The sequence below is a fragment of the Notamacropus eugenii genome, chromosome 1 (assembly GCF_028372415.1).
Source record: "Notamacropus eugenii isolate mMacEug1 chromosome 1, mMacEug1.pri_v2, whole genome shotgun sequence".
NCBI classification, from domain to species: domain Eukaryota; kingdom Metazoa; phylum Chordata; class Mammalia; order Diprotodontia; family Macropodidae; genus Notamacropus; species Notamacropus eugenii.
The window spans coordinates 6,489,499-6,727,903 of record NC_092872.1 but is presented as its reverse complement, the minus strand read 5'-3'; the positions used below and the strand labels follow the sequence as shown (position 1 = coordinate 6,727,903).

Genomic DNA, 238,405 nt, shown 5'->3' with positions numbered 1-238,405 from the left:
CAGACTTTCCGGAGCACTCCCCCAAAGCCCAGCCAAATACCTGTAAAAAATGACTTAACAAATTCTGGAGCTGCAGAACCCACAGAATGACAGAGCAAAGCAAATCTCTAGCCCAAAACAGCCTGGAAGGTCATGGGGAAGTGTCTATTGTGCCACACTGGGGGTAGAGCACAGTCCAGTGTGGGCCATGCCACAGACAGGACCTGAGCAGGCCTTGGGGGCAACTAAAATCTCACACCTGTGGCAGTTTCCAGACTTCATAACCCCACAATGCCGAGGACAAATTGGAATGTCAGTGAAAGAAACCTGTGGGACATGTGTGAAAAAGTAGAATGGTCTGGCTCCAGCCCCAACATGGCAGAGGGGGAAGGAATGGAGGATCCTGGGGCAGCACAGCCTGTGTTTCTGTAGCTCTAGGCCCACAGAGTAGGGGAGGGATCAAGTGGCTGACAGTAAATCCCCCCACCCCCACTGGAAGCAGTGAACTACCTTGACAAAGAGCTCAAAAGTCAAGTAAATGGCTGGGGAAATAACCAAAAACCAGAAAAAGGATCAGACTATAGAATCTCACTTTGGTAACAAGGAAGATCAAAATATACAACCAGAAGGAGACAACAAAGCCAAGACTCCTACATTCAAAGCCTCCGAGAAAAACATGAATTGGTCTCATGCCATGGAAGAGCTCAAAAAGGATTTTGAAAATCAAGTAAGAGAAACAGAGCAAAAATTGGGATGAGAAATGAAAGTAATGCAAGAAAATCATGGAAAATGAGTCAACTGCTTGCTAAAGGAGACCCCAAAAATGCTGAAGAAAATAACACTTTAAAAAATAGACTAACCCAAATGGCAAAAGAAATCCAAGAAGCCAATGAGGAGAAGAATGCCTAAGAAGCAGAACTGGCCAGATGGAAAAGGAAGGAGGGCCAAAAGCTCACTGAAGAACATAACTCCTTAAAGATTAGAATGGAACAGATGGAAGCTGATGACTTTATGAAAAATTGAGAAATTATGAAAAAAATCAAAGGAATGAAAAAATTGCAGACAATGTGAAATATTTCATTGGAAAAACAACTGACCTGGAAAATAGATTTAGGAGAGACAGTTAAAAAATTATGATACTACCTGAAAGCCATGATCAAAAAAAGAGTCTAGACATCATCTTTCAAGAAATTATCAAGATAAACTTCCCTGATATTCTAGAAGCAGAGGGTAAAATAAATATTTAAAGAGTCCACCAATCACCTCCTGAAAGAGATCCATAAAGGAAAACTCCTAGGAATATTGTAGCCAAATTTCAGAGCTCTTAGGTCAAAGAGAAAATATTGCAAGCAGTCAGAAAGAAACAATTTGAGTATTGTGGAAATACAATCAGGATAACATAAGATCTAGCAGCTTCTACATTAAGGTATCACAGGGCTTGGAATATGATATTCAGAGGTCAAAGGAACTACAATTAAAACCAAGAATCACCTATCCAGCAAAACTGAATATAGTACTTCAGGGGAAAAATGGTTATTCAATGAAATAGAGGACTTCCAAGCATTCTTGATGAAAAGACCAGAGCTGAATAAAAAATTTGACTTTCAAACACAAGAATCAACAGAATCATGAAAAGGTAAACAGGAAAGAGAAATAATGATGGATTTACTAAAGTTGAACTGTTTACATCCCTACATGGAAAGATAATATTTGTAACTCTTGAGACTTTTCTCAGTATTAGGATAGTTGGAGGGATTATATACATATAGACAGAGGGCACAGGGTGAGTTGAATAGGAAGGGATGATATCTAAAAAAGTAAAATTAAGAGTGAGAGAGTCATATATTGTGAAGAGAAAGGATGAAACACAATGGGACAAATTATCTTTCACATAGAAGAGGCAAGGAAAAGTTTTTTCAATGGACGGGAAGAGTGGGGGAGGTGAGAGGGAAAAAGTGAAGTTTACTCTCATCACATTTGGCTTAAGGAGGGAATAACATGCACACTCAATTTGCTATGAAAATGTATCTTACACTACAGGAAAGTAAAGGAGAAGGGGACAAATGGGTTTTGGGGGGATGATAGAAGGGAGGGCAAATGGGAGGATGGGGTAATAAGAAGTAATCACTTTAGAGGAGGGACGAGGTCAAAAGAGAGAATAGAACAAATGGGGAAGGATAGGATGGAGGAAAATATAGTTAGTCTTTCTCAATATAACTTTTATGGAAGTCTTTTGCCTAACTATACATGTATAATCTATATTGAATTGCTTGCCTTCTCAGTGGGGATGGATGGGAAGGGAGGAAGGGAGAGAAGTTGGAACTCAAAGTTTTAAAAACTAATGTTAAAAATTGTTTTTACATGCATCTGGGATTACATGATCCAGGTAATGGCGTATAGAAATCTATCTTGCCCTACAAGAAAATAGAGAGGATGAGGATGAGGGAGGGGTGTGATAGAAGGGAGGGCAGATTTGGGGAAGGGGTAATCAGAAAGCATGGTGTCTTGGGGTGGGGGGAGGGAAGAGATGGGGAGAAAATTTGGAACTCAAAATCTGGTGGAAATGAATGTTGAAAACTAAAAAGAAATAAATTAAATAAAGGCATCCTTGAAGGAAAAAAAAGAATCCCAGGCCTGATGGAATGGGTTGACTTGAGAGATTCCCCTTCACTCTTAGGATTTCAAGAAGAGGTTAAATGTGAACATCGTAGGTAGAATTTCTATTTAAGTATAAAAGTTGGTTTAGAAAGGCATTCTGAACCAAACGTGTTTTGAAAATATATTTTGACTATTGTATTTCAATTCCTTTGTTAACTTCTTGTTTTATTTCGTACATTTAAAAGCGTTATCCTGTGAAAGGGCCCACAGATTTCATTAGTCTACAAAAGAGGTCTGAAACACACACAAAAAGTCAAGATGACCTCTGGTGTAGACCTCTGAAGCCCCTTCCAGATCTGGGATTCTATGGATGGCATGCAAGCACATGACTAGCTCCATTCCCTGCTTTATTGGATGACTTTAGGCATATTCCCTCTTTGCTTTGGACCTCAATTTTTCCTTCTGGGAATTGGGGAGGATTGAACTTTGGGCTAGCCTCCAGCTTGGATGGGCTCTGATTCCATGAATCTTCATGCTCATGTAAAAGACCTGGTACCCAATCTACCCTGGATTATTCTTGTCTGTCCCTCAGGAGACTATAAATTCCTTGAAGTTGGGACTGTTATTTTTTTTCCATTTTTATATCCCCAGACACTAGCATACCGGTTTTCTGTGCTGAAAGTAGGTGATTAAATTTTTTAAAAAATGAGTTGAATGCCACAGATACTTGTGGGAGGCAGCTCTGGTGTGGAAGGAAAAGCACTAGTTTTACATTGGGAAGAAATAGGTTCCAATTCTGACTTGTCACTTACTAGCTGTGTGGCATGGCAGTCATGTGACCACTAAACCCCTCAGCCTCTCATTACTTACTCCATCACCTACCTCATAGGACTATTGTGAGGTTCACATTAGATAGTGTGTGCTACAGTCCTTGAAAACCCATAGACCACCATGTAAATAACATGATGAGCAACCAGAGCTGAAAGAGCAATACCACCATCTACTGCTGGAAGTAGGCATTACATGCCAACCTTTTCCAATTGGACGGAGGGCTGACCTCATGGTGCAGGTAGAAACAGATTTTGTGGCACCAATTCTCAAAGAGAACAGACATATTTACCTCCATGATGCCGGAGAAATGCCTCCTTTGCCTTCTGGGGGCAGGCCAACTCTTCTTGGCTTTCCTTGAGTCATTCCCAGGATACTGATAAACTGCCACCAGTATATAGCGAGAGACTGTGCCATAGAAAGATATGGTGAAGAAATGTAGATGAACAGATTTAGAGCATGAAAAGACTGCCCACAGGTCTAACTTCTTCATTTTACAACTGAGGAAACTGAGGCAGAGCAAGTTTAGGTGACTTGCCCAGGGTCATACAGCTAGTGTCTGAGACAAAATAGAATCAAGGTTTTCCTCACTCCAAGCCCACTTTGACACCAATTGCCTATGATGCCTGTCTTCTAACATTTGAAGGGTTGTCATGTATTGTACTGAGTTGTCCCACATGCTTGGAATGGGCTCCCTCCTCATCTCCACCTCTTACAACTCCAACAAAGCTCAGCTCAGGATTTTCCCAGTTCTTCCAGTTGTTCTTGTTCCCTGCCCACAGAAATTATTTTATATTCATATATTTTGTATTTAAGGGCAGCTAGAGAGAGTAATGGCCTTGAAATCAGCAAAACTCTTTTTCATGAGTTCAAATCTAGCCTCATATACTAAGTAGTCATGTGACCCTGGGCAAGTCACTTAACCCTGTTTGCTTCAGTTTCCTCATCTGTAAAATGAGCTGGTGAAGGAAATGTCAAACCACTTGAGTATCTTTGCCAAGAGAACCCCAAATAGGGTCCTGAAGAGTTGAATATTATTTAAAAAATGACTGAATTTTGCATTTACTTCTCCTGCCCCAGGCCCCAGGTAAGATTTTGAAGGCAAGGATTCCTCCACTTTTGACTGTATCACATGTACCTAGCGCACAGTAGGCACTTGTAAATGCTTCTCAAGTTGAATAGAATGTTCAAGAAGCCTGGTTGAACTTGCTCTGCTGGAGGGCTAGAAGAAATGGAGAGGAGTTCAACAGAATCTGGGTTCTTCATATGAGGACATACTTCCCCAAAATGAAAACTGTCCAAAAGTACAATGGACTAAGACATAAAATAGTGAGTTCCCTATCACTGATTTTCTTCAAGAGAAGGATAAACTGTCAGGGCACTGTGGGGGATGGGGTGGGGTTTCCTAGATACCTCCTGAGGTCCCTTCCCACTTTTGAGACTGGCCATGATCCTCTTCTGACTGGCTGGCCTCCTATACTCAAGGGTTACTTATAGTAATAAAAGAAATGATCGTTTGTCTCTATCTCTGACCGAGGCAAAAGCGAAAAACTAAAAACAATCTCTACTCAACAAGCACACGAAAAGGAAGTTGGTTTTATCCTCAAACAGCTTATCATATTCTTTTATTTTAAAATTTCCTTATTTTTCCTGATGCCTCTTGTTTTTATATCACTTTTATTTCTAAATATATTCCTTCTCCTCCCCACGCAGCCAGCCATCCCTTATAACAAAGATAAAAAAAAGAATGAAAGAGCTTTGCCAAAATAAGCCATCAACTGTGCCTGATAATATAAGTAGTATTCCATGACCATAGTCCCTCACCCCTGTAATAAAAGGGCTTACATTCTCCTGGAGGATACAGCATGCCTACAGGTAAGAAAATACAAGATTATTTGAGGAAGAAGAGAGAGGACTAATATTTAATATGAGGAGGGGCTTCCATAGAAGGTGGCAAATGGACAGAACCTTGAACAAGATAAGGACTCGGAGAGGTAAGAGCATGCCAGGTGGAATGCAATCAGTTCAATCAATCGCCCTGCCCCACTCAAAGTAACTGACAAGATTCTACGCCTTCATACCTGTGTCAGGTGAGAATATACTTCAACTGAATTCATCACAGGTTAGAACCAGGCATACAAACAAGGCATGCACAAAGACCTGGAAGTCTCTGGTCAAGGCATTTGAATGAAATTTCTCTTACCCTTTGGGGGCAGCTAGGTGGTACAGTGGATAGAGCACCAGTGCAGGAGTCAGGAGGACCTGAGTTCAAATCTCACCTCAGACACTTGATACTCATTAGCTGTGTGACCTTGGGCAAGTCACTTAACCCCAATTGCCTCATCCTGGGTCATCTCCAATCATCCTGATGAATATCTGGTCACTGCATTCAGATGGCTGTGGAGAAGTGAGGCTGGTGACCTGCACAGGCCTCCCTCACTCAAAACAAAGTCAAGTGCAAGCCATGTCATTATTTATCTGATGGCACGATTTTCTTCAGCAACGAAGGACGAACACACACAAAGCCAGAAAGGTAGTTTAGAATGAAGTGTTTGAAGGTCTGGCAGCTTAATGGCAGAAGACTCCAAGTCATATTCCTGAAGTAACTGTTTCGGAGAAAGGAGAACATTTCAGCCTAAGCCCAAGTCTCCTCCCTCCTCTCTTGACCACAGGGAGCCTTGTGAATTTCAAAAGACCTGAGGATTTGGACTTTTTTGATGGAGCATCCTAGCAGTATTCCCAGGACAGCAATATATGACAGCATTAGAAACTGTGGACAGACTGGATGTGATGAGGAAAACTAGACTCAAGGATCTATAAGGAACCCAATAGAAAAGTTATATCATAAATAAGAAAAACATATGGAGATCTTTAGAAAAAGGATTTCCAGAAGCTCCAAGTTACCCTTTGCCATGTGCTCTCTACGCCTGAGTCCTCTTTCCCCTAGAATTCTGCACGTATTTGTGGGAGAGTGTGTTGCAGACTTTTGGGTGGAATGTTTTGTACCAGTTGTTCTTGTCATAACACTTTAGTAAATGCCCTTTCTAAAAGCTAAGTGAGTCTGGATCACTAATTGATATCAAATGATAATCATAATGGAGAGAATACCAGTGGGGGCTCATGAGCTATAGCATTAGAAAACCACCCCACAACTCCCCTGTACAATCCCTTAGGATTATCCCTAGAACTCCCAGGAGAGATATAACAGCTGAAAATGTAAGTTAGGTTGGAGACCCAATTGGAACAGAGGTTGGGAGAGTAGCCCCAGACTCTATATATGTTATAGAAGCTTGGGAAATTTCTAGTAGGAGATGTTACATCTAATTTGGGGAGTCGTTAATAGTCTAGCTTGGCTAGAACATATAATGTATGAAATATAGCCTAATATAACAAAGCTGGAAAGGTAGTTTGGAGACAGACTTCAAAGGGCTTTATTTTGACCTTAAAAAATGTATCGATACATTTGATTTTTGCCCAGCAGACACTTCCCAACACGCAAATAAATCCCTGTACAAAGTATACCCTGAGGTTGAGCCAATCCAAGTAGCAGGAAACTCTTCCCTCTCCATCCTCCCACCCCACCTTCCACCCCCAACTTTCCCAAATAGATCTAGCATCAGATTGAGTCCTAATCTGGAAATCCAAGAAAAATAAATCATTCTTTCCTGCCCAGGTGAGCACAGGGAGACAGAGAGGTCTGTGGACACTAGGGATAGGGTCTGGCCAGAAGCATATTATGAGGAACATTTAAGTGCATGGAGAGTCTGTGTACTGGGGAAAAACGAAACTCCAGACCCTTACAGTGGGACTATGACCTAGTTCAGAATGCTGGAACAGGTGCCAACTGACAGCTTGGTCAGCTGTCCATCCCCAGTTCCGGGTCATAGATCCAGAGTGGTGTAAGAGGAAGACCTGTCCCTGGGGGTGGCATTCCAAGATGAGGAGTGGTTTTGGGTCCTACGCTATGTACTAGTAAGGAATGAGCTCACATCTAATAGCAACTGTGAGGTTCAGCCCCCGGGAGCTGAAGAAAGTTTCAGGTTCAGCTTTTAGCCTAGTCTGAAATCTGTAAATACAAGAGCAAGAATTCTAAATCAAAGAAAAGACTACAGCTCTGTAACTCAGACCCAGCAGAGCTGTCCAGTAGTAGGCTGGTAGTAGAGAAGTCCACCATCAGTCTACTGAGACTCCAAATGTAGCAAGCCCACAGGTTTGTTGCTCAAACCCAAACTCAGGTCAGGAACTTGCAGAGCTCATTTGAGGGGGGCGGTGATCAGACTCTGCCCTGGATTAGACCACTCTGAGTCTGATCTATTTAGTCTAACAGTTCTCCAAGTGTGGTCTGAGGACCCTGGGGGTCTCTGACTGTCTTTCAGGGGGTCTGAGAAGCCAAATCTATTTTCATAATAACATTTAAGATGTTATTTGCTAGCCAGGTGGCATAGTAGATAGGGAGCTGGACCTGGACTCAGGAAGACCTGAGTTCAAATTCAGCTTCAGACATATACTAGCAAACCTCTGTTTGCCTCCGTTTCCTCATCTGTAAAGTGGGGATAACAGTACCTACCTCAAAAGGGTTGTTGTGAGGATCGAATGAGACCATGATTGTAAAATGCTTAGCATATACCTGGAGCATGGTAAACACTATTAGCTGTTATTATTATTAGTTAGCTGGGTGGCTCAGTGGATAGAGAACTGGGCCTGTTATTTATACTCAGCTTCCCGCCCGCCCCACTGGTATTCTGTCTGTGTGCCATCAGGAGATTTCAGAACCAGTCTGTCTTCTATTAAGCCAAGCATTAAGAGATTTGCAAAAATACGTTAAACATCATCACTCTTTGCTATTTTTTGTTTTGGAAAAAATGTAGTTATTTTTCATTAAAATGTTATTTTTTAACATACAATGAGTTTGTTGCTTTAAATTAATTAATAACTATTTTAAAATTTATTCATTTTATTTTTTAATGCCACAAATACAGTTAGATACAACACACACACAGAAGTTCTTTAGTTTCTTCAATAATTTTTAAGAGAATAAAATGGCTGTGAGACCAAAGCGTCTGTGGCCTGGTGATCTCAGGCCGTGCCTTTGCAGATGAGGAAACAGAGCCTGAGGGATTTCACAACTTGCTCAGTATCTGGAGATCTTGAAAGGGAAGGAATCGCTGCTCCAGGGCAGGGGTAGTCTTCTCATGACACCCGCTTATCTGATTTTTCAGAAAACTCCCTTCCCCTCATTGGCATTTGCTCCTTAATCTCTCTCTCCACGTCTCCTAGTGAGAGGGGTTTGGACAAGGAGCTAGAGGACCCAACTGAGAGCCCTAGGGGTCTGCTGCTTATCACCTGTGGGACCTTGGGCAAGACATTTAATCCCTGTTTTACCCCGACAAAATCAGAGAGAATGCCTAGATGACCCGAGTGATAACCTCTGTAAAGCAGTTCCTTGGAAACCTGGAAAGTCATGTAAGTGGGAGCTGTTTTCTCAAAGTGAGAGCTGGAAGGTGCTGAACCTGCCGAACTCACTGGGCTCTGGTCCTGGGAATCCAGTCTCTGGTTCAACAATCAAGTGACTTGGGGGGCTTTAAATTTAAATTTGTATCTTGTCCAAGAGACAAGAGGGGGCTGCTGATGGCTTGTGAGCAGGGGAATGACATGGTCAGCTGTGCCTAAGGAGGGTTGTTTTGGCAGCTGTGTGGAAAGATGGGCGCTCAGGGATACTGCAAACAGGGAGAGCCATGATAAGGTCATTATATCAGCGCAGGTGAGAGGTGATGAGGCCCTAAGAAGGGGCACGGTCATATAAGTGGAAAGATGATGGTGATGGATGGGAGAGATGGGGAGGAGAAGTCAACAGGAGTTAGCAGCTGATTAGATATGGGGGGGGGGGGTGAAGGAGAGATGGCAAAGACGACTTAGAGGTTATAAGTCTGGGGGAATGGGAGGATGTTGGTTCCCTCAGCAAAAATAGAGAAGTTTGGAGGAGAGGGAGGTTTAGCAGGGGAAGATAATGACTTCTATTTTGGACATAAGTTGGAGGTATCTACAGGACATCCCACAGACTGATTCCAGAGCTAATGTTTTTTTCTATTCTGTGGCAACCACAGGCTAAGAATGGTCATTCTTTGTTGTCTGTCTGTAAAACACTATACTTTCTTTAAAATTCAAAATTATTTTATTCTCAGACTTGCATTCTCTCCCTCCTACACCCCCACCTCCTCCCTGGAGAAAGCAAGAGATACAAAACCCCTGTTACAAACATGGACAGTCAAACACAACAAACTCCTGCGTTGGCCATGTCCGAAAAGATGCCTCACTCTCTCCTCGGAGGCCATCGTGTCTATATCGGAAACTGGCAGCAGGTCACGTCATGACTCCTCTGGAGCTGGGCTTGGTCCCTGGGCTCAGCACAGTCTGCAAGTCTTTCAGAGCTGTTTGTCTTAACAATAATTCCGTTATTGTATAAGCTGTTCTCCTGGCTCTGCTCACTTCATTCTGCATTAACTCAGAACAAATTTGCCCAGGTTTCTCTGAAGCCATTTCCTCCATTCTTCGTTCCTTTCTTCCTTCCTTTCTTCCCTCCCTCCCTGTCTCCCTCCCTCCCTCCTTCCTTCCTTCCTTCCTTCCTTTCATTTCTTCTTTCTTTCTTTTTACAAATTTATTTATTTATTTAGTTTTAGTTTTCGACATTCACTTCCATAAGTTTTAAATTTTCTCCCCCTCCCTGCCTTCCTTTTCTGCTGTCCCCAAGACGACATGCAATCTGATATGGGCTCTACATATACATTCCTATTCAACGTTTTCATTAGTCATGTTGTATAGAAGAATCAGAATTAATGGGAGAAACCATAATAAAGGAAAAAACCAGAACAAAACAAAAAAAGAGAGAAAAGAGAATGCTTCGCTCTTCATTCAGACTCCATATTTCTTCCTTTGGATGTGGATGGCATTTTCTCTCTCCATCGTTTCTTGCAGCACAAAAGTGTTACATCATATTGTGTAACCAGACTTGTTCAGCCATTCCCCAGCTGATGGATACCCCTCAGTTTCCAATTCTTTGCCATTGCAAAAAGAGTTGCTATATTTTTGTGCACACTGCTCCTTTTCCTCATTCTTTGATCTCTTTAGGGGTATAGACTAAGTAGCACCATCCCTGGGTAGAGGATATGCACAGTTTAACAACTTTGGGAGCACAATTCCAAATTGCTTTCCAGAATGACTGGACTAGTTTATAGATTCCACAAATAGGAGAATTGTAGCATTTATATTGTGGTTCAAGGTTTTCAAAGTACTTTACAAATAGTATCTCATTCGATTCTCACAACAACCCTGAGAGTTCAGTGCTATTATTATCCTCATTTTATGGGTGAGGAAACTGAGGCAAACAGAGGTTAAGTAACTTGTCCAGAATCACCAAGTTAGTAAGTATCTGAGGCTGTATTTGAACTCAGGTCTTCCTGGCTTGAGGTTCATGATTGTATGCATTGCGCAATCTGTATTTTTCAAAGTATTTTAAAAGCCATTATCAAGTTTGTCTTCATTTATCCAGAGGGTATTCAGAGATACTGGCCAAATCAAGTGCTGCTATTGTAGATTTGAGAAGTATAGTTGTTTTTGTAACTGTTATCTCAACAATCAGAAATCCATCTCCATCAACAATAATTATCACTACGGCTGTGTAACTCTGGGAGGTCATATCGTCTTCTTGTGCCCAGAGGAGCTTTCTAGTATGGTGAGTTACCCAATAGTAGTCAACCTGCTTTGATAGAGACTGAAAATGACTAAACAACAAAATATGTGTGCACACACATACACACACATACATGTACTTATGTAGCATAAATTTAAAATGAATAAATACAAACACATACAAGGTAGTTTGTAAGGAGAGGGGCCTGCATTTGAGGGAGATGAGGAAAGGCTTAAAGCAGAAGATGGTGGTTAAGCTACCTCTTAAAGGAAGAGATGCACAAGGAGGGAGTTCCAGCCAGTGCAAGGGTGTAGAGATAGGTAATGGAGGGCTGTGTATGTGTAACAGAGGTCAGTTTGTCTGGATCGCAGAGTGTGGGAGAGGGAGTAATCTCCCATAAGGGTAGAAAGATAGCTTGGGACCAGTTTACAAAAGGTTTTAAAAAGCTTATCAGAAGAGTTCCTATTTGATTCCAGAGCAGAGATTCTTGAACTTTTTCTTTGTGTAGTGGACCTCTTTGGCAGTTTGGTGAATCCTCTGAAACCCTTCTCAGAATTATGTTTTGAAATAAAATATATAGAATTACCAAAAAACTCATTATATTAAAAGTTATCAAAATATTACAAAGATAAATTCATGTACACTTAGTTCTCAAGGACTGCTTTCCTAGATATGGAGGGAAGCCACTAAAGTTGACTGAGTAGGAGTTAGATGGTCAGATCTTTGTGTAACTTATTCCTGCCCATGTAGGTTTAGGGCTTTTCCCAGGACAGCCCTCTGACTCTGAATGCTGGAGATCTCTGAGATGTCACTTCTGATTAGAGTAGAAACTTTGGAGAGAGAGATTTGGTGAGAGGAACAGTATGGACTGAGAATGATGCCACAGGATTTCTCAGGAGTTACAGGCATGGGGAAATTTGAGAATTCATCTCAATTCTTAGTCATAGAGCCCTCTGATTCTTGTGTGCTCTAAGCTAATCTTTATAACTTCCCTGGTTACTGTTTTATGCCTTTCTTTGATAAATGTGTTTGCTCAGTATCTGAGATTGTCTTTTGTGTACTAGGTATTTAGTAGCAGGGAAGCACAGATGGCCAAGGGTTAGCAACTGCTCTTCTCCCTATTTGGGGTGGGACTATTTTCTTCTTGGAGTGAACAGGAAATGTGACTTTTATCCCAAATCTCTCTTGTATTCTTGGACTGCAAATATCCAATGTGCAGTATTAGATATTCTAGAACAATACACCTCTTAAAGACACAAGAATGAAGGGATGAGAGTCCAGTCATAGCTCTCCTCTCACTTTCCACTAAGGCAGAATTCATTCTACCTAGAGTTGGGATGGGTCACATGTTAGATCATACATATCAAAATATATTCCTGCAACACAGATTGCATGGATGCATATTACATGGTGATCTATGTTAGACATGTTTAAGAAAAAAGCACTGGCAGCAATACATAGAATGAACTGGAGCGATGAGAAGCTTGAAGCAATAATATAGGGAAATGGTAATGAAGACCAGACAATTGGGGTAGGTGTGTGAATGAAGAGAAGTGATCAGAGGAGTCAGATGAGAGAGATCTTGCAAAGATGGTAAGAGTTAGTGATTGACTGGCTATAAAGGGTAAAGGAGAATCAAGGATAATACTGAAGTTATGAACCTTGGAAACTAAATCAAGGAAATTAGGGAAGTAGAAGGGGAAAGGGGCAAGAAAAGGAAGGGGGGAGTTGATAGAAGGGAGGGCAGATTGAAGGAGGCAGTAGTCAGAAGCAAAACACGGGTGAGGAGGGACAGGTTGAAAGGAGAGAGAAAAGTATAAATGAGCAAAAATAGGATGTAGGGAAATAACACAGTAATCATAACTGTGAATATGAATGGGATGAACTTTCCCATAAAACAGAAGCAGATGGCGGAATGGATTAAAAACTGGAATCTTATAATATGTTGTTTACAAGAAACACATTTGAAGCAGAGAGCAGCACACAGAGTAAAGGCAAAAGGCTGGAGCAGAATAAATTATGATTCAGCTGAAGTAAAAAAAAAAGCAAGGGTAGCAATCCTGATCTCAGAAAAAGCAAAAGCAAAAATAGATCTAATTAAAAGAGATGGCAGGAAACTACATTTTGTTAAAAGGTATCATAGACAATGAATTAATATCAATACTAAACATATATATATATATCTATATCAAGTGGTATAGCACCCACATTCTTAGTGGAGAAGTTAAGTGAATTACAAGAAGACATAGATAGCAAAACCATACTAGTGGGGGACCTCAACCTCTCCCTCTCAGAACTAGATAAATCTAACCAAAAAAAAAAAATCAAAATAAGAAAGAAGTCAAGAATGTGAATAGAATTTTAGAAAAGTTAGATATGATAGACTTCTGGAGAATATTGAATAGGGATAGAAAGGAACATGCCTTTTTTTCAGTGGTACATGGCACTTACATAAAAATTGACCTTGTATTAAGGCATAAAAACCTCACAATCAAATGTAGAAAAGCAAAAATATTAAATGCATCATTTTCAGATCATGATGCAATAAAAATTACATGTAATAGATAGATTAAAAATTAATAGGAAACTAAATAATCTAATAGTAAATAATGAGTGGATCAAACATCAAATCATAGAAGCAATAAATAATTTCATCAAAGAGAACAACAATAATGAGACAACATGCCAGAATTTATGGCATATAGCCAAAACAGTTCTTAGGGGAAATTTTATATCTCTAAATGCTTGCACGAATAAAATAGAGAAAGAATGGTCAATGAGTTGGGCATGCAACTAAAAGATTTAGAAAAAGAAAAATTAAAAATCTCAAATTACATACCAAATTAGAAATTCTGAAAATCAAAGGAGAGATTAATAAAATTGAAAGTAAGAAAACTTTTTTTTATGAAAAAAAAAGAACAATAAAATAGATAAACCTTTGGTCAATGTGATTAAAAAGAAGAGAACTCAGTTACTAGTAAAAAAAAAAAAATGAAAATGGTGAACTCACCACCAATGAAGAGGATATTAAAGCAATAGTTAGGAGCTATTTTGCCCAGACTGCATGCCAATAAATCTGACAATCTAAATGAAATGGATGAATATTTACAAAAATATAATTGACTAGATTAACAGAAGAAGAAATAAAATGCATAAATAACCCCATTTTAGAAAAAAGAAATTAAACAAGCCATCAAGGAGCTCCCTAAGAAAAAAATCTCAGGGCCAGAAGGATTTACAAGTGAATTCTACCAAACATTTAAAGAACAATTAATTATAATACTTTATAAACTATTTGGAAAAATAGCCAAAGGAGTCCTACCAAATTCCTTTTGTGATACAAATATGGGGCTGATACCTAAATCAGGTAGAGTCAAAACAGAGAATAAAATTATAGACCAATTTCCCTAATAAATATTGATACAAACATTTTAGATAAAATATTAGTAAAGATATTATAGCAATTTATCATGAGTATAATACACTATGACCAGGTGGGATTTATGCCAAGAATGCAGGGCTGGTTCAATATTAGGAAAACTATCAGTATAATTGACCACATCAATAAGAAAACCAACAGAAATCACATGATTATCTCAACAGACGCAGAAAAAGTTTTTGACAAAAAACAGCACCTGTTCCTATTAAAAAACACTGGAGAGCATAGGAATAAATGATGCTTTGCTTAAAATAAGTAATATCTATGTAAAGCCATCAGTAAGCATTATATGTAATGGAAATAAGCTAGAAGTTTTCCCAGTAAGATCAGGGGTGAAACTAGGATAACCATTGTCATTACTATTATTCAATAATGTACTAGAAATATTAGTTTTAGCAATAAGAGAAGAAGAAGAAATGGAAGGAATCAGAATAGGCAATGAAGAAAAAAAACAATCAGTCTTTGCAGATGATAAGATGATATACTTAGAGAATCCTAGAGGATCAACTGAAAAAACTACCTGAAGTAATTAACAACTTTAGCAAAGTTGCAGGATATAAAATAAGCCCACGTAAATCATTAGCATTTCCATATATTACCAATAAAGCCCAGCAGCAAGAGATTGAAAGAGAAATTCCATTTAAAATAGCTATAGACAATATAAAATATTTGGGAGTCTGATGTGCCAAGACCAACCCAGGAATTATATGAACACAATTACAAAATCCTTTTCATACAAATAAAGTTAGATCCAAATAATTGGAAAAATATCAATTGCTCTTGAGTAATTATAATAAAATAATATAATAAATGTTATATTATAAAGCTAATATAATAAAAATGACAATTCTACCTAAATTAATTTAGTTATTTAGTGCTATATCAATCAAGCTACCAAAAATTATTTTATAGAACTAGAGAAGAATAATAAGGAAGTTGATCTGGAAAAAGAAAAGGTCAAGAATATCAAGGAATTTAACGAAAAAAATGCAAAGGAAGGTGGTCTAGCCATATCAGATCTAAAACTATGTTATAAAGCAGCAATCATCAAAACTATTTGGTACTGGCTAAGAAATAGAGCGGTGGATCAGTGGAATAGGTTAGGTATATAAGACATAGTAGTAAATGGCTACAGTCATCTAATGTTTGATAAACCCAAAGACTCCAACTTCTGGGATAAGAACTCAGCAGTTGACAAAAACTGCTGGGAAAACTGGAAAATACTATAGCAGAAACTAGGCATAGACCAACATCTCATACTTATACTGAGATAAGGCTACATGATTTAGACATTAAGGATGATACAATTAGCAAATTAGAAATGCAAAGAATAGTTTATCTGTCAGATCTATGGAGAAGGGAACAATTTATGACCAAACAAGTGATAGAAAACATTATGAAATGCAAAAGGGATAATTTTGATTACATTAAATTAAAAAGGTTTTGCACTATCCTCATATTAAAAAATGCTCTAAATCACTATTGATTAGAGAAATGCAAATTAAAACAACTCTGAAGTACCACCTCAGATTGGCTGATATGACAGAAAAGGAAAATGATAAATGTTGGAGAAGATATGGGAAAATTGGGACACTAATACATTGTTGGTGGAGTTGTAAACTGATCCAACCATTCTGGAGAGCAATTTGGAACTATGCCCAAAGGGCTATGAAAATGCGCACACCCTTTGATTCAGCAATACCACTACTAGGACCTTATTCCAAAGAGATCATAAAAACAGGATAAGCACCCACATGTACAAAAACATGTATTGCAGTTTTTTTTGGTGGTCAAGAACTGGAAATTGAGGGGATGCCCATCCATTGGGGAATGGCTGAACAAGCTGTGGTATATGAATATAATGGAATACTATTGTGCTCTAAGCAATGATGAGCAGGCGGACTTCAGAAAAACCTGGAAAGACTTACATGAACTGATGCTGAGTGAAAGGAGCAGAACCAGGAGAACATTGTACACAGTAACGGCAACATTGTAACAGTAATAGCAACATTGTACAATGATCAGCTATGATAGACTTAGCTCTGATGGAAAATGCTATCCACATCCAGATTTTATCTTTTAACTAATGGGCTCTGAATGCAGATCGAAGCAGACTATTTTCACGTTTGTTTTTTTTCTTCCTCATGGTTTTTCCCTTTTGTTCCAAGTCTTCTTTCACATTAGTCACGTGACTCATGTGGAGATATGTTTAACACAATTGTTCATGTATAACCTATATCATATTGTTTGTTGTCTTGGGGGGGATGGGAGAAAAATTTGAAACTCAAAATCTTATAAAAATGAATATTGAAAACTATCTTTACGTGTAATTGGAAAAAATAAAATGCTGTTAAGTGGGGGAAAAAGGAATTAAGAATTTAAAAAATCATAGGGTAACTCCCTCACTCTTCCCGCTTCCTCCTCATCACCAACACAGCCCTCCCCTGCAAAAAAAACCCCACATTCCTTGTTTTTATCTGCTGTTGTTTCCACAATGGCCACACTCTCAGCACACCCCAAAACTACTTCCCTGTGATGAAGACAGATGGAACCTATCCACATTCCAAATAACCTTATAGACTGTTTAATCTAGTTAAGCAAACATTTATTAAATTGCTATTATATGTTAGACACTGGGGAGAGGAAGAAGAGGTAGTGTCTTACCCTCAAAGAGTTTATAATCTAATGGAAGGAAATGTTGCAGTCACAGTAAGTATGATTTGATGTAAAATGTGATAAGAGCTGAGGAGAAACCCAAAGTGCTCCAAGAAAATTTGAGGAGGAAGAGATCACTTCCAGCTGTAGGGATAAGTGATTCATGGAGGAGCTGGGTCATCCACAGAAATAGGGATGCCAAGAGGAGGGGCAGGTTTTGGGAAAAAGAGAATGAGTTCAGTTTTGGACATGTTGGGTCTAAGATTTCGCATGCTATGGAATTAATTTCCATTCTGACGCGTCTTCCTAGGAGCCTATTTTCTCCCACCCTTGGGCCCTATTCCAACACAATTGAGCCCCTTTCCCTCCTCCCCGATGACTGGACTCAGCTGGTCTCATTCTCCCCAGGCTCTAAGACCTCCACTCCCTTTGGGGGCTGGCCAGAAAAAAGAAGAGGGAAACAAAGCCCTTTTCCATTACCCTGTCTCTGCCCATCCGGCTTGGGCACAGCCTGGAGCAGCTGAGGCCTTGGAGCAGGCCCTGGGCAGCTGCTGGGAACAGGGGAGGTCAGGGGAAGCCAGGGAATGTTTGGGCCCCTGTGGGAGTCTTCCCTAGCTACTCTGGGGCCTGGGCAGTCCAGTCCTGGTTGAAGTCATCACTACTCCCACAAGGCCCCATTGTGAGGTTTCAGCTGGACAGATTTTGTCCCACTAAAGAAAGAATCCAAAGAGAATATAATTCCCACATTGGATAGGGTGGGAACTAAAGATGGCCCCCACCTGGCTCACCACCCCCTGAGGCTCTAACCTTGTCCCAGCCTACCTCTTTGCTGGAAAATAAAATTGTGTCCTTGCCCTATGCAGGCAGGAAACCACAGGATCAGACAAGTTTTCATAAAGCCTAGGAATTCAGCAGCAGCCAGACCCTGGACATCTGTTCTCCTTATGACCCCTGCCCTAACTCCCTGCCTTTCCTAGACTAATCAAGCCCAGGCAAGTAGCTGCTGTATCTATCACCACTGCTGAGGACAGAGCCTATCCTCTCCCCCATCTCCCAGCCTCAGGATAGCCTCATCTCCACCACCTATGTGCTACCTTTACTTGGCCTGAATTTTCTCTTTCCCTTTGATAATGTTTAATATAAAATTTTGGAATAATCTCTTTGTTCTCTCTGAAGTAAACTCAGAGAGTGCCTCTTCCTATGTCAGCAAAAGCCAGCCAAAGCTGACTCTGCACTCCTTGGGAGACCTTTAACCTATGACATATCTTGAATAATGGGACTTTCCTTTTTATCTTATTATCTATAGACACATACTATGTTATGGCATATTAATGGTAAAGAAAAAATAGGCATCCTGGGTTTCTATTGAACATTGTTTGCCCTTTCCTGCATCAGTTACCTGTTTGGGGCAGGAAGCCTGCCACTTACTAGTGGTGGGATTTCCTTACCACCTGGGACATATGTTTACCCAGCTTGGAATCTCAAGACTTGACTGACATTGCTTTGTTAATTGTCCTGTCTTACTGAATTTATGATTTGTTCAACTAGGAGAGTTCCTTTCTCACGGCAAAATGTATATAAGCCAGAAGATTTCTGCACTGGGTAGCCAGAACATTTCTGGCTCCATAATGCATTATGTTACCGTTGTCTTTAATAGGGAATTGATTGATTAATTAATTAAATCATAAAATGTATGCATTTAGCCATGTTGCCTTTTCTTAACAAAGTTTTCAGGTCAACACCTTCAAAGTTCCAAGTCCTAGACTTTTTTCAAGAACCAGCTGAAAGGAAACCTGTCTTGACTACTCCTGGTCATTGTGATCTCCCCCAATTCCAACTCCTGTAGAGTACATGATGGAGTAACTGGACCTCTTAGTAGCTGGTAATGTGTGATATTTGTTTCTCATGTTTTCTTTCGAACTGAACTCTTCTGAGTTCATTTCATTCATTCATTCCCTATTTAGTGCGTTTAGTGCTTTGTTTTGGCTGGTGGGAAATATAAAAAGCTTAGATAGGACACAGTCCCTGAACCAAGAAAACTAACAGTCTCTATCATGTAGGGGTGATAAAACATAAACACAGATAACAACAATACACAACATTACAGGAGAAGCACACAAGAAAGTAGCAAAGCGCAGCTCCACAGGAGCTGAGAGGGCTCTGGACTTGGAGCCAGGAGAGACCTGGGTCACCATTATACTGGTTGTAAGGTCATGGGCAAGTCACAACCCATCTTGAACCTCATTCTTCTCATCTATAAAATGGGGATATTCCAAGAGTACTTTTTTCTCCCATCAGATCATTGCCTTATATTATACTTTTCTGTATACTGGTAGTATTCCTTTCCCTGTAGAATAAACCTTTCCTGATAGATTCATTTTTATCTTTATCCCTATGAGAGTCTTGCTTGAGAAAACAAGTTGCGGCTTAATAAATGTGTGTTGGATTGTAAGGACTAAATGTTCTAGAAAATGCATTTAAAAATATATAAAGACTTCCTAGAGGAAGTGGAATTTAAATAATGTTCTAAAGAATGGATAAGAATTCTACAGAGTTCATGATGAGTTCATAAAAAGTTCATGATGAGGGCATTCCAGGCATAGGGGGCAGGAAATTCAAAGGCACACAGCTGCCCCAGGAGCATAGAATAGTCTATGGCTAGAGGGTAGTACTTGGAGCAGGAGGAAGACAAGACAAAACTGGGAAGACAGGGTAGTAGATGGTGGCCTTCAAGCTTAAGCTGTTAGCCATTAAAACTTAAATCTGCACTAAGAGTTTTATGATACCTTGTAAATACAAAATAAACAAAGTTTTGGGATGGTACTCAACAGGATGTGTGTGTGTGTGTGTGTGTGTGTGTGTGTGTGGTGTGTGTGTGTATGTGTGTATGTATCAAGAAACACATCCTTAAGGAAGCAGAAATTGAGTTGAACCTTAAAGGGAGGACATCAACATTCCTGTCTAAGGGGACAGCCTATGAAAAGGCATACAAGTGAGAGATACAACGTCATAAACGGGAAATATCAGCTAGGCCAATTTCTCTGGAACATATAAAACACAAAGGAAAGTAGTGTGTAATCGATTAGTGTCAATGTCACTTAGAAATAGATCCTTGCCAGCAGCACGTTGACTTAGAAAACCACAAAGGAACATTGTTTATGTTTTACTGTATTTTTATTTATTTTGTTACACATTTCCCAATTACATTTTAATATGGTTCAGCTGTACTTGGGCTTTTTGAAAGCCTGCTTACTACTGGCCAAGAGGTTGACACCATTGTGTAATCAATGTGTAAGGTAGATTGGAGTCAAACTGTGAAGTTAAGTGCCAAACAGAGATTAGCCCAGATGCAGTAGGGACCCAGTAAAGCTTCCTGAACAGGAGAGCAATATTTTATATACTTTACATAATATATACTTTTAGAAATCTCAGTTTGGCAGCTGCAGATTGTGAAGAGGGGAGACTGGAGGCAGGAGATGAATAAAGAGGCTATCGGGAATAGTCCAGATGAGAGGTGATCAATGGGTGGGAGCCATATGATTGGAGATGAAGAGACAGACTCAGAAGATACTGTGGAGACAGAATCAACAAGACCTGGCAATTGATTAGATGTGGAGGAGTAAGTGAAAATGAAGGAAGGCTAGGATAATAATCGCTAACATTTATATGATGCTAACTATGTGTCAGTTACTATGTTAAGGACTTTACAACTATTATCTCATTTGATCCTCAAAACAATCCTGAGATAGGTGCTATTATTATTTATTATTATTATTATTATTATCCACTTTACAGATGAGGAAACGTTGGCAAACAGAAGGGAAGTGACTTGACCAGGGTCCCTTGGCTAATACCTGCAGCATGATTTCAATTCAGGTCTTCTGGACTCCAGCCCAGCACTTTATCCACTGAGTCCTTCAGCTGGATAACTCAGAAGTGGTGAGCCTGGGTACCCAGAGAATGGTACAAATGGGGATAATAATTGGACTTCCCCCTTCACAGGGTTGTCATTAGAAAATGTGTTTTGCAAACCTTAGAGCATTAAAGAAATGTGAGTTGAGCTGTTATTGGTATCCTAGACAGAAATAAGGAAGTTAGGAGCAGAGGTAGCGTTAGTAGGGAAACCTAATGACTTATGTTTTGGATATGTTGAGTTTGATATGTTAATGAGACATCCCGGTAATGATGTCTAGGAAGTAGTAGTTGATTCAAGACTTTGAATTCAGGAGAGAGATGAGGAAGATATGTAAATGTGGGAGTTATCTACCTTGCTGGAGATGACAGCTGAGCCTGTAAGAGCTGATGAGATAGTGCTCATAACACTATAGAGAGAAGACATATGGGACCAGAACAGATCCCAGAGACACACTGGTATTTGCAAAGCAAGACAATGTTATGAAGAAACCTAAGAAGGAAGAGTCATATAGGGTAGAAGAGGATCAGGAGAGCAGCCTCACAGAACTCCAGGGAGAAGAGAATATCCACGAGGAAACTCTCAGGTCAATTTATCTGACCTTGACCTCTCTTGACCTCTAGTCTCACATCAGCTACTGCCTATTGGACATACCAAACTGGACATTCCACAGGCATTTTAACACACTCAAAACTGAATTCCTTATCTTTTCCCTTACATCTTCCCCTCTTCTGAACTTCTCGATTACTGTAGAAGGCACCACCATGCTCCTGGCCACCCAGGGTCCCATTACCAGCATCATCCTTGATTCCTTCCCCACCCCTTGTATCCAACCTGGTGCTGATTTTTGTGGTTTCTATTTTCACCACTTACACAGCCCCCACCCTGGAATAGGCTCCCTCAGAGATGATTGAAATAGCCTTCTAATTGGTCTTCCTAACTCAAGTCTTTCCTCACTCCAGGACATCTTCCACTTGGCTACCAAAGTAATCTTCCTAAAATGAAAGTTACCCCAATTTTCAATAAACTTTTGGGGCCCCATATTACCCCCCAAGATCACATATAAAAATCCTCTCTGTAGCTTTTAAAATCCTTTGCAACCTAGCCCCTTCCTACCTTTCCAGTCTTCTTATACTTGTCTCCCCTTCACACATTCAGTGTTCTAACAAGACTGTTCTTGCTGTTTCTCACACTTGCCACACCATCTCAAAGATTCAGGGGCTTTTCAGTGGCTCTCATTCTCTCCCTCCCCACATCTGCCTCCTGGCCACCTTAGCTTTCTATAAGACTCCGCTCAAATGCCACCTTTTTCAAGGGGACTTTCCTCATTCCCCCTTCCTTCCCCAACTGCTAGTGCTTCCCCTTTGAGATATACTGTCACTTATCTTGTGTGTACATAATTGTTTGCATGTTTTTTTCCCATTGGACTGTGTGATCCTTGAGGACAGAACGATGTTGGCGTTTTTTTGTGTTTTGTTTTTTTTTTACTTTATTTGTATTCCCAGCACTTAGCACTATGCCTAGTATATAAGTGCTTAATAAATGCTTGTTGATTGACTGGTCAACTTCATCAAATGCTTTAGTTCAAGAAAAATGACTAAGAAAAGGTTATTGGATTTTGTCCAATAACTGATTAAAAAATCAATCATCGGAAACCTTGGAATGAGCAGTTCCAATCAAATGATAGGATTGGAAGGAGTAGAGAAATGAATGGGAGGTGAGAAAGTAGAGGCAATGAGTGGAAACAATTTGTTTAAGGAGTTAGATTGTAAAAAGGAAGAGAGATCTAGAATAAAAACTTAAAAGGATGGTACAGTCAGGTAGAGATTTTCTGGGGGTTTTTAAAAGGTTGAGGGAGATTTACTAGAGAATGTAGAGAGAGAAGAGGACCAAGGAGAGATGCCTGAAGATGTCCACATATTGCAAAGTGTACTAGGGAGGAAGGAACTGCCAGGGAAGGAGCATTTGGAGAAGTGGAAGGAGAACCAAGGGTGACTCAAGTCAAAGGAGGAAAGAGCATCCATTTGGATGGAATGGTCAAGTCTGTGAAAAGCTAGCTACACTAAGTCAAGGAGGATAAGGACTGAGAGAGGGAGTTTTGAACATCATGAGGTTACTCGTGACATGGAAGAAAGCAGTTTCAGCAGGTAATGGGGGTGAAAGCCAAATTTCAAGGGGTTGAGAAGATAACGGGTGAAGTAGAAGTTTAAACAATGAATATAAATTTTTTAAAAAGTTCAGTAGAGAAGTGGAAGAGAGAAATGGGACAATAATTTAATGAGATTTAAATAATGGGTAGAAATGAAAGAGATTAATTTAATAGGGAATATCACCTTGATCCTGGTCATCAATAACATGAGAATAGGAACAAAGTCCAGGTCTCAGATTTGTAGTCCTTGTTCGGGAACTCTTCTTTATTCTAGCCATGTGGTTCCAACCGTGGCAAATTCAACCAATGCTTAGAGAGAGTTCTACGTGGGCCAGGCCTCTCTAACCTAGTGGTGACATTTCCATACTGTGAGCATCTGCACTTTTCACCAGGGAGGATGGATGTTCCTTCCACTGAGGCAGAATATAGCCCCCTCATGTCATAATAGACCACCTTGGAAAGCTGTCATGCCCAAATAATTCCTGCCCTAGTGGCCAGTTCTCTGGTAATGGAGGAGCCTCTGCAAATGTACTGAGCCCAGGCACGCAGTCCATATTGAAGGGCCTACTTTTCACACCATTCCTGCTGGGGAGGGCCTAGTAGCACTTGCGTTTCTTTGGTCTAATAGTTGAAAGCCCAGGGTTCTTTTTATGCCCTAATGAGGCACAAGTCAGAGAAAGACTTTTATATGACAACCATAATATACGATATTAAGTGCCTTATTAAATGCAGCAGAGAAAAAAACGGAGCTATTCCTCCAGGGGTAAAGGGCAGCATGATGTGGTGACAACACCACTGAACTCTAGTCAGAAGAACTTGGTTGAAATCCCTGTTCTGAGACTCCCTGGCTATGTTATTATAGTCAAGTCTCTTTCTCTGAGCCTCAGTTTCCTTCTTGTTGTGAAAGTCAGTCAGAAGTACTATTTGTCATGTGGGATGACTCTCTGGGAGGTCTGGGGGAAGGATGCATGAGTTACTATGGTGATGTAGGAAACAGAAAATACCATTTGGATGTGGTCTGTGATCTATAGTGGGATCTGTGAGTTGCTGGGATGAGAGGGTAAAGAACTCTGGCTATGTGATGAGTTACCCATCCTTGGGGCCCGGGGTGGGCTTGGTTGAACTCCTCTGGAAGGCTGGGTGGGATATGGCTTTACCACACAGATTCGTGACCTTGGGACACAAACTGCTAAGCTGCCGTAGCCCAGAGTGGAAGGCAGCTGCTGAATCAGATCAACAACCAACAGGTGTCAGGAACCAACTCCAGATCCTGAACCATTGCAAGGGAGTATGGGGGAGGATGAGGAAGAGCAAAGGGCTTTGGCAACACTGGTTGCCCTTCCAGGAAGACATTCAAGGGCAGTGGGAAAGGAGAGAGCAATGAATGGTCCTTTGTCCATCTCCAGGGGAGGAGGGGGTCACAGCACTTCAGTCCAGCAATGATCTCCCCTCCCCTTGACGCAGTTGTTAATGAACAGCTGGAGATACCACTGAAGAGCAGTGACCTTGGCAGCAGGTGAAGGAGAGGGCACTGGGCCAGACAGGGCCAGGCCAGTGGGAAACTGGGAAAGCCCTGGCAGGAAGCATTCCTGAGCACAGTCGGAAGAACACAAGTTGCACGAAGTTGGGTAAATCACTTCACTCCTCTTGAAAGTCTTGGTCTAGTGCAGAGATTCGTCACCTGGAGTCTGTGATAGATTTGGAGAGAAAATCTGTGACCTTGGATGGGAAAAATACATCTTTATCTAAATATAGTTGATTTCCTTTGTAATTTCATGTATTTTTACTTTATGAATTTAAAAACATTATTTTGAGAAGGAGTCCATAGGTTTCACCAGACTGCCTAAGGTTTCCCAACCCAAAGAGGTTAAGAACCCTGGTCTAGAACCAGTTTGCTGACTCCCAAACCTGTAATGGATATATGTATTACAAACACCCACACCTCTTATCGGTCGGGTATCTTAGCATGATGGAAAGAGCAGTAGATTTAGGGGCAGAAGACCTGGATGTGAATCTCAATCTATGCTCCCTTCTAAGTTTAACTCTTACGATCATACAATGTCTGTGAAAGCTACAAAGCAGAGTCCTTGAATGAGGGATCAATTGTTTTTGTTTGATCCTCTATGAAAGTTCTTCTATGACGCTGTATTATGAGTTCTCAAAGTGGATGCCAGTGGAGTGTAGATTCTGTAAAATTCTACCAAGCTTGAGAGGCTTTGAGGAGTTCACCAGGCAATGAATTATCTAATGAGATGAATTATTTAATGAGAAATATGTATCACAATGACAGCCCAAGAAACAATAAAAAAATATAGTGGCCTTTGGTCAATTGAAGACACACTTCACTTCTGCAGTGGTGGTATCAGAATGGTGGATTTTAAGAATCATTTTTTCTATAACTATTGAATTAGTATTTGGTACTTCATGTAAGAGATCTTTGCCTGGTGAGTTGCTACATTACAATATAGTCTCACTATAAATGAAATCAGAGGACACAAGAAAGTTTAGCTAGATGGAAAGATGGCTTACAGTTTTTCCTAAGAGAAGCAAACAAAGGATTTGGAAGAACTGGTTTCATGAAGTGCCCAAAGGTGATAAGAACCATTGTTTGGATGCAGGATTATCTTGCCTTGTAGCATTCACAATGAACATAGATAAAAAGACCACTATGAAGATTAATTTCATTTTGTGCACCAGCATCTGTTGTGGAGGATGAAGAAATTCTAACATTTCCTAGCTGGGTTAACAGATGTAAAGCAGCTGCCACAAAGGAGGGTCAAGAGAGTACAGAAATCCCTTTATCCAGGAATTATTTGTTAAGTGGAGAAACTGGAAGCCAAAGTCAACACAAGTTTATAGTGCGGGTTCATTTGTAAATCTAGAAGGGGTTGATGGAAGTAGTATCACATCATAAAATAATGTAGCAATGTGTCTGGTTTTATTCTCTGTATTTGCACTGGACTGGCACATAAGGCTTGCAGGGGATAAAATACTATTTCTCCCCTCAAAGTTTTAGGGTTGATGTTAAGGAGTAGGGTGCAGGAGGGTATTGTAGATTCTGATGCTAATCTCTCATGAGCCTTTCTCTGGTTTGTACTTCAATAATGATTAACCAGCTGCCATCAATTAGCTTTTACAAAAGGATATTTATTGAGAAAGAGAGCAAGAACAGAGGTTATAAACAGTTTTCCAAACTGGGGTTGAACTCTCTCCTCTGCATATATTCAGTCTTTGGGAAGGGTGGGCTCAAACTTAGAGCACAAAAGTAGCGAGGCACTTACGTAGGGCATAGAAGGGGCTGACAGATACCTTGTAACTCCTGTACCTAGGAGTCTTTTCCCTCTTCAAGTCCCCACCTAATTCACTTCAGAGAGTGAAGCAGACAGCATGTGTGTCTTTTCTTTACTCAGATGGGCAGTCCTTGCAGGGTGCAGTGTTTTAGCTAACAAGTTGGTCACTGGGGGCCTGAATCAAGCAGGTCACTTGGTTGCTAATATTGCTAGCTCTGGTTGCTGGGGAGACCTCACAGATATCCATCCTGAACTCACTGGTCACTTTTCTTATAGTGCCCACCAGTTGACGCTTTCCTTACAGAATACTCATTTTGCCTGAGATCAGGAAAGAATAAACACAAAAGAGACAAAAGAAGCTCGATGATTGGTTGTTGTCCTTCATTCTCAAAGAAGATCAAAATGATGTCACTATGTTAGAGTCAAGTTACAGTGGGTCCACCTGTGGCTGATAAGACCAATATGGGCTTGAAAAGCTCTACCACAGGTTGGGTACTTGGGGTGCATTGTCTAAATTTGCACATCTTTCATTTCTTTTGAGGTACTTCAATTCTGCTTCGCGAGGCAAAAATGGTAAAATGGTGTGGATATCTTTTGATTTGTGCATAAATTCAAGTGAGGCAGAGTTGCATGAAGTTGTCAACCTCACTCTCTCTTCCAGAGTTGTCACAGGCCAGTGGCAGGACAGAGTCAAGACGACTGATGATGGTTGGTGGTGTAGTGGATGACCTTGGTGTCTTTGATGTCTAATCAAACTCTAAGTACTCCACAGCACCTGCTTCAGCTGCCTTCATGGCCACTGGAAGAAATTATTCTCATTTATCCATTCCCCCAGGGGAAATCTTCACATGCTTGGAGTAGACACCCCCCTAACTCACTGATGGGTTTGAGACTCCTAGGTTATCCTCAACCTGGTGTAGCCCATCTGCCAGAATGGTTTGCTGGGGTGTGGCCACTGTGGATGCTACAGCTTCTTGGAGCCACAGGTGAGAGAGAGTTAGGTGGATCAAGTAGACACCAACGGTGGAAAGCAGCCCTCACACCAGGAGTACTAGTCTTCCCCAGACACACCCTGCACCCTACAGCGTCCTCCGGTCTACACTTCCATTGCAGAATACTAATTTGACTGAGACCTGGAAAGAATAAACACAAAAGAGACAAAAGAAACAGAAGCACCACGGACATGTGGCCACCATGGAGGAAACAGAGTAGACGATGTCAGCCCCCTACCTGGGGGCTTATAGGATTTCCTGTCTAGATCACTGTCAGAAGGGAAAGACACAGAAAGGCCAATGGAGGGCTATATTGATCTTTTTTGTGCAAAGTCAGCACCAGGAGGTGCTTAGCCTACCAACTTTATTTGCTCCTATTTTCCTAAGCTGTCCTGGGCTCATGCGGTAACACTACTGCCCCTAGGGTCTATATATTGGTCTAAGAGTATGATCTGGAATGTGCTGCAAAATTGCTAAAATATGGAAAAATCTGTCTGTGCCCTCAGATTCCACACTGTATCTGGGAAATCTCCCATTCTCAACCAATTAACTTCATTTATAAGACTAAGATGATTGGCTTATAAGTGGTCACTTGATTTATTAAAACAGTAAGCTAACTATGAGAGTGGTAGCATAGCAAAAAAAAAAAAAGAAAAAGACACTAAGAAATCTTTCCAATAGCAAAAGTATAAAGAACCTGCTTAAGTTGACCAGCTTATTCCCTATACCCTCTCTGATCAGACAGATGTTCCAGAGTTTGGAACTTTCTCCTGATGGTCTTGCCATCCCTGGTGGGGAGGGAGAGCAGCTGCTGGGCCCCGCTGGGCTCACTCTTTGCCTTTCCCACAGTTTTTGACCTTGTTCTGTGGTTCCCACACTGCTCTGAGTTCCTCTGTTACTACCACAATTCTCCAAGATTTGTTCCAGATCTTTCTTTGCTGTGTCTGGGTCATGCTTTAGAGGCAATTCTGTAGGTGGGGAGACCTGCAGATAAAAGTACCAAGTAGTTGCAGCCTGCCTTGTCTAACGGGGAGGGCTCACTTTCTCGGAAACCTTTCTATTCTCATTAGCATGGGAGAAAGGAAATGGAGGATCAAGTTTCTTTCTCTGGGTGAAGCTGGAAAAGAAAAGGCCACCCAACAAGAAATAGAAAATATTACAGAAGATAAAATGGATACTTTTGATTATATATAATTTTAAAAGTTTTTGCCCTAACAAAACCATTGCAGTGAAAAATTAGAAGGGGAATGAGTAACTGGGGGAAAAAACTTTGTGGCAAGTTTCTTTGATAAAGGCCTCATTTCCATGATATATAAGAAAGATATATGAAGATTTAAATGTAAAATAAGAGCCATCTTTAAATTGATAAAGGGTCAAAGGATAGGAATAGTTTTCAAAGGAAGAAATCCAAGTTATTAATATCCATATGAAAATTGCTCCAGATTACTAATAATTATAGCAGTGCAAATTCAAGCAACCTTTTCTACAACTCATACCCATCAGATTGGCAAAGATGACAAAAACAGGAAACAATAAAATATGGGAGTAGTTTTGGCTTTGTGAATGCAGACTTATTGATTAATTATTGATAAGTTGTTCTAACTCTTCTGAAAAGCAATTTGAAAACGTGCCCCCAACGTCACCAAACCATATTGACCCTTTGGCTCAGCAGGCACTGCTTGGATGCTCCAAGGAAATCGAAGAATGAAGAAAAGGATCCGTGTGTAATCTAATAGTTATAGAAGCCTTGTGGAGAGTCAATGAACTGGAAACTGAGGGAGGGCCCATCGGTTGGGGAACGAACGAACAAATCATGGTATGGTAATATAATAGAATGTTATTATGCTATAAAAATTAGGGAAAGGTCTGGTTTCAGAGAAACTTGGAGAGACTTGAATGAACTAAGGCAGAGAGAAATGAGAAGAATCGAGAGAACCATGATGCCATACACAGTATTGTAAAGACAAACGACTCGGAAAGACTCAAGAACTCTGATCGATACAGTAACCAACTACAGTTGAAGAGGACCAGTGATGGAGCATCCTACTTTCTAGACTCAAGATGCAGAATGAGACACACATGTTTGGACACAGACAATGCAGGAATTTGTTTTGCTTTCTTCTGTGTATTGGTCACAAGGCTTTTCTTTTTTTTTTCTTTTTTAGTTGTGGAGGAAGATGGAAGTAGGAGGAAGAAAAATAAATAATTATTAATTGAAAATAAAATGAAAATTAGCAAAATAAAGCAACCATCCAGGAAGTAGGACCAAACTCACTCACATGTAAAAAATCTCACCCTGCCTCCCAAATTTTCATGTGGCTTTGTCCTGGTCTTGAAGTCATGCTTGGGTGGTCGTTGAAAATCCTGCTACATTCATGAGGATGATTTACACACATGTTGAGGGTATCCTTGATAAAAATATGAAAAGGAAATGGTCTGGCTTTCAGAAAAGGATTTTCTACAACAGACCATATTTCACAGTTACCCAGTTAACTGTAAAGGGCATCGAAAACAAAGTCCTATTCTGTTTGTTATTTGTTGATTACCAAAAAAAGCATCTGACTCAGTAGAGGAAATGCCTTTAAAACCTCTTTTCCAACAAGGATTCTCTCATATGTCAAAACTCCTTCATAAATATAATCACAGAGCTAATTATCCAATAAACCCTTGATTATCAACATCAAGCAAAGCATAATAGCTAATTACATATAGTCCTTAAAGGTTTACAAAGAGCTCTTTATCTGTTCTCTTACTCAATCCTCATAATAACTCTATGAGGTAGGTGTCCCATTTTACAAATGAAGAAACTGAGGCTAAAAAATATTAAATGACTTTTCTAAGGTTACATAATCAGTAAGTATCCAAGGCAGGATTTGAATTCAGATCTTCCTGACTCCAGGCCTTATGCTCTATCCATTGGGTAACCTTGCTGTCCCATTAACTAGGGACATATGTATCTGCCACTGACAAAGAATTACTGCACAGAATCCAAATGGAAGATGCATTCTCTATGAATGAAAGATGTTCTTATTAGCAGATCACATTGTGCTGATTATCTCTAGCCCTAGAATATTAAGGGGGCTTCTCCATGACATCTACGGACACTCAAGAGAAAGACCTAACTAACATCCATACAAGAAAACCAAAAGGATGAAAAATGCCTATTGTTCAGATAATTGCATGTAGCTGAATAGGCACTGAGTCAGTATAGCAGCATTTTTCTAGGATAGGTACTGTTGATGAGTAATGAACTCAGCCCAGAATTGAATTTGCAAGATTTTAAGATAATTTCTCAAAGCTTTCAAAAATGTTTTCAATGAGTATTCAGCCTAGCCTAGCCACTTTTCCTAATCTCACTCTAAGTACCATTTTTACTGCCTTACATAGCACATTGGGTACTGAGATGTCAAGAGTTGGATATGGATAGATGATAATAATTTCAATAATCCCAAACTGACACAAAACCACACTTTCAATACCTGCCAATATCACACTTCAATTACATATTTATTAATCCTTACTGTTACCCCGTGATTGGTCCATCTTCTGTTTCAGTCATACATTTTCTCACAGCTATCCCTTCTATCACCTCCTAAGTATAAGTCATTATTGGAAAAACTCTATAGCTTCTTTGCCCCTGCCATGAATTTCTCCATTATCCCTTGGGTCATTCACAATTTTGATTCCTTGGAGACTGTGGTTTCCTAAGGTTATGGTGCTTCGTGATTCACAATCATTCGGCAAAGATGGGCCACTAGGAAAAAGCTTGGAATCATTAAAAGGATTATGCAGTTCCTTAAAGGCAATCCAGCCTGATCTCCTTTCCTTATTCATTTATGGACCAAATTCATTGCCCGTTCACTGTGCTGGCCTCAAATTCTTTCTTCCTTCCTTCCTTTCTTTCTTTCTTTCTTTCTTTCTTTCTTTCTTTCTTTCTTTCTTTCTTTCTTTCTTTCTTTCTTTCTTCCTTCCTTCCTTCCTTCCTTCCTTCCTTTCTTTCTTTCTTTCTTTCTTTCTTTCTTTCTATCTACCTATCTATCTATCTATCTCTGTTTCAATACATACATGCAGTATGAGCACACAGATTCCATTAATTTGCTTGATTGATGCAACCTTTCCACATTCAGAGACTATCTGAGGAAGCTGATGGGGTCTATGCCATGCACCAGACCCCATTACACATATAAACATATGTTTTGCATATATACACATACATATATGTCATCTGACCACATGTTATAGTCTGGACAACAGTAATTTTTCATCCACTTAGTTTTTCCTCTATGAATTCTAAGCAAATCTCTTAGATAACAATGGATTCCATTAATTTTAGGATATACTATAATATTCTGGGACTTGATGTAATCACCATATATCATAATGCAATCACCATAATATCATCCACTCAGAGATTTATCTGAAAAATTTTACTGTTAAAATGGTGCAGCAGAAAGAAGACATAGATTTAACATCAGAGAACTTGAATTCAAATCCTCACTGTGGTATTACCTGTGTGACTTTGGGCAGGCCCCTTCACCTCACTTGGGTCTTATATTTAAAATGAGGATTAGATAATCTGTAAGATACTTTCTAGATCTAAATCTATGATCCTATATGGAAACTGTCTTCCATTTGGACATTGTACAAAAAAGTACAGTATGCACAATGAGGAAAGTGATAATCACACTCTCTTCTGCCATTATCAAAACAACAATGTGGCAGTTTGATGCATAGTAGGGCTTCATGACTAGAACTTGTTTGAGCTTGTTTGGTGGTTGTTAAAGTTCAGAGAACACCTGGTGCTGGTCAAAGCAGCACAATATTTATGATCAAATGAGAGACAGAGAACATCATGAGATGCAAAATGGATAATTTTGATTACATTAAACTAAAAAGATTTTACACCAACAAAGCCAATGCAACCAAAATTAGAAAGGAAACAGAAAGCTGGGAAACAACTTGTATGGATAGTGTCTCTGATAAAGGCTTTATTTCTAAAATACATAGAGAACTGAGTTAAATTTGTAAGAATCCAAGTCATTCCCCAATTGATAAATCATCAAAGGATATGAACAGACAGTTTTCAGATGAAGAAATGAAAGCCATCTATAGCCATATGAAAAAAGGTTCTACATCACTATTAATTAGAGAAATGCAAATTAAAACTCTGAGGTATCACATCATATCTATCAGATTGGCTAACATGACAAAACAGAAAAATGATAAATGTTGGAGAAGGTGTGGGAAAGTTGGGGCACTAATGCATTGTTGGTGGAGTTGTGAACTGATCTAGACCATTCTGGAGAGCTATTTGGAACTATGCCCAAAGAGCTATAAAACTCTGCCTACCCTTTGATTCAGCAATACCACTACTAGGTCTGTATCCCAAAGAGATCATAAAAATGGGAATAGATCCTACATGTACTAAAATATTTATAGCAGCTCTTTTTGTGGTGGTCAAGAGTTGGAAATTGAGGGGATGCCCATCATTTTGGGAATGGCTGAACAAGCTGTAATATGTAAATGTAATAGAAAACTTTTGTTCCATAAGAAATGGTGAACAGGTGGATTTCAGAAAAACCTGGAAAGATGTACAGGAACTGATGCTGAGTGAAGTGAGCAGAACTAGGAGGTCACTGTATACAGCAATAGCAACATTGTGGGGGACCAACATAGCTCTCTCAACAGTGAAGTGATCTAAGATAATTCCAAAAAACTCATGATGGAAAATACTATCCACATTCAGAGAAAGAACTATAACGTCTGAACGAAGATTGAAACATACTATTTTGTCTTTTTTGCTGTTTTTTCTTTTTCATGGTTTTCCCCTTCTGTTCTGATTCTTCTTTCACAATCTGACTAATGTGGAAATGTGTTCAATATGATTGTACATGTATAGCCTATATAAAATTGCATGTCATTTTGGGGAGGTGAGAAGAAAGGGAGGGATTTTAGAACTCAAAATGTTATAAAAGTAATGCTGAAAACTAATAAATGAATAAGAACAAAAAAGCAACACAATAATTATGTGATTTTTCCAGAGGGTGAGCACAAAGGATTGTTGTTATGCCAAGCTCAAGGCACAGCTTGCTTGCTGGGCCTTAGCTCTGGAAAGCAGCGTATCTCCTAATATCTTGACATTTCCCTCTTTTGGCCAAAGGGAAGGGGTCTGAAAGAACTCCTACCCTTCTGGCCAGTAAAGAAGAGACAGCAAGGCATGATGCCATGAGAGGCCAGTTGGGCCAGGACAAGATGTTGAGTTGAATAGGCCTTGTCTAGCCATTGCTTGCTTGCAAGCAGAAAGGAGAGGAGAGCCAAGAATGTACAAAGAGAAAATGCCAACAACACACTTGCCTTGGTGGTTGGACACATAGGGAAGAGGAAAAAATAAAAACTAGAACAGTATACTCAGTCCTCCTCTGGAATCTTGGGACAACTGTCTCATCTGGATGTCAGCTGCTTCTGGGTCTGTACTGGACAAACCTTGAGGACCCCAGAGGGTTCTGTCTCCCCTTCAGATGATCCAGGAGTACACACCCACAAGTTTGGTAGCTGTGGGAGTAGTCAGAAGGGTCCGGTAGAGGCCCTTAGAAAATAATTGATTGACCATTTTCAGATAAGTTTTGAGATGTACAATTATGAGAAAACTCCTTGCATCAACCTTTGGATCTGAATTTCTAGTCAGTACCTCTAAATAGCATGTAGAGATGGTCTAGTTTCCTACCCACACAAAGCTAGGTCCAAACAATGCAATAAAATGTTTCATAAATTCATAATCATAATTACATTGTCACATAACGTTAATGTCACATTACAGATCAAAGTACTTAGAGAGCTCACAATGGACTAGTTTTGAGAAGGGAGATTTGCGTGTCACCAAGGTAACCAAAAAAACTTAAACATAACTAATATCAAGTGTCCTTGTATTCTAGCCACCTCTTCTCAATCTTCATTTAATCAGCACATTCTGAGTCGCAGATGTCTCATGTAGTTATCTGGTCCCTAGACAGCTTTTCTTAGACGATAGATTTTAACCTTAGGACAGCTCTGAAGAGGGTTCTGCTTCTCTGGTTCCAAATCTAGAGGTTCCTAGATAATTCTGACTTAATACCATTTAGTACAATCACTTAAATTTGGTTCTCCAATTTTGAAACTTTAGAGAATTTCAGTTGATGTACCATTTACTATTTCCATTCTTACCTAAATCCTGTATCAGATATAAGAATCTTTTAAAAAAAATTTTATGAAGATCCAACTGTAAAATGAGTTCTTTTGCCTTTTAAAAATGATCAGATACTTTAAAGTAGAAAAATAATTTCACTTTCTTTGCCATTATCGATACAATTTATGTGTTAAATTGAATTAATCCTTAGTTAATAAATCCTTAATCCAATTTTGAGATATTATTACTAAGACATACTCAAAACCTGAATTTCCATGACAGATAAATTTGAAAGCCAGTCATATACATATGTATATAGATCTTAGAGAAAACAGTCTAAGTCTGTTGCTTTCTCAAAATTTTTACTTGGAAACTTTTACATCTTTGTCTTATTACCTTAACCAATCATTTTCCCCTTAGGAGAATATCATCCCTATGTTGTAATTTGGCCATAAATAGAGGTTAAAATTGTCCGAATTTGGAGTCAAGATTTTCACAAATGCCGGTGACAGCACCTGAACTTGCCCAGTACAAGCAATCCACAAAGATGAAGACACAACTTAAATAACCAATCGTTATTGTTGTGGTGTTTGGCCTTCATTCTCGAAGAGGACCATGACATCGAGATGATGACATGACTTGTAGTTGACTTGGAGTGAGGTCATTCAACAGACATTAAGCACTGACGGTGTGCAAAATGTAATAGGTGCTGGAGGAGACACAGAGTTTAAGTAGTATGCCCTCCCCCTCCTCACAAAGAAACTTATAGCGTACAACATTACACGATAAATGTATCAGCGGCTCTCTAAGGTCTTCCTCTAGAGGTGAATGGTGAGAGTAAAGAAACAAGTCAGAAAACAAAGGTGTGTTGTGTGTGTGTAGAGGGGGGCAGGGGTGAGGCAGAGGATTTTCCAGGTTGTCTGTAGCAAAGATTTCTCTTCACAGTATGAAGATAATCCTTTCTCAGAGACAGTGTCAGTAGAGGGCAAGCTCCAACAGGTTCAACCACACCGAGAAGACCTCACTTATGGGCCCAGCAAGGAGCTGCCTATTATCTGAGAACAAGGCTAGCTGAGTCTAGAGGGTTCATCACTAGATTAGCTGCAGGAGATAACTTTTTTGGCCATAGCAAGTCCAGGAGAACGTTCACTAATGTATAAGTGTTATGACCTGTGTTGGTTACGAGAGCACCCACACCCACACTAACAAGATTTGAAGCTCCATGTATCAGAAAAGAGGAGTAAAGTGTTATGGGAAGCCTAAGCTCGGAAGGCTTCCAGGAGGAGGAAGGGAAGGAAGAGGAGGAAATATTTGAGGTGGGCTTTAAAGTCCATCGAGGCTGAATGAGATTATAGAAGCATGTGACCAGATATCCCCTGGAGACTTCCAAGGACTCCAAGCCCTTCTAGCCTTGGCTCTCCTTTTAGCTTTCTATGTTACCTTTGGGCCTTCCAGATCTGAGGTTCTATGGAAAGGATGAGGATTGATGGACTGAGGTCCTATGGCAAGGAAAAAAACTAAAGCAGAAGGGTAGAGAATTCCATTGCTTGGACCACTGGGGATGGCCAACTTCCGGTCATATGTTGGGATGGGGGAGGGCTTTTAGAATAACATGTTATATCTCTTGTGGTCCCTTGGTCAATTCCAGGCAAGGTAACAGCAGGAAGGGGGTAGAGCACTACATTTGATTAAAAAAAGAGACTTCCAGTGAGGAACTCACTTCAATATAGTCCTGTATGGAATAGTGGGGAAGGGTGAAAAGGAACGATCCTTCTTTACCCTGAAATAATGGCAGGAGGTTGGAGGGTGGGGTTGGGGGGGCAGTGGAGCTGCTACCTCTCTGTGTGTTTCCTTTCTTTTGCGAGATAACCTTGTGAACACAAAAGGTCAGCAAGTCTGTGATGGGTGGCAGCAGCTGGTATCTTTTTCTCTGGCACTCAGGCAGCAGGGAGAAGGGGGTACTTAAGCAGCTGTAGGGGTGGGCTGGCACCATAGGCAGCAGTTACTGGAAATGGTTTCAGTTGTAGCAGCAGCAGGCACAAGCTGGTGGTGGCAAAGAAAATGGAAAATGTGTGTGTGTGTGTGTGTGTGTGTGTGTGTGTGTGTGTGTGTGTGTGAGAGAGAGAGAGAGAGAGAGAGAGAGAATATTGAAAAGATCTGCTTGGTGTTTGATTGGACTGTGCTCAGTAGAGGTGATATATAAATTGGCTAATTGTCAGCCTTGCAAGAACTGCTCACATCCCATTGGACTTAAATATTAATCTTTCAGTGGATTGTACTAATTCTAATGTTAATCATTCTGTGACAGACACTATGATTCATATGCTTAGCAATCCTTTTCTGGGTGAGAACAAACTGACTGTCCCATACACAGTTTTATGTTTGTACTTTGGGTACCTTTTTTTTTTTTTTTACTGACTCCCCCCTTTGCTCAGTGGAATCCTTCAGATCATTTCACGGTTGCACTCCAACAAACTCTAAAGTTCTTTCTGCATCTGGGGCCCTAGAATTTTCCCTTAGAACCAAAAATAGAAATGTCTTAGAATTGCTGGGGTAAGGCTGAGGAACCTATCCATGAGAATCCATGAGACGGGAGGTGCCCACTTACCTTATTGAGAATTAAGGAAACTGAAGAGCAATGAACTGTGGGTAAACAGGCAAAAGACCAGGACTGACACAGGTTGCCAGTCCCAGTGACCTCAGCTGAGTGGGACGTGACTAGCCACTGTAGAAAATGATTGGTAGTAGGTAAAGATAGGGAAAGGACATTCTAAACAGAGGAAAAGGCCTGAGCAAAGACAAGGAGGTGGGATTCCACCCTCTTGTGCTGTATTGTAGCAAAAGAGAGTTGGCTAGTCAACTTGACCTTGACCTTGACCTCACAGATGCCAAATCTTGTTTTTCCCTCCACAACATCTCTCGTCCTCTCTCCCCCTGCCCCCACCACCTATCACAAATTACCTGGACTATTGCAATACCCTCCTAATTGGCCTGCCTGCCTCAAGTCTCTCCCTACTCTAATCCATCCTCTGAATAGCTGCCAAAGTGACTTGGCTAAAACATGTGTCTGTCCATATCACTTCCCTTATCAATACACTTTAGTATTCTGTTACCTTTAGGGTCAAATATAAACTTCTCAGTTGGACATCCTTTTACATCTTGAGTCCAACTTATCTTTCTAGCCTTATTACACATCATTCACCTTCATGCCCTCTAGGGTCCAGGCAATCTGGACTTTTTACTGTTTTATGTGGACCTCCATTTCCCATCTCCAAGCCTTTGCATTAGTTATGCTCTGTGCCAGAAATGTATTCTTACCTCTCTGCCTTTCAGAATCCCTAGTCTCCTTCAATACTTGGATTATTTTTCACCACTATGAAATGAGGCTTTTCCTGATCCTCCCAGCGGCTAGTGCCCTCCTTCCAAAAAAAATCACCTTGTATCTATTTTGTATGTGCTAATACATGTCCAATGTTATTTCCTCCAATAGGATATAAGCTTTAAGAGCATTAACTGTTTCACTTTTCCTATATCAAAGTGACATGACCAATTTATGCATCATTATCGGCAGCAGAGTGAGCATTTATTTATCTACGTAAGATTTGCAAAAAGCTTTACACATGTCATCTAATTTGATCCTTACAAAGGTCAATCAGTCAATGCACATTCACATCCCTGTAAGATCGGTACTACTATTAATAAGGAAGATTAGTCTGCCTGTAGTCTACAGGGGTAGCTAGGTGGTACGGTGGATAGAGTGTCAAGCCTGCAGTCAGGAAAACTCATCTGGCCCCAGACATTTACTAGCTGTGTGATCCTGGGCAAGCCACTTAACCCTGTTGGCCTCAGTTTGCTCATCTGTAAAATGAGCTGGAGAAGGAAATGGCAAACTACTCCAGAATCTTTGTCAAGAAACCCCCAAATGGGGTTATAAAGAGTCAGACGTCACCGGAATGACTGAACACCTACAGTCTGCAGAACAGATTAGAGCAGGGCACCAGTGGAGGCAGGAAGGATTGTTAGGAAAATATAAAAATATTATAGTCTAAGTGGTAAGGAGTGAGGACCTGAATCTGCGCAATGACAGTGAGGACAGAGTCTGAGATGAACACAAAGAGATGTTCTAAGGGACAATCAATGGACATTAAGGTGAAATGGTCATTTGATATGAAAGGTAAGAGAAAGGGGAGAAGCAGAGATGGCCCCAAAGAACCAAAGATAACCCAGGAAACCAGATGGGGAGGGATGGGAAAAGTGTACTCCGAAGGACAAGCTGCTTTAGGGGGAGAGATGACGAGCTCAATTTTGAATCTGGTCCAGGCAGCCAGGTAGAGTCATGGAAAGAGCTCTGCATCTGGAATCCAAGGAATATTCGCTCTGCTACTTACTAAATTAACTGTCGAATTTGGGACAAATCACTTCTTTCTGTGCCTCAGTGTTAAAATAAGCCTAACAGCGTTTGCACTCCCTGGAATGTAATGAAGAAAGCACTTTTGGTCCACCCTATATGAATGGACCTCATGATTCTTTCCTATGGGTAGTTAGGGATTCCAGTCTGCTTGCTCTCTAGGTGTATTGACAGAGATTGCCACCTCGGCCTCTCCTGGATTCCAGCTGTCTATTTTTAAGGCCAGAGGTCATGGAGAGCCTAGGCTTGTGTATTTTGTGGGGGAAAGGGAGGGGAGAACAGCAAATCTTTCCTTCCTTCCTCCCTCTTCCTGTTTAATTCAATCCATTTCTATGGTGGGAAATCTGTCGTTTTGGTTGCTGGTTATCAGGCAGGCAAAAAAGCAGGTAACAGACTGAATTTTGACTTTTTCATACTAATATTTAATAAAGTGAGGCTGAAATCCTCTCTGCTGCACTCTCTTGGGATCCTGTTTCAGCCAAGCCTGATCAGATTGGGAGCCAAAACCACTCCAAGGAGGGAGGGAGGAAGAGAGAGAAAGACAGAGAGACAGAAAGACACAGAGACGCAGAGAGAGACAGAGAGATTACTCTGGAAGAGTTTAATAATCCCTCAGCACTGAGAAACTTTGCCTTACCCCACAACCAACAAAATTCTCATTTCATATCATGCATACAGATGAGCATCCAACGTATGCCTATACGCATGTGTAGCTCCTGGAGTCGCTTGCCTGTCATAACGTTACCCCAAGTTCAAGAAACTCTGTTCATCTCCCTTCTCTCCAAGTCATAGCTCATTATCCCTGCCTTATGTGTTTACTTTCATTGGTCAGGCACAGTCAGCCATACTTTCATTCAAAGTAAAGGTATCATCAACCTCCTCCTCCTCCTCATCACTAGCATTTTAGATTTGCAAAGCACTTATTAAGTAGAGTAAGAAAAGTAACCATAGAAATCTCCCTCCCAATCTATAAGTTTGGGAATATTTTCCCATAAGTAGTATATATTGTATATACCTTAGTGGAGAAGAGTAGGATTGGCAGAGGGGCGCAAGAGGAGGAAACAGCTCTAGCCAAAGTACACGTGAAGGGCAACTGCCACCTTCCATACTCCAAGGCCCCTGGTGACTTCTGGTGACTTCTGGTGACATTGTCTTTCTGGTCCTTCTCAGCTCATTCTCTGCACATGGTTCTCAGCTGTGTCTACACTTAGGTGTTTTGTCGCATCTCTGCTGCTCCCCGGCTTTGCTTCTCTTCCTCTACTCTTGGCTTCACCTCCGAATCCCTAAGAAGAGGAATGGGCTTTTTCAATTCTCTTTTAGCTGAACTGCTAAATCCTGAGCTTTGGGTCTTTTATAAAGGCAGGGCTTCGCCAACTCTAAGCATCGATCAAGGAAGAAAGAAAACTTGAACTACTCTCTCTCCATAAGAAGATAAATCTCTAAGCTTTCTCTTGCCTCCAATGTTTTAAGTTCTTCTTGGATTGTATAATGGGCAGTCAGCTATTTAGAATCCACAGGTATTTTATCCATCCTTTAATTCACTTCCTTCTGCTAGTAGGATCAATGTGTCTGTCCTAAGCTTCTTTCTGACTTAGGAAAAGAAATCCCCTTTAGATGATTTCAGAAAAAACATGGGAAGACTTGTGTGAACTGACGCCAAGTAAAGAGAACAAAACCAGGAGAACAGAGTTACAACAATATTGTAAAGATAATTAACTTTGAAAAACTTAATAATTCTGATCAAAACAATGATTCCCGCAATTCCAAAGGACTCATGAGCACACATGCTATTCATCTCCAGAGAGAGCTCATGGCCTCAAGAGTGCTGTTTGAAGGATATTTTCTTCTCTTTCTTTCCTTCCTTTCTTTAATACGGCTAATGTCGAAATCTGTTTTGTAGGCTTATGCATTTTTGTAAGGGCTTTTATTTTTCTTGCCTTTTCAGTGGGTCAGGGAGGAGGAGGACAATTTGGAAATAAAAATAAAGTAGAATTTTAAAAATATAATAAAAACTTTTTAAAAGTGAAAATCCCCTTAACTCCAAATGACTACACTTGACCAACCTGCATCCCTCTCAAATCATTCCATGGGTTTTATTCCAATAAAACACAAAGTGCTCTCTGGTTCTGGGGCACCAGGGTTTTCCTCAAGTTCTTCAAATCCTTTGGGTACTGTCGTGCAAATGAACCTGAGACAGCTCCAAAGCTAAGCTTAGAAGGCAAGGTCCCAGTCTTTCCTGACCCACATTCCTGCCTTTATGATATACTGGACACCAGAGCAAGCCTCCTTTGGCCCATCCTATATATTCCTGAGGCTCCTGTCTTGAATGCTTGGCTGAATCCTAGATTTTAGGCTCTAGCTTGGAAGCGAGGCAGGAAGTGTGATGAAACCAGCTCTAGCCAGTTTGCTAGAGCTCATTGTTGAATTTTCAGTGTGAACATGTACACCAGAAATCTCTAGTTGTTACAAATTAAGGCTTGGTTTATTGTTTTGTTGTTTGCCTAAACCCCAGTTGTTAAACACTTCACCAGCATGTCCCTGGATCTAGGACATATTTACAATCTGTGATCTTGGGCACACTGATCCACCGCTTTGGGTGTCATTTTCTTCCTCTATAAAATAAGGGGGGTGTGGTGTAGAGTGTGCTAGACTAGATGGTTCTATGATCCAGTTCATTCTGCGCATGGTGCCTTTCTGAAAGCAAGTCATAGTTGTACTAGATTCTTCTGAGTATCTAGAAGAAGTTTCTATTATTACATGCTCAGTGGACAAAATTCAGACACAAGAGAAACACCCAGGGGAAACGGGTATAAATGGTGCATGTGGACCAAACCAGATGCACAGAAGGGTCCAGGCTGGGTTAATCCCAGAGGACTCCCTGAAAGAGGGGGCTCCCAAGCATCAGGACAATTGTGAAGGCTGCCAATTGGTGTGTAGAGCAGTAAGGCCCTGAGGAGTCTTTGTTCTCTGCCTTGGATTGTCAATTATCAGCCTAAAGCAGACTAGCCCAGGCTTTCTGAGCTGGTGTTTCTAAATTAGTCACTGGACCGTAAAGTTGATTGTATTGTTAGGAAAGGGAATAAAAGTTCTCCTTTCAAATTTTTCATGGTGCTTGGTACACAGAAGGTGCTTAATAAATACTTGTGGATTAACAAGTGAGCCAGATAACACATCTCTGTCAGAGCAGTTCAGCTCAGAGGAGTTTGATTACCTGACTGGTTTTCCTTATATGTCTCTTGGGGGGAGTCTTGTGTAATGCCTTACGCTCTAAACTGATGGACATCTTGAGAAATAGCATACACCACAGAGTCACATTTGCATCAAAGGGTCAGTGGGAGTTTGCACCATCTTCGGTTCCCTTTCCTATTCTCTCAGACTTATTGTTGCTGGAAGTCCAAGGACCCCATCTGTCAGAAGATGAGAGCCCTTGAGGCTAAAAAGGACTAGGTTTATCCAGTAACTGATAATGAAGAAGGGAAAGTTAGCCTCTACATGAAGGATTCATAGGAAAACATAGAGGCTAAAAGATTTGGGACTGGACAAGGGACCATACAAGAAAGGGATGTGCGAAATCACAGGATTTAGAACTAGAAAGCACAATCCTCTCATTTAAAGGGAAGAAAACAGAGGTTAAGGGATTTGCCCACAGTCACACAGGTAGGGATTATCCCAAGTGGGATTCCAATGTTGTTCTCCCAACTCAAAGTTTGGATTCTTTCCACTTATTCTGTGTAGAGTCTACAAGGCAGGGAGGCCCCTCCTCCATACAGGACTTTACTCCCCAGCCCCAGGCTGAGCCTCAATTACTGCTGGCTCTGCTCTGGTGACCTTCCTGTCATCTCTCCCATACCAGGAAAAGTAAACACCTGTGTATTGTGTCATGTCAGCCATCCTTCCCTGTGTCTAACTGTCACAGCTCCAGGCTTTGGACTCAGACTAGAGGGATAGGGCAGAAGGAGTTGGGGGAAGGGTTGAAAACTTTCTTTTCTTTTCCAGAACACACTGTGACCTGCCCCATGAATGGGCCCTTTGTGCTTCTCTGGGGACGGGCAACGTCACCAACCTCCTAGAGTTGGAAAATGAAGTCCAGGCCTTTGGGGCCCGGGGCTCTGCCCACATCTCAGGAAAGAAGATGCCTGTTCAGCCCAGTCTGGGCCAGGCCAGGGAGAGAGCAATATAATGTAGGGGAAAGAACTCTAGATCTGGAGTCAGAAGGCCTGGGTTCAAATTCTGACTTTGTTGTGTTACCTTGGGCAAGTTTCTGGGCCTCAGTTCTCTATCTGCAAAATATTGGGGTTGAAGATGATATCTAAGGTCTCTTCAAGCTCTAAGTACACACTTTATGTTTCTCTGGGAGAGAAAAGAACGTAGGCAGGGAGCTCTAAAATGGTGGTTTAAATCTTAGTTCTTCTACTAACTTCCTATAAGATTTTGGGCAAGGATTTTCCATCTTTAGGTCTCAGCTTTCCTATCTATAAAATGATGGAGCTAGATGAGATGATCTCTGAAGTTCCTTTCAGCTCTAAATTATATTACCTATAAGACCCCAGGGCTTTCTCTATCTGGAACCCTCTCTTCTTTCTCTCTACACCTGGACACCCCCCTACCTATAAAAGTAAGAGCTGAGATCTGAAATACCCAGAACTGTCCCTTCTGTAATAGCCAAAGCCTCTGGGAGCAGAAGAGGAAGGTTGGTGTGCTGCCAAGTTGAGGGCTTCCTGAGTTTCCCCTTCCTTGGCACTGAGCCCTCCCCACCCCCACTTCCATTCCTGGCACTTAACTTGCCACCCCCGGTTTGGGGGCCACTTAACTCAGTCTCAATGGAGCCATTGAAGATTCTGGAGAAACCTTTCCCCACATGTCACAGTCCTCCCGCTTGAAGCCCCAGGGCTAGCTTTGCAGCTCCCCTCAGGGTGGCAGAAGGGAAGCCTGGGGTGGGGTTGACTTTGGTCCTACTAGCAATAGTTTCTCCACAGTCCTGAACTGGACTTCCCCATGGACTTCAGAAAGCACCCTAAAGAGAACTCAGGGAAGTGGAATTGCTCTGGGATAGGGAAGGGGTCTCCAAAATCTTTGGGCCCCAGCAGAGAGGCTTGAGAGAGAATTTTAAAAGTCCGCTAGTATGAGGGAGACCGATCACACAGCTGTCTGGGCTGCTTCACCCTTGACCCATTTGGATTCTCCAGCTTGTCCTGGGTCTGCCCCAATATTCCCAAAGTGTTTAGAAAGACTCCCTAGCTCTGGCCTCATAAAGCCCCTAAGATCGTAGAATGTCAGAACTTCAAACTTGGGAGGGGAGGGAAGGGGAGAAGAGAGAGCCAGAAAGGGCAATATCCAGAAATCCTCTCGGGCAATGGGTCCTGTAGGGGCAAAGAAAGGGGATGACAATAATGCTCTAGGGGGAAGAACTCGGGATTTGGAATTAGATAGCCTAGTTTGAACCTGGACTTTTCCATTGACTATCAGTGTAATTTTGGGCAATTCCTTTTCCCTCTCTCAGTTTCAGTTTCTTCCTCTGTAAAACAGAGGGATCAGATTAGAATTTGGATGACCTCTAAGGAAGGGTCACTCAGTTCTCCGTACTATGATCCTACAGTCATAATTCAAATTTTTATAGCACTTTACATTACGGTCTTCAACAGGATTTTCTCATAATAGCCCCATTTTACAGATAAGGAAATTGAATCTCAGAGAAATAAAGTGACTGTCCAAAGTCATACATTGACAGTATCACTGTCAAAGCTGGGATGTAAACCAAGGTTCCCTGGCCCCAAGTCTGCTGCTCCTTTCCATTGTACATTTCCACTGTAAAATGAGGATAATCATAGCACTTCCCAGGGTCCCTGTGAGGATTAAATGAGATAACGTTTGTGAAGTGCTTAACACAGTGCCTGGCACATAGTGGGCATTTAATAAATGTCTCTTTCTTTCCTTCTTCCTTCTTTCTTTCCATCTTTCTCTTCCTCCCTCCCTCCCTCCTTCCTTCCTCCCTCCCTCCCTCCCTCCCTCGCTCCCTTCCTTCCTTCCTTCCTTCCTTCCTTCCTTCCTTCCTTCCTTCCTCCCTCCCTCCCTCCCTCCTTCCCTCCTTCCTTCCCTCCCTCCTTCCTTCCTTCCTTCCTTCCTTCCTTCCTTCCTCCCTCCTTCCTTCCTTCCCTCCTTCCTTCCTTCCTTCCTTCCTCCCTCGCTCCCTTCCTTCCTCCCTCCCTCCTTCCCTCCTTCCTTCCTTCCTTCCTTCCTCCCTCCCTCCCTCTCTCCCTTCCTCCCTCCCTCCCTCCTTCCTTCCTTCCTCCCTCCCTCCCTCTCTCCCTTCCTCCCTCCCTCCCTCCCTCCTTCCTTCCTCCCTCCTTCCTCCCTCCCTTCCTCCCTCCCTCCCTCCTTCCTTCCTTCCCTCCCTCCCTCCTCCTTCCTTCCCTCCCTCCCTCCCTCCTTCCTTCCCTCCCTCCCTCCCTCCCTCCCTCCTTCCTTCCTTCCCTCCCTCCCTCCCTCCCTCCTTCCTTCCCTCCCTCCCTCCTTCCTTCCTTCCCTCCCTCCCTCCCTCCCTCCTTCCTTCCCTCCCTCCCTCCCTCCCTCCTTCCCTCCCTCCCTCCCTCCTTCCTTCCCTCCCTCCCTCCCTCCCTCCCTCCTTCCTTCCCTCCCTCCCTCCCTCCTTCCTTCCCTCCCTCCCTCCCTCCCTCCCTCCTTCCTTCCCTCCCTCCCTCCCTCCCTCCTTCCTTCCTTCCCTCCCTCCCTCCCTCCCTCCCTCCTTCCTTCCTTCCCTCCCTCCCTCCTTCCTTCCTTCCTCCCTCCTTCCTCCCTCCCTTCCTCCCTCCCTCCCTCCCTCCTTCCTTCCTTCCTTCCCTCCCTCCCTCCCTCCCTCCTTCCTTCCCTCCCTCCGTCCCTCCTTCCTTCCCTCCCTCCCTCCCTCCTTCCTTCCTCCCACTACACCACCCTCACATCTTCACAGTTTTAAATCCACTTGCAGGAGCATAGGATTTACAGCTGAATAGTTTCTTGAATAAGAGCTAACAATAGCTAGGATATACATAGTGCTTTAAGATTTACAAAGCACCTGACACATGCTCTCATTTGATCCTCACAACAGCCTTGAGAAGAAGACGATATTACTGCCCCCACTTTGGAGATAAGGAAACGGACTTGCCCAGGATCTCTCAGTGAGGAAGCATCTGAGGACAGATTTAAGCCCAGTTCTTCCTGACTACAGGTCCAGTGCTCTAACCAGTACACCACCAAGTTGTCTCAGTAGGCTTTAAACCATCTTGTTCAGCTCCCTCATTTTACAGATGAAGAAACTGAGGCCCACAGAGGCTAATCAACTTACCTAAGGTTGCTCGGTTATAAAGTAGCAAGGTTGGGGTGTAAAGTTGGGCCCTCCAATTTCCAGCCTAGGATCCTTTGCATTCTACCATGTTGTCTCCCGGGTTGTAGTCCAGTCCATCAATCACTGGCTATGGTAACTTTGGACAAAGTCACTTCCCCTCCCTGATTCATAGTTTCATCTATAATATGAAAAAGCTGGATTATAGGTTGGCGTCCCCTGTAGAAGACAACCTCCTTGAGGAGAGGGATCGTTTCATGTTTGTCTGCGCGGTGTTCCAGACAACTCCCTGACTAGAAGGTGCTGAGCAGGTTCCCATCTGCAGCGGTGGAGGGAGTTGCTTCCTCTGGTGGTGATTATACCAATGAAATAAAGATCTGGACCAAACACCCAAAAATACCCATTGCCTAGCACAATGCCCTGCACACTTCAGGTGCTCAAGAAATGCTTGGGAACTGGTTGATTGACCAGAAGATCTCTAAGGTTTCTTCTAACTCCGTGGCAGCTGGAATGTGAAATGTGCCATAAAGAGATTGTTAGCCCAAAGAGAAGGGAGAGGAATTTCCTCTAATAAAAAGGCCAGTCTGGCTGACCCTCATTCCTTTGGGACTGAGCCCTACCCTACGAGTCCCTATGTCCAGTCTCCTGCACAGCCTGGAGCCTGCAGAAACCTCTGTGGGTGGGACAATTTCTTAGTCTCTTAGTCTGTTTCTTTCCTCTCTCCAGAAAGTCCAGACTGCCTCCTAAATCCTTCTCCCCTCCTCTCTGGCCCCAGTACCTTAAGGGCCTATAGGAGATTCTTAGGATGTGATTGAGATCTCCTCTACTCTGAGGGACTACAGGTCAGGGCAGGACCACCCCCCTCAACCCCATGACATCTTATCTCCCATCACCCTATTCCCTCCCCCCCCCAGGTCCACCCACTGCATTCCTCTGGGGGGCCCAGCCAACTCAGAGACCTCAGTATGAGTCTGGGCACAGGCCAAACCTCAGTCCCCACAGGCTTGCAAAGGGCTGGGAGCACAGCCATACCCTGGAGTCTGCTGAGCTGGCTGAGCCAAGGACTCAGTGAGGAAGACCCTTTTTCAGGGAGCAAAGGTCTCTTCTGGCAATCCACCCAACTTCCTTTCATTTCTCCCTGTGGAGGTCCACTTAGACGCCTCTGCCTGGCTTTCCAAGGCCTCCCACCATGATAGTTCTCCAACATTCCTCTTCACTCAGGAGTCAGAAACTATTCCCCTTAAACTCATCTATCTGTCCTGTATTCAGGTCTCACTTGGCTTTCCTTTTTTGATACCTTTGCCCAGCCAGGGCTTCTTAAACTTTTTCCACTCTTGACCCCTTCATCGCTTCTTGAACTGTGGGTCATGACCAGTTTAAGAATTGCTGGACAACTATTCCCCACTCTAGGCACCATCTCTCTCCATTCTTATCCCACTCCCATTGAGTGTAAGAATGTCTGCCCCTTAGTGGTTCTTTGAGGACATGTCTCCTATCTTGGCTCAGGAACTCTTCAAGGACAGATCTAGAGGAATATGCAAATATTGATGTAAAGGGCTCCTCTCAGAAAAATATTACAGGTGTGGTAGATCACACTGGTAATCCCTGCTCCTGGGGAAAGCCAAGGCAAGGCAACTTTACACCCGGCCTTGCTTACTTGAGTTAAGGAGTTCTGAGCAGAAGTAGGGCTAGAGCTCATGTTGTATCCACGTTAACTCCATCACCAAGTTGCCTAACGAGAGGTGAACCTGCCTTTGTCGAAAATACTGGAACAGTTTAAAGCTTCTGTGCCAAATAGTACTGGAATCCACTCTTGAGTAGCTTGGGCAAGACGGGAGACCTAGTCTCAAAACAAAAACAAACAAACAAAAAAACTCCATAAACTCCATGCCTTAGAATGTGGGGAATAGCCAGGAGACACCCCCACACAACCACTCGAATACATATTTGCCCTTTTCATCCTTAGGAAGTCCCTGTGGGCCTTTGGCCAGGAATGGCTCTGGGTGAGTCCTTTGTCCCTTTCCTAGACTTCCTGAGTTTTCTCCCACCCCTTGGTGGCTGGACTCTGCCTGTGGGCCTTTTATTTTAAAGGAAGAGAGCAACTTAAATTTAAGCCCTGGGTTTACTAGGTTAACCCTCTTGGGAAATGTCACTCCCTGTGAATGGATAATGAGCCAATTATTATCTTCAGTCCTAACCCTGGGGGTGGCTTTGGGCTTCTCAGATGTCTTTGCTGTTTGTGCCTTTTAGATTCTTGACTCTGGCACTAGCAGCAACACCTCTGGAAGCCAAGTTCCTAATCTGGGGGCCTCAAGGTTTCCCTTTTCCTCCCCTGGGGCCCATGACCTATCATGAAGGAAAGAGCTTTAGATTAGTAATCTGAGGATCTAAGGTTGAAGACTGATTCTACTTCTTACTGACTGTGTGATCATGAGCAAGTCAGTACCCCTCGACAAGCCTCAGTCTACCCAAAAGTAAAATAAGGGGTTTGAACTAGATGATCACAAAAATTCCTTCCAGCTCTAATCCCTACGAACTCCTACTCATGAAAACAATGGCACACAAAGGCAGCTCAAACTGAACATGTTCTAAAAGGAGATTTTTCACTTTTGTTTCCCAAAAGGTCTTCCTTCCAACTCCCCTATTTCTGCTAAGGGAACCACCATCCTCCCAGGTAGGTTGAAACTTCAAAGCCACGTTTGACTTCCTTTCCTTGGCCCCCAGGAATTGCCAAATTCTGTTGATTCTACCTCCATCCATTTCTCCCATCTATTCATACCAACACCACCTCATTCAGATCTGTATCATGGGGATAATATTGTAGCACTTCCTTCACAGGGTTATTGTAAGTAAATTGCTGTATAAGGGTGAGTCGTTATTCATCAGTGTTGTCATTATTGCCTCCCGCTAGACTAGCAGAACATCTTTCGGACTGGTTCCCTCACCTTCAGTATCTCTTCTCTCTAACCCATCTTTCACATAGTTGCCAAAATAATCTTCCCAACGCATGGACCAATAGCCTTCTAACTAGTCTCTTTGCCATCCATCCACTGGGCTGCCCGAGGTGATTCTTCTAAAGCACAGGTTTGATTAGGTCATTGCTCAGGCCACTCCCTCTTCCCTCCAGGCCCCATCCATGAACTTTAATGGAGCACCTGTGTTTTTTTGTGTGTGTTAATTATTAGGCCAAAATGAGCACGTGCAGCAGAGAATTGATCCTTACTTTGTTGCATCTCAGCTTCAGAGGCTGCATTGAGTGCACAGTCATCTGTGAACAGAAAATCATGCACCAACAAAAAAAGCACAGGTGCTCCTCCATCAGCCACCACCATACCATCCATACGTGGAACCATCAGTTACAACAAATGGAGAAGTTCTGAATGCTGTGGATAAGTTCACTTACCTTGGCAGTGTACTTTCCAGGGATGTACACACTGACGATGAGGTTGATTCATGCATTGCCAGAGCTACCTCAGTGTTTGGGAGGCTCCAAAGAAAGGTTTGGGAGACAAGAGGTATTAGACTGACTACCAAACTGAAGGTCTACAGAGCCATTGTGCTGACCTCATTGTTGTATACCTGTGAAATATGGACAGCCTACCAGCGCCATGCCAGGAAACTGAATTGCTTCCATTTGAACTGTCTATTCTGAGGATCACCTGGCAGGATAAGGTACCAGACACTGAAGTCCTTGCTCAAGCTGAACTGCCAAGTATTCAAATTATACTTCAGAGAACGCAACTCTGATGGGCTGGCTACATTGTTTGAATGTAAAATGAATGCTTGCCAAAAAGACTATTTCATGGAGAACTTGCATGGGGCAGGCGATCACATGGTGGCCAGAAGAAACGATACAAGGACACTTTCAAGGTCTCTCTCAAGAACTTTGGATTTGACTGTGTAACATGGGAGACACTGGCACAGGACTGCTCAGCATGGTGTGCCCGCATAAGAAAGGGTGCTGTGTTCTTTGAGCAAAGTAGAATTGAGACAACACAAAGTAAACACAGGATGCTCAGATTTGGGATATCCACCCCAAATATTCATATGGACCATCTGTGGCCAACCTGTGGTAGAGCATTCCAAGCTCGTATTGGTCTGATCAGCCACAGTCGGACACACTGAAATTTCACTTCACAATGGTGATGTCATTCTGGTCCTCTTCGAAGATGAAGGCCAACAACCAAACAACCAACCATGAACTCTAATGGTTCCCTAATACCTCAGAAACAAATTTAAATTCCTTTGCTTGGCACTTGAAGCTTTTTATTACCAGCCCCTTACTATTTTTCCAGTTTTCTTATCCGTTGTTCTCCCTCTTTGTTCCAACAACAAAGTTCTGAACTCTGACTGACTTGTAGTTCCTTCAACATAAAAGTACATCTCCCATCTCTGCTTTTGAACTATCTGTCTCTCACTGATGGAATGCACTACCTCCACACGTTTGCCTCTTCATTTCCTTGACTTCATGCAAAGCAGCTCAAATCCAACCTACTCTAGGCAGCCTTTCCTGGTCCAGCCCCAATAGTCCTCCCTTTCCCCCCAAAGCAGGCTAATGTTTTCCCTTCCATCTATTCTATCTTCTATCTACCTAGTTGTTCACTTGCTGTATCTCCCAATAGAATGAAACCTGCTTGCAATTTGAGGGATAGCAAAGAATTGGAAAGAAAGTAGATGCCTGTTGATTGGGGGAATGATTAAAGTTACTATGGTACATGAATGTGACAGAATTTTAATGTACATTAAGAAATGATACATGTGATGAATACAGAAGCATAGAAAGATCTGTATGAACTGATACAGATTAAAGTAAGCAAAGCCAAGAAAACACATGTAATGATTACAAGGTAAACAGAAAGAAAAAACCACAAAAATCTAAAGGTAATATGGCAAAATTATGAAGAACATGAAAGGCGCAAAAGGAGAAACATGATGTCGTCCCCACTCTACCCTAGGTAGACGTGTCCACAAAACATGTACTTTGCACATATTTTCTGGATTTTTCAAGGAAGAGCTCAGTTATACTAACTTTTTGTATTTTTTTTTGTCTTTAAAACATACTATTTGTCACATGTATAACCTGTATCGGATTGTTTGCCGTCTTGTGGAGGGGAATGGGGGGAGGAGAAGAAGAGAAGGAAAAATTTTTGGAACTCAAAATCTTATAAAAAATGAATGTTGATAACTCTCCTTACATGTAATTGGAAAAATAAAATACTATTGACATTTAAAAAATACTATTTATTATATGGAATGGCTCTTTGGGAGAAGGAGGGAAAGGAAAAGATGCTAGGAAAACTAAGTTGTTGAAAACCCCCCAAAAGACAATAATAAAAACATTTAATAAATAAAAGAATATAAGCTGCTTGAAGGGAGACTGCCTTTTTGCTTTTTTCCCCTCCAGTTCTTAGCACAATAGTCTCACACTTAGAGAGTGCTTAGTAAATACTTATTGACCTGGTTTAGAGTCAAAACCTTTAATGGCTTTCTATTGCTTCTAGGATTAAATAGAAATTCTTTAGCCTGGCATATAATTGGCTCCAGTTTACCATTCCAGATGGGTTTAATATTTTTTTCTTCATAATAAATATTATTCTCCTCCTCTCTCTTTATGGTCCAGTCAGACTGGTCTATCATACTTGCTATCTCACATATATGACATTCCATTTTCCATCTCTGTCATAGGCTATTCCCCATGCCTAGAATGTACACCTTCCTTTCTTTTCCCTCTTAGAATACCTCCCTTCTTTCAAAACTCAGTTTAAGATTTCTAAATGAGTTCTTTCCTATTTCCCCCTACCTACCAGTGCTTCTCTCTACCCCCTGAAGATTACTTTGTAGTTATGGTGGTATAGACATTACTTAGGACAACTGATAACTTTTATGTTGTTTTATTATGTGACAGCAACATCACATGTATGTATGTTGGACTAAGGTTGCCTCAGAAACATCTACTGTTGACCAAATGAAACCAGATTGAGTTAGTTTTCCACCCTTATTTCTGTCAAAGTTGAGTGCTAGATTTCATGCCATACATGTGTTTCATGGCTATCTTTTGTTGTGCTTTGAATTCTGGGGATTTTCAGAATGAATATCACTATTCCAAGAAGACATATACAAGTTGTAGAACTTAAAGGTCTCCTTTAATGACTTAGAGAGATCACAGCAGCTATGAGTGTGAGGATGTCAAGAATTTCAAGAATCATTCAAGCCTACAATGAAACAAAATCAGCAGCTCAGAAAACAGAAAGTAAATTCAATCGAAAATGAAAAATGATGCTAAAAACTGACAAACTGGCTGTGAAACAGACTAATGAATGCTCAGAAAATAAGCAAAGATCTTCCAAAGGTTCAAGCAGCTGGAAGGGTTATTATTAATTCCTCTACAAGGCATTTTAGGTTTCTTGAAGTTGAAAGGACAGCAAAAAGACCAAGTTTTGTTTGTTTGTTCTAAGAGCTACTAACCATTGCCATGAATATAAAAATGATAGGCAAGACAACACGCAGACTGGAACACTGAGGTTGGGAAAAAGTCATCTTTACCTTTCTCATTCAAGGCTCCATCAAAGCCATCATCAGAAGGAGTCCAGGGAAGTCTGTAAGATCTAGATATCTTCATAAGACTGTAAAGCATTCACCTAGAAAGATGTCTTGGGTTTGGTTTTTTTTCTTACTTCTGGTATGCCCAGAAATTTTATCCCTGTTGAGGAAAGAATAAATGCTTACAAATATTTGATATAATAAGAATTATTTCAGAATTACAGAAGTCCTCAAAGGGAGAGGGCATATTGCAACACAGCCTTGCCCCATGCCACATGTCATGAAAAGTTAAGAAATTTGTCGAAGAGATGGAAGTTAACATGCTTCAGTGGCCTGGGAACTTGCCTGATTCAAGCCACTTAAAACGCTGTAGGACTGTAATCTAGGCTAGACTTGGAAGAATGGACTCTTTGTCAAAGGTACACTTAATATTGATAAAGAATTAAAGAATGTTTCCAAATCTTTTGAACTCAATGCCAAATCATGTTTTAAAAAGTGATTGCAACAAAAGGAGGACCTATGGCATATTAAAAGGTTTTTTTAAAGATGTAAAAGTTGTAAGTCAGTCCACTAGCATTAAGTGCTTACTATGTGCCAACAGCAATGTTAAAAGCTAGGGACGCAAAGAGTAAAAGCCGACCTTGCTTTAACATATGTTCTAATAGGGGAACGTACTTTTTAAAAATTCCCTGTGTTCTATTCTATTTTCATTTATTTTGTTAAATATTTTCTAATTACATTTTAATCTAGTAACAAATTAGAGTCTGATACCTCTGCTCTACATCCTCTGATTCTAATACCAATTAATGTTTTAATTAATTTTTGTTTATAACATTATTTTTTAAAATTTGGAGTTCCAAATTCTTTTCCTCCTTCCAGCCCCTCTCCCATCCATTGAGAAGGCAAGCAATATAGCACTTATACATGTGAAGTCATGCAAAACATATTTCCCTATTAGCCATGTGAGGGCATACATTCTAACAGGGGAGATGGCATGTATATAGCTAGGTACATACAAGATGTAGACAGAGTAGATGGAAAGTAATCTCAAAGAGGAAGACACTGACACCTTGAGAGAGCAGAAAAAAACACTCCTGCAGAAGGTGGGACTTCTTTTTCTTTTTTAAAAAATTAATTAATTAATTTTTAGTTTCCAACATTCATTTCCACAAGATTTGGAGGTACAAATTTTCTCCCCATCTCTCCCTCCCCCCACCCTGAGATGGCGTACATTCTGATTATCTCTCCCTCCAGTCTGCCCTCCCTTCTATCATTCCCCCCCAATCCCATTTCCCCTTACTTTCTTGTAGGTCAAGACAGATTTCTATCCCCCACTGCCTGCATATCTCATTTCCCAGCTGCATGTATTGAGTTGAGTTTTAAAGGAAGTTGAAAAACAAAAGACAGTGGTAAGAGAACTGAATATTCCAGGCAGGGGCCAGAGCTAGGGCAAAGGTATGGAGTTGGGAAATACAGTGTTGTTTTGAGGAACTACAAGTAAGGCAGTATTACTGGTGCTTAGACTGGTGCTTAGAGTAGCATAATGTAGAAGAAGACTGGAAAGCTCAGAAGGGGCCAGGCTGGAAAGAGCCTTAAATGATACAGGGATTTATATTTGATCCTGGAAGTAACAGGGAAGCGCAGGAGTTTATTGGGGAGAGAATGACATCATGAGACCTATAATTTACTGTATATCAATATATTTGGTTAGTTTCTTTTTCTGTTTTATTTGTATACCACTGTATATATTCTGTAGTGTGTGTGTGTGTGTGTGTGTGTGTGTGTGTATGTGTGTTGTGTACATGTTTCTTCTGGTAATATCAACTCCTTAAAGGTAGGAACGTTTTCATTTTTAGTCTTCATACCCTTGGGTATCTGGCACACGGAAGGTATTCAATAAATTTGTGCTGATTTATTGATTCCCTTTCTTTAAGGCTCAGTTCAGGTGCTGCCAGCTCCTCCCTAGAGCTTGTCTCTGATGTCTCCAGTGGACAGTGATCTCCATTTCCAGATTGTAGAAATCTCACACCCCTGTTAGATTTCAGCGCCTGGAAAGGCAGGTTCATTTTCTTTGTAGCAGAGTGGGGTACAGGTGGGAAGGAAAGGAGTAAGCACTTATAAAGAGCCTACTATGTGCTATTACTACTGTTTACGTAGAGTCTACTTAGTGCCAGGCTCAGCTCTAAGTGATTTTATTTTATTTTTTTATTTTGTTTCACTGAGTGAAATATTATCACATCTGATCCTCACAACCACTGACTGTGAGGTAGGTCCTCTTATTATCCACATTTTACAGATGAGGAAACTGAGACAACCAGAAGTTAAATGATTTTTCTCAGTGTCACAGGGCTAGTAAGTGTCTGAGGCTGGATTTGAATTCAGGTCTTCCTGACTACAGGCCCAGTGTTTTATCTATTGGGCCATTGGTGGATGTCTCTTTGACTGTCTCATATAAAACCTTGTATAAAAAAGGTGCTTGATAGGTGTTTCTTGAATTGGAGACTAGAGACAGCCATGTGGTGTAGTGGATAGAATGTTGGAGCTGAAGTCAAGAAGTCCTGAGTTCCAATCTACTTCAGCATTTTACTAGCTGTGTGACCCCAGGCTAGTCACTCAGCAGTTTTTAACCTCAGGGATAATAACAGCATCTACCTCTTAGAGTTGTGACATGGGCTGAAATGAGATAATATTTGTAAGATGCTTTATAAAACGTAAAATGTTTGCGTGTATATTTGTAGCTGTATAAATGCCAGGTATTGTTAAAATTGATCATTGGGTTGTTAATCTCTCACAAGTACATCGCCCTTCATAATTTCCAAACTTTAAAAAATTCATCTTTTCATTGGATTAGATAAGGTTGTGAGTAAGTTGTAGAGGGATTTTCATTCCCATTTTAGAGATGGAGAAATGAGCCGAGAGAAGGTGACTTGCCTATGGTCACACAAGAAGTGAGTGGAAGAACCTGAAATAGACTGGGTCACCTGGTTGAAACAGATACCTCTGGGCACTGGAGTAATGACATAATTTTTATGGATGCCTTTTGCTGCTAAACCACATTCATTTCCCTACTTCTCTAGCAAGCTGTTCTTTCTGAGAAAGGTTGAAAAACAGGGTGAAAAGAGGCAATTTGGCAAAACCACCCAACAATATTTGACACCGTATCACATTACCCTACCTGGAAAATGTAACAAAGGCAGGTTGCTTTAAACTGACTATGAGATGTAATCTCTTCCTGGTGGATTTTTAATAATTATTAAAATATTTCAACCATTAGTCCTTCCCTCACAACCACTCTTCCCCTTCCCCCCACCATAAGGTAGGTAAGGTAAGCCACATCTCACAAATAAGGAGCTTAGTGTGATTAAAACATGCATGCACGATCATTTAGCTAGTTAATAAAACCCATGGTACGGAACTAATGGACTTGGATTTCCATGGACTGGGTTAAATCATGGACTCTTCTCCTAAATTCTTGTCTTTGGCTTAACTTGGAATTGAGTTCATTTTTCTCTCTGTAGTTTCTTAAACGTGATACTCTATCTCCCATCTTGCTTTTCCATTGGCTGTCCCCCACATCTGGAATGGTCCACTCCTTGTCTCTGCCTCTTAGATTCCTTGACTTCCTGCAAGACTCTGCTTAAATACATCCTACTCTAAGAGGCCTCCCTAATATGTTCAGACTCTTCTTCCCTTATGCCATTATGGGGAAAGCATTCAGGATTTCTAGAAATTTTAGGCCCCCACTTTTTTCTGGTGAGCCCTGTCTTAAGGCAGATCAATAAGCATTTATTAAGAACTTAATATCAGTCAATGCTTAAAGAAATTAATTCAGATTATTCACTGGAAGGATAAATACTGAAACTGAAGCTAAAATACTTTAGCCACATCATGAGAAGACAAGGCTCACTGGAAAAAAAAAAGATTGAAAGCAAAAGGAAAAGGCAGAGGGTGAGATAAATAGATAATATCATGGAAGCAACAAACATGAACTTGGACGGACTTTGAGAGACAGTAGAGGATAGAAGGGTCTGACTTGCTATGGTCCATGGAGTCATGAAGAGTTGGACATCACTGAATGACTGCACCACAAAAAATGTACCAAGTGTTGTACTAACTGCTTCATCCCTGCACTCACAGAACTTGTATTTTAACAGATAAAAACAGAGGAAGGATCCAAGAAGCTGTGTAAGATTCCATATAGTCATTATAAGTTATAGCACCAGCCTGGTCAGGACTTCAGCCCAAGATTGCTGAAAGAGTTGATAACCATTTTTCTCTGGACCAGCACAGTCCACACAATTCACATTACATGTGAAAACCAAACCACAGCTTTGCTCCTCCTCACTGTGGTTCTGTTCCTTGCTGATCCTTATATCTGGCTCTAGTTAGGTCCAGGTACTTCTGTGCTGCTGGCTACTGCTGCTCCAATACTGTCATGTAAATGACTTGCCCAGGGTCACACAGCTAGCAAGTATCTGATGCAGGATTTGAGCTCACATTTTCCAAGTCTAGTATTGTACTGTGCCACCTGACTGCCTTTAAGAATAGGACCAAGCAATGGAGTATAGAAATTCATCTTGCCCTACAAGAAAGTAAGAGGGAAGTGGATGAGGTGGGGAGATAAAAGGGAAGGCAGACTGGCAGAAGGGGCAATCCGAATGCATGCCATGCTGGGGTGGGGGAGAGGGGAGAGATGGGGAGAAAATTTGGAATTCAAAATCTTGTGTAAATGAATGTTTAAAACTAAAAATAAATAAATTAATTTAAAAAAGGAATAGGACCCAGGATATAGGCATTATCATTGGTCAATAGGGAAAAGGAGGGAAAGAGGCAATAGTCATGGAGATATGCTGGCACTTCCAGCCTACCTCTTTGCCTGCCTACAATCCAGCATAGAACTCAATCCTTGGGACATCATCCATTACCCTTTTCAAAGGGGAAACTGGGCACCTGACCCTGAGTTCAATTCTGTTTGTTCCAGACACTTTTCATACTTTCCAAGGTCACATTTGTCTGATATGAAATTAAGGCTGGAGCCAGAAACATCCAGGAACTTGGTCAGTTTCCATGTGTACAGTGGCCTGTCTATGAGGAAAAGAGAGGGGAGACAGAGAAGAGCTCTGCCTTCAGGGAGCCCGTGGTTTGAGGTGGAAGACAGTCTAGGGGAGAGGACGTGGTCTCTAGGAAGACAGAACCACACACATGGAAGAGGGTTAGGGGTATAAGGCGCTCCCAGGTGAGGCAATTCCCCTTGTCAATATAGGCTGGCACCTTTACTGCAATTTATAGTCCTGGAGAATTGCCTAAAGCACCCAGAGGTTAAGTGACTCTCCCTTTTCCTTTCCTACCAGTTCTCACAGCCAGTATAAATCAAAAGTGGGAAATGATCCACACCTTTCAGAGGCTCTAGAAGTGGGAATTGTACTAAGGTTACCTCTCTGTATTATGCTATGTACTAAGGAATAAAAATGTTTCAGCGGAGTGGCACGGTGGATACAGTACCAGGCCTGGAATTAGGAAGACCTGAGAAAATTTAGCTTCAAACATTTAGCTGTGTGACCCTGGGCAAGTCATTTCACCTCCATTTTCTTCAGTTTCTTCATCTATAAAATAGGGACAATTCAGAGCACCCTAACTCTTAGGGCTGTTGTGAGGATTGATCAGATAATATTTGTAAAGCATTTTGCACAGTGCCAGGGACATAGTAAACATTAGATAAATGTAAGCTGTTATTAACATTATTAGGAAAAACTGAGTCACTAAGACTGATTAAGTGATTGATATGGAGAGAGCCCTGGACTTCATTCATTCAGGGCCCAGGTTTCCTGTTACCCATGAGGCTTTTGGGTTCCCCCAGCTGGAAGCAATCTGGCTGTGTTCCCACAGTTCGGTGTCTACCTCTCTAATGGTTTTTATCACATGATGTACATCTTGCCATATACACTTAAAAACATATATGTATTTATACATATACACACATATACAATGCAATATTTACATATACTTATGTTGCCAATATGTGTGTATATGCACACATTAAGATATATGATAAACATATATGTGTGCATATGTATTGCAAATATGTGGACATATATTAAAACATTTGTATAAATACACATACATATACATACATGTATATACACATGCATGCATATATTGAGGATATTTCCTGTATATTTAAGCTATTAAAACTCAAGATGGCACGAAGATTTTCTGAATAACTGGTGTTATATGAATTCTTTATCTATATTATATATGTGACATATGGTATATACAGTATCTAGGCATGTCTACAGATTTACATATGCTATATATTATAAATACTACTATATGTGCTTATACGATATGCACATAACACACATGTGTATATCATATATACATATATGTGTACATACGCACATACACACATGCATTCATGAAAGTAGAAAGAATAATGAATTTGAGCCAGAAGATGTGAACTAAAGTTCTTGCTCCTGACACTTAATAGTTGAGAGACCTTGGACAAGTCATTTCCTCTCTGAGACACGGAATCTCCATCTGTAGACTGGAGATGATAGTGCTATCCCATGGTACTACTTCGAGGCAAAGTCTATACAGAGTCATAGAAAAGTGAGCCGTCATAACCATCGATTGTGATTTATAAGGATGACAAGGGTGGCCTGTTTCTTGGGTCCTTCAGTAAACCATCTTGGGGCTGAGTCCCTGATGGGGGGAGGCAGGTAGTCTGTTGGGCCAGAAGGATTAATCATTCTGGGAAGCTGGGGCAAAGGACTCTGGGTAAGGATAACTGAGTAGGTCACTTGGCCTGCTTTTGCTGGGGCCCTAATCATCCTGTTTGCAAGAAAGCTCAATGCTGCAGAGGGGATATATTTTGGGAACAGTCACTAAGATAGTCCTTGGGGGAGAACATCTTATCAGCAAGAAAGGCTGATAGTGGAAACAGCAAAGAGACAAATATGGGTTTGGTGTCCTGACCCCAAGTGGAATCTGCCCTGGGAGGGAGGCTGTGGGGTCTCCTTGTCAGAGGCTTTCACACGAAGGCTGGTTCACCAGGCAGTCTTTCATCTAGCATTTCTTAAGTACCCACTACGTGCCAGGTATGTTATGGGCAAGGGGAATTCTTGTTCATGGATGGAATAGATTGGATGCCTTCTGAGGCCCCTTTCCAGCTCTGAAATGTGATTCTGCGAGTTCCTTTTAAGCCCTGGTATGCCTGGGGGCCCTGCCCCAGGACACTTCCTGACCCCAGGCAGAGCCTGTCCTCTTTGTCCCGCCTGCATCCAGATCATCCCTCTGATCAGATCGCATCTTTGCACTATTGCTTCTTCCCTCAGCAGCTGTGGGACATTTGGGGGGCCCAGGGGCCTGAGCCTTTAGTAGGGTGTCTTCTGGGAGACCAGAAACAACATTTCTAACCTATTTGGATTGGTTTTAAGAGGAAAAAGGCTAGAAAAGCAGCATCAGGAGACCAAGGTTAGAGTCCCTCCTGCAGACTTAGAAGCTGTGTAACTGCAGCCAGGTCACGGTCTCTGGGCTTGGGGGAGGGAAGCCCCTCCTGCTGCACCCTCTCCCTCCCCACCTCCCCAGGATACAAGTAGAAGGGCATGTGGTCGGCTATTTGAGGCAGAGAGAACAGGAGTCTGGAAGCCAAAGGGAGTCCTTGCCTGGGTGGGGCCTTGGCTGGAGCTGGGAGTGAATCACCCCTCTGGCATGTGGCTATGCAAAAGGAAGGCAGATCTGGGCTCTGGGCGTCTACACTGATTAAGAGAATAGGCAGACAGACCAACATTTAAGTGGAGAATGAAAGGAGGGGGGAGAAGGAGGGAAGAGGAAGAAGGGATCTAAGTGGTACATAGACCTCCTAAAAAGCTCCTGGACATGTTTTGGCTTCTATTTGAACCCCAGGACCACAGACTATTAGAGTAGGATAAGAGAATTTAGTTAATACCTAAGAAGGGATTCTTTTCTACCATATCCCCCAAAAGTGGTCACATAGCTTCCACCTGAAGTCTTCTAGTGGCAGGAGTTCATTATCTTCAGGGACTTTTGCAACAACTCAACTTAATTCAAATCAGTTCATCATGGATTTTTAAAATGCCTGTTATTTGCCAGGTACCATACTAAGCTCTGGGGAGCCAAAGGGAAAAAGAAATAGTCCTTTGGTCTCCAAGAGCTTACATTCTATAGGAAGAAACAACTTGGTTGGGGCCAAGGCACTGATGATCAGGGATTGATTTTGTGCTTCTGAGAAGGGGAATCCTTTAGCCCTCAGGAAACACACACACACATAGTGCAGAGTCAGGAAGGCCTTATTTATATCTGACCTAAATCTGTCCTGCTGCAAAAGATTCTTTTTCTTTTCTTTTTTAGGTAGCAATCAGATCAGAATGAATCTAGGGACTCTAGGAGCCTTAAGGCAGAACTAACCTTCCTATTCCCTGATTCCAGTTACTCAACTCTCAGTCTCCAGGGGCCAGGGATATTTTCAGTACGGCGACTGAGGGCTCAGGAGCCATCGTCATCCCTATTTTGACAGCACCCTGTACTCAGCCTGCTGCTGCTAGCCACATTCACAAAAGGGCTTAGATAAGAGTGGGGAGACAGACAGGCTGAGGATGGAGGCTGTTCAGGAGTGAGTGGACCAAGGAATCCTTCAGGCATTTGGCCAAAGGGCTAAAGAGAAAGGAGAGAGCGGGAAGCAGGCCTGCTGGGGTGAAGGACCAGTGTCAGGAGGGAGGCAATGACTGTGAAGTGGGAGGAGCCCTGGGAGACAGAAGTCCTGGGTCTCTCACTGACCTGATGGTTTGAACAAGTTCTCTGAGTCTAAGATTCCAAGGCAGTAGTGCCTTAAGGAGGTTCTAATTTGCCTCCTTTAAAATGAATGTGTGGCTTATATGGTCTCTGAGGTCTCTTCAAATCTAGTAGTGGGACAGTGAAAAGAGATCTGTAAATGGAGGAATAGATTTGAGCCTCCACTTCTGCTCTTAGCTGTGGGACCCTGAGGGAATCCATTTGCTTTCCCAAGCCTATGTCCCCAACAGGAAAATTAGACTCGATGACCTCTGAGGTCTCTTCCAACTCTGAATTTGAGCAGCCACTTAGATTCTCTTTCCTCAGGGCCCTCTTTGCTTTGGTTTTGTGGTCTGAGGTCCCTTCCACTGGTGACATTCTGTGTTCTAAAAACCCTTTCAGCCCAGACCTTCTCCCAATCCAGGATTCTAAGGAAGTAGAGGCCTGAGAAGGTTGGCTCGTGACTGAAGTTTAATAAACAATCGCTCCCTTTGGCATTTTCTCCCGGATGAACTTATCAGCTACTTTGCTCCTGTGTCAGCCTGACAATTCACCTTCTGTTAAAGGCAGACAAAGGGACCGGAACTCAAGGCTGCTCTGCCTCATACTGCGCCAGGCCAGGGCCAATGCCCAGGATTACTTGGGGCTAATTCCAGGAGCAGTGTTTGGGCTGGAGAAGAGGCTCTCTCACCTTCATCCTTAATCCTCCCCCACCAAAGGTCAATCAATCAGCCTAAGTGATCCTGGATACCTTGTGGGGCTACCTCCTTGGAAGTTAGAGGGCCCTCCAAACTTAGCAACCCTGGTCCTGGTGCTGTTGCTGGAGAGGGGGATGACTCCTCAAGAAGGATGGCCACAGCCCCCCTCCCTTGCTCATCCTCCTTCCCTAGTCCAGGATGGAATTTTTTTCTTGTTGTAATGGCTCCTGATCTAGAGGGACTCAGGACCCTGAGAAGTTTGGGGGAGGCTGATAGGATGGGAGGGAAAGCTGAAGGCACTCAGGAAGCCTAAAGAAGATAAACTTGATGGGAGGTACATGCAGGATACCTGTATGAATGAGCAGGCATGTATTTAGGTCATTCAACTTTAGGGCAGCCATTCCTTTGGGGTGTCATTCTCTGACTTTAAACCCATGTAAGGAGTTATGAATCTGTGCCTGTGTTCCAGGGAGCCTGAAAGGAGGGACCCTTTCCAGGGAGTCTCTGGCTGATTGGAAGGCACTACATGGTGAGTCATTAGGAACAATGAGCCCATTCCACAGTACTAATTAGGGAGTTGACCTCTAGACTGCTTTCACAAGCTTTGGGCTGGGCTGGGATGTGTGCCTCCTGTAGAAATGCCCTTTTTGTCTCCCACCAAGCTCCAAATCCTCAAGCACCTCTCCCTAACTGTGTTCTAGAGAGGTGAAGAGACCTTCAAAGATAGGGACAGGTTACTGGTAAAATGCCCCCATCTCTCTCCCCCATTCCCCTTACAAAAAAAAAAGCTCAGAAACAGGTTCCCTCCAAGGCACATAATCTGCTCTGTTTCCTGGGGCAGGCATTGGTCTGACCCTGGCTCCTTCCAGACTGGGCTGGTCCTGGGAACTTTCTGAAGACTGGGAGCGAATTGATAGACTAGATAGAATAGATAGATGGTCAAAAGATCTAATTAGACAATTTTTAGAAGAAGAAATACAAGCTTTCAATAGTCATATGAAAAATGTTACTCCTTAGTACCAATTACTATGTTACTAATAATTAGTCATTTATATTATTTATTACTAATAATTAGAGATATGCAAATTAAGACACTCTGAGGTTCCACCTTATGCCCATCAGCCCATCAGACTGGCAAGGCTGACAAAAATGGAAAATGACAAATGCTGGAGAGGCTGTAGGAAAATAAGCACATTAATGCCCTGGTGGAACTGTGACACCATTTTGGAAAGCAATTTGGAACCATGACCAAAAAGCCATTAAACTGCGTATAAGTGATATCACTACTAGTTCTATAATCCAAGGAGATTAAGAAAAAGGAAAAGGACTCATATGTACAAAAATATTTATAGCAACTCTTTTTTATGGTAGCAAAGAAGTGGAACCGAGGGAGTCTCTATTAACTGGGGAAGGGTTGAACAATTTATAGTATATGAATGAGGAATCCTGTTGTAATGTATGAAATGATGAAGGGGACGGATTCAGAGAAACTTGAGAAGAGTTGTATGAATTAAAGCAGAATGACAGAAGCACAACCAAGAGAACAATTTCTATAATAACAGGAATATTGTAAAGACAAACAACTTTGGAAGAACTGGGAATTCTGATCAACACAATAACCAACTGTCATTTCTAAGGACTCATAAGAAACCTGTTATCCACCTTCAGAAAGATGAACTGGTGGACTCAGAGTACAGGTTGAAATATATTTTCTTCTATTTCTTTCTTTCATGGTTAATGTGGAAACTTGTTTTGCGTCTTTGACATGGGTTTTATTTTTCTTGGTTTTTCAATAGGTGGGAGGGGAAAGATGAGGGAGGAAGAGAATTTGGAACCAAAAGTAAAATTGAATTCAATGAAAAGACAGTTCAAATCCTACCTTTGGTGGGAAGTCTTTCCCAGTCTCCCCATCTGCTAGTACCTTCCCCTCTGAGATCACATTCCATCTCCTTTGTATATATCTTGCTCTAGCTCTTTATTTGCATGTTGTCTCTCATTAAAATATGAACTATGTAAGGGCAGAGGCTATTTTTGCTTTACCTTGTATCCTCAGCTCTTAGCATGGTGCCTGGCACATCGTGAGCACTAAATAAATGCTCATTGACTTCCTGATAACCTTTCAATGCTCAAGTAAATTAGTCACTAAGACTACGTAAATTGTAGAGAAGATGCCAACCTGTTTTGGTAGAAGGTGTTTTTTTCACCAGGGAATTCCCTTTATCAATTAAAATCACAGGGTCCAGTTCCTATCCCTATTCTTGAATTTTATGGAGAACAACAGACATGTGGTGGATGTGAACAGGCTACAACTTAGAACATATAACCAATGAAGAGTTTAGCAAAAGCAGAATAAAAGATGTTGCTGTTATTGATAATATCAAGGAAATGTATAGGAAAGAGATGGACTGATCACATGTCGAAGGAGAGAGATGACAGGTTCATAGCTCACTGTTATCCTCCCAATGTCACAGAAAGGGAAGACGGCCCCTTGCATGTTAGGTGGACAGTCTGTAGTGGCAGGACAAGGCCAGAGTTAGAGTTGACCTGACCATAATTCCAAAGAACTTAAGATGAAAAATGCTATCTACCTCCTGAGAGAGAGAGAGGGAAAGAGAGAGAGGGAGGGAGGGAGGGAGAGAGAGAACTGATGAATTCTGAATGCAGACTGAAGCATACTTTTTTTTCCATTTTCTTAAAAAAAAAACCCCCAAAGCAACAAGAATTTAATGAGACTTTTTTTTGGTGATGGGGAAATTCCTGTTGGGATACAGATCTGACTAGATGTGCTCTGAAGTTCTTTCCAGTTCAGATCCTGTGATTCTGTGAGTTAAATGGGGTGAATTACTACCCAGTAACAACTGAGTCAGTGGCTTCCATGACAAAGAGGGGCCATTTATAATGCAAAATGTGGCTATGGGGTCTCTGGGGAAAGTGCCCTTTTTTTCTTTTACTGTATTTATATTAGTCTGCCTCTAGCTAGGTCTCAGTGTGTATGGTTTGTGGTGATCAGTAGAGGGAGGGAGGAAAAAGGATGGTAGGAGGGGTGAAGAAGCTCTCTCCAGGCTACAGCCCTTGGGCCTCGTAGCAAGGGGTCTCTCCTGAGAGAGTTCATCATTAAGCAGATGGATTCCAGGCTGGCTGACAATGCAAAATGCAAAACCTCTCTCCATACAGCCCAGCTTAACCAAAGAATATGCAGAGATCTCTAGGCCGAAGAAATCTTCCTAGGATAGGAGCTAGCAGGAAACAAACTTAGGACCTTGATAAAAGGAGAGATGGTTCAGTGGATAGAAGTGCCAGACCTGGAATCAGGGAAATCAGGGAAGACTCATTTTCCTGAGTTCAGATATGACTTTAGGCTCTAGCTGTATGACCCTGAGCAACTCTCTTAAGCCCTGTGTGCCTCAGTTTCCTCATCTGTAAAATGAGCTGAAGAAAGAAGAAAGCACTCTAGTATCTTTGCCATGAAAACCCCAAAAAAGATCATGAAGAGTGGGACACAACTGAAAACAACTGAACTGAAAAGAGAAGAGAGAAGAGATAAAGGCAACTTGAGAGCCAGGAAAAGTACCTAGAGAATGTCTAACAAACACAGCCCCAGGCACAATCCTTGGCTTTCAGGTTGGTGACCGGCCTAAGCCTTCATAATTCTCAACCCTGGGAGCCACTCTTGGCTCTCCTTCATTCCCAAATCTAATCAGCTGCCAAGTCTTATCTAATCTATTTGTAAAATATCTTTCCCATCTGTCCCATTCAAGCAGACACTACAGGCACTGTCTAGGCTCCCTTTACCCCCTGCCTAGACTATTGCATCGGCCTCCTAATTGGTCTCCCTGCTTCCAGCCTCTTCTCTCTCTGCCTAGTTGCCAAATTAATATTCTCCAGATACAAGCTTGAGCACGTCATTCTTCTGCTTAAAAAATGTCTTCAGCGACTCCTTCTTGCCTCTAAGATAGAATCTAAACTCTGTGTTTGACTTTGAAAGTCTATGAGGATCTGGCTCTACTTTTCCAGACTTATTTCACATTATTCCCTTTCACACACTCTAATGTTTAGTCAAATTGGCCAAGTAATGATTTCATCTACATGAAAATTCAGTTCTCAGTCATGGGGCCTGGACTGTTCTCTGGGGCACTGGATGCACTCCTTCCTCCACAGGCCTCTGGGTCCTTAGCTTTCTTCGAGGCTCTACTCAGATGCTGCCTCCAATGTAAAGTTTATCTTGGCTCTTCTCCCTCCTCAAAGAATCTTGTACTGACTCACACATTTACAAGTGTTTCTCAAAAGAATGTAAGTTTCTCCAGGGCAAGGTCAACTTTTTACTTTTGTCTGCATCCCCAGTACCTCAAATAGTACGTTGTACTTAGGGGGCGGGGTCTGGAACTGTGATTTCATTGGTATAGAGAAAACCCTTGCCCTGTCAAGTAGGCCAGCAACTTCCCTGCACCTTAACGGTCTTAAAGAGATCCTAGAACACTGAGAGGTGGACATGTGCCTTGCTGAGATCCCATGGATGAATTGCTACCCAGTGACAACAGAGTCAGTAGCTCCCACTAACAAAGAGGGGCCATTTAAAATGCAAAATGTGACAATGGGGTCCCTTGAGTATATGCTCTTTTTTCCTTAAACTTCATTTACATTGATCTGCCTCTGGCAGGATCCTTTCCTGCGTGGAGTGTTTGTGGTGGTGAGTGGAGGGAAGGAGTAGGGCAGAAGGCCAGAAGAAGTAGAGGGGTTCTCTCTAGGTAGCAACAATTGGGGCTCATAGTGAGGAGGTCACTCCTACCAAGGCCAGGATGTGCTAGAAGTGGGATTTGGACCCATGTCCTCTTGATTCCAAGCCTGGCTCTCTATCCACTAGTCAACAAGTCAGCAAGCATTTATTAAGTGCTTACTATATGCTAGACAATACACTAACCTCTGGAAATGAAGAAGAAAGCAAAAAACAATTCCTTCTCTCACAGTTTAATGGGATGGATAACGTAAAAAACTGTGTACAAAAAAGGTTATCTATCTATCTATGTATATATACATATATGTATATATACATACTGTATTGGTAATGACACTAGCAGCTGCTGTGGAGGTGCCTGCTAACACAGGTTCTTGATCTGCTTTTCTAAAGGAAAGATAGATTCAAAGGGGTTAATAATCTTACTTTAAACAATGCAGAAAGATAAAGATATATAGGTATCCAAGTAAGAATCTGATAGACAGAGCTGCAGCTATCTAATCAAAGTAAATGATTTATATTATTAGACCAAGGAGCACAAACATCTGAGTTCTCAAAGCAAGGGGAATGGGGGGTCCTTAACAATGGCTACCCAGAGTCTGGTCTCGAAATCACAAAGACCATTCTTCCCATGAGGGAACCCCAAAGCAAAATGTCAACCTGCCAGAATATATAACAAAGACTCAGCCCCTGATTGACTCAGAGCCAGAAGGCACAAAACCTATGTGACTGAGCACAACTGTGAATTATCAGGGTTCAAAGGAGATTAATCCTTCAGATGTTTACAATTTAGCCTGAGCCTGGGAAAGTGAACTGCAAAAAGAAAGCGACAAAAATCCCATGTTTCTTGTGCTTACACACACACACACACACACACACACACACACACACACACACACACTAAATTGGAGATAATCAGAAAAGGAGCACTAGCATTACATGGGGTCAGAAAAGGCTTCTCACAGGAGGAAGAGCACAAGCTGAGACTTGAAAGAAGATAAGAAAACCCAGAGGTGAAGATGGAGATGAGAAGGGGGAGAGTTCCAGGCATGGTGGACAGTCAATGAAAATGCCCAGTGTGAGGAGATGGAATGTAGTCTTGAATTGTCAGGCCCAAACTCTCATGGACACTAAAACTGGGCAGGCTGTTTGGAATGGAGAGGAAGTATTTGTTGAAAAGGAAGAATGAAGCTGGGTGAAGAGTCAGGTAAAGTACTGGAAAGAATGAGAAGATCTGGGTTCAAGTTCTACTTCTTGCCACTTATGGCTTTGGGCAAGTCACTTTCTCTCTCTGAACCTTAGTTTCCCTATCTGCAAAATGAGAGGGTTCAATTTAATTAAAAAGGCATTTATTAAGCACCCACATTGCCAGACATTGTTCTAGACCCTGAAAATACAAAGACAAAAAGGAAATAGTTCTTTCCTTCAAGGATATTATATTGGGGGGAAGGAGGGAGTACAAGGTGAACAACATGTATACAGAAATTAAACACAAAATATAATTTCAAATATCTAGCATGAAGAACACTTTGTTCCAAAGAGAATGAGTTCCAGAGCACAAAATGGAAAGATAGGACAAAGTCAGATAGGGACATGGGAGGGATGGGGCTGCCATAGATAGGTATGAAGGAGCAGGGAATGGTAGCCTGGGAACCACTCAATTGACCAATAAGCATTTATTAAGCTCCTATTATGTGCTGGGGATACAAGTACAAATAATATAAACTATCTCTATTCTCAAGGAGTACTTATTTTAATGAGAAATAACTAACTAGATAGATATAGATATACACACACGCATATACATATATGTGTGGGTAGCTATCTATATATACATGTATATATACAAAATAAATATGCATAAAATAAAACAAATAAATACAAGAGAGTTTTTGCCTAGAAACCTGACTCAGAATCACTGGTTTCTGAGTGGGGCTATCGGGCAGTGAATGGTCCTATCTTCATGTTCTTCCCATAAGCAATGGGTTCTAATTAGCAGACCTTCAGCAAGGAGTAGAAACTGTGGGTATAGGAGGGCATTACTTGTAAGGTGGCTAGGAAGATGAGGATCTGTGATTCTTCCTGATGGTCAGTGCAGGGGTCTATGGAGTCCTTGGGCTAGTCTGGTTATAGAGGGGTGAGGCATGTTCGAGGCACTCATACTCCAACTCCAATCAGGCCAGATCTGGCCCAAGGTTCACTCCAATCTTGAGGTGATTATGGCCCCCCAGATAGGGGAGGGAGTGCGGGAGGAAGGGTAGCATCTACTGGGTCATTGGTCTTGGGTTGGTTCAATTTATAATCTCTAAAATCTCTTCCAACTCTAACTAATTATGATCAAATCAGATTAGATCACTCTATCCAGAGGACAGTTATCAGGGAGTTAGCTAATTTCTTCGGTGCACACACTTCCTCCCTGTCCTCTCCCATTTCATAGATGAGGAAACTGAGAGAAGAAAAATGTCTTGTTCAAGATCATACAACTAGTTCATAGTAGACCAGGTATAGTAGAAAAGCACCAGATGTGGAGCAAGACTTTGAATCTGTTTGCTCAATTTATTTCCTTAAGAACCTTGGGCAGTCATTTGATCCTAGTTACTCTAGGTTTCCTCATGTATAAAACGAAGGGATTGGACTGGACAGTCTCTAAATTCTCCTCCAACACTAGACCCTATGACTCAAACCCAGGCCTTCTGACTCAAGCCCAACACTCTTTTCAATATACCACAATGCTCTGAGCCTGAGAAAAGCCCCAGTGTTAGGGACCCCTCTTGAGGGTTTTTGAAAAACTTTGGGAGGTCAGGCAAATTGCGTCAGCCAGATTACGGAATGGGCAGATTGTGGCCACACTGATCAGCTGTAGTAGATGCTGGCCTTTGTTTTTTGGAAGGAAAAAAGTTAGATATCCCTTCAAATCCCTTTTGAATAAGGGCAGAACAAGATATAATAAGAAGCATATGAATGAACAGAAGAATCTGTTTTGCACAAATAACTTGTATTCACTCCCTCATTGGTTCTCCATTTAAATTCTAAAATTGTTTGATTCTGGGAAAGAAAAGGAACTGAAGAGGGAAACGGTGAGCAGAAGGAAGGGCTAGAAAATCTGCAAAATCGCCAAACATGATAGTTAGAAAAAGTCTCAGAAAACTTCCTAGTCCAGTGTGCAGAAAGAGCTAGGTCTAGAATGAAAGGAGGGAGCTCCGATCCTGGTCGGACCCTGGCTGATCTGGGGTGAGACGTTCAATCCTTTCAGATTCCTCAGCTGAAAAATGGGAATAATAATGAATATTTTTAGAACTCTTTGGAGCAAAGTGCCACCCTTAAAGGACTATGAAAAGTGGCCTTTTGTGTAGTAGGTTCTCAATAAATTTCAAGTGAATTCATATTCCTAGTCACCTCTTTCCACACACTTTCATAAGTATTCTCTCTGCCTGGTTCCACTATTTACTACTTAAGTGACTTTACTCCTCTGGGCCTTAGTTTTCTCATCTGTAAATGAAGGGATTGGACTAGATGACTTTGAAGGGCCTGTCCAGCTCTGAAGTGGTATGGTATGATTTGAGAGAAAGAGAGAGAGAGAGAGAGAAAGAGAGAGAGAGAGGATCATGGCTCATAGATTTAGATTTGGCATGGACCTTGAAAATTAAGTGCCCAAGATCACACAGATAGAAAAAATTCAAGATTTTGATCCCAGTTCTCTGATTCCAAATCCAATACTCATTCCACTATATTATGCTGCCTCTCATCTTTCTTTTTTTTTGTTCAGATTATGTCTTTATACACACAAATAAATATGCACTTATACATATATACTTACATACATGCATATATACATATACACATACATCCCCTCCTCTAAAGTCCTTCTCTGCTCACAGCATGGAGGATTAGGATTTCTGAAGGAATGACATTGGAGCACCAATTTAGGCAGGCCCTAGGACGCTGGAGATGTAGAATGGAAGCAGAGATCGTTTGTTTTCTTTTTATATTCCTAGCATAGTACCTTGAACACAGTAGGAACTTAATAAATGCTTGTTGGATTGAGCTGGAATAAGGGCTCTTAGATCATCCCTAAATTCTTTCGAGCTCTAACTCTATGCTCCTGAAGGCTGAGATTTAGAGTATGTATGTGTTATCCAAGGATTGGGCTGCCTGGTGTGGTAGATAGAGTCAGCCCCTCAAAGTCCAGAAAAACCAGGTTCAATGTTATTGTTGTTCAGCAAATCCCAAAACAACCTGTTAATGCATGGTGGGGTCCAAACTGGATAAATACAGGGAATATTTTGATGAACTCATAAATTGCTGAAGTATTGACTTATATGTAGGAATATATATGTATTTATATATGTATACAAACACAAATAAGGAGGGTGGATCAGACGATGGTTCTGTAAGAACAGCTTTGATATCTTATAATTCATGGGATTTTAGAGCTGGGAAGGGCCTTAAAGGTTGTCTGGTCCAATCCTCCTTTTTAAAGAGGAGGGAATACAGTCCCACGGAGTGAAAGTGATTTGCCCAAGGTCTCAAAGGAAGCCCATGGCAGGGCTAGGATTCAACTCTACCTTTAGCTCTTTCCCTCCCTCCTCATCCCCTCTCTCAACAGTTTTATTTATTGTATTAAATATTTCTCAATTACATGCAAAAAACATGTTAAACTTTCCTTCCCTCTTTTCCCTCCCCCCTCCTTGAGAAGCAAGCAATTTGATATAGATTATGTATGTGAAATCATACAAAACCTATTTCCATTTTAGCCATGTTGCAAAAAAACAAAACACAGGCCAAAACCAAAAACAACCAAAGCCCAAGAAAAACAATGGAATTTTTAAAAGTGTGCTTCAATACGCATTCAGACTTTATCAGTTCTTTTTCATAGTATTTTTCATAATAAATCCTTCAGAATTATCTTTAAACATTGTTTTGTTGAAAATTGTTGTTTCTCACAGCTGATCGTCATCACAACACAGCTGGTTCTGCTCACTTCACTTTGCATTAGCTTCTTATAAGTTTTCTCAGGTTTTTCTGAAACCAGCCGGCTTGTCATTTTTTTATAGTACAAAAGTATTCCATCGCAAACATATACCACAATGTGTTCAGCCATTCATTCCCCAATTGGTGGGTATTCCCTCAATTTCCAATTCTTTTTCACCACAAAAAGAACTATTACAAATATTTTTGGACATATAGGTTATTTTCTTTTTCTTTGATCTCTTTGGGATACTGATGTGGAATTTGTGTGTGTGTGTTTGTCCTTTGTTGCCAAAGAAGACCATTCCATCAGAGAAATGATGACGTGACTTGCACTTGACTTTGTTTTGAGTGAGGGAGGGCTGTGCACGTCACCAGCCTCACTTCTCCTCCAGAGTCATCTGAATCCAGTGACCAGATATTCATCAGGATGACTGGAGAATTTGTATTTCTGTGTCAAAGGTCATGCACATTTTATAGCACTGTGGGCATAGTTCCAAATTGCTCTCCAGAATAGCTGGATCAGTTCACAATTCCACCAATAGTGCATTAGTATCCCAATTTTTCCACATCTCCTCCAGTATTTGTGACTTTCCTCGTCTATCATATTAGCCAGTCTGATAGGAGTGAGGTAGTTCCTTAGGGTTGTTTTAATTTGCATTTTTCTAATCAATAGTGATTTAGAGCATTTTTCCTATGACTGTAGATAGCTTTGATTTCTCCTTCTAAAAGCTGCTTGTTCAAATCCTTTGACTATTTATCAATTAGGAAATGACTCATATTCTTAGTCATTTGACTCAGTTCTCTATATATTTGAGAAATGAATACCTTATCAGAGAAACTTGCTGTAAAGTTTCCCTCCAGTTTTCTGCTTTCCTTCTGATCTTGGCAGCCTTGGTTTTGTTTATTTAAAACCTTTTTAATTTAATGTAATCAAAATGATTCATTTCAAATTTCTTAATGCTTTCTATCTCTTGTTTGGTCATAAACTCTTTCCATATCCATAGATTTGACAGGCAAAATTTTCCATGCTCCCCTAATCTGTTTAGGATACCATTCTTTATGTCTAAATTATGTCCCCATTTTGATCTCATCTTGATACACAGTGTGAGATGTTGTGCTGTACCTAGTTTTTGCCTAACTGCTTTTCAATTTACCCCGCAGACTTTGTCAAATAGTTACTTATTGTTCCAAAAGTTTGTATCTTTGGGTTTATTAACCCCAAATGTGGAATGGTTTGCCATTTCTTTCTCCAGTTCATATGAGGAAACTGAGGCAATAACTAGGGTTATTTACTACTATAACCCTAGTATATAGGGTTATACCTATATATATATGTATATAGGGTTATACCTATATATATAATATAGGGTTATACCCATATATATGTGTGTGTGTGTACATATATATGTACATATATATATATATACACATACACATACATACCTAATCTATTCCACTGATCACCACTCCATGTCTTAGCCAGTACCAGAATATTCTGATGATTCATTGCTTTGTAATACAGTTTGAGATATGCTACTGCTAGGCCTCTCTTACTTTCACAGAACCAATCCATAATATTGATTAAGCTTTTACTACGTGCCAGGGGCTGTGCTAACTGCTGGGATACAAAAAGAGGCCAAAGACAGTCTCTGACTTCAAGGAACTCACAGTCTAATGAAATTATAGAACAGTTAAGCCTACGTAGAACAGGAAAGAGGGGTCAATACAAGCTGTTGGGGCCAAACCTCTTATGCAGCGTCTTCTGTTTTGCATTCAGAATGTGGTGCCGCTGGCATGACTGGGATTTCAGGCCAAGAACATGGCCAAGAGGGGGATTCAACTGTCTTTGGAAGGGAGTGAAATCTGATATTCCCTTCCAGGCTGGGGATGCTGAAGTCAGGGGGTGAACAGTCAGTGCTGCCATGTTTAACTTTTAACTTTTAAAATGAGTGCTGGAAAACTCAGCACTGTTAGTCGCAGATTAATAAGCTTCAGCAGCTGATAAACTTTAGGATCCTGCAAACACTATAGTCAGAGGAATGGAAATGAATACTTATTTCATCAGGGAAACTTTCAGAAACATATTTCAGTACTAAAAACACCGTAAGGACAAGTATAGCTCCAATTCCTTTCCTCTTCCCTTTTCTCCCTCACAGAATTCCAATAACCTTCACCCACAGGTACTGAAGAGTTTATGCTATGGCTCCAGCAGGGCAGTGCTATTCTGGGGTAGCTCTAGAGAGGCATCAAGTTCCCTTATTCCCAGACAGGCTAGGGAGGGAGGGAAAAAGGGAGAGGACTTGGGGGCCCCCAGAGACTATGCTTAGTGCCAGTCCTGCTGTCTTTGCCCTCCCCTGAGAGCTTAGCTTGCTCACCCATGTAAGGCTCTTTAGGACAGACTAGAAAAATAGCCAACAAGCTGGACTGAACTCTGTGCCTGGAGCAGGCGGAGAGAACAGGGCACAGTCCAGAAGCTTTCAGAGGGAATCTGTTTGGGCCAAGCAGGATGTGCCATAGAATCTCAGTCCCACAATCTTGGAACTAGAAGGGACCTCAAAGATCATCAAGTCTAATCCAGTCGAAAAAACTCCCCAAACATTCTCATCTTGACCTCCAGTTGTTTCAGTTTTTGTCAGACTCTTCGTGAATCCGTTTGGGGTTTTCTTGGCAGAGACACTGGAATGGTTTACCATTTCTTTCTCCAGTTTATATGAGGAAACTGAGGCAAACAGGGGTAAGTGACTTGGTCAGGGTAGTAAGAGTCTAAAGTAAGATTTGTGAGCCCCAATTTTCTGGACTTCAGGCCTAGGGCTCTATCTACTGTACCATTTAGCTGACCTATATCTACAAAAAACTTTAATGGTTAGGAAGTATTTCCTTACACTGAGTTCAATCTGTTTTCTACACCTTCCAGCCTTTGTTCCTCCTGGTGCCAAGCAGAATGAATCGAATCCTTTTCCCACGTGATTCCCCACCTGTTAACCAACTTGAAGACTGTGATATCTCCCTACTAAGTGTTCTGATTAAGTGAACCCCAATATAAGTATAGATCAGCATCTGTTTGTAGTCTACAGGCTTAAAGAGTTGTCTCAGTGTGGTGATTCTTGCCCCCTCATCCCAGCTGGGGCTGGCAGAGCTCAGTGACCTTTGTAGCCCTTTCCCACCTTTCCAGTCTTCCTATACTTTACATCCCTCCACCCACTCTACAATCCAGTTCCCAGGGGCTGCTGTCCCTTGTACCTGCCTGTGGGCCTGTGCAGGGGCTGTCCTCCCATGCCTGGAATGCTCTCCCTCCTCACTTCAAGCTCTTGTCCCAGGTCTGCCCCTCGCCTCTGAGATTACTTTCTATCTACACTGTATAAACCTAGAGATTCGCATGTCGGTTCCCTCTTTAGAAACTGAGGTCCTTGAAGGAGGATCCAAGTCCCCAGGCACCGTTCCTGGCACATCATTAGTGCTTCATAAATAAAGAAAATAATAAGAAATAATAAATTAAAAAGTGCTTAATAAATGGTTCTTGACTGACTGACCATAAAACTTGGTGGAGCAAATAGGTGATACCTAGGTAAGGCTTTAACAGAAGGGAGATATTTCAATAGGCAAGTACGTCTCTGTATGTACTCTGGGGGATCTCTTCAAGAGATTTTCTAATAGAATGCTTCATTGCCAGTATTCCTCTTAAATCCCAGAAGCCTAGTACATTCCTCTTAGTTCACTAAAATAAATGTTTCCGTTCCAGCAAATGTTTTGGCTATTTGGATGGAACAAAACGAAGTGGACATTTCCTGATTTCGCAGTCTTTGGAGCTTATTTTATTGGATGGTTGGGACCAGGGTGGGGATCTTCCCAGACCACTTCAATGTCACGTACAGAGAAATGTTCTTCTGAAGAGGTATAAAATTTATAAAAGACAGGGAAGGTCCTGCCCCTCTTCTTTTTTTTTTTCCTACATTTTTCCTCTCTGTAATCTCATCAGCTCCCATGCATTCAACTCTCATCTAGTAGTTGACTCTCGGATCTACATATTCAATTATAATCTCTCTTCTGAGCTCCATTTGGCTATCTCCAATGGCCGGCTGAAGACTCTTTACTTAGGTGTGCCATAGCCTAGTCAAACTAAACATCTTCAAAACAACTCATTATCGGTCTTCCTAAATTCACTTTTTCCCCTAATATCCCTAGATCTGCCAAATACATCATTATTTTTCCAGTTGTTGGACATCCTTGGTTCTTCACTCTCACTCAGGTCTCTTCCAACTCCAACCCTTAGTCACCAAGTTTGGTTGATTCCCTCTCCACAACCTCCCCGACATCCATCCTCTTCTCTCTGCTCATATACCACAACCACCTCGGTTCAGCTCACATCACCTGTAACTTGGACAACTGAACCAACCTCCTAATGGATTTCCTTGAATCCAGACTCTTTGCTTTCCAATCCCTCTTCTTCACAGCTGCCAAACCTGAAATCTTAAAGCACTAGTCTGACCCTGTTACTGTCCTGATTAAGACGTTTTAATAGCTCCCTATTGCCCCAAGGATAAACTGCACATTCTTCTGTTTGGCATTTAAAGCCCTTTACAATCTGGCTCCAGCCAATCTGTCCAGGCTGGTTACACATCACTCCCCCTCAAATTCTCTATGTTCCAGCTCAACTGGTCTGTTTGTTGTTCTTCATAAACTACATTCCATTTCCTGTGTCTTTGTCTTTGCATGGAATATTTCTCCCTCTTTACCTCCACCTCTTGGAATCCTTACGTACTGGAAAGATTCAGTTCCAGGACTACCTTCTATTAGGAAGGGGCCTTTCCTGATTTCTCAAGTTGTTATCTCTCCCCCCCTCCCCAATTAGTGGGTATTCATTTTGTATAAATCTCGTAATTACTTACCAATGTACATGTTGTACTGCCCCTCTCCCAACACCAGGAGAGCACAATCTCCTTGAGTACAGGAACTGCTTTGTTGTTTCATTTCCAGCACTTAGCAAAAGGCTGGATGAATAGTAGGCACTTAATGCTTTTTGAACTGAAGCTGGGCAGCTAGGTGGTGAAATGGATGGACTGCCAGGCCGGAAGTCAGTAAAACTTGAGTTCAAATTTGACCTCAGATACTGATTAGCTGTATGACTCAGGGCAAGTTACTTAACTCTGTTCCCCTCAGTTCCTCCTCTGAAGGAGAATGAGCTGAAGAACGAAATGGCAAACCACTGTAATACCTTTGCCAAGAAAACCCCAAATGGGATTATGAAGAGTTATACACACTGAATAATAACATTGAGTCCCTTTGCATTCTACCTCCATGAGATCTTTTCCAGTCTTCCTCTTTACGTTCATTACTATTATACTGATCCAGGGCCTCACTGCCACCCACCTGGACTACTGTTAATAACCCCTTTACAAGCTTTCCCTCCCCTATTCTCTCTCCTCTCCAGTCTCCCAGCGCAAGTTTTCTTAGCCACAGATCTATTCCAGTCACTTGCCTACTGAGTAAAGTTTAAATTTTTGAATGTTTGGCATTCTGGTTCCTCCATGATCTGGCACCACCCGACTTCTCTAGCTTTGTTCCTATGTACTCTATGCTCCAGCCAAACTGGCTGATTCTTTGTCTTCCTGAACATATCCACTTTCTCTTCGTTTGCTGACATCATTCCTTCTGCCTGAAATGTCTGTCTGTGGAATTCTTACCTTTCCCTTCTAAAGCAAGTCAAACGACAACTTTTCCATCTTCTTTCTCCCTAGGGCTATCCTACCCCATCCCACCTTTCCAGACTTATTATACATCCCATACTCCTTCCCAACCCACCATGCCCTCTGATTCAAACTGGCTTCTTGCTGCTCCAGAGGACATTCCATCTTCTTGCACTGTGTTCTCTGTGCCTTGGTTCTCTTTATACTTAGAATTTCTAGCCTCCGTTCCAGCTCAGTTCAGGACTGACCTCCTGCTTGAGGTTTTCCTGATTCTCCCAGCTGCCAACGCTTCCCCTCCCCCCATTTCCTTGTATTTTATGTTTCGTATCTATTTATATGGATAATTATTGACTCCTCCTACTTGTTTTCATCCCCATCTCCTAGCAAAGTACTTGGCACATAGTAGGTGTTTATAAATACTTGTCGATTGACTTTCTGTTGTTCGGTCCCACGGGAAATCCACAGCCTAACACAAACATAGCATGAGTACATCAGGGAAGTGTAGGACTGTGCTATGTGATATTGGAGGGTTAGGGTCACTGCAGACAGGTTTCGGGGGAGGCTTCCTGGAGGAGGGGGCATTTGATTTGGCAGTCTCCACAGCCAGGGTTATAAACCAGGACTCAGGTTGACCTGATTGGGTTTGAAGCAGGCTGGAGGGTACGGTGAGGACGTGCCCAGGCTAACGCCTGGGAGTACCCAGGGGGTCCCAGAGGGCACGTGCAGAGCGGGGCGTGTCGGAGGTGTAGCCAAATCTGAAACAGGGCGTGTCCTCGATCCATGTGCAGAAAGGGGCGTGTCTCGGGCGGGTAGGGCTTGGGAGGGGGAGGAGCTCAGATTGGCTGGGCGGGACCGCCCGGGGACAGAGTGGGCGTGCCCGGCCAATGAGCGAGGCGGAGCGGGGCGGTGGGCGGGGCTCGCAGGGAGGGTTCGGGCCGGCTGCGGGCTGAGAAATGCAGGCAGAAGCGTCGGGGTTCCGCGGAGGGATCGTGCGGGCGCCGCCGCGGGTGCCGTTCGGCCGCGGGGATTGGCTGCGGTGCTCGCGTGTCACCCGGGGTTGCTAGGCTCCGGGCCGCCCCGCCCCCGCCTTTCCCCGGTACGTGCTCGCGCGGAGGCTGCGGCGCGGCTCTCGCGCTTCTCGGGCTCGGGCTGCGCGCGCGGCGGCGGCGGCGGCGTAGCGCCGGGGCCCCGGGGAGCGAGTGTCGGCACCTGCCGCTGCCGGCGGCGCTCGGGGGTGAGTCACGCCCTCCGCCTTCGGCCGCCTGGCGGCTCCGGGCCCTGGGCCCGCCCGGCCGTGCCCCTCCCCCTCCCCCGGCCTTGGCTCCCCGCCTAACACCTGCTGCTGTGGAGCGGGCCGGGGCCGGGGTGCGAGCGAGGCCTGCGCCCGCCCGGGCCCGCCCGTGTCCTTGCTCTGCACCGGCGGGCGGGCGGGCCCGGGCCGGCGGCTGCGGGGGGAGGCGCTGCCTTCCCCTCGCGCTCCGCCTGCATTCCCTTCGGCCCGGGGGTCGGGGCCTGGGGGGCGGCAGCTGCCGCGGGTGTGGGCGTGCAGGGCAGAGGGGGCTGCCGCGGGGCCCGGGCCGGCCACAACAGGCGCCCTCTGCGGCCGCCGGGCTGGGGCTGGCACGGAGGCGGCGGCGGCGAAGCAGGCCGCGGGGCCGAGGTCGGCCCGGGTGCGGGTGCGGGGCCGGGGCCTTCCCCGCGCGGGAGCTGCCGGGGCCTGTGGGCGTGCTGGGTGCCGCCGGGCGGCCCCCCGGCCCTGTTCGGGGGCGGGTTGGCAGCTGGGTGAGGGAAGGGGAAGCGGGGAAACCTGCGTGTGGATTTGTGGCCGCGGAGGCTGCTTCCCCGGGGGAGGAGGGAGGCGGGAGGCCCCGGCCCGCGCCCAGGCTCCTTCCGGAGCCGGTACCTGGTCGTCCTTGCCCCGGAGTTCGGGTGATCCGGGAGGCTTCCCCGAGGACAGCCCAGCTTCCAACGGCAGGCCCGGCTGCCGCGGGGGAAGAGCGAGGCTGGGGTGCCGGGTCTGACAGGTAGGGCGCTCCGCCAGGTCCCTGCAGGTCCGGGGCGGACCCGAAGGTGAGGCCGGGCTCCGGGCTTAGGGACCCCTTCTGCCATTTTAGTTCCCGAACGTCTCCCGACGTGGAGAAGTTTTGGGCGGTTGTGATGGCTGCGTTGTGTGCCGATGCCTTAAACTCGAAAGGGTCTGGTTTAGTGACGTGTTCGGAGCTGGGTCCCCGAGGCCCCCTGCCTCGCTGCTCCGCGGAGGGCAGTGGGGGCGATTCCTGCGAAGGCCCTGGGCTGTCTGCCTGCCTTCTTTTCCTCTTTCCCTCCGTCTCTTCTTCTCTCTTTCTCACTCTCTCCATTCTTTCTGTTTATGAGACAAAAAGGTGCTTGTGGCCATTTTCCAGGTGTCTTGTGGGTGTCTGGAGTTTGGATCTTGTGTTAGGGTTTTCCTTGTACCCTAGGCTCCTTCAGAGTGGTGTGTTTTAGAAGGACAGATATTCTGACCTGTTCAGTGTATTCTTTGACTCTTGAAGAACTTGAATGAGACTAAGTTAATTTTTAGGAATGAGAAAGTGGACTTATGATGCAGTATACTCAAAGCAAACAGGGGACAGATTCCTGCCAGGAAATCAAAGGGGAGGGCTGTGTTGTATTAAGTGGAAGTTGGAGAATATTCCAGGCATGCACATGAAGGTGGGTAGGAGTAGAAACAATGTTTACACAATAAACATTTGATAGGAATTGTGAAACGCTGTTGGTAGTCTTTCTGTCAGTTACCTGCAGGTCTGCGCTACTCTGAAAACAGCAGCAGCTTGCTGACAGTAGAGTTGAAAGTTTGCAAAGCGTCCACCACCTTTCCTAAAATCAGGGACAGACACTATGCCTGAACTGAGGTAAGTGGCAGCATTTAAAATTATTGGCTTGGGAAAGATAGTGGGGGAAGGGTACTTGGACAGATCATCAGAAGTAGTTTCTTCCTATCTGGGATATTTCTGAATTACTCCAGACAGTGTGGAATACGTTCCCAAGAAAAAGAAATTCCAAAGTTTCCCTTGGCAACTCAGTTGCAGTGATAATGAAGGATCTTGTTTATATCCAACCTAAAATCTTCAGCCCACTGGATGCTGCCCTGCAGTCTTGGACAATTGTGGGCAGTCTTGGATAATTTGCTTGGTCATGGCTTTCAGGTAGTTTGATGATTTTTAAATTCTCAATCTTTTTTCCAAGTGGGTTGCTTCTGCTTTGAAATAACTCACATTTTATTCTGTTTTTCTTTTTCATAATCTCAGGGCATATTAATATGTTTATCCCTGTTAAGGCAAAGTTAAATATGCCTCTGTTTTTTCCTGTTTGATATTTGTTTGCTGAAATTTGGGTTCCAACTTTTGCTCTTAACTTTCAACCAATGATAGGGTATTCTATTAATGTTGGGTTTTCTGAAGGTAGTGCTAGGGAGACTTTTTTAGTGGTGGAAGGGGTGTAGAGAAGAAAGTGGGGAGATGTAAAGACATCCTACTCCTCTCTCCAGGCTCATGATTACCCACTAGTAGAATTCCTTGAGGCCTAGAACTGTTTTTGCATTTACAGTGCTTTGTAGTATTGAATAATTCCCTAGGGGCCAGATGTGTGGTGTGTGGTTGGAAGGTGGGTGGGAGAGGTAGAATTTGGGATAATTTTAAGTTTATAGGTAATAGGGCAGGATTTTACCCATGACATTTTAAAACTTTGTTTTACCCTTCTCTTCTCAGTAATAATCCCACCCCTTCAGTGATATCAACGCTTTGGGGAAATGTAATAGTATTATATTCATATTATATATATAAATAGTAGTTTTCATCCCCTAAAGGTAGGGGAACACTTCCTTTAATGAACTGCCTTCTGGCATGAGCCTGCATTCCTCCAGAATAAAAATCTACAGCTAAAGTTTGGGTGCCAACTATGTATTAGGTGCTGTAGGGTACAGAGTATCATATAACATTGCTTCTTCCCTCAAGTGGTTTGTTTTCTGGTTGGGGAGAGAGAATGGTAACATAAAATGCATAAATGGCACCTAAGTAAGGAAAGAGGTAGGACCTGAACTGGATCTTCATTGGGTAAAATGTAGAAAACTGCAGGGGAGGGAGGAGTGAATGGCATTCCAGGGGAGCATTGAACAAAGGTAAGGAGGTGGGATATGCATGGCATGTCTACGGAACCAGTTTGACTGGAGCAGAGGGTTCCTGTTAGGGAGTAGTAGTAGATAAGTTTGGAGATGTAGTTTGGAGTTTTGGAGAAAACTTTTAGACCCCTGTCGTTTTCTTTTCTTCAGTTTCCCTCATTTTGTTTAATTTCTAAACTCAGTGCTGTTCAGGTAACAACACTTTCACAATACAATATTTTTTAATTGTTCATTTTTAAAATGCGTAGAAGTCTGAAGTTAGTCTTAATAGCTAGAATTCAGTATGTGGTTTTCAGTTTTGGATACTCGTGGGGTCATATTGGCAGCGTCAGCCTTTATAATAAGATGCAGAGTCAATCAAACTTTTTAAGCTTCTGGGAGATTATAGTTGGATGAAATATGGAAACAAGCTCACAATATATTGAATTTGTGAAGCCAGATTTGCTTCCCCAGTTACTTATTGAATGAAATTTATGTGACTTAATTCCTACTAGATGCTTGAATGTTAAATACAAATTAATTTTCAAAAGATTACAATTTTGCCTGAGTATATTATTCCTGCCTGGAAAGAAAGAGTGTATGACTGCCTTTCTGAGCGAGTGGTAATAAAGACAAGTATTCAAGTTTTGTTTTGAAGTTGACCGTTCCGAACTAGTAATTAAAAAAAAAATTCTACTATGTTGAATATACTTTGAATTACTTTTGTATCTCTGAAGTTTTTCACCCTAATTTTTGGTCTTGGTTTTTATCTGCCAAGTCTTCAGTATAAAACATATCTCCTTTCTAGTGACCTTTGATAATTTAGTGGAATAGTTTGACTCCCTTGTGTGGGCAGGGGATTAAGTAGCATTCTTCAGAAAAGTTCTAGCCTGGCAATAGGCATTCACACTATCATCCTTTACCCTTCCCAGTGGATTTTAGTTCCTGTTTTAGCTAAGTGTTTTTGAAGTAGGATTGTATTGGAAAATGCAAGGAGTACCTCTCAGTAAACTTTTTTTTATTTCTCTGCTTTGTGTAGAGTACAAGTATACTCTGATTTAAGAAGTTCAGAATTATGAAAATTGATTTACACAAAATAAAATTGGGGGGACATATGTTTATTCACTTCACAAAAAGCATTAATTGTGAGATTTCTTTAAATATCAAACTTCTCCAGTATATCTACAATTTCAGAAGTTATTTGTAGTGCACAATTTTTCAGGGAAAGGTGACATCTATTAAAAGGCTGACACCTATTATAAAACAAGGCATAGCTATCATTTTTTTTAACAAGATTCCTTCCACAGGCATCCCACTTTTTCTCTCTTTTAAGGGGTGCTTAGATTCTTATTTTATGTTTAAATCCATCTCAGTGTCCGCTGCCATTCTACGCATATGAAACCACTGATTCATTTTTGTTGCTGCTCGTCATTGCACTATTGCATCCTAAATATAGGGTAGTGTGCCAGTTGGGAAACAGCCCAGTAGTAAGTGGAAGCATTTGGAATGCTGCATATTATTCAGAGAAATAATCAGCCAATGCTTAGCTTGTGTTGGTAATTGTACTTGGTACAATGTATTGGAATTTGCCCTTAGATTCCTGGAGGTGTCGGAATTTCTTCCTGCATACAGTATAAAAGACTGTAAGAAAGCAATAATCAGTTTCAAAATTGCGTTCTAACAATTGGTGTAAAAATGTTTATTAGAAGTCTCAGTAATAGTTCAAAGCTGGAGAAAGCTGTTCTTAAACATTTTATTTCTGCAAAGGGTCTGATTCTGACCGTACAGTATGCAGAATTGATTTTTCTACCCATGTAAGGATATTTATACTTCATAATCTACAGACATTTGCTTGCATTTTTGAAGTACTTCTCAACCTAGGAGAAAGCATGCCATTTACTGGCTTAGTTATTCATAAAATATATTGAATGTTGATAGATTTTTTTTTCAGAATATCTTATAAGAACTCAATCTACTCCTTGATTGAATATCCCACAGGGTATAATTTCTGAAAACAGTTAAGCAAAACATTTTAAGAGTTATTGCACCAGATAGTGCTTGCAACTCTACATTTAAATAGTTTTTACCTTGAAAGAATTAGAAGCAAGGAGCCCCGTTTTTACTAGTTATTCAATAAAATACTAAAAATGCTAACTGTAGCAGTATCAGATAAAAATTAAGGGACTATGCATTATCAGAAAGGAGGCAAAATTATCTTTCAACCTATGATATAATAGCATACTTGGAAAACCCTAGAGAATCAACAAAAATTAAAGTAATTGCTTTGGCAAAGTGGTAAGATGCATAACAAGTCCCAGATCATGAGCATTTCTATACATTACTAACACAAACCCAGAAGGGAAGGAGTGACTTTTTTTTTAAAGTAACTATCTTGAGTTAACTTACCAAGGTACACACAGGTCTTGTATAAATCAATTACATAGTAATCAGAAATAAAGGAAGACCTAAATGAGGTGAGACAGTCAGTGTTCATTGATAGGCCTTGCCAATACAATAGAAAATAACATTACTACTCACATTTACATTTTAATTATACATCAATCAAATTCCCTTATAGAATTAGAGGAAATAATGAAATTTGTGTGGAAGAACAAAATATCAAAACTATATGGGAAAATAAGTTAATAAAGTAGAAATGAAGATTTGATATGACCAGATTTCAATTTATATTGTGAAGCAGTATTTTTTCAGTACTATTTGCAATTAGATAAAAGAATGGAAAAGTAGACCAGTGGAACAGATTAGATGAAGCACCTGTTAAAAGAAGAAAAAGTAGGGCAGTCCCGTCTTTGATAAGCCTAAGGACCTGAAGTACTAGGGAAAGAAGTCTTTAAAAAAGAAATAATTTATTGTAACGTTAATAAACATAAGTACAACTAGTTGCACCTGCCTTGTAATTATTGACATTCAAATGTCAGTGTCAAATAATTCATTTGAATGAATTGATTTCAATATATAAGTGACGTTTTTTCTAATCCTGTATCCGTGTCCTTGATCTATTCTCATTTCTTATGTAATTAGTATGTATCTAGTTGTGATTATGACATTGTTTCATAAAGGTTGTTCAGTGTTGCTTTTTATTCTTCATGCCTGGTATTACCTGCATTGTTGTATTCCATTATATTAATATGCCACAATTTACCTAACCAGTTCATTTGAAAAAGCACTTAATAAGTACCAACTCCATGCTAGGTGCCATGATAGGTGCTACAGATACAAAGACAAACTGTGGGATTTTTTCTCCTTTCCTTTTATGTCCTCAGCGTTTGGCGTTGCCTGGCACTTAATAAATTGACTGAAGTAGCTGTAAGTAAATAAATATCTTACAGAGTAAATTTTGGGATTGGGAAGAGCACTGAAAACCATGTGTGTTGTGGGGTGGAGGATAGAGAGTAAGGAAGGGCTTCTTTCGGAAGGTGGCCCTTGAAGTGAGGCTTGAAGGGAAGTAGATAGGAGGAGAGAAGCGTTCCAGGCTCAGGGACAATTTGTACAAAGGTACAGTGGTGGGAGATGGATGGTCATTTTGAGAGAACAACAAATTTCCAGTTTGATTGAACCCTAGAGTACTCCAAAAGAGGTACTATGAGGTCAGTATAAAGGTAGGCCATTAAATGCAGGCAGAGTTAGCATTTTATCCTAGAGGCAATAAGGAGCCCATGAAGCAAGGGAGCAGGATATCTTCAGACCTTGTGCTTCAGAAATATCACTTTGAGTTGTATTGCCCTGCAGTTACTGAATATGAAGAATATAGAGAGATGAGTAAAGACATATATGAATTGATACAAAGCAAGAATAACTAGGAAATCACTGTACGCAGTACTTTAGCAATGTAAATGAAAAGAATAAAAAAGACAGATTGAAAGTAAATGCTGTGTAATTATAAAAATCAACTTTAACTGCAAAGAAGAGAAATGAGGAATGTACCTCCTTTCCCTTTTTTTTTTTTTTTTTTGGCAGATATGAGATGTGGAACATTACATATTCTATTGAATTTGATGGATTAGCTTTTTATTTTGAACTGCTTTTTATCCTTTCTATTTTTTTATAAAGGATAATTTTCTGGGAGGGTTGAAGGAAGGAAGAATATTCAGCAAGAGAAAGAGATGTAAAAAACAAAAGTTACAAATTAATAAAATTTAAAAATCACTTTGGCAGATATATGGAGGATAGATTGGAGAGGGGAAATACTAGAAGCAGGGAGGCTGGTGGTCCAGGTAGGAAGTGATGAGGACCAGAACTAGGTTAGTGAACATGTTTTCTGAGTGAAGGGAACAGATGTATGAAATGTGGAAGTGGACTCAAAAAGATTTAGGCAACTGATAGAATGTGGAGGGATGGGGCACAGAAAACGAGAGGAAGAGTTGAGAATGACATGTAGATTGTAAGCCTGCAAAGGATTGGGGTATCATTAGCAAAAATAGGGAAGTTAGGAAGATGTGTCTGTGTGTTTGTGTTCGTGTGTTTGTAAGGGAGTGAGAGAAGATCATGAGTTTCATTTTGGACATGTTGAGCTTGGTATGTGTATGGGAAACCTAAATGGAGACGTTCAGTAAGCAGTTGGTGATGTAGACCTTGGGCTCAGGAGAGATAGGAGATTAAATTTGTACATTTGGGGTGTCAGATATGCAAAGATCATTCTCCAGTTTAACATTAAATTTGTTTCTAGTTTTTTGCAGCACTGTATACAGCTAATACTGTGTGTATCCTTAATTTTTTTTTTTTACAAGTTTTTAGTTCCATCAGTAATGAAGAAGTGCCTGCTTTTCTTTTTTAATTAAAAAATATTTTCAATCAAATTAAAATTGTAAAGCATTTTTTTTTCACCCTCACCTCCTTGTTCCTCTCCCCTTTCAGGGAAAAATATCTCCCTAATAACAAATAATGTAAAACAAAATAAATCCCTATATTGACCATGTCCTAAAGATATGTCTTGTTCTCCATATTGTTCTGCATCAATTCTCCGTCAGTAATGAGTAGCGTTCTTTATTATCAGCACCAGTGCAATAGAATCAGGGGCAGCTAGGTGGTGTAGTGGATAGAGAACTGAGCCTGGAGTCAGGGAGACACTCATCTTCTTGAGTTCAAATCTGGCCTCAGACATGTACTAGCTGTGTGACCCTGGATGAGTCATTTAACCCTGTTTTCCTCAGTTTCTTCATCTGTAAAATGAACTGGAGAAGGAAATGGCAAACCATTTCAGTGTCTTTGCCAAGAAAACCCCAAATGAGGTCATGAAGAGTCAGATATGACTGAAAACTGAACAGCAACAACCCCTAGAGTCCTGGTTTATCACTCAAGTTGATCAACGTTATTAAACCTTTTAAAATTATTCTTTTTTATAGTGTTGGTGTTATATTACAGACTGCTTTCCTGGTTCTGCTCATTTTACTCCGTATCAGTTCATACAAGTCTTCCAAGGCTTTTCTGAAACCATCTCTTCCATCGTTTCTTACAGCGTAATTGTGTTCGATTACATTTGTGAGGATTTGTTTTTCTACAGCCCTTTAACAGTAGCCCTTGAATTTTACTGCTTTTTGTTATTTTTTATATTATATTATTATATATTAGTATGAAGTAACTCCAAGTTATTTTAAATTATATCCCTTTGAAGATACGTGAGATTGAACATATTTCAAGTGACTGTTAACAACTTGTATTTCTTCCTGTCTTTTGATGGCTTGTCTATTATGAACTTGAAATTAACTGTCAGTTTATAGAAGTACCATATATTAGATGTCAGGTTTTCAATTTGTCATATTTGCTGCATTTTTCCCAGTCTTATTTTCCTTTAAATTAGATTATTTTTGTTTAGAAATTTATTTTATGTAATCAAACACATCTCCTTCACATTTGAGATAAAAATACATGATTTTATTTTCTTCCATTTAAAATTGGGTGTTTTTATGTATTTCTGATGGAATTCACTGAGATCTGTGGTATGAGGTATGTAAATAAATCCTTTTCATGCAAAACTACCAGTTTTCCCAAGCATGATAGTTTAACAATGAGTCTTAGGAAAAGAACTCTTTTATTTTACAAGAACCTGTTGGAAAACTGGATAGCAGCTTGGCACAAAATAGGTTCGGACCCATATGCCATACCGCACATGACATTCCAAAAAGATAAGTGAATTAAATAGAAGTTATTGTACCATTAAAAAATTGAAGGCAAGTGGAAATTGGTTATTTCTTAAAACTCTAGATAAGGTATGAGTTTGTAACCAGCCATATATTGATATATAGAATATATATAATTGTAGCCCTCCCTCACTCAAAACAAAGTCAAGTTGCAAGTCATGTCATCATTTCTCTGATGGCATGGTCTTCTTCGGCAACAAAGGATGAACACACATATATAATTGTATATAAATATATAATAGACAAATATCTAGTTATATATAGGTATATAGATTAATTTCATTATGTAAAAAGAAATTTTTGCCCAAAAAAGACAGTATAAAATACAAATAATTCCATTGCTGTTTATATTTTTTTTGCCAAGAAAAATTATTCAGTAATATATCATGCTGTCATAATCATATATGAGTTGGACTAGACCTTATAGATTACCTAGTTCAACTCCTTCATTGATGGCAGAACTGGTATTTGATATAAGGTCATCCTCTGACTTGAAATCCAGAAATTTTTCCATGCCACTAGTTACCAGTAAATGAATTGTAGATTAAGAAGATGGATGATGTCCAAATATTGTGTAAGTGGAAGGTGTAAAAGTTAATTTGTAACCCACTGTGGTGTGCCTGCTACATAAAATCTTTGGAGTGCTAAGTAACCTTTGTGTTTGCATCTTTGATTAGTTATTGAGACTCACTCACCTGGTTTTTACTCTTTACTATATATTGCTTGACCACCCTCCCTTTAGAGGTAGATCATACGATATAGGTAGTCAACAAGAGTACTGGACTTAGGGGAAGATCTAGGTTTGAACCTTATCTCTGACGCTTCATAAACCTCCCTTGAACCTCAGGCACTTCTTCCGTACTATAAGTCAGAGGGAGTTTCTCACTTCTGTAGCTTAGTACTAGTTAGATCATCTAAGGAAAATGACAGCTCTCTACTGAACAGAGGAAATTTGGAGAAGAGTCGTTAAATTAGTCCAGCTCTTAGTTATGGCACAACTGAAGAATAGTCCTTCTGTTTATACAGCTTGTAGCAGTGGTGAGACAGTTTAATTGCCTGAGGAGAAATTTTCTGGGAGGTGACTAGGAGAAAGTTGCGAATTAAAGAGCTAAAAATAGCATCCACTAAACTTAGACACAGACTAGATTGTTGATCTCTCTAACTTTTCCCGTGCATTTGTACAGCAAAGTCTGTTACTTTTGTTACTTAAAAAACTATGCTAATATTTTGTTAGAAGGGTCACAAACAGGAGGGAATTTTAAAAATCTGAACTTAACCAACATCAAAAAACATACATTTTCCCATATACAAAGTAGAACAGAAAGATTATGTGAAACTAAAATTTCTATTATGTACAGCTTGCTTTATTTTTTAAAAAAAGTACATAATAAATTCAGCATATTACTTTCAAAGCTGTTCTGAGTGTGTTTCTCTGAAAGTCTGTTCTTTCTGTGTGCCTTTTAAAAAATGCTTCATTGACCCTCTCTTTTTGGACAGCATTATTACTAGTTTCTTTTCTGATAAAATGAAAAAAAAATACAATCTTTGTAACAAATAAGTCAGTACCTAGGCTTTTACTGTATGTTGGGCATTGTAAAGTGCTGGGGATGAGTACCAAGAATGTAATAATCCCTGTCCAAAAAGGGTTTGAATTCTAACGGGGGAGAAAAATACGTATGTAAATACGTATAGCAGTAACAACATGAATAAACGAAAGTATACTCAAAGTAGTTAAATACAAGGCAGTTTGGGAGAGAGCACTAGTAATTGGGGGTGATAAGGAAAGATGAAGCAGAAAGGTGGATGTTTGGTTTCTCTCTTGATGGAGGAGAGGGCTGTTTTATGAGACCAGGAGGTAATGAGGGAGTACTTCCAGGCATGTGGATGATGGTCAATGCAGAAGCATGGAGAAAAGAGAGGGAGTGTAGAGTGTAAGAACAGAGAGAAAGACAGCTTGAATCATAGTCACTGTTTGGGAAGAAGGGACTGGAAAGATAGGGTGGGACCAGATAGTATGGGTCATATTAGAAGGTAAAAAAAGTTGTTTTTTTTTTCTAGAGGCAGTAGGAAGCCACATAGACGCAGTTAAGTAGAGGAAGTCACATGGTTGATCACAGTGTATAGGATGGGCTAGACGAAGGAGAGCGATCTGAGGCATGGAGAGCAATGAGATAATTGTTTCCATGGGGGCTTCTGCCTAGATGGTAAGTATGTAAGTGGAGAGAAAAGCTATGATATGAGAAGTACTGTTTAGGTGAAAATGGCACAGCTTGGGAAGAGACAGAGTAGTAGTCAAACAAGTAAAAGGAGAACCAGGAGAGAGTTGTATTGAAAAGCCCTGAGAGGAGACAGTATCTAGGAATAAGGAAGCAGTCAACAGATTGTCATTGAGAGATCGCTGGTGTCAGATGCGTTGTACATGCCTGTGATACCTGCTAATAGTGTACATGCCTGTGATACCTGCTAATAGAGAGAAAATATAACATTTGAGCTTGGCGGTTACGAGCTATGATAGGGATAAAGTTGACCTGAGGACCATAGTAAGTTCAGCACTAGTATACTGAGTGCCTGGGAGTTGAACCACCAGGCTGCCTAAATAGGGGCTAACCAGCCCAGGTCTGAAACAGAGTCTGATCAGCAGTGGGATTGTTTCAGCCAGGGCAAATGAGGGAGACCTAGACCAAAAAAAAAAAAACAAAACAAAGTAACTGGTAACTTTGGACAGAGCAGTTTCAATTGAGAAGTCAGAAGTGCAATTGTTGGGTTGAGAAGTGAGAGGAGAGGAAATAGAGGTGGGAAGTTTTTCCAGGAGTTTGACAGAGGAAAGGAACACATGAGATATGGCTTCAGTGGATAGGGTCTTGTGGAGGCCTGGTCATGTCTGAAAGCAGGGAAGGAATTCATAGGTAGTAAGAGGTTGAAGATTAGAAAGAAAGGAAGAATGACTGAGAATGCAACTGCTAAAAGAGATGGAAGGGGATGGAAGTTTAGAAAAACTACTTAGACAGATTTTTTTAAAACCCCCTCCACCATTTTGGTTTTCCCATTGCTAGTTCCTGCCCTCCATTCTCTCCCAAATTGAAAGAAAAATAAAACCCTTATTTTTAGTGGAAGTGCCCACATAGAAGAGTTACCTTGTCAAAAAGAAGGACTACCTTTTTGTTAGAGATTGAAGAAAAGAGAATGGGAGATGAAGTCAAGGGGTTTTGCTGTCTATTGGCTAGATAGAGAAGATGAGAAGGGGGACCTTGTGTTGGGTAGTTTCAGTTTTCTCAAAGTAAAAGGGAAGCTGCTCAGGTAAAAGGGACAAGAAGAATGGAGGGAAGAGGCTTGGGATAGCTTCTGTGGGGATTGATATAGGCCAGGGGTGGGGAACCTTTTATTAAGGGAATTTGCTCTGTAAAGTTTGGATTCAAAGGGCTGCACTTGAGAATCTAGAGGGCCACATGTGGCCTCAACTCCTCAGATTCCCCACCTCCGAATAGGGCTATCAAATAGGGAGGAACAAAAATACTGCCTTATTACAGTGTGCGTGTTTGTCTATCTTTGCTGAAGAAGACCATGACATCAGAGAAATGATGACATGACTTGCACTTGACTTTGTTTTGAGTGAGTGAGGGCTGTGCATGTCACCAGCCTCACTTCTCCTCCAGAGCCATCTGAATCCAGTGACCAGATATTCATCAGGATGACTGGAGATGACCCAGGATGAGGCAGTTGGGGTTAAGTCACACAGCTAGTGAGTGTCAAGTGTCTGAGGTGACATTTGAACTCAGGTCCTCCTGACTCCTGCACTGGTGCTGCTTTGTTGTAGTGAGGGCCCAGTTGGTGTTAGATAACTTGAATTTTAGTTGTGAGACTTTGCTTAGCTGCATTCAGAGGCTTTTTAGGAGTGAAAGAGTACAGTAAGAATAATCTAGGGCAGAGGTTTGGCAAGAGAGCAGTGACAGAACAGGGGGCCAAGGAATTTAAGAGCAGAAGACAATATAGATTTGAAACAGCTAACTGTTGTTTGAGGAGTCGCAGAGTCAGTCAGATTAGGGGGAATGTCCTAAGAAACAGGAAACACAGAAAGACACATCTCCCTGAGGAAGGTTTAGGTGGCTTGAGGCATAAGGGGAAAGATGGAATAGAAGAATATGAGATTTTTGTTGTTGTTTTTAAAGAAATGGAGCGCTTGTAGGTCACGGTGAGGTCTAGTCATCCTTATGTGTGACTGGTGTGGAGTCAGTCAGCAGTCACAGGAGTTTTGGCTGAGAAAATGGGAGATTTGGAAGTTTGAAGGGAGCTCCTGTGTGGATATTCACATCGTTCCTTTCACCCCTTCTCCTCCCTCCCGCTGTATGAGGGGGATTTTACAGGGCCTGTTGGGGAATTTGGGGGAAGAGTGTATAAAGAGGAATTACAGTAGTACCCAATAGTATAGTATCAGTGCTACAAAACCAAGACACCTTCACACTTCCCAGGGAAATTAACTAAGCTAATAGGAATTCTAGTAGGTATTAAGCCCAATTTGAGTCAGTTTGGTAATACAGAAGCCAAAAGAGTTAATGTAATCTTAGGAGTATTTTAATAGAAATGTGAGGTACAGAACAAGAAAAGAGATGACCCTGCTGTAGAACACCGTTTTCAGGTCAGACTGCATCTAGAGTTCTGTAATATATTTTGGGGGCCACATATTAGAAGGGGCAGTAACAAGCTGAAGCACATCTAGGAAGATGACAGTGACCATGTTGTTATGGGACTTAAAAGACCTGAAGATGTTTAGCTTGGAAAAACAAAAGACTTTGAGGTGTCTAGGGGAAATGATGATTATGACATGGTGGAGTGGAGGGACTGTAGGTCTCCATGAGAGTAATTGAGAGGTTTAGAAGCGATGAGGCATAGAGGTGGAATGACAGGAGACTGTGGCCGGATAGAAGAATGTTTTTTTGTTTATTATTTATTCATCACTTATTTATTTCTTTTAAAGTTTTTTATTTAGGAAGTTGAACCCCTTGTGAGTAATGGTGAGATTTAATATGTGGTCATCTCTATGTGTGGCTGAAGTGGAATGAAGATGTACAGCTCGGGATGTTAGAGAGTTTGAGGGACTATCTTCATGGAAATTAGTCTCCAGTAACTAAATTCGGAGTTGAGAGGAAAATGGTGAGTCTGGTGCTGAACTCCTTAGGAAAGGAGAACGCCCTGAAGGTTTGTAAAACAAAGCCTTGGTAATCTGGGGCGGATAGAATGTTTTGTTGGAATGGACTCCAAAGGAGAAGAGGTTGCTGAGCGATGGAAGTAAAGGGAGTGTCTGGAAGTGACTGTGGGGAACCAGAATTATTTTGATTTCACTCTTCAGGTTCACTGGATCATGATGACTGGAGGAGAGTGTGAGGTTGGTGTCTGCACTGGTCTCACCCTCCTGATGTCATTGGCTCTCTTCCAGAATGGATGATGAGCAACAACTGTATGTAGGACAGCTTAGGGTGTGAGAGAAGGTGTAGTCAGTGTTGTTTATACATTGGATTTTTGTCTGAAAATGTTTTCTACTTTTTAATTTAAGTCTAAGAAGTGAAGGAAAAACGTAAGGTTGATCAGGTAAATATTTAACATAATGTTAACTATAGGTTACTAAAATGTGGTCTGAGAGAGAAGTAGCTTGGTCATGTGGTGAGGGTAAGGAATGACTGATGGAGGCAATGTTGTCATAAGGTCATAGATGTAGAGCTGGAAGTGAGCATTGAGCCCACTCCCATCAGTTAAGAAAACTACTTCAATAGCCAGATTTTTAAAAAACCCCCTCCACCATTTTGGTAATTCCTGTGCTCCATTCTCCCCCAAATTGAAAGAAAAATAAAACCCTTATATTAAGTATACATAGTCAAGCAAAACAAATTCCCACATAGCTGTGTTCAGATATGAATATTGTCCTGTACTTTGAGTTCATCAGTCATTGGTGTTCCGGAGTCTTGGCTGGTCCTTGCGTTAATTTTAACTCTTTAAGAGTTTGTCTTTACCTTGTTGTGTTGTTAGGGTTAGAACTGCATAAATCAGCATTTCAGACAACTCTCCCCAGGTTACTTTCTCTGAAATTCATTTGTCATTTCTTAAGGTTCAATAGTTTTTCATTACATTATATAACATAATGTGTTATTCTAGTTTTTTGCCACTACAAGAATGGGTGTCCTTCTAGTTTTTTGCCACTACAAGAAATATTTTTGTACATGTATGCCCTTTTCCTCTTTGTTGAAGTCTTTGGGGTTTATTGCTGGGTCATAGGACATGCACAATATAGTGACTTGGGTATAGTTTCAAATTGCTCTCCAGAATGGCTATACTAATTTACACCTCTACCAACAATGTTTTAAAGTGCCTGTTTTCCCATAGTCCCTCCAATATTTGTTATTTTCCTTTTTTCTGAGCCGAACAGTCCTGAGATATGAACGCTGATTTTGGCGTTTTAGGTGACAAAGATCCCACCATCATGGGCGGGGAGAATTACCAGAATATTGGTTTATATGGTGGTGTCTTTTTTAGTCTTCGTGGTTTGAGAAGTATTTCATAGAGTCTATAGCTAGAAGGGACCATATAGATAAAATCTGACCCTGTCATTTTGCAGATGAGGAAACTGAGGCCCAGATTCAGGAAGAGATTTTTCCAAGGTCACACAAATAAGTGAAAGAGGCAGTGTTTGAATCCACATCCTTTGACTCTAAACCCAGTCGGTCAGTTTACATTTATTAAGCTCTTACTATGTAGCAGGCAGTAGGTACACAAAAATAAAAATGAAGCAATCACTGCCCCTGAGCTTGTGTCCCAATAGGATGTATATATAAGTGTATATACAATACAAAATAAATACAGGGTGGTTTAAAAAAACGGAGGGAAACAGTAAAACAGCAGGGGAAAAGTCATCTGTATTTTTATTTTGGTCTCCCTTATCTGATTTGCATGGGCAGCAGCCAGGTCACATAACCAAGAAAAAGGCAACAGGAGGTTGACTTGAATCCTCTTTTACCTCTGCTTTGCCACGTGTTTACTGCACTTCCTTTGTGTAGGATATGTAGTGTAGTCAAGGTGGCCAGAATAGACTTACTTTGTACGCATGCCCTATTGCTGGTGAATTTTTCCTAAGAAGGCTTTTTTTGGAAATCATCAAACTTGGAAATGTTTTTTTATCACACATCTCTTAAAGCCCTTAAGGTACTTTGCCAGAAGGGGAAGCCGGTACATTTTGGTCCCCTTTGAGCTAGGAGATAGTAGAGATCATGTAGAGACTTTGTTGCAAGATTATTTAGCTGTACTAACTGTTTGATGCCATTGCCATTTTTGACTTAAAGTATTTGCTAGTGAAGATACCCCACTGAAGGGGAAATAGTTATGTGGTTTGAATGGACTCAAAAGTAGCTGCTTGCTGAACTAAATGTTTTTTTTGGAAAACACTTGACAGCATATCTATAGTTTAAATCTAGAAAGCGAGCCTCTAAGGAAAAGGAGGAGTTTACTTAATCACTAGTATTTTATGAGAATTCACTTTGGAAAAAGTTTTTGTGTTTTTAAAAGTGAAGTCTATGTATCTTTGCAAAGCAAAAATACAATAATTGAAGTTTGGGCTTAACTTCACTATGACTTTTTTACAGTTGTGTGGGGGAGGTGCTGATGAGGTATTTTAAGAGGATCCCTTAAAAACTTATTTGCCTTGCATGTAGTAGTTCAGTAAATATTTAATTTCTTTGACAGAGGTGCTCTTGAAGAGGCTGCCCTCGTGGATGGTGTATTCTCTCCACTGTAGCCTGGCAAAGGTGACCACAGGCTTCTTTTACTCTTCCCTAACTCTAGGCCAGTACTCTTTCTTATCTAGCTTTGGAATTAGGGGATTTAGATTAGATGAGTGAGAAGAGAAAACATGAGACAGAAATGAAGGAAGACTAACTTTTTGGCTTAAAAAATGTTGGAGAATGTCTGGTCTGTATAGCCATGTACTGATTGATTGTGATCCTTTGCACTACCATATTGATCTGAATGTAAGCAATACATTTTCCTCAGATCTGGCTTGTGTAAAATCGAGTTGCAACCTATTGCTGGTGTTATTTTTCAGCATATCTCTATATCTTTTTTCTTTAAAAGATTTTATTTTAAAGGTGCAACGCCACCAGGATCAATAAGGTATTTTATTCACTTGAATTTAAATGTTTAGCTCTTCATAGAGACTCCTTGGGTTGCTGCTAAATATAGCTTGTGCTTTGGTCTGTTTTCTGTCATTGATTAATGGTATTTCTTTGGGAAACCACTTTCAGCAGTCTTGTCTTGGGTAGTTCCATCTAGATGATAGCAGTAGACCCTGGGGACGGGAGGAATATCTGTGAGGGGTCATTTTTAGGGACATCCTCCGGGCTCGGAGGACCCTCTTGCCCAATAAAATGTATGGTCAGAATGTTGGGAAGCAATTACAACTTAAGTTTTTATGTTGTAATGATTTTCTAAGACCCAAAGCTAACATATGGACAAATCCTTTAATTAATTTGTTTGGGTGTTTATTAATTTAAAGGGGATTTGTTCTGTGAAGTTTGGATTCAGTCAGAGGGCAGCAGCCACATGTGGCCTCAAGGCTACAGGTTCCCCACCCTTGCTTATGGTGCTGTATATTCACTGTGCCGTGCAGCTGCCCCTAGGGCAGAGGAAAGAACATCAGTAATAATAGTTGGCATTCATATAGGTGTTTAAGGAGACTGAGGCTCATAGATATTAAGAGATTTGTCTATGGTCACTCAGGGAGTTAGTGACATTGCCAGTGGTAGAGCCTGGGCATGCTGGCTTGGAAGTTTACTCCTCAGATCATATACAAGACATGGTCTGACAGCCTTTCTTGTACAGTACACTGCCTCTCAGACAAAAATAGATGGGAACCTTGGAGATTCTTCAACTCTCCAACTCCTAGTTCTCTGGAGCAGAATGGAGATCCGATTCTGGTCAAACCAGTCCTCCAGGAAGCCCAAGTTGTGACGTTTTAACTTTTAACTTCAAGTCAATGATACAGTTGGGAGATGGCTGCTTGGATTGGGCCTGGACGTAAAAGAAATGAAAATTTTCATTGAAAGCAGTTCATGGCACAGTGTTAAGCAGGTGGCCTAATTTTGATAACATGTGGTTTTCCTTGACACCTGTCTTCCATTCTCTCTTCTTTGCAACTTAATTTTTTAATTCTTTTCATTCTTTTTGTCTGATTTCCCCCATTCTTTTTTTAATCCCTAAAGTTTCCTTCTGTTTCTCATTTTTCTCCATTCCATTCCTTTATAGTGTAGTAGGATTTAGAGTTAGAAAGGACATTATTTTTCCTTTCTTTGTTTTTCTAACTTCTGTCTTTTTATTAAGAACATTGTGGGAGAAATGGACAGAACATTAAAAACTTGGGTTTTTTAAATCATGATTCTACAATTAAATAGCTATTACCTTGAAAAAAGTCACTTTTCTTAGCTTTGGAAAGACTTGAGTTCAAATGTAACCTCAGGCAATCATTTAACCTCTTTCTCAGTTTTCTCGTCTGTGAAATGGGGATGATAATAACCTCCCAGGGTTGTTGTGAGGATAAAATCAGATATTATTTATAAAGTGCTTATCAGGATGCCTAGCATATAGTAGGTGCTATATAAATACTAGCTATAGTAGTCATAGTAATTTTTCATTTTCACCTTATGTAAAAGGAGAATTGTATTTAGATAACCTCTAAACTTCCCTTCAGCTGCAGAAGTCCATGATGGTGATTATTGTTTCTTCCCTCATTTTTCTCCAACAGCTTTGTGAGAAGCCTTTCCTGCTTTTCTCTCTGGGGCACTGATTGAGCTGTCCAGAAGCAGGAAGACGAAATAGATGGAACTTTTGCAGGACTTATACCTTCTCTGTCTGAAAAGTGTTAATAGCTTCCATTTGGCTTAGAGTGAGTGGACCAAGGGAACAGTAGAATGAGTAGGACTTTTGCTGAAAGGCTTTATGTTTTAGAGCCTTTGGATTGAAAGAAATTAAAAGCTTCCTTTTCAGAGACACCTTGTATTTTCAGATTGTCTCCTAAAGTTGTAGAATGTGAGCTTGGAGGGACCAGAGAGATCTCATTTAACCTCTTTCCATTTATAGAGGAACCAAATGGCTGAAGTCTAGTGTGTATGTATACTTGCCACTGGCGTTGGCTCTTAGCACCTCTCTAAGCCAGTTGGTGACACCTCAACGTTCCACTGTAGTTTATTACATTGGCATGTTGAGGAGGAAGATGTTATGGTGTGTTATCTCGTATATAGCACATGCTAGTGTTCAGTTCTCCAAGCCCTTCCTGTGGATGTATTTGCAAGTCTGCCTCACAGCAGATCATTATTCACAGACAGCATACCACTGTGAGATTGGCACTAGACTTTCATGATGCTCTGTGGTAAACTGGATCAGGTGCAAGAACTTGTTGCCCAAGTTTAAGACAGAATTGTTGCATGGATCAGTCTCTCACAGCTTCACTCTAAATGTAAACGAGCATCTTGAGTTCACTGTTGCGATGAGTTATGGCTCTGAAGCTGAATCAGTTCATATTTTTTACTTTCCTGTCATCATTGTCCAGATCTGTATGAATATCAGAGGTACAGTGTTACACAGTAGAGTCAGGAAGACCTAGGTTTAAGTCCTATCTTCCTTACCTCCTGTGTCTGCATGGTCCTGGCAAGCCAGTTGACCCTACTCTTCTCTTTAAGACAGTGTTGCAGAGCAGATGCTTGTTGGCATTAGTAGTTCTTATTGGGAGCTCTCTACACAGATAAAATCATAAATCTGGTTAAAAAAAGAAACAATATGGTTGAGCTCCGCAGCCCCACCCCCAGTTTTTACTTATTTGAGCCTAAATTTCTGCTGAACTTTAGGGAGGGGAATGTAAAAAATTCCCAAGTCAGGGAGATTTTTGACCTTTCTAGATAAATATGCTGGGGAGAGCACTGCTGGGTACTGCTCGGTAAACCCATGAAAGTATGTAAGCTTTTATGTTGTATCTAGAGGAAGGAAATGAGATTGCTCTTATCTCGTCTGTGTTTGAATTGTATACAGCATGTGTATGTTTTATATTCTACGTATATACATATGTGTGTGTATGTATACACACATATATCCACATATATTGTAGATAGAGTTTTAGATTAGGAACCCATAGTTATAGGATATGAGTTGAAGAGGTACTTGATCCTCTTACTGTAGTAGGACAAGCCTGTTCCTAAATCATCTTAGGAGTTAGGTAGGCTCTGCTATTGTCAAAAATTTCCAGGGAAGGATTTTCCATAGTATCTTTACAGCAATTAATATTTTATTAAGTCATTTGTTCATGTACTTAACTAAATCTCTCAGCAGTTTAAGTCTGTTTTTGTCAGGGAACATAGAAGAAACAACTGATCTTTGCTTTTTGTACTGGAAAAAGAAATTTGCTTACTGTTCCCTTCTCAAGCTAGATTTGTAGAATGTTATAGCTGGAAGGGATCTGAGTTTGACTGTCCTTAGTTTACAGAGGAGAAAACCAAGAACTTGTCCAGAAGATCTTTTAATAACCTTTCCTCATTGTCTTTTGTTTTTTTTGTTGCTTGACTTTCAGGAACTTAGCATTTTCACACCTATTCTAGAATGTTGGACCCCTTACCCGCCAAACTATAAAGTGCTGTGTGGTTGTAAGGCTCTAGTACTATTATTGAATCTTGTTGGATTTGTTAGAAAAGTCAGCATGGATCCATGGATAGCATTTTTGAGAGTGTCTTGCTCAATTATGCTTTCTTCCACTTTACAATAATAGTTGAAACTATTTGGAGAATGAGACTTTGTTAGTTCTACTACTAATTTAATGTCCACTCCCTTGTGTATATTGTAAGTAGCATATGTTGTCTACATTTCTGAGGAAATTTGAGGGTGAAGTGTAATACTTGTTTAGGATTGGAATCCATTAGTGAGACTCTGGAATCTTGCAAGTGTGTCCAGAGAGACTTTGATAAGTTTGGAATTAGGATGTGTTGATGGCCGTGTGTACTGTGAACATTCTCATCTCTTTCCTGTAGGTCTCCCCCCCCCAAAAAAAAACAAAACCCAAACCCCAGACCAAAAAAAATGCATGGCTGTTTGCTAGCTTTGCCAAGTGGCTGGGATGTCAAAAAGAGAAGACCTAGATAGAACCTCCCCTTTGTTTTCTGCCTCTATCCTGCCCTTAATATTAGGAGACTTTGACTTCAAACATCAAGTCCTGAATGCTGGGCACTAGAAGAGATACAAAGTTTATCTAAGACATGGTGCCTGCCTTCAGGGAGTTTACAGTCTAGTAGAAACATGTGTAATAGAAAAGTAGGTGTCTTAATATCAGATCCATCCATGCTTTCCTTGCCTTGTCCTGCCCGAGATTAGTAAAAGATACGATTGATTAGGTCCCCGGCTAGGATATGAGCTAAGGTTGGCTGTCATCACAGACTACCTGTGGGTAGCACATGGATGCCATTTGTGAACTGAGGTGAGAGAGTATGTATTATTTAGCACAGATTCATCCCCATTACCGAAAAGTAGCTCAAACCTCAAAAAAAAGGAATTCATCTCTACTATTATACCTATTTACCAGTATTATTGTAAGAAAAGGACTGAGCAGATCTTAGGGTGCTATGAAATATAATCTGCAGTTGTCGCTAGCACAAACCTCTAAGTACCTTAAATGTTTTCATGGGCTGCTATGGCCAAATTCCTTCTTCACCTGGCATCCAGTCTTCATTTACCTCGGGTTGTCCTCAAATCACAGACACGCTGTCATCTTCAAGGCTGTACTTAAAATATTTTGCATTTTGGTATAGGTCTTGCCAGAGCTTGCAGTCCACAAGCAGTCTTTGAGAATCCAGAATCTCTTCCACATCTAGGTGAACCTTAGAAAGAGCATGTTTTTGGAGGACAGGTGAAAGGCTTCCACAGAAGAGTATTTCTATGAAATTTGTTTGAGCATAGGTGCTAAAATATGAATAGTAACTTTAATTTAGGATATATCATTTTGTAAAGCAGTTTTTGTTGTTCATTTGTTTTGGTTATGTCCAGCTCTTTATGACCCGATTTGGGCTCTCCTTGGCAAACATCTGGGAGTAGTGGTTTGCCATTTTTTTCTCTAGCTCATTTTACAGATGAAGAAACTGAGGCAAACAGTGTTAAGTGATTTTCCCAGTGTCATAGAGCCAGTAAGTGTCTAAGATGGATTTGAATTCATGTCTTCCTGACTCCAGGCCCAGTGCTCTATCCAAATTAATACCTTGAAATCATTGCTTTCCACAGTGCAACTTCATGCATTGATGGTAAATTTGACAAGATTTTGGCTGTATAGGGAAGGTTATGGGAAAGGAAGTAGTAACTATTTTTACTTTAAGCAAATAATTTAGACTCCAGCATTCTTTGGGTTTCTGCTGTTACAACTGCTTTGTTGGATACAGTATGTGTCTAAAAAAATAAGGTTCTGTCAGTTTTGTTTTTAGTTATTTTTTGGGAAAAATTATTTAAATACATTATTTCCATTGTGACTTTGAGGGGAACACCTAAGGGTATCTTCTTAAGTACATGGAAGGTGGAAGACTATATGAGGAACCCTTAGTACCTTTTAACCCTGATTCATTTACTTGTCATCTCTCTCAATTTATTCTGGGCCTTTAGCTCAGTCCATCAACAAGCATTTATTAAGTACCTGCTACATTAAAAAAGAAGCAGTAACTCTTTGCCGCTGCTTCCTAAGAAACATGGGACTTTTCTGTCTCTCCTGCTGCTGAAACCTTACATATGTATTGCCTCCTCCTTAAAATGTCAGCTCTTTTAGAGCAAGGACCATCTTGCTTTTTTATTTGCATCTTGCACATTGTAAGTGCTTAATAAATTCCTTTTTCATTCATTCATTTGAGCCAGGAACTATGAGAGGTACTGGAGAGAACAGATATAAATGAGATGATGATCCCTTCCTTACCTAAAGAGTTTACATTCTGCTAAGAGTTTGCATAGTGTGGAGTGAATGGTTCCAGAAAAGAGTTCTGGTCTCGATAGTCTCAGCCACGTGATGGTAGATTGTCTCACACTTTCCGGTAGTAATGGAAATGTTGGTTTGATTATTGTTTTCTGAGCAAGAAGTGAACAGTATTGATTGAGGATGATGGTGTCAGGGCATGGCAAGGTACCTGGATACCTGTGCTGGTTAGGCCCTGTTGTGTCTGTTTCTGGTGGGAAAAGGCAGACAGCAGAGCTGATGATCCTTCTGTAATTGTTTCTGCAGTTGAAGATAAGAGAACCCCGGATTTGGATTCTGAGGACCCGGGTTTAAATACTGACTGACATTTGTGACCTTGGGTAAACTCTTTGGTCCTCAGGTTCTTCATTTGTAAAATGAGGGAATTAGACCGTATGACCTTAGTCTAGTTATAAATCTATCATTCCTTTCCCCTCTCATTACTTTTTAAGATTGAGAGCAGAAACTGTTGTCTTTTTGTACTTTATCCTTAGCGCTTAGCATGGTATTTTTCATTAAGAGTTGAACTTTGGATATGTTGAGTTTAAGATATCAGTAGGACATCCAGTTTGAGATGTCCAATAGGCAGTTGGAGGCACAACGCTGAAGGTCAGGAGAAGAAGTTAGGGCTGGATAAATAGATTCGAAAAGGATTGGTTAGACTAGATAATTTCTAAATCCATTCCAGTTCTAAATCCTGTAAGTATTCCAAATAAATGCCTGGGGTCTGTGAACTGGTTTTAAAAAAAATTGGGGGCCCAAAGTTCAATATATTGTTAGCTATTGTAATCCTATGCGTTTTGCTTAATGTATTTAAAAGCATTATTTGAGAAGAATTCCATAGACTTCACCAGGATGCCAAAGGGGTCCATGACACAAGCTCTAAGGTATCTAGCTAGGTAGGTTTTCTTAGGTCTTGTCATTTTTAAGTTGTAAGGTTGTTTTTTTTTTTTAAGTTAGATTTGCAGGATTCCAGTCAAATTTAGTCTTATCCCTTGCTTTGGTACACTCCATTCCTGAATAGGTACTGACATTCTCATATTTTAGCTGCATTGTCCAAATAATTTTTCGTATGTCTTTTTAACAGTAGTGTTATCTCCCAAGATGTAGTTGGGAAACAAACTTGTCTCTTTCTCTGGAAAAGAGGGGGTAACTAGTTGATCTTCTAAGACCCCTTAACAGCTTTAAGTCCTATGAACTGATGATTTCAGTTTTGTTTAGTTTGAGGTAACTAAAAAGCCATTTCAGTTGTCCTAGCCTGAGATGATGAGGACTGTGGGAAAGGAATAGATCAGATTTCTGTTCCATGTTTCTCTGGCCAAGAAGTTATCTGTATTTACTTCCTATCTCTAACCTGGCTTTGAGTTTATGTGGAATCCTCATGGACTCATTGGATTTAAAGCTGGGAGGGATATTAGCGATCACCTACTCCAGCCATCCTTTAATTGTACTGATGAGTAAACAAACCTAAATTAGCTGCTGTTAATCATTACTCCTTTTCCTTCCTAGGAAGATTCAGATGAAACAGACTTTGAATCAGACTTGGGTTTTATTTCTGGTTCTGATATTTGCTACCTTAGATAACTTTGGCCAGTTCACTTCACCCCTCTGTGCCTCAGTTTCCTCATCTGTAAAATGAAGGGATATGATCAACTGATCCCAAAGATCCCCTCCATCCCTAAATATTAAGTTCTTGGTTTAGAACCCTTGCTTTTCAACAACCTAAAAAGTAGAAGTCTACGTAAAGGGAAGGAGGCTTTAGCTCCAGGGCTGTTCTCTGTAACTAGGAGAACATTACTTTTGCTTCTCCATCCTTGGTAATAAGGCTCGTATGTAAAGGATAGTATTTCATTTACAGAGGAGTCAAGTGAAATAGTCAAGACTTACATTTTTGCGGACAATAGTGGAAAATAGTTGAGAAAATGTTTGACATGAATTCTCAGTGGATATTTCCAGTGTTAGACCTAGAGACTCATGGAAAAATAATGGTTGACACAGTAAAATAATTAGAGAAACAAACAGTAGGTATCCCGTCGTATTCATCCTGTGCATTTCATGTAAACACAGAGTCCTTGTTTGATTAGCCTGAGTTGTTTGTATTCTTGCTGGTGCTTTTATGGGAACTAATGTTATTTCATTGAGAGTTTCTCTAAAAAGCAGGGAATTGAAAACAGCTTTGATTTATGAAATCATTTTAAAAAATGAGTGACCCTGAAAAATGAGTACTTCATACTTACTAGAGAGCTTTCTTTAGTAGCTCAAGAAGCTTTCTAAAGGGATAAAGGTGCACTTTCCTTGTGTGCATTTGCTTTCACTCTTTGAATTGATCCCCTCTTTCCTTTGTCTTTTATTGATACTTTTTGCTTTTCTATCACATTAATTTCTAAATATGATACTTCCCTTTCCCCTTCCAGTGATACAAACCTTGTAATAATGATTTTAAAGAAATTCATCAAAATGAATACATTAGTCCTATGTAATTACTGTCAGAGTACTGTACAATAGAATTGATCCCTTTTTACAAGATTTTATATTTGTGGGTTTTTTTAAGGCCACTTTGCCTTGTGAATGGTTGCTTCTGTGGGCCCCATTCCCGTAGTGGGTCTTAATGAAGATACCTTTGAGATCTGGACCAGCCACCTCCTTGTATGGATGAGACAATTGAGAGAAGGGGAATGAGTTGCTCAAGGTACGCAAGTACTGAGTAGCAGAGCTAGAATTTGAATTCTGGTCTCTGACTCTTTCTATACCATGTTGATCCTCTGTCAGCACGTAAAATGCTTATAGAGGGTCAGTCTCTTCCTTTACCCCCAGCAATAGTGTACTTGCAGTTTTTAGACAAAGTTTCTCAAAGGGAAATGATCATGGCTGTTTAGTGAAAAGATGTACACAAATAAAACTGGGTGTCAGGGGACTGGAAAGCAAATGTTTTGTACTCATACAACTATAGAGGGAAACAGGAAGATATGTTAAGCCACTAATAAGTCTCCTGGTAGTCACTGAATTTGGTGTCTTTATAAAGGGCAGAACCTACAGGAAGCTTCTGCTAGAGGATGTGCACAAAGCTTGTGGGTTTGAGGTGATGGATGGAAACAGTTGTTTAAGATCATCATGTGGAGGACAATCATAGTGCAAAGAATTGGTTGGGTTACTTCCTGTTGGCTGGGAACTTCTGAAGTGTAGGTTGAGACTGACTGTCCTTTTGGTGTATTCAGACAGATCTATGACTTTTTTTAGATGGTTAGTAGGAAAAGATGTAGATGACTTTTTTCTTTAGGAGCTCTGTCAGGGACAGTTTTCTAGTTAGATTCTATTAACTTGTAGATAATGAACGGTGGGAACCTTTCTCTTGTCCTTTTTTACAACTTCTCCAAGAAGTTCGTATATAAATAGATAGGAATAGAATGTGGTTCTTTAAGGTGGGGAAGAAGGGCATGATTTAGCCAGTCACTCCTCTTTTTTGAAGACAGGCTTCAACTTTTAAGTTATAGGTGAATGATTTTAAGAGGGTCTTTTTTTCAGAATGTTGACTTGTATGTGTATATATTTTTTAATATGCACTGCCTCTCCCCCTCTCCTTTCCTTACCTTCTCTGAGGTAGATTGGATTTAAGAAACTTGGGCTGCTATTTTTATCAAGAAGTTGAAGTTTTACAATGGCAACCACAGTGAGGTGGAAAGAGTATTGGGCTTGGAGAGTGAGAGATCTGGCTCGCTCTCTCTTTCTCTCTGATTAGCATGTACACTTGTCCATGTCAGTCATTGGGCATTCATTAAGTACCTACTGCAATATGAAACAATTTCTGCCCTCAAGAAGCATATTAGGGGAGACATGTTTGTACAAAATAAATGAAAGCTATTTTTGGGGGGGAGGGGAAGCAGTAGTAATATAAGGGGAGATCATGATATCCCTGAGCTTACATTTCTTCATCTGTCAAGTGAGTGTGGTAATATTTGGGTAATCTACCTCACAAGATAGTTGGGGAAGAAAGTGCTTTGCAAACCTTAAGGTGCTTGCATATTTGTGAATTACTCTGTTATAGTATAGTGCTACTTCTGAGTCTTTCTTCAGCCTATCCACTGAAATAGTCTACCCTTAGATGCTTTTTTGTTCACAGATGAATTGAAGAGGACCATTGCTATTTCACTTTTTCAACCTCTTCCTTGTTCCACCTGTTCAACAAGCTCCTCCCACCATAGGCTCCATGTGACTCAGACTTCTATGTGACCTGGGCAGGTCACATGGGCCTACTAATGAGTGGGAAAGATCTTCCTGTTTAAATTACCATTACAGGGATAGACACTGTGCCAAACTTCAGGCTTTTTTGTTCTGTTGTTTTCATAGCTAGTTCTTGGGAGGGGTCTGTAAATTTTTGGTGCTTCCACGGTGGTGTGATCCTGAGAAGAGGTATGGTTATTGTTCCCCTGGTATGTTCTGGTCTTTACCAAAGAAGGGTCCCTGGTCCCCTGCAACTGCATGCATTAGTGCTCCTCTTTGTCTTAGTACTGTAACCAGGGCCCTTGTGGCCAACCATCAGCACTCCTCTCTGCCCTGGAACTGTGCCCAAGCACATCTGTGGGCTGAGCGATCTCAAGGCTGCTGTGGCTGCTGCCACCATCGTTGCAGCTGACTCCAGTACCCACCACTAGTGTTTTCTGTGTGTGTTCAGGACTGCTGCCCACCCTAGTGTCACTAACTTTTCCTGTCAGCCTCCTAAGTTGCCTTAGGCTCGGCTCTGCTGCTTCAAAATTTTATTTGAGGTGCTATTTTAAAATTGTTTGGAGGGGAATGTTGGGAGAATTCCGCTGGGTCTTGGTTTGTACTCCGCTTTCTTGGCTCCGTCCCCCACCCACACCTTTATTTATTTATTTATTTTTATTTAACTTTTAACATTTATTTTCACAAAATTTTGGGTTACAAATTTTCTCCCCTTTTATCCCCTCCCCCCCCCAACCCAAGCATTCTAATTGCCCCTGTGACCAATCTGCTCTCTCTTCTATCCTCCCTCTCTGCCCTTGTCTCCGTCTTCTCTTTTGTCCGTCTTCTCTTTTGTCCTGTAGGGCCAGACAGCTTTCTTGACCCCTTAACCTGTATTTCTTATTTCCCAGTGGTAAGAACATTACATTTGATCCTAACACTTTTGAGTTCCAACTTCTTTAGCTCCCTCCCTCTCCACCCCTTCCCCTTGGAAGACAAGCAATTCAATATAGGCCAAATCTGTGTAGTTTTGCAAATGATTTCCATACTAGTTGTGTTGTATAGGACTAACTATATTTCCCTCCATCCTACCCTGTCCCCCATTACTTCTATTCTCTTATGATCCTTTCCCTCCCCATGAGTGTCGACCTCGGATTGCATTCTCCTCCCCATGCCCTCCCCTCCATCCCCCCCCCCCCCCCGCTTGTGCCCCTGTCCCCCACTCTCCTGTATTATGAGATAGGTTTTCCTATCAAAATGAGCGTGCATTTTATTCTTTCCTTTCGTGGAATGTGATGAGAGTAGACCTCATGTTTTTCTCTTGCCTCCCCTCTTTATCCCTCCACTAATAAGTCTTTTGCTTGCCTCTTTTATGAGAGATAATTTGCCCCATTCAACTTCTCCCTTTCTCCTCCCAATATTTCTCTCTCACTGCTTGATTTCATTTTTTTTTTAAGATATGATCCCATCCTCTTCAATTCACTCTGTGCACTCTGTCTCTATGTATGTGTGCTTGTGTGCATGTGTGTGTATGTACTCCCACCCAGTACCCAGATACTGAAATGTTTCAAGAGTTACAAATATTGTCTTTCCATGTAGGAATGTAAACAGTTCAACTTTAATAAGTCCCTTATGACTTCTCTTTGATGTTCACCTTTTCATGGTTCTCTTCATTCTTGTGTTAGTCAAATTTTCTTTTCAGCTCTGGTCTTTTCATTAAGAAAATTTGAAAATCCTCTATTTCATTGAAAGACCATTTTTTCTCCTGAGGTATTATACTCAGTTTTGCTGGGTAGGTGATTCTTGGTTTTAGTCCTAGTTCCTTTGACTTCTGGAATATCCTATTCCATTCCCTTTGATCCCTTAATGTAGAGGGTGCTAGATCTTGTGTTATCCTGATTGTATTTCCACAATACTTGAATTGTTTCTTTCTAGCTGCTTGCAATATTTTCTCTTTCACCTGGGAATTCTGGAATTTGGCCACAATGTTCCTAGGAGTTTCTCTTTTTGGATCTCTTTCATGCGGTGTTCTGCAGATTCCTTGAATATTTATTTTGCCCTCTGGTTCTAGAATCTCAGGGCAGTTTTCCTTGATAATTTCATGGAAGATGATGTTTAGGCTCTTCTTTTGATCATGGTTTTCAGGTAGTCCCAGAATTTTTACATTGTCTCTCCTGATTCTATTTTCCAGGTCAGTTGTTTTTCCAATAAGATATTTCACATTATCTTCCATTTTTCGAATCTTCTCGCTATGTTCTGTGATATGTCTTTCTCATAAAGTCCTTAGCGTCCATCTGTGCCATTCCAGTTTTGAAAGATCTATTTTCTTCAGTGAGCTTTTGAATCTCCTTTTCCATTTGGCTAATTCTGCTTTTGAAAGCATTCTTCTCCTCATTGGCCTTTTGAACCTCTTTTGCCAATTGAGTTAGGCTAGTTTTCAAGGTGTTAATTTCTTCAACATTTTTTTGGTTCTCCTTTAGCAGGGAGCTGATCTGCCTTTCATGCTTCTCTTTCATCCCTCTCATTTCTCTTCCCAGTTTTTCCTCCACCTCTCTAACTTGATTTTCAAAATTCTTTTTGAGCTCTTCCATGGCCTGAGCCCATTGGGTGGGCTGGGGCACAGAATCCTTGATTTCTGTGTCTTTGCCTGATGGTAAGCATTGTTCTTCCTCATCAGAAAGGAAGGGAGGAAGTGTCTTTTTTCCGAGAAAGTACCCTTCAATAGTTTTATTTCTTTTCCCTTTTCTGGGCATTCTCCCCAGCCAGTGGCTTGACCTCTGAATATTCTCCTCACACCCACCTCGCCTCCTGGTCCTCCCAGCCAGCGTTTGGGGACTGAGATTCCCACACATTTATTAATCTTTTGTGATGTATAAGACGCTATGCTAGATATGGAAGGATACAAAGAGAAAAAGCAAAACATTCAGCATACTTTGGATAAGTTCTTGTAATCTTTGTTTCTCATTCTAACTTGATTTTTAATCTTCAGAGTCCAGGAATGCCTTGATTAAAGTTTTCATGTTGCTCATTAATGGTGTGGACACACTCTTTGATTATTAAAGACTGTTAGTGGAGCACAAGCTTTGGCAAGTCCTTCTAGGTGAAGAAAGCTTTAGTAAGGCCCCAGCAGGGGTTCCTCTCTCGAGTCCTAGTCTAGGTAAGTTCTGAGGAGCTTGTCACCTGAAGATTTTTCTTCTGTGGGGGGAGTGGGACTTTTTTTGGCCGTAGCAGCTCACGAAGTCAGTCTGCTGTGAAGACATAGAGGAGTGGTGGAGGGGAGTACCCACACCAATAAAACTCCACAACCTTGAAGAATTGAAGTATAAGAGGCAGTCCAAAAAGCAGGAATTGCTTCCAGATGAATTGCTACATACAAAGAAATCTACTTTCTATTTTGAGCTGTAAAGACATAGTAGAATGACGTGTGAAGTGCAGCAGGAGGAGGCAAACACCAAGATGTCTTAAATCTTTGTTGTTGTTTTTTGGGCAAAGTAGACAAATGTTGAGGAACTTTTAAAGGCTTTGCAAAAGCAGTACGGTATTTTGTAAATCTTTCTTAGTTCTAATTAAGCATAGAATTACTTTATTTTGTAGAAGCTAAACATATTTCTTTAAATCTCTACCAGTCCTTGATAAGTAACTTCTACTAGAGAAAATTGCTGCTGAAAAATTCCAGGAATGTGGACAGCAGGTGGGGACGGGCAGATGTGGTTAGCAATCATGAAAGGATGAATTTACTGTGTGCTTTATTTCTCTGAGTCCCTATTGTTTATAGGTAAGTTTACATAGACCCAGCCAAACCCCCTTTTTGGGGAGAAAATGGCCTCATGTGGAAGGCAGTACCATTTTCCCTTTTTCCCAGTCAAGTACTTCTCTTACTAGATGTAGATGTTCATATTTTCTTACGTGTAGTTGTAGAGACCTTTGTGGATTACCTCTTTTCTTCCTTGGCTCAGGCTGTAGCTGCAACCTTTTGAGACCTGCTGAAGAAGTGTTTGTGACTCTTCATTCTCGATAGGTCAAAGGAATGTGGGAAGGGCTAACTTTCCCAAGCTTCATCGTGGGAAGCAAGAAATCTGCTGGGAAGCAGATTACTGCAAAATCACTTAGTCTATAATAGTGTCTTGTCTTTTTATAAACAGGGTGTGTTGGTCTAGCAATTTCTACTCCCCACCCCAATCAATTTTAAAATATCATTTGGTGGTGTGCTTTTAAAAACAAATCTTGTGTTGAATGGTTCAAGAAAAACATTAATAAATATTGACTCCAGTAATTGTCCACTAGCAGGTGTTTTTCTTTTGGACTAGATGAGTTACTAGTTGGTAATGTAGTAAAACTTGGATTGCGGAGGGTTGTTGGTTGCTGATTCTGTTACTTTTTCTCAGATTCACCATTTTAATAGGGTTTTCCTACTGATCTGTCTGTTGAAATACTTCCTTTCTTCAGGACCCGTCTTTCCCTCTCTCAGTCCTTCCTTGTTCTTTTCAACTTTGTGCTCTCTTCTTTTTCCAATCTCTAATGCCTTTCTGTATTGACCTCCTCTTTGCCCTTGTCATTATCACTTGCACTATAGCTGGTTGCACATTTACCTTATTCCAGTTCACATCAACATTTGCAAAGCTTCTACTGTTTGCAAGGCATTTGTGCTATTGTTAGGCTTTGGGAATATAAAAAACCAAATGAAACTCTCCTATTAAGAAGCTTCCCTTCTGCTGGGAGAGGGTGTGTCTGTTTCTGTGTAGCTATGGCATGTATACAATCAAGTAAATACAGAATAATTTTAGTAGACCAAGAGTGCTAATAGCTTAGGATGAGGAAAGGAATCGGTGAAGGCCTTGTATAAAAGGAACCATGTGAGGAAGAATGCATCCCAGAAGCACTCTGGGAAAGCGTGTAGATGGGAGGTGAAACATCTTGTATGGGGAATAGTTAGCAGTCCAGTTTGATTGGAAGAGAGGATGAATGAAGGGGAATAATGAAACGAAACTGGAAAGGCCAGCTTGATTGTGGAGGGCTTTAAATACCTAGCAGCAGAGTGTATGTTTTCTGTTTAATTGTTGGAGGGGAGGGGAGGAGATTGAACATTTGTGAATGAGAGTTGACACGGTCACATCTCTATTTTAGGAATGTCAATCTGGCAGTGATGTGGAGGGTGGTTTGGGTGTGAGAAAAAGTGGAGATAGGAAACCAGTTAAAAAGATATATTTTTAGTAGTCTAGGTGAGAGATGGTAAAAGTTCCAAATTATGGTGAAAGTCGGTCAGTGAATAGAAGGCGACTGATAATAGCAAAATTTGGCAACTCTAGAGGAGGTTTTTAACCTGGGGTTACAAACTTGAAAAAAATTTTGAGAACTATATTTTAATGTAATTATTTTTTTTTGTAATTTTGCCTGCTGAAAATATTATTCTGAGAAAGGTTCCATAGACTTCACCTGTTTGTCAAAGAGGTCCATGAAACAAAAAGGGTTAAGAATCCCTGCTCTAACGTGTGAGCTCTTTGAAAGTACTGTGTATTTTATTTCCTATTCATATCTAGCAGAACATTGTAGGGGGCCAAATGTTAGTTTAATTGGATTTTAGAATTAGTTGCTCCTCGTGCAGAAGTGGTATGTAGTAAGTAAGGCCTAGACTTAAAATGAGGAAGTCTGGGTTCACATCTTGGCTGAATTTTAGTAACGATTCTGAGCAAGTCTCTTTATCTTTCTGTGTTGATTTCCTGCTGTAAAATGAGGATATATGTCCTCTGCCTACTTTAGAGGTTATTGCGAGGAAACCAGTTAGTAACCCTTAAAGCACTATGCAAAAAGTGAGTTGTGTAGTCAGCTAGAAATGTCTATGTTTTGGAGGTCATGGAGGCTGAAGATTAATAATGGAATTGGGCCCTCCCTTTTCCACCAGTATATGCTTAGGAGTGCCAGGGCTGCCTTGAGGAAGGTAGATCCTAGCAAGAGTTTTGGCTTCTTTCTACGTGGCTTCTGCTATCTAAATCTTTTATCCTGCCAGCCCTAGATCCATATTTCTGTGGAGTTTGAGAACTGACTGTATAGGCATGCCTTAGTGGCTTTATAATGATCCTTTAGCTTGGGAATGGACTCCAGAGAATGCTGGGTGAATGATAAAAGGCTTTTGGAAGATATCTTTGGCAACTGAAATGGAAGTGGCTTGGATTCAAAAATAAAAAAAAAAAGTACCTGTTTTATGTTATAGTGAAAATAGCAAAGGACCAAGAGACTTACATTTTAATTCTGGCCTTGTCATTAATTCATTATATGACCTTGGGCAAATCACTCCCACTCTCTGCCTCATCTTCTTTAAGTAGTAAAATGAAAAGGTTAGACCAAGTGATCCCTGAAGTCCTCTCCAGCTCTAAGGCTGGAGGAAAAATGAGGCTAAGCGGGTGTTTGTTTCAAAGTCTTTCTGTGGCTTCGTTCACAAGACACTCACATCTGTTTTTCCAATTCACTCACATCTTTGTTAGGATGTTCTTGGTTTTCAGATTTTGTTCACGTTGAAGGAAGGAATACCCATCAAAGCAATCACAACTTCACATATTAAAGATTTAATTATTTGAACTTGAGAAAAATATATTGTTGCATAACTAATATATGATCTCTGCGCAAATTATGACAATTCCTAAATAGAAAAGTGTGAAAATTGTTATTTGAACAATACTTGTTTAAATTTGTTACAGTGGAATATAATCCACTTAGACTAGAGGAGACACCAGACAGCATAGAAATAGTCGGCTGCTGTCAGTCAGTAAACATTTATTAAGCTTCTGTTCTACTCTAGTTACTGTGCTAAGTGCTGGAATGCAAAAAGAGCAAAAAACAGTTCCTGCCCTCGTTTGGAGGAGCTTAACAGAGGAGACGACAAGCAAACAAATACGTGCAAACTGTATACAGGATAAATAGGAAATAATTGAGAGACAGAAAGCCCTAGAATTAAGAAGGATTGAGAACAGCTTCTTGTAGAAGATGAGATTTTATTTAGGACTTAAAGGAAGCCAGGAGGCAAGGGGAGAACATTCCAGACACGGGGAGAACCAAAGAAAATACTTAAGAGTCAAGAGATAAAATATCTTGTTCATGTAATATCCAGGAGGCCAGTGTCACTGGATCAAAGAGTACAGTTTAGAGAGTAAGATGTAAGAAGACTGGAATGGTAGGACGGAGCTAGGTTATGAAGGGCTTTAAATGCAGAGAATTTTTATATTTGAACCTGGAGGCAATAGGGGAGCTACTGGAATTCACTGAGGGAATGATATGGTTTGGACCTGTGCACCTTAAGAAAATGACTTGAGTAGCTGAATAAAGGATGGATTAAAGTGGCAGCAGACCAACCAGCAGGCCAGATGGAAGGGGACAGGGGCCATACTGGAATGGTTGCCAGTGTCAGGGGAGACATGGGGGGCAGACTAGAGAGATGTTGCAGAGGTAAAATCATCAGGCCTCGGGGACAGATTGAGGAGAGACAAATATGGAGGAGTCAAAGATGATGGGATGACACCTGGCTTGTGAGCATAGGGGAGTGGGAGGATGGTGTTACCCTCAGCAGTAACGAGGAAGGTAGATGGGGAAAGGTTTTAGAGAGAAAGTTTGTGGGCCAGGGCTATTGCTATCAGCAACTCTGGGAGGGAAGGGATAGAGATAGCCACTGAGTTAGTCTATGGGAAGTAAAAGGGGCTTGGATGGGGAACAGGGCTTGAGACTTAGGCCTGAGGTCATAGGAAATGGGATTTAGAACTAGAACATTACACTTATGATCTTTGGTTAAAATAATTTGATGGGTAGGTTTGAGTTTAGTGGGCCTGAAGAAGAGGAGTGAATAGGAAATGTTTTACTGTAATTAACTTTGCCAATTCTCATTCTTAATTCAGTGAAACCAGATGGTTTTGAACTTTTATCATGATATGTGGCATCTGTTACATAATCTCTTGTGCTATAAGGGAAGAAATAGAAAATTAAGCTTCCTGTTGGTCTTAAGGTTTTTTAAACTTTCTGTTTTCCCCTAAGCTTTGTCCTTATTTTCTCATCTCTTATTAGCCCTTATTATTCCTGTTCAGTTCCCTGCTGGACAAAACTGCTTGGCACACAGCAAATGCTTAATAAATGTTTTATCTCTTTAACATATTATTTTTTTTGGCCCCAGTTTTGGCTTTTGTTTATTTGCCTTTTTCCTCCTTTGTTCTCTGACCACTCTCCTGCCCCCCCCCCCCCCCCCCCCCTTAACTTCTGTAACATGCCTTTTTGTATAGTTGGCTATAAAAAGGTACTGGATTGGGAGTCAGCAGATTTAACTGCAAATTTTGGGTCTGCCACTTAACTCTGTGACCTGTAGACAAGTTGTTTAACACCTTTGGGTTTGTTTCCTCCTTTCTCAAATGTGAAGATTGGACTGTATGCCTGATCCAGCTCTAAATTTACGATGCTATTAAATACTTCCTTTTTGCTTCAGGACAAGTGTACTGTTCTTGCTGTTAGGGATTCCCAAGGAGTCAGACTTTGTTTTTTGTCGTTGTATCTCTATCCCCTTTCACAGTTCTGCCAAGGAGTAGTTTAACGTGTGTTGAATTTTTGAATTCCACAAGGAATAGGGGCCTCTCTTGGCCACTTAATCATCTATTGCTTCTCCTACTTTGGTTTAGGTTTTCTTAAGGAAGAACAGGAATGGTGGGGTTCCCGGCCAGCAGACCTTTCCATTCACCCTATATATATATATATATGGCTCAGGAAATATTCTCATTGGATGTGCTAAGCAGGTTCCTTTTGGGCCATTGATTGCGATATTGACTAATTGGGGTCTCTTGAGGTTTGAACCATGATATACAGTAGCATAATTTTTTCCCTTTTGCTTTTCTGTTCTTGAAAGCTGGAAAACTTGTCTGGCTGTTAAACTTAAGGGACTGGCTTTTTAGGTCCAAAGGAAATTTGTTGAACCCTGGGTTTCTGTGCTTTTTGCTTTCATGCTTTTGTGTCGTGTAGCAGTGGTGCTGTAGAGTTTGCTTAGATACTGTTTATATAGTTTAGAAATGATATTGCGCTAATGCTCCAAGTTATGCATAGCACCTAGAATAACTAAGGTTTTGTTTGTAGTAGGTGCTTAACATATGCTGAGTGAATGATTGTTGAAATAATTGGAGAATTTCATCAGAGTTTAAGTTTGGTTGTCATCTGTATGTAGAGTGCCTTGATGCAGTAATTTATTTCAGTTTGGATTCCTGATATGTGAGTACACATCAAAAAATTGTGTGAAATGGAAGTAAATGTCCCTCATGGTGGTTAATTTCTGACTTGTACTTATTAAACACTGAGAGTGTATAAGAAAGAACAAATACAGAGAAAAGTTTGGTCCTTGCTTGTGGACATTTTAAATTCTTACCTCTGTGCTTTATGTATCCTCTAGTATTTAGTGATTCAACTTCTTGGGCCTTGGCATCATTTAAGTATAATTTTTAAAGCCTCCAAAAATGTATTTGCAAAGCCAGTGTAGTTTAACTGTGGCTGTGGTCAGATTTCAGGCAGAATGGCCAAAGATAATGTTTAAACAGGGCTCATTGAAGTGTTGAAGAGATTGTGCTTTTTCAGCAGGTCCCAAAACACAAGATGCTTAAAACTGACCTCCATTAAGATCCATGGTCTAGTGGACTGAGCACTAGACTGGAAACCAGGATACTTGGGTTGTAGGCAGGGCTTTTTAAAATTATAAACTTGAATAAGCATCAATGCAAAACAACATAGAAATAATTTGTTTCACCAAACATTAAGCACTTATAATGTGCACAGCATTAAAAAAAGATGCATACAAAGTAAGGAATAAAGTAAAAAAACAAAACCTCATACATTTTACTGTTCATTTAACAAAGTAGAACCAAATAAATTAACCAACAAATGTGTCACCTTGGCTTTGCAGCTTTTTTTAAAAAAAAATCTTTTATTTATATATTCTGATTTATAAGTCTTCATGTATTTCCTCTTCATATCTCACTTTTTATATCACTATATTATTCCATTCCATTAATATACTGTAATTCTGTCATTCTCTTATCACTGGGCATATGGGTTATTCCCTTTTTTTTTTTTTTTTGCTACTACAAATATAGTAACGTTTTGTGCAGATAAATCCTTCTTCGTTTTCGTGTTACCTTTAGAATAAAATCTTAGTGGTGGAATTGATGGGTCAAAAGGAACAATGAATTTTGTGACTTACTTTGTGTGGTGCCCTAAAAGTTACACCAGTCTACAATCTCAGCAACAATGTAATTGTTTCCTGTAATAGACCAAGCTTTTTCAGTTGTGTGCTCTGGGGCCTTGCTTTTCTGCTTCACAGCACGCTCGCTACTGGGATAATCACCAAGGTGGCTCCAAAATTTCTCTAGAAGGTCACTATAAAAATTCCAGGGCAATCTCTTTGTTTGTTTCCGCTTCTGAAAGTATGATAAAAGCTACTTTGGAATTGGTGATAGTGCAGACATTCATGATAAAAGTCATTCCTTTTCTTTTTTTTAACAAAACTCATCTTTAAATCACTGGCATCATTTGGGGCTCTTTTGTTTACTATATTATGTGATAGGATTTTTTTCTTACCCTTTTTCAACTTAGTATCCATTTTTATCTTTAAAAAAAAGCTAGCTTATTAATTTCCCTTGTTTTTCCATCACCTTTATTTCTGAACATAACCCTCCTAGTCTCCCCGCAACAAGCCAGCCCTTGTGTCAAAGATTAGAAAAGAAAGAAAAAGTAGCTTAGCGCAACTAACCAGCACCTTGGACTGACAGTGAGTCCTTCATCTCAGTAGGGAAGGGGGAGGGGCAAGTATGTTTTCAGCTCTCCTCTCTTACCCATGGGCATTATTGTAAAGTATCAGCTTTATTTTATTTATTCTCCTTCTTTCCATTTACGTTGTTGTTGCGTATGTTTTACTGGTTCTGATTGCTTCACTCTATCGTTTCATAGAAGTCTCCCATGAATCTTGGCATTTTTCACATTCATCTGCTTTGTTTCTGCTTCTTTGGTATGACAGGTGCTACTACTATGGCTATTTTGGCCTACGAAGGACTTTCTTGTGTGGCTTTGCTTTCTTTGGGGTGTTATCATACCTCTTTTCCTGACTGTCTTTTTGTTGTCTTTGCATTTCTCTTATAGTTCCAAGTCTCTGTATTTTGTATGACTGGATCTTAGTTTCTGTTACATACACACACGCACACAGTATTGTCAGTATTTTTCATTTTTTCTTTTTCTTTTTTTGGTAAACACCTCTGATTTGTACTCTTTGCTAACTTCACTGAGACCACCATACCCTACCCCTACTCTTCTGCTTCCCCTGAGGTTTTATCAGTCAGTCACTTGTGGAATATTGAGAGGCTAAATGAGGGCTTTTCCATAGGAGTTAAGAGAAAATAGTATTTTTTTTTTATTTGTATTATCTATCTGAAATTGTATTGGTGAAGAAAAGGAATTAGTTGTGAATTTTTCATTTCTTTAGAAAGTGGTGATTTGGAGAGATGTGTGAAACTGGCTTAGGTGATTTAACAGAACCTTTCTATAAAAGTATTTAGTCTCCTAATAGACAGAGAAAGTCATGGGTCTGTCTAAGTACACACACCTGTACAACATAGGGAGCCAAACTGGTCTGGGCAGGAATTTTCCAGAGGTAGAGTTGCTTTCCTCATGTGTATTTGAGATGCTATTTGCTGTTGGAGTCCGAGTGATTTTGCCTAGCACTGCTGCTGGTGTTCCAAGCACTCCTGATTTTGATGAAGGAATTGTTAGAGCCCAAATTTTGACCCAAAGAAGACAGAGATGCAGCTTCTTAGAATTTGGAAGCCAACATACCTATCAGCTGCCATTTCCCCATTTCATTAAGTATACATTTAAGAGGTTATTAATCTGCCTGTTCTTCATTTAGCATGAATAATATTAAACATTTTAAAATTAGCACATTGTAGTGCTATTTGACTATTAGGAAGAAGGCAAACTGAGTAAAACTGAAAAACCAGTAACAATCCTAGATAACAGATATCACTCTCCTTTTTGTTAGGGATGGGTAGGGGACCAGTAGGACAGAATGCATGTTGTCAGAGGGTTCACTGTATCTGGTGATTTCTCTATATATATCTGGTTATTTTGCTACATCTTCTTTTCAGCAAGGGAGGTGGAGGGTACGATTCTTCAGAGTAGATGAGATATTTCCAAAAGTGACTGTGATACAAAAATAAATATTTGGATAGTGAAGAAAGTGCTACCCATGTAAGTATGAGCTATTGGATAATCAAAAGTTTGTTATAACTTTGAAATTGCTTTAAAATTCTTTGTTGCTTTTTTACTTTTACAAAATAATTAAATTTTTTTTGTATGACTTTAAATAAAATCAAACTTCCCTCTTAAGAGTCAGTAGTGGATAGAGTTGGTCTCATAGCTAGGGTCTGTGTTCAAATCCCTTCTCTAACACATGTTGGTTATGTGAACCTGTACAAATAACCCTAGGGTACTAAGACTTAAATTCTCAAAGGAATTGTCAAACTGAATTGGTAGAGGGAGCTTCATTATCTGAGAGTTCCCCATACCAATGAAATCACAGCTCGAGTTCTCTTTTCCTCTAATATTAGCTAAATACCAGTATTACTTTTAAATATTAGACTAGAGATGATCTGGACTGTAGATCCTACATTGGTTCCATTTTACATATTCATAGATGTTTATAGACTAGAAATAGATCTTAGGGATCATTTAACACCCTTTACTATATTTCATTTAAAAGTAAAGAGTAGTAAGTTGTAATGATTTTTAATATTATATTATTCAGACTGTTCTTTCTTATTTTAAATTGTAAACCCAATTTTTTTTTTAGTAAGATGTCCTGTTTTCTGAAATATTGAATAAACAGATACCAAATTAGTTTCTAATTATATGACAACCAGGTTATTGATGAGATTTCTGTTAGATTTCCATTCCAATTCTGATCCCTACTTGAGATATTCTGCGTATCTGTATCGTGGCTGTTTAGTGGAAACATAAGAGATATCGTATCTATTTTTATTGAATAACATTTGCATTGAGTGTGACTGGAGTTGGGTACCAGAGTGAAATGTTGTCTATCTCTGTCTTACTGTGTTTGACAGTTAATGCCTAAGGAATTAAGTTTTGGATCTGACAAGTGGAGCAATAGGAATTGTGTAGGTATGGACCTTGTTGGCATTAGGACCATCTAGTACTTCATCAAACTGTGCTGGTCAGCACAGCCTTTCCTTCTTTCCTGCTCTCCTCACATTCATTCCTGCTCTCCCTTTTTCACCTTTGCTTTCCCCTTGTCTCTTGCTCTCCTTTTCAACCTCTTCATCATCTCCCCTTTCATATGGATCTCTTCATTCCTGCTCTTTGATTGAGGATCAAATGAGATAACATATGCATAACATTTTGCATACCTTTTAAGGACTTGCTATATGAATGTTAGCTAAATGCTAATTATTTCCTGTTCTCCCCTCTTTTCAGATCTATCCCTCTTTAACTTCTCTCCTCTACCATTCATGGTGTAGTTTGTATTTTCAAAATGGAATTGATGTTTTGTCAGCTATGACCTGATAATATTCTCTAAAGAAGTACCAAAAATAGTGGCATAGTGGAGACTTCCTTGTACTTGGAATCAGAAAATGTTTGGGTTCAAATATGGACTCTGTTGCTGTGTTTCTTTAGGCATAAGTTTCCCCTTGAACTATGGTTTCTTCATCTGTGAAATGGAAGTAATGCACTTTATGAGATTCTTGTGAGGAATGTCTTTGTGGGACTCTAGGCAACCTGTGGAAACGTAACACAGGCCCCTCAGGTGGGCAAATACAGACTTCCTGGCCTGGCAAATTGAAACTCTTCTCTCCTGTGCAGTTCGTGTGTGTGTTTTTGGTTTTTAATGAACATGAGCCATCTCCATCCCTGTTCTGATCCCGTCAGCTGTTAGAGCCCTCCCTCCCAAATGATTTTATTCTACTTTATACTGTATGATACTTCATGATGTACTTGTCTTCCCATTAGAAGGCTAACTCTTTAGTGAGTAGGGTTGTTTCATTCTTTGTTTTTGTTTCCCCAATGTGTGACTCATAATAGGTACTTAATGAATATTTATTTATTGATTGGACCATCTTAATAAGTGCCTAACTGGTCTTCTTGCCTGCAGCCTCTCCTCTTTCTATCTTACATATAGCTGCCAAAGTAAATTTCCGAGTGCACAAATCTGATCACATTCCTGACCTGTTCACAAGCTTCTTGTTCCCAGGTAGAATAAAATACAAAGTCTGTAGCCTGCTGTCCATAATCTGTCACAACTAGACTTTCTTGCCTTCTCTTTTACTTTATTCTCCTTTACATAATATCAAGTCAAATTGGACTATTCCTCTCTCTTTTGCTTATTATGTTTGTTCCCTTGGGCCTGGAACATGCTCCCTCTATGATGTCAGGCCTCATCGATATTTTTCCTTTCCTTTGAAGACCTAACTTTGATGCTTCCCCCACCCCTCCCCATGAAGACTTGCTTTGTCCTCTAATGGAAAGTGACTCTTCAGACTTCTTAACACTTGTTTGGGACTTCCCTTTGCCTTTGATCAGTCTACTTTGTATCATACTAGGGAAGCATTGGTAATTGGCTGATTGAAGAGCCGATGCGGTATACTGGAAAGAAAAGGACTAAAGAATCTGGAGTCCTAGGTTCAAATTCCAATTTATATGTCTGAGATAACCCTTCTTCAGTCAGACAACAGGCATTTATTAAATGCTTACTATATGTGCCAGATGCTGAACTAAGTGCTTGGGGATACAAGAAAAGGAAAAAAAAGCCACAACATGATCTCTTCCCTCAAGGAACTCACCTTCTTATGGGGAGACAACATGCAGATAACTGTGTACTCACAGGGCATTTATAGTATAAATCATAATTCGCACTCATGTAGCATTTTAAGGTGTATAAACTGATTTCTTTATAAGATTTGAGATAGGTAAAGTAGTTTCATTGTACCCGTAACACCAGTTGCCTTTTGGACTTCATGAACTAAGTGCCTTGTAGACATCTCAAGCTCAGTATGTCCAAAGCAGGACTTGTCTTTCTTCCCAGTTCTTCCTTCTTTCCATTTACTGTCAAGGGCACCCCCATCTTCCCCATATATCCAGTCTGTAGTCAGATCTTGTCATATCTACCTTCAAAACATCTTCCTTCCTTCGTTTTTTCCTTCCTTCCAAACAGGTCTTTGTTTCATCCCACCTAGACTATTACAGTAGCACACCGCACTCTCCCTCTTATCTTAGGGCTTTTTCATTGTTTGTCCCTATCCTTAGATTTCTTTCCCTTCTCATCTCTGTTTTTTAGCTTCCTTGAAGATTCAGATCAAATCGGGTTTTCTGCAGAAAGCTTTTCCAAGTCTCCCCCACTACTAGTGTCTTCCCTCTGAGATTATCTTGTGTTTCTTTGTGTGTGTTTATCTACGTATCTTACATATGCTTATTTATGTGTTGTGCCCTTGTATTAGAATTTGAGCTTCTTGGGGCAAGGGCAGCAGCTTTTGTATTTTGGTATTCTGCCATTCTTTGTGTGGCCAGCGCTTAGTTCAGTGCTTGGTACGTAGCACTTAATAAACGTTTTGTTCACCAACTTCCTGATATTGATAAAGAAACGGAGTCCTAGGGAGGATGAGCACTTTGTCTAGTAAACTGGAATCTTCGTAAGTCCAAGACACGTGGCATCAGACTTCCCTGAGAGCAGACGCTGTCTATTTTCATCTTTCTTCTAAGCCAGAAGTTCTTAATCTTTTTTGTGTCATAGAATCCTTTGGTAATCTGGTGAAACCTATATGCCCCCTTCTCAGAGTTTTTTAATATGCATAAAATAAAATACATATAAGTATAAAAGAAACTAATTATATTGAAACATAGTTGTCAAAATATTTAAAAAATTAACAGGCCCCAGGTTAACAGGCCCTCATCTAAGCATTTAGATAGTGAATAATTTAAATGTGTACTGACATGAAATAAGTTTGTTTTATTTTCCCTCATCATTGAAAAACTATCAAGTGCCAGAAGAGGTTTAGTTATTAATATGGTGATACTGTAGAAAGAACCCTGGATTAAGGTGAGATACTTATCCCAATTATGCCATTTACTAGTGGTATGACTTTGGAAAAAGCCACTTAACTTCCTCAAACCTCAGTTTCCTTATCTTCCAGTTAAGGAAGCTATCATACTGGAGGGTAACACTATCCTCCCAACCCCTCTGATTCATGTCCTAGGAGTCATCCTGGATTCCTTACTTCTTTCATATTCAAGCTGTTGCCAAGGCCTATTGATTTCACCTTTGCAACATCTCTCAAACATCTCTACCCAAGAAGAGGGGCCCAGGGTTCTAGTGACCACACACTCTGTGTCTTGCATTTCCTGCTGGGTATAATGTATCCCCAGAGGGAAAATGACAAGGGACCTGACCATCTATCCCAAAGCAACAGCTTCCATCTGTGCCATCACGAGGCAATTTCCACTCCTACCGTTAGTCTGATCGATCTCCCAGCTGGGATGTGGAGAACCTCGGATACAAAGAGAAGCAACCTACCCTTTGTCTTCAGGTTTTCCATCTCATGTAGTGCTTGTTCTTTGAGGAAACAGGAGGAATAAAGTTGGTGGGTATGGGACTTCTTTCTCCTGTTGTGCAGTTTTGGCCTTCATTTTCTGTTGTGCATTTTCCTACCTAATCTCCACCTTTTGGAGGGAAGAGGAGTGGGCCTCCCTTCTGACCCTCTGATTGTGTCCCTCTAGTCATCTTCTGCTCCACTTGCCTCCACCCTATCTTCTCCCTATACTCAGTGGTGTACATACCTGGTTATCTTTCATTTCATCCCCTATTACCAGTTTCTTATTCCCATCCCCCTCACCCTGTCAGTCCCAAAGTTTCAACCAGATACCACTCAGTTCTTCCAGTATGCCCTCTGGAATACCTGCTTTGCAGGCAACAAACATTCCTTCAACCTTTCCTCTCCCACTCCTTCCACTCCTTCACTCGTCTTATATTTCTTCTGCTTTTTGCAGCTAAACTCTTTGAAAAGACTGTCTACAATAGGTGGTGCCTCCACTTTCCTTTCACTCTCTTGTTAACTCCTTACAGTCTGGCTTCTGACCTTTTCATTTCACTGAAACTGCTCTCTCCAGAGTTTCCAGTGGCCTTTTCTCAATCCTCATTATTCTTCTCCATCTTCTTGATATTCTTGGTAGGTTTTGGGGGCATCATTCTCTCCTGGTTCTCCTATTTATCTGATTTGTTGTTCAGTTGTTTCAGTCATGTCAGACTTTTTGTTACCCCATTTGGGATTTTCTTGTCACTTTCTTTTCCAGCTCATTTTACAGATAAGGAAACCAAGGTACATAGGTTGAGTGACTTGGCCAGGGTCACACAGCTAGTAAATATTTGAGGCCAGATTTGAACTCAGGAAATGAGTCTTCCTGATTCCAAGCCCAGTGCTCTATCCCCTGCACTGGTTAGCTGCCCACTTATCTGATTAGTGCTTCTCAATCTCCTTTGCTGGATCCTCCTCCAGATTATGAGTGCCCCTCAGGATTCTGTCTGGGGTGGCCTTCTCTTCTCCTTCTATACTACTCCACTTGATGATCTCATCAGCTGCCATGGATTTAATTACCATCTGTATGCTGATGATTCTCATTTCTACCTTTCCTGCCCCAATTTCTCTGCTGGCCTCCAATCTTACATTGCCAGTTGTCTTTCAGACATCTCAAACTGGATGTCCAGTAGACATCTTAAACTGAACATTCCAAAACAAATCTCTTTTCTCCTACACATCCTTCCTCCCTATTTCCAACCACCTCCCCCCCCCCCGCTTCCCTTTTACTGGAGGTAACACCATCCTCATGTCCTAAGAGTTATCCTGGATTCCTCACTTCTTTTCATATTTAAGCTGTTGCCAAATCCTGTTGATTTCACCTTTGCAACATCTGTCAAATACACCCCTTTCTCTCCTCTGTCCCTGCTAGTGCTCTAGCATAGTCCCTCATCTCCTCACATCTTGACTATTGCAATAGCCTACTGGTGGTTCTGCCTGCCTCAGGTCTGTCCTGAATTCAATTCGTCCTCCATTCAGGATCCCAAACATGCCAAAATGATTTTCCTAAAGCTCAGGTCCAGCCATGTAATTCCCCTATTCAAAAAACTCCTTCCTTCATTCAGCCACTAAAAGTGACTTTCTTAAAGTGTAGGTCCGACCATATCACTCCTTTACATGTAAGCTCTAGTGGCTCCCTATCGTTATAGGTTCAAATATAAAACTTCTCTGTTTGGCATTCGAAACCCTTCATGACCTAGCCCCCTCCTAACCTTTCCAGTTTTCTTACTCTTCACCCCCTACGCTGTACTCTTTAATCATGTGGCACTGGCCAGTAACATGGTCTGCTGGCTGTTACACAAGCAAGACATTCTGTCTCTTGGCTCTGTGGCTATCCCAAACCAAGAGTGCTCTCCCTCCTTAGCTCTGCTGACTGACTTCCTTGGCTTCAAATAAAATCTGACCTTCTACAGTAAACCTTTCCCAACCCTATTTAATTCTAGTGCTTTTTGTCTCTTAATTTTTTTCCTGTTTATCCTGCATATAGTGTGTTTGTACGTATTTGTTTGCCTATTGTCTCCCCCACTGGATTGTGAGCTCCTTGAAGGTAGGGATTGCCTTTTGTTTCTCTTTGTATTCCTAGCACTTGACACAGTGCCCGGCAAATAATAGGTGCTTAGTAATTTTATATTGATTGATCCTTCCTTATCTGTCTCATAATATAGTTGTGAAGTGTTGCACAAATACTTGTAAGGTGGTGGTAATATAGTATAGGATCTGGTGCTAAGAACTTAGGGATAGGAACATCGAGAGGGCCTAGAAAACTTTAGGAAGTCACAAAGGGCTTTCCTCCATTTCTGCTTTATTCCTAAGGGATCTGACACCCTCCCTTTTCTTCCCCCACATACAGCCAGTTCTCTACTGAAGGTAAAAGTGGAACTGGCTGTAGGCAGTCAGAGAGAGTTCAGGGCTAGATTCCTCTACCTCCCCTCCCCCCCAATTTATTTAAAGCAACTGTAGTCAGTTAACAAATCTTGTCTGTTCTACTTCTATAGTATTTCTGCCTTCTCCCCATTTACCCTGATAACACCCTAGTTTGGCCCTTATGATCGATGGTAATAACTTTGACTTGATACTTTGTTTCAACAGTAAGCGCCCTCCCGGCTGCTGACCTTCCTTGAAACTTTTCCTGACTATTCTTGCTAGAACCTTCACAAGTCATCTGTACAATTCTGTGCTCTTTTGGAGGTTATAATGGACAGAGGGCCTGACTGATTATAAAACAAATACCTCCAGGCCATAGAGAGTGGAAGTTTTTGATATTTATTAAAAATATCCTAATGGACTTCAGTGCTGGCTAGAGCTAAGGCAGTCACCTGGGAGTTAACATTACATAGGAGTGGGAGCAAACAGGCAATATATAAGGCATTACAGTATTTTTTATAAATAATACTGTTAGCTACCAAAATGCAGTTTTCTCTAGTGAACAAAAATTCTTACTCTCTGGAGTCCATAGACTCCCATGAGTCAGAGTGTCATGAACTCTGATGGAGGGGAAAAAAAATCTTTATTTTCACTAACCTCTAAATGAAATTTGGCATTCCATTTCTTTCAGTTATTAATTAACAAAAAGAATTTTGAGATGTGGTACATGGATTTAACAAAAAGACTTAAGGACAAAAAAGGATAAGAACCCCTGCTTTAGAACATAGCTGGTTGGTACTTAGTGCTTAATAAGTACTTGTTTTGTTTTCAGATTGCTAGGAACAGAGGTTTGTTTTATTTTTATGTTTATAGACAATCATATTTCTCATAATTTTTTATGATTTTTAGAAAAATCAACTTGAGGAACATTTAAAGTAATGTGAGTTATATGATATTTGTGTCTGGTGACAATACTGTTAAGTGCTAGAGCAGGGATTTGAACCTGTGTTCAGGTCCTTCACTGTACCATGCCAGTATCTTTGATTCCTTAGGGCTCCCTTTTTGTATCTCAGTGTGGAGCGGTCCAGTCTGCAGTGTGCTTCTGCTTTCTGTTGTTCTTCTGGTGCTGTGGTCTTCATATCACAGAGCCCTTCTTTGTGCTGCTTGCAGTTAATTTCTTGCTGGCTTAATGCTTGTTGGCCTATACACGTCACAGCTTCCCCTGTATACTTACTTTCTGTGACTTTTGACAAGAGTTCGTAGGGGAAGGGAGAGGAGGAATGGTAAAAAAAAATGTTTATTCTTTGACTTTATTCCAGCCTTCTCAGAAGAACCTTTTGTTCCTGCTTTTTAATGTTTCCCTATACTTCCTTTAAAGTTTGCGCCTTATCTGAGGATCTTCTTGGCATTTCCTTTTATCTGGAGGCTTGCTGCATTACGTATTTTACTCAAAATTTCCTTTCTGTTCCGGAAACCTTTTTTGCCTTCCAATAACTGTAACTGTTCTTTTGAAATAGGACATTTTTAGATTACGTTGGAAAAATACTACGGCTGCACAGGGTCCTAAACTGTGGTGGAGCTATGGGAATGCATCTTTTTAAAGTTATTATTATTTTGTTTCTCTGTTTTTTGGAGGCAGCTGAGGTTAAGTATGTGTGCCCAAGGTCACACATCTAGTCTGAGGCCACATTTGAACTCAAGTCCTCCTGACTCCAGGGCCAGTACTCTGTCATCTGCCAAGAATATAACTTTTTGGTAGCTCTTTAGGTTCCCAAATGATGAGTGAGTCTCTTATTTTCACTTGGCACAGCAGTTAAGGTTTTTTTTCTTTTTCTTTTTTTTATTATTATTTTTTTTTAATGTTCTACAATCACTATCATAAAACTTAGATTTTTACCCCTCCCCACCACCCCCCTCCCTCCCCAAGACAGCATACAATTCTATATAGGATCTACATATACTTTCCTGTTGAATATGTTTTTACTGTAGTCATGCTGTGTAGACGAACTAAAATAAATGGAAGAAGTCATATAACAAATCAAAACATAATACACACACACAGACATGCACAAACATGATCTGCTACATTCTGTGAATGAATTCCATAGTTCTTTCTCTGAGTGTGGAAGGCATTTTGCCTCAGAAAACCATTGGGAATTTTTTTTTTTTAAGTTCTTGTGTTATTATGAAGTTCCAAGTCTATCAGAAAAAATTCTCACACACTGTGGTCGTTGCTGTGCACATAGTTCTCCTGGTTCTGCTCCTTTCGCTCAGCATCAGATCATATAAGTCCTTCCAGGCCTCCCTGAAATCTTGTTCATCATTTCTTATGGCGCAATAGTACTCCATTACATTCATATACCATAATTTATTCAGCCATTCCTCAATGGATGGGCATCCCCTTGACTTCCAGTTTTTGGCAACTACAAAGAGTGCTGCTGTAAATATTTTGTACATGTGGGACCCTTTCCCACTTTTATGATCTCTTGGGGATGTAGTCCTAGTAGTGATACTGCTGGGTCAAAGGGTATGCACATTTTTGTAGCCCTTTGGGCATAGTTCCAAACAGCTCTCCAGAATGGTTGGATGAGCTCACAGCTCCACCAACAATGTATTAGTGTTCTAACTCTCCCACATCCTCTCCAATATTTATCAAGCAGTTGAGTTTTAAAAGAGTACCAGCTACATCAGTAATGCATGGTATCAAAGAGTAAAATTTCTTGGGCAGGTAAGTGCTCCATTGGAATTGGGAACGTCATCGACTTTGAATTCACTGTCTTTTTGCATGTTGGAACTGGCCTAGTAAAAGCAGTGATCTGTATTTGGATTTTGGTTGCGGTAGACTTTGTCTGAAACATGAACTCTTATGGCCCTAAATTTCATTCCCTTCTCCTCTTCAAGTGTTCTACAGATAAATAGGTTATATTAAAAACATACACAAAACCCTGATGGAAAGATTTCCAGTGAATGGAGTCTGGGACAGTAGGAATGCTGGTGTCTATTGATACGTTACAGTTTGTGCTTACTATAGGAAGATTCTGCCCTTGCTTACAAGACAAGGCAGATGCAGGAGGACTCATTTTTGCCAGGTGTGCAGAAAGTTTATCTCTTCAGGGGACTGTGGAGTTAGCTAAATTCTGCCCCTCCCTTCTTTGCTTGCTAAATTCAGAGTACTTAGTCACTTGTATGAAATAGATACGGAGTTGGTGATTTTCCAGGCAGCAGGCTGAGCTGCTGTTGCTTGTAGGTCAGGGTGGTGTCCTGTGTTATTTCGTGAAGGAGAAGCCTTCACAATTATTGTGTTACTTTTTGGTGGGACAACTGCTCGATATTAGGTGAAGAATAGATATTATACTGATTGTGTTTGAGATTGAGAGATAGAGAGGTTCCTTTGAGACCATGTGATACTTATGTTACATCTTACCATCATATGATTTGAGGCTTAGACATGAAAAGGACCTTTGAAGTCATCTAGTCCAGGGTGTTAGACTGAAATAGAAATGAGGGCCGACTACTAAACTGTGTTTTATTATATTGTCATTTGTTTTGTTAACTGTTTTCCAGTTACATTTCAGTGACTAAGGCTGTGTATGCTGCCATGTATTTGATACCTCTGATCTAATCTAATCTTTTTATTTTATAGTTGAGAAAACAGGCCCAGAGAAATTGATTTTTCTAAGATCACAAGGTCAATAATATTGTGCAGTCATTTTTTTCTTTCTTATGTTTATTTATTTAGTTTTAGTTTTCAACATTCATGTCCACAAAATTTTGAGTTCCAAATTTTCTCTCATTCTCCCCTCCCCCACCCCAAAACACTATGATTACCCCTTCCTCCAATCTGCTGTCCCTTCTGTCACACACCCCCTTCCCTTGTCCCCATCTTCTCTCTTTTCTTGTAGGGCTAGATTTCTACACCCCATTTTTCCCAGTTACATGCAAAAACAATTCTCCACATTCGTTCCTAAAACTTTGAGTTCCAACTTCTCTCCCTTCCTCCCTCCCCACCCATCCCCACTGAGAAGGCAAGTAATTCAATATAGGCTGTCTATGTGTAGTTTTGCAAAAGACTTCCATAATAGTCATGTTGTGAAAGACTAACTATATTTCCCTCCATCCTATCCTGCCCCCTATTAATTAATTCTATTCTCTTTTGACCTCATCCCTCCTCTGAAGTGTTTACTTCTTATTACACTCTCCTCCCATTTGCCCTCCCTTCTATCATCCCCCCACCCCACTTCTCCCCTTCTCCCCTTCTTTTCTGTAGCGTAAGATAGATTTTCATACCAAATTGAGTGTGCATGTTATTCCCTCTTTAAACCAAATGTTATGAGAGTAAGCTTCAGTTTTCCCCTCACCTCCCCTTTTCCCCCCTCCATCTCGACAGTAGGAGGAACCAGTGCAGCAAGTAGGCTAACTGTTTGTACAAGAAAAAACAAGTTGATGAAGAATGACTTTTTGCCAATACATATTTGCATATATAATCTGAAAAATTGTTCTATTGATACCCATAAATTGGGCAGACACTTCAAATGGATTGTAAACTGGACCTAGGATTGAACAGGAGAAAGAGAGCAAGCTGAATTACTATGTTCCACATTAGAAAGTAAACTCTCTTAAACTATAGTTTATTTTTGCCTTTGTCTCCTCAATGCTACATATAATACCTGGCAGGTAGTAAGTGCTTACTAAAGGCCTGATTGAACCCACTAACATGTTAGTTACATCTGAGAATGCCTCATTCCATACCTGTAGTCCAGTATCTCAGCTGAGAGAAGGAGATTCTCTCTCACCATGTAAGTTATTTGGAGTCACAGAACCATGGAATTTTAGATTTTGAAGGGACTTAAGCAGCCATAGTTAGAAGATAATTGCCATGATAATAGACCTAAAATTTATATATATCCTCTCACTTCTCTTTGAAGTTCTTCATCAGGAGAGCATTCATCATCTCCTAAAAGCTCCCACCACTTTGGCATGACACCAATTATTAGGAAAGTTTTTCTGCCATGAAGCCTACATTTGTCTCTTAGTACCGATTGCCCTTTGTTCCTGATTCTGCCCTCTGGGGCACAAGAGTACAAGTCTACTCCTTCTTTTACATTGTGGCGTTTGTCCTTCATTCTTGAAGAGGACCATGACATCAAGATGATGACGTGACTTGCCCTTGGCTTTGATTTTGAGTGAGAGAGTTCAGTGCAAGATCACCTACCTCACTTTCTTCTCCTGAGCCAGCTGGGTCCAGTGACCTGATATTCATCAGGATGACTGGAGATGGCCCAGGATACAATGGGGGATCCTGGCCCTTTCAGGCCAAGGTCTTACCACAATTTTTTGAGTGAGATACTCCCATTCAATGAATAAGTTTCTATAAGTTGTTACTCAAGGGATGGCCCCTTTAATAAAAAAAAAAAAAATCTTACTGGGAGGAGAGGACCCTCAGGGTTCCTGGATAAAAGAGAAGCAATTACTATTTAGTAAGTACATGAATGTAATGGAACATCTGAAATGCACAAGACGGTTGAATACATACATACAGTTTGCTATAGAAATAGATCAAACTCAACGATGGAAAAAGCAAGGATGGGAAGGGGAGCAAATTTCCTGATCTTGAAGGGAAGAAAAGAGGGAAAAAAACAGAAGAACTAGTATCTTATTAGTACTTTAGACAGTCTTACATTGTCTTCTGTACTTGAAAATATCTATTTCCTCACCACCCCAGTCACTTTCCCTGTCCCCTTCTCCAATCTTCACTTTTATAGACCAACACTCATATGACATGGATCCAAGGTCCTTCACCATCTTGGTTACTCTCCCCTGGATGTGCCACCTTTTCAGTGTCCTTCCTAAACTGGTGCCTAGAATTTAACACGGTTCCCCAACTTGACAATGCAATCTGACTAAGGCAGAGTACAGTGATGCTATTGCCTTCCTTGGAAGTAGTGCTCTCAGTTCAGTCCAATATCTGTCTCATCTTCTTTGATTGCCACATTACGTTGACAGTTCATCAAGCTTACAGTAGATTAAAGTCCCAGGCCTTTTTTAGTCACATTGGTATCTAATCATATGTTCTATATTTTATAGTTTTTATATTTGTGAAGTTGAGTTTTGGGGCCCAAGTGTAAGTCTTACCATTTATCCTTACTGAATTTTATCTTATTAGATTCAGCTTAATGTTATATAGCCTTTCAAGACCTTTTTAGATCCTTGATGTCATCCTCTCTCTCTTTTCAACTTTGTGGCATCTGTAGATTTGATCAGCAAGCCATGAATGCCTTTGTCAAGTTATTCATAAAATTGTTAAACAGCATAGGCTCAAACATATGTGCAGTGGGTGTTGCTCCAAAAGAGTTCCTTCCAAGTTGTTATTGAGCTGCCATTGGCTACTATTTCAATCTGTCCATTCAAACAGATCTGAATCTATCTAATTATGCTGTCATATATATCTCATCTCTTCATCTTTTCCATAAGAATAGTATGTTAGTTCAATTATTCAATTATCAATTTTTGCTAAAATCTAAGTAAGCTATAGGTACATTATTCCTCTGATCCTGTCCAAAAAAGAAAATAAGGTTAGTCTAACACCTTGTTCTTAATGAAGTCATACTGACTCTTTGTAATCACTGTTTTCCTTTTCTACATGGTTGCTAACCATCTTTTTAATGATATGCTCTAACGCCTTCCCAGTAATCAAAGTCAAGCTCACTGGCCTATAGTTTGCAGACTCTATTGTTTTTTGTTTTTTTTAAAAAGTATAATATTTGCCTTTCTCTAAATCCTGTGATACACATCCCATTCTCCAAGATCTTTCACCTATCACTGAGTAGTTTAAGAATCACACCTGCTAGTTCTTTCATTGTCTGAGGATGTAGTTCATCTGGGCCAGGTAATCATCATGTATAGCTCTCTTTCCTTATCTTTTGAATCAACTGTTAGCCATTTTGGATTCCCAATGCAAAGTTCATTTATCTTGGCATGGAAAACAAGCCAAATATGGAATGAGCAGCCCTGCTTCTCTCTCTCATCAGTTGTCATTGCCTTATCCATTGGAAACAACAGTTCTAGCCCTTATTTGGTGAGTTTCCTTGCCCAAGTCTGTCTTTAAAAGCTCATTTCTTCTTTTCTTTAGTTTTCCTTGTAACCTCTGCTTATTCTGAGATTTAGCAGCTTGGACGTTATTTGTGCCATTTAAAAATCCTGTGACTTATTCTTGCCTCCGTCTGCTATCATACCATTTAAAATCTAATTTGATTGGCAGATTCCTTGGACATCTAAACTATTCTTTTTGTAACTCTCTTTTCCTTATCAGAATTGTTTCCTTTTGTGCCTTTAGAAATTCATTCTTCATTTCCCTAGTTGTCCTGGGCTGACTTCTGTAGAATTTTAATCCAACAGTTATTCTTCATTCTTATTCTGAACCCTTTGCAGTCTCCGTCCTTTGTAATACTGTGCCCAACTTTATCTTTCAAGATTCATCACTACAGATTTATAATGTTTTAAAATGTTTTTTACATTACTGTGGTCATTGTCAATGTCTTGTCGTTTACGTTACTATGATCATTGTGCAAATTGTTTTCTTGCTTTTCCTTATTTTTCTCTACATCAGGCCACTTAAATCTTTCCAAGATTCTTTGAATTCTTAACATTTGTCATCTTATATGCAAAATAATATTCTTTACATTTGTGTGTGTGTATGTGCGTATCACATTTTAGCTATTTTCCAGTGGGATTATATTTCTAGTTTTTAAAAACTTCTGCTCAGAGTATGGTTACAAATCACACTGCCATGGTTTTTATAATTCCAAATGATTTTTCAGAATGATTGGTCCAGTCCTAATTTCTTCAACATTGCATTCATTGATAAGTGCTTGTCTTTCTATATCCCCTCCAACTTTTATAATTTTTTCTTTTTTTTGGTATCTTTGCTCGTATGGTATGAGGGGAAACAGCCGTCCAAGTTTACGTTTTCTTAGTTACTTGAAGCAGTCTTTCATGTGGTATTGATAGTTTCATTTCTTCTTTTGAAAACTGCTCGTTCAAATCCTGTTACTACTCATCATTTGATGAGTGATCCTACTCAGTTTCCTGGACACACTGTGCTGGTTGGGGAAAAAAAGGAAAATGGCAAATGCTGGAAGCAACTGTGGGAAAACAGGTATATTAATGCTCTGTGGTAGCTGTGAACTAGTCCAGCTGTTTTGGAAAACAGTTTGGAAATGTGTTCAAAACACAGGCGGTGCATACTCAGTGATACTATCGCTAGATCTCTACCACAGAGAGATCAAAGAAAGACGGAAAGGACCCCTGTGTACAAAATAGCAGCCCTTTTTTTGTGGTGGCAGAGAATTAGAAATTGAAGGAGGTGCCCATCAATTGGGGAATGGCTGAACAAGTTATGGTGTAATAGATGTAATGGAATACTATTGTGCTGTAAGAAATAATGGTGGGAGCGGTTTCATAAAAACCTGGGAAGACTTGCATGAACTGATGCAAAATGAAGAGAGCAGGACCAGGAGAACGCTGTACACAGCAACATCTGCGTTATTTGATGACCTAGCTCTTCTCAGAAATCAGAGGATCTAAGACAACTCCAAAAGACTCCTGAGGGAAAATGCTGTAGAGGAAGAACTCTGGAGTCTGAATGCCGGTGGAAGCAGACTGTTTTCTCTCTTTCTTCCTTCTCTTGTTTCCTCCCTTTGGTTCTAACTCTTCTCTATAACATGACTAATGCAAACATTCAAAGAAACAAATAAAAGACAGAATCATTCAAAAAAGACTAGGAAACTGAACAACACAGTGACCAAATGCAGTTCTGGAGAACTTGTTCTTAATTCTGCTACAACGATCTTCATCTGGAAAAGTTACTCATTCATGGCTAGTTACCTGTTTACTACAGCGACTGTTGGATTTACACTACTGTCCCTTCCGTGGAGAGGATTTTAAAAGATTTTTCTGTTAATGATTGCTGTGGCCCAATTCCTACCGGCCCAGTGAACCTTCTGGGAAAACCAGCTAGAGGACTGTATTCTTTTTGTTGTCAAAATGGAAGTAAACTTCCTCTGCTTCATTGTTAATTTGGATTTTGGTATCTCCTCTTGTTGTAACCAACTGGATTCTCAAAGGATTTACCGGTGGAAGCCCAAGCTCAGGCATGTCTTACCAAATGGCAAAGTCTTAAAATAGGGGATTGCCATCATAGAACTAATTAAGCTAAATTCAGAGAGGCTTTGCATCAGGGGATACATTTTATGATTACAGAAACTCAAAGAATATTTTATGGCATAGCAGGATTACTATTTGCATTAGTTAAGAGTAGTACTCATACTGATGGAATCAAGGATATTTGTAAATTAATCAAAGTAAGATTGCAAATGCAAGCTCGATGAATGGAGTGATGAATGCTTATGTAGTCATGAGGTAATGGCAGCCTTCTTGCTTATGTGAGAAAAAAATCTACTCTGATGTTGATCAGAATTTCTTTTTTTCCTTTCAGTTTCTGAAGACCGGCTGGGATGGAACAGGTGTGCCAAAGCTGAGATAATAGAATCCACTTGACGCTGTTGGCCCGTGTCCTGCAATTTTTGGCTTTAATACCTTTGGAAACTGTAATGAGTATGACTGTTGGATTTGTACTACTGCCCCCTCTTTGGGGGAGGACCTTTTTTATTCTCCTAATGATTGCTTCAGCTCAGTCCCACTGGCCCAGTGAACCCTCTGAAGTAGTAAGGGACTGGGAAAACCAGTTAGAAGCATCAATGCATTCAGTGCTTTCTGATCTTCGAGAGACTATCCCAGCTGTTGTGGGCATTCCAGACGGCATAGCTGTGGTGGGTCGCTCATTTCGACTTGCCATTCCAACAGATTTAATCGCTTCCAATGGAGAAATAATTAAGGTAAGATTGAATTTATGTGGTAAAAATGAGCAAGATTTTCTGACACTCCTTTCGTTTTTAGTTTAATTTTTATGTCTTTGGTCTAGCAGCTTTTAATGCCCTTCTGATTACTATAAAGTTTTGAAGTTCTTCTAAGTCAGAGGTTCTCAAAGTATGGTCTGAGGACCACGGTTATCCTGAAGACCGTTATAGGGGTTCCACAACATCAAAACTATTTTCACAATAATAGTAAGATGTTATTTGTCTATTAAAATATTCCTTCCTTTTCCTACTACATATCTATTTAAAGCCAAATTTTCTTTACAGTCTTTATCCAAAATGACCCGTTCCAACAGATTGAATGCAGAAGCAGATATGAGAATTCATCTGTTTTCTATTATCTCAGGGATTAAAGAAATTTGTACAAATATGTAAAAAAATGCCACTCTTCTCACTAAATTATTTTTGTTTTGGAGAATATAGCTATTTTTGTAAAAACTTTATGTTAACATGTAGTGGGTTTATTATTATTCTTAAATGAATTAGTAAATATATAATTTTTTTCAGTCTTAATTTTTAATTATGGTAAGTATCCATAGATATAAGCCACATAAACAAAGGCTCTTTGGATTCCTCAGTTTTTAAGAATGTGAGGGAGTCCTGAGAACAAGAAGTTGGAGAACTGCTGTGCTTTAAGTTAATACAAAAAAAAAATTACATTTTAAAGAGAGGGAGTTCTTGTAAATGTCATGAGGAGTCACTGGCCCCTCCCTGTTTTTTATTTTTAGTTTACCAAAATCTAGAAAATCTGGTTTGTTACACCTGTTGTATTGAAGTTGCTTGTCTCCTGGAAAGAATTTTGCATGTTTTGGGCTTTGAATCCAGGGTTTGAAGAAAGTGATCACTTAAGGGTTTTCTCTTGTATTTTCTTCTTTTTCACTTCCATGATAAAGAACCAATACATTTGCTTATCATAGATTTAGAGCTGGAAGAGATCTTAGATGTCCTCTGTTCCACAGGTGTCAAACTTGTAGCCTTCTACACTCTTGAGTCCAGCTAAACTAGGTTAAAATGTAATTGGGAAATATTTAACAAAATAAAAATACATCAAAGCACAGATAATATGTGTTTTTCTAAGGCAGTATGTGACCTACAGGGAATCCTTATGCACAAATTAGTGGCTCCCATATGTATTGAGTCTGAAACCATTGATCTTCACCTCCTTCATTTGACCAGTTAGGAAACTGATCTAGAGAGGGAAAATGACTGGCCAAGATCTCCACAGAAGTGGCAGAGTCCAGATCAGAATGGCTGTAGAAAACTGGCACGTCCTGGTAAAATGATGGTTTAACATGAGAACAGAATTTAAAATTAACATTTAAACCAAAGCAGCAACTAAAAGTCCCTCTTTAAAGACAGACCAGAAAGGTTACTTGTAAAGTTAATCGGAAAAGTAGGCTGACAAGTCATAGCATACCAAAATTTAGAGAGGAGGACTTTCCAGGGGAACATTAGTTCCTCCTGAGTAGAATTTTTCAGGACCTTAGAATTTCCTCTGTGTAGCTACTCTTTATCTGAAGGGCGGTTTATGTACATCTAGAATTATACGTGCCCCATCAAGTTATTACCTTTTCCTAGCCTGAGTTTCAGGATGTGCTATAAATATACCAAGCATAATACTTCATTATAGTATTTGTCATTTCAGCTCTGAGTTTGGACTTCCTTAGTATTTCTGGAGCAGTATTTATAATACTTCAGGTCTTTTTTTGGAGGCAAGAGGAAGCCTAGGTTTGGAATTTGTTGTTTTGAAACAAGGGAACTTAGAGATTTGGGTAGTGGTGGTGGTGAGGCGGGGAAATGACTATAAACTGGTCCTTGAACATCTTTCTGTCCATTCCAGTTTTGGGAGAGCTCTTAGAGGTAAGAAATTAGTCACAGAAGCTGCTTGTGAACACTCAGACTTCTGATCTTGAATGTCCTGAACAAAAGAACTGTGGAACTAGAAAGGACCTGAGGTAGTCAAATAGTTAAATCGGGAAGAGGGCTTCTAAGCTGACTAACCTAGACACATATTTTAAAACCTCTGTTAGTAGTAAATCGCTCAAGGAACCTAATGACCCTCACTGCCAGAAGAGCTTTACTTGTGTTGAACCCCAGTATTTCTCTCACTGTAATTTAAATGCATTTCTTACTTTTCTATGAAGCTAGAATTCTAAAGTTTTCGTGACAAAGAGTTCTGTAGAAGAGGAAAGAAGTACCCATATATGCCTTTCCTTTATTTGAGTGTTACTTTGGAAGACTGAAACTTTTTCTATGCTAAGACTAGGTATATTAGGTTTAGTGACTCGAGATTTAAAAGCTTAGAAGGGAGTGGAGGAAGCAGGGATGGGATCAACAGATTTTTTTTTTTTCTGATAAATTTTTCTTTCTGAAAAAACTGATTTGGGGATTGTGAGATTTTGGTACATGATGAATAAAATGTTCAGAGTATTTAAAGTAGCTATTACTCCCCTAAAGTGATTTCTAAAAATTCCGGAATAGAAAGAATTTTCTTTAAAACTACCTTTTGCCTCAGATTGGTAACTTTTCCTTGAGAATACAGGAAAATCCTCAAGGATTTTTCCCCTCAAGATTAAAATATTGACTCATAGCCTTTTCCCTTTTTTCATTCATTTTATTTTTTTATAGTGGATGTTTGATACACAAACCATTACTGGTTAGATTGTAAATTGCCTCAATATAATATAATAACAAGATTTTAAATGTAGATATAGAAGGCAGCTTAAAAGATCTTCCAGTCTGACCCCTTCATCTTATATACAGGTATCTGAGGTCCAGACCAGGCTAAGGGATTTTCCTAAGACCTCATCAGTAGCAGAGCTAGGTTCCTCTGGCTCCCAAATCCAGTATTCTTTCCTGCCTGAGATGAGAATAGTAATGAACAACAAAAAGTTTTAATAGTTTAATATACTATTTCTAGAATTGTTTCCATACCTAGTTCAAATCATAGTCTTCTCAGATCCTGTGAATTCTAAAGAAGAGTGATTATGTAATCTGTATTTATTAGGTTTTGCTCCTGAGTTCAGGGTCCTTGCACCTGGGGAATCTTTCTGACATCCCTAGTGGAAATAAAGATCTGTAAGTAAGAAAGAACCATGTGTTGGAGATACAACAAAATGTAAATCCATTTATACAGAATACAGAAGCCTGCGATTGCTCATTTCAGTTAGCAATGAGAGGAAATTGGGGCCATTAGATAGAGTAAGATAAGAATGTAACGTGATGAAAAAATGCTTTACAGTTTGTGAATTCTGTTGGTCTGTCTGCCTGTGATACATTGTTACCAGGACGCTGCATTGCATGGTTTAATGGAAAGAACAGTGGACTCAAATTTAGGAGATCTGTATTCCCATCCCAGCTTTTCCATTAACTCAGTGTGTGATCTGGGGCAGGGCACTTTTTGGACTTCATTTTCCACATCTATAAATATGAAGTCATTAGACTAAATGTTCACTGTAAAAAATTTCTTCCAGTTCTGTGATTCTATAATGTTTTACACTGTCATTTGTGAAAAATCCTGAATACCATCAGAGGTATTCAGTAGGCCTGGGGGCTTTTGCTGACCACCAGCATTCTTTTCCTAGTGTATTCAGTTTATTTAGGTTCAACAAATAGCGATTGAGCACCTCTTATGTGCTGGGCACTGCGCAGGCTCTGGAAATATAAAGGTGAAACTAGTCGCTGCTCTCAAGTTTTTATTTAAATACTAGGGGATAAAAAGAAGCGGTTTAGGAAAAATTAAGGCAGGTAGGAGAGATGGAGGTTTAGGAGGTTTTAATCTATGAAAGGAATTTCATAGAGTGAGATCAAAAGGTTTCACCATACCCCCTTATGTGTAATTGAGGTAGAATGAAGGTATAAGTCATAGGAACTGAGAGTGCCAGTGTGTCTGAGGGGACATTAATGTAAATATTGGAGTTTCTTAAGTATCAAGACAGGGCTTATAGTGGGGAAATACGCATGAGCCAGATACTGAACTGCTTGAGAAAGGAGAAGAAGGGACTTGGAATTTTCTGGATGACTGCAGCCAAGATCTGACTCAAATGTTATCAACCCTGAGGTACTGATTCTAGGAAAGAGGAGTCTAAAAATGACAATAATGAGCAAAGAATATATCTACTGCTTATGGTCTTATTTGTTGGGGGAAGAACTCAAAAGCTGATCAGTGGAGTAGCCTGTATTGAGGAAGGTGTTCATGAATGCAACGTCTTCCAGGATATCAAGTTTCTGTGAGTGCCAGAGGGAAGGGGCACCAGGTGAAAAGATCCCAGAATAGTTAGTAAATATATATTAAATGCCCACTATGTGCCAAGTACTGGACCAGGCACCGGAGATACAAAGAAATTCAAAGAGTAGTCCCTGCTCACAGTGACTTACAGTCTAACGGGGAGATAACCTGCAAACAGCTATGTTAAAACAAGCTATATATGCTGGATATATTGTAATCAACAGAAGGAAAGCGCTAGAATTAATAGGGATTTAAAATCTTCCTATCGAAGTTGGGATTTTAACTAGAATTTGAAGGAAGCCGGGAGGTGGATATGTGTGGAAAGCCTTCCATACTGGGGACTGCTTGTGAAAATGCCTCAAGCCTGAAGATGCAAGGTCAGTGTCACATGCTTGGGTGGTAGTGGTGGTGGTATAGTAAGGTAAAAAAGATGAGAAAGTTGGGAGCCCCTATGAATAGCTGGGATTGCGAGATGATTTTATGTTTGATCCTGAAAGTGACAGGGAGCCATGAGCGTTCATTCAATAGAAGGTTGACATGACCATGCCTTTGTTGTAGGAAGTCGTTTGTGCACCTGAGCGGAGATTGCACTGGAGTGCGGAGAGACTTGAGGTAGGGAGACCAACCAGAAAACTTGTGGAAGTCCAGACATGAGGTGATGAGGGCAGTGCCAGAGGAGAGAAGGGGGTGCATAGTAGCAATGTTATGAAGGCAGGATTGACAGAACTAGTAACTGGTAGGATGTGAGTGAAGAAAGTGAAGTCAAGGACAACACCTGTGTTGTGAGTCTGGGTGACTGGGAGGATTGACAGTCATGGCACAGTTAGGAAAAAGGGAAAGGTGAGTTCACTTTTGGACATATTCAGTTTAAGATGTGTACAGGAGATTTCTTTTTGAGATGTCTAATAGGAGTTTGGAAATGGTCAGCAGAGAGGTTTTAGGGCTAGATAAGTAGGTTTGAGAGTCATCACTATAGAGATGATAATAGGATCCAGGGGAGCTGATGAGATCACAAAATGAAATAGCATAGAGGGTGAAGAGGGCCTTACAACAGAGCCCTGTGAAAGCACCTGCAATTAGGGCATGACTTGGATGAGGATTCAGCAATGGAGACTGAGGTAGGAGGAGAGAACCAGGAGAAAGTAATGTCAGCAAAACCTAGAGAAAAGAAAATTGAGAAGGATAGGGTGAGTGATACATGTAGAGTGTATGTAGAGTGCTCAGAAAGGAAGAGAAGTGAGAAAGGGCCTTTAGGTTTGGCAATCAAGAGAGCATTAGTAACTTCGGAGAGAACAGTTTCAGTTGAATGATGAGGTTAGGAATCAGATTGTAGAAGAGATTTAAGAGAGTCAGAGATAGAGGCTCTGTCCTAGATGGCCTTTTGGGCTGTTTAGCCACAAAGGGGAAAAGAGATAAGGGATGATAATTGGGCGTGGATATATTAAGTGAGAGGTTTTTTGAGGGTGGAGAGAGACATAGACTATAAGGAAACAGCCAGTAAACAGAGAAAGTGAAGATGAGTGAGGATGATAAAGAATGCAGAAGATGGGATGGAATGGGATCACTTTTGCATGTGTAGAGTAGTTTGCTTTGGAAAGGAGACCCTGCCTCATTACGGAGGTGAAGGCAGAGATCTTGGCAAAAGGTGTCTGGGAGATGTGAGAAAAGAAAGCACGTGATGAATGACTTCAGTTTCTTTTTACTAAAATATGAGGCCAGGTGCTCAGCTCAGAGGATGAGGAAAAGATGGAGCTATGGGAGGTTTGAGGACAGAGGACAAGGTTTGGAAAAGCCTTTGTGGTAAATAGGATAGTGAGTCAATTAGAAAGGTGTAAAAAGAATGCCTTGATGGAGTGAGGGCTCAATTGAGATCATGCAGTATAAATTTAGAGTGGATTCAGGTAGCGCAGTATCATGATTTCCTCCAGTTTCATTTTCCATGGGAACAAAGGCAGGGGGGGGGAGATCAAGTGTTGAAAACAAGGGGAAGTTTATAATAAAATGGTTCCTGAGGATGCTGTGGAAGGAGAATTCAGAGCAGGATGATTTCAGAGAGAAGTAGAAGGAGTATGTTCTTCTTGAAAGTCCAAGAGTTTGGATCATAGGGACTAAAAGAGGAGATGATGGAAGTTTATTGGCCGTAGGATGGGAAGTGATGGTGGAATACTGTTCAGTTGGGGCTTCTTACACTCAAGAGTTCCCTGAGGATCTTTCTTTGCCCTTTTATTACAGTGAGGTATAAATTATACCAAAATTAATGAATTAATGCAAGTGATTGAAAAATTTAATTAAAATCTCTCCATACTTTCTATTAGACTTTTTTCTTCAGCAAATATTAAAAAAAAATTATCATCTCTTTGTATTAACACCGAAGTGAGCCAGGAATCGGAGAAGCTAGTTAATGGATTTAGTACAGTTCTGACACCTTCCTTCTTCCTTAGACATCCATTGTTTGAGTTCCACTTGCTCAATTTGATATAATTATCAGAGACCCCATCTTGGGTTTTCAGTTCGTTAACTGTAAAGTACTGCCTGTTTGTAAAGCGCTATAGTTAGGGATTGATATTTAAGGGCAAATGAAGCAGTTCCTCTCTTCAAGGAGTTCACATTCATAATCACAGATGAGAAAATAAAAGATAATTTGAAGAAGGAGATAGCACCAACGGTTTGTTTGAAGGAGGGAGATGAGGAAACGCCTCATGTAGTGGACAGATGAACTGAGCCTTGAAATAAGGCAGCCTGAAGAGGCAGTGCATTGTAGGCATAGGAGAACTTGTGTATATGCGTGCAGAGAGAGAAATGTATTGGAAGTTTGAGATTTTTTTCTTTTAAAAGTGCATTTCAAACATTGGGGAAAACAAGGTTTTTAGCGTTTGATATTACTTTTGGGGGCCAGAAGTGGTGGAGAAGGGGAAGTATTGCTTCTTATCCTACTGCATAATATTAAGCATTGTCGGACATCTAGGTGTTTCTAAAAGGAGAACACAGGGTCAAAATAAGTTGCCTTTGAAGCACTGCCTCCGTGTTATTACACTTCAGATTTCATTTTGTTTGCTCAGTTGGTTGCCTCTAGACAAGTTAGTCAAGAATGACTGAAATGATATTTAGGTGGTGGGAATGGTCCTTAGCATCCTGGCTCCTTTTAGACCTGTTGTATGACTTAAGATAATTTGCTTCCACAGCTGCCCCAGAAACTTGGGTCATAGGTCACCTTGACTACCCCAGGGTTCATTCAGTAACCAGGTCATCAGTGGATGAATCTAAGTGGGTTAGTAGTATTTGGTGTCAACCTGCCCAAAGGAAAGCACTAGTCTCTAAAACAAGAGGCTTCTTTTGAAAAGTCCCGGTGCCTGATGGAAAGGCTTCTATTTAACAGGCGTATGCATATAGATAGTAAGGAGATTTCGCTGTGCAAATAGGGTTTGTGGAGATTTGGTCTCTAGAAAGCTGAACCCTTATGAGGTGCTAAGGTAAATTAGTAAAAGTGGGATTTTGTGTCTTTTTACTGGGAGGGTAATTGGGATCAGGCCGGGGAGAATGGGGAGTTTTTGACAGAAATGGGTCTATCAGAGGCTGCCTTCTTCGAGACTTCTGGGACCCAAACCGAGGACCTGGAAGGAGGTCCCGTTGGGCATTGTTTGCTTGTTTTTATAGAGCATTCTGTTTCTAAATTCACATTACAGTTTCAGGATGTGCAGACTGCTCGCTAATCCTGGGTTAGTTTAATGTGAATTTCTTAAATAAAGTTTTAATAAAATCGCTGGAGGTTAAGCTTGTTTTGAACTTTGAATGTTAGTTTCCTAGAAATGTGTGATAGAATGAAAGCCCCTCCCCCTCTCTGGGCCTTAATTTCTTTGTCAGTAAGAGAAGGTGAAGAGGTGGTGTTGGATCAGCTGATCTTTATACTTCCTTCTAGCTTAAAATCATAAGGTCTAGATTTGAAGTTGTGATCAAAAGTTCCCATCAGTTAAATTCAAGACACATTTACTGAAAGAGTACTTAACTCTTTGTGAGCCCTGCACTAGACACCAAGCTGGTATAAAATGAAACAGTCCTTACCTTTAAAAGTTTGTGTCCAGGAGGAGCTTAAATGGCCATGTGGCACCTCGAAGATAAACATGTCATTAAGCTGGGAATGATGGAGACAGACCACATGCTCTAGGAGTGTTTGAGAAAGAGCGTATTCTGGCTCGTTGGACCATAGAGACTGCACCGAGGAGGCAGCAGTGGCTAAGGGCTCTGCTCCACTTGGGACGCTTAGGAGCTCTTTGACCATCAACTAATAATTTATTCTCTCAGTTTTTAATATGGTGACAGCACAGGTGCCAGAGTCTGAGGACCTGTGCTTAAATCCCCTCTCTGATGCTTATTGTCCTAATTTGTAAAATAAAGGGGTGATATCCTCTGAAGTCTCTTCCACATCCTGGACCACAACCAATGCTCATCTATAAAATGAGGCTGATAGTAATGCTGATCTCACAAGGTCATTGTGCTCTCCACTGTGGGAGTAATCTGTAACAGAATTATTAAACGGATATTGGAAATTTATAAACTTTTGTTTAATTAATGCTTTTAATGTTTCAAGGTACTTTCATGTGTATTTCTCATTTTTAATAGTATTTTATTTTTTACAATAACTTGTAAAGACAGTTTTTAATACTCATTTTTAATATAATTTTGAGTTCCAAATTTTTTCCTTCCCTCTTTATCTTCCCCTCCAAAAAGGCAAGCAGTTTGATTTAGGTTATATATGTACAATCATGTCTTTTTTTTTTTTTTTTTTTTTACCCTGTGAGAAAAGTAGGGCAGGCCTTATCCCTGCTGTACACAAAATAAATGTCTCAACCTTAAATTTTACAGAGTCACACAGCTTTCCAAGTTGGTGGCAGAGCCAGGACTTGAAACCCAAAGGGAGCCCATATACTCTTAAGATTTTAATTTAATTAATATCTAGATACTTAGTCAAATTATGTTCTAATATGTTCCTACCGTATATATTTTTACATTTAATGATATGCTGCTTTGTACTTGTGATTAATGATTTTGTTCCCAAGCCATTTCATATGTTTGTGTTCCTTCTTTCAGATTATAATCTCGGGAGGTTAAAAAAGAGGGGAGAATGCTTCAACTTCTGTAAGAAGACCTATTGGTACTAGGTAGATAAAGGCTTGTAGGTCTTAAAGTTTATCTAGCCTAACCTTTTAAGAGGCGGAAACAGAGTTCCAGAGAGGTGGAGTTTACCTGTTCAAGGTCACGCTGAAGAAAGAAATCACAATTTCTTTCCGTTACACCACTGACACTTTGAACCCCTCATGTTTGTCTTTCTGAAAAGAGCTTTGCTTAAATGGTGGTAGACATTCCCAAAGGAGTGACTGTCACAGGGGAAAATAAATGGTTGCTTCTGGAGACTTGGGTAAAGACTGTCTCACCTGGAAAAGGTTGCTGAGAATATTGAGGGCCTGAATAATTGCATTTTCGGTTACCTATTCCTGAAGAAACCTTTAGCATTCTTTTAGCACCATAACTGCAGGTCTCTGTCTTGGGTAAAGATTGAGAGTATATGCTTTTCATTTCCCTCTTGTCGGAGGGTTTTGTCTGTTAACAGGAGGCATTTCCCATCATAAAAGCTGTTTGTCAGGGCTTTGCTTGCCCATGCAGTAAGCGCCGTTGGTGGGGCTGAGAGCAGCCTTCGGGCTGGGATCTTGGCCACTTGCACAGGCGCACAGATTGTTCTAGTGAGAACAATGAGAATCCTTTTCAGTCTTGCAGCGGGAGGAAATGAAAGGGGCATTTCTTGTGCTGCTCAGGGAGTTTTATAGTGCATTCCCTCTAAGTGAAATGAACTGTAGTTTCCTCCTGCCTTGAGTGGGTATCCCTTTGGATTCTGAATAGATCCCTTGTAAACATAAGCACATCTGGAAACAAGGGTTTGAAATGGAAGGCATCTCCTTGTGGGTGGTAGTTTGTCAGAATGGCATTTACTTGGGCTCAGTTGTTCCAGAACTTAAAGTTTGGCTTGTGAAAAATAAGTTTTATGCTGATTGTCCTGTATGTGCAGTTGTCTTCTGATTTTGGTATAAAAAGAGAAGTAGACTGTGGTTTGACACGTAATGGATATGACACTTTATGAATGTAACTTGATGGTGAGAATTCAGTTAAAATTAGGCAAGATTCTTAGTAGTGGAAGTGTGAGAATACTTGATTGTGTGGATGTTGACTCTGACCCGTTCTAGCAGTTCTGGTTGATTTTTTTTCTGTTTTTGTTTTTTTTTTTTAGCTTTCAGTTAGTATTTTATTTTTCTCTAGTTACACATAAAAACAATTTTTAGCATTCGTTTTTAAAACTTTGAGTTCCAAATTCTCTCCCTTCCTCGCTCCCCACCTCACTTCATTGAGAAGGCAAGTAGTTCAGTACAGGTTATACAGGTGTAGTCATAGTAGGTTTGTTTATATTGATAAATGTTCTAATTATGCAGAAGTCTAAGCTGCTTCATAATTAAGCTTCTACCTCCATAAAGAATTGTCGTTATTTTGGTCCTGTTTCTTGTTCATTTATAGAGAGGGATATAGTTTATCAGCAGATACAATCTTTTCCATGTTTATGCACCCAGGCAGCTCTGTCATCTCATTCTCCTCTGCCCCCTCCTTGTTTTCTGTGGATTTAGACATCCCAGACCCTTTAAGCCAAAGTTGTTTTTCTTTGTGACTCTTTTTAAATTTATTTTGTTTTCAACATTTACTTTGGTAAGATTTTGAGTCTGAAATTTTCTCCCTCTCTCTCCTCTCCTCCCTCCCTAAGATGACATGCATATCTGGTAGAAGCTCTGCCTATGCATTCACGTTAAACATATTTTCACATTAGTCATGTTGTACCAGTGCAGGGAGCCATGAGAATATTTGTGACTTTGATACAAGTTTGGTAATAGACCAGAACTTGGGAAATAGAATCCTGCCTCTACAAGACTGATGCTGGAACATACCTCTCTGCTCAGTACAAATGTGGTGAACTATATCTAGGCATTCAGTGAAGCAAAGGCTATTAGACCTGGTCAGCGTGTTGGTTTGGTTTTTGCTTAACTTACACTGTTTTATTAAAAAAGAGGATTCTTTGGATGGGAAAGATTGCAGAGTGATAGCAAAGTAAAAAAAAATAAAGCATGTTTTTAAAAAAACAAAGGCAGGTTGGACTAGAGAAGATTCTAGAGATTGCTGTGATTCATTAGCCACTGTGGCAGGCACTGAGAGAGTCCTCGGACAGTTCTTGGTCCCACATCACAATTTGTAGGGAAAGCCTTCTATATTGAGCTGCTGGGACTTTTTCTTCTGGACTGAAGAGTTCATTCCAGCTCTCAAGTGGCCCATTTTCCTTTTGTGGACAAGTCTATAGAGTAGGAAACTTAAACATTACCCAGGGTCACGTGTATTAAAGAATTTGGAATAAAGTTCTTCTGAAGTTTCAGGTCTATTGCTAGGCAATTAAAAGAAATTGGTTGAGCCGTTGGGAAAGTTGCCCCTTTTATAACTAGACATAATCACTAAAGGGAAGTGAATAAACAATCTGGAATAATTGAGCAGAATATAAGAGATGGAGCAGGTTCACATAGAGCCTTGATAACTCAGAGAAACAGGGCCTTAGGCAGGTAAAATGGTAAAGAAGAGATGGTAGATAGGTCAGACATTGACTAAGGCTTATTAATTGCCAGGCAAGACAGTTCTGGACCTTGGGAACTTAGATTATCATCCGAAGAAACTGCACATAAAGGAGGATAGAGTTGGGAAATGGGTGTTTTCAGCAATAATTAAAAAAGGAAACCTTTATGTAGGTAGGACCTTGAAATAGATTCTGTGGTAAATGCTTGGGAATTTCTCTGTAGGGATTTTAGGAAAGGAATCGTTTTCTATGTTCCATTCATTGACTGGTATTCTAGAGATAGTAAGAGCAAGAAACATGGAGGAGAAAGTGCACTTACTGATCAGGATTCAGAGGATGACCGTGGCTTAACAGCTCTGGAGCCTTGGCCAGTCGCTTAATTCCCTGGGCCTCAGTTTTGACCTCTGTAAAATTAAGCAGTTGGACTAGCTGGCCTCTGATCTGTGATAGTATGTCATGTGTGCCATGTAGCTGATATGGATGACAGGAAACACAGAAGTGCCTCAGAATTACTTGGACAGACAAAATATGTTGTTAGTAGTGTTTGCTTAAATTTCTCAGCCTTAACTTTCCGATTGTTGTGTATAAATGCTTACTAAATAAAACTTCTTGATTACGCCTTGCATTGTATAGTTTGCTAGCTTTAATGAGCTACAGAGACATACTGACCCATTTTTGGAATTCTTGCTTTGTATTTTGTCACTAAGCCTCTTAACCATCACCCAGATCCAAATAAATGAAAACCTGATTTTAAATTCTCAATGTAGTCATTGTTCATCATCACTCCCACCCATCCACCCACATGCAACCGCATTCTTACCTTGAAATCCTCTTTGGTAGGAGTGAGGAGAAAATAGAGCAAGGTGTTAGAGAAGAAGAGCCAAGGCAGATGGCAGATTTTGGCTGGGGGGGGTGTGTGTATGTGTGTGTGTGTGTGTGTGTGTTGGTAATTGCAACAAAGTGTTCCAGAGTTGGGAAAAAGGAATGAGATTGGATTAAAAGGGCGGTTATTGGAGTAACTTTGAAAAGGAAAATGTCACCTATTTCTATGAGAATGACAAAAGTTTTGACATCCAGAGCAGTGGCTGCCAAATTTCATTGATCATGCACCCATCAGTAAACATTTTTGAGCATGTACCCCCAATCTGTGTATGTGTATTTATAAATAATATACATGTTTTACTGCATCATGTACACTCTAGAGCAAAATATAAAAATAAAAAGATAAAAAAAAATTAATGGTAAAAAAACTCTTTTGCTCTGAATAAAATTATTAATATGTTTTAGTAAGATCAATACAATGGACATTCTTAATTATTTTTGAAATATCTTGGTATGATGTTTTGTGATACAGCAAAAATTCTGATTACTTTAAAACATTTTTTTTATCATTTTTATTTTTCAAGTAATAAGATGTTTATTTTCCCCCATCAATCTGGCCCTCCTACCAAAAACCTAAAGAACAAATCCCTCCATATCTACCTAGTCTAGGAACGCACATTTACACATTAGTCATGTCAGAAAAGTATATTTCTTTCTTTCTGCATTTTTTCTGTTTATCATTTATGCTTGTAGTTTATCATATTGATCAGTGTTAGAGTTCTGATTATTATATATCATAGTTTATCATATTGATCAGAATTCTGAAATCATTCACAAATGTTTGCCCCTACAGTGTTACTGTTCTGCTTACTCTGCTCTGCATCAGTTCCTAAATCTTTTAAGTTTCCTCTGAAATTGTCCATTTCATCGTTTCTTATGGTAACAGTAATATCCCATTATATGCATATGGCACATTTGGTTTAGCCATTCCCCAAAAGGACACCTCTTTTCCAAGTTTTTGACTACTATTGGAAAGAGCTACCATATAAATGTACATATGTATCCTTTTTTTCTGTGTGTGTGTATTCTATTTCTCTTTCTTTGTTTTCTTTGGAGGTTTAGGTCCAGGAATGAGTTGTATAGCTGGACCCTGAGGGTAAGCATACTTTGGTAACCTTCTGGGCGTGCTTTCCAGAATGGCTGGACTAGTTGACAGCTCTATCAACAGTGTACTAGTGTGCCTGTTTTCCCATGGCCCCTTCATTATGTCATTTTCCTCTTTAAGAAATCTGTCTTTCCTGATAGCAGTTAATTGTTCTTTCAAGTGAATCAGAATGTGTTGCATTTTCGTGTTTTTAGTTAGTAAGTTCAAAACCACCGAAAGCCCCTCATGTGGAAATTTTTTAGAAATATTTTTTAAATATTTAAAATTTAGAAAATTCAGTTTTCAAGTTTCTTGGTGTGTAGTTGTGACAAACTTTATAGGAGAGACATTTTCCGTAAAAAATGCTTCAGCTTGCTAATCATGGTGGCTTCTTTCTGTGCTTTACTTACAGGCCCGAAATGAGCAGTTCTAATTTACATGGTTATATTAGTAAAGATGGACTAACCATACAGTTGGGAAAGCATAACCAAAAGAGATAGACAGTCATATACATTATCTAATTCTCTAAAGATTTGAAAGTTTCAAGGCCTAGCAAACACTGAATTATGTAAATGGTCAACAGAATTGAGTTCTGTAGCTCTTGGTAGAATTTGGAGAAGTGCTAGACAGAAAACTCACAAAGAACTTTAATTCTAGTTCTTCTATTAATCTCCTTTGTGATTTCTGGGCAAGACACTTGACTTCCTTATAGTTTGTAAAAAGTCTATCCTGTGAAGAGGTGACACTCCTTTCCTTTTCCCTTCCCTCTTCTCCTTTTCTTCTCCTTTGTTTTCAGAAAAAAACTATTAGTATGTATTACTTTCTGTCATCTTTTAACTTGACCCTAGGCAGCGTGTATGAGACTGTCTCTTGGAGCTTTCCTGGCCTAATAACTTTGTGTTGGAAACTCTGTTGCCATTATTTTGCCTTTTATCTATGTGACATAATGGTGAAGCTTATGTGCATAAAGCCTCTTATTTTCAAGAAGAATTAAGCATGCAAAAATATTTTGGACCAGGGAACTGGTTTCTGAGTATAAGAAGGAGTGTAATATAATAACAATTAATAATAAGTAGTGCTAGTCTTTTAATGTGGAATATCTTGTGATAACAAAGTGAAAACTTTGTGATCAAGGGAGAGTTGACCCTATAGAGGACTGTGTATTCCAAAAGGAGCATTTTGAGAGACTACTAGTTCTCATCTGTGCATATGTGGAAATTAAATAATCCCATTGTAGTCGAGCTGCAATTAAGAAGGATCTTCTCATTCCCTAGTATTTATAATTCAGTCTCAGTCTCTCTGTCTCTCCCTTTCTCTCTCTCCCTCCCTCTCTCTGTCTGTCTGTCTCTCTCTCTCTCTCTCTCTCTCTCTCTCTCTCTCTCTCTCTCTCTCTCTCTCTGTCTCTCGTCTGTGTGTCTGTGTGACCCTGACCATGATTGGCTGGCCTTTGGTAGTAGCATTTTGGAAGTACAGTAAGAAAGATAACCAGATCAGTGTCTTTGCTTTACAGATGAGGATTCAGATGCAGAAAGGTACAGTGACTTGTTGGAGCCATAAAATTAGGACTTGAATAGTAGATTTTATTGCAAATCAAGCATTGCTCCCCCTAGGGTGGTGGGGGTAGGGAGAACCTTCATCTCAGATATGGGATTATTTATATTGTCTTTTTTAGAACTGCTCCCCAGTGTCTTCATCTGTTGGGCTACATGATTTCTAAGCAGCGGAATAAGTGCTAGATTTGGAGTTGAAGGATCAGAGTATGAATCTCAGATATGCCACTTCCTGCTTGTATGACTGGGCATTATCTTCTCTGTTCCTCAGTTTCCTCCTCTGTAAAAGGGGAGGGTTGAATTAAATTACTTTTAATGCCCCTTCTAGCTTTAAGCCTGATTCATATGGATTTTCTCCTGAATTAAATAATGAATCATTTGGAGTAGAGTGGGAAAGCAGTTAATTCACTTTAATGTTGGAATTGCTTAATGGTTTTAATGCATTTTAGGCTTCACCATCTGAAGTCCTTTTCCATCTGCCTGTGCAGTAAGAGAAAACAGCCCTCTTAGGGTCTTGAAGTGGTTTCATAGACTTAGGAAGTTTTGGGTAGAGGAAATGTCGTGTTGTACTTTGAAGGGTTGACAGGTAGTGTCTGTGATGTTGATCCATGAAATGCTCACTCCTGAGCGAACCGTTTGTGAATCTTTGTGACTCGCTTTTTCGTGTCCCCACAGTGGGTAGGTGTGGGGGAATGCTTTCTTCACTGAAGCGTATTGACTACCAGGAGCTATTGCTATTTAGAAAATGCAGTTGTTCCAAGATCTTCTCCAGAGTTGAAAAATGTAGAGATATTTGTCTTCTAACTTGTGGTTTGGCCTGGTTCCTTCTGTATGAAATTGGTTTTTAACTCATTTCCTATGGCCTCCCTCCTTAAGGTAAACCATTCATTCTACAAAGGGCTGCCCTAGGCTTGAGATTCCAGTTGTTGAGACAGCCTTAGGGCAGATGTTTTCTAAGTATCTTATTTTACAAACTAAAGAATCTTCACCTGAAACTGCCTTTGTTTTCTAGCCATCCACCCCCTCTAAGGGGGGTTGGAGGGGGAAAGTGGCCACAGATTGGTTAGATAGGGAATTTTATTTCCATTTTGCTAAGGAAGAAACTGAGTCAGAGACACTTAGCAAAGTCCCTGAGGAGCGAACTGAAGTCTTTTTCTCACGTCCTGTGGTAGTGGATATACTCTATTGTCTTAATATCCTAAACCACAAAATTAAATCTTAGCTAGGTACTCATGGAGAAAAGAGATTTGATTGGGAGAGACAGGACATTAGTCAAAGATGATGGTGGTGTTCTTTGGACAGAAAGGAGATAGCTATTGTTAGGTAAGAGAAAGGAAGTGTATATAAAAGGATAACTTGTCAGCCAGACCTCTGAATATCTTTTATTTATTGGAGAGGCCAGTGAAGGGATGGGTAACTGAATGCTAAGGCTCATGGATTAGATTGAAATGAATGGGCTAGACTTGTGCTAGCCATGGCCAGCCCAAACTCTCCTACCCATTACATCCTGTCTATACAGAGTTAGCTAGCTGGGCATCACTCGTCACTTTCATGGGTAGGGTCTTCCCATTTGTGCACCTGTTGAGTGATTCTCATGGACAAGACTGACTGGGTGCAGTATCCCTGCATTTCTAATTTGTTGAGAAAGATGCAGAACAATTGCTATTGGGATCCACTGCATCTTTGGGTCTTTGAGTGTATTCACTATGATGGATGGCCTGTTATTTTACAGGAGTGTGAAGAACATTAGTCCTGCATATAAGTTGCTCTTCAGAGGCTTTGAACCTTCCTTCACTTGTGGCACTTCTAATTTGACTTATTCTGGAATTTACTAAAATGGAAAATTACATGTTCAATTACAAGTGTAAAATAGAGTTTTAAATGCTTCTATATGCATTCTATAGCTGAACATTCCACTTGGCTTCACCCCTTTGTAGAACAGGTTGTGAGAAATAATCATGTTACCAAAAAACTCCACATGGGCCCTCAGTGGATTAAGGAAAGGTTTTATTAATCATTCTCCTGCTACAGATGGCAAGAGCCTAGATAACTCATAAGGAGATACCTCCTTTCAGACGATTACAAAACTTTTTACAACCATCCTCATTCAAATTGCCCCGCTCTGCCTCCCATTGCATTGGTCAGGTAAGGGTTTACAGCCTATCTGGAAACACCTAAATGCCACCCCCATGTGGGTGGCGTTTCTTATTTCCACATTTCAATCCCCCCCCTTTTCATCCTCTTTCTTTATATTTTATTTAGTAAAGGAATGACAAGTCATAAATTCTTTTAAAGGACTTTTCTCGGGATGGAGCCAAGATGGCAGACTAGAAAGACACACTTACGTAGGGTCTTCCCCCACAGCCCATAAAATACTTGTAGAGAGGGACTCTCAACAAATTCTGGAGCAGCAGAAGTGGAGAACAACAGAGTGGAGATTTCCAGCCCACGGTGACCTGAAAGGCCCATGGAAATGTCAGTTGTGCCGGACGCGGAGCCCAGCCCAGCCCTGGCCGGGCAGCGCTACAAGACTCTGGGAGGAGAACACCTCAGGGGCAGAATCTCCAGTCGCAGCAGTGGGCCCTCAGATCCCTCAATCCACAGGCGCCAAAGGTCAGTGACGGGGTTTTATCAGCTGGCCAGGAAGGGAGAAGGGCCTTCCCATAGGGGTGGCAGCAGGCAGCGACCACAGAGGCTGCACAGCAGCGGGTACAGACCGTGCCATTGTTGGAGCATAAAAACCCCTGGGGGCACTGAAGAGCTGAGTCTTTCCTCAGCCCTGGATGGAGGTCCTGGGGGAGCTGGTCTTTGTCTCACACTGAATGGCGGCCCTGCCCATCCAGCTTATCTGAAAATCAGCCCCTAGTGCTGACTTGGCGGAACTGGAGGCCAGGTGGCTGTGGAGAGGTAACTGCTAAGATTCTGGGCACAAAAATCCCTCTCTGCATCCAGACCAGTACACGCTTGATTGGGCCACCTTGGAGGAACTGAGATCTCACAGATTCCCAGAGTATACCCTACTCTTGACAAAGGATCCAAAAGTTAAGTAACTAGTTGGGAAAATGCCCAAGAAAGGGAAAAAAAATAAGACCATAGAAGGTTACTTTCTTGGTGAACAGATAATTCCTCCCTTCCTTTCTGATGAGGAAGAACAATGCTTACCATCAGGGAAAGACACAGAAGTCAAGGCTTCTGTGTCCCAAACATCCAAAATAAATATTCAGTGGGCTCAGGCCATGGAAGAGCTCAAAAAGAATTTTGAAAATCAAGTAAGAGAGGTGGAGGAAAAACTAGGAAGAGAAATGAGAGAGATGCAAGAAAAGCATGAAAAGCAGGTCAACACCTTACTAAAGAAAACCCAAAAACATACTGAAGAAAATAACACCTTGAAAAATAGGGCTAACTCAATTGGCAAAAGAGGTTCAAAAAGCCAATGAGGAGAAGAACGCTTTAAAAAGCAGAATTAGCCAAATGGAAAAGGAAGTCCAAAAGCTCACTGAAGAAAATAGTTCTTTCAAAATAAGAATGGAGCAGATGGAGGCTAGTGACTTTATGAGAAACCAAGAAATCACAAAACAAAACCAAAAGAATGAAAAAATGGAAGAGAATGTGAAATATCTCATTGGAAAAACAACTGACCTGGAAAATAGATCCAGGAGAGACAATTTAAAAATTATGGGACTACCTGAAAGCCATGATCAAAAAAAGAGCCTAGACATCATCTTTCATGAAATTATCAAGGAATTTTCTCAGTTGATAAGAGGCTGAACAAGTTGAAGTTTTCTTCATCATTAACATGGTATCCCAATATTACAGACAGTGTTGTAGAATGAAGTTCTCCTCCATCCTTCTGGGGCTGTGGACACAAAGAGACAATTCCTGGATTTCACTGAAAGTACCTGGGAAGGAGATGTTCACCTTTAGATATGTTGATAAGCAGGTGTCTACATCCTGTTGAGTGAAGTGTTAGTCGACATTACCAAGACTTTCCCTCTAATTAGTTTGTTTTCCTGCATTTTACTACAAATAAAAGACTTTCTGGTATTACATATGTTAGGTATTTTTTATGGAAACAAAAGTACAGTTCATCTCTTTAAAGATCAACTGAAACTTTATTTTAATCTCATCTTGAGGGTGCCATATGACAACGTGAATTGTTTACTCATTTTTTTTTCTTTGAAAGCTGAAAAAAGTCTTAGTTCCTAAATTTGGGGGCTGGTCCTTCAGTCCTCCCAAATTTGTTATGCATGCACATACCAGAACTTCCCAGGAAACTCCTTGTAGAACTATTGGCTACAGAGAAGAATTTACGTGTAGCTGTTGAAGTATTATGGTCTAATACCTTGTGTATATTAAACACTAAATATTAAAGGAAATAAAGACTGTAAGGTAAGCATTAAATTAGTTATAGAATGTCTACTGTCTAGAAATCTTTCCTTCTGCAGGGTAGCCGTCTGTCCAGCACACTCAATTCTTGTACAGACAACCAACTTAGATTGGACTGAGAGAGAACACGGGAGTAGGAAGAAGACCTTAGTAGGTTCTAATTCTCAGGTTGGTCTTCATAACCCTGTGAGCTGTCTGATTTATCTTTCTCAGAAGCCAAGTAGAATTCCAGGATGTTAAAGCTTGATGATCAATATCAGAAGTTTTTTATTATTTTTTTTATCATGACCATCTTGCATCCCCCACTCAGGAAATCCATATGAGCTTTCAAAACTAAAGAGGAAAGAAGCTGTATGCTCTGATTCAGAAAAGTTTAGTTACAGATTCGCATTAGATGGAAATGGGTTTCCATGTCAGTATCTGAAGAAACTGACGTGAGTTTTAAGGGAGTTACAGAGTTAAAATAGACCATGGAGCAGTGTCATTCAGAAATTTGTTGCCTTTTCTGTAAGTTCCCTGAAGGGGAGAATAGAGATAGATAGATAAGCCATTTGCTTTATAATGCACTAAAATTTGGTCAGGAAAGCTGGTACAGGGAGGGGGCAATGCACCTCTCCCTCACCCCTCTCTGTGAACAAAGTGTTCGGCTTGTAGTCAGGACTGCTAGGAGTATAAATCTTGCCTCAGACATTTTACTCAGGGCAAATCATTTAACTTCTGTGACTGTTTTTCCTCTGTAAAATAAGAAGATTGAACTGAAGGTCCTCTAAGCCAAAGTTCTTCCAGTTCTAAATCCAGAATCTTTTGATTCCCTCACCTCAATTTCTGTGATCATTGAAGGCCCTGAATATAATCACAAGATGTTAAGGAGATGCTAAACTAACTGTAAAAGATGTGTCTAGCCTTGTTCTATTTGAGGAACCAGATAGCTCCAGGTCAAGAAGGGGAAAATGCCATTGGCAGAGCAAACAAATTAGCTATATCTCTGGGGTTTTTAAATAGCTATCTTAGAACGAATTTCAGCAGATGTTGAACTTATGCTGCTCATATAGCTTTGAAGAGAAGCTACTTAACCACTAGGAGATACTATATGTAGAGGAGAGCAGAGCCTTGCTGGAGGAAAGGAGCAACTTCAAGGACTGTGACGTCTGGAAGCAGAGATCAGGCAGTGGAGAGGAGCAGATCCTGGGGACTCAGCTAAGCTACCAGAATAGCACAGTGCAGTACCCAGAGGAAACTGTGTGAGGACCCTGAAAAACAGGCTTCTAGGCTTTGAAGAACCAAATGTTGAGTTGTCTAGACACATGCATTCTACACATCTGCCTCACCACCATTATCTTTTAAAGTTTGTGCCCACCCTGCCATAGACATGGTATATATTTGTGGAGAATGCACTTCACTTTATGAGGAGAATATTTTATAATTACATTTGTACTGTGCCATCTTAAAGGCCTTTGCTGAGAGCTAGTCATGCTTACTGGCTGATTGTTATTGAGAAATACACTGATGGAGATTCTTGAACTATATACAATAGTAGTAGTAATAGGAGGAGGAATAAGGGAGAAATAGAGTACCGCGGGATTGCCTGTAGAATTGAAGTGTAGTCATCTCTCTAGGTACTCAATGTGCAAACTCATGGTGAAATATATGATAAGTGGTATTACACAAATATGTATACATATCAACTTGGTCTTCCATCTTTAGCATCCTCACAAGAAAATTTTTATTTCTGTCTTGTGATACTTTCATGTGATGATAGTCTTGTCTTTTGTATGTGTGTGGAAAGAAGAAATGGACCTTTGATTTCCTTGGTGCGAGAATCTCCAGGACAATGTCACTCTACCATTGTAGATGATGTTCTGCAACCTGGAGTCTTAAAGAGGTTAAGTGAGAGGATAACTGAGCCATGCTTATGGCTAGTATGACTCAAGCCCAGGACTTAAACTCAGGCTGTCCTGACTTCAGGGTCACCTTTCCATCCACTATACCACACTGCTTTTTCCAGATAGTGCTTTTTATTAAGTTCTCTTACTTGGTTTCTAGTGGAATATCTCAGAGGTCTGTCCTGGCCCTATATTGTTTTGAGTTATTAATTTGAAACTTAGAAATTAAAGCAGTATGCTTGAACCAATTTAGAATGAAGAGTGGTAAGACAATTCTATTAAACGTTTATTAGGTGCATATTATATGCTAGGTTACTGGAGATAAAAGATAAAAATTAAATAGTTTTAGCCTTCAAAGAGCTTGCATTCTACTGGAAGATAGAATATGTACACATATGAATACAAAGTGATTTCAAGAGAAGGAGAATATTAATAACTGGAAGATCAGTTCTTAGGCTAGAAAGAATATTGATCTTGAGACTTAAAGGAAGCTAGTGATTCTAAAAGGCAGGCTGGTGGAATAGAAAAACAAAACATAGGATTACATCAGAAAACCTTGACTGGATCCCATTCAGCTACTTGCTAGCTAGCTGTGTGACCATGAACAAGTGATTTCACTCCTTTTCCATATTTATAAAGTAGGGAAAATAGTAGCACTACTTACCTCTTAAGTGTTGTGAAGAAAATGTTTTGTAAACCTAAGGCACTATAAAAATTGAGGTGGTGGTGGTGGTTCTTGTTAAAGTAGAGGCTTTCCCAAAATGAGGCAAATAATAGCTCACATCATTTTTCTCATCACAATTTCTAGGACTGAAGTATTCCACCTATGTTTATGATGAATAAAACCATGTATAATTCAGGCTGACATAGAGTCACTAGATATAGAGTGTATGTTAGTTCAGTTTTCAAAAAATAGAAGAATATGGAATCTGTAAGTTGTAGGATAGAGAGCTTGACTTTGATTACTAGCAACATTCTGCAATGTATTATTAAACATTTGTGAACATCTAAAAAAGGGAGGCAGTGATGTCAAAGACAATACGACTTCACCTGTAGATAGGAACTTGTGACAGACTAACCTCATTTACTTTTTTGACAGGATTACCAGACTGATTTTAAAAAACTCAGCCAAAGAGAGAGTGTGTCATAAAGAGAGATGTTAGAACCAGGAGAACCTGGGTTCAAATTCAGCTTCTGACATGTACTGGTTATGCGCACATGGGCAAGGCACTTGGGGTCTCTCCGAACCCCAGACAATTCTCTAAGACTACAAAGTACAAAAGAATTGTCTGTCATCACTGACAAAAGGAAAGGCATTTTTGCGTTGTGAATTCCCTCACATTGGTGAAATAAATCTGGACAAACAAAACAGACAACTTGACTGGAAGATCTGGGGAGTTGGTTTAGATACAACCAGCATTTTGTTAAGTATCTGTTCTCAGGCACTGAGCTAAACACTGGAGATGCACAGAAAAAGAAGCCGACTTTGCCCTTTTCACATTCTAATAGGGGAGAAAATATACATAAATTGGTGTGAACAAGCAAGATTGGATAGATGAAAGGTAGCCTTGGTGGGTAAGACAGTGGCAGCTGAGGAGGTTGAGAAAGACCTATTAGAAGAGATGGGCTGAGTCTTGAAGGAAACAGGCATTCAAAGAGATGAGAAGAGAGAGCACTAGCATTCCAGCCATAGACTTGGGAGATAAAGGATGTATGAGGAAGAAGTAGATAAGTATCACTAGCCTGCAGAATGGATAGAGGAGAATAATATGTTTAAAAGAGGGAAAAGATAGGAAGGGACCAGGTTGGGATTTATTGGCTAGAGGACAGGGACATAATCAGACCTACACTGCAGTACTTTAGCACAGTACTTGCCATATTATAAGTACTTAATAAATTCTTGTTTGTTCAACTTTAAGGAAATTCGTTTTGGCAGCTGCGTGGAGGAGGAATTGGAAATGGGGAAGAGAATGGAATCAGGGAAACCAGTTGGAATCCCTGTGCTGTTCAGGGGAGAGGGGTAAAGACCTTGGAACCAAAGTGGTCGCTGTGGAAGTTGACTGAAATCTGATTTACCTAACAAAACATTTGGCAAAGCCTCTAATTTTGTCTTCGTGGATATGGTAGAAAGAAGTGGGTTACAATTAAATGGATTCGGAATTGATTGGATAACCAGATCCAAATGGTAACCACATAAGCACCAAAGTAGGTTTCTGGTAGAGTACCCAGTAGTATATATTTGGCGCTGGTCTGTTTTGAGTTATTGTGATAAAGGCTTAAATGAAATGTTTATAAAATTTGCAAGGTGACACAAAGCTGGAAAAGAGATAGGTAACGTGTTAGATAACATATATACCAAAAATACCTTGACAAGCTATAACTAGGGCTAGATGTAAAAGTTAATAGGAATAAATATACTTAAAATAGGTTCAAAAATCAATCTCATAAATATGGTTTTGGCAAAATGGGGGCAATGTGATATGGCTAAATAATAGTTCTCTTAAAAGATTTGGAAATTTTAGTCTCAGATACTTGAAATTTCCTTCAAAGCTCAGCTCAAAATACTACCTCCTTCATCATGTATTTCTTGATTCCCTCCGTTACTAGTGCTGCCATCCCCCCAAATTTCCTAGTATTTTTAAAAATCGAATAATTTTTTACATTCCTTATATATACATGGGCAGCTCAGTGGCACAGTGGATAGAGTGGCAGGCCTGGAGTCAGAGAGTCTCCTCTTCCTGAGTTAAAAATCTAGCAGCAGACACTTTGAACTTTGTGACTCAGTTTGCCTCAGTTTCCTTATCTGTTAAATCTTTAACTTAATCCTGCTTGCCTCAGTTTCCTCATCTGTCAAATGAGCTGGAAAAGAAAATGTCAAACCACTCCAGCATCTTTGCCAAGAAAACCCCAGATGGGGTCACAAAGGAAGTTGGACATGACAGAAACAACTCAACTGCAACATTTCCATATGTTTCTACCCCAATGAATGTCATCCCTTGGACTACAGACACTGTCTAATTTTTGTCTTTTTATCCCTAGCTGTTAGCCCATGGTGCCTGATGTTGAACTTGAAAATTGCTAGTTGATGGTAGACAAATAAGTTAGGGCAATCTGAAGTTTGAAAAACAAAGTATTTAGAATGAGGGGAGATTAGTGTCTTGCTGTACTTTGCTCTGTTTATACCACCACATTTGCAGTGTTGGATTTCTAGCCACCTTTTAGGAAAAACATTGATGCCCATGCTGGTAAACGGCCTTAACATTAAGCCTTACAAAGATGTGTTGAAAGACCTGATGCAGTATAACTTGGTGAAGAAAACAGTTGGTCCTTAGGTATTTAAGTGGCTGCCATATGAGATTAAAGTCATGCTTACTGAGTCACGGTGCACCTGGGAGCAGTGGGTCAGTAGGGCAATGGCTTTGTTAATACTAGTATATTTGAATATACAACGTGTGTGACCTTAACCAGAAATCTTCTAGCACAAATCTGAAACCTACTTGTCAGAGATGTTGTAGAGGAGATTCTGGTTCAGGTACAGGTTGAACTTCTTGATCTCTGAGGCCCCTCTCAGTTCTGGGATTCTGAAGAAACGGAAAACTCTGAGAGGCTCCCATGTTTCAGACTGCTGGTAGGAGATAACGTTTTGCTTGATTAAGATTCAGGATAAACCTGAACTTTTGCTTTGTATTTCATATCACGTAACCTGTGGGAATATTCCCAAGTATGTACAGATGAGAAAAATGACCTGGGTTCTTAGTAACTGGCCTTCCAGTTGTTTCCATTTAAATATCCATGTGTTTATGCCACATGGGCATAGCCCCACTGCTGTCTGAGGACTAGCTTCACTATCTCCAGAGAGGTCACCTTCAAGGTGATGAATTTTTCAGCCATAGTAACTCTCAAAAGACATTTTGCTAGGTCTCAGAGAGGTGTATAGATTGAGTACCTATGCTGACAAAACCCACAGATCCTTGAATTATTAAATTCATGTATGCTTGGACATTGTGTGTGCCTGAAAAAACAGACTTCGAGAGAGTTCACCAATTGTTACACCACTAGGAACAGAAGTACCCTGATGGAAACATACAGTTGCTTTTTTGGTTACCTTTCCAAGTGCCCTCTGAAAAGAAGGCCCAGGACCCATTCTTTTAACTTTTCTCCCCTGCCTCTGTAGATGTCTATACACGTTCTCATGTTTAGGAAATAAGCAAGCAAATACAGTACTCACCCTCTACTCATCCACTTGTGACTTAAACAAGACAGATTGCCAGTGCTGTGCTTTTCTAGCTCCTGAGATACTTCAGATGGAGGCATCCATTATTAACTTAACTTAGAATGGAACATTTTAAAATGAAGACTTACTCAGGAAGCCCCTCTACCCCATAATTGATGGATTCAACCACAGTAAAGCTTGGTCAACCCTCAGTTACATGAGAAACAAATTTCCTTTCCCAGTTGGAATTTGCATCTCCATTTTAAGGCCTGTTATATTTGAGTTTAAACCTGGTTTTAAATTCTGTTAATTGTTTTTTAATCTTTCCCAATGCAGTTGAATGGCAGAATTAACTTGTTGTTTATTTGTCTTTTTTCCTAGATGTCAGAAGCTGGGAAAGAAGTTTTGCCCTCATGGCTGCATTGGGACCCAGAGAGCCGTATGTTAGAAGGTCTTCCCCTTGATACAGACAAAGGTGTACATTACATTTCTGTCAATGCCATGCACCTGGCACCTAATGGAAGTTATGTGCCTCAGGCTATGAATGTTTTCTCCATTGAAGTATATCCTGAAGATCACAGTGAGCCACAGTCAGTAAGAGTAGCACCCCAAGATGTTAATGAAGCTGCTGCTTTTGTGTGTGGTGCTGATGAGCCCGTGACCATCCTGACTGTCATTTTGGATGCTGACCTCACAAAAATGACACCAAAGCAGAGGATCGAGCTCTTAAGCAGGATGAAAAGTTTCTCAGAAGTAGAACTACATAATATGAAACTGGTTCCAGTTGTAAATAACAGACTGTTTGACATGTCTGCCTTCATGGCTGGCCCAGGAAATGCAAAAAAAGTAGTAGAAAATGGAGCCTTACTGTCATGGAAGTTAGGTTGTTCTTTAAACCAAAACAGTGTCCCTAATATTAGCAGTGTGGAAACTCCAGCTAAAGAAGGCACCATGTCTGCTCAGCTTGGCTATCCTGTTGTAGGCTGGCACATTGCTAATAAGAAACCTCATTTTCCAAAACGAATAAGGAGACAAATTAATGCCACACCCACCCCAGTCACTGCCATCGGACCCCCTACAACAGCTCTGCAAGAACCACCATCTAGAATTGTTCCTACACCCACCTCTCCAGCCATCGCTCCTCCTACGGAAACTGCAGCTCCTCCAGTACGAGATCCTGTCCCTGGAAAACCAGCAGTCACTATTCGAACACGCGGTGCCATCGTCCAGACCCCAACCCTGGGACCCATTCAGCCTACCAGAGTATCAGATGCAGGCACAACGGTCCCTGGCCAGATCCGGCCAACAACAGTTCCAGGGTACATCGAGCCCACTGCTGTTGTTACACCTCCCACCACCACTACTAAGAAACCAAGAATAACTACTTTGAAGCCAGCCACGCCTTCAACCACAGACTCCTCAACAGCTACAACCCGAAGGCCTACCAAAAAGCCGCGGACTTCAAGGCCAGTGCCCAGGGTCACAACCAAAGCACCTCTCACCAGATTGGAAACAGCTTCCCCACCAGCTCGAACCCGGACCACAACAAGTGGCACAACTCGAGGGAGTGAACCCAATAAGCCCCCCTCACTCAAAAACCACATTGATAGGGTGGACGCGTGGGTGGGCACTTACTTTGAAGTGAAAATCCCATTGGACACTTTCTATGATGAGGAGGACACCACCACAGACAAGCTGAAGCTAACTCTGAAGCTCAGGGAGCAGCAAATGGTAGGGGAGAAGTCCTGGGTTCAGTTTAACAGCAATAGTCAGCTGATGTACGGGTTACCTGACAGCAGTCACCTGGGCAAGCACGAGTACTTCATGCATGCCACAGACAAAGGTGGACTCTCGGCCGTGGATGCCTTTGAAATCCACGTACACAAGCGTCCGCAGGGAGATAAGTCTCCGGCCAAATTTAAGGCAACATTCAGAGGTGACCCTGCTTCAGTGGTGAATGACATTCACAAAAAAATCATGTTGGTAAAGAAACTGGCTCTTGCCTTTGGGGACCGTAATAGCAGTATCATCACCTTGCAGAACATCACAAAGGGCTCCATTGTGGTGGAGTGGACAAACAATACTCTGCCTCTGGATCCCTGCCCCAAGGAACAGATCCGAGGGTTGAGCAGGAGAATCTCAGAGGACGATGGAAAACCTCGGCCTGTTTTCTCCAATACCTTGGAGCCTGAGTTCAAGGCTGTGGCCATTTCTGTGATGGGATCAGGCAGCTGCAAACACGTCCAGTTTATTCCTGTAACAGCGGACAGAAGAATGCCCTCAGAAGCTCCCCCTACAGTCGTGACTGAGAAGGACCCTGAGAAGAGCAGTGAGGATGACGTCTACCTACATACAGTCATTCCCGCTGTGGTGGTGGCTGCTATCCTGCTCATTGCTGGGATCATTGCTATGATCTGCTACCGAAAGAAAAGAAAAGGAAAGCTCACGATCGAAGACCAGGCAACTTTCATCAAGAAAGGCGTGCCGATCATCTTTGCTGATGAGCTGGATGACTCTAAGCCTCCTCCTTCCTCTAGCATGCCTCTCATCCTACAGGAGGAAAAGGCTCCTCTTCCCCCACCAGAATATCCAAACCAGAACATGCCAGAGACCACCCCATTGAACCAGGATACCATTGGAGAGTATACCCCCTTGAGGGATGAAGACCCTAATGCACCTCCCTATCAGCCCCCTCCACCCTTCACAGCCCCTATGGAGGGAAAAGGCTCCCGCCCGAAGAACATGACCCCTTACAGGTCACCACCTCCATATGTTCCCCCTTAACAGCAAGTCTTGGGCTTGGAGGGAAGGGGCCTGGAGATCCATACCAGTGTTGTTAATAGGGATTGATGGCCCACAGTTCATTGCCAACCAGAAATCAACACTTGACCCCAAATACACACCCACATACAGGGCCTGAAAAAACCCTCCCTCTCTGGTTCTTTTACACTTCTCCAAAGTGGCCTGGTGAACTTTGGGAGACGTTTTAATTTTTTTTTTTTCCCCTTTTTTTCTTTTTTTTGCCTAACAGCTTTTGTTTGTCATAGAGAATTCTCCACTGAGTATTTCTGACGGCTAGCTTCTGAAAGCACCAGTGGGCACAGAGCATGGAATGAATGGATGGACAGACTCACAGATGACACTGGGCTGGGCATTCCATCCCTGGTGTACTCTTGTTTGCCTTTAACACTAACTGTACTGTTTTTCTTTTGTTTTTTTTTCTATTCACGTGTGTCTAGCTGCAGGATGTAACATGGAAAAGTAGCCTAAAGATTAAAATCAAAGGACTTTCAGAAGTTAATGTTACATTTTTACATTTAATCTGCTGTTTACCTAAACTTGTATGTATAGTTTTTGGGTGGGGTTGTGGGGTGGGGGAGGGGACCCTGCTTTGCTAAAAATAAGCTCCCAGGGTGTTTCAAAACTAGTTAGAGAAGACCAAGGGACAGTATTTTTTATCAAAGGAATCCTATTTTTTCACACAATGTAAACTTTGTTCCTCGGTTAAGCCAGAGACTGATTTGGGGCATCTTTGTGGATTGTAGGAAGAACTCTGGGCACTTCATGTGAATGAGCTCATAGACCTGCTGACCTGGCCCTCCCCTGACTCTCCCCTGGTACTGGTGCTGGATAGTCAGAGGTTACTTTATGGGGCCAAATAATCCTCCCTGTTTGCTCTAGGCAAGCTTTAAGGGGCATTAGTTGTTGGATGGACATGTAACTTTGAGAGATGGCAGAGGTGCACTGCTCCTGGTGACCCTGGCACTTCTGGGGGTGAAAATAGGCCACCAGCAAGGAGGGCAACTCCTGGAAATGAGGAGGTAGAGTTTTAGACTGTGTTGACTTTTCTTTCTTTCTTTTTTTTTTTTTAAAAGAAAAATGTGGTTTTTGAAACACTCAGTGGGGGATGTTTTGGTGAAGATGCAATATTTTTATGTAGTGTGATGCTATTTCCTTACCCAAATTCTTGGCAGTTGTGTTCTGACAGCATCTCATTCCTTTGTTCTGGCCCTCCCATCCCCAGGTTTCTGGACTCCAACATGCTGAAAGCTGTCTGGTGATTGGGAGGAAAGGTGCCAGCAATATAGTTCATAGTAAAAATCGGTGGACTCTCAAATCTAATTTTTTTACTAAATTTTTGATACAGTCTCAAATTGTTTTATTATTAAAAAAAGATTAAAAACGGTAATGCTTACAGCAGTTTGTATGAGCTCAGCTTCTTAGGGTTGATTCCATGGGACGGATTGCTTTTCACATCTGACTTTTTTCGGTCATCATTTTGATTCTAGAGCTATGTCTGGGTTTCTTGCCTTTTTAGGATGAACTTAACTTGTCTTTGTCCTGTGACTTAAGGCACTCTGGAGGTGCCTACTCCACTTTTTTTTTTTCCTCTCTCTCCTTTGGACTAAATTGTTTAAGCGTGACCTTCTTGGCCATTTGAAAGCTATTTTTGGTACATTTTTAGGGAGGAAAATCCTTTGCAATAATGTTTCCCTTCCTTGATGGGGGGGTGCGCAGATTCCAGCTCACTTTGCACACCCAACAGATACTTTTAAGCCATATTGACTGTTTTGCAAAGTATGTTTGTGGGCTGCCCCTGAAGGATGGCTGGGTAGGTCATTGGCCTTCACCTCTTCATTTGACTAGGGGACATTTTCTACTGTGCTTTTCTGAAACAGATTTTTATGACTAGAAGCCAGTGATGTTACATCCATGTCTGAGCTGGGTAGTTCCTAATTCTGTGTTGCCTCTCACAAACTTAACCCAGTGGGAGCTGTAAGATTGCTTCCTTGATCCCCTCTCAGGGAGAAAGGGACTCTAGGGAACTGGCCCTTTTTTTTCAGAAGCATTTGGGAGGCAAGAAAAGGATCTCATGAAGGGAGCCCAGTAGATCAAGGCACATTCTGTCCAGTGTTGGGTCGTATCTTCAGTGAGCCCTAAGGGCTGGGGATGTTCCCAGCATGTGAGTCAGGTGCAGACACGTAGAGGCCAGAATTGGTCCAGTTATCCTTTGTGGGCTCCAGCAGACATGTGGCCCCTTGCAAAAATAAATACCATTTCAAAAGCCCCAGAGCAAGTTGTTTGAGTGAAAGGCCTTCCAAATAGCCCCGTTGCCCCAGCAACCCCACCATTCCATCCCAGCCGTGTGCAGATGGGGCAGGCCTGGCTCTACCTGTCACCATAGAAACTGGAGGCGAAGGGGCAGCGGACAGAATAATAATAATGAAGCCGTTTCAGCCAGCCTCCTTCCCTTTGCACCAGGGCGGCCTCTGTCAGCCATCAGGCACTGGAATGTGGAGAGCAGATCTTATTAAAGAGTGGTCACCAACAACTGATGTGTGTTTATTTCTTTACATATGATTTTAAGAAGATGTGTTTTCTGCATTCTGTATAGAAACATATCAGACTAAATAAAAACAGTGTACTTTACTATAATCCTGCTGGCCTGAGCTGTTCCATCTGGGCACCTCGCCTTGTCAGATCTTTTCTCCATTCAGCAGTAGAAGCAACCAATGCCAAGACCAATCTGTCACATCAGTTTGATGGGGTACACCAACACCCTTGCAGTTCTATAGCATTTCGGCAGCTAGAAAGGGAGGTGTTAGTCTGGCTGGGTTGTTACTCTTCTAGAACACATCCTGTGGCAGGCATGAAGTAGAAGAGAGCAGCCTGTACTTAATGTGGGTGTGGAAGGATCTGGTTGTCATTGGGGTTAAGCTGTCTGTGCAGCCCGTTCTCAGCTTTGAGATAAAGACCCCTCTTACTCTGGAGTCTTAAGGAGACTTCTTTCCTGGTCTTTGGTAAAGAAAATAGAGAAGCAAAGGTGAAGAATTAACCACAATTGTGGTATTTCATTATCATTTTAATGAGGGGTTGAGGTGTTCTGTCCATTCTAGAGGCCAATGAGGGGTTGGTAGTACTAATAGCATAATGTTTTGGGGTCTTTTTAGTCCATAGTAGACAACTTCTCTGGGGAGATGAACATGAAGCACTTGCAGAAGGGTATAGGCTTGAGAGTTGAGAGAGCCCAAACCTCCAGGGGAGCTCCCTCCTTTTTGCAAATGTGGAAATTTCCTTCTGGGAGAGAGGAAAAATGTCTATAGTCATCAAGACAGAAAAATGAATAGAGCTGGGATTCCGTAACAAGGCATCCTATCAGAAAAGCTGCTCCGTCTCTGCATTTAGATTGGTTTCTGCCTCAGTTTAAAATTTATCTGAGGGTTGGAGATGTTCACTTGTAATTGGTAAGAGTTCCTACAATCAGCTCAACAGAAGCCAAGGAGGTTTCACGACTGCCAACTGGCCTCATTTTGTATTCATTCAACAAGTTAAAATGTATTCTACACAGGACTCTTGCCAGGTTTGATGAGTGACATGATCCCTTCCTTCAAGGAATCCAGCCCATTAGGGAGGATAATACATGAACACATGAAGAAATTAGAATGAAAAGTACTAGTCATCACCAACAAACAGGAAGTGCCTGCTGTGTGCCAAGTGCTGGTAAGTCCCTGCCTTCAAGAAACTCAAACCAAGGGGAAAGAACATGCAGATAATCATGTGCACATGATATATACGGGATAAATTAGGGATAGTTTCAGAGGAAAGGTTCTAAGAGTAAGAAAGATTAGGAAAGGCTTCCTTTAGAAGGTGGAACTTGAACTGAGATTGGAAGGAGCTGAGGAGAAACTCTCAACATGGGGGAGATGGAGTATTGAGGAGGAGGAACAGAAAAGAAGCCAGTCACTGGATTACAGAGTATGTGGAGATGGGAAAAAGCTATAAGGCGAGGCCAGCTTATGGAAGAGCTTTAAAAACCAAACAGGATTTTTTTTCCCTTAAATCCAGGAGGTGATAAGGAGTTTTTTGAGTAGGGTGGTCAAATCGTATTGAGGAAAATCAAATTGACAGCTGAATGGAGGATGGACTAGAATAGGGAAAGGCTAAGAATGTTAAAGGGCAAACATGCCATGGGTTGAGACCCCCTTGTGCCAGTTACTATGGGAAGGAAGTATGGTGTTCAGGGCAACAGCCTTCTAGGGTTCAACACTGTAGTGACAATCATCTCACTACTAGGAATGCTGATAGTCTTAGATAACATAATGGAACCATGTGTCATGCTAAGGGAAAACCCATAAAAGTTGAAACTAGCCAGAATTTACACCTTTGTGGTGCTGGGCAAGTCAGATCTCATCTCTGAGCCTTAGTTTCACTTTGTGTAAAATGAGGATAATCTCACCCTGTCTTCCTCGTAGAACTATGATAAAACTTACAACTGACTGGGAAGGCCTTTATGGTTATAAAAGTGTAATAGCTTATGTCTGTAGTTCTTAGGGCAGTGATGTCAAGCTCCACTAGAAACAGAGACCATAGATAAGGATCCCGCCAGATGCTTATTGCCTTAGAAAACCATGTACTGCCATTTGTGTTTTAATTTTCATTTTATTAAATATTAATTATATTTTTATCTGATTTAGGCACCCCTCAGGAGTGTCTCTGGCCTTGCTGGGTGTTTGATACCTCTAAGGAATTGCAAAGGGCTTTCATTACAGCTATCCTAGGATATAGGAAATAAAAGTAGTTATTTTATGGATGGGGCAAATGCAGCTGAGAGAGTAATAATTTCTCATAGTCACCTTAGTAGTGTCTAGTGAATCCAGTGATTTTTGCAAAATGCCACTCTGAAAGGTTCTTAAGTGAAAGGCAGTATTAATTTTCTTCATGTCTTTTCGTTGTGCACTCTAAAAGCAAATCAACTTTGGAATTTGCAAGTGTTTGTATTTTATCCAGTTGAATTCCATAACCAAGGACCAGTCCACGGCCCCTTGCTCAGCCATGGGGCTACAGAAATAGGTAAGTATTATCTATCTTCAAGGAGGTTTATGACTGAATTTACCTGTCATATTTATAAGGTCAACTGTGTTAGAGACAAAGGGGAGGTCTAGAACAAGTCCCCTTAAGTAGTCAAGAACTGTTGAAGCTGTGACACTTGAAGATGACCCTAAAGGGGAATTTGAGGCTGTAATTAAAGGTTAATTATTAGCTATGGGTAATAACAACAGAGGTTTGTTGGAGGAGGGTGTCCCCTCACACAGAAGGCCCCCAAGAAGCAAGGCCTATAGGATCTCCATGAGTTTGGAGGCCATGTTCCCTTTGTCCTTCCCCAGTACAGCTGAGCTCAGAGTGTTTACGTGATGTCTGAAGCTACTCTGTCCCCACCTCTATAAACCTGGATGTGGGTACTGCTTGGGAGTGTGCAGGTGAGTTTTTCTATTCTCTGAATGTTCTTCATCTAGTCTGTTAATGGTGATTGATGGCTCCTTACTAAAGTTGATCTAATCTGTGCAAGGAATTCTGGCTGTGCAGCTGGTAGGGAAAGCAAGGGAGTGGGAATCTATGGCTAAACAAGGACACAGGGATTCCCAGGGTCATTTTTTAGCTGCTTTGAAAAATTTCAGGAGATTTTATGCAGCTGTGATGAGGGAGCTCAGTAGCCCAACGTTCTTTTCTGTTACCTTACCCGCCCCTACTTTGGCTGTGGATCAAAGGAATTCTGCCTTTCTCCAGGCAGGGAAGGGGGATGGGGGTTGAGGCAGATAGAAAGACTACTACCAATGGAATTCCTAGGGATTCTGTTCTATAGACCATATTTTAGGAAATATGTTGGAGTTATGTGCAAGGCAGGGCAACCAGGGTGGTGAAGGAACTGAAGACCAGACCCCTCAAGGGTCAGTTGAAGGAACAAGGGCTTTTCAGCTTGGGGAAGAGAAGACAAGGGAAATAGGAAAGGGGCTTTTGAGAATTTGAAGGGTTGTAATAGAAAATAGGGCTTGGACTTGACCACTTGGTCTCAGCAGAATTAGAAGTTGTAGATGCAAGTTGCTGAAAGGCAGATTTTAGTGTGATTTAGAGAAAACTTTGTAACAATTAGAGGGTTCCCAAGTAAAAAGGGCTGCTTTAGAAGATAGTGAGTTTACTACTGTAAGACTTCAAATCAAGGCTGGATAATCACCTGTCAGTTATAGAGGGCATTCTATGAATGAGAAGTTGTTAGAACTAGGTAGACAGGTCTGAATTTGCAGATGATGACCTCTAAGATAGATCATACATGAGGTAAAAGAAGAGTTCTCATCCCTAAAGAAGGGGATAAGATGTGGATAGGATACTGATCCTATGACTTGGGGCTTTTAATATAATTAAAAGAGAAGGGAGTTTAAGCCTTTACCCCCTACCCCTAGGCGCTGTGAGAGGCAGGGTATATAATATGATGGTCAGGAATAGGAAGGTGGCATGGTATGAACTTTATTCTGAACTGAAGAATATCTAGACCCAAGCTGTTTTCCCCAAAATCTTTGAAACAGTGGGAAGATCCTCTGTGATCCAAAAGATCATTAGTTCTAATGAAGTAGTGGAGTTAATAGCCTGCTCAGCAGAGTGACAAAGGCAATAGGCAATAGAACCTGCTGGACCATGTTCCTCCATGGGCTATTCTTGGTTGGCAGTCAGCTATATTTACCTTCTGTACAGGGCTGGGCTGGGTGACAGGTTAATGACAGGCTGCTATAAGTAACTTCCCTTCAACACCTTCATTTGCTGCCTTGTTTGGTCTGGTTCAGACCTTGGCCACTCAGGGAATCAGGATACTGTTGACCCTTTCCCAAGGCTAGGCAGAGCAGCCCTATTCTTCACCTTCATACCCAGATGCATGCCTGTGGGTCCTTTCCTGGAAAAGAAGCAGCTGTGTCTTGAACCCTTATTTATGTGGCTGTGCTCTCTTAGGAATGGTTTGGCTTGAAGGAGATTGGGCGCTGGATGTCTATGATGAGAACTGAAGCTTAATTAATGTGGAATAAGCAATATGAAGGGGGAGGTGAAAGGTTTCTGCCTTTCTGAAATGCGGGCTTGAGAAAGAATTGCTTGACCTTGAAAGTGAGGAAAAACAGTGGAGTATGTTTGGGGGCAGAGTCCTGGAGCGCAGTCTCTGCTATTCACTGACCTTGGGCAATTTACTTTTCTGTTTAGTTTCTTCTGTAAAATGGGGGAGTTGGACTGGATGGTGTTTGACTATTTGGGTCCTTTCCAGCTCTGACATTCCAAGACTTCTCCTGTGGACTGAGGCGACAAGGCTGTTGCTAGGCCTATGAACTAGAAACAGGCTTCTCTAGGCAATAGAGATGCCCTTGTATCAGGTGGGGAAGCCATTGGCAGGAAGGCTGGGGAGCAGGAATGGAGGTCACTGAATCCTGTAAAGAGCCGATCTGGAGGGTGGGCGGTACTAGGTTGTGTCAGCACCCAGGCAGCAGAAACTAGCTTTTATAAATTCATTGCCAAGTCTGCTTTCCCCTCATCTATTGGCCCAGCAGCTTCCTAACTCTCTGGGTTTCTTTCCTGAACCATTCCATAATCAGAACAGTGCCAAGGGACCTTGCTGTCTCAGACTAGATGGACAAGCCCAGTTGTGTATTGCTGAAAATGACTCCCATGGGCAGAGTGGAGATAATGAGCTCATCCCTGGGAGCCCAGCCTAGTTACAGGCCAATGTGAAATTGTTCATTCACTCCCTGAAGAATCAGGCCGTCTCTATGACTTCTCAACTGTGATCGAGACCATTTGAGTGAGAAGAAACTTTAAGGGCACAAATTAGAGAACAGGGCAAGAATGTAACTACTGTATGTCCGAAGATGTCTCCCATTCTCTTCGAAGGCAGGGTGCTAATGGTAATTAGACAGAATGCTGACAATAATAATAACCTCCCTTGTCTACCCCTTTTCTCCCCCATTGCTACTACCTCTCTGGCCTTGCTCTCTCCTCCCTTCCCAGTTTATAGTCCTAGGCTGTCCCCTTTAAGGGAGTTTGTGTCTGTGGGTGGGGTGAGCAGAAAAGAAAGTCAGAGCAAGACCAGACACCTTGTCCTCATGGAACTCAATTTAGGGACACAGGAGGAGCAAACTCAGGCCTGAGTCTTAGTGAGTTCTTTGTTTGGGGAGCTTCACTTGGAAGAGGGAGGTAGGAACCAGAGAAGTAGTGCACCAGGAAGATTGAAAAGCCCTCTCCCACTTCTGCTTGTCTCTGAGGATTGAGTTTAACTCTAGTCTACCTATCTGATTCTTCTGCCTCCCTTCAGCCTGAGCTGCTTAGGGCCTTTTGATCTAGCTCGCCTATTTCTAGCTGACTTATTCCTTGGGGACCTTTGTGGCAGGAGGAAACCACTGAAAAGGGCTGAGAGCTCAATTGGCCAAGCCCCTGGGGCCAAAGAAAGAACACCTGAGAAGTGGGACTGGGGATTTGGGGATATGAGTGGAGAAGGGGGGCAGGCATGAGAGAGGATGGAATAATTGTTGGACTTGTTTTAGGATGTTACCCTGGTTCAGGCAACTAGAGGCTCAATCTGCAGGTGAAAGGAAAGGATGTGACCTGCTGAGTTTCACTTTGCAACTTCTTCATTGTGTTGCAGTGGAGGGGGGGTGGGGGGAGTGCTGCTGCCCAGCCTTGGCGGGAATGGGACCAAGCAACTTGAGTCAATACATAATCTATGGATCTGATTTACAAAAGTTCAGTAACAATCCTCCCAACCCCCATGGACTTCTCCTTATGTCCTTTCCCTAGCCTGCCCCCAAAAAAGCCAGGAAAAGAGGTCCCTGGGGGAACTTTGAAGAAAAGGCAGGAAGTTTTCAGGGCAGCCTTTTCTGGTCTCCCAGGAGGGAGTTTGTTGGAGCTGGAGGACCGGAAGCCCCATTTAGAGAAATCACAATGGAGGGGATTGAAACTGCATTGGTAGAAAGATGAATCACCCCAGGAGAACATTTGTCCTTTTTTCTTCCACTGTTACATCCTATGATCTTCTCTGTGGTCTGCTTCTCCTACCTTCTAGATCTATAGTTTAGGTGCATTTACATGATGGAGAAAATCAACCATGGGAGTGGGAGGGAGATTAAGTACTTAATCCTATCTCATAGATCCAAATAGGACCTTTGAAATCATCTATTCCAATTCCTTCATTAAAAAAATTTTTTTTGATGTCTTCTGTTTTTACATCAGTCATTTCTGCACATAATCCCCTCTTCTCAAAAAAATCAAATCTTCTTTTGTAACAAAAATAGTTAAGTAAAAACAACTGGAAGGCAGTGGGAAGGGTGATTTTGGAATCACAAGACCCAAGTTCGAGTCCTAGCTTTGCCATTTACTAACCTCTTTGGACTTTCTTCAATTATAAAATCGTGGGGTTGGACTAGGTGAGCTTGAACTTCTGATTCTAAATTACCAGAGGTCTGATTTGTTCCTAATGGATAATGTTGGCAACAATTTTTTCCTTGTAGTTCTCTACCTCTCTGATGAGAGGGGAGATATGTTTCCTTATCTGTTGTTCTGTAGAATGATTATTGGTGTTGGTTTTTTTAAAAAGTTTTATTCATGTGTTTTGTTTTTACACACATTTACAGATTCTTCCTACTTCATGAGAAGTCTCTTGTAACAAAACAGTGATCTCATCTAAAATGCACGTGATATTTTACATCTGTAGCACCCCTCCCACCTCTCGATTTTTTTTAATTAGCAAATTTATTTTCTTACCCTTCCATCACCAATCCTATTGGGGAAAAATGAAAATAAAAACCAAATTTCTTATAATAAATATGCATAGTTAAAATAAATTCCCTCAATGGTTGTGTACACACACAGAGACAAAATAACGTATTGGGCCTCCTTTTGTAATCATGGTCATTGTATTAATTAATTAATTAATACAATAATAATTAATACAATGGTCATTGTATTAATCATGGTTTTTGTGATTTTCAAAGTTGTTTTCACGATGTCATTGTTACTGGATAAGTTATTCTGGTTCTGCTCATTTTATTCTCCATTAGTTTATAAAAATCTTCAAAATCATTCTTTTTTATGATATTAGTGTTGTGATATATATAATGTTATGATATATATGATGTTATGATATATAAATTGCTCTTCTGGTCCAGCTTATTTTACTCTACATTAGAATATACTAGTTTCCAGTAGACGCAAAGGCCTTAGCTGTTGGGTCAAGGACTTTTTATTTGACAAAAATGCTGGAAAAATTGAACTGCATTTTGGAAGAAATTAGATTTAGACCAGCATCTCACACCTTACACAAAAATAAGCTCCAAACAGAGCTAAATATAAAAGATTACATCCTAAGCAAATTAGAGAAATATGAAAAACGTTACATATCAGATCTAGGGAGAGGAGAAAAGTTTATTACCAAACAAGGAAAAGAGAGAAGCACAGAAAATAAAAAAGGATTAATTTTAATTACACAAAATTAAAATGTTTTTTGCACAGATATAATAAAGCTAAGATTAAAAGGGAAACAATTAACTGGGGAAAATGCTTGTAGCAAATTTCTCTCATAACGGTTTTGTATCTAACATATATATGAAGGACTGATTCAAATTTATAAGAAAAAGTCCCATTCTCCAGTCAATAAATGACCCAAGGATTTGAACAGACACTTCTCAAGGGAAGAAACCTTGGTTATCTGTAGCCATATGGAAAAAAATGCTCCAAATTACTAACAATTAGAGGAATTTAAATTAAAGCAATTCTGATATTCCATCTTTTACCAGAGTGATGACTCTGATGACAAAGATGACATAAAAGGAAAATAACAAATGTTGAAGGGGCTGTGGGAAAACAGGCACATTAATGGACTGTTGGTAAACCTGTGAATGGGTACAGCCATTGCTGAAAGTAATTTAGAATTATATGCAAAAAGTTGTTAAACAGTACATGCCCTTTGAGCAAACTATACCACAACTAGGTCTATACTTATGAATAGACATATGTATAGCAGATCTTTTTGTGGTGGTAGGAAACTGGAAACTAAAGGGATGTCCATTAACAGAGGAATAATTGAATAAGTTGTGGTATATGAAATACTATTATGCTGCAAAAAAAAAAATGGAGAAATAGATGATTTCAAAAAGACTTGGAAAACTTACCTGAACTGATGGCAGAGTGAAGTAAGCAGAACTAGTGTTGGTTTCTTAATTACTTTAGAGCTCTAGTTCCTTTTAGAGTTCTTTTTCATTTATATAGTTACATATACTGTTCTTGGGCTTGTTAATTTCGCTCTTCACCAACTCCTTCCAGTCTTCCCATGCTGTAGTTCACCACATAATAGTTGCCGCTGCGTGATTGTCACATTGTCACACATTGTGTTTTTCCAGTCCAAAATTGATTTGTAACCTTTCATTGTGTAATCATTGCATGATATAATTCTGTTCATCACCCCGTTTAAAAGGAAAACAGAATAGCATTGTATTCACCAGTGGCATGAGCATACACATTTATCTCTCATACATTATGAGCCTAGAATTTTCCCTGTGCTCTCATTTTCAGTATATTTCCAAAAGCCGGCTTGCGTGGTTTGTTTAGAGTGCTGCAGTACTAACGGTATTGTCACTCAACCCAATGAGGAGCTATAGGCACAAGGAGAATGGGTGGGCAGGCAAAGCTGCCATGAGTAGGTCATGTGGTATGGTAAGATTTGCATCTTCCCCTGCTAGCTAAACTGTACAGGTTGTCTGCCAGCGATACAGTTTAGTAATAAATGATTTTTTAAGTGATACTGGCACAATAATTTTTTTAAAAGCTTCACATAATGGTCATACCTCATTTTTTGACAAAAAGATTTGGCACAAAAATCTATGACACTTATTCAGTGAAATACAGTATCCCTCATATTTGTCATTTCTTACTGCACAGTAATATTCTATTACATTCCTATTCCACTACATTCCTACTCCACAGTTTGTCATCCCCCTATTTAATGGACATCTACTTTGTTTACAATTCTTTCTACCACAACAAGCACTAGTATGAATATTATAGTTCAGTCTTCTCATCTTACAGATGAGGAAACTGAGGAGAGAAAGTGGCTTCTCCAAGGATACATGGGTAAAAGAGTGAAAATAATAATTGTCAACACACCCTTTCCCAACACCTCCACCATAAAAAAAAAATAACTAGCATTCATACAGCACTTTAATGTAGGCACACTACTTTACAAATATTATCTCATTAGATCTTCAAAATAGTCCTGGGAAGTACATATTATTATTCCCATTTTAGAGATGAGGAAACTGAGACAGACAGTGGTTAAGTGACTTGTCAAGATTCATAGAGCAAATAAGTATCTGAGATTGGATTGAGCTCAGGTCTCTCCTAACTCTAAGTCCAGTGCTCTATCTCCTGTGCTATCTAGCTGTCCCAAATTAGATTACAATCCATATCCTGACTCCAAATCTAGCCCTTTCCTCACTTCTTGGTGCTTTTATCACAGTAGCCTTGTGAGGTCACTAGTGCTATTGTCTGTATTTTCATGATCCAGCCATACTGGCCTACCTCATGGAAAGCTCCATCACCTATCCTATCCCCCTTCCTTTGCTGGCAGTCTCCCCTGCCCAAAATACTCTCCCCCATCACCTTGGCCTCTTGGAAGCCCTGGCCTCCTTCAAGAACAATCTTAAATACTACCTTTCACAAGAGGTCTTTCCCAGCCTCATTTCTCTTTCCAAGGTCAGGGATTGCCCTTGCTTTCTTCCCTTCAAATGCCCAGGTTCAGCTCAGGGCCTGACCCAGAGGAAGCTCTCAGCGAATGCTTGGGGCAGAGAAGTAAAGGACCAGCTACTCTGATAGCTCTGGTATTCCTGCGCAGGTCTTTTCTGGACTCGAAGTGCCCTGCTTTCCCCGCTGTACCACACACAGTGCATCCTTAAGGTAATTCCACTCTGCCCAGACCGCCAACCCTGCAGTGCCCCATGCCAGGGTCCTCAGCTCTTTTGGGTGTTTCACAAATTTCTGTTCCAGTCAGGGACTGTTAAAACCTAGTGGAATCTGAGGGACTGGGGGAGCAAGAGGACTGGCCCAGTCCAGGGCAGGTACATTAGAGGTTTGCAAGTCAACTGACCCTGTTTTCTCTCCAGTGTCCATCCTGCCCCTGGGCTCTGTTTGATGATGAACTTTATGGTATGCTGGCGCCACCTGGGGGACTTGGAAGAGAATGTCCTCTTTGCTAAGGGTTCCAGGAGATGCCAGAGGGACCTTTCCCCAGAGAATGGGATTGTGGGGAGAAAGTTTTTTGCGCTTTAAGTCCTGAAGGCCTCAGTGTAAAGCCTGGAGAACTGGTTGAGAGAGTAAAGAGGCAAACACTTAAGTCTCTGCTGTGTTGGCCCTGGAACTGGGCTCAGGCATATAGACTTTGCTTAGTGGGATTTGTGGTTAACTATTAAAAAAAAAAAAAGTAATGCTTCCTAAAAGAGGAGGTCCCCAGTCATGAACCGAAAGAGAAGAAAGATTGTGGTTCTCCCATGAGGTTGTTACCATCTCAAACTCTTCTTCTGATTTGGAGTTTGAGGAACATGCTGGTTTTCCTCCTCTTTCTCTAGCCCAGCATCTGTAGTTTGCTTCTTAGGGCTTGCTGTCCTACACTGTCACAGATCAGGCCAACTTTGCTCATTTGCTTCTGTGAGGTATGAATTTAAGGGACTCCCCTGCCAAAAAAATCTTTCTTCCCCACAAAGAAAAAGAATTCCACCAGTATAGGTACTTTCCACTGGGTTGAACATTACCCTCACTCAAACTGCCTTTTAAAATATAAATGCCACTGGGATTATAGAATTTAGAGATGGAAGAAATTTTTAAGAATCATTTACTCTAATTCCCTAATTTAACAAATGGGGAAATTGAGATGTGGAGAGGGAAGGACTTGTCTACTGTCTCATTTGTAGGAGATTCTAAATTTGAACCCAGGTGTTTTGACTTCAAATCTGATAGTCTTTCAACTCTCTCCTACATCAAGGTAAGTGAGTTTATATGAGTTAGGCAGGATGGCACTGGAAGAGGCCTCTGAGGATCTGTAGAAAGAACAGGGAACAGGAGACAGAATTCTGGATTTCAGGATATCCTAATTATAAGACATCTTTTCCTTTTCTTTCTTTTTTAATAATACATATTAAAAATAATTTTTTAGCATTAAAAACTTTTTGAGTTCTAAATTCTGTCCTTTCCTCCCTTTCTTCCCTCCCTGATTATCCTCTCAATCAACTGTCCAGGCCTACCTTCTGCTTTAGACTCAGGCCTTCAGGAAGTAATGGACAAGAACTCTCTCCCCACAATCCCATTCTCCAGGAAAATGAATGGGGCACTCTGGCATCTCCTGGGACCCTGAGATAGTAAGCGATCAGATACAGGTTATATATGTACAGTTGTGTAAAACATTTCCGTATTAGTCACTCTGAACATGAAAGAAAGAAAGTGAAAAATGATGTCTTCAGTCTATATTCAGACAATAGTATACATCATTAGCCTTCTGAATTCTTCTTGGACCATTGTATTGCTGAGGGTAACTAAGTCATTCACATCTGATCGTTGCACAGTATTGCTGTTACTGTGTACAACGTTCTCCTGGTTCTGTTCACTTCACTGTGCATCAGATCATGTAAGTCTTTCCAGATTTTTCTGAAATTATCCTGCTTGTCATTTCTTATAGCCCAATAATATTCCATCACAATCATATGCCATAACTTGTTCAGCCATTCCCCAATGGATGGACATCCCCTCACTTTCTGATTCTAGCCAACACAAAAAGAGCTGCCATAAATTTTTTACAAATAGAGTAAGGGATCTCTCTTTCTTTCAAGTGAAAAAATGATGCTGGTAATTCCTGAAGGAGGGAATTATGGTGGGGTAAGATCACTTCCATCCTTCCAGTCACCCAAGTTCAGAGCCTTAGAGTCCTCTTAGATCCCTTTCTTTCCCTCATTCACATATCCAGTCAGGTGCCAAGCCTTGTTGGTACTACTCCTCCAACCTGTCCCCTTCTTTCACAAAGGCACGATCTTAGTTCAGATACTAATTACCTGTAGCCTAGACTATTGCCTTAACCATTTAATTGGTTTCCTGAGCCTTGAGTCTTTCCCTTCTGTAATACATCTCCCACACAGATGCTACAGTGATTTTCCTAAAGTCCATGTCTGAACATGTCACTCAAAGAAGCTCTAATGGGTCCCTGTTGGCTCTAAGATCAAATGCAAATACTTCTGTTTGATATTTTGAAGGCTTCTCAAGCTTGCTCCAATCAACATTTCCATGCTTATCATGTATTAAATCTTCACTTCACCTGGTCTGCAATCCAGCCAAACAGGCCTTCTGACTGTTCCTCACATACAACATTCCATCTCCTGTCCCTGTTCCCTTTGCACAGGCTGTCGTCCATCCCTCATCACCTATTTCATAGTTCTCTTCAAAGACTGACTTAATTCCTTCTACATAAGGCATTTCCTGATCCCACTAGCTGTTAGTTTCTCTCCAAAAATATCCTTGTGTTTATTTTATGTATTCTTATATGTACTTTGTATATGATTATGTATGCAAATGTAACCTGTCTATAAATTATAAGGTCCTTGAAGGCAGGGGCCATTTTATTTTTATCTATGTACCTGGCACAGTACCTGACATTTAACAAATAACTTAACAAATAATTGTTTGGTGAAAATAAAGTCAGAGGGAGCCCCTAGGAGACATGGTGGAGAGAACACCAGCCCTGAAGCCAAGGGGAATTGAGTTCAAATGTGATCTCAGTCACTTACTGGCTGTGTGACCCAACAGGCCCTGGTAGAGGGAGTTTTCTCCTCCAAGAGTTCCTATATCAGTGAAATCACAGATCTCTGTTACAGTTAACTTTTGTGGGGACGGCTAGGTGGTGCAGTGGGTGGAACATCAGCCCTGGAGTCACAAGGGCCTGAGATCAAATCTGGCCTCAGACACTTAGCTGGGTGATTCTGGGCAGATCACTTAACCTCAATTGCCTCTAAATACTAACCCCCCCCCAAAACCCCCAAAACCTAACCATTTAACTTTATGGAAACGGAAACTTCAGAGCCACTATCAGCCATCAATACCTTTCTTTCCAAACGATTATGAGGGAAGGCTTGGGCAAGCCTATAGAACTTTTGATGGCAAGGATAGACTATCAGCATCCCCAGCTGGAGGGGATACTAGCCCCATGGCTGCTGTTGTCAGCACGGGGAAGTGCTGAATTTCAGGAGGATGAGGGTTAAACAAAGGGGAAAATGAAGGACCTGGAAAACAGCCTTCTTGAAGAAAGAAGTGTGTGTGTGTGTGTGTGTGTGTGTGTGTGTGTGTGTGTGTGTGTGTGTGTGTGTGTGTGTGTGTGTGTGTGTGGTGTTGGGGGAGGCAGATCTTGTTCAGTATAACTTCCTATTACTTTCTGGGACGCCATCCTCCCAGCTCCTCCTTCCTATGTAGCCTGTCCTCACACTACCTCATTCCCACCCCCTTTCTAATCATCCACATTCTTTCTCTGGAGCTTGCCACGCCTATTCCCCTTTCCTCTAAGCCCTGGCCATAAGCGATTTGGACTCTGTTCTATCTAGAGTCCTTGTTCCTTGACTTAAGGGAAAATTTTTCAACAGTCAGAGATGGCCCGAAGTGGAGGGGGCAGCCTTGGGAGGTCATATGCTCCCATCACTGCTCTGGACATACTCAGACAAAGGCTGAATGACCATTTGTTAGGGATATTGTAGAGGAAATTTCTAGTTGATTATGGATGGGACTGGATAAATTCTGGGTTGTTTTTTGTTTGTTTGTTTTTTCCAGATGTGAGATCCTGGGATTATCTGGGGGCCCCCTTACTTTCCAGTCCTGAAATCCAGATTCAAGGAAAGGTAAATAAATTGTCAGCATAGTATTTTGCAAATTCTTAATTTCTACCTTGAGGTCACAGAGGTCTAGTGAAGGAAATTATTTGTTCAGTGTCACAGTGTTTAGATTAGACCCCAGCTCCTAGACCAGAACAATTTCCTTGGCTCCACTCTGTCTCCCCCAAGGAGAATCCAATACTCCTCATCACATGACAGAGAGAGGATTTCCTGGGGGATGTGCTTTGTGTAGCAGATCCTGCCTTGGACAGTGAACCGTGGTCCCAGAGTCTCCCTGTTCTTTTTAGAAGGGAAGGTTTTGATGTTATATGTGTCCCATTCGTAGCTTCTCCTTCTGTTAGGCAATAATATATCCATTAAAGGAGATGAGCTTGGGTGGTGAAGTCAGAAGCCTAGAAGGGGATGTAGGGGGATGGAAGGCAGGGTGGAGAGGAGAGCTAGCGGTGAGGCCCACCAGGGGGTGGCGCCAAAGACCCAGCTATGTAGCAAGGATGGAGGGAAGGGTGGGGTCCTTCCACTGGGGTTGGAAGCCTGCTGGACCAAGGCAGAGGAGTCAGAAGCAAGCCAGGAAAGCAGACCAAGGGTCTCAGGATTGGGAGATTGGGGCTGGAACGGACTTTAGATGCTACCTGGTTCAATTCTGGTCTTTTCATAGTCAAGAACACCAAAGCCCAGAGAGAAGAAGAGACCTGTCTGAACATAGTCCATGGCAGAGCTGGAAATCTGACCCACTTAGATTTCACTGGAGCCTGGGAGGTCACTACAGCGTTTTGTCAGGGGCTCTCCAAAGTGATGGCATTCAGGAGCTTTGTCTCAGATCTTTTTTGTTGGGATTGCCTTTTGTTTTGGAGAAAGACATGAACAACAACAGTAGCCAGTCTTTACGTAGCTCTTTAAGGCTAATGAAGTACTTTTGTAAAAATCTCATTTGAGCCCCACAACAGCCTTGGGAGATGGTGATATTATTACCCTCATTTCACAGATAGGGAAACTGAGGCAAATAGAGGCTAAGTGACTTGGACAGGGTCACACAGCCAGTAAGTGTCTGAAGCCAGAGCTACACTCAGGTGTACACTTTCTGGCTCCAGGTCCAGCACTCTCTCCCAAAGCCACTTAGTTGCTGAGCCAGCTGAGAAAAAGAAGGTGATAAAAATTAAAAAGGCAGGACTCAGATGTCTAGTCAGATTACTCCATTTTCCTAAAGCCAAATAATCAGGCTGGCTTCTCCACCTCCAACCCCCAACCCTCATAGGGATCCTTGACAGTTTATCCATTGGTCTGAAGGTCTGGATTACACAATCCTGAATGGGCTAAGCAGAGGCTATAATCCTTCAGTCAGAACCTTGGATAATTTCTTTATCAAAACTGCATAGCATATGATACATATTATATATAGTTGTAGATACATAGATTCATAGTTATAGATATATAGATACACATATAGTTAGTTATACATAATATATATAGCAATAAATATCAGTGGAGCAAATGAATGAGTGAATGAATGAAACCTAGAGTTCTTAGTGAATGAAAGGTGTAGCAGGACCTTGGAGGCCAGTATTTTTCAGGCATAAAGCCTTCAATGCTGGGATCTGTGAGTCTCTTGGAGATGTGGAAACTGTATGTTTCTTTGGAAGATAGCCCAGTTTTTTTTCTCTCACCTGCAGGAGATACTATCATGAGAAGTAGTGAGAAGTTCTGGTTCATGAGAGTGCGTGGAGGACAGATTAGAATGGAGAAAGATGAAAGACTTAAGGCAAGGGAGACCAAGACAGCTATTGTAATAGTCTGGGCAAGAGGCAATGAGGGCTTGAGTTAGTGTGGTAGCCATTTGAGAGATGTTGTGAAGGTAGAAATGACAGGTTTTGGTCCTTTGACTGTCAGTCTTTGGAGCAGCCTTTCCATATGTAGAACAAACTCAGAGGAATTTTCTTCCTCTGGCTGGAAATGGCAAATAGGCTCGCTTCCCAGACTTGGCTTTGCCAAACTTGCTCTTTCCAATATTATATAAACTGTTTGAAAAATAGGTAAAGAAAGAGTTCTAATAAATTCCTTGTATGGCACAAATATGGTCTTGATACTTAAACCAGGGAGAGCCAACACAGAGAAAGAAAACTATTGACCAATTTCCCTAATGGATACTGAAGCAAAATTTTAAATAAAATATTAGCAAGAAAATTACAACAATGTATCACAAAGATCATACACTGTGACCAGGCTGGATTTATACCATAAATGTAAGGCTCGTTCAGTATCAGGTACAGTGGGTGAAAGATGAAATGACTGAGGAAAAAAAGGTTCTATTTCCCAAGCATATCAATTTATTAGGCAATTCATACCAATTGCTCAACAAAGAGGGACCAGACCTTCTCAACTTAGGCATAGACCTCAAATATGGGGAAGACAGACTTTTATATATTATAAACAATCAAATCAAGCCAATTAGTTAAAAAGAAACATTACATTAGGTGATCTGAATTCTAATTGGATGAAAGATTATGGATTTTCCAAGTTGACAAGAGGAGAGCAAACAGGTGTAATTCCCTGAATTCAGAAAAAGAAGTATCCCACTTCTCCCAAGTATCTATAAACAATCAAAGGAACATGGAAACAATTTATTGATTAATACACAGACAGTTTTCAGATAAGACCTATGGGTTGCTTGAGATGTACAACTGTTGAGAAAACGCCTTGCATCAATCTTTGGGGTGGATCAGACTGAGCTTCTGGTCATCATAACTTAGGTCCTTGGTTAAGGATCTCTAAGCAGTGGGGAGAGGTGCCCTAGTTTCCCAGCCATGCAGGGCTAGGTTTAACCAATGCAATAAAGTTTTCTCCCAATGCCCACAACTGAATAAAGTTTTCTCATAAGACAGAAATTGGACTAGACCCAAAATTGACTAAGCTGACTCCAGAATTGAGTCACAAGATGGAGTCAATGTGGTTTACTCAATTCTTACAATTAACTACTTGCTATCCTGTTCTCCTCAACTGCCTCATAGGTAAACAATAATTAACCATATCAATAACAAAAAATAAAAGCCATAGGATTATTTTAGTGGGTGCAGAAAAAGGTTCTGATAAAATATAACACCCATTCCTGTTTGGAAAAAAACACACTAGAAAGCACAGGAATAAATGGAATTTTTCTTAAAATGAAAAGTAATATCCATCTAAAACTAAGTGCATGCATTACCTAAAATGAGAATAAAATAGACTTTCTAGTAAGATTAGGGGTGAAGCAAGGTTCATCATTATCACCATTACTATTCAATATTGGAATGGAAATGCTAGCTATAGCACTAAGAGACAAGAAATTGAAGGAATAAGTATAGACAGAGAAGAAATAAAACTATCATTTTTTTTTTTTTTTTTGCAGATGATATGATGGTTTATTTAGAGAACCTTAGAGATTCAACTGAAAAACTAGTGGAACAATGAATAACTTCAGCAAAGGTTTAGGATATAAAACGAACCCACACAAATCATCAACATTTCTGTATGTTACCAACAATAGAAAAAGAAATACTATTTAAAATAACTTCAAATGATGTAAAAGTATTTGGGAATTTACCCACTGATTTACACACAGTAATTATATGAGCACAACTGTATACAAAGACAGATCTAAGTAATTGGAGAAATATTAATTGCTCACGGGTAGACTGAGCCAGTGTAATAAAAATAACAATATTATCTAAATGAATTTACATATTCAGTGCTATACCAACAGTACCAGATCTCCAACTCTACTACAAAGCTATAACCCTCAAAAGAATTTGGAACTGAATAAGACATACAATAGTTGATCAATGGAATAGATTAGGTGTAAAACATGCAGATGTGAATGAGCACAGTAACTCACTAATGTTCAGTCATTCAGTCATATCTAACTCTTTGTGACCCTATGGATCATACTGTCCGTGGGTTTTTCTTGGCAAAGAGAGTTGAAGTGATTTGCCATTTCCTTCTGCAGTGGATTAAGGCAAGGAGAGGTTAAGTGACTTGCCCAGGGTCACACAGTTAGTAAGTGTCCAAGGCTGTATTTGAACTCAGGTCTTCTTGACTTCAGATGCAGCATTCTATCCACTGAGCACAGTAACCTACTGTTTGATAAACCCAAAGATCTCACCTATTGGGGCAAGAACTTTACTATTGACGAAACTGCTGGGAAACCTGGAAAGTAGTTTGCCAAATTGCCTCTTTAATTTTTCTAAGATTCCAACACTTTGACCTTGGGTTTTGGTGTTTCTGGGCCTATGAAATAATTTTCTCTATTCTTCCATATCTATCCCTTGTCACTCCTGTGGTGCTTCAGTAGCATACCCTACCCAGGACTTAAATGGACCCACCTCAGAGGAGAATGAAGATTCCCTGAGAAAATGCTCTGTTACCTAGAGAAGATTTTTTGAATTGGTGCTGGCAGGCTTATAGTTTGATAGGCCCATTATTATCTTTCCTACTTACAGTCCCCTCATTTTATCGTGTCTTTTGTTTACTCATCAGGGCTATGTAAAATCTTCTCATAATTTCCTCATCTTCTAAATAAAGCTTCCAGATTGCCATTGTACACTTCAAAATGACAGAGTAAAAGAGATTTCCAGCCCAAGGCAGCCTGGAAGGTCAACAGGAAAGGTCTGTTGCACTGGGCGTGAAGCAGAGCACAGCCCAGCCTCAGCTGTGGCAGGGACAGGACCAGAGCAGGCCTCAGGGGGCAGAATCCTCCATAGCAGCTGTGGTTCCCAGATTGCTGAATCCAAAAATGCCAAAGACAGCTCCAAAGGTCCGTGAGAAAGTTCTTTCACCTGGATAAGAAGGGAACATTGTCTGGCCTCACCAGCAGCAGCCACTGCAGTGGCTGCATCCATTTTTGGAGCCCTCCACCTAAAGACTCTGGGGAAATTGAGCAGGTGACCTGGGTCTCAGCCCTGAGTGGCAGTCCTGGGGTGAGAAGGAACACTGGCATGGTGGAGCTGAAGGCAGTTGTGGAGAGGGAATTCTACTTACAGATCCTGGGAAGAAAAGTTTTTGGTTGCTCCCAGACCAGTGCACAGGCCAGGAGAGGAGGAAATTCTTTTCCCTTGATTGTGCCACCTTGGAGAAACTGAGAACTTACAGGTCCCTAGAGTATACCCTCCTCTTGACAGAGAACTCAAAAGTCAAGTAACTGGCTGAGAAAATGCCCCCCAAAGGGGAAAAAAGTAAGACTATAGGTTACTTTCTTGGTGAACAGGTATTTTCTTACATCTTTTCAGATGAGGAAGAACAATGTATACCATTAGAGGAAGGCATAGAAGTCAAGGCTTCTGCATCCAAAACCTCCAAAATAAATATGCAATGGTCTCAAGCCATGGAAGAGCTCAAAAAGGATTTTGAAAATCAAGTAAGAGAGGGTTAGGGTGGAGGAAAAATTGGGAAGAGAAATGACAGTGATGCAACAAAATCATGAAAAGTGAGTCAACAGCTTGTTAAAGGAGACCCAAAAAATGCTGAAGAAAATAATACCCTTAAAAATAGAAAATATTTAATAAATTCAACATGTAACTTTCAAAGCTTTCCTACTTGACTAGTTCATGGATCTATTCTATTTACTTCTGTGCATTGGGAAAAAAAATGCCTCAATGACCCCCTTTTCTTTCTTTTACCCTAGTCCTAGCCTCCCTTTCCCTGCTATCCCATTTGACTAGAGAAGAAAAATCTCAAACCCAAACCAAAGCCCTTGTGACAGATATGCATAAACAAATCTAATTCCCCCTTTTGTCCAGTCTGACAATGCATGTCTCATTCTCTATTGTCTCTCTGTCAGGAGATGGTTGTTGTCAGGGTAGCCTCCTTCATCACTGGTCCTCTGGCATCATAGTTGGTCATTGCATTAATCAGAGTCCTAAAGTCTTTCCAAGCTGTTTTCTTTACCAAGTTGTTATTGGATGCGTTGTTTTCCTGGTTCTGCTCATTTCATTCTACATCAGGTTTCTTTGAAACCATCCTCTTTTCTTAATTTGAAAAAGTAATATTATTCCATTATTATTTCCTATAATTTATTCTGCCACTCCTCAATTGACAGCACCCCTTTCGCTTCCAATTCTTTGCCACTTCCAAAAAGGACTGCTATAAATGTTTTATTGTATCTATTAATTAAATAAATTAAATATACTTATAAATATTTTGGCTTTTTCTTCTTTCCTTGATCTCTTTCATGTATAAACCTAGTCATGGCTTCACTATATTGAAGAGTACGTGTCTTAGTGACTTTTGGGGATGTAGTTCCAGACTGCTTTCCATAATGGCTGTACCAATTCACAGATCCACTGATGTACCCGTTTTCCTTCAGCCCCTCCTACAGTGGTCATTTTCCTTTTGTTTTTCCAATTTTGACAATATGTTGGGTGAAAAACTCTCAGATTACTTTAATTTTCATTTTTTCTAACTACTAATGATTTGGAGTAGCATTTCATTTAGTTATTGATACCTTGGATTTCTTCCTTTGAAAACTATCTGTCCATATCTTTTAACTATTTATCAATTAGAGAGTGGGGTCTTGTTCTTCTAAATTTAAATCAGTCCTTTTTATATCTTGGATATGAAATCTTTATCAGAGAAACTTGCTGCAAAGATTCTTCCTTAGTTTTCGGGTTCCCTTCTCATTTCAGCTGCATTCTTTTTATTTGTGCAAAAGCCTTTTATTTTTTATTTTATTTATTTTCAGTACTCGACAATCATTACCATATAACTTAGGTTTTTTTCCCTCCCTCCCTCTCCTTTCCCTCTACCTCTTCCCTCCTTCCCCAAGACGGCATACAATTTTCTGTAGGTTCTACACATACATTCCTATTAAATACATTTTCATCATAGTCATGTTGCAAAGAAGAATTAAAATGAATGGGAAAAACCATATAAAAAACCAAAATATGATCCAAAGGAAATGATCCGCTTTATTCTGTGATTGAATTCCATAGTTCTTTCTCTGGATGTGGAAGGTATTTTGTCTAAAAAGACCACTGGGAATTGTTTAGGTCCTTGCATTGTAGTGAAGTTCTGAGTCTACCAGAAAGATTCCTCACACACTGTGGCTGTTGCTGTGTACAAAGCTCTCCTGGTTCTGCTCCTTTCACTCAGCATCAGATCATGTAAGTCTTTCCAGGCCTCTCTGAAGTCTTCCTGTTCATCATTTCTTATAGCACAATAGTATTCCATTACATTCATATACCACAATTTATTCAGCCATTCCCCAGTGGATGGGCATCCCCTTGATTTCCAGTTTTTGGCCACCACAAAGAGAGCTGCTATAAATATTTTTGTACATGTGGGACCCTTTCCCATTTTTATGATCTCTTCGGAATATAGAAGTGGTACTGCTGGGTCAAAGGGTATGCACATTTTTGTAACCCGTTGAGCATAGTTCCAAATTGCTCTCCAGAATGGTTGGATCAGCTCACATCTCCACTAACAATGAATCAGTGTTCCAACTCTCTTGTTTTGTCATGTTAGCCAATCTGATAGGTGTGATGTGGTATCTCAGAGTTGTTTTTATTTGCGTCTCTCTAATCAACAGTGATTTAGAACATTTTTTCATATGACTATAGATATCTTTAGTATCTTCCTCTGAATACTGCGTGTTCACATCTTTTGATCATTTATCAATTGGGAAATGACTTGTATCTTGTACATTTGGCTCAGTTCTCTATATATTTTGGAGATGAGGCCTTTATCAGAGATACTAGTTGCAAAAATTCTTTCCCAGTTTTCTGCTTCCCTCCTAATCTTGGTTACATTGGCTGCAAAAGCGTTTTAATTGTATGTAATCACAATAGTCTATTTTATTTCCTTTGATCTTCTTTATCCCTTTTTTTGGTCATGAACTTGTCTCCTGTAAATAGATGTGAAAGGTAAATTATTCCTTACTACTCTAATTTGTTTGTGATGTCACCTTTTATGTCTCAGTCATGTGCCCATTTGGAGTTTGTCTTGGTATATGGTGTGAGATGTTGGTCTAAACCTAATTTCTGTTGTACTTTTTTCTAGTTTTACTAGCAGCTTTTGTTAGTGAGGACTTTGAGTTTATTGAGCACTAAGCTATTGCATTTGTTTCCATATGTTATGTAGCCAATCTTTTCCACTGACTGATCTATTTTTTTAATTAGTACCAAATAGTTTTGGTGACTACTACTTTGTAGTAATAGTGTGAAATATGTGATTGGTAGTTCCTCTCCTCATACACTTTAAAAAGGACTTGGCCTCTTTCCACATTGTCCATAGTATCACATAAGGAATTTCAAAATGTTCTTCTCTACGGTCAATAGGCACTTCTAAAACAGGAATCCTTCCTTCCTTCCTTCCTTCCTTCCTTCCTTCCTTCCTTCCTTCCTTCCTTCCTTCCTTCCTTCCTTCCTTCCTTCCTTAAATTCTTCTATGGGAAATCTAAATACACTGCTATTCATCAGTCTTCTAATGACTGGACAGTCATGAGGTTATTTTACTCTGAACCATAATCACAATGTACATAACAACACACAATGTTAACACTTAAACACAAAGCAGTAAAGTTAATAACCCACATCTCATAAAACATTGTAACAGAGAACCCATGAAAGTGACATTTTGGTCCTAAGAGAGGAATAGTGAAGCAACAGCTGATCTATTCAGATAAAGTTATCAGTGGGAAACAGAATACAGAACTTTGATTTTCCAATTACAGCCTAGGAAAACCCAGAAAAAACAAATTTGGCCAAAAGAAAATGTCTTCCAGCTTCGAAGAGAAAAAAAATCCTTGCACTGAGCCTGGCAAAATGTAATAGGTGTATCCTGCTTTGCAGTCAGACTTTCTGTTGTTCAATTGTATACAACTCTTCAAGTTTTATTGTCAAAAATGCTTGGAGTGTGTTGGGGTCCCCTAGACCATTTACGGGAACCCCTGAGCCCGACCCAAGGCTCTTGTCCTGCAAGAGGCCTTGATCTCGTGAGTAATGAAATGGGGCGGGAGACAAAGGTGGTGAAGACTCCGTTTTATTCATCTAAATCACATGCATAAATAGTCTTGACTGCGTAAAACATTCCTAAGCCTTACGTAGGACCTATCACCTATCACCTTACCTTATATGGGTGTCTTCTCCACTGGACATCCGGAGCCAGGACAAAGAACTGCCACGTTGCAAACAAGGACGAGACCCTTCCTCCTGAATCCATCTAGTTCCACCCCTACTGACAAGCCCCTAGGTTATCTAGGCAGGCTCCCAGTGTGGCGTCCTGAAATGGATAGGGGTCGGCTCTAACTCGTCCCGTTACAGGAGTGGTTTGCCATTTCCTTATCCAGTTCATTTTACAGATGAGGAAACTGAGGTAAGCAGGGTTAAGTGACTTGCCCAGGGACACGCACCTAGTAAGTGTCTGCCCAGATTTGAACTCATGAACGTGAGTCTTCTTGATCCTAGGTTCAGTATTCTAGCAATTGTGACACTTTGCTGCCTGCAGTCAAGACTAGAGGCAGGTAGAAGGATGTGTATTCTATAGTAAGACTATCAATTATCCAGCACTCTGATCCTCCCTATTACTTCACACCCACTGGTGACTCCGTCTAGGTCCAAGTGGTTAATATTCACTCAGACCTCGGTCATAATTAGTTTAATTTGATTGATGAAAGCACAATAAAATCAGGAAGTACATTTTGACAAACATATCACAAACTGCAACATGCCATTCATATCTGAACTCCAGCCCCCACAGCAAAATCCCATTTTGGGTTAGAATCAGTTTACACTGTCTTCAGTCTCCTACACTAAGAGGGTGCCAACCCAGAAGTTCAGCATTTTATTGTAAGCCTTCTGTCACAAAGAAAAAGAACTCATTTGTACAAAAAGATGTTTATAGCACTACTTTTTGTGGTAGCAAAGAACTGGAAACTAGGAGGGGTGCCTATCTATTAAGGAATGACAAAACAACTTCTGCATTTTAACGTAATGGAATATTATTATATGATAAGAAATGAGGAAAGTGATGATGTATTCAGAGAAACCTGGGAAGATATGCATGAACTGATGCAGAGTAATGAGAGCAGAACTTGAACAATTTATTCAATTTGCTATAATATTATGTAAAACTCCCCAAAACTTTGAATCAATGCAGTGACTAACTACCATTGAAAAGGACTTAAAGAAGCATTCTATCCACCTCCTGACCGAGAGATGCAGAATGACACACATATTTTCAGACATGACTGATGTGTGGATTTGTTATGCTTATCTATGCTTATTTATCATGACAGGATTTTTTTTTGAGATTTGGAGGGAAAGGGGAGTGATGAAAAAAAGGAAAGAAAACAGGATCACTAAAGCATTTTTTAAATGCAGAGAAGAAAATAGAAGGAAGTTCAGGGAGAAATAAAATTAAGTAGGACAGCTTTGAAACTAAAATGTTAAATTTATTATGTGCTTTTAAAAAAAGGAAACTACACATAATAATTGATTCACAGTGCAATGTAAAACCTTCTTTTCCTGTTCTTTGTATACAGAAATGTTCACACTAATAGAAACATCTATTAAGTTCAGAATAACAAAAACAATTTTTTTAAAAGGAAAAAAATAAACCTCTCTGGAAAGTGGGACACAAGCAGACAACTCACAACAGTTTACTACATAGGAACTAGAGTGATACATAAACTTTCAGTGATTATCTTTGCCACAGCTGCCTGGTGAAAAAGATAGCAACGTTGTGGTCTCCAGAGTCCTATAAATGTCACTGTGCGTGGCTTGGATTGTGTACCTGTTATTTCCCTGAAATTCCAGCACCTAAAAGAGATGTTGCTTAAATATCTTAAAACACGGGTTCCCACTCTTTTTTGTTCCCTTTAACGCAGATTTCATCAAATCTTTCTGAATCCCCTATTCAGGAGGAAAGCAATTAAATTCTTAAGTTTATGACGTATATGCGCATGAGAAACAAAATAGATTAAGTTTTCATAAAGAAAATTTTGGTTGGTATTTCACGTTTTTAGTACCTTAGAGTTGAATGTTTATCAAAACACAGTCAGATAAATTGGTGAGACCTTTGATTCTATTTCTATTTACCGATAGCTTTATTTACATTACAGTTTTTTGTAAGCTGTCTGCATAGAATACTTAGTATTAAGTTTATTTCTTGCTCTGGATTTGTTTGGGAATGAGACTGAAGATCCTAGTTAACAGGATGAGTGACATTAAGTCTTTGTGAGTATGTTTAGTAAAAATGGGATATTCCTCCAAGGGTACACCAAAAAAGTTGTAACTTCATTGATTGGAAATCAAGTTGGAATTTCTTATTGTAGAGATCAGTTAGTCCATCTTTCATTGGATCCATGGTTCATGACTTTTTTAGCTCAATATGAAAAGGTTTTTGTATTCAAACCTCATTCATTTGGTTTTTTTATAGGAGGAATTATTCCTTCAACTACTTTTGAAATATTTCAACACAATAACATAGTTACTTATAAAATATTTGGTGTATCGTCCTGACAAGCATCTTGTACCCTCTGGAATTATTAGTTTTATTGGCCTATAGTTGGAAAAAATAGCTCTTAATAATTACTTTTATTTCATCTTCATTCTTTGTGAATTCACCTTTTTCACTTTTGATACTGATAATATGTTTTTCTTCTTTTTTAAAAAATAAAATTAGCCAATGGCTTATCTCCTTCTCTCCCTCATCTCTCCCCCCAAAAAACAGTGCCTACTTTTATTTATCAGTTCAATTTTTTGTTTGTTTCTTCCTTTAGCTGTTGTTGATCTCTCCTTAAATTTTTAGGATTTCTATCTTGATGTTTAATTATTTTTTTAAATTTGTTATTTTTCTATTTTTTAGTTGCATGTCCAATTAGTTGATCTGCTTTTTCTCTTTTTTATTGATGTAAGCATTTAGAGATAGAAATTTTGTCTTAAGTACCTCTTTGGTTGCATCCCACAAATTTTGGCATGTTGTATCACTGTTGTCATTGGTTTTTTCTGTGACTTGTTCTTTGACCCATCCTTTCTTTAAGATCAAGTTATATAGTTTTCAATTAATTTTAAATCTATGTTTCAGAAGACCTTCACTGAATATAATTTTTATTGCAATATGTTCAGGAGAAGGTGCATTTAATATTTCTGTCTTTTTGCATTTGTTTGTGAGTTTTTATGCCTTCATACGTGATTAGTTTTTGTGGTATCCTACACAGCTGAGAAATAGGAATACTCTTTCTATTCTCCAAAGGTCTTTCATGTCTAACTTTCCTAAGAGTCTATTCATCTCAACGTCTTTCTTATTTATCTTATAGTCATATTTGGGGCAGCTAGGTGATGCAGTGAATAGAGTGCCAGTGCAGGAGTCAGGAGGACCTGAGTTCAAATATCACCTCAAACACTTGACACTCACTAGCTGTGTGACCTTGGGCAAGTCACTTAACCCCAGTTGCCTCACCCTGGGTCATCTCCAGTCATCCTGATGAATATCTGGTCACTGGATTCAGATGGCTCTTGGGGAGAAGTGAGGCTGGTGACCCGCACAGCCCTCTCTCACTCAAAACCAAGTCAAGTGCAAGTCATGTCATTTCTTCTCTGATGGCATGGTCTTCTTTGACAACGAAGGATGAACACATATAGTCATATTTATCTAGGTCTGAGAGGGATAAATTTAGATTCCCTACTATTATGGTTTTACTGTCTACTTCCTCCTGAAATTCATTTAATTCTTCCTTTAAGAATTTAGAATCTGTTCAGTATTGACATTAATTCATTGTCTATGCTCCTTTTAGTAAAATATAATTTCCTTGTTTTAATTTTAATTAGGTTTATTTTGCCTTTGCTTTGTCTGAGACCATGATTGCCTCCCTTACCATTTTTATTTCAGTTGAAGCATAATAGATTCTGTTCAACCCCCTTATTTTATTTTTCTGTTTAAAGTGTGTTTTTTGAAGCCATACATTGCTGGATTCTTGCTTTTAATCCATTTGCCACCCTCTTCCATTTTATGAGTGAGTTCATCCTATTCATTCACAGTTATAGCTGCTAATTGTATCATTAAAAGTCTGTTTTGCTTCTGCCTACTGCCTCCCTTAATCTGCCCTTCCTCTTATCCTCCCTCCCCTTTCTCTTAACTCTTTTCCTTCTTACTTCCCTGTTGGGTTATATGAATTTCTATACTCAACTGTATGTGTATATATGTATTTTTCCCTCCTTATCCCAGTTCAGAAGAGAATGAAGTTCAAGTGTTGCTCTCTCCCTGCCCCCATCTCCTTCTTTGTGTAATCTCTTCTTTATGTTCCCCATTTATGGGAGTTTTTCTCATTATTTCTCTTTCTTCCTTCTATTCCCAGTGCATCTCTCTTTCCCACACTTCCATTATTCTTTTGAGATTATCCAAACATAAAAGAATCACCCTCATACTTTCTGTCTAGTCTTAGACTCCCTCTAAGACCCCTGATGATGATAAAGTTCTGAGGGGTTACATGAATCATCTACTCATATAAGAATGTATACTGTTTAGTCTTCTGTAGCATCCATAGATCTCTCTGTTTTCCTAAGTTGCCCTGGGTTGAAAAAAGGACTCACTGTGACTTTTTCTTGGCTTTTCCAATCAGAATTCAGCCTTACTTGTTTGCTAGGTTGTGGTGGAGGGGGTGTGCTGGATGAGCTGCCATTTTGTTTCTGCTCCATCAGCTGTCTCTAGATTGTCCCCCTCTTTCTTATCCTGCCACCACCTCCTTTCTCTCTCTCTCTAATCTACACATAGTAGTAATATAACTATTTTTGGAATATTCCAGTAAAATAATATCACTATTTACCAAATATTCCCTGTATCTTTCTGAAAAGCATCTTCTACTTTCTAGGAGTATATATATATCCCAGATTGGCAATCTTTACTATAAATATTAACATCATACTAGGTGCCTAACTGTCACAAAATCTAATGCCAACAAGCAATGGGAGAACAGATGTGACTATGTCATCATCCCAGTTGTTGTTTATTTCTACCCTATCTCCTTCTACCTCTGCATGCCACTCACATCTTGTTTTTGTATTTAGAATTTTATTTTATTTTTATTCTGAGCTTAAAAACATCAAATGAAATAAGCATTTCCATACATAGTAGAAAAGAAAAAAATAATTGTGCATGAAATTATAAATCTAGATTATGTATAAATTACTTCTCTTTTAAACTATATGATAAATTTGCTATGGCACTTTTAAAGCTGTCCTATTTATTTGTGATTCTGTCTTTATCTGCTCTTTTCCATGCATTTAAAAAATAGATGCTTCAATGATCCCCTTTTCTTTCTTTTTTTTGTTTCTTTGTCAGCCCTGTGCTTAGCCCACCTCTGTCTTTCACTTTACCACCCATTCCACTGAAAAAAACAAACAAAACCATTGTAACAAATATGTACAATAAAATTTTATATTAACTATTTCCAAAAGGCATGTCCTATTCTGATCTGTAGTCCACCATCTCTCTGTCATCAGTCCTCTGGAATTGTGCTTGGTCATTGCATTCATCAGAGTTCTTAAGTCTTTCAAAAGTTTTTGTGTTTAATGTTGTTATTGTAGAATTTTTAAAATTGTATCTATTGTGTAAATGTTTTTAATGTTGTTACATAAATTATTTTTTCGGTTCTGTGTTTCAGCAGTTTATACAAATCTTAGTCTTACCGGTGTTATTTTCTTTGAAAATGCCCTTTTCTTCATACCTTATGGCACATATTCTTCTTTCATTTCATATTCCATTACATTCTTATTCCATCCTTTGTTCAGCCATTCCCTAACTGAAGGGAACTCCCTCAGTTTCTAGTCCATTGTTATAACAAAAAGAGCTACTGTCAATACTTACGTACATGTGAATCTCTTTGAAATGTTGGCCCATCTTTCGTACAAAGAATATACACAGTTTAGTGATTTTTTGGGGTGTGGTTTGGAATTACTTTCTAGAATGGCTAGATTAATCCACAGCTCCATCAGTAATTCACTCAACTCTTTTATTTTGTGTTGTGCCTATAAGTCAAACCAATCTGACCTGTGATAGCACTGAAGCCAATCAGAAAATTTGACAGTCTCTGTTGAAGCATTGCATTCCAATAGACACGTGTCCTATTGGCAGAGGTATGCAGTCCATTGTTGAGCCAATATTCAAAGACTTTCTGACTTGGTAGAAGCTTTGAGAGCCTTGTTCCTCTGGTATAATTTTTAAGGAAAAATAATGGTCCAAGGGCAAGGGGGTTAGTGCAGGGGGTGGAGGTAGGGAAGTGGCCATCAGGGAAGGATTCCTGGAGAAAGTGACATTGAAGATGAATTGTAAAGAATGTAAAAGAACTCAGTAGGCAAGGGTGGAGAAAGGTAGAAATTTTAAGCACAGGAAAAAAAAATACATGAGCAAGGATGCAGAGTCAGGAAGGTCCCATAAAGCAATGAGAGTCAAGAAGCAGTCCAGTTTGGTTGGAGTGGAAAGTATATAGATAAGAGAATGAGGTCAATTCCCTGAATGTAGAAAAAGAGGTGTTTCTCTCCCCACCTCCCACGTGTCTGTATTCAATCAAAGGAATAAGGAAAGGGTAACTGATAGACCAGGACGGGGCCAGTGTTCACAGATGACACATGGATTGCTTGAGATGTGTGATTGTGAGAAAACTTGCATCAATCTTTGGATCTCATGGGGTTTTGGTCAATGTAACAAAAGTCCCTAGTTAAGGGTCTTTAAGCAACAGGGAAAGGTGGTCCAGTTCCCCAACGATGCCCAGCTAGATTCAAACAATGTAATAATATTTTCTCATAATTCTCGTAATTGAGTGAAGTTTTCTCATAAGACAGAAATTGGGCTGGACCAATAATTAAATAGAAAGGGAACCGAACTAGCTCCAGAACTGAGTCACAAGATAGAGTCAGTGTGGTTCACTCAATTCCCACAATTCCCTCAATACTCAACCTAGTTAAAAGTGTTTAAGGATCACCTAAGTCTTTTATCAGGAGGTAATATATAATTAAAACCACTACTTGTTTGTGTGTCTCAAAATCCTTGATCGCTTAGAAGCTACAACCATCAACTGCTTCGGGTGCTTTTGCAGTCAAATGAGAAAGCATGGCTGACTAAAGGTGTTTTTAAAGATTGGTTCTCTAATGATTTTAGCCCATCTCCTGGAAAATATAGCAAGGACAACAATATTGTGTCTGTACAGCATTTTGGCTTTTAGATAATGCCCCAAGTTATACTTGGTTCACTGTGAGGGAATGGGAGCTTGCAAATTTGTTGATATGTGGATAAAGCTCTTTGCACATACTTTCCTGTGTATGAAGATTTAAAGGATGAGAAGACAGTTCAATTTATGCTGCTAAAACATTTTAAACTATGATAATGAGGTTTCTTATATCATCAGTATAGGCTTGTCTTTAGTTATGATATTCAGTAATTATTTTTAATTTTAAAAATTTTGCTTTCTTCAACTATTATTTTGTAATCAACTCAAATCAGAAAAACATTTTCTTATCCTTTGCTGTTTTTGTATTACATTAATAAACAGATAAACATACTTAAAATTTTTTTCATTGCATATTTCCACTGGTCTGGAATAAATTACTGTATTTTACATATAGTTGTAATTTCAAATAGTGGGGATTTGAGCCATTTGGTCACTTTATGGGTCTAATTATGTGTGCTAATTGGGACCTAGCTGTAGAGTATTCTAACAGGGAAGACATCAGTCTGTCAGTCAACAAGCATTTACTAATTATTTGTTATTACTTATGTTACTCTGTGCAAGGCATTGTGCTGATACTAGAAGATATAAAAAAAGCCAAAAAGCAGTCCCTGCTCTCACGGAACTTGCAGCTGAATAAGAGACAACATGTGAACAGCTATATACGGATGAAAGATAAATCCTAAATAATCCACAGAGGGAAAGCACTAGTATTAAGGGGGATGGGGAAAAATTTCTTGAAAAGTGTGGATTTTACCTGGGACTTGAAAGACAGGAGGTAAAAAGGAGGAAGAAGAGCATTCCAGGCCTTGGGCACAGCCAGGGAAAAGGCAGAGAATTTCAAGATGGAGTGTTATACATGAGCAACTGCAAGAGAGTGTCATTGGATCGCAGAGTATGGGAAGGGGAACAAGGTAAAAGAAGACTGGGAAGGAAGAAAGGGGACAGGAAATGAAGAACTTTGAATGGGAAACAGATTCTTTATTTGATTCCTGAGGTGATAGAGATCCACTAGAGTTTATTGAATGGGAATGTGGCCATCAGACCTGCCTTTTAGGAAGATCAGTGTCACAGTTGAGTGGAGAATGGACTGGAATGAAGAGGGCAAGACAGAGAGAATAAGCAGACATTATTGAAATAATGTAGGTGTGAGGTGATGAGATCCTGTATCAGGTGATGGCAGCATCAGAGGAGAGGGGTCATATATCAAAGATGTTATGAAGGTAGGTAGAATTGATAGGACTTGGCAACAGATTCACTATGAGGGGATGAGGATGATAGTAGTAAATTTATTGTATTATTTTTTTTGTCAGACTCTTTGTGACTCCATTTTGGGGTTTTCTTGGCAAAGATACTGGAGTGGTTTGCCATTTCCTTCTCCAACTCATTTTACAGATTAGGAAACTGAGGCCAACAGAATTAAGTAACTTGCTCAGGGTCACACAGCTAGTAAGGGTCTGAGGTCAGATTTGAACTCAGGAAGGTGAGTCTTCCTGACTCCAAGACCAATGTTCTCTATCATTGTGCCACCTAGCTGCCTGGTAATAGTAATTACTTTATAATAGCAGGAAAATTAAAAAGATAGTAAAGCCTGAGGAGAGATGGGGAAGATAATGAGTTCCATTTTGAACATTTTGAGTTTAACATATGTATAGGACTTCTAGTTCAGGATGTTTGTTAGGCAGTTGGAGATGTAAGTCTGGAGGTCAGCAGAGAGGCTACATGAGTAGATCTGAGAATCATCAGCATAGAGATGATAATTTAATCCATGGAAGCTGATGCGATCATCAAGTGAAACAGTAAACACAGAGAGAAGTGTGTCCAGGATAGAGCTTTGTGGGACACCCATAGGGAGGAACATGATCTGGATGAAGATCCAGTCAAAGAGCTTGAGAAGGAGTGGTCAGATAGGTAAGAGAAGAACCAGAGGAGACGAGTACCCCCAAAACCTGGAGAGAGGAGAGTATGAAGGAGGCGATCCGTGGTGTCAGATGCTGCGTGCAGGGAGGTCAGGGAGGATGAGGATTGAGAAAAGGCTGTTAAAGATAGTTAGTGACTTCAAAGAGAGCAATTCCATTTCAGTGATGAGATCTGAAGCTGGAATACAGAAAGATAAGAAGGCATCTGTAATAGACGACTTTGTCAAGGTGTGTAGCCACAAAAGGGAGGAGAGACATGGACAATAACTAGCCTGAATGGGTGAATCAAGTGAGGGGTTTTTGAGGAGGGGGGAAGACATTGGCATGTTTGTGGGCATTAGAGAAGCAACCAGTAGATTGGGAGAGACTGAAGAGAACTAGCAGGTAGTAAAGAAAACCTGCTGGGGATGGGATGGGATGGGATGGGATGGGATGGGATGGGATGGGATGGGATGAGATCACTTGTGCCAGGGAGGGGTTTGCCTTGGCCATAGACAGGGTCCCCCCTTCGTGTGAGACATGGGTGAAGGAGGAGATAGTTGCAGAAGTCATCTGAATGATACAAGATGAAGAGGAGGAGGGGAGAAGAGGGAGTTCTTGTCAAATGTCCTCAATTTTCACTGAAGCATGAGGCAAGACTCTGAGCTGAGAGTGCAGTGGGGCGGGAGAACAATGGGAGGTTTGAAGAGGGATGGAAAGGTTCGGAAAAACTCCTGTAGTGTGTGGGATAATGGATCAATTAGGGAAAGCAGTGACTTGTAGAAGTGTGTTGAAATTATGTAACATAAATTAGTTGAGATTATGTAATATGAATTGGTAGTGGACTCAATCAGCCCAACTCTCTGCTTTTCTCCAATTCTGTTCAGCAGCTGATGCTAAATAACACAAACCTGAGGCTTGACAGGGTAAGATTGGTAAATAAGGTTAAGGGGCAAGGAACTAGAGAGAAGAGATGGTGTAGAGTTGAGCTAGTTCACCGAGGAGTCAAGATGGGAAAGGGAAGAGAGGGCAGAAATAATGGCTGGGAAAGAACTAAGTCAGTGAATTCAAAGATCAGGGAATGGGGCAGCAAAACAGAGGAGGTCCTGAAGCTAAGAGACTAATATAGGCTAGAGATAATAAGGGCCGCAGCCAAGGTGGTGGCTGGATGAATAGGGAGGAGTCAGATGCAAGAGATATTGGGAAGGTGGAAATGGAAAGATTTGGTAACTTCTTGGATATGTGGGGTGAGGTCAAGGGAGTCGTGAAAAGTAAGAACGGGGTTATGAACCTGGGAGACTGGAAGAGTGGTGGAGGTTTCCAGAGAAATAGAAAAGTTTGGGAGAAAAGAGAGTTTTAGGGAAAGATAATGAGTTCTGCTTTGTATATATTAAGTTTGAGATATTTTTGGGACAATTAGTTTTAATGTCCAGTAGGCAATTGTTAATGAAGGGCTGAAATTCAGGGGAGAGATTGGGACTGAATATATCTCCATATATGTGTATGCACATATGTGTGTATGTATAGATGTGTGTGTGTATATATGTGTGTATACAAAATATGTGTATATGTGTGAGTATATATATATATATGAGTCATCTGCATAGAGAAGATAGCTATGCCCATGGGAACTGATAAGGCCACAAAGAGAGTGTAAGACAGAAGAGAGGAGACCCCCAGAACCCTTCCAGATTAAGTGAGTTCCCTCCCCTGCTTCCTCATCTCTTATCACTCAGTTGCCTTCTGCCACTATCTCCTCCTTCACCCCTGTCTCATATGATGAGGTGGCCTCACTCCTTAGCAAGGCTCTACATTTACGAAGTACCTACTGCAAAAAGAGGCAAAAGACAGTTCCTGGCCTCAAAGAGCTTATAGTCTAACAGGGGAGACAACATATGCACAAAGCAAGGTAGATAAAGGATAAATAGGAAATATTTTTTTTAGATGGGGAAGGCAAGGAAATTGGGGTTAAGTGACTTATCCAAGATCACCAAGCTAGTCAGCATCAAGGGTCTGAGGTCAGATTTGAACTCAGGTCCTTCTGGCTCCAAGGCTGGTGCTCTAGTCACTGTGCCATCTAGCTGCCCCTAGCAACTTTTTTTTTTTAGCAGGATCATCTTTAATATTAAGACCATTTGCCTGTCCAGAATGTATTGTGGAATGTCGTGCTTGGCTGTAATTTTGCTTGTTTTCTCTGCCAAGGAGACCGATCACTAGACTGAAAAGGACAGAACAGCAATAGCTAATAGGGAGTTGATACAATCAATAGGGAAACAGTAACAGAATAGCCAGCTGTCTTGGGATGAACTTAAGTCACTTGGCCAAGATGAATTGCATCCTCCAATACCGAAGTACAGAAAGAACTGTCGGACATACCTGCTGAGATAGAACGGTCAGTGATCTCTGAAAGATCGTAGAGAATTGGAGAGAAGTGCCAATGTTGTCCCACTTTTTCAAAAAAGAGAGACAATGGACCTGTCTAGGTCTGTGAGTTTGACTTTGATTTCTGACAAAAACTCCAGAAGGAATTATTAATATTATTATTAAAAGGATGGTTAGTGAACATCAAGGAAAGGAAATTGTCATCCCAAAGAGCCAGCATGAGATCATCAGAGCAGATCATGCCACTAATATCATTTTCTTTTTTAACAGTAAGTAAACTGGTGGATCAGGAGGAAATAATGCAGAGTATAATTTGCCTATGCGTAACTCAATTTGGGGGGGAGCAGCTAGCTCAGTGGCACAGTGAATAGAGCACTAGCCCTGGAATCAGGAAGACCTGAGTTCAAATCCAGCCTCAGATACTGTCTGTGTGACCCTGGCCTATTTGCCTCAGTTTCCTCATCTGTAAAATTAGCTGGAGAAGAAAATGGCAAATCACTCCAGGATCTTTGCCAAGAAAATCTTAAATGAGATCACAAAGAGTCAGACATGACTGAACAACAAAACTTAGTTTTAGAGGAGTGGCATAGTGGATAGAGTGCTAGACCTGAATTCAGATCTTATTCCGATGCTTATTAGCTCTGTGACCCCAGAAAAGTCACCAAACCTCTCTCAGACTCAGTTTCTTTAACTGTAAAATAGAGGAAATGATAGCCAGTTTCACAGAGTTGTTATGAAGCTCTAATAAGATAATTATATAAAATGCTTTGCAATAAATTGATGTATATCAGCTATTATAGGGGCTGGCCAAGTTGTTGAAATGTCAGACGTATGCTTGTCTAAAAGACTGTTTCATGGAGAGCTCACACAGGGCAGTGCTCCCATGGTGGTCAGAAGAATCAGTATAAGGTCGCTCTTAAGGTCTCTCAAGAACTTTGGAATTGATTGGGTGACATGGAGACCCTGGCACAGGACTGCCCAGCATGGCATACTCTCATCAGAGATGGTGCTGTGCTCGATGAGCAAAGCAGAATTGAAGTATCTCAAAAGGAACGTGAGATGTGCAAATTTGGAGAATTCACCCCAAATGTTCACATAGATTATTTGTGCTCAACCTGTGGTAGAGCCTTCTGAGCTTGTATTGGTCTGATCAGCCGGGCAGATAGACTGTAACTTGGTTCTAACCTAGTGATATCATTTTGGTCTTCTTCCAGAACAAAGGACAACAACCTAACCTAACCTAAGATCTTAGCAACTCACTTGGTAAAACTCTTATTCTTTTCTTGTAGAATGATGTGGAGGAAGCAATAGTTTGGTTAAATGGATTCAGAACTGGTTGAGTGGCTGAATCCAAAGAGAAGTTGTGAATAATTTAATGTTAATTTGGAAGGAGATCTTTAATAGAGTATCCCAGGGATCTGTCCTTGGTGCTGTTAAAAAAAATTTTTTTTAACATTTTTTATCAAATTACTTGGATAAAGCCATATGTGTAAATGACACAAAACTGGGAGGGATAGCTAATGCACTGGATGGCAGAGTGTTGGTTGCAGGAACAAATAAAATCTGAAATAGTTTTAGAAATAAATTTATTTGATCATTTAGTAGAGAAGAGTGAGCTGAAGAAGAGGTATAGCTTTCTCCCATTCAGACTCTGGAAGATTTACATTATGTAGGATTTAGACAAGGATACTCACACCTGAACCACATGTATTCAGTTAAGCAATTTGCCAACAGGGTAACTTGAAAGTAAGAGAGATTATAAAATTTCAGTAAAATTTGGGCAAAGCCAGAACATAAGGGAACCCAAAACACAAGCTTGGGAGGACCCAAAACAATACCTGGGTGTGAGGAACCAAAACAAGAGTGCTTTGGATGGATCCAGGACCTGGGAGAAACCAACATTTGGGGCAACCTTATAGCCATTTGCAGTATTCCTAGAAAGTTACTGGGGTCAGGCATCATTCTGGGTGTAGACAACCTTTAGTCACATAAGACTGAATTTAAACAGTATAATAACTTTTCCCAAACAACATAATAAGTCTTTTTTTTCCCCCACAGGAGTCAAGATCCAAAAAGATCTTGACATGATATGACATTAGTCCAAATCTAATAAGATGAAATTTAATAGAGACATGTATGTGTAATATGGTTAGAAAGCAGTTGGGGAAAAGGTCTGGGTGTTTTTAATATCTTAATATGAGTCAAAAGAGTGACATGACAGCCAAAAAAGCTAATGGGAGTTTGGGGTACATCAAAGCAAGGCATAGTGTTCAAGAATAAGGAGGTGATGGTCCAATTATGTTTGATGGGCCTGAAGCCCCCTGCCCTTGATGTTTCAAGGTGCCTGGTCCACTGATGCCATCGAAAGGAAGACTGTTGCCTTAAAAAAAAATAACCTAATTTCCTTTATTTGACAGAGACTAGCCTGGTAGATGAGGGTAATAATACAAATCAACAAGGAAGGTCATTGTCTTTCAGTGACTAGATGAACCTGGTTATGTCTTCAGTGGTTAGTGATTTCCCCCAGTAAAGATCAGCTTAACAGGGGTGGGGAACCTGCAGCCTCAAGGTCACAGATGACCTTCTAGGGATCCTCAAGTACAGTCCTTTGACTGCATCCAAACTTCATGGAACAGATCCCCTTAATAAAAGGATCTGTTTTATAAAACTTGCACTCAGTCAAAAGGCCGCACCCAAGGACCTAGAAGGCCACAGGTGGTCTTGAAGCTGAAGGATCCTCACACCTGATCTAGTATCTCAGAGTTGAGGAATCTGATATCATATATTCCTCCAAAACTACCGAGCAAGTCATGACTGATACCAACTTTGTGCCAAGTCCTGTATTTTTGTGCTGGGGGGACTAGTGAGGACAAGGCTGAAGAGCCTGCTTCCCAATTCTGTAGATATTGCAGAAATTCTGTATCTGGCTCTGCTAACCATGTGATGAAGGGACAGACTTTGATGGGCTGTGTAGCTTCACCTGGGGTGTATAGAAAAGGCACAGGCCATCTAGAGTGAGGCTGGTCCTCACTCCTGCCTGGCTCTGTTCAAGTGAGGAAGTGAAGGATTAAATCCCCAGAGGGAAGAGAAGCCCTAGGCCTTTATCTAACCATCAGGACCAGAGGGTCCATGAGTTCATGGTCATGTTCTTCCTTTATCTCTAATCTTCCTTCTTTTAGGTGAAGAAGGTTGAAAATAGCATTGACCTTGGGAACTTTGGAAGATCAGTAAGGACTCATCCAGCAGTGAAGTGGACTTGGTGGGGCAAATGCTATGTAGGAACTGCCTTAAGTTTGACCCCACCTCCCTAGGGAGTCTTCCTTATAGAAATCAGGAGGAAACATTTGTACTTCTGTACTGTATCTTTGTAGTAAACATTCCTTAGGAAAAATTGATGTTTAAATGGAACTGGGGTGCTAATTATTGATGGCTGACAATAGGGGGGTTATACCAGATTGGGAGCTCAAGCTGATAACCTTAGATAAAGATACCCCCAACCTGTTGGAGGAACCTTACAACCTTGAGGGAAAGATGTAGCCAGTCTAGTTCTGGGACCTCAGCCTATTGGTATCTGTTGGGATTGGGAGACAGTCTCAGATACTCACTCTGTGTTGTGGGTAAGACAAAGAAGGAGCAGAAATCTGACTTGGATCCCTCTCAATTCTTCAGATTCCACAGCACTGGAGGGAAGGACAAGCTCATTGGCCAATGCCTGGGAATGGATAGATAGTGAATTTGGGGCTACAAAGTGAATGGGAATGAGGAACTATCTGAGGAACTCAAGGCAAACCAGGATCCCCAGAAATGATCTAATTATCATAGACATCATTAGTGATTTTACAACATGAAAATTACAACCTGGAGCTTTCTCGTGCCCCAAAGGCACCTTTAGTATCAATGGTCAATGTCCTGCCTTACTTCCATCTCTCCAATTCTTATGCATCATCCCCCGTATAATCATTGAAAATTTATTAGTACCCAGTATATGTCAAGCACTGTGCTAGGGACTGGGGACATAACGACAAAAATAAGGCAATCCCTATTGGAGGAAATTGCATTTTATTGGGGGAAATAACAGGTTTCAAAATATTTTTTTAAATTTTAAAATAATACTTATTTTTTAATTAACAAGTTTTTTTTCTTTCTTTCCCTTTACCTCCGTTGGCAAGAGCTATTCATAGTCAAGCAAAACAAATTTCCCACGTTGGCTAAATCCAAAAAGGCCATTTCTCAGTCTGGGCCAGCATCGCCTTCCTATGAGTCTTGCTTCATCACTGGTTTTCTGGAATTGTGCTTGGTCATTGCACCAACGAGATCTTACGTCTTTCAAAGTTAGTTGGCTTTACCATGTGGCCATTATTCAATAAATGCTGGCAGCTAAGTAGTGTGGTGGAGAGAGTGCAAGGCATGGAGTCAGGAAGGCCTGAGTTCAAATGTACATGTAGATACTTACTAGCTGTATGACCCTGGGCAGGTCACTTAACCTCTTCCCACCTGGGTTCCCTCAGCTGTAAAATGGGGATAGCATCTACTTCCCAGGATAGTCATGAGTACAAAATAAAATCCTATCAGTAAAGAGCTTAGCCCAGAGTAGGCACTTGATGCTTGTTTCTTTGCCTATAAATTGTTCTATTTCTGCATCATTTTCATGAACATCTTCCTACTTTTCATCATTTTTTGCAGCATAATAGTATTGATTACATGAATGGACAATAATTTGTTCAGTCATTCCTCAATTGATGGGTGTCCTTTAGTTTATAGTACTTTATTACCACAAAAAGAGCTACTATTAATATTTTTGTATATGTGGGTCCTTTTCGTCTTTTTGATCTGTTTGGGGTATAGGCTTAGTGCTGGCATTGCTAAGGCAAAGGGTATACACAATTTAGTGATGTTTGGAGCATAATTCCAATTGTTTTTCCCAGAATGGCTGTAGCAGTTCACAGTTCTGCCAACAATACATCAAAGTACCTGTTTTCTCTTAACTTCTTCCACATTTGTCATTTTGTCAGCCCATCTGATCTGAGGGTGGGAACCTCAGCATTGTTTTAAGATGCATTTCTCTAATTGCTGGTGATTTAGAGAATTTTTTCACATAGCTATTGTTAACTCGGATTTCTTCTTTAGAAGACTGCCTATTCACATCCTTTGATTATTTATCAGTTGTACAATATTTCTTGTTCTTATGTATTTGAATAAGTTCCTAATGTATCTTGGATTTGAGACCTTTATAAGAGAACATTGCTGCAAATAATTTTCCCATTTACTTATTTATTTTACAATTTTAGCTGCATTGGTTTTGTTTGTGCAGAACCTTTTAAATTTATGTAATCATAATTGTCCTTTTTATCTTCTGTGATCCTCTCATCCCCTATCCATGGATCTAAAAGGTAATTTCTCCTTTCTCTAATTAGTTTATGATGTCACCTTTTGTGTCTAGGTCATATATCCATTTGGAGTTTATTTTGGTATAAAATGTGAAATGTTGACTGTATCTCATTTGGGAGATAACATGTTCAATAAGTATGTTCAAAATAAGTAGCTATAAGACACATGAAAGTTGAGGGGGAGGCAGTAGAGCTGAGAGGATCAGGTGGTACATAAGCAGAATTTGAAATGAAATCAGAAATTCTAAGACATGAAAGTGAGGAGGGAGAGAGTTCATCACACGAGGGACAGCAGATATAAAAGGATGAAGATGTAGGGGTAGAATGTCACCTGTAAGGAGCAGCAAGGCAAGTTTGGCTAACTCCAAGAGTGGGTGAAGAGGGGTAACGGAGAGTTTATGGAGGGGTTTAAATACAAAATGAAGGAATTTGTATTTGATCTTATTAGTGACACAGTCATGTTTGTGCTTCAGGAATATAATTTTGTTAGCTGTATGGACTAGATAAGGGGAGAGACTTGAGGCAGGAAGACCAATTATGAATCCATTGTAATAGTTTGTCTAGGCTAGAAGTGAGGAGGGCTTGCACTAGGGTGATGGATGTGTGAGAAGAGAAGGGCATGGATTTGAGATATGTCATGAAGGCAGAATCAACAAGACTTGGCAGTTATTAGATATGTGGGAAGAGAGAGGGAACAAAAGGAGGAGTCGGAGATGGAGGAAAGAGGGAGAAATCGAAGATGACTGTGAGGTTGCAAACATGTATAACTGTAAGGAAGAAGGTACTGTGACAGAAGAAGAAAAATTTGGAAGAGAGGGGATTTTGGAGGGAAAAATAATGAGTTCTGTTTTGTAAATGTTGAGTTTGAGATACATCTGGGGGCATCCACTTTGAAATGTCCAATAGCTATTTGATGATATGGGATTTGGGTCTCAGGAGAGAGACTTGGGCTGGATATATAAATCTGGGAGTCATCTGTGTGGAAATGATATTTGAACCCATGGGAGCTGATAAGATTGTGAAGGAAAGAGAAAAAAAGAGGAGGAAGGGATAACCATCTTCAAAGCTTCCTCTTCCATGCCTCCTTCGCTAACTGTCCTAACCAGAATTTCCTTTTCATTCCTCTGAACACCCAGAGTAATGTTATTTGTGCCTCCCTTATGTAGCAGTCACATTTGGCCTGATATTGTTACTTGTGTGCATGTCTTTTCCCCCCTAAGGTATAGTGATCTAATGAAAAGAAGAGTGGGTTTGGACCTAGAGATGAACTTGAGTCCCAGTTGTGAGACTTTGGAAAAGTCATATAACTTCCCTGAACTGCATTCTCTTCACCCATAAAATGGAGAGATTACTGCACTCTCTGCATTACTCTACCTCCTTGGAGGGCTAGAGAAGGGAAATCCAGGAAGGATGGACAGGATCCCTTCCAGTCACAAGGAAAGGTTTTAGAGAAAAGAGAGATGGTGAAGTACACAAGGGAAGGTTCCCTCTAATAGGCAGTCCTTCTCTGATTCTACACTCTCCTTCACCTTTTACAATAATATCACAAAAGAGATGGGGGTCAAATCAGTGGGAGTAAATCATACCTGTGGTTCTTGTTGGCCAACATTCTTGGCTGGAGACCTGAAGTAGAGTTTCCTCTTTTCAGACTTGTCTTAGAGGAATTTCCATATATATACATTTGTGTGTGTATTGTCAGGGAAACTGCAAGACTTTGGAAAGCTGATCCAGCCTCTGAGATCTACCAGGCAATGTGGTCATTAATATGTAACTACCCTGCTAGCAGTAACCCAGATGTCCCTGCCCTCCTGTACTGCCCCTTGGCAATCCTTTCAGTATGACTAGGGATTCCCTTCAGTCAGGTGCACAAAACCAAACCCTGTGTTCTAGCAACTACGGAGAAAGTTGGGAAGGCCTCCTAACTGACCCCTCACACTTTTTTATGGCTCTGACATGCTGGGCTGCCTCTTTCTTGGGGACCCTGGAAAATGACTCCTGCTGACTGATGAAATATATCCTGAGGAAGGAAGTGAATTACAGGTACAGAAGGAGGTATATGCTGTCAGATACAGCCAATGTGTCAGTTTGTTTTCTAAGCTCTGCATCTTTGTTACAAGTTAAGGTTCTATTTAGGTCTGGGGTTGGCAGGAGGGAAGAAGGGAAACTATGGGAGAATGACAGCATTGTTGGGGGAATAATCAGTAAAACATTCAAAAAAGAAGACTCATGCTCCTACCGTGTCTTTGGGAAAAGTTACAGACCAGGATTCCATTGATGTTGGTGAGTATGGTCTGTGCTGGGAGGTCAGGGGCTTCTCTGAGCCCTGAGTTTTTGGACTGAAGAGTCTCTGGGCTGAAAAGAGTCATGGCAGTTTCTATCCATCTTTTCTTTCTTCTGGAAGGTCATATGGACTCCAGATGTCTAAAGAAGGAAATTCCATGGGTTTCCTTTAGTGTTCTTTCAGTTTTGGTGAGCAACTTGACCTCCTTCCTCAATGACTGACAAACTCCCATTTAGTTTATGTTCTTCTTAGTCCAGTGATTCTGAACCCCCCCCACCGCTGTCATTATTAAAATCCCATTTTCCATATTTCATGGCCTGCTCCTTTATTCTCTCTGTGTCCCCCCTCAAACTTGAGAGCTCTGGAGAATTGCCAACTACCACTATTATTAAATGTAATCTTCTCTAGATTTTTAATTCTTGGCCTGGGTTCCAGCCCCACCCTCATTTCTTCTGGTCACAGCAATTCTTCTCTAAGGAACCATCAGAAATATCCACCCCAGCTCAAATCCCACCTCCACAGCATGGCATAGTAACAGGGCAAAGGTCACCTGCCCCTCCTACCTTTCCAATCTTCTATCACCTTATTCCCAAACCAGCATTCTTCATCCCGTGACGCTGGCGTCCTCTCTTCCATGAGGAAGACCCTCTATCTCTTGGTTCTGTGCATTTCCTCTGGCTGTCCCCCATGCCTGAAATGTGCTCCCTTCTGCACTCTGACTAAGGACCTCCCTGGCTCCCTTTTAGTCCCAATTAAAATTACACCTTCTAGAGGAAGACTTCCTCAGCTCTTCCACCAGTTAATTATTTCCTGTTTATCCTGTATATAACTCCTTTGTACAGATTTGTTTGCAGGTGGTCTCTCTCTTTACACTATAAGATTCCTGAAGCCAGGGACTGTCTTTTTTCTTTCTTTGTGTCCTCAGCACCTAGTACAGTGATCAACACATAGTAGGTGCTTAATAAAAGTTTATTGATTGATAAGGTCACTGAGCTTAACATCCAGAGGTCTAGGTTTGAGCTATAGCTCTGCTACATATGAACTTGGTGTTGCTGGGCAAGTCCTTTGCACTCTGCACTCTGAACCTGAATCTCCTTCCCTGTAAAAGAGAAGAAAAAAAAATGATTTTTCCACTACTTAACTCACGGGGCTGTTGTGAGTAAAGTGCTACAATTGCAAGCCTAAGAATACTACAGACATGTGGGTTGTCATTCCTATTGGAAGAGGCATAATCATCTAGGGAAAGAATGATCACCAGACTAAGAACCAGGAGATCCAGGTTCTAATCTTGGCTTTGCCAGGATTCATTGTGTGACCATGGACAAGTCACGTCTTCTCTCTGGGCTTCGGTTTTCTTTCCTGTTAAATGAGGGATTGACTTAGATAATCTCTAAGGACCCTTCTAGCATTCTATGAACACGTTCTGTTTTACTCATTGGTCACATATTTAATGCCTTGTGTATTACCAATCCATTGTTGGGGGAATTTTTGTCCCATTTCTCCGATTAGATTTTAATGTCTGGGGTAGTGGAGGTAAGGGGCAGCTAAGGGTTCAATGAATAGAGTGCTGGGCCTGGAATCAGGAAGACTCATCTTCTTAAGTTCAAATCTGGCCTCAGACACTTACCAGCTGAGTGACCGTGGGCAAGTCACTTCAGCCTGTTGGCTTTAGTTTCCTCATCTGTAAAGTGAGCTGAAGAAGGAAATCTAGAATCTTTGCAAAGAAAACCCCAAATGGGGTCACGAAGAATTGGACACGACTGAAAAATGACTGAACAAAATAACAGCAAAGTGAGGAGAAAGATTGTGTCTTCTACATTTTCCACATTCCCTCCAGTGCCCGACACAAAGCTGGGCACATAGTTGGTGCTTCATAAACACATGGTGTGTTACATTGACTATCCCATTCTCCTGCTGCATTGTCATGTTCATTAGGTAAGGGGGTACACACTTAATAGGTGTGTGTATGTGTGTATATATATGTATATGTGTATGTGTGTATGTATATGCATATGTGTGTATGTATATGCATATGTGTATGTGTGTATGTATACACACACATATATAGGAAGAAATGATTGTTATATACTTATATTAATTGATTACGATATTATACAAATATAGGTCATATATGAATATTATCTATAAAGAAATAAATCTGTACCATATAATTATATAGTATGTAACATGCCATTATATATTATATTAATATGTCATATAATAGTATAGAACAATTATATTAATTGATCAGTCCATGAGTAATAATGTTTCTTTTTTGAAGCAGAGAAAGAAAGGACAAATTATATAGACCAAGAAATTTGATGCTGAAATGCGATTCTGATGAGGTTTGGTTGGCGCTTGTGGAGGAATCCCAGTGGTGGTACTGGGTGGTCTGGAGCCTTATCCTCTCTAGTTCTGCAGAGTCTAGCTTTGTGAGTCCTGCAGAAAAACCTTTGAGGAAGAATGAATTCCCATCCTCAGACCTTCCCTGATGACCTTTGGGTACCCAAGGCCCAAAGGACTGGACTGGTTGGAAAGCCTTTGGGTATCTATTTGCTTGTAGGAGGTACGTTAAACATTTCCTGTGGCCATACTGTGTGTCTTGCTAAGCAAGCACACACAGAGATGGTCAGAGTCAACTGCCAATGAACAGAGAAAAGCTTTAACCCTAACCCTTGGTCCCAGAAAAGCAAGGCAACAGCTCCACCAATCAGGGGAGGGCCCTCAGGACAGATCCTGCTACATGCCTCTTGGAGTTGTGTGTTCTCACTCCTTACGGAGAGTGAGGGTAGCAGCAGGAGCTGAGGGAGGCAGGTGGCAGCAGACTTGTTTTGGTCTGGAGCAGTTCAAGAGGAGCTAGCGATGCCCAGGATGTAGCTGAGCTGAAGCCTAGAGTGGCTCTTCTTGCAAACTCTCTGAAAGCCCTCCCAGATGCAGGATTCAGGGCAACCTCAGTAGACGTGGTGAATGTGGCATATTTTGACTTCGAAGCTTATCTAAATGCTAACATTACAACATAGTGCTCCAAGTATGACAACTTGGAAAGAATATTTCTTGATTATTTATTCTTGTCATAACAAGCCTCTGGAAATTCTTAACTTTAATGGCAATAGGGCTTTAATTAGCCTTCTGGGGAGAATTACATAGGAACTGGGGTGAGGCTGGGCTGCAAACATTCTTGACAGTTTGGTATAATATCGTTTTTTCTTCCTCTGTATATTTTACACAACACAAGAGGATGGTCCTTCTTCCTCTATCTAGGTCAGGTGATTAGTTGATGAATGATGCCATTCAAGTCATATAGAGCACAAACAAGGCCTCCAGACCCAGCAAGCACCTGTTCCCTTTCCCATTCTTTGTTCCCAGTTGGCCACCAGTGCATCCTATAGGAGTGAGCTTGCAGAAGTTTTAAGGACTACACCTTTCAGGGAGTCGCTGTGATTTAGCAGGTCCTCTACTCCTGGAGGTGGGCAAGCCCTGAAGACTCCAAGGATTAATGGTTAACGTGACAAGCAGAGGTGAGGTGCCCTACACTTGCATCCTGACATCTGACGCAAACATACCCCACCCTCGGCTTCTGATCTCCCACTAACAATAATCATCCCAACCTAGGTTCCTGGATTTTCCATTAACAAGGTCCTAGACAATAAAAAATGAGGACTGGTTGGAGGGGTGAGGAAAGAATGGTTGGAAAAAAAAGTCTAGCTTGGCAGATTCTATCTGAAGTGGCTCCTACTACTTCCTGACCTTCTCACTCTGTCCACCAGCCACTTTTCTTCCTTTGATGTCAATGGGATTGAATTAGAGAGAAAGCACCCACTTTTGTTTTTATTTTATTGGTACCTTTTTTAAAAACCACAGCCTATTCCCCCATTGACCCTTCCCTAAGAAAGAGAAAGTCAATCCAAACTGACTAATGAAGCCAATTTGACAGTGTATGCAACTCTCTGTGTCCATAATGCCTCACCTGGAAGGAAAATTACAAATCCACTTTTGACATCTTCCCAGTGATTCCCTTTGACCTCTCTAGGTTTGGCTGTGGTTTCACACTAGTCCAATGTTAAACTCCCTGGTGATACATACAGTCTTGTGGTAGGTTTCACTTGGTTTTCACCTGTGACTAGCCTCTCTGTTGGAGCACATAAGCCAGCCTTTGCCATTCCCCTTGGGCTTTGTTCCCCTTTTATTCCCCATTCAAGTCTAATATCAGGCCACTGGACCCAGATGGCTCAGGAGGAGAAAGTGAGGTTGGTGACCTTGCACAGCTCTCCCTCACTCAAATCAAAGTCAACTGCAAGTCATGTCATCATCTTGATGTCACGGTCCTGTTTGAGAATGAAGGACAAACACAACAATTCCTTTAGAAAAGATGATGTCTCAACAGGAAGATTCCATTAGCCACTTTTGGGTGTGAAAGTGTAATCATGAGATCTGTGGTATCATAGCTACAGAACTGGAAGGAATTTTGAAAAATTAAATCATATTTTATTTTCTGGAAAGAATTTCTATGGACATATCACCAAACCTGTACCTTTTTCATTGGTGGGTGGTGGGGGTCAGGGCATGAGAACTGGATGTAGAGTCTGAGGACTTGAGTTTATTGACTTTTGACTCTGCCACTTTCTATCTGTGTAAACTTGGGCAAGTCACAAACTCTCTCAGCCTCAGTTTCCTCAATGGTAAAATGAGAAGATTGGACTATCTGGCCACTAAGGTCACTTTCATCCCTGATGATTTCCAACAAGGGGTCCTCTAGGTTCTACTGGAAGAACCCTAATATGGGAAATTTGCTTATGGTAATTGTAAGGGGAGTGGCCAAGTGAGGCACCGAAGTCTTACAGAAGCTAAAAACAGAGGCACTGAAAGGTAAGGAGGAAAGTTTTCAAATGCAAAATAAGCATTTCCCACCAGAGAAAGGGTGGAAAATTTGAATACCTTAATTGCATATGAAGAGACCAACCTGTGTTCCCCCCTCCCCCCATAGGCTGTATCACATAGTAGTCCCTAGTCATTCATCTAAATAGGATTCCCAAAGGAGTATGGGAGATGAAAAATACTGATGATCCTAAGGGACCCTAGAGTTGTTTACAGAGAGAAGGGCTTTAAAGCAGAAATGTTTTGTCTTAAAGGAAAGGAAAATATTTTCCTGTTTCCTACGGAGAGATGATTAATGACCCCAAACTTGAGCGTCTGAAGGAGTCAAAGAGAAATGCTGATTCGGGTGTCTGTACTTTCCACATGGGAAACAAACACCATTTTGTAGGGAATGGGGAGCTGTTTTGGAGTAAAAAACCGAATAGTTTTGTAATCTACTTATACTTGTGGCTGTTCTGCTTTTAAGGTTATTATTCTTATGGCTTACTGGGGAATTTTATATGTGTTTTTCTCTGCTGCGATTGGCCAGTGCTCATCTCTGGAAATTCCCTTTTCTTAATAAAGGTATTCTTTAAGCCTAGAGTGAAGCGTGTCAATTAACAAATAAAGCTGCTCAATGTTTGAAAGAACCAGTTGGATGTTTCAATATTTATAAAAGGAGGACTCTAAGGACTCAGCTCATCAGTGACTCAGTGAGGCCAATTAGCCAGTAGTCCCTGCTGTACAGGAATACTAACTGAAGATTGTTCAAGAAACTTGAATGCAAGAGTACTGCCTTCCAATGACACATCCGTGGCACCGTTGCTGTGCTGATAGCTTTCCACATGAGCAATATTAACACATGACTTTTTTGACTATAGTAAATACTTTTGGTTTTGATGGTGGGTCCATTCATAATATCTGATATCTTAACTAAGATAAATTGGTTCCATAAGTGGGATTTCTAAAATTGAGACTAACCAGGGATGTGGTGTGCCAGATAAGGTCATACCATTGTTTCATAAGACCATGTCAGGAGGATCTTTTAGTTTTGTAGTCCTAGGGTAGAGGGACACAGATTTAGATTTTCCAGTGGTACATGGCATGTTGCTCTGCTCTTTCTCTGAAGTCCTGTGGGCATAAGGATATATTTACATGGATGGGGAAGAATAAGAGTACATAGTAGGCATGACACTGAAATGCTACAGGAAAGTAGGAGTCCAGGGCCTGCGGGATAAGCTAGCTATTTGTCACCATTCTCAGCATACTGTAGAGGGTGCAGAAGTAGAGCTATGCTCCATGGGAAGATCAACTAATTTTTAAAGAATTCTTGGAGGAGTGCCAAAAGTGGATTAAGATGGCAAAAACACAGACTTGGACCCTGAATCTGATGGATCACTACATTGCATGTCATGCTATTTCTTTATGCTCCACATCCACTCAAGTTGGGAAGGACCTTGGCAATAAGATGGACAATGGAAACACCTATAGAAACTTTGGGATCCAGGTGAGTCCCCTTCTCCATAGGTCCAGTGGATTGCAGGTTGCACCCTCCACTGGTCTCATCTCTCTCTGAATGTATTATGAGGATAGAAATATGAAGTAATTGGCACAACCTCAATTCTATGTGGCTGGACCCAGCCCTGAGACCATACTTCAATTTTTTATCCAGCTGTGTACCCAGGCCATCTTGCCATCTACCTACCTGAATCAGTACCCTCATGTGGGATTTGAACCCAGGTCTTCTTATCTTCAGGTCCAGTGCCTTTTGCACTATGCCTCATGGCATCTCAAAGATAAAGAGATAAGGGATAGGATTATGGCAAGACCTTGCTGAATGGGATTGCCATTTATCCATTAAAGTGTCCCATTTTAACACCCCACTAAAAATGAACATACCACAATAATGAGGTCTGCATATTCACACAACCTATAACAGCAGCTTTTGTAATTGGCTGCTTGGAATTCCTAGTCTTTGTGTGATAGACCATAAGCAGATCAGGCATGGAAAAAGGGATTGAGGATATACATGGACTACAAATCACAGGCATGCCATTAGCCAAAATTGACTTTAGTATAGTGGTGGCCAGCTGCATCAGCTGTCAGATAGTCAGTAAATAAACATTAATTAAGTGGCAACTGTCACCCAGGCATAGTGCTAGGCTCTAAAACTCCTTAATGTCTCCTGCTTCAGGGTGCCTCCTTCTGATTGGAGAAGGTAGAGGGTGGATATTAAGACCTCCTCTCTGACTCTATACCATAAAAGAAGGGAGCTCTGGAAATTCACCTCATCATTTCCCACCTGGCTACTTTCTTAGACTTCATGATCCCCAGAAACTCTTTATTCTGCAAGACAAAATCAACTCTGATACTCTCACCTCCAATCATTTCTCTCCATGTCATTATGTGCCATGAGAGGGTAACCTCCATCCCTCCATTTTCAGCTTCTTTCTATGTCTTGTCTTCCACCATTGGATTGTGAGTTCCTTGAGGGCAGGGACTCTCTCATGCCTTTCTTTGCATTCCCAGTGCTTTACACAATGCTTGGCACATAGTAAGTATTTAATAAATGTTTATTGATTCTGACTGTGACTCTTGACTCTAAGCTCCAGGGTGGAATCTTGTATACTTATGAGTTAATTTTAATTATTACACAATCATTATAGAACATTGCCATGATATTTTATGTTAATTCAATTTTTGTATGTTAAAATGGGAGCAAATAATCTATTTGATGGATATTTGTTTAGATAAGGGGCAGCACTATGTAAGGGTGGCTTGTGAAGTTGTCTAGGTGGTTGGCATGGGCACTGTCATTAACAGTAGCCATGATGCCATTTGGCTTCCTCCCTTTGGACATGCATACTATGATACAGGTAGGATTCTATTTTCTGCTATAGCTTGTAACCTCTAGGGAGCAGAATTGACCATGTCTATTGCCAGTTCTAGGTCCTAAAATACCTAGAAATACCTGTTGAATGGCCCTTGGCCATTCTTCCTCTCCGAGTCTCAGTTCCCTCATCTGCAGAATGAGAATGATAATAACTGTAGAGTTGTAGTGAGGATGAAATGAATAATGAAGTGCATAAAAGTGCTCTTCTTGAGGGGGAAGAAGCAATAATTGAGATGATATCTTACATCCTGGACTGTAAGTCATGACATACTTTAAAAATTCTACTAGGATTTAATATGACAATTCCTCAGCCTTAGGCTTCAAACCCATGTGATTAACTTTCTCTAGGTACTATGTTGAAAAGCTCCAGTGATTATAATCCATCCATATTTGCCCATAAATTCACCACAAGGGGACTGTCCAATGTACTCAAGGACTTTCTCAATTTTTCCTGGCCTCCTGAAGGTCCCACTGGAATACTTTAGATGTATTTGTCCTCCCACTATTGCCACATGGTTAGCTCGCTAGACGGTCACTCACTACATCCTGGGTCATTGCCAGCGGTCTTCACCTTTGTCTTGCTGTTGGACTTCAATGACTCTGGAGGACAGAGTGAGGCCAATGACTTTGCACAGCTCTGCCCTAGTCATCTCCAAATGACACGCAGATCAAAGCATCACCATCGTGACGTCATTGATCCTCTTCGAGAATGAAGAACGAACAACATTTCCCTAATGAAGTCTCTTACTCTTTTTCAAAATTCTGCACTGGTTATTTGCTGCAGGCTGTTCATGTCCACCATGTACCTTTCTGCTGACTTCCATGTGAACTCTGTTTTTCATTCTTCATAGATTGGGACACTTAATGACTGCTTATTGCCTTACCTTGCCTTTATTCCATTATTCTCTGCCATACAGCAGCACCTGTAGAATATTGGTATTAAAAAGATGGACCCTTGTTCTGAGGATAAGTTAAGATCTAAGAAAAGAGCTTTACACTTTCCAAAAGTCAATCCCTCCTGTTTTCTTCTTGTTGAGCTCTGAACTCAACTCTTCATTCACCTACATTATCTGTCCTAGATATGTATACTGACAGATAAATTTTGTAGGTTGTCCATCCAAATACAAATCATAATCTGGGCTTCATTCATCATGCATGATCTGCTTGTTCTTTCTGGTTAGATGATGAGGCCAAACCATTATGGGTGGTTATAGATCTCTTTTAGGAAGCTCTGCAGCAGTCCAGAGTTTGATGAAACTAGCACCATGCCATCCTCAAAGAAATATAGGACCTTACCGTCCATGGACAAACCGTCTTCAACATTTGCTCTTAGCTAGATCTCCCCCATCACGGTGAAGAACTCCTTAGGTGAGCATATATCTTCCTGTTTTATGCCTCACTTGATGCTTTTTTATCAAAAGATCATTGAACAGAATTATTTGTCTTGTTAGCTTTCATGGAAACTTGAATGCTTTTGATGTATGAACTGATGATGCCTTGTTGGAAAAGAGCTTCTAAAGTGTTGTTTTGCTCTACTGAATCGAATGCTTTTAAAAAATCAACAAACAGTAAATACAATTGTAGCTTATATTTCTGACATCTTTCAGTCAATTGCAAAATGATAAATATGTAGTTCAGTGTTGAATTTTGCTTGTGACAGCCTGCTTATACCTTTATTGAGGATGCCCCTCAATTCCTGTAGAGTTGGCTCTCATAAAGATTTCATATAAAAATTTTAAAAAAGATTTTGTATAAGTAGGAGTAGACATATAAGATGGTGGTTGTAGACAGACAAGATGAGGGATGTCCAGGCTGCAGTCCTTAATTCAATATTGTTAGAATGCCAGATTTATGTTGTATTGTATGATATATAAAATTGATAATCTTGGATGTTTTTCTAATATAATACTATTTATTCAGTTCAGTGAACTCATGGGTTTCTGACATAGAAAGTTATGAGTGATCTTTATAATATTCCTGACTGTGCTTAACATTTTATATGTGTGATAAGTAAGGGTGAAATATATTAAGTAAATTAAACATTTGTAAAGTAACTAACTTATAACATACATTTTGCTATTGCTATGCTAGTATCAGGCCACTGGACCTAGATGGCTCAGGAGAAGAGAGTGAGGCTGGTGAACTTGCACAGCCCTCCCTCACTCAAATCAAAGTCAACTGCAAGTCATGTTATCATCTTGATGTCACAGTCCTCTTCAAGAACAAAGGACAAACACAACAACAACAGGGCAGTTAGGTGGTGTTGTGAATAGAGTGCCTGGCCTAGAGTCAAGAAGACCTGAGTTCAAATCTTACTAACTGGGTAAGTCACTCTGCTTGCCTCAGTTTCCTCATCTGTAAAATGGGGATAAGAATAGCTCCTACCTTTCAGAGTTGTTCTGAGGATCAAATGAGATAATTGTAAAGCACTTACACTGTTCTTAGTGCATGGTAAGCATTATATATATATGTTAGCTAGTACTATTTGTAGTGGTAGTAACATTCAAATACTCTGTAGCAGGTACCTAGGAGAAGCTAGGCAAGCCTTTTTGAGCATCACTATCAGCTGTTTACTTAGGTGTAAAATTCCATTGATGAGGTTAATTCTGAAGAATGTAAAGTTAACTCTGAGGACCCTTTGTCCTGGATCCTTATGGCCTCAACTGATGGTGATTTAATGATATACCTGAGCCAGATTCTGGGGCCTGATTTTTGGAAAGGGTTATGGATACATAGGAAAGGAGAGCAGCCCTGTACAGATTTTAACTCGGTTCTTTGGCAGGAGAACTATCCTTCCATGCTCCTCACCTGGTGACTTTGTACATTAAGGAACTGGTGCCCAATGAAGAGGGCAGAATGGAGCATTTTCTTGTACCAAGAACAGATTGTAGCCAAGAAGCAGCACAGGAGAGAGCTAAACTTCAGAGAAACAAACCCAGATTTTGCCTTTCACTGGTACTAGAAGCATGTGATTAAGAAATCAATCTCAGACAAAGATAAACAAGTTGAAGAATTCCTGGACCAAGTGAAGGAGGTCCCTGCCAAGCAGGCCCTAGAGCTTAAGTGCATGAAAGATACAGAGCCACTATAAGAAAGAGCAAATTTGACTCTTACTCTTCATTGGTTCTGTGAGATAGAGTCAGATTCAGCGTCCGATTGTGCAGGTTCAGAAGAGGAAAGTTTACTCCCTTTCAACTCTGAGTGCCTTCTGCTTGTGGAGGGCCTCATCTAGGGTATCTCAAGAAGGGTAATATTATAAATTGGGAAGACTGTGTAGGTTTCTGAGAGACGGAGGCCCGTCAGCCAGGGAAGAAGAGTTGACTTGGTTATTTATGGTTGGGTCTGGTGTTTGTAGTTTTTGTTGGCTTAGATGAATCTTTCCATATATTTGATATCTTGTTAGCCTTCATGCTTTCATGGACTCTAAGGACTTTTTTAAAAAGTGATATAGACATGAACTGAATTCTGCAACAGCCAATGAGTTAATATTGAGAAGCCTTCCAAAATTAACCCCAATCCATGGAAACAAAGAAAGAGTTTTTACTGCAGTTCTGGGTTATAGTTCAATCTGGCCAGTAAGAGATCCCTGCCTATCCACTTTCCTTTCTGTATGCCCAACCCCTTCCCCACATAGTTTGGCCAGGATTGATCTCTGCAAGTTTACTCAGCTAATTAGCATTGGCCCAATAACGGAATCCCTCAAGAACAGAATGACCTGTGTTAGCAAATGGGCAACATTTGAAAGAATCAGTCAGGTATTTCCAGGAGTACTCTGACAGCTTCCAATGGACCATGAAGTGTTTGAGTCAGTGGCCAAAGCTTATGCAGTGCCTGGCCTTTGAGACCTGAGCAATATCCCTGTACCTCCAGGGAAAGGTAAATTGGATCCAAGTATAATAGGATAGTATTGGCCTATAGGGAAGATTCCTTGGAGTGTGCTCAGGGTTACTATTCCTGGTTCTAGTCCATGACAGTGGAGATCTGGGATTTGTCCTGGCCATGTATGAGTTGGGGCTAAAGGTCTGGGACTCTGAGATGATGGTGCTGGAGCTAGAATTACTAATGACTCAGTAGGTGTACAAAAGGAGACGATCAACCCTTCCACTTCTGTCTCGCTGGCTGAGAATCATGTCAGGACTGTGTCAATCTGCTCCCCAGTAGAAGGGTCTAAAGGAGAGCAACTAACTGTCTCTCACCCTGACCTTATGGCAGCTATGTACATGTGGCATCTAAGAAACACTTAGCAAGTCTGAATCTGGGTTTGAGTTGACTTTTTCTGTGTTTGTTTTTTCCCAGTCTTAGATCAATAAGTACCTGTCCCATGATAAACATAGCCATATTTGGAGACTTCCTCATGAATTAGAGAGACCCTAGATCCCATAAGAAGAGTGATTTTTGGAAGCAGCAGGAGCTCTAAAATGGTAGGAGGGGGCAGGAAGGGGGCATGAAGATGTACTTCACTATGCTGGTGTATTCTCTATCCAATAGTTTTCAAAGAGCTGTCTCTTTCCAGCTTTGCCTGGAACTCTTTCCAAGTGGTTTGAGCAGCTTAGGGCACTCATGGATCTCATATAGAAAGTAAGGAATGGTCTGGCCTTCAAATCTCTCAAAAGAATTTACTAAGGATTCAAACAGATCAATTAAAAATAGATAAATAATAGCTAAGATAGATAATAATAATAGATAAACAAAAATAAACAGTACTCGAAACATAAAGAATAAATAAAACATAAAAATAGATTAAATAATACTCAGGTTAATATTGAAAGCTATCAGTACAAGAAGAACAACACTTATGGGACACTGTAAGATTATGGTTGTATGACCTTTCAGAGAGGCCTCCATATAATGAATTCTGTCTTCATCCTCTCCTTCCCTCTCTTAACCATTTCCTTGAGATGCCCCATATACTAACTTAAAAAAATAACAACTAACCAATTAAGGTACTCTGCTGAGTGTAGAGTGTCAGCACTGAGAGGCCAGGGACCATGCAGAGACTGAGTACGATACGGTGAGGACATGTCCAAAAATGAATTAATGATGCAGCCCAGCTCTTATTCTTGAGTGCTTGAAAGCAGGACCCTCTGCTATGATCTGACATTTCACTAAAGGAGTTGGTTGTCTGTCACTTGACAGACTTATTGACCTACATGCACACACATCTCTTTCCTGTCCCATAACCCCCTATTCATTTCTGCTTTGTTTATCCCTGACTCATAGTTTTTTTTAAGCAATTGTAGTAGATGGACTGTTCTGGCAGATATTTTCCTATACAAACGACCTCCTTAAGTGAGTCCCTCTGACACAAGCACCAAACAAGCAAACATGAGAAGGAAAAGAACATGAAGAACTGTGTAGTTTTGGGTTTCTGATTTGTTTTTCTTCTTTCAAAATGACTTCTGTACACCAGGCCTGACCAAAAAGAAAATGTCACCATCCAGTGAACAACTAGGGCAGATCAGGTTGAGAAAGAATGAGAGAATCCCTTCTCCCCGCTTGCCCCCCAGCTCCACCTTGGCTGGGCTGTTAAGCTATAGTTAGATGACTGCATCTGTGATGTCCGTGACACTTCACAACTAACCCATTGGTAATCAAAGAGGAGTCAGCACTGGGCACTTCTTGCCCTGTGCAAGCTCAAGCAGCTCATTAATAACCTGGCCTACAAAGAAAAAAATCTGTCCTCTGCTTCAACACCTTGTTATCTATTTACTATTTTAACAGAGTAATTGGCCCAACCTGAATGTGGTAACAGATGCTGATGCCTCAAACTCCCTATTAGAGGATTTAAAAAAGAGTTGAGCATCACTCAAACATGAATAGTGCCCATCATGTCCTACTGCAGTACTTCAAGGATCCATGGTTTCCTTGGTGTGGCTATGGACTCTCCTTCCAATGACACAGGGCACATCCTCTTTACTACTTGTTAGCCTTCAAGACACAGAGAGAGAACATTCTGGCTCTGTTACAAATGTACCGCCATATCTCATTTTATTTACTGTGCTTTGCAGATTCTGAATTTTTTTTATTTTTACAAATTGAAGATCTGTGGAAGCCCTGCATTGAGCAAGTCTACTGGCACTGTTTTCCCAACAGCATGTATTCATATTGTGTCTCTGTCACAATCTGGTAATTCTCACATTAGGCCAAATTTCTCATTATCATATCCATTGTGGTGATCAGTGATCTTCCATGTTTCCACTGTAATTGTTTTAGGGCTCCACAAACCACACCCATAGGAGAGGGAATTTAATGGATAAATGCTGAGTATGTTCTGACGCCTCCACCGACCCGATGTTTTCCCATCTCTCTCCCTCTTCTTGGACATCTTTGTTTCCTGAGATGCAACAATATTGAAGATTAGCTGAGAAAGCACTCGCAGGGTTTGAGAAGAGTGACTCCGATTTTGAAAGAAGCTCTCTTGTGGGTAAAATGCTATCAAACAATATGGCATGCTACAGAGAACTCTTTCATGAAAGGATGAGTCAATCGATGGAGTAAGCTTCACTGTTGTCTTATTTTAAGAAATCGCCATAGCCATCCCAGCCTTTCGCAGCCACCACACAGATCAGTCAGCAGCCATCAACACGGAGTCAAGACCCTCCACTAGCAGAAAGATTAGTACTTGCTGAAGGCTCGCTTGATGGTTACCATTTTTTAAAGCAATAAAGTATTTTTTTAATGAAGGTATATACATTTTTTTAGATATAATACTAGTGCACACTTAACAGACTACAGTGAAATGTAAACATTAATTTTATAGGCACTGGGAAACCAAAACATTCTCATGATGTCCTTTATTGTGATAATCACTTTATTGTGGTGGTCTGAAATCCAACCTGCAACAGCTTAGAGGTGTGCCTGGATGTTATCTCAGCCAGCCCAGTCCCTTTCTGCAGCAAGACCATCCTTTTACTCATCCACAGTTGATTCCCAACCCATTCTCCACCATGGCTGTTCCATGGCTGTTCTCTTCTCTCATGTCTCCCTTGGTGCCCCTTCCCACCATCACAGCTGAGGTGCTCACTTCATACTTTCTAGAAAAAATGGAGGCCATTGCCCCAGAGCAGTCTTTTCCCTTCTTTCCCATCTCACAACCCCTTAACATCATCCCCTACTATTTCTTCCTTTATTCCAGACTCTGATCAAGAGGTGGTTTTTTTCCTCTTCCAAGCCTACTACCCCTATGATACATACCCTTGATCATACCCCGTCCCGTCATCTCTAGCAGATTGCCCCCACTCTCATCCCTTCTCTCTCACTAGTCTTCAATTTCTCATTATCTACTGGTTCTTTTCCAGCTGCTTATAAAGGCATGTGACTCTTAGAAATGACCACCACACTCTAGAAGTGGAGGGGCCAGGGAAGAGGACAGAGGGAGTATCACCTCTCCCTGTTCTGGGCACTATTCATTCAGCCTCACTCTGTCAGAGCCTCCCCTACAGATTCCAGGGGTTCCCACTTTGGAGGTGATTGAATTCATCACTCGGAGGCGCAGTGGACAGGCCTGGAGTCAGGAAAACTCCTCTTTCTGAGTTCAAATCTGGCCTGAGACACTCCTAGCTGTGTGACCCTGGGCAAGTCACTTAACCCTATTTGCCTCAGGTTCCTTATCTGTAAAATGAGATGGAGAAGGAAATGGCAAACCACTCCAGTATCTCTGTCAAGAAAACTCCAAATGGGGCCACGAAGAGTCAGACAGGACTGAAAATGACTGAACAGTATACCAGGCACTATACTGGGTACTGAGGTTACAGTTGCTATCCATGAAGAAATCCCTACTAGCAAGGAACTTGCATTCTGTTGGGAAGACAAGAAGAGTGTATATACAGAACAAATATAAATAGAAATAATACAAGTAAATACAAAGTAGCCAAAGACAAGGTAGTTAAAGAGGGGAGATGTTAGCAATTGCAGAGATCAGGAAATGCTTCAGATAGCTAGAAGGTGGTGCTCAAGCTGTGCCTTAAACAGAGGGATTCTATGATGTGAAGATGAAGAGGGAATTCTTCCCAGGAGGCAGCCAGAGCAAAGTAAGAAAGACAGGAGATAGAATACTGTACGTGAGGAATAGATAGAAGGTTGAATAGCAGGGTGTGTGAGGGGAAGTAATGTTCAATGAGGCTAGAAATATAGTTTGGGTCAGGTTAGCTAAATAGAGGATTTTAGATTTTATCCTAGGGCTGATAGGAAATCACTGGAGTTAACTGAGTCAAGTAGCGACAAGATTTGTGTTTAAGGAAAATCACTTTGACAGTAGTGTGCTCGATGGATTGGAGTAAGGTGACACTTTAGTCAGGAGACCAATCAGAAGTTACTGCAAAAAACCAGCAAGAGGTAATATGGGCCTGAACTGAAGTGGTTGTTGTGTGAGAAGAAAGAAATAAGGGATCAGATGGCAGAGATGTTGTAGAGGGAGAAATAGTAAGATTTGACAACAGGGTGAATAGGCGGGGTGATGGAGAGTGAGAATTAGAAAATAATGCCAAAATTATGAACCCAGGAGCCTGGAAGGACGGTGGTTTCTTTGACAGTAATGGTGAAATGGAGAAAGGATGGTTTGGTTGAAAAGATAAGGAATTCAATATTAGACATATTGAGTTTGGGGCATCCAGTTTGAAATGTCCAATAGACAATTGATAATGTGGGACTGAAGCTCAGGGGAGAGGCTGGGGCTGTATATACAGATCTGTGAGTCATGGGCCCAACCTATGGGGGCTGATGAAGTTACTAAGAGGGAGACTGTTGTGACAAAAGAGAATAGGACCTGCAACAGAGCTTGGGGTACACCCAGAGATAGGAGGTATGATATGGATGAGGAGCTATCTGAGCACTGTGGAGTACTCAGACAGGTAGGAAGAGAACCAGGAGAGACTAGTGTTACGGAAACCTAGAGAGGAGAGAGTATTCCAGAGAGGGTGGTCAACAGTGTCAAATGCAGCAGATTGATAAGGATAAGGACTGAGAAATAGACCAATGTATTCGAAAATTAAGAGGTTGTTGGTAACTTTGGAGAGAGTCATTTCAATTGAGTGAAGTTGAGAAGTCAGACAGCAAAGGGTTGAAAAGTGAGTCAGAGGAGAGTCAGTGGGAGGCAACAAGTTTAGATAGCTTTCCCAGGGAGTATGACTGGAAAAGGGAGGAGAGATTAAGGACAATAGCTTGAATATATGGTAGCATCTTGTAAAGGTTTCTGAAGGATGGGGGAGACTTGGGCATATTAGAAGGCAGTGGGGGAAATAAAAAACCCAAGAGAGGGAGAGAAAGGGAGAGGGAGGAAGAGAGAGAGAGAGGGAGAGAGAAGGATAGGGAAAAGGAGAGGGAGAGAGAGAGATCTTTGAGGTTGTAATCTTATAGAGAAGATGGGAGGGAATGGGATCAAATACATATGTAGAAAGGTTGGCAAGGAAAAAGTCTATGCCTTTGTTAGAAAGTGAGGAAAAGGAGGAAAGAATTGGGGATGGTGTCAAAGGGATTTTGAGATGAAGGGAGAGAAAGAAGAGAGAGCTCAGGTTGAAGGTCCTCAGTCTTTATAGCAAAGTAACGGGCAAGACCTGGCCGGGGGAGGCAGGGAGAAAGAGACACAGGCAGACACAAAAAGAGACAGAGAGATGTGGGGAGGACAACTTGTGGGAGACTAGGAGGAGAAGAGAAGGTTTGGAATAGCTTTTGTGGGGAGTGAAATAGGGAATCAATTAGAGAGAAATAAAAGGTTTTCCTTGCTACAATACGGTCCAGTTGAAAACTTGATTTGTCATTTGACTTTAAAATAAATCCCTCTGATCAACCAATCAAGTCATACCAAACATAAAAACGTTACTGAGTACTAAAGATTGGCAAAGCCCTATGTTTAGTGAAGGTATGGAGGAGATAGAGATGATACCATCTTCTTGGAACTTAGTCTCATTGAGGATACAGGATTAATACAGGAAAAGTTAAACAAGAAACAGTTTAAAAGAATAGTCCAAGGTAAGAGTAGAAATGATATCACACTAGAAAAACATGCTTTATGAATGCTTGAGCACAGTAATACCTGTGATATAATGAATTGTCAGGCTGGAGAAAAGACTATTCCCTGGGAAGGCTCCTTGAAGGAGATGGGATTAGAAGAGATTTGGGGAGGAGACAGAAGTGACCAAGAATGAATTATGTTGTGAACTCAAACTGGAAGCTCTTCTGAATAGCTCTTTGCCCCTTGGCTCTTACAGAACTTGTCACCATGGCACCTACACCTAAGTGCATGCGTGTGTATGTGTGTGTGCATGCGTGTGTGTATGTGTGTGTGTGCATGTGTGTGTGTGTGTGTGTACATGTGTGTGTGTGTGTGTACTGGCTAACGGCATGGCATTCCTTCCCTCTGAGGGACAGCTCCCCAGGCTACTTCTGTGCTTCAGAATTAATTGTCCCCACAAGAGTTACAGATTTATTTTTCTTATCCCAGGGCAAGTCACATTTTCTGATGTGCCAGAGGAAAACACAACCTTCCCACCCCTAACTAACAGTGACACTTACTGTCACACAAATGCTGAGTCAAAAGCAGAAGTGAACTGGGCCTTGGGACATAGGACATTACAGCTAAGAGGCATTTATTAAATATTGAATTGAACTCAAGTTACTTAACTGGAATGTGCATACCAGCATATTCGGCTTGGTACAGAAGTCACCTGATTATTTCTCATCAATTCCCCCTTCCTTATAAAGGGGAAGTCCTTACAGGAATTTTCCCAAATGAATCATTAAGTATGCAAATTAGGTATTGAGTATGCAAATTAGATATTGATTTCTAGTCTTTATGGAAACTTCCATTCAAAGTGCTAACTGACTGTAAACAATTGCAAATACAGTAATCAAACATTGGTGTAACTGATTTCAAACAGTATATGGCAAAGGAGAAAACACTGCAATTATTTTTACCAAAGAAGCAGACAAAAGGGACTCTCCTTATTGCTAAGTAATCCCAGAGTGTCCAAACTGGTTAGTGAAGCAACTTGACTGATGCAAGACCCACGGATAAAATAATCACTTGAGGGTAAGTGTTTTGAATTTCCTTTTCTTACTTTTCTCCCCTACCCAGCAAAAAGCACTAAGAGCTAAGGGATACAGACTTATAGAGGGAGCTAGGTGGCTCAGTGGACAGGGCATTGGGCCTGGAGTCAGGAAGATCTGAGTTCCAATCTGGCCTCAGACACTTACTAGGCAAGTCACTTAAAATCTGTTTGCCTTAATCCACTGGAGGAGGAAATGGCAAAGCACTTCGTTATCTTTGCCAGGAAAACCCCATGGACAGTACTGGCATGCTGTAGTTCACAAGGCCATGAAGAGTTGGACACAACTGAACAACAATGTGTAATATTAGAATATTTTTCTTCACACAGCTGAGTGGTGCAGTAGATAGAATAGATAGAGTGCCAAGCCTGGAGTCAGAAAGGTCTGAGTTCAAATGTGACCTCAGACACTTACTAGCTGTGTGATCTTGGGCAAGGCACTTAATCTTGTTTGCCTTAGTTTCCTTATCTGTAAAATGAGTTGCAGAAGAAAATGACAAACCACTCCAGTTTCTTTGCCAAGAAAAGTCAGACAGGACTGAAACGAATTAACAACAAAACCACTTAAAATTTGCAAAATGCTTTGCATATATTATCCTGTTTCATCCTCCCAACAACCCTCCTGAGGCAGGTACTATCATTATCCCCATTTTACGATGAGGAAACTGAGGCTGAGAGAACTTATGTAACGTTCTCAGAGTGACACAGCTTGTAGGTACCTTGAGGTAGGATTCTAATCAGGGTCTTCCTAACTCCAAATCTAGCACTCTATCCACCAGGCTTCCTAATTTCCTCCAGTAGAAAAGACTGTAGACCAAAGTGGGAAGAAGAATCATGGAGGGGCTTGGCCCATTCCTATTATGCCTAATTTAGCTCTGACAAGTCATACCTCTAATGTCACTATAGTCTAGGGAGACATTTGGGAACAATCTGAAAGGTGGATTGTCACTTCTGATCAAGGTAACACTAATGATGTCTCATCGAATCCATTTCTAAGCACTGGAAAAAGTGCACAGACATAAAATGGATCTAAATTGACTTTGTTCTACAAAACCATTACTTAAAATGCCATCAAGGAGCTGGGATTAGGCAAAGGGGTCTTAATCTGTGAACTTTAAAAAAAATAACTATATATGTAATATATATAATTGGTTCCCTTTGTAACACTATGCATTTTATCTTTCTGCATTTAAAACCATCTTCTCTGAAAAGGGTTCCATAAACTTCACCTGGCTGGCAAAGAGCACAACACACACACACACGCACACACGCACGCACGCACACGCACACACACACACGCACACACGCATGCACACGCACACACACACATACACGCACACGCACGCACACACGCACGCACACACACACACATACACGCACACACACGCACACACACATACACACGCGCACACACACACACACACATGCGCACACACACGTGCGCACACACACGCACACACACACACGCACACACACACATGCACACATGCTAAGATCTCCTACTCTAGAGAACAATTGCACCTTTGAAGGTGATAAACCCTGCACCAGAAGATAAAGAACAGATGAATCTGAAAAAGGTACAAATGGAAGTTTCTGCAAATTATGATGTCACTGACAGGTAACCCTGGCACTAAACTTCCTGGGAAACCTTGGGAAGAGGGGGAATTGAACAGCAAGGACAGTATCCTCCCCCCAGCATCTGCAGTCCAGGCAACTCAGGCTATAAAAGGAACTCTCCTAATGGCTCCCAATTCCCCTGTGGTTCAGAGCTGGGTTCTGAGAGACTCCAGGGCTTTCCATATGTAATAGCAATACTTAACAGTTGTTGATCACTGACATGTCTAAATGAGTTTTAGCTTGCTTCTCTGGCTTTCTGCTTCATAATATCCTTGATTTTATTTTTCTAAAGAGAGACCACTACCCCTTTATGCCTTACTAAGTGGTCTTCATGAGTTGCTGTGGTCAAAAAGAAATTCATCATCTGGTGGCCAACCTTCTGGTGAGGAGCCTACACACTTAGCCACCATGGTCTTCAAATGATAGGCACAGAATCCATCACTGGGCATGTACCTGAAACCTTCCTGGCTTGGTAAGATCCTCCAAAGCTTATGCTCCACTGCTACAACTTTCAACAATCCAGTGCTACTTCGATGCCACGATGATGCACTGAAGGACTTTACTGTGAAGAGATGTGTGAATGCTTGGTATGATTAGTTGGCTGCAGTCTTTCTAGGCAAGGATCACATCCCCTGATTGGCCAATATTCTGCTTTTCCCTGAAAAATGTAATGGATTCACAACCTTTGCTACCGCTTTTCAAAGACATACTCTTCCACCCTCCTGCCACTCCCCATGTTTCTAGCACAATGTTCCCAAGCTTCTTCGTCTATGAATTACATCCTGTGACTCAGCCTTTGCTCCACATGTCCTCCCCTTCTCCACTGCAGGGCCTGCTGGTCTTCCAAAAGGAAACATTGGCAGTGCCTTTGATAATAATTGTCACGATGAAATAGGCTATTTGGAGCTTTGAACTCTAAACCCCCTCCATTTCAGAGGCAGTTTGTCTCAGACAGGGACAAATGCTTAGTTCCTTATCCTAAACTCTTCCAAAAATTCCCCCCCAAAAAAGATGAGTCAGAAGTCAATATGGGTTTCTTTTTGGTCTCAGTGTTTCATGTTCTTTATGTGCTGCTTGATTTTTTCTAGTTATTTCTCTGATAATTGGGTAGGGGATGCCAGAACAACTGAGAAGTAAATCTTTGGAGCAGGCTGAGCTCCTGAATCCCATCACAGTCAGGATGTGAACTGGGGCTGGGTCAAAGGTTGGCTACGAAAGCAGAGCCTGGATAGAAATCTAGTTATTGCTGAACTTGGCGCAGAATTATTGCCCCTTTCCCATTGAAACTCCAGTTCTATCACTAACTTCACCGTGTGACTTAAAGCAAGTCTCTCCCCGCTTCAATTTCTCCAAAAATGAAGGAGTGGATGTTTTCTAAAGTTTCTCCCAAGTCTGACAGTCCTTTTTTATTTTTGTAAATGTTATTTTTATTAGTTTTAGATATAGTTTTTAACATTCATTTTTTATAAGATTTTGAGTTCCAAAATTTTTCTCTTTCCCTGTCTTCTACACGACTTCCCCCAACCAAAAGCAATCTGATGTAGGTTAGACATGTGCAATCCTATTGCCACATTAGTCACGCTGTGAAAGAAGAAAGGGAACAAAGGGATACACCACAAAAAATTAGAAAAAGGTGAAAAATCGTGTTCTGATCTACATTGGGACTCCAGAGGTTTTCCTTGGGACGCAGATGGCACTCTGCACCATGGGTCCTCCCGGGTCACTCTATGGCCCAGAAGAGCCAGGGCTGCCATGGCTGATGACCACCCAGTGTCATCGCTGCCGCCTACAACGTTGGGCTCTTCTCTGGGCATCTGTCCATGGAGGTCTGTCCAGGCCTCTCTGAAGGCCGCTCTTCCTCATTTCCTGTAGCACAAAGGGGTTCCATGACATTCGCATCCCACCTCTTGTTCGGCCATTCCCCCCGATGCCACCATGAACATTTCCGCGGGGGACCTTTGCCCTTCTGGATGCCGTCTTTGGGACTCTCGGTCCAGGCTGGCCTCCCCAGCCCGGGGTGCTCCAAGGGTGCCCGGGGCCAGCCTGGCCGCCCATCCCCCACGCCTCGCTCCAGACTCAGGGAGGGCGGGGCATGGGCCCCGGCTCAAGTGGGCTCCCCGTAAGCTCGTTCCTCCCGAGGGTCCGGGGGCGCCTCAGGTGTGGGGGGGCTATCTCCCGTCCCCGCCCTCACGCTCCTCGTGAGCCGCGCTTCGCCCGGGAGAGGCGGGCGGGGGCACGGGCACGGGAGCGCCAGGCCGCGGAGCAGCTCCCCAGCAGCAGGAGCAGGGGCATCACGCGCAGCTCCGAGGCGCCCGAGGGGTGTGTGCGGAGGGGGGGCGGGGCCTGGCCCAGGAGGGGCGGGCCGCGCATGCGCCGTGCCTGGCGCCGCTGGTGGAGCTGGGAGATGGCGACGGCGGCGCAGCGCTGAGCGTGTGAGCAGCGAGTCCGGGAGCCGCCGGCCCGGCCCCCCCTCCCTGCCCTTCCCTCCCCTTCCCCTCCCCTCCGAGCCCCGCTCCACCGCCCCGACCCCGCCGTCCGAGCCCCGCCATGGGCAATGAGGCCAGCCTGGAGGGGGGCTCAGGGGACGGGCTGCCGGCGGCGGGCGGCCCCAGCCCCAGCCCCGGCCCTGGCCCCGGCCCCGGCCCCGGCCCCGGCCCCGCGGCGGGGAAGGCGCCTTCAGCACCAGGAAGCGGACAGCTCCCCTCAGCCGGAGCTGCGCGAGCGGCCGCAGCCCAGCAGCCTCCGGGCCCCGGCCCGGGCTCCGGCCCCAGCCCCGGTCCCGGCCCCACCGCCGATCCGGCCAGGTAAGGCAGCCCGGGCCAGGGGGTCCGAACCCTCCCTCGCCAGCGTCCCCGCTGGCCCCGGACTGCAGCGGGCGCGGGCAGAGGCCCGGCCCCGGCTCCCTCTCCTGGGGGGAATGTCGTGGGCTTGGCCAGCGGGGATGCTTCGGGTTAATAGGTCTGAAGGGACGGGAAGGTTGGGGCAGGAGCCGGACCTCTGTGGGGCGGAGGGGGGGGGGGGTCATAAGAGAACAACAGTGGGAAATAGCTCCCGTTTCTCTAGTGTCTTAGGTTCACAAAGCTGCTTCCTCTCAACCACTCCTGGGTGGTAGATCCCGTGAGCAGTATTGTACCCATTTAAGAGGAGAGGAAGCTGAGGCTCCAAAAGGTGGAGTGACTTGCAGGGGAAGGAGAAAAGTCGGGGTTCTTGGCTAGGTGAATTCTCAGCCCCTGGTGGGGGAAGGGGTGCAGTTATCAGGGATTAGGGGCGTGAGTAGGTGCAGTCATCTTCATCCAGGGAAGATGGAACTCTGGATTCATTTGGGATTTGTGGGAGGAGGTAGGACTGAGGGAGGGGGTGCTTGGTGTTCGTGTTGGAAAACTGAAAGAATAGGTCTTAGCCGAGAGAAGAGCGCTTGGATCCATTCTTCTGATAGGGACGGAACAAGTAGTAGGGCAGCCAGAGCAAAAATAAGGACCGTAGAGGAGGAGAAGGAAGCTTAGGACAGAGAGGAGGAGGAGGAAGGGGGAAAAAGACTGAGTACAGTCTGCTAGGGATAGGATATGGAAATGAAGCCCACCTTGAGGTAGGATGCGCTGTAGCTCAGTGAGTGAGCTAGAGGGGTTGAGTTCAGGCAAAAGGGGTTCAGATGGGGGCTGCATGTATGTGTGTAGAACAATATAGCTTATTGGATACTAATATCCTTTTTTCAAGCTGTACTTTGAATCTTGGCTCATCTAGTGTGAGCAAAGCAGTCATCTGGAAAGTGTTCCCTTTCGGTACCCAGCTAGATCTCAAGCCTTTTCTCATCAGTGCATTAGCTTAGTGCAGTGTCCGTTTTTTATTTCACAGTCTGGAACTCCACACCAGCACATTGTACCCCAAATCTGATTACTCTAAATGCAGCTGGTTTGGAGTATTAAATAGGTGATTATGTAACCTCCGCTCTGTAGATCTAGCTACATGGGGGAAATTGCTAAATGAAAAGATATTATAGCTATTTGTAAACCTTTTCTCCTCATTCCGTGGTCTGAGAAGAGCACTAGTGAGGGTGGTTCATTGGGAAAAATATGTCGTGTGAAGTAGCTTCCTATTTGTGGTTGATAGAATCACACAGATACAATAAATAGTATTATGTACGGCCAGAATGTATACATTCAGGATGCTAAAAGCCACTTAATTAACACAAAACACATCTAGTAGGGTCACGAGCTTTACCTGTAGCATTTAGACAGTATTTTGATGCTAAATTAAAATAGCGTTGAAATCTTCTAGCACCAATTTTGTTCTCTGTCACCTTAGGTTTTAGTCTGTAAGACAGGTAACTCTTGGGGGAAGATAAGAAAAACACCCTAAAAACCATGAAATATTTGATAAGAATGTTGGGAAAATGGCTTGGAAATAGATGTAAATTGAAATCCTTCAAAACCAATCAAATGGTTATGAATGCAGCATAGGGATAATACCAGTCAGTAATAAAACAACACCCTGAAAACTCACATAGGCTACCAGGAGATGACAGGTTGAAATGGAAGGCATTATCTCTGTACCATTTTCTTTCAATCAAACAGGCTGGAGTCAGAGGAAAGCTAGAGATAGCTTTGGGATTCACTCTGAATCTGGTCATTTATGCTCCCATGCTTTTCTGTGTGGGAGTTAATTGCCTGTGATGGAACATTATTTTTGATTGTTCAGCTGTCCAAGTATGTATCTATTTCCTAACAACTCAAATCTCTTAGACAACTGGAAGTAATGAATGGTCGTTATTGAAATTGTAAGCCTGTCACTGCTGGGCTGCTTTGCAAATCAGTGCTATGAACATTATTTTTATGAAGAACAAAGCTGGGGACATGTGTTCATTTCCCATGAATTATTTTAATCCACTTAATAATGTACCACTCCTAATATTGTGAGCATTCTTCATTTTGCTGCATACTGTAGTGGTATTTGGATTTTGGCTGGAGGCAAACTCCCTTCTGATAAGCTGTGCTGCTGTCACTCCCAGTGAAAGTCGAAATTACCGAACATAAAAAACACCTTGTCATTTGGAAGTTCTTGATATAAGGGAACTCAGTATTTGGCTTCTCATTACCAGACTGGTTCTTTTGATTATGGTGGATCATACTTTGTAATGCCACCATCTACAATTTTTGTGAAAATACAAATTTTAGTTTCATTTCCATTAATAAGTACCACTATTCTGATGTGTAAACAGAGCATAAGAAAATAAAATAAGAAAACTGAGCATGTAAGATGAAACTCAGAAAAACCCAACCCCAACAAAAAACAAACAACCTAAGAACATGAATGATTGCATTGGTATCCATACAATTGTTGTTTACTTGTCATTAACCTTGCCTTAAAATACTAGTTTATTCATCTTAATGTGGCAGTATGGGTACGATCCTGGCTTTTATGATCCTTTTCTCATCTTCTTTTCAGTCTGTAACATGGATTTGTAGCTATTCTTACTATTTTTATGTAATTGTAGCTAATGTATATTGTTCTACTGGTTCTGCTTTCTTTACTCTGTATCATCACCATTTGAAATTGGGTAGTGTCAAAGGTCAACTCAGAATGTGGAAGCAAAGACCAGTGCCTAGAAGCTGCTGTCCAGGTTTACAGTGAGATCACATTTCATTTACATTTCACCATCTATCAATACTCAGAAGCAAACAGACAGACGGGGAAAGATTGGGGAACATTTTCCACTAAAGACTGGGAACTGGGGGTGGGTGGTACCATTGACCACAGACCTCTGGGATCTACAAGCAGTTTTCCCCTCAGACCACTTCAATTCCTTGGGTTGTAGGAAAACAGAACACAGATAGGCAATGACAGAGTGACCCTGAGTTGTTGGAGTAGCACAGGACAGGGCTTCCTTCTTATTGTCAGGTTGGAGGCTCTGGAAAAGCAAGGATCCTCTTCTCTAGCTGTAATTTAGCTTGTCACATTGGCTCAGCCAGAGCAGTACCTAAACTGTCTATCCTCTTTTTCCTTTAGCATCAAAATGGCTTCCTATTTCCTCCTGTCAGAGTGTCCTGGGTCCCTGCTGCCCAATTTAGCTGTTTAGCTCTGTGCCACTGGTGAACCGATTGGACCATTGAGGGAAAAAGACCTGGGAGATGCATTTCTGAGCATTCAAAAAAAGAAAAGAGCTAAAGGGAAAGGGAGGCATATCTGCTTAAAGCAAATCCACAAATTTAGCGGCAATCTTTCCAGTCCAATTAATTAAATTCAGTTCAATTTATTTGGTGCTTACTGTGCCTAACACATTATGCTGTATGTTTAAGGGAGATTGAAAGGTGGTGAAAACATGGCCTTCACCCTCATGGAACCTACTGTCTGGTAGGGGAGATTAAAAAAAAAATTACATGTACAAATAAGGGTAATGTCAGGCAGAATGTATGAAGATAATGATCAGGAAATAGTATGATAATTAAAAGCCTCCTATAAGATGAATGAAAAACAGAAAGGGGGAATGATTATCTCACCCAATCACAAGAGAATTAAACTGTTTATTACTATAATGCCATAATAATAGCCCTTGTTACCAGGAGCAACTTCTCTATTTTCTTACACTGTGCTGACTTAGCATTGTACCTGTGTCGACACTACTCTCAGAAGCCAAGTGGGGCAAGAGAGCTTGATCCAAATCCCTGTGAATGGCAGCACCCACAGTCCTGCAGCCTGCTACTTAGCTTTGCAGAAAGCCAGGATACCAGGAAGGGTGATGGGAAGCTTTTTTCAGGTATTCAGTTACATTTTCAAGGCTACACTACCCCCACTTGACCCAGATTGCTTGTAATCTGTTTCCCAATCAGTCTGGTAACGAGCATTTCTTGAGTACCTACTATGTGTAAAGTCCTAGGTTACACGTTGAGGAGATCCTGAGCTGAATAAAATATAGCCCCTGCTGTCAAGAACCTTAGAGTCACATTGGAGAGAGGCATGTCAGGTGCTGATACAGAAGACTCTGAGATGCCCGAGGATGGTAGATGATTGCCAGGTGAAGGCTAAGGCTGATAAGCACCTTCAAGGAAATGTGGTGTAGAAGAAACAGCATTCATTTGGGAAATAAAAGATTCTGGCTTTGACTTCCAGCTTTGCTGCTTCCTGTTTGGGTGATTTGGGGTAAGTTACCTTTTCTCTTTCTGTCTCTGACTTTTTGTCACATTGTTACCTGCTGGAGGGGTCAGAGAAGGCTCCACCAGAGATGCAGAATTTCAGAAATGGAAAAAGGAATGATTTATTTAAAAACTTAGTAAGCATCTGCTACGTGCTAGGCTAAATGATGCTAAATACTTTATAAATATTGTCTCAGATGAACCTCAAAATATCCTGGGAGGTGACTGCTATTATCATCCCTATTTTACAGGCGGGGAAACTGAGACAAACAGAAGTTAAGTGACTTGCCCAGGGTCACATAGCTAGTAAGTGACTGAGGTTAGATTTCAGCTCAGGTCTTCCTGACTCCAGGTCCAGTGCTCTATCCACTGTGCTACCTAGCTGCAAGAGTTGAAAAGGACCTCACTGGTCCTCATCTAGTTCAGCCCATACCCAAACAAGAATCCTCTCTGCCGTGTACCCATACTCATTTACCCTTTGTTTGAAGCCTCCTAGTGAAGGGGAAGCCCACCCTGCTTTTGGGCAGCCCTAGTTTTACCTTATATTTGGGTATCTTTACAACTTCCTTCAGTTGCTCTTGGTTTTGACCTCTGGGATTAAATAGAACAGGTCTAATTCCTGTTTTATGTAATGGCCCCTCCCAGGTATGGGGAACCTGCAGCCTCAAGGCCACATGTGGATTTCTAGGTCTTTGAGTGTGGCCTTTTGACTGAGCCCAAGTTTTACAGAACAAATCCTTTAAATCCTTAAGAGGATTTATTCTGTAAAGTTTGAATTTGATCAAAGGGCCACACCTGAGGATCTAGAAGAAGAGTCCGATGTGGCCTTGAGGCCTCAGGTTCTCCACTCCTGCCTCAGACCCTTCTTCTTTTTTCTAAGCTAGACATTCTTGGTTCCTTCAACTGAATCTTATGGGACATGAACCTGAGGCCCTTCACTGTTGAGGTTGTTCTTCTCTCTAGCTTCTTAATGATCTAGAACTGAATGGCACCTAGAACTGAACACAGTATTCCAGTTGTGGCCTGACCAGGGCAGAGTAGACTGGGACTGTCACCTCTCTAGTTCTGAATGCCACAGTTCTCTTAACGCAACCTAAGTTTGCATTCGCTTTCTTTGCTCCCATGTCATACTGGTGACTTCTTTTGAACTTTGGGGCCACTAAAACACTCAGTTATTTTTCAGGTGAACCATCTTGAAGTCAGGAAGACTTGTGGTCAGGTCTTATTTTTGACACATACTAGCTGTATGACCTTGGGCAATCTACTTAGCTTCTCAGTGTCCTGATCTCTAAGAAGATGCTTACAGTTTGCAAGGCCCTAAAAGAGAGTTTCCATAGCAGGAGCTGACAATACCTGTGGAGTGACAGGTTCGGATTCCTTCCCCTGCACTGACGTGTGGAGCTTTGCATTTATTACCATTCCATTTAGCTGATCAGATTTGAATTGTTGTACCATTCTGGTAAGATGGTTCTGAGTCCTAGTTCTGTCATGCAGCGGCCCACTAGCCTTCTGAACTTTGTGTCATCTGCAGGTTTGGTAAGCGTGCACCTGGGCTTTTATCTAAATCACTGATGTGTTCATGTTAAATAGCACAGGGCTAAAAACTGTCTTGGGGCACTCCCCAGGAGCCTTCCTGCCAGGTTGATGTGAACCATTAACCTTTGGGTCAGGGCATTCGAACAATCCCAAATACACCGAATTGTGCCATCCTGGAGCCCAGATCTCTCTGTTTTTCACAAGAATATCATGAAAGACTTTATCAAATGCTTTGATAAAATCCAGGTGAACTGTATCTGTAGTATTCCCGATCGACCAGCTCAGTAGCTGTCAGAAAGAGGAAGTGTTAGTCTGACATGCTGACTGTGATAACTGCTTCCTTTTTTGTGTTTATTAA

At 40.9% G+C, this 238,405-nt stretch overlaps 1 protein-coding gene and 1 long non-coding RNA gene across 7 annotated transcripts; one reads left to right on the top strand and one right to left on the bottom strand.

Annotated features, from left to right (window-relative positions):
• Window positions 1-20,358: 20,358 nt before the first annotated feature.
• On the bottom strand, window positions 20,359-78,723 carry LOC140532496 (uncharacterized). 3 transcript variants are annotated; one of them, XR_011976544.1, is made up of 6 exons: window positions 77,033-78,723; window positions 52,959-53,115; window positions 48,073-52,627; window positions 46,419-46,596; window positions 40,116-40,383; window positions 20,359-24,936 (listed from the first exon to the last, which is right to left on the bottom strand). It is a non-coding gene; the product is annotated as an uncharacterized lncRNA (long non-coding RNA). The 3 variants fall into 3 exon arrangements; XR_011976546.1 differs by having other exon boundaries at window positions 48,073-48,255; window positions 77,033-78,669; XR_011976545.1 differs by lacking the exon at window positions 20,359-24,936 and adding an exon at window positions 26,375-27,671.
• DAG1 (dystroglycan 1) lies at window positions 78,722-166,568 on the top strand. 4 transcript variants are annotated; one of them, XM_072650992.1, is made up of 3 exons: window positions 78,722-78,926; window positions 134,817-135,216; window positions 161,514-166,568. In XM_072650992.1, the coding sequence occupies exons 2-3, from the start codon at window positions 134,932-134,934 to the stop codon at window positions 163,914-163,916; spliced, it is 2,688 nt and encodes an 895-aa protein (XP_072507093.1). In that variant the 5' UTR covers window positions 78,722-78,926; window positions 134,817-134,931; the 3' UTR covers window positions 163,917-166,568. The 4 variants fall into 4 exon arrangements, with proteins under 4 accessions (XP_072507093.1, XP_072507102.1, XP_072507109.1 ...); XM_072651001.1 differs by lacking the exon at window positions 78,722-78,926 and adding an exon at window positions 78,933-79,064; XM_072651008.1 differs by lacking the exon at window positions 78,722-78,926 and adding an exon at window positions 79,749-79,854.
• Window positions 166,569-238,405: the final 71,837 nt, after the last annotated feature.

Bases quoted from the DNA above. Each gene is read 5' to 3' on its own strand.
- DAG1 (XM_072650992.1), top strand. From the start codon at position 134,932: ATGAGTATGACTGTTGGATTTGTACTACTGCCCCCTCTTTGGGGGAGG. The intron at 135,217-161,513 runs GTAAGATTGAAT...CTTTTTTCCTAG, and splicing joins CCAATGGAGAAATAATTAAG to ATGTCAGAAGCTGGGAAAGA.